At 47.8% G+C, this 223,504-nt stretch overlaps 9 protein-coding genes, 1 long non-coding RNA gene, 1 other non-coding gene and 2 pseudogenes across 42 annotated transcripts; 6 read left to right on the forward strand and 7 right to left on the reverse strand.

The window, feature by feature from the left end:
- The first annotated feature begins 2,972 nt into the window (after positions 1–2,972).
- PAIP2 (poly(A) binding protein interacting protein 2) lies at positions 2,973–32,982 on the forward strand. Of its 4 annotated transcripts, none has more exons than XM_054488886.1 (5): positions 3,837–4,057; positions 6,864–6,981; positions 27,026–27,189; positions 27,809–27,988; positions 31,996–32,982. In XM_054488886.1, exons 3-5 carry the CDS (start codon positions 27,052–27,054, stop codon positions 32,050–32,052), a joined length of 375 nt encoding a protein of 124 aa, XP_054344861.1. In that variant the 5' UTR covers positions 3,837–4,057; positions 6,864–6,981; positions 27,026–27,051; the 3' UTR covers positions 32,053–32,982. The 4 variants fall into 4 exon arrangements, with proteins under 4 accessions (XP_054344863.1, XP_054344861.1, XP_054344862.1 ...); XM_054488885.1 differs by having other exon boundaries at positions 3,856–4,016; XM_054488888.1 differs by lacking the exons at positions 3,837–4,057; positions 6,864–6,981 and adding an exon at positions 2,973–3,415.
- SLC23A1 (solute carrier family 23 member 1) lies at positions 29,460–50,754 on the reverse strand. Of its 4 annotated transcripts, none has more exons than XM_054488880.2 (15): positions 46,494–50,754; positions 45,767–45,880; positions 45,168–45,325; positions 44,083–44,171; positions 43,848–43,915; positions 43,494–43,675; positions 43,242–43,362; positions 42,964–43,120; positions 42,493–42,640; positions 41,865–41,970; positions 41,508–41,637; positions 41,261–41,404; positions 40,688–40,783; positions 35,268–35,534; positions 29,460–30,884 (listed from the first exon to the last, which is right to left on the reverse strand). In XM_054488880.2, the coding sequence occupies exons 1-14, from the start codon at positions 46,527–46,529 to the stop codon at positions 35,287–35,289; spliced, it is 1,797 nt and encodes a 598-aa protein (XP_054344855.1). In that variant the 5' UTR covers positions 46,530–50,754; the 3' UTR covers positions 29,460–30,884; positions 35,268–35,286. The 4 variants fall into 4 exon arrangements, with proteins under 4 accessions (XP_054344855.1, XP_054344854.1, XP_054344856.1 ...); XM_054488879.2 differs by having other exon boundaries at positions 43,836–43,915; XM_054488881.2 differs by lacking the exon at positions 40,688–40,783 and having other exon boundaries at positions 43,836–43,915.
- A 70-nt stretch (positions 50,755–50,824) lies between these two features.
- Positions 50,825–53,178, reverse strand: MZB1 (marginal zone B and B1 cell specific protein). The gene is made up of 4 exons (XM_054488883.2): positions 52,937–53,178; positions 51,717–51,841; positions 51,278–51,388; positions 50,825–51,178 (listed from the first exon to the last, which is right to left on the reverse strand). The coding sequence occupies exons 1-4, from the start codon at positions 53,111–53,113 to the stop codon at positions 51,022–51,024; spliced, it is 570 nt and encodes a 189-aa protein (XP_054344858.1). The 5' UTR covers positions 53,114–53,178; the 3' UTR covers positions 50,825–51,021.
- A 649-nt stretch (positions 53,179–53,827) lies between these two features.
- On the reverse strand, positions 53,828–58,527 carry PROB1 (proline rich basic protein 1). The gene has a single exon (XM_054488889.2). The coding sequence runs from the start codon at positions 58,312–58,314 to the stop codon at positions 55,270–55,272; it is 3,045 nt and encodes a 1,014-aa protein (XP_054344864.1). The 5' UTR covers positions 58,315–58,527; the 3' UTR covers positions 53,828–55,269.
- A 1,107-nt stretch (positions 58,528–59,634) lies between these two features.
- SPATA24 (spermatogenesis associated 24) lies at positions 59,635–68,058 on the reverse strand. 7 transcript variants are annotated; one of them, XM_054488891.2, is made up of 6 exons: positions 67,157–68,058; positions 65,841–65,906; positions 65,157–65,287; positions 64,997–65,067; positions 60,281–60,383; positions 59,635–60,195 (listed from the first exon to the last, which is right to left on the reverse strand). In XM_054488891.2, exons 1-6 carry the CDS (start codon positions 67,271–67,273, stop codon positions 59,754–59,756), a joined length of 930 nt encoding a protein of 309 aa, XP_054344866.1. In that variant the 5' UTR covers positions 67,274–68,058; the 3' UTR covers positions 59,635–59,753. The 7 variants fall into 7 exon arrangements, with proteins under 7 accessions (XP_054344866.1, XP_054344865.1, XP_054344867.1 ...); XM_054488890.2 differs by having other exon boundaries at positions 65,841–66,008; XM_054488892.2 differs by having other exon boundaries at positions 65,841–65,961; positions 67,157–67,282.
- A 3,488-nt stretch (positions 68,059–71,546) lies between these two features.
- On the reverse strand, positions 71,547–111,729 carry DNAJC18 (DnaJ heat shock protein family (Hsp40) member C18). Of its 12 annotated transcripts, none has more exons than XM_054488912.2 (11): positions 107,418–107,507; positions 106,706–106,788; positions 102,440–102,526; positions 100,400–100,586; positions 91,536–91,681; positions 89,162–89,347; positions 87,992–88,101; positions 85,697–85,806; positions 83,051–83,223; positions 77,199–77,279; positions 71,547–71,820 (listed from the first exon to the last, which is right to left on the reverse strand). In XM_054488912.2, coding segments are annotated over exons 3-11 (1,035 nt in total). In that variant the 5' UTR covers positions 102,480–102,526; positions 106,706–106,788; positions 107,418–107,507; the 3' UTR covers positions 71,547–71,818. The 12 variants fall into 12 exon arrangements, with proteins under 12 accessions (XP_054344887.1, XP_054344891.1, XP_054344886.1 ...); XM_054488916.2 differs by having other exon boundaries at positions 107,330–107,503; XM_054488911.2 differs by having other exon boundaries at positions 106,702–106,788; positions 107,418–107,468.
- On the forward strand, positions 110,955–111,065 carry LOC129037777 (U5 spliceosomal RNA). The gene has a single exon (XR_008502989.1). It is a non-coding gene; the product is annotated as a U5 spliceosomal RNA (small nuclear RNA).
- Positions 111,730–111,741: 12 nt separating the features above from the next.
- ECSCR (endothelial cell surface expressed chemotaxis and apoptosis regulator) lies at positions 111,742–125,069 on the reverse strand. Of its 7 annotated transcripts, none has more exons than XM_063665530.1 (11): positions 124,691–125,043; positions 120,117–120,161; positions 119,735–119,785; positions 119,523–119,582; positions 118,481–118,525; positions 117,326–117,458; positions 117,027–117,232; positions 116,818–116,916; positions 116,595–116,631; positions 112,128–112,224; positions 111,742–111,820 (listed from the first exon to the last, which is right to left on the reverse strand). In XM_063665530.1, the coding sequence occupies exons 1-11, from the start codon at positions 125,028–125,030 to the stop codon at positions 111,815–111,817; spliced, it is 1,119 nt and encodes a 372-aa protein (XP_063521600.1). In that variant the 5' UTR covers positions 125,031–125,043; the 3' UTR covers positions 111,742–111,814. The 7 variants fall into 7 exon arrangements, with proteins under 7 accessions (XP_063521600.1, XP_063521601.1, XP_054344899.2 ...); XM_054488924.2 differs by lacking the exon at positions 111,742–111,820 and adding an exon at positions 111,830–111,958 and having other exon boundaries at positions 124,691–125,035; XM_063665531.1 differs by lacking the exon at positions 117,027–117,232 and having other exon boundaries at positions 117,345–117,458; positions 124,691–125,069.
- A 7,934-nt stretch (positions 125,070–133,003) lies between these two features.
- On the forward strand, positions 133,004–135,712 carry SMIM33 (small integral membrane protein 33). The gene is made up of 2 exons (XM_054488925.1): positions 133,004–133,130; positions 134,535–135,712. Exons 1-2 carry the CDS (start codon positions 133,122–133,124, stop codon positions 134,922–134,924), a joined length of 399 nt encoding a protein of 132 aa, XP_054344900.1. The 5' UTR covers positions 133,004–133,121; the 3' UTR covers positions 134,925–135,712.
- A 1,819-nt stretch (positions 135,713–137,531) lies between these two features.
- STING1 (stimulator of interferon response cGAMP interactor 1) lies at positions 137,532–144,888 on the reverse strand. 3 transcript variants are annotated; one of them, XM_054488926.2, is made up of 8 exons: positions 144,532–144,888; positions 144,192–144,284; positions 143,460–143,686; positions 143,146–143,329; positions 142,784–142,892; positions 140,274–140,512; positions 139,333–139,519; positions 137,532–138,452 (listed from the first exon to the last, which is right to left on the reverse strand). In XM_054488926.2, exons 3-8 carry the CDS (start codon positions 143,684–143,686, stop codon positions 138,259–138,261), a joined length of 1,140 nt encoding a protein of 379 aa, XP_054344901.1. In that variant the 5' UTR covers positions 144,192–144,284; positions 144,532–144,888; the 3' UTR covers positions 137,532–138,258. The 3 variants fall into 3 exon arrangements, with proteins under 3 accessions (XP_054344901.1, XP_054344902.1, XP_054344903.1); XM_054488927.2 differs by lacking the exon at positions 143,460–143,686 and having other exon boundaries at positions 144,532–144,764; XM_054488928.2 differs by lacking the exon at positions 139,333–139,519 and having other exon boundaries at positions 138,360–138,452; positions 144,532–144,777.
- Positions 144,889–148,595: 3,707 nt separating this feature from the next.
- On the forward strand, positions 148,596–155,193 carry LOC129036251 (cancer-related nucleoside-triphosphatase-like; annotated as a pseudogene).
- Positions 155,194–155,921: 728 nt separating this feature from the next.
- Positions 155,922–158,301, forward strand: LOC129037061 (nuclear receptor coactivator 4-like; annotated as a pseudogene).
- Positions 158,302–188,176: 29,875 nt separating this feature from the next.
- Positions 188,177–215,636, forward strand: LOC134739636 (uncharacterized). The gene is made up of 3 exons (XR_010126485.1): positions 188,177–188,518; positions 213,703–214,038; positions 215,542–215,636. It is a non-coding gene; the product is annotated as an uncharacterized LOC134739636 (long non-coding RNA).
- The last annotated feature ends 7,868 nt before the right edge of the window (positions 215,637–223,504 follow it).

A 223,504-nucleotide genomic window follows, 5' to 3' on the forward strand; every position in this document is an offset into this window, starting at 1 on the left:
TTGCCAACATGGTGAAACCCTGTCTCTACTAAAAATACAAAAATTAGCTAGGCATGGTGGTGTGCGCCTGTAATCTCAGCTACTTGGGAGGCTGAGGCAGGAGAATCGCTTGAACTGGGACCCGGGAAGCAGAGGTTGCAGTAAGCCAAGATCGTGCCACTGCACTCCACCTGGGCTACAGAGCGAGACTCCGTCTCAAAAAAAAAAAAAAGAAATATGACCACCCGGAAATACTGCTATTAACATTTTGATGACCATTCTATCAGATACTTGGCATTTATACCTACTCGTGCCTGTTTACATATAAAATTTTGAAAGATTTTACAAACATGCTGTTTTGCAACCTGCTCTTTTAAAAAGCATTGATATATTCTATATCAATGAATATACATATTTTAAATAACTATTTTAATGCACCATTATTCATTTAACCAATTTCCTGTTGATAGGCATTTTCATCTTTTGGGTTTTATAACCAGGCTATAAATATTCTTACATGTCTCTCTTTACATCTGTCCATTTGGGTAGATTCCTATATTTGGAATGTTTGGGTAAGAAGGTACATACTTTTTACATTATTGATGAGAAATGAGGGGTCTGTAGGAAGGTGGTAATTTACAGTGGGGGCCTACTCATAGCCATCCTGGGCCTTCTGATTTCTACTTCAACCTCCATCTTAAGATGGTTACTATGTGAACCAGATAGATACATTTTTGCAGTGTTTTAAAACTGGATCTCTGTTGGTCCCATTGCAGTCTCTCTCCTTACCATTAGCAAACTTGTTAGCCTTCATTATTTTGTTTTCCATTTATAGATCATCACCATCACTATCCAAGTATAATATTGCTACATTGAAGTTTATTTTGCATGTGAGCAGAGTGTCCTTATGTCTAGAGAATGCCAAGGAAATACTGGGCCCCTGATGCTTAGCCACTGTGGTGCACTCTCAGTGTGATCTGGAAATTGAGATCTTAACCCCTTTGTGTGGGAAAAACAGCATTGGCCTTTGAGTGTTTCACATGATTTATCAAATATTTTTTATTACTATTATAACCAGTTAAGTGGCTTGTGTCACTAAATAACAAATTCAATTATCTCATGTTTACCTTTTTGTTTGTTTATTTGTTTGTTTTAAGACAGAGTCTCACTCTGTCACCCAGGCTGGAATGCAATGGTATGCTCTGGGCTCACTGCAACCTACTCCTCCTGGGTTCAAGCGATTCTCCTGCCTCAGCCTCGCGGGTAGCTGAGACTACAGGCGTGTGCCACCACATCCGGCTAATTTTTGTATTTTTATTAGAGACAGGGTTTCACCATGTTGGCCAGGCTGGTCTCAAACTCCTGACCTCATGATCTGCCCGCCTCAGCCTCCCAAAGTGTTGGGATTACAGGTGTGAGCCACCGCACCCGGCCTCATGTTTACCTTTTAAGAGAGTCTGGGTTAGGCCAGACCCTGTGGCTCACGGCTGTAATCCCAGCACCTTGAGAAGCTGAAGCGGGCAGATCATTTGAGCCCAGGAGTTCAAGACCAGCCTGGGCAATGTGGCAAAACCTCATTTCTACAAAAAATTCAAAAATTAGCCAGGCATGGTGGTACACACCTGCGGTCTCAGCTACTTCGCAAGCTGAGGTTTGAGGATTGCTTGAGCCAGGGAGGTTGCGGCTGTAGTGAGCCGTGATCATGCCACTGCACTCCAGCCCGGGTGATGGAAGACTGTGTCTTAAAAAGAGAGTCTGAGTCATCTCAGACTATATAAATACCTATTTTGTTCTGTTCAGACTTCCTCCAGCCTCAGATTGATAGCTTATCTTCACAGTTTAGAATATAGATCTGTAAGTGCTGCCAAGGTGGTTGACCCAGGAGCTAGGGCAGAACCATCTGCATTCATTTCTTTGGGGCTTTGCACTGGCCCAGAACAGTATTCAGTGAATGAAATAGCTCTCAAGAGGAACAACCCTGTTTCTAAATTCAAGCTTTCCCATGGAGGGAATTTTTTGTCTTAGTAAATACTACAAGCATATAGTTCTTAAAAGATTCAAATTTTTCAGGAGAAAAAGATAGTTATTTGCACCCATTTCCTAGTCGGTCATTTTCCCTCTCCAAAGGGAAGAAATTAGTTCGTGTCCCTCTTTCAAAGATAGTATCTACACATTTGAACATCCAGATTTGTAAAACACATACTCTCGGCTGGGTGCGGTGGCTCACACCTGTAATCCTAGCACTTTGAGAGGCGGAGGCGGGTGGATCACGAGGTCAGGAGATCAAGACCATCCTGGCCAACACGGTGAAACCCCTATCTCTACTAAAAGTACAAAAATTGGCCGGGTGTGGTGGCGTGCGCCTGTAGTCCCAGCTACTTGGGAGGCTGTGGCAGGAGAATCGCTTGAACCCGGGAGGCGGAGGTTGCAGTGAGCTGAGATGGCGCCACTGCACTCCAGCCTGGGCAAGAGAGCCAGACTCCGCCTCAAAAAAACAAAACAAAACAAAAACATACTCTCTTCTTTACATTGTTTAGTGTCACTAGAAATATATCTTGGGGCTTGTCAACGATGACAGGAAGGAAGCATGGGTAAGAATAACTATGGGGCCAGTGCACCCGGGATCACGGACTACGAAATTCTTGAACCCGGAGGTCACACACTTCTATCCTGTGTGGACAGGGCATTTCCTCCTTTAGCCACAAAGAAGTTGCACATGTATTTGTATTTTGCGTTTGCATCCAGCTTCAAAAAGTGTGTTTTTGAGCCTGCACGTGTCTGAGTGCGGGTGTTTGCATATCATTTAGTACGCCTCTGTGATTTCCTTTAATTATTTTTCTGTGTCAGGATCTTGACGTGACTCAGTGCATGTCGCTGTTTGTGTGACATTGTGTATCATTCTTGGGGTGTGTACGGGTGTGTGTGTGCTATGTCATTATCTAAGTATTACGTTTTGGGGGGGGTGTGTGTGATGTCTGTAAAAGTCCACGCCTGTGTATCTTGTCAGGGTGCTCTTCAGTCCCCAGCTGCCTCACTCATTGCATATCATCATTCTCGGAAGATGGACGGGTACGCCCCCATTCCTGCCTCCCAGAGAGAACGTGCGACAGCGTTCCTGCTACACCCGGTAGCCGGCCGTAGGGGCGCTCTGGAAAGGCTGTTGCGCGTGCACACGTGTGCAGCGTTGGAGACAGCCTTCGGGGTCGCGCGTTCTCGCGCGCGCCCTCTAGTGGCTTCGGAGGGCAGAGCTGACAGAACAAGAGGGCGGGGCTGGCGGCGACGGAAGTGAAGTCACTTCCGGGCTGGGGTGTTTGTTTGGACTGGAGAAGGGAGGCGGCGGGCGAAGCGCACGTCGAGCGGGGGAGCGGCGCTGCCTGTGGAGATCCGCGGAGGCCGACAGGATTCGTTGGCTGCCGTCCCCGCTGCTGTGCATTGGGTGAGGGGTCCCCTCGGGCAGAATGGCGACAGGGGTGCGGAGGTCGAGGGACAGCACGTCGGCGACGACAGAGGGGCCTAAAGGGTTCTCTGGGTGGTTGGCCACCGAGTCCCTTGCGGCCTCCGTTGTTCATTGCCTCTTTCCACCAAGTTTGAAGGATAAGCTTGGGCCGACTTCGTCTCTGTCTTCTCCGAGACATGGCCGTCCCTTTTTTTTTTCATTGTCATTATTAATGATTTGGATCTCGCAGCTCTCTATCCGGGTCCTCAGTGGCGCGAGGGTTGCCGGGATAGCACTTTCTCCTGTTCCCCATTCTCCCGGTCCTTTATCCCTCCGCCGGGTACCTTTTCCCCTGCCCCCCCCCCCCCCACCGCCTCGGCAACAAAGCTCATTGTTTCTACCCACTTTACGCCTGCGCGTCGCCACGCGCAGCCCGTACTTGCTGCGCGTGCGCGCCTCAGCCGAGGCTGGGGTTTGGGGAGCGAGGGGCGGAGGGACTGGCGGGCTCTTGGCGTCCTGGGGGAACGCTGCAACCGTCGACGGGCCTGATCAGAAGATCGTCTTTCTCCCGTTTCTTCGCCATCGCTACCTCTTATTTTTGGTTGTATTGTAGCTCATGCCCCGGAAAAAAGAACCTTTGGGGTACTGGGAACCCTTACCCTAGGAGGGCGTTGAGTTAGATGAACTTTAAAGTCCTCTTACCTTTTAATAATTTTCTGTGCTTACTCTCCTCCTTCCCAACCACCGCCATCAGAAATAAATAAGGCTTGTGGTGAACTTAGGTCTTCAAAACATTTGTTGCAGCAGCCAGCAGTGATATTTGTTAGTGACTCCTAAAAGGGGTCTTACCTGCTTCCTTTTGTTTCTCTTTTCCCTGATTTGGCACCCGTATCAACTCATAAAAACCCCAAACTCTAGAAAGAATTTGGCTTCCAATTTGCCTTGGAAGGTGTAGCAGTTGACAGCCTTTGACGTTTATTTCAACGGAAAGTAGATGCTCTTGTTGGGTGTGCTGGCTAATGTTGGAACGTGGTGGCTTTGTTTATTCACAGATTTCATTAGCGCAGTTAGATCAGGTGTTGGTTTATATTTTCATTAAGTCGCTTTTGAAATTTCTTCTGGCGTAGGTTATGTTTGCAATAAGTAAAAATTCTCTACAATAATTTTTAATGAGACTCCACTATTTGCTTTTGTGATTCTGTTTCCAGTTAGTGAAAGACAGGATATTTGGGGAAAATTAGTCTGTTTATACTACTTGTCAGTTGTGAACTTGAATAAAACTTTTTCACACACACACAAAAAAAATCACAGGATAGGTAACTTGACAAGAACTATAGAGCCCACTTGTGTCTCTTTAGGGGATGGAAGTTAGGGAATGGAGATTTCCTCTAATGATTCAAGGCTGTGCATGTTGCTCCTTAGGAACTCAAATTGAGGTAGTTAATTTCACTCTCTTTTGGTCAGAATGAGTTTATAGCAGGCTTTTCCTTAAATAAGCACTCTGCACCTTATTCAGGTTTATCACTTTATGACTCTAGAGTGTGACGCTCCAGTTTTAGTGAAAAACTTAAAATTAAATGAACACTTAGCACAGCAATTTGGTTGATACTGTGGGAGATTAAAGAATGTGGAAGGCAAGACCTCTGCCCCCTTGTAATCTAATAACCTTTTGTGCTTTTAAAACATTTTCTTGTAATTTATATCCTATTGTCATTATCATGAAACATGTGAAATGGGCAGAGCAAGTTTTTTTTGTTTTGTTTTGTTTTGAGATGGAGTCTCACTCTGTCGCCAGGCTGGAGTGCTGGAGTGCAGTGGCGCAATTGGCTCACTGCAACCTCCGCCTCCCCGGGTTCAAGCGATTCTCCTGCCTCCGCCTCCCTAGTAGCTGGGACTACAGGCGCTTGCCACCACGCCTGGCTAATTTTTTGTATTTTTAGTAGAGACAGGGTTTCACCGTGTTAGCCAGGATGGTCTCGATCTCCTGACTTTGTGATCCGCCCCCTCCTTGGCCTCCCAACAGAGCAAGTTTTATCTTGCCCTCTTGGGAATTAAGGAAATAGAAGCCTGAAAAATTATTTTTATTTAGCAAATATTTATATAACAACAATGCCAGGCATTGTTCTAATTGCCTTTACAAATATTAACTAATTTGATCCACAACATAGCTAGAAGGTAGGCCCTACTGTAAAATGAAGATAACAAATGAGATGTGAAGTAACTTTCCCAATGTCACAGAGTTAGTGATAGTCGGAATTCAAATCCAGATAGTCCAGAGATTCTATGCTCTTAACCATTATGTGGTGCTGTGTGATTTAGTGACAGGTCTAGGGTACTTTAAGGTGGCTATGTAGCATAGCTGGGATTTGAACCTACGTCTTCTGACTGGGGTCTAAGATTAAAGTTGTCCAAGTCATTGCCTTTGTGATCTTGACCACCTGTTGCATAGGTGCATGAATAGTTTGCATTCGATATAGGCTAAGGTTCAGTTCCAAAAAACTCCCTTTTTTCTTAATTTTTTCATTGTTTAGAGTGGTGCTGTCCAATGATGTAGGTACTGTGTGTGGTTATGAGCACTTGAGATGTGGCTAGTGTAAATGAAGAACTAAATTTTAATTAAGTAGATCTGTGTAGCCGATGGCCACCATATTGGATGGGCACACGTTTGGAGGATTTGAATAGCCTCTGCTTCTTATATCAGTTTGTATAAATTTGGTGGCATTTCTAATGTACTTGAGCTTTTATGAGTAAGGATGACCCATTCTTGCTCTCACCTAATTACCCTTGTTACACTACAGTTGAGATTAGGGTAGACTTTGGGATTTTCCTGTGACATTGTTTCACCTCTGTAGATTTAAGATCTCTAATTTTTACCTTGTCCCTTGGTCTAGAGACCTTTAACTGCCTTAAATATTTAATCACCGAGATAGTTAATGCCAATTGTTATGTGCCAGGTTCTCTAACTAGGTACTATTATTAATTCCCATGTAATGGATGAGGAAACCAAGACTCAGGTTAAATAACTTGCCATGGTCACACAGTTAGTTAAGCAGCCTGGTTCCAGAGCCCATGGGTTTTTTGTTGTTGTTGTTGCTGTTTTTGAAACAGAGTCTTGCTCTGTTGCCCAGGCTGGAATGCAGTGGCGCGATCTCGGCTCACTGCACGCTCCACCTCCAGGGTTCACGCCATTCTTCTGCCTCAGCCTCCCGAGTAGCTGCGCCCGCCACCATGCCTGGCTAATTTTGTTTTTGTATTTTTAGTAGAGACGGGGTTTCACTGTGTTAGCCAGGATGATCTCGATCTCCTGACCTTGTGATCCAACGGCCTTGGCCTCCCAAAGTGCTGGGATTACAGGCGTGAGCCACTGCGCCCAGCCCAGAGCCCATGTTTTTTAATCGTTACCTTATTGCGCCAAATAGTAAAACAAAAAATTCGGTCCTTTTCACAGACTTAAGAGTGGAAAACAGACCAACTGAAAAATGTCGGGATCCTCTTTAACTGCCAAAGGAAGTATGCTTAAACGTATATATGCGTAAAATACGATTAAAAAAAAATATGCAAATAAGGTAAGGATCACAGTGGTTCAAAACAGAGTCCAAGGGAATGAGAAAAGATGGTGCCTATGGAGTAGATTAATGAAAGAAACAGAAGAAAACTATACTTGAATTTTGTTTTTGTTTTTTTTTGAGACAGAGTCTCGCTCTGTCGCCCAGGCCTGAGTGCAGTGGCGCGATCTCAACTCACTGCAAGCTCCGCCTCCCGGGTTCACGCCATTCTCTTGCCTCAGCCTCCTGAGTAGCTGGGACTACAGGCGCTTGCCACCATGCCTGGCTAATTTTTTGTATTTTTAGGAGAGACGTGGTTTCACCGTGTTAGTCAGGATGGTCTCAATCTCCTGACCTTGTTTGTGATCTGCCCGCCTCGGCCTCCCAAAATGCTGGGATTACAGGCATGAGCCACCGCGCCAGGCCTATATTTGAATTTTAATGAGAATTCTTAAAAGATGAAACTAGTGGAGAAAGATTGTAAAACCTAAAAGACTTCTGTATTTTAAAATTCCATAGACAATATAAAAGGACACTGCTGGAAACCAATGTGTCTAAGAGGCATTTCAGGAGGGAAAAAACAGCTGAAGACACAATAAAGCCCTAAGTTGATAAACTGAAAGGGTTTGCTGACTTCTAGGCAGTAGTACTGGGAAAAAAATTGCTCTTACCTAACCAAAATCTGGTGAAATATATGAATTTGTTAAAACATCTTAAGCTGTCATCTAGAACAGGATTTTAAAATTTTTATTTATTTTTTTGAGACAGAGATTCGCTCTGTCGCCAGGCTGGAGTGTAGTGGCGCAATCTCAGCTCACTGCAACCTCCGCCTCCCAGGTTCCAGTGATTCTCCTGCCTCAGCCTCCCCAGTAGCTGAGACTACAAGCATGTGCTACCACATCCAGCTAATTTTTGTATTTTTAGAGACGGAGTTTCACCATGTTGGCCAGGATGGTTTCAATCTCTTGACCTCATGATCCACCCCTCTTGGCCTCCCAAAGTGTTGGGATTACAGGCGTGAGCCACCGCACCTGGCCTATTTTTATTTTTTGAGATACAGTCTCACTCTGTTGCTCAGGTTGGAATGCAGTGGCACCATCTCAGCTCACTGCAACCTCTGCTTCCCAGGTTCAAGCAATTCTCCTGCCTCAGCCTCCCGAGTAGCTGGGGCCACAAGCATGCACCACCATGTCCAGCTAATTTTTGTATTTTTAGAGACGGGGTTTCACCCAAGTTGGCCAGGATGGCCTCAATCTCTTGACCTCGTGATCCACCCGCTTTGGCCTCCCAAAGTGCTGGGATTACAGGCGTGAGCCGCTGTGCCCGGCTTATTTTTATTTTTTGAGATGCAGTCTCACTCTGTTGCTCAGGCTGGAATGCACCATCTCAGCTCACTGCAACCTCTGCCTCCTAGGTTCAAGCAGTGCTCCTGCCTCAGGCTCCCGAGTAGCTGGGACTACAGCTGTGCGCCACCATGCCTGGCTTATTTTTTGTATTAGTAGAGATGGGGTTTCACCATGTTGGCCAGGGCCGGTCTCAAACTCCTCACCTCAAGTGATCCACCTCCCTTGGCCTCCCAAAGTGCTAGGATTATAGGCGTGAGCCACTGCACCCAGCCTAGAACAGGATTTTTAAAAGGAAAGAAAATTGATTTTCTACAACATTGAAAGTTGGAATTATTGACAATAGATTATCAACAGGAAGCACAGACATCTCAGAATTCTGTTACAACTAATTTTTTAGGACATTTACATGGAAATACTCATGTTACAACTTTTTTTTTTTTTTTTTCCCCACACAGTTTCGCTCTGTCACCCAGGCTGGAGTGCAGTGGAGTGATCTTGGCTCACTGCTACCTCCACCTCCCGAGTTCAAGCGATTCTCCTGCCTCAACCTCCTGAGTAGCTGACACTACTGGCGCCCACCACCAAGCCCGGCTAATTTTTGTGTTTTTGGTAGAGGCAAGGTTTCACCATATTGGCCAGGCTTTTCTAGAACTCCTGACCTCAAATGATCCACCCACCTTGGCCTCCCAAAGTGGTGGGATTACAGGCCTGAGCCACCATGCCAGGCCATACAACATTTTTATTCAAACATGAAGGCAAAAGATGTTTTGGACACTGGCTTAGAATGATAAATCCTCAGGTAGCATTTTGAACTATTTTACAAAGATAGGAAGTTGGGAAGATGATGAATATAAGAAACAATTATGAGTGGCCGGTGTGGTGGCTCATATCTGTAATCCCAGCACTTTGGGAGGCCGAGGTGGGTGGATCACCTGAGTTCAGGAGTTCGAGACGAGCCTGGCCAACATAGTGAAACCCCATCTCTGCTAAAAATACAGAAATTAGCCAGGCACAGGCATGGTGTTGCACACTTGTAATTCCAGCTACTCAGGAGGCAGAGGTTACAGTGACCCGAGATCGTGCAGCTGCACTTTAGCCTGGGCAACAGAGTGAGACTCCATGTCAAAAAAAAAAGAACTACGAGTGGTGAATTTACTTATTTATTTTTATTTTTTGAGACAGGGTCTTGCAGTGTCACCCAGGCTGGAGTGCAGTGGCGTGATCTTGGCTCACTGCAGCCTCTGCCTCCCAGGCTCAAGCAATTCTCCTGCCTCAGCCTTCTGAGTAGCTGGGACAACAGGGGAGCACCACCAAGCCTGGCTAATTTTTTTTGTTTGTTTGTTTGAGATGGAGTCTCGCTCTGTCGCCCAAGTTGGAGTGCAGTGGCGTGGTCTCAGCTGACTGCAAGCTCTGCCTCCCGGGTTCACGCCAATTTCCTGCCTCAGCCTCCCGAGTAGCTGGGACTACAGGTGCCCACCACCACACTTGGCTAATTTTTTTTTGTATTTTTAGTAGATATGGGGTTTCACCGTGTTAGCCAAGATAGTCTAGATCTCCTGACCCCATGATCTGCCCACCTCAGCCTCCCAAAGTGCTGGGATTACAGGTGTGAGCCACTGTGCCTGGCCACGCCCGGCTAATCTTTGTATCTTTTTTTTTTTTTTTTTTTAAGTTGGAGTTTCACACTTATAGCTTAGGCTGAAGTGCAGGGCACAATCTTGGCTCACTGCAACCTCTGCCTCCCAGGTTCAAGCAATTCTCCTGCCTCAGCCTCCCAAAGTGCTGGGATTACAAGCGTGAGCCACCGTGCCTGGCCTGAGTGATGAATTCAGTAAAATATAAATGGATGATAATGTGAATTGTCAAGTATTCAATTCAAAAATTATTTTAAAACATAGTAAGAGAACACCTAATAGTAGGAATCTACCAGTGCTAACTTCCACAAAACTGAAGATTGGGGAGGGAAGAAGTGTGTAAGTAAAATAATTTTAAAGGGCCTGCCTTGGCTCAGAGTAGGCATTGGGTTGGGTATATTGGAGAAGGAAAGGCATTCTAAATGGGTGTATAGAGTTGTTTTTTGTTGTTGTTGTTGTAGTTTTTTCTCTGAGACGGAGTCTCGCTCTGTCGCCCAGGCTGGAGTACAGTGGTGTGATCTTAGCTCACTGCAACCTCCGCCTCCCGGGTTCAAGCAATTCTCCTGCCTCAGCCTCCTGACTAGCTAGGACTACAAGCTCACACCACCATGCCTGGCTAATTTTTGTATTTTTAGTAGATACTGGGTTTCGCCATGTTGGCCAGGATGGTCTCGATCTCCTGACCTTGTGATCCAAGCGCCTCAGCCTCCCAAAGTGCTGGGATTACAGGCATGAGCCACTGCCTCCCGCCCTTGGAGTACATTTTTAATTGATAGGAAAATAGTTAAAGTTATTAAATGTAGGAAAATAAATGCTATAGGAAAGAAATAGTTAATAGAACACTTGAAAAAAGCATAAGAAAAGTAAACATGAAATTATTATGAAAGACATAAAACGAAACATCAGTTATCAAAAATGTTAATTCCTGGCTGGGCACAGTGTCTCACACCTGTAATTCCAGCACTTTGGGAGGCTGAGACAGGCGGATCACAAAGTCAAGAGATTGAGACCAGGTGAAACCCTGTTTCTACTAAAAATACAAAAGTTAGCTGGACATGGTGGCGTGCACCTGTGATCCCAGCTACTCGGGAGGCTGAGGCAGGAGAATCACTTGAACGCGGGAGGCAGAGGTTGCAGTGATCCGAGATTGCGCCACTACACTCCAGCCTGGCGACAGAGTGAGACTCCATCTCAAAAAAAAAATAATAAAAATAAAAATAAGAAATAAAAGCCAGGTGTGGTGGTGGCCGCCTGTAATCTCAGCTACTCTGGAGGCTGAGGCAGGAGAATTGCTTGAACCCTGGAGGCAGAGATTGCAGTGAGCTGAGATCGTGCCACTGCACTCCAGCCTCGGCAGCAAAGCGAGACTCTGTCTCAAAAAAAAAAAAAGTTAATTCCTTATGAGACAAAAATTCTCAGACTGGGTCACATATTCTATCTACTGTAGTAGAGGACTTCGATAAACCACTTTCAGAATTGAACAGATTAAGTAAAAAAGATGAGTGTAATATATATACATCATTCTTGTACTTTGGAAATAGAAATCACAGGCCAGGCGCGGTGGCTCATGCCTGTAATCCCAGCACTTTGGGAGGCTGAGGTGGGCGGATCATGAGGTCAGGAGTTCGAGACCAGCCTGGCCAACATGACAAAACCCCATGTCTACTAAAAATGCAAAAATTAGTGTGTCATGGGGGCATGCGCCTGTAGTCCCAGCTACTCGGGAGGCTGAGACAGGAAAAGCACTTAAACTCGGGAGGTGGAGGTTGCGGTGAGCCGAGATTGTGCCACTGCACTCCAGCCTGGGTGACAGAGTGAGACTCCGTCTCAAAAAAAAAAAAAAAAAAAATTAAAAAATTGAAATAGTTGAGGTTGAAAGATCATACCTGCAACTTATCAAATGGTTAAGCAAAAAAAAAAAAAAAAATAGAGAAAACAGGTAAAAGACTGATGAATCTAGATGAAAGGTTTGTGTTCCTTGTCCTCTTTCAGTTTTTGATATTGGTATAGAAATACACAATTACAGAATAAAGAATCTCAGAATAGATTCAGACAAATGGGAATTCAATTATGATAAACATGAGGAATAAGCTTTCATTAGTGGGGGATGATGTAATTTATATGGAAAAATATAGATCCTTCACATACTCAAATGTTCAAATGAACTAAAGATTTAAATATAAAAACTTGAAACTATAAAAATATTGAGAGAAAATACAGGAAATATAATCTCAGTGTGGGAAAAGACTTCCCAGAAGCTGTAAAGGAAAACAGATGTCATTTTTAGCTCATCTGATTGCAAAAATAAAATACAATACATATGTAATATCTGGGATTGTTGAAGATGCAGCAAAATGGATGCACCCAAACAGTATAATAGGAATGTGTATTGCCACATTTTTATAAATAATCTGTCATCTCTTACAGTTAAAATGCACATGGCCCTTGACACAGTTACTCCCACTTATAGGAATATATCCTATAGAAGGCACTACTACCTTGTCTCTACTAAAAAAAAAAAAAGAGTGATCATAGCAAGATTGTGTGTAATGGCAAGAAGTGGGAACATAAATGTACATCAGAAGGGGGTGGTTGAATAAGTAGTGTTGTATCCATTAAAAAGTGAAGTATACCAATACCTGTTGACTAGGGAAGATTTTATGTAATATATTTAATATAATTCTGTTAAAATACAGAAATGCTTTATGCATGTTTATATAAACAAAGAATTATGAAAGGGTACATATTAAGCTGTTAACATTGATGAATTACCTCTATGATAGGATCGGAGAGGGAAAAATATATATGCTTTAGACATTTGTATACCTAACTTTTTTTCTTTTTTTTTTGTAAGTAGTGTGTACTTTTTACATTCATCCCTGTCACTCTATTTTTGAGAGATGGGGTCTTGCTGTATCACCCAGGCTGGAGTGCAGTGGTGCAGTCATGGTTCAAGTAATCCTCCTGTCTCAGCTTTCCAAGTAATTGGGTCTACAGGTGAACACCACCATGCCCAGCTAATTAAAAGTGTTTTTTGTATAGAGGGGGTCTTGGTATGTTTCCCACACTGATCTTGAATTCCTGACCCCAAGTGATCCTCCCGCATCGGCCTAAACTTCACTGCTGGCTTTCCTAACAAAATTGATCCTAAATTTGTGCAAAGACCCCGCTGTCCAAAAATTTTCAAATGAATACTGAAAGCATAAAGTGAAAAATTACTGTTTATGACAGGTTGAGCATCCCAGTTTGAAAATTTGATATCTGAACTGTTCCAAAGTCCAGAACTTTTTGAATGCCAACATGACACTCAAAATTTCAGATTTGGGATGCTCAACTACAAGTATAATACAGTATTCCAAAATCTCAAAACAAAACAAAACACTTCTGGTTCTAAGCATTTTGGATAATCACATTTATTTTGTGATTTTCACTAGGGAAATCTGATTTACATGTATTTTAATGACTACTAGATACATTAAACTAGTTTTTCTGAGTTAGTCTTGCTGTGTTATCAAGACGTGTTATCTCCTTTGCATGAGATTAATACTGAACATTTTTTATTTTTATATATTTTCTGACAGTTTTAGGGTTTTAAAGCATAACATGCCTTGAAACAAATACAGGCTGTAAAAAACCTGGGGAAAAATTATTGGCTTTCTCAGTTAATTCCTGCCAATTTGTTTTTTTTTGAGATGGAGTTTCGTCCTTGTTGCCCAGGCTGGAGTGCAGTGGAGCGATCTTGGCTCACCGCAACCTCTGCCTCAGCCTCCCGAGTAGCTGTGATTACAGGCATGTGCCACCACGCCCGGCTAATTTTGTGTTTTTAGTAGAGACAGGGTTTCTCCATGTTGGTCAGGCTGGTCTCGAACTCCCGACCTCAGGTCATCTGCCTGCCTCAGCCTCCCAAAGTGCTGGGATTACAGACATGAGCCACCACGCCCAGCCTACCTGCCAGTTTTATAGTGGGTCAGAATGAGGCATGAGCCAAAGATAAGATAGTAACAGATGAGGCTGGGTGCGTTGGCTCACGCCTGTAATCCAGCACTTTGGGAGGCCAAAGTGGGCAGATCACCTGAGGTTGGGAGTTTGAGACCAGCCTGACCAACGTGGAGAAACCCCCGTGTCTACTAAAAATACAAAGTTAGCCAGGCGTGGTAGAGCATGCCTGTAACCCAGCTGCTCGGGAGGCTGAGGCAGGACAATGGCTTGAACCCAGGGAGATGGAGGTTGTGGTGAGCCGAGATCGTGCCATTGCACTCCAGCCTGGGCAACAAGAATGAAACTGTCTCAAAAAAAAAAAAGTTACAGCTGAGTATAGTCAGCCTCTCAGTTTTGTGTTTTTTTTTTTTTTTTAATTATTATTATTATACTTTAGGTTTTAGGGTACATGTGCACAATGTGCAGGTTAGTTACATATGTATACATGTGCCATGCTGGTGCGCTGCACCCACTAACTCGTCATCTAGCATTAGGTATATCTCCCAATGCTATCCCTCCCCGCTCCCCCCACCCCACAACAGTCCCCAGAGTGTGATGTTCCCCTTCCTGTGTCCATGTGTTCTCATTGTTCAATTCCCACCTATGAGTGAGAATGTGTGGTTTTTGGTTTTTTGTTCTTGCGATAGTTTACTGAGAATGATGATTTCCAGTTTCATCCATGTCCCTACAAAGGACATGAACTCATCATTTTTTATGGCTGCATAGTATTCCATGGTGTGTATATGTGCCACATTTTCTTAATCCAGTCTATCATTGTTGGACATTTGGCTTGGTTCCAAGTCTTTGCTATTGTGAATAGTGCCGCAGTAAACATACGTGTGCATGTGTCTTTATAGCAGCATGATTTATAGTCCTTTGGGTATATACCCAGTAATGGGATGGCTGGGTCAAATGGAATTTCTAGTTCTAGATCCCTGAGGAATCGCCACACTGACTTCCACAAGGGTTGAACTAGTTTACAGTCCCACCAACAGTGTAAAAGTGTTCCTATTTCTCCACATCCTCTCCAGCACCTGTTGTTTCCTGACTTTTTAATGATCGCCATTCTAACTGGTGTGAGATGGTATCTCATTGTGGTTTTGATTTGCATTTCTCTGATGGCCAGTGATGGTGAGCATTTTTTCATGTGTTTTTTGGCTGCATAAATGTCTTCTTTTGAGAAGTGTCTGTTCATGTCCTTCGCCCACTTTTTGATGGGGCTGTTTGTTTTTTTCTTGTAAATTTGTTTGAGTTCATTGTAGATTCTGGATATTAGCCCTTTGTCACATGAGTAGGTTGCGAAAATTTTCTCCCATTTTGTAGGTTGCCTGTTCTACTCTGATGGTAGTTTCCTTTGCTGTGCAGAAGCTCTTTAGTTTAATTAGATCCCATTTGTCAATTTTGGCTTTTGTTGCCATTGCTTTTGGTGTTTTAGACATGAAGTCCTTGCCCATGCCTATGTCCTGAATGGTAATGCCTAGGTTTTCTTCTAGGGTTTTTATGGTTTTAGGTCTAACGTTTAAGTCTTTAAGCCATCTTGAATTGATTTTTGTATAAGGTGTAAGGAAGGGATCCAGTTTCAGCTTTCTACATATGGCTAGCCAGTTTTCCCAGCACCATTTATTAAATAGGGAATCCTTTCCCCATTGCTTGTTTTTGTCAGGTTTGTCAAAGATCAGATAGTTGTAGATATGCGGCATCATTTCTGATGCGGCGTCATTTCTGAGGGCTCTGTTCTGTTCCATTGATCTATATCTCTGTTTTGGTACCAGTACCATGCTGTTTTGGTTACTGTAGCCTTGTAGTATAGTTTGAAGTTAGGTAGTGTGATCCCTCCAGCTTTGTTCTTTTGGCTTAGGATTGACTTGGCAATGCGGACTCTTTTTTGGTTCCATATGAACTTTAAAGTAGTTTTTTCGAGTTCTGTGAGGAAAGTCATTGGTAGCTTGATGGGGATGGCATTGAATCTGTAAATTACCTTGGGCAGTATGGCCATTTTCACGATATTGATTCTTGCTACCCAAGAGCATGGAATGTTCTTGCATTTGTTTGTATCCTCTTTTATTTCCTTGAGCAGTGGTTTGTAGTTCTCCTTGAAGAGGTCCTTCACGTCCCTTGTAAGTTGGATTCCTAGGTATTTTATTCTCTTTGAAGCAATTGTGAATGGGAGTTCACTCATGATTTGGCTCTCTGTCTGTTGTTGGTGTATAAGAATGCTTGTGATTTTTGTACATTGATTTTGTATCCTGAGACTTTGCTGAAGTTGCTTATCAGCTTAAGGAGATTTTGGGCTGAGACAATGGGGTTTTCTAGATATACAATCATGTCGTCTGCAAACAGGGACAATTTGACTTCCTCTTTTCCTAATTGAATATCCTTTATTTCCTTCTCCTGCCTAATTGCCCTGGCCAGAACTTCCAACACTATGTTGAATAGGAGTGGTGAGAGAGGGCATCCCTGTCTTGTGCCATTGTGTTTTTTATTTTGTTTTCCTCTGTGACTTATTTGTACCAGAGTTTGTTTTTTTACTGTATTGTTAAGTCATTATCTGCTTTCGGTCCTTAAAAGTCATTCAAGCAAGTTAGGTCCTTCTTTTGTGTGTCCAGCATTTCCTCTAAGTTTTAATTATTTTTGTTCTGGAGAAAAGCGTTCTCTCAGCCAGGGGAGACTCTCAACATATATAGGTTTGAGCTCATTGACTCTTAGGATGTTAAAGACATTTGTTTCTGGCTATTTCTGAATAGGATGATGATATACCCCAGCTGTTGTACACATTTTTACTGTGTATTATTTTCTTAAGGGTTACCCTGGAGGTTATAATTAACATCTTAGTTTGTAACAATTCAGTTTCAAGTGTATCCAAAAGACTATATAGCTTAGTGTCGCCCACCATTATTACATTTGTAATAATGTAATTACAAAATAATTACGTCTTTTGTAATTTGTTACTACAAAATACATCTTTATACATTGTATGCCCGTTATCATAGACTTATAATTCTTACATTATGCATTGTCTTTTTTTTTTTGTTTAGACAGAGTCTCGCTGTTGTTGGCCCAGGCTGGAGTGCAGTGGCGCTGTCTCGGCTCACTGTACCCTCTGCCTCCTGGTTCTCCTGCCTCAGCCTCCCGAGTAGCTGAGATTACAGGTGCCTGCCACCACACCCACCTAATTTTTTTGTATTTTTAGTAGAGACAGGGTTTCGCCATGTTGGCCAGGCTGGTCTTGAACTCCTGACCTCAGGTGATCCACCCACTTTGGCCTTCCAGAGTGCTGGGATTACAGGCATGAGCCACTGTGCCCAGCCTTATCTTTTAAATAATGCAGAAAGAAAGAGGAGTAATAAGCCAAAATATGTTATTACAGACTTTTGTGACTACCTGTATAAGTTACTTTTACTGGCATTTTAATTTTGTGTGGATTCAATTTAATGTCTATAGAGTTCTTTCATTTCAGCCTGAATGACTCACTTTAGCTTTTCTTATAGGACAGGTCTACTAGTGACAAAGTGTCCATTTTTGCTTATCTGGCAATGACTTAATTTCTCCTTCATTTTTGAAAGGGTAGTTTTGCCAGATAAAGAATTCTTGGTTCGATTTTTTTTTCTTTCAGCATTTTGAATATGTTACCTTCTGACCTCCGTGGTTTCTGGTGAGAAATCAGCTGTTAATCTTATTGAGGATCCCTTGTATGTAATGAGTTGCTTCTCTTGGTGTTTTCAAGATGCTCTCTTTGTTTTTCAACAATTCGATTGTAATGTGTATTGGTATGGGTCATATTGAGTTTATCCTACTTGGGGTTAATTGAGCTTCTTAGATACATAGATTTATGTCTTTTTATCAAATTTAGGGAGTTTTAGGCTGTTATCTCTTCAGACGTTTCTGACCTATTCTTTTCTTCTGGGAATTCCATTGTATATATTTTGGCACAGTTGATGTCTCCTGGGTCTCTCAACGTTCTGTTCATTTTTCTTCATTTCCTCATTCTGCTTCTCAGACTGGATAAATCTCAATTAACCTTAACTTAAATTTGCTGATTCTTTTGTCTCCCTGCTCATATCTGCTGTTGAACCCCTCTAGTAAATTTTTCATTTCAGTTGTACCTTTTTTTTTTTTTTTTTTTGAGATGGAGTCATGCTCTGTTGCCCGGGCTGGAGTGCAGTGGCATGGTCTCAGCTCACTACGGCCTCCACCTCCAGGTTCAAGCGATACTCCTGGCTCAGCCTCCTGAGTAGCTGGGACTACAGGCACGTGCTACCCCATCTGGCTAATTTTTGTACTTTTAGTAGAGACAGGGTTTTCACTATGTTGGCCAGGCTGGTCTTGAACTCCTGCCCTCGTGATCCTCCTGCCCCAGCCTTCCAAAGTCCCAAAGTGCTGGGATTACAGGCCTGAGCCACCGCACCTGGCCCAGTTTACTTTTCAACTCCAAAATTTCTATTTGTCTCTTTTTTTTTTTTTTTTTTTTTTTTGGAGACAGAGTTTTCACTCTTGTTTCCCAGGCTGTAGTGCAGTGGCATGATCTCTGTTCACTGCAACCTCCACTTCTTGGGTTCAAGCAATTCTCCTGCCTCAGCCTCCCAAGTAGCTGGGATTACAGGCATGCACCCCCATGCCTGGCTAAATTTTTTGTATTTTTATTAGAGACAGGATTTCACCATGTTGTCCAGGCTGGTCTTGAACTCCTGACCTCAGGTGATCTGCCTGCCTTGGCCTCTCAAAGTGTTGGGATTACAGGCGTAAGCCACGGCGGCCCACTGTTTGTCTCTATTGATATTTTCTATTTGGTGAGACATCATTCTATGGTTCCTTTTATTTTTTTCTACATGGTTTCCTTTAGCTCTTTTAACATATTTAATATACTTGATTTGAAGTTTTTGGCCAGGCACAGTGGCACTTTGGGAGGCTGATGCGGGCAGATCACCTGAGGTCAGGAGTTCGAGACCAGCCTGGCCAACATGGTGAAACACCATCTCTACTAAAATAATACAAAAATTAGTTGGGTGTGGTGGTGGGCGCCTGTAATCCCAGCTACTCGGGAGGCTGAGGAAGGAGAATTGCTTGAACCTGGGAGGTGGAGGTTGCAGTGAGCCCAGATCAAGCCACTGCACTCCAGCCTGGGCAACACAGGGAGACTCAGTCTCAAAAAATAAAGGCTGGGCGTGGTGGCTCACGCCTGTAATCCTAGCACTTTGGGAGGCACCTGAGGTCAGGAGTTTGAGACCAGGCTGGCCAACATGGTGAAAACCTCATCTCCACTAAAAGCTGCAAAAATTAGCCGGACATGGTGGTGGGTGCCTGTGATCCCAGCTACTTGGGAGGCTGAGGCAGGAGAATCACTTGAACCCAGGAGGTGGAAATTGCAGTGAGCTGAGATCATGCCATTGCACTCCAGCCTGGGTGACAGAGCAAAACTCTGTCTCAAAAACGATACATTAAATAAATAAAGTCGGCTGGGCACGGTGGCTCACGCCTATAATACCAGCACTTTGGGAGACCAAGGCAGGAGGATCACAAGGTCAGGAGTTCGAGACTAGCCTGACCAACATGGTGAAACCCCGTCTCTATTAAAAATACAAAAATTAGCCAGGCATGGTGGCCTGCACCTGTAATCCCAGCTACTCGGGAGGCTGAGGCAGGAGAATCACTTGAACCCAGGAGGTGGAGGTTGCAGTGAGCCAAGATCGTGCCATTGCACTCCAGCCTGGGCAAAAAGAGCAAAACACTCCTCCTCAAAAATAATAAATAAATAAAGTCTTTGTCCAATCTAATATCTGGGCTCCCTTGGGGACAGTTTCTGTTAATTTATTTTTTGCCTGTGTATGGGCCATACTTTTTTATTTCTTTGCATGCCTCATAATTTTTGTTGAAAAATGACATTTCGGGCTGGGCACAGTGACTTACGCCTGTAATCCCAACACTTTGAGAGAGTCCAAGGCGAGTGGATTATTCAGTGTCAGGAGTTCGAGACCAGCCTAGCCAACATGGTGAAACCCCGCCTCTACTAAAAATATACAGAAAATTAGCCAGGTGTGCTGGCATGCGCCTGTAGTCCCAGCTACTCGGGAGGCTGAGGCAGGAGGATCACTTGAACCCGGGAGGTGGAGGTTGCAATGAGATGAGATTGAGCCACTGCACTTCAGCCTGAGTGACAGAGCAAGACTGTCTCCAAAAAAAAAAAAAAAAAAAAGACATTTTGAATGATATAATGTGGCAATTCTGGAAATTAGGTTCTCCCCAGGTTTGTTGCCACTTATTGTAGTTGTCATTTTAGCGCCTTTTCTGAAAGAGTTTAGTAAAATTTGTGTTCTTTTTGTGTGTGTGGCCATTGAAGTCTCTCTTCCATTAGCTTAGTGGTCAGCTAGTGATTTGACAGATCTTTTTTAAATGCCTTTAAGCAAAAAACAACTCCCCCAGTCTTGGTATATGGGTCCTATGGATGTGTTGAGGCACACCTTCAACAGCTCTGCGTTTGCCTTCACTTCCTGCATGGGCAGAGCCTGAAATTCAGCCAGAGGTGAAAACTCAAGAGCCTTTTCAGGTCTTTTCTGAACATCTGCTCAGCACTGACATGCCTATGGCTTTCTAGGACTACCAGAATATGTGGGAGCTTTTCAAAACTCTTACTCTCAAAGCATCTCCTTCACCAGCCTTTCTTCCCAGGCTTTTTACTGTGTTGATTGTTTGCCCTGTTATTGCTACTATATTTACCCTTAACTGTTTTTGACAAATATGTGTGCTACTGCCCCATCCCACTCCCCACAGCAAACTCTTGAGCCAGTCCTTCAGGGAGCCAGGTCAAAACAACCAGAGTTCTTTGTTAATATTTATTATATTGCAGCCAGGGGCTGTGGCTCACGCCTGTAATCCAAACACTCTGGGAGGCTGAGGCGGGCGGATCACGAGGTCAAGAGATCTAGACCATCCTGGCCAACATGGTGAAACCCTGCCTCTACTAAAAATACAAAAATTAGTGGGGCGTGGTGGCACGCGCCTGTAGTCCCAGCTACTTGTGAGGCTGAGGAAGGAGAATCGCTTGAACCTAGGAGGCAGAGATTGCAATGAGCTGAGATTATGCCACTACACTCCAGCCTGGGCAACAGAGCGAGATTCCATCTCAAAAAAATAAAAATAATATTGATATTGCTACCTCCAACTTGTACCAAGAATGCAGGCTATTGTCTTCAAGGCTTACCAAGCTGCAAATGGGAGATGGCACCAGGGTAGTTTAAAATACCACAGAGGTATTTTACCAGAATTGAACTGTTTTTTTTTTTTCTTAAGCATTCCTCTGGAAGTTTATCATTGCATTGGCAGTTCTTTTTAGTAGTTCTGTAGAGATAGGGGTCTCACTATGTTGCCCATGCTGGTTTTGAACAGCTGGGTCTGGAGGCGCACCTCAGACTCCCAAAGTGCTGGGCCCTGGTGCATGTTTTAGAGTCAGGCTACCTTGACTTGAATTTCAGCTCCACTGTTCACTAGTTGTGTAACCTGGAACAAGTTACTTAAGACTTAGTTCTTTGTCATGGAAATGAATTTGACCATAATCCCTACATCCACAGGACTTGTGAGTATTAAATAGATGATGACTGTAAGGCCCTTAAATGCAATACTATTGTTGCATATGTGTTTACTTTTTAAGAAAAATATATACCACATTAGCAGTGCTTACTTTTGGGAAAAGGATTTGGAGTGAGGATTGTGTCTGGTGGTGGGGAGGGAGTCAGCTACCTTTTTTGCTCATTTTTTCTGTCACAGTTGAAAATGTATAGCTAAAAGACTGACTAGCATTGAACACATTGGGTATATATTCAAGAGAACTGAAAACGTGCTCATATGAAAACTTGTACACAAAGTACCGATAACAGCATTATTAATAGCCAAAAAGTGGAAACAACTGCAGATGTTCATTAATCAGAGTAGATAAACAAAATGTGTATCTCTATACAATGGAATATTGTTTGGCAATAAAAAGGAATGAAATGCTGATACATGCTACAACATAGGTGAACCTTGAAAACATTGTAATAAGTGAAAGAAGCCAGACATGAGAAGAGGACCCATATTTTATGATTCCATTTGTATGCAATGTTCAGAATAGGCAAATCTATAGAGACAGAAAGTAGACTAGTGGTTGCCCACAGTTGGGAGGCTTGGGAAATGGAGAGTGACTACAGATGGGTATGGAGTTTCTTTTTGGGGTAGTGAAAATGTTCTGGTGGAATTAGGTAATGGTGGTGTGTTAAAACCACTGAATCAAACACTTTAAAATAGTAGATTATTTTTTTGAGACGAGGTCTTACTCTGTTGTCCAGGCTGGAATGCAGTGGTGTGCGATCATGGCTGTCTGCAGCCTTGACCTCAGGCTAATGTGATCCTCCCACCTCAGTCTCCTGAGTATCTGGGACCACAGGCGTGCACCACCACATGCATCTAAGTTATTTTTTTTGAGACAGAGTCTTACTCTGTCTCCCAGGCTGCAAAGTGCAATGGCGCGATCTTGGCACACTGCAACCTTTACCTCCTGGGTTCAAGTGATTCTCCTGCCTCAGCCTCCTGTGTAGCTGGGATTACAGGTGTGCGCCATCACACCTGGCTAATTTTTTTTTATTTTCAGTAGAGACAGGGTTTCGCCATGTTGATCAGGCTGGTCTCAAACTCCTGACCTCGAGTGATCTGCCTGCCTCAGCCTCCCAAAGTGCTCAGATTACAGGCATGAGCCACAGTGCCCGGTGTGAAAAGTAGGATTTTATGGGCATAAGTTGGGACAGGATACAAATTGGGAAAATAATGAAAAGCTATTTTATATTGGGGTGTCTTTGTACCTAACTTAATGATAAGGTTCAGATGCAGATTAAGCAAAGTTCCATCCAGTTGTGAGGCAGGATCAATCCCAGCTATTCACAGTGTTAGAGGAATATCTAAAATGTAATTATTTAACAGTAAGCAGTTTGGTAGCCTGCCATATAAGAATGAGTAATTTTCAGCCGGACACGGTGGCTCATGCCTGTAATCCCAGCACTTTGGGAGGCTGAGGTGGGCGGATCACTTGAGATCAGGCGTTTGAGGCCAGCCGGGCCAACGTGTTGAAACCCTGTCTCTACTAAAAATACAAAAAAATTAGCCAGGCATGGTGGCACGCTCCTGTAATCCCAGCTACACAGGAGGCTGAGGCAGGAGAATCTCTTGAACCCAGGAGGCGGAGGTTGCAGTGAGCTGAGATTGCACCACTGTACTCTCCGTCTCAAAAAAAAATGGGTAATTTTCTTCTTTTCTTTTCTTTTTTTTTTTGAGATGGAGTCGCGCTCTGTTGCCCAGGCCAGAGTGCAGTGGCGCAGTCTCGGCTCACTGCAAACTCCGCCTCCCAGGTTCAAGCGATTCTTCTGCCTCAGCCTCCCAAGTAGCTGGGACTACAGGTGCGTGCCACCACACCTGGCTAATTTTTGTATTTTTAGTAGAGATGGGATTTCACCATATTCGCCAGGCTGGTCTCAAACTCCCGATCTCGTGATCTGCCCGCCTTGGCCTCCCAAAGTGTTGGGATTACAGGCGGGAGCCACCGCACCCAGCCTAATTATTTTCTTTAGAGGAACTGGTTATTATTTAGTCAAAACTTGCTATCAAAATAGTTTTTTATCCAAGTTTAATGATAAAAATAACATATCCATTGTCTGTTTTCTGTCTTGCCTGCTTTTACAGTGCCTCAATTTCCTAACAAATCATATTATCATATTTTCTTTCTACCAACACCATAGCACATAACTCTGAATCTGTTTCTACCTTTCTTCTTTTGTTTGATTGTATTATTGTTTTTCAAGATAGGGTCTTGCTCTGCCGCCCAGGCTGGAGTGCAGTGGCACTATCTCAGCTCACTGCAACCTCCACCTCCCAGGGTCAGGAGATCCTCCTACTTTGGCCTCCCAAGTAGCTGGGACCGCAGATGTGCACCACTATACCCTGCTTTGCCATGTTGCCCAGGCTGGTATCAAACTCCTGGGCTCAAGCGATCCACCCCTGTTGACCTCCCAAAGTGTTGGAATTACAGGCATGAGCTGCACCCAGCTTGTTTCTGCCTGCCTTTCTTTTTTTTTTTTTTTTTCTTTCTTTCCTTTTTTTTTTCTTTTTTGGAGACAGGGTCTTGCTTTCTTGCCCAGGCTGAAGTGCAGTGGTGTGATCTCACCTCTCTGCAACCTCTGCCTCCCAGGTTCCAGTGATTCTCTTGCCTCAGCCTCCCAAATAGCTGGGATTATAGGCATGCACCACCACATCCAGCTAATTTTTTGTATTTGTAGTAGAGATGGGGTTCTCTATGTTACCCAGGCTGGTCTGGAACTCCTGGGCTCAAGCAATCCACCTGCTTTGGCCTCCCAAAATGCTGGAATTACTGGAGTGAGCCACAGTGCCCGGCCTGCCTTTCTTTTATAGATATACATACTATAACTAGGACAGAAGTTCCCAGAAATTTTTAGTTGAGGACCTCTCAACAATTAAAATTTTCACCACTATGATTCTGTTGTCATTAGTATCTAGTATTTGTCATATTACATGAACAGCTGTGGATTTTTATTACACTTATGTCCTCTTAAGGATAAGTCCATAAAATTTAAAGGGCCAGGCAACACACATAGGGCTAGTCTTTTCCCTGAAACTTATCCCAAAGGGAAAAAAATACATATATTTCCAGTAGGAGATTTTAGATTTAGTGTTTTACTTGATTATGAAATTTGGGGTAAGCAGACCTCAATAAGCCTTTCTTTGGCACAAGTCACAATACTGCTTGAGTTTATGTACAGGTGAATTGTTTTATGTAAATCTATTTTTAGTGATTTCAAACTTAATGAATTGGAATATTTTAGAATGTGAAACCTTGTGCTTCAAATATTTAGCCTGCAATGTATCAATTAGGTTAGATCATGTTATCAGCTATTGAGTAGTATAAGACATCAGGCTTGTATTTGATACTACTTTTACTCAGATGAAAAGATATTGGGCTGAGCGTGATGGCTCATGCATGTAATCCCAGCATTTTGGGAGGCCGAGACGGGTGGATCATTTGAGGTCTTGAGTTCAAGACTAGCCTGGCCAACATGGTGAAACCCAGTCTCTACTAAAAATACAAAAGTTAGCCAGGTGATAATGGCATACGCCTGTAATCCCAGCTACTCTGGAGGCCGAGGCAGGAGAATTGCTTGAGTCTGGGAGGCGGAGGTTGCGGTGAGCTGAGATCACGCCACTGCACTCCAGTCTAGGTGAGACCCTGTCTCAAAAAAAAAAAAAAAAAAGATGCCTGAAACTCACCGTACAGTGAGGAACTCCAGACATAGAAGAACTTGACATGGACCTAGAGAAAAAGCAGACACAGAATATGGGCTATCAAGGAGAGATCCAGAGCTATATACATGAAGAACCTAAGAAGTTATTAAAAATCTGTTAGTTTTCACTTTTAATCCCTGGACTTTTTGAAGTCAGTTTTTAAAAATTGAATTTGCTTTTCATCATTTCATCACTTGATGACTCAGTCTTTCAGACCGTGTTTGGTTTCTGTTGTTGTTGTTGTTGTTGTTTTTTGAGGTGGAGTTTCCCTCTGTTGCCTAGGCTGGAGTGCAGTGGTGCAGTCTTGGCTCACTGCAACCTCTGCCTCCTGGGTTCAAGTGATTCTCCCGCCTCAGCCTCCTGAGTAGCTGGGATTACAGGCATGTACCACCACACCCAGCTAATTTTTTTGTTTTTGGGTTTTTTTGTTTTTGTTTTTGTTTTTAGATGGAGTTTCGCTCTTTTTGCCCAGGCTGGAGTGCAATGACACAATCTCAGCTCACCACAGCCTCCGCCTCCCGGATTCAAGCAATTCTCCTGCCTCAGCCTTCCGAGTAGCTGGGATTACAGGCATGTGCCACCACGCCTGGCTAATTTTGTATTTTTAGTAGAGACGCGGTTTCACCATGTTGGTCAGGCTGGTCTTGAACTCTTGACCTCAGGTGATCCACCCGCCTTGGCCTCCCAAAGTGCTGGGATTACAGGCATGAGCCACCGCGCCTGGCCTCTTTTGTATTTTTAGTAGAGACAGGGTTTCACCACGTTAGGCTGGTCTCAAACTCCTGACCTTAAATGATCCACCTGCCCCCGCCTCCCAAAGTGCCGGGATTATAGGCATGAGCCACTGCGCCCAGCCGACCATGCTTGCTTTACAAAGCAAGTGATATGTAATATAAAATATAAATTGGATGGTTTGGAGAGTCCATGTAAGCAACTGATGGACTTCATTTACTGTTACCAGAAAACATTAGATATGGCCGGGCGTGGTGGCGCACACCTATAATCTCAGCACTTCGGGAGGCCAAGGCAGGCAGATCATCTGAGGTCAGGAGTTCAAGACCAGCCTGGCCAACGTGGCGAAACTCCATCTCTGCTAAAAATACAAAAATTAGCTGGGCATGGTAGCACGTGCCTGTAATCCCAGCTACTTGGAAGGCTGAGGCGGGAGAGTCGCTTAAACCTGGGCAGTTGAGGTTGCAGTGAGCCAAGATCATGCCACTGCATTCCAGCCTGGGTGACAGAGTGAAACTCTATCTCAAAAAAAAAAAAAAAAAAAAAAAGAAAAAAGAAAACATTAGATGTCTTAGGCTGTCCTCCCCTATTTCTTAAAACATTAAAATCATTTGGAAAAAACAAACATGAAGCTTTCCAATTGTTCAACTTACCGTGTATTTTTAATGTATCATCTGCCTCTAGCACCTATTCATGATGCCTGCTGATAATAAACAGATGCTCACTAAGAACTGAAAGAATCAGCTGGGCCCGGTGGCTCATGCATATAATCCCAGCACTTTGAGAGGCTTAGGTGGGAGGATCACTTGAGCCCAGAAATTTGAGACCAGCTTGGGTAACACAGACCTTGTTTCTACAAAAAATAAAAAAAATTCAGCCGGGTGGTGTGGTGGTGCACACCTGTAGTCCCAGTTACTTGGGAGGCTAAGGCAAGAGATCTAGGCTGTGGTGAGCCATGATCACACCATTGTACTCCAGCCTGGATGATGGAGTGAAACCTTGTCTCAGAAAGAAAAAACCCTGAATGAATAAGTAAATTAACTGTGTTCTTGTTCTTTTAAGGTTAAAAACGACAACCAGCATCAGCCATGAAAGATCCAAGTCGCAGCAGTACTAGCCCAAGCATCATCAATGAAGATGTGATTATTAACGGTCATTCTCATGAAGATGACAATCCATTTGCAGAGTACATGTGGATGGAAAATGAAGAAGAATTCAACAGACAAGTTAGTTTTTTGTACAAACATGTTTTCATAGTCCATTCCGGCCCTCAATATGATTGTACTTGTCCCTGAAGTGTGTTTATCTTGTCCTTTATGTATAAAGTATGTAGATCGATGTGCCACCACTCCTGTTTATTTGGCTGCTGATTACTACCAGGCTTAACTGCTTACGGAAATAACCTGGGGAGCTTGTTTCAGGGTCCCACCCTAGAGATTCTGAATCAGGAGGATGAGGGTGGAGCCTGGGAAACTTTTTCAAAGCTCTCAGATGGTTCCAATGAGCAGTCAGATTTGGAAACCACTGCCTTATGCCAGTAAGATTGCTGTGTTACCGTGAAAGTCAAGAGAATTCAGGAGTCAGGAGCAGACAGGCATCTCTTTTTACTTCTTCCCTGCCACCCTCAATGGAAAAAAGAATGTTCTACTAATAAAAGTAAAAACATAGAAACACCCTAAACAGATCTTCGCAGGTCATTATGGTAAGCATTTTTTTTTCCTTAGCATGGAAGCAGAAAAGAAAGTATGACTTTGTGCTTTTAAATGGTTTAGTTCAAGATATTTTAAGCCATTCCTAGTGATATCTACCAAGTGTGCTATAAATTATCCTTTATTATAAATCTAGATAGAAGAGGAGTTATGGGAAGAAGAATTTATTGAACGCTGTTTCCAAGAAATGCTGGAAGAGGAAGAAGAGCATGAATGGTTTATTCCAGCTCGAGATCTCCCACAAACTATGGACCAAATCCAAGACCAGTTTAATGAGCTTGTTATCAGTGATGGCTCTTCTCTGGAAGATCTTGTGGTAAAAAGTTATTTTTCATCTTTTTAAAACCTAGTGCATCTTTTGCATAAGTGGAAAAGCCAGTTCCCATCTGTTTAAGAATTCTACCTCTCTTTCCCCTTCAGAAATTGTGCTGCTTCTGGCTGGGCATGGTGGCTCACGCCTGTAATCCCAGCACTTTGGGAGGCCGAGGCAGGCGGTTGACTTGAGGTCAGGAGTTTGAGACCAGCCTGACCAACATGGAGAAACCCCATCTCTACTAAAAATAAAAAATCAGCTGGGCATGGTAGCACATGCCTCTGATCCCAGCTACTTGGGAGGCTGAGGCAGGAGAATTGCTTGAACCTGGGAGACGGAAGTTGTGGTGAGCCGAGTTGCACCATTGCACTCCAGCCTGGGCAACAAGAGCGAAACTCCATTAAATAAATAAATAAATAAATAAATAGAATAAAAAATACAAAATTTGGCTGGGCACGGTGGCTCATGCCTTTAATCCCAGCACTTTGGGAGGCCGAGGTGGGTGGATCACCTGAGGTCGGGAGTTCAAGACCAGCCTGGCCAACGTGGTGAAACCCCATCTGTACTAAAATTACAAAAATTAGCTGGGTGTGGTGGTGCATGCCGGTAATCCCAGCTACCCAAAAGGCTGAGGCAGGGGAATTGCTTGAACCTGGGAGGCGGAGGTTGCAGTGAGTGGAGATCGCACCATCGCACTCCAGCCTGGGCAACAGAGTAAGACTCTGACTCAAAAAAAAAGAAAAAAAAAATACAAAAATTAGCTGGACATGGTGGCAGGCGCCTGTAGTTCCAGCTACTTGGGAGGCTGAGGCAGGAGAATCGCTTCAACCTGGAAGGCAGAGGTTGCAGTGATCCGAGATTATGCCACTGCACTCCAGCGTGGGTGACAGAGCAAGACTGTCTCAAAAAAAAAAAGGAAAAAGGAATTGTGCTGCTTTTTACAATGGAAGCAGAGTCTCACGATATGGAATCACTTCCGGCAACACTGTAGAGCTAGTCTTAGACAGACTTCTAGCCCCTGCTTTTAGTCCTGATGTTGCCCTAGGGTACTTAAATGTCCTAAAGAATTAATAATTTAAAAACACACACAATATTATCATGTTACTTGCCTATACAAAAGTAGCTTGATGGAGAAGTTTTGCTCTTTAATCTTGTCTTGGCTGGGTGCAGTGGCTCATGCCTGTAATCCCAACACTTTGGGACACCGAGGCACGCGGATCATGAGGTCAAGAGTTCGAGACCAGCCTGACCAACATGGTGAAACCCCGTCTCTACTAAAAATACAAAAATTAGCTGGTCATGGTGGCGCGTGCCTGTAATCCCAGCTACCTGGGAGGCTAAGGCAGGAGAATCGCATGAATCCGGGAGGTGGAGGTTGCAGTGAGCCAAGATGGTGTCATTGCACTCTAGCCTGGGTGACAGAGTGAGACTCTGCCTCAAAAAAAAAAAAAAAAAAAAAAAAAAAATAGGGAGGTGGGGGGAATTGTGATAACTAAACATCAGCACTAGAGTGAGAACTGGCTGGGTCCACTGAACTAATCTGTACACCATAATTACCTATGAAGCATTAAATACAAAAATCAGTTCTTTAGTTACATCCCAACATGCTAAGTTGTCTGGGCATGTTAATTTTTTAAAAGTACTACAGAGGATTTATTATACAGCCAACTTGCCTGAGTCGGTCATTTGGAAACCATTCTTCTAAAGGATGGTGTAGAGAGCACTGAAGTTTACATTGTGGTATAGCCTTTGTTGCAGTAAGTGATGGTAACCCATTTGAGCAGCTGTATGATCTGAATAGTCTGGGGGCGGGGGGGGGGTTATGATTACTTACGGCTACATTAGTCACCGTAAATAATCCCAGTTGCCCTGCAGAGTAATACTCTTGGCTGAGCATAATGTATAACTTTAATCTGGACCCAGTATAATTCCATAGTACAGAAGCTGGTTTGTTCTTCTCAGTCTATTTGATATTACTTTGTTTCATTCTTATTCTTCTGTCGTTCCCAGAAAATTGTTCATTTAAGAACACTGTGCCTGGATGTGGTGGCTCATGCCTGTAATCCCAGCACTTTGGGAGGCCAAAGTGGGAGGATCACTTTGGCCCAGGAGTTTGAGACCAGCCTGGGCAACAAAGGGAGACCCTGTTTCTACAAAAAGTTTAAGTTAGCTGGGTGTGGTGGCACAGGCCTGTGGTCCCAGGTACTCGGGAGGCAGAGGCCAGAGGATCACTTGAGCCCAGGAGGCCGATGCTGCAGTGAGCTGTGATTGTGCCGCTGCCCTCCAGTCTAAGCAACAGAGCGAGTCCATGTCTCAAAAAAAGAGAAAAGGAATGCTGCTTTTTTTTCTTAAACTTCACACTTTTAAAATGTAGATACATTATTTCCCTTGGGGGAAGGGAGAATATATCCTGTCCAAAGAAACTGCTATGTATAAATTACGAAACTAAAATTATTTCTTCAACATGATGTTTAATATTATGCATTAGTCTTGAAGTGATGTAGGGTCAAATTCAATGTAAAAGCCTTCCAGCATACCTACATTTCAGGCCCTGGAACCTGCCCTCATTTCTTTTTATTTTTATCAACTTGCAGTCCAAAATATCACAGAGGAAAATTTCTAGCTGTTCTTCCTAGATGCTGACAAGTCTACTTAGGAGAGTAAAGATTTAGAGACATAGCATAACATTGGTACAAGTCTCTAAGACTCAGACTTTGGCCCATCCGTCCCCCCCCCCCGCCCCCCACCTTTTTTTTTAACTGATACAAAAATTTGAATCCCAGAGAAAGGTGACTTATCTGAGTTTACATAGAAGTTAGTTAGGGGCAGGGCTGGGATTTCAGACTTAGGTCTTCTGGTTCCCCATGTAGTTTTCTTTTCCTGTTATATACCATGCTTCCTGTGGGAATTAGAAGACGGCAATTGTAGAAAAACAACTCTACATTTTTAGTGAGGATTCTAAAGTAAAATTAATCCATCAGCAATTCCCCAGTTACTTTAAACATAATTTCAACACTTGTTTAACATGTTTCCTTGGTATTTAGTGTTTAAAGAAAGCTACATACCATAGTTCGATTAACAGACTTCCTTGTTCCGTGCTATTCCTTTAATTTATGTGAAGTTACTGGATTTCTGGTTACACTTAAGCAAACTGAATTTCAATTCCTACTTTCTCTTTAGAAAATTGATGTAATTTAGGCCGGGTGCTGTGGCTCACACCTGTAGTCCCAGCATTTTGGGAGGCCGAGGCAGGCAGATCACGAGGTCAGGAGATCAACACCGTCCTGGCTAACACGGTGAAACCTCTTCTCTACTAAAAATACAAAAAATTAGGCCGGGCGCGGTGGCTCACGCCTGTAATCCCAGCACTTTGGGAGGCCAAGGCGGGCGGATCACCAGGTCAGGAGATCGAGACCATCCTGGCTAACATGGTGAAACCCTGTCTCTACTAAAAATACAACAAAATATTAGCTGGGTGTGGCGGCAGGCGCCTGTAGTCCCAGCTGCTCAGGAGGCTGAGGCAGGAGAATGGTGTGAACCCGGGAGGCGGAGCGTGCAGTGAGCTGAGATCGCGCCACTGCACTCCAGCCTAGGCGACAGAGTGAGACTCAAGTCTCATAAAAAAAAAAAACTAAATAAATAAATAAAAATATAAAAAATTAGTTGGGTGTGGTGGCACGTGCCTATAGTTCCAGCTACTCGGGAGGCTGAGGCAGGAGAATTGCTTGAACCCAGGTGGCAGAGGTTGCAGTGAGCCTAGATCGTGCCACTGCACTCCAGCCTGGGCGACAGAGCAAGACTCCGTCACAAAAAAATAAAAAAATTGATGTAATTTAATATGATGTATAGCTTACATCTGGTTCTTTTTTGGGGTTAAGTATAGTCTTACAGACTGAGTTCTTTTGTCTTTTTTTTTTTTTTTTGGAAGATGTTTTTGCATGAGGATCTAGGTTGACTTAGTACCTGAAACTGTGTTAATGAACTTGCTTTTTTATGTACTTATTTTCCAGGTCAAGAGCAATCTGAATCCAAATGCAAAGGAGTTTGTTCCTGGGGTGAAGTACTGAAATATTTGAGTAGACGGGGCCCTCTTTTGGTGGATGTAGCACAATTTCCACACTGTGAAGGCAGTATTAGAAGACTTAATTGTAAAAGCTCTCTCGTCACTGTGTTACACTTATGCATTGCCAAAGTTTTTGTTAGTCTTGCATGCTTAATAAAAGTGCTGAGACTGTTATTAAGTAAAAAGCTGTCAAACATTTACTGAAAATAGAATTGGCCCCATGGCTTGATGTGAAGACAGCAAGGAAAGAAGCACCAGTCAAGTTGTGAACAAGCACCAAATTAAAAGACCTAAACCTTACTAAATTGTCTTTTTTTGAGGCTAATCTATCACTTGTTAATGTCTAAACTTTAAAATCAGTACATTTGAGTTCCAGCTGTTAAGCATATTTCTCAGACTTAAATTGGATTATGTCCGCATCAAAAAGAATCTCCGTTTTCTGAAGGTCTGTTCGTTAATTTGAGATAATTTGTTAAAGACAAGTGTGTCATATTACTGAGGCTACAAGTTAGTCAGCAGATGAGTACCAGTCCAGCCTTTTCTGGTATGTTATTGTTAGAAATATTGAGTTCTAATGTTACATCTGAGGAAGTATGTAATTTGAGAATTGTAACTTCTAAGGGATTCACTGCATCATAGCTATGCCTGTATGGAGTCTAACATATGACCAACACCAACCCGTAATCCAGCTGAACAAAGATACTGTAACATTATGATTTGAGTGGTGCTTTTCCTTGCTTTGTTAACCATCACAAGAGTCTGCAGCACAACTTTTCTTTTAACAAAGCTAGAACAGTTTTGGCTTCTTAAACTTCATATTTGGGTAGGTTAAGCTGCCATACGTGTTCAGTGTGAATAGTGTTTAAGTTGAAAATATTGTAAAAAATTATATTTTTTCAAAAATATTTAAAAAAATAAATAATAGTAGAACTGAGCAGATGGTTGTGTTTATTGGTGCTGGAATGTACTGTAGTGGTGTTACTCACTTGAGTATGGGCCCAGTGCCTCAGGACAATCTTGCTGGCAAAATGTGCTAAGCTTTCAGGCTTTGTTAGATTCTAACAGGTATGTTGCCATGCAAGTGCCTTTCCAGAATATAGCAGTAGAATAACCCCATTGCCCATCCTTGCTTCTTAATCACCTCAGACTTCAGTGTCAGGGGAATCCTAGATAGTCATGTAAGAAACTTTACGGCTGACCAATATGATGGTGACCTTGCTCTAATAGAACCTCCATTGTTTTTTGTTCTTCACAAGGGCTTTTCTTGAGCTTGTTAGGTTGAAAAAGATTAAGAGAGCCATATAGTCAGTTCTGACTCACATTCTTCTGGCAGTGGGTGCGGGGGAGGTTCCTTGGTGTGGGCACCTGTACCCCAGTGTGTGGTTGGTTGGTTGGTTGGTTGGTTGGTTTTTGGAGCTGGAGTCTTGCTCTGTTGCCCAGGCTGAAGTACAGTGGCACGATCTCAGCTCACTGCAACCTTCACCCCCCAGGTTCAAGTGATTCTCCTTCCTCAGCCTCGCAAATAGCTAGGATTACAGTTGTGTGCCACCACACCTGGCTAATTTTTGTATTTTTAGTAGAGACCGAGTTTCACCACGTTAGCCGGGCTGGTCTTGAACTCCTGACTTCAGGTTATCCACCTGCCTCGGCCTCCCAAAGTGCTGAGATTACAGGCGTGAGCCACCGCACCCAGCCTTTATTTATTTATTTATTTATTTATTTATTTATTTATTTATTCATTCAAGACAGAGTCTCACTCTGTCACCCAGGCTCGAGTGCAGTCATGCAATCTCAGTTCAATGCAACCTCTGCCTCCTGGGCTCAAGCGATTCTCCTGCCTCAGCCTCAAGTAGCTGGGATTACAGGCGCCTACCACCACGCCTGGCTAATTTTTGTATTTTTTTAGTAGAGATGGGGTTTTGCCATGTTGGCCAGGCTGGACTCGAACTCCTGGCCTCAGGTGATCGCCCTTAAGAGTAAAGATTCTCTAATGTGGCTTTTGTTGGGGAAAAAAATTTAAAAAAAGAAAAGGGGGCTCTAGGCTGGGCGCGGTGGCTCACGCCTGTAATCCCAGCACTTTGGGAGGCCAAGGTAGGTGGATCATTTGAGGTTAGGAGTTTTGAGACCAGCCTGGCCAACATGGTGAAACCCCATCTCTACAAAAATTAGCTGGGCATGGTGGTAGACACCTGTAATCCCAGCTACTCAGGAGGCTGAGACAGGAGAATTGCTTGAACCCGGGAGGTGGAGGTTGCAGTGAGCCGAGATGGCGCCACTGCACTGCAGCCTGGATGACAGAGCAAGACTCTGTCTCAAAAAAAAAGGAAAAGGGAACCCTAGCCAGACTTCCTGGATGTGAATCCTGTGATCATGGGCATATCACTTAACCTTTCTGTACCTTCCTTTTCACATCTCTAAAATAGCAGTAATAACTGTCTCTGAATTATGTGAGTAGTTAATATATATAAGTACTTAAGACATAGAAAGTCCTGTTTTAAGTGTTGTTATTTTTACTATTAAGGAGTCATCTAGGCTACCCCCTCTTTTTGGGAACTTTTCTTGTCTGTCTGAAGGAACGTGCACATTGAACCCACTTCAGTGTTTAGTAGAGAGCCAGACATCTGCATTACAGATAGTGATGGAAGGTTTCCGAGCATCAGCTGCCCATGCGTTCTGAAGCCCTAAGGACAAAGTGTCACCTCATCAGGGCTTGTACAGGCATCGTTTTAGGATAAAGGCATCCTGTTTTAGAGGGTTTTAATTTTATGATGTTATTGAGACAAGGCAGTGTATATGAGAGGATTTTTCCTGTTCTCGTGCTGCATTTCTTAACATTTTCCATGTCGCATATCAAAGTGATACTTGTTTAGCATACTGGAGTACAAGAATGAGGCTGCTGGTGGCTAGAGTTCTTAGCTCAAGGACTCCAGTTGGCCCAGATTCTGCCCAGGTGTCTGGAAGGCTAGAGGATCTGCATTTGAGCATACTTGTAGCCTCTTAGTGGCCCACACTAGTTGGGAAGTTCTGCTGTTACTATGAAATGGTAAAGGAATTCCACCCAAAATCCGTATGTTGACTTTTTACCCAGCTCACCTTCTCTTTGAGGACATTCAAACAGTTTACAAGAAAGAGAACTGAGTAGTTTGGTTTTTCTTTGGTTAAAGCATAAGAATGTTTTGATTATTCAACCCTCCCACAAAAACCATAGACACTTCCTACCTTTCCTGGAAGTCATTTTTCAGACCTTGGTGCACACAGATGCAGTTTCTGTATTTTCTGGAGTGTCTTCTGGAATTGCAATCTGATCTTTTGAACTTAAAGAAAATCCTTTGAAGACTGGGCAGATAGGAATGTATTTCAGAAAGGCAATTCTTTTTACTATGCCCATCCCAATGGGGAAGTCGTAGCTCTTGAGGCTGGAAGACATGTCACTGTTGGCATGAGCCCCAGCTTTCCACTGTATCAGACCACGCTCCTCTGGGCTCCCTGGAAGAGGATAGTGGGGTCATTTACCAAGGCCAGCAACCCTCAGCCACCCCCACTTCCCGTAACCTAGTCCTAAGGCAGACTTCTGGAATCAAGTATCTTCCTTAACTATCATTTGGTCCTAAAACATGGCTGAATCTATGGTTTCTGAGCTCCTAACTTGGCCAGAGCTCTAAGGAACACTAAAGGATACTAGTTAGAATAGTATTTATTGTGTAACTACAGTGTGCCAGGCTCTGTGCTGAGTGCTTTAATTTCATTATCTTGTTTCTTCAAAACATACCCCTGGGAGATGTATAGACACCATTGTACAAATTTTTATTTTATTTTATTTTATTTATTTATTTTTTTGAGACAGTCTCGCTCTGTTGCCCAGGCTGGAGTGCATTGGCACGATCTCGGCTCACTGCAACCTCCTCCTCCTGGGTTTAAGCGATTATCCTGCCTCAGCCTCCTTAGTAGCTGGGATTACAGGCATGCACCACCATGCTCAGCTAATTTTTGTATTTTTAGTAGAGATGGGGTGTCACTGTCTTGGTCAGGCTGGTCTTGAACTCCTGACCTTGTGATCCGCCCGGCTTGGCCTCCCAAAGTGCTGGGATTATAAGCATGAGCCACTGTGCCCGGCCTATACAAAATTTTAAGATGAAGAAAGGGACAAAACGTTAAGTAATTGTGAACCTAAATCTGTGAGTGTGTAGTAATGTGTGTTAGGCCCGTGGGGACCAAATCAGGTCCAGATTGTGTTCTGGGGGTAAGGGAGGCATATTTTGAAACACTGTAATCAGTGTTAATATTTCATATTATGATTCCATATGTGAAAAATAAGCTCATTTTTATAATACAAACTTCAGAAAGTCAAGCTAAATAAAATCTTTGGAGGTAGGGATACACCAAATAATTTGTTTGTTTGTTTGTTTTTGAGACAGAGTCTTGCTCTGTTGCCCAGGATGGAGTGCAGTGGGTTGATCTCGGTTCACTGCAACCTCCGCCTCCCAGATGCAAGCGATTCTCCTGCCTCAGCCTCCCGAGTAGCTGGGATTACAGGTGTGACCCACCACGCCTGGCTAATTACTGTAATTTTAATAGAGATGAGGTTTCACCATGTTGGCCAGGCACTGGTGTCGAACTCCTGACCTCAAGTGATCAGCCCGCCTTGGCCTTGCAAAGTTCTGGGATTATAGGCGTGAACCACTGAGCCCGGCTAGTAATTTTTACAACTAGGAATTCTCCCTCAGGTGGGACAGGGTCACATGAGATCTCAGGTTTTCACAAGAGGGCTGGGATCGACAAAGACTAAAATACTACAAATCAAGCAGAAGGAGTAGGAATTTCCACTTGCTGGCAGCCCAGGCTGAGAACAAACCCATGAGCAGCACAAACCAAGTTATGTTCCAAAATCTCACAGGAGAGGGCACTGAGGGAAGGTGGAGTCCCCAGGGAAGACTACCTGGAAGAGACACTGTTTGATTGGGCTTGGCTCCACAAAGGGCATACACAGTCTGGAAGAGACACTTTGATGGGCTTGGCCGTACAAAGGGCACACACAGTGGGCACAGTAGAGTGGGATGAGCCACAGGTGTGGTGTAGGACTGTGTTCCTGGTGTCCGATTACCTCGCACCACTGCCAAGACACACATGGCAGCCAGCCCAGAGCTCCTTCTAGCAGACCAGTCAGCCTGCCCACTACATCCCAACCTTCAGTGCCTTCTATACTTCTCCAAGCTCCCTCCTTTTTCCTAGGCCTCACCCACTCTCCCTCATCAGTAAACCCTCCCAATAACTCCAGCCCGGCTTCCTTAATTTCATTGCTTGCTTAAATCTAGTTTTACCACCTATCTTGTGCCAGGAGCTCCTCTAAACAAATTGTTACTGACTTACACTTTTTGGCATATCCTCCTCAGTGTCTGATTCAGGGCCAAGCTGGTAAGCTCTAGCAGCATGTGCTGAACTAAACGGACTGCCCTCTAAAGTTGGGCTCTGGATAGGTAAAGACAAAGAGCACCCTGTCTCTACTAAAAATACAAAAAATTAGCCAGGCGTGGTGGCGGGCACCTGTAGTCCCAGCTACTCGGGAGGCTGAGGCAGGAGAATGGTGTGAACCTGGGAGGCGGAACCAAGATTGCGCCACTGCACTCCAGCCTGGGTGACAGAGCGAGACTCCGTCTCAAAAAAAAAAAAAAACAATAAAAAAAAAACATGCAAAATGGCCCGTCCCCAGCAGGAAGTTAAGGGCTGGAAAAGTCTTTTGCTATTCCATGGTTAAGGACAGGGTTTTGAGCCAGCTAGACCTTAGTTTGAATCCAGGTTGTGTGACCTTAGGCAAGTGACTTAACCCCCCTGAGCTTTAGGTTCCTCAGTGGATACTGAAGACTGCTGAGCTTATGTGGCGTGACACATAGGATGATTCCTGGCAGGGACAGTTGTGATGCTCAGGTGGGTTGAAAGGTGGTGTATAAGGGACTCAGGCAGTTCTGCAGCTGTCGTTAAGGATGACTGGATAGCTTAAACTAGCCATCCAAGTCACAAAGAAGCCTCTTCATGTACCGATGCCTACCCAGATGCTCTCCATCTCCTCATATTCCCTAGGCATTGAGGCTGCCACTTGACTGTCTCAGGCCTATAGGATGGTCTGTTCCAGCCCCCAGTCTAGCATCCTCTAAATGGGCAGGGGTACCATGTTCAAATACCCACCCATCCATCGAAGGGACAGCTGCTACCAAGAGCACCCTCCTTTGATTCTGCCTAAAATCCTATGGGGAACCCTGGCCCTCCTCTGTCCTCCCCAACCCCAACCCACCAGCTGTGCAGAGACAGCCTCTGACACCTATGTTATGTGAATATAAACACTTGGATCTTCAGACAGAGGGAGGCAGACAGGACCTGTGGCTGTGATCAGGCTGGTAAGTGACGAAATGGAGGCCCATCGTCTTGCTACTACCATCCCTTATGTCTCTATACTGATGCAGTCATTAACTCCTGTCTCCATGGAGCCTTCCCCAGTCCTGCAGCCCAGGTCCCCTGAAACCCTCCACAGAGGCAGTATGGTGCAGTCGATGGGACACAGGCCATTGACTGCGTCAGATGGGTGTTGTTAAAAATCCCAGATTTAGCTAGATGGTATATAGGATGCACCTGTACTCTCAGCTCTTCAGGAGGCTGAGGCAGAAGGATTGCTTGAGTCCAGGAGTTTGAGGCTGTAGTATGCTATGATCACACCTGTGAATAACCACTGCACTCCAGCCTGGGCAACATAGACCCCCATCTCAATTTAAAAATAGAGGCTAGGTGTGGTGGCTCACGCCTGTAATCCTATCACTTTGGGAGGCCGAGGTGGGCAGATCACTTGAGGTCAGGAGTTTGAGACTACCCTGGCCAACATGGTGAAACCCTGTCTCTACTAAAAATACAAAAATTAGCTGGGCGTGGTGGTGCACACCTGTAATCCCAGCTACTTGGGAGGCTGAGGCAAGAGAATCGGTTGAGCTCAGGAGGTGGAGGTGGCAGTGAGCCAAGATCATGCCATTGTGCTCCAGCCTGGGTGACAAGAGCAAGACTCCATCTCAAAAAAAAAAAAAAAATAGAGGACAGGTATGGTGGCTCACACCTGTAATCCCAGTACTTTGAGAGGCTGAGATGGGAGGATCACTTGAGCCTAGGAGTTCAAGACCAACCTTGGCAATAAAGTGAGACCCCGTCTCTACAAAAAATTAAAAAATTAGCCGGGCATGGTAGCATGCACCTGTGCACCGGTAGTCCCAATTATTTGGGAGGCTGAGGCAGGAGGGTCACATAAGCCTGGGAGTTTGAGGCTGTAGTGAGCTATGATTGTGCCACTACACTCCAGTCTGGGTGATAGTCTGAGACCCTGTCTCAATTAAAATATATATCCCAGATTTGCGATGTTTTAATTTTTTTTTTTTTTTTTTTTTTTTTTTTTTTTGAGATGGAGTCTCGCCCTGTCACCCAGGCTGGAGTGCAATGGCACGATCTCGGCCCACTGCAACCTTCGCCTCCCGGGTTCAAGCAATTCTGCCTCAGCCTCCCGAGAAGCTGGATTACAGGCACACGCCACCACACCCAGCTAATTTTTGCATTTTTAGTAGAGACGGGGTTTCACCATGTTGGCCAGGCTTGTCTCAAACTCCTGACCTCGTGATCCACTCGCCTTAGCCTCCCAAGGTGATGGGATTACAGGCATGAGCCACCACGCCCAGCCGTGATGTTTTAATTTTGTGACTTTATGACTTTGTGGTTTTTGAGGATGAAGTAAGACACTTAGCTCTGCCTTACCTATAGTATATGTTTGCTAAATGTTAACTGTTTGTTATCAGAGCACCTGGTGACATTTATTTTATATATTTACTGGCATCTTTATATGGGCCCCACAAAGTATCCTCCACAATCTTTGCAAAAAGCTCTGGTACCAGAGGGAAATGTTAGTGGCTCTTCTAGTCGCCATTGTGGCAGGCTGCTCACATATTTGGAGTGGATGGATTTTGCCAACAAACTGATGCTGCATTTATCTCTGTCCTACTCTGAAGAAAGCAAAGACATCCCTCAGCCCAGTGGCTATGAAGAAATGGAGAGGAGGCCAGGTGCAGTGGCTCATGCCTGTAATCCAGCACTTTGGGAGGTTGAGGCGGGCGGATCACTTGAGGTCAGGAGTTCAAGACCAGCCTGCCCAACATGGTGAAACCCCATCTCTACCAAAAATACGAAAATTAGCTGGGCATGGTGGCAGCCACCTGTAGTCCCAGCTACTCAGGAGACAGGAGAATCACTTGAACCCCCCGGGAAGTGGAGGTTGCAGTGAGCTGAGATCGCACCACTGCACTCCAGCCTGGGTGACAGGGCGAGACTCCATCTCGAAAAAAAAAAAAAAGGAAAGAAATGGAAAAAGTGGAGAGGAAAGGATTCACAGGGTCCAGCAGTGACTCTTCTGGCCCCTTCCTCTTCAAGACCTCTGAGGCATGTCTGTGCCTCATTCTCTCCCTCCAGCCGGTGAGCACTCCACCAGCCCTTATATTCCTGATGCTCCCTGCAGGGCCTGCATCGCATGGGACCTAGCCACAGCTCCAGCTTAGAGGCCATCTGTTGGAGTCCATGAGTCCAGCCTAGTTCTTCATTCCCCTCCCAGGACCGAACCATACCTGGCACTGTGTTGTCAAGTATGAAAGCAAGGCACCCGCCCACAAACATCTCCGTGGTCAGCAGCACAGTCAGAATCTGATCCACTTCAAGAATGCCTGTGGAATAGGCCAAGGGCCAATGGGTGTCATGGCCCAATCCGGAGAGCAGAGTTGAGGGACTTCCTTTTGTGCAGCCATGGCAAAGGAACAGTACAAAGCCCTGTCTCAAACCTATCTCTGTCTTTCCTATCTCTGGGTTAAAATCCCAATTCTGCCAGTTGCTAGTTGTTCACCTGGGACAAATCACTGAGCCTCATCTTCCTCATCTGTAAAATTGAAATGATAATGGAGAAATGATAAGTGTAGATAAATGGAGCTGTTTTGAAAATTAAATAAGCACATGTAAAGGTCAATATCTGTCCACAGGAAGTGTCTTAGTAAAGGACAGCTGTGACCCAGGCTCTCAGCTGCTGGTTGACACCCAGAGTTGGGTACGATTTGTGGCTGTAGCTGTGCGAAGCCTTTGAGGGAGGGGGCTGTGCTCAAAATTTTGGGCCCACCCCGCCTTTGGAGACAGTAAACAGCTGGAGGCACCTGTATTGATGGCGCCAGGATTGGACTCCAGGTAATTGGGCAGCGTGAGCCCGAAGAACATGGAAAATCCCAGCACGAAGAGGTTGCGAGAGGAGTTCATGTCCACAAATTGCAGGTTGGACAGCCCCACAGCTGTAATCATGCCTAAGGGCGCAGGAGAACGGCTGGAGGCGCCGCACACGCGCAATCCAGGTGGGTCCCACTCGGCGACCCGCACCGCGACCCGTGGCCCGCTCCGGACACTCACCAAAGAGAGTGCAGAACATGCCCCCGAGGATGGGGTCAGGCAGCGAGGCGAAGAGGGCCGTGAACTTGCCGATGGTGCCCAGGACCAGCATGATAGCCGCACCATACTGCACCACGCGCCGGCTGCCCACCTGCCGGGGAGCCAGCGGGGAAGCTAGACCTGGGGACGAGGCTGGGGCGGGGTTAGTTCCAGGGGCGGGGCCTGTTATAAGAGCGAGGCATAAACCTACTGGGGCTTGATGCGGGGGCGAGGCCTCTCAAAGACAGGGTGGGGCTAAACCAAAGTGGGGACCGAGTTGGGGCGGGGCCTGCGGCCCACGGAATTAGGGCAGGACTTGGCTCTGGCTCGTCGCGACACCTTGGTAATTCCCAGGACGCCAATGTTGGGACTGGACGAGGTGGACCCGTTGCCCGTGCCCAATAGCCCCGCGATGATGCAGCAAATGCCTTCGGTGAAGATGCCCCTGGGAGGAAAGGGAGAGTCGGGGCTCGGTCCAGCCTCTGCACCAGTCTGTGTTCCCCCATCATCTTAGCAAGCTGCGGTCCTCTGGGGCTGTGGGGGCTGCAGCTATCAGCTGTAGCACTCCCTACTCCAGGCCAGAGTGCTCAGGCTCCAGAGCTAGTCCTAGTGCCCTGGCACTTACTCCTGTGGGTAATTCTGGCCTTCAGTTTCCTCCTGGGATAAATACCGGTGCCTGTCTCACAAAATGCTTCAAAGATTGCATAAGAATGCACAGCCAGAGCCCGGCACATGGAGGGCTGTCAATGACGGTGGTTCCCTTTGGACTCCGCCATCTTCTCAGCTACTCCCAGCAACGACAGAGGGGTGATAAGAGGGCACCCCCATCGCACAAACGAGGAGAATGAGGTCTGGAGCGTGTTCCCGACTTGCCTAAGCCTACCCCCTGGGCCTCCACCCCATTCCTATGTGTGCTTCCTGGGGGGCCCCTGAGGAGATCAGATACTGAGGAGGGCAGGTAGGCTACCTGTTGATAGCATGTACTGGAGGGGGTGGTGCACCAGCCAGGCGGGCACAGGCGTAGTAATCTCCGATGGACTCAATGATGCCTGCCAGAGTGGCGCTGAACATTCCCAGGACGGCAGCCGCAGTCACTGTGGGCAGGCCCCACTGACCTGTGCCCAGAGCGAGACAGGATGGTGGCTACAGTGAGGAGACTGTGATGGTTAGGAATAGACAGGGCAGTGCTGGAAGGAGCAAGAGCAGATCAGGAGACCTCAGGCTGGGATGGGAGCTATACAGTTGTGGGAGCTTATTTGAGTCACTCAGAGCCAGGAAGTGGGACTGAAGCTTTGTCTAAGTAAAACACCACTCTGCTGGGCGCACTATAAATGTGCAGCTAATGCTAGGTGTGTCATCTGCTGGATTGGGGTCACCAGGAGTCTGTCTCATAGGTGGTCTCAGTTGGGGGCAGAGGGGCCCAAGGGGTGTTGCTCACAGGGGTAGGGGATGCGGATCCAGGGTGCGATAGCCATGATGTCACCACGGGCATCGGTTCGTGCCTGGAAGCCATAGGCTTTTGGGTCTGCGGGCAGCACGTCTGTCAAGGTCAGGACGTAGCAGAGCAGCCACACGGTCATGATGGCCAGCACGATCTGAAGCAGGGGGGTGAGGGGGCACTGAAGGCACTGTAGGTCTCTGTCCAGGCTAACCTGCTCCCACCTCAGCCCAAGCCCTGGCCATAATCCCAGCCCCAGCCGCCTGCCAGGTCCTCACAGGAAACATTTTGAAGATCTGGATGCGGAGGAGAGTGAGGCCCTTGCCCCAGCGGTAGACAGGCAGCAGGAAGGTGAGGTTGCGCAGGTACTGGGAGAAGAGGATGATCAGGAGAATGGAGCTGGGGGCAGAGGCACAATCAGGAAGTGGGTGGGAGGCCAGGCTGGGGCCGGGAGCCGGGAAGAAGGACCACAGACGTGAAGAGGGTAGGGTGCTGGGGCTGGGCAGGGATCAGGCCTGGTGCCTGCTCACCAAGCTGAGATGCCCCAGTGGGAGCCAGCTCGGTCGCCAGCAGCTTGGAAGACAGAAAGGCCAATGAGGGAGACAGTGGGGGTGACTGTGAGAGGCCCAATGTAGTTGAGCAGGGCCCCAGGCAGCCCCAGCAGGCCAATCACCACCTCCACCACGCTGGACACCATGATTGCACCTTGGACCTGGAAGGGCAAACATCAGCCGTAAGTCACCACGTAAAGGTCATGACCTGGCTGCTGCTAGCAGGAACAAAGCTCCTGGACCACCTCCTCAAATCCCCAAACTCAGCGGCCACCCTCACTCCCATACAGCCCCTCCTCAGGACCCGGCCTCTTCGCTTACATGCAAACCCACCTCCCGTATCCGTGGGTGCCAGATATGAGAGGTGTTCAGGGGCAGACTCCAGTTACCGTAGATCTCCTCTGGGGGTAGAGTCAGGGACACACACACGGACCAGGTACAGAGACAGAGAGGGAGAGAAGATGCTGCCATGGCTGCACCCTGGTGTCTGGACCCGGGACAGTTGCTCAGACCTCCAGGTCTCTGGGCCTCCCCTTTTCCCCAGTGCAGACCCCAGAAGTGTACCCACCTTCTGGGGGGCATTTCCATCTCTCCAGAGCCAGTATGGCTTTGGCTGGAACCAGAAATGCAAAGGCACTGGCCTGGAACAGCGGCAGCCTGGAGGAGAGGCACAAAGCAACAGGGGTGGGGAGGGGCGGGTGGGGAGGAGGGATATAGACGCGGGGAGAGATTAGGAAAGGAGAGCACAGAGACAGTGACAGAGACACGAGGGACAAGGGCAGATGGAAATCGTTGAGGCCCCAGGGAAGACCATCTCTAACATTTTGGCTGCCCAAGGAATAAAACAAATGGAGCCCCCAGCTCAAAACCTGCCCCCTTCCCACCACCAGCTCCTGCACCGTGAGGAGGGAGCACCTGCCCGGAAGTGGACAACTCAGTTCCCGCATCTGGGTTTCTCTCACAATCTTCCCCTGTCCCCCGCCGCTCAAACAGCTCAAATGCCACCCAAGCCTAGGGCTGTGCACTCGGGGGCGTGGGGACCCGGAAGGGTGGGCTGTCGAAGAGGCTGGCACCAGCCCTGGGAGCTAGCTCAGGGCTGCCATTTGGGCAGTATTCAGAATGAGGCTTAAGAGGGGAGAGCCGGCTAGGCTTGGTGCCTCACGCCTGTAATCCCAGCACTTTGGGAGGCCAAGGTGGGCAGATACAAATACAAAATTAGCCGGGCATGGTGGCGCATGCCTGTAATCCCAGCTACTTGGGAGGCTAAGGTGGGAGAATTGCTTGAACGCGGGAGAATCGCTTGAACCCGGGAGGTGGTGGTTGTGGTGAGCCGAGATCACGCCACCGCAATCCAGCCTAGGCAAAAAGAGCAAAACTCCGTCTCCAAAAAAAAAAAAAAAGGAGTGGAGAGCCAGCGAGGGTACATTCCCTTAAACTTGCAGATGCCTGGTCTTTGAAGGGTGCCTAGATCAAGGTTCCCAGGGTTGGGGCTGTGCTGCCCAGCTCTAACGCTGGCCTGGGATAGGAGAAGCAGGTGGAGGCAGATAGTGGCTTTTTTGTCTCACCGGTGTCCTCTGGGAGCCCACCTGCTCCTGTTGTGTGGATCACAGTGGAGGGGTGGCAGGGGGCGGGGGGGGGGGCTGGGCGGCTCACCGGATGCCCAGGGTGGTCTGGATGAGAGTGGTGATGCCCACGCACGTGAAGATGGTGCCGATGAGCTGACTAACCATGTGCTGGTCGTGGCCCACACACAGCGCCTCAGCCAGCAGGAAGGGCACGGCGATGGTACCACTGAAGCATGTCAGGTAGTGCTGGGCAGAGGGAGAGAGCAGAGTGCATGAGGCAGGACCCCAGAGCTCCAGGGAGAGGGGACAGCCTGGTGTCCTCATGCCTGCCTCAGCAGGCCTGGACCCGGCTGCCTGCCCAGACTGGCAGTCCCCACAAGGGATTCCCAGAGAGCTACTGCTGACCACTCTGGGGGTCACTAATTTCCGCCCAAGATATTCCTGCAGCTTCCGTGGAGTTGGCTCTGCTCCCTGTCACCAACACCCCACCTGGCAAGCGTCACACTCCCCCAGGGAGTTCATCTTCTTTCAGGACTCAGCCTCTTCCCGACTCCTGCTTGCTGACAGCCACTGTGCTGACCTCAGGTTTTTCTTCCTGTTACCCAAGATACTCCCTGCTGGCCAGGGAGGGGCTGGAGTCCCCGGGGAGTGTGCAGAATGAGGGCGGGGAGGCCCTGGGGGACCCACCTGGAAGCCCAGCAGGATGCACAGGTACCAAGGCGGCACGTCCTCGATCTTGTACAACATGTCAAACTTAGGCTCTGTGGGTAGCGGGGTCGGGGGGTCCCTGGTGGATTCATGCTGGAGGCAGCAGAGATAAGTAGCTTAGGGTGGAGTGATGGGGACAGGCAAAATCCATTCTGCCCCAGAATCAATCAGGCAGCCCAAGTGGCCTGTCAGCAACTGAGAGTGGGGTTCCCGCCCTCCCCAACAGTCCATCCGCCCGGCTGCCACACGGCCTGGCCACAGTTGTCTCCCACTTCGCATTGCTTCCCGCAGGGATGAGTCTACTGTGCCAGCTTCTAAAGCCCTCAGGACCTGCCATTTTAGCCAGGGAAGTGGACCCTTAAGTCAGAAGTCTTGGAGACCACAGGAGAGGGGGCCAAGAGGGCTCAAGACTGTGGACAAGTCCAATCTGGTCCCACCTCTGCCCCCTGGAGATCCTTGGGGTGTCACTGGCGGGGAGGTTAGGCCCCTCCTGAACCCCAACCTGGAGTCAGCCAGTCCCAAAGCTGCAGGCTCCTTCACCCCCACCTCCACCCATCCGCCAGTTGCCACATTCAATTTGGGACAGTCACTCTTACCAAGTTCATCAGAACGTTTATCTCTGGCCTCCAGGAAGAAGGCCTGCACAAGCCCTCCAGCCCCCCACCCCCCCAGCCCCCACCTAGCCCCCACCCCCAGCCCCCAGCACCTGTGTCCGGCCCTCGGGGTCCTCCTGGGCCCTCATCTTTGGGGCACAGGTTTGAGCGGTTCCTGAGGAGAAGAGGGGATGACTTTACGAAGGCCAAGGAGGAGGACTTTACTCCACATATCAGGCATTGTTTGAAGTAAATCTGTAACCAGATGCCCAGCTCTGGATTGCGAAAGGGGGCCCCGGGCAGAGGTAATGTATTAACTCTCACTAGGACAATAAAAGCCACCCAAGCCTCTGCCACATGTGCCCTTCCCTGCCCACATCTGCGCCTGGGCGCCGGACCTGTTCTTGTTTCCCAAGAGAGGGCCAGAGTCGAGGGGGTGAGGACCAGAAGTTTACCAAGCCCCAGGTGAGCGGAGAAAGAGGGAGTGGAAACAGGCACTTATTATGTAACCCCCTGTATGAGGCCCTTCCCCACTGATTAATAACCAGTTCATCATTATCATCATCATCATAGTCATTCTCGTCATTGAGGAATGGCCTTGGCCTTGTGCCAAGAAACATGGATCTGCACTGTCCCAAGTAACCCCTGTGCTGGGCGGTATTAACCCCTTTAACAGCGAAGGAAACAGATTCAGTAGATGTGATTTGACCCAAGCCATGCAGATAGCAGGTTTGCAGAAACCAATCCTAAAATTCAGGTTGGTCTGAGCTGCCTTGCCCCCACCACCCTGCACCCCTCAGGGTCCCTGAGGCAGGCAGCAGATGGGCCTCTGCAGGCGGAGCTGCCTAGCTGTCAGGACACAGATCCCTTTCCCCTCCCAGCCACATAATTTCTGGGACCCAGTGCAAAGTGAGAATGTGAGGCCTTTATTCCAAAAGTATAAAGAATTTAAAGATAGCAAGAGCATTAGACGGAGCGTGGGGCCTTTCTATGCACCAAGCCCTGTGTGAGTGCCCATCACCCAGCCCAGGAAGGCAGTCCTGTGTCCAGCCTTTCCCCCCTCCTGGCAGGCCCAGCCCAGCCTGGCCCTAGGGCCTGAGGATGGCAGAGGGGGACATGCGGAGGGGCCCTAAGAGCTCAGGCTCCTCAGCTGGTGAGGGCTGGGCCTGAGGTCCCCATTCTGTTCCCCTCTGGGCTGCCCCAGCCCCAGCACTCTAGAGCCCACCTACTTCTGGGTCGCTGTGCCCATGGCCAGGCCCTGCCCGAAGGGCCAAGGGGCAGCACCGCTCTCCAGCTGGGCAGCAGCTTTATGCCACAGCACTGAGTCCACCTGCCTGCCGGCGTCCACACTGTTCCTCTGTCCGCCTGTCGTCTCCTCTCCCTCTTGGCTACTGCTCCCAATTTCCAAAGTTGCTGGACCAGTTTGAAGCCTCTGCAACTCCCCAGCACTTTTCTCTCCAACTTCTCCTCCCAGAACTCCCCAGGGTGCTGTGGAGACCAAGCCCGACCCCCTGCAGACACAGCTCCACGGACACTCAATTCAACCCAAACCACACAACACGCATAGAGAACAAGGTAGAGAACAAGGTCCCAGATCCATAGTAGCACGAAGGGGCCCACACACCCAGAGCTGATGCAGCCTCTCTAATCACCCCACAGAAACACAGGTCCACGTCACAGGTGCCCGGCTCCACACCCTGTCCTGACAGCTTAGTGGGTTTCTTGGGCCCTGACTTTCCTCCTGGTGTCTAGGGGTTCTCTTCTGAGTGAAGGCCACGGATGGTGGGGCTTCAGGCAGGTCCTGGAACAGGTGAAGGATGGAGGGGGCTGAGTGCAGCTCCCAGGGAAGCTGGAGTGGCCAGGGCCTGCCCCAGGCACCTCCATTCCCCCAGCAGCCCGCCTCCTCAGTCTCCTAAGTCTGAATCCCCTCTCAGCCCTACTACTACTCAGCCAGGGACTTGGCCCAAACATCTTCTGTTGTCTAAGTTTCGGTTTCTGCATCTGTCAAAGGGGGATTAGATTGTCTTCCTGTACATGGCTCTCGTGCAAAATAAAAATATTTCTAAAAACGAGGGTTAGAATGTTCTGTCTCTCTCCCAGGGCTTGGCCAGATCAAAGACACCCACAAAGGAAACTGAAAGTTCTGGTGCCACCGATCTCCAGTTCCCAGACCTAGGTGGGGTCCAGGGTTCCTTTACTAAGCAAAAGCCCCAGCCAGACGAATTTCCGGAGAAAGCAGGACTGAGAACCAAAATGTTGAATCTGGCTGGTCAGAAACCCAGGGCCCGTCCATACCAGCTGGGGTCAAAGGCAGAGTGTGGAAAATGAACAGCCGTTGGGTGTAGACCCAGTGAGACGTGTGTTCTGGGAGGGGTGCAGATAGCATGGAGTGGCTGGAGTAGGTGTGCCACAAGGTGGCCTGCGTGCACAGTTTTCCTTGGTTCTCTTTTCTCATGAAGGCTCTGAAGACCTGGGATGTCACTGAAACCACCTTTGCAAAATTATGAGTGAAACAGTGAAAGAGATCTAGCTTAATCAGTTCCATCTTGCTTCTAACCTCCAAGTTGTCCTTCTTCATTCCTGAGTGTAGGCTGAACTAACCTTGGGAGAAACTTCGTTTTTAGTTTATAGTCTAAAACAAAGACAATAACAGCCCTTTCTCAAAGCAGACCTCCTTCTTGCCTGAGGACTAGATTGCCTTTGTAGGATGGACTAACATTGGCCACAAGATTAGAAATTTTGGTTTAGGAGTCATGCAGCTGGAGGTTACAAGATTCTGACCCCCTCTAATCTGCTCCTAAGATCAGTGCTTGAGATGCTTTGCAGACCCTGCACTTGATAGATCAGCTGGCACCACCCAGATCCATAAATTGGCTCGTTGGGACTTGTGGCCCCCACCTAGGAACTGACTCAAGGCAAGGAGACAGCTTCGACTCCCTATTATTTCAGTCCTGACCAATCAGCACTCCTGGCTCACTGGCTTCCCCGCCATCCACCAAGTTGTCCTTAAAAACTCTGCTCCCTGAATGCTTAGGGAGACTGATTTGAGTGATAGTAAAACCCTGGTCTCCTGCACAGCCAGCTCTGCGTTAACTACTCTTTATTGCAATTCCCCTGTCTTGAGCAATCGGCTCTGTCTAGGCTTGGGCAAAGTGAACCCTTTGGGCGGTTACATCACCACACCATTAACGGCTCCCTCTTACCTCTGGAAGTTGTAGGGATGCAAATGCAAATTTGGCCTTCTGTAGGAGGGATGTAATATTGTGAAATATATATTTGGTCTTTGACCTCGTTTCCTGGAGTACAATTTCTAAAATCTTAGAATCCCCAAAATGATGTCTTCTTGTGTGCTAATGATTGACTGATGGCTGGCAGCCCCTAGGGTAGCTTCAGGACAGGGGCTGGTTACCAGAGAGACCAAGGCAGGATTTCAGCCTCCCCCCACCCCCCATCCCCAGCCAAGGGAGGGCAGACAGGTTGGAGGGTAAGTTGTTCGCCAATGGCCAATGGCTTAATGAATCATGCCTATGTAATGAATTATCCACAGAAACTCAAAAGGGCAGGGTTCAGAGAGCTTCTGGATAGCTGAACACGTGGAGGTTCCTGGACGGTGATGCATCCATGGAGGGCATGGAAGCTCCGAGCCCATTCCCCATACCTTGCCCTACACATCTCTTCATCTGTATCCTTTGTAACATCCTTTATAATAAACTGGTAAACGTTTCTCTGAGCTCTGCGAACCACTCTAGCAAATTAGTTGAACTCAAAGAGGGGGTTGTGGGAACCTCATCTTGAAGCCAGTAGGCCAGAAGCTCCAGAGGCCTGGAGTTGGAACTGGTGTCTGAATGGGGGACAGAACGGGGGACTGAGCCCTCAGCCTGTGGGATCTGACACTATCTCCAGGTAGATAGTGCCAGAATTGAATTTTGGAGGGCACCCAGCTGGTGTCGGCTGCAGAACTGCTTGCCTGGTGTGTGTGGGAAAGCCCCCATGCATTTGGTCACAGCCATCTTCTGTGTTGTTGTTGAGTGAGAGAATAGAAAAAGCATTTTGAAGGCTGGGCGCGGTGGCTCATGCCTGTAATCTCAGCACTTTGGGAGGCCAAGGCGAGCGAATCACCTGAGGTCAGGAGTTCAAGACCAGCCTGGCCAACATGGTGAAATCCCGTCTCTACTAAAAATACAAAAATTAGCCGGGCATGATGGTGGGTGCCTGTAATCCCAGCTACTCAGGAGGCTGAGGTGGGAGAATCGCCTGAACCTGGGAGGTGGAGGTTGCATCGAGCCAAGAACACTGCACTCCAGCCTGGGTGACAGAGTGAGACTGTCTCAAAAAAAAAAATCGATTTTGAGAGTTTTTTCTTTTTTTTTTTAGAAGGGACATCAGCAGAAACACCAATGTCTGCACTCCCAACCCCCCAAGCACCTTTTGCAGAGAAAAGAAGTGAGGTCACTGGGTTTTATTTGAGTCCAGAGGGGAAGGCCTTGGCTCCCACCCAGGCCCCAGTGCCCTGAGGCTGGAGGAGGGAGGCAGGATGGCAGCACAGAGCAAGGTCTTCCTGCCCTCCTGGCTGCCTGCAGACGGGAGTGGAGACCGTCAGAGCAAGCCCCAGCTTCTTTCAGAGGAGGGTAGAGTCCAGGACTAGAGCTCTTCTCTTGTGGCTGACACCTTCTCTGAGCAGGCCCCCTGGGGTCCCCCACATAGCAATGCCTCCAGAGCCCCTCGGCCTTGTTGGTGGGCTTCATAGATCTGGTCTTCTCCAAACTCCCCCAAGTAGTGCAAACATGTCTTGGAGAGCCTAGGGGAGCCCAGCGGGAGCCTCAGATGCTGCCCAGCACACAGTGGGGCAAACCAAGGCTCCAGGAGCTTCATCCTATCCCCAAGCCCCGGGCATCACCTGGTAGGCCAGGGGCCCCCTGTGACCATCACGCTGATGCTTGGCTCTGGCCCCTCGCTAAGTCCTGGGCCTGTGAGACGTTTCACTTGGTCCACTTCTCGAACTCCGTAGCTGGTGGCAGTGGAGAGGAGAGGAGTACAGTTTTGGCAGGAGCCCAGCCAGGGAGAGACCCATCTCCACACCAAGCTGGACATGCTGGCCGTTTGTGGAATTCAGAGAGGGAAAGCCCCTGGCCTAAGGTCACAAGGTGACCTTGTCCACTGGCCCTCTGCTCTCCCACTTGCTCTCAGCTCCAGAGCCCAGACTTCATCCCAGCCAGCCCCTCCCTTGGACCAGAGTCCTAGAGGAGTGTGTGTGTTGTGTGAGCGGCTGAGTGGGAATCTCCACCCACCAGGCCTGCCCTTGGAGGAGGGAGGTGGGGGCAGGATTGGCGACTCACTCCTGCCAGTTCCGGGAGCAGCTCCGGTCCAGGACATCCGTGTAGACCGACTCGCTCAGCTCCCGCCGCCCCCCAGAGTTTGGGGTATGAAGTTTGGTCTCTGCCTTTGCCAGATTTTGCCACATCTGGAACAAGGAGGGACTGGGAGGCAGGGCCTCAGGACTGCTGCTCAGTTAGGGGGAGGTGGGGAGGATAGGAGCAGAGTCTCTGGGGAAAATAAAGTGGCAAGAGAGCCGTTTGAGCAGGAAGCACCTGTGAGGCTGTTGCATGGCCCCTCCCCCAGCCCCCAAAGCTCCCTGGGATGGGGGTGGGGGATGGGAAAGAAATGCTGAAGTGGTAGGTGAGGCCTGGGCACTGGGGTCCCTCCTCCAGGGCACACCTGCCCAGTGGCACGTGTCATTTTATTTTTATTTATTCTTTTATTTAGAAAGAGTCTCACACCGTTCATTGCCCAGGCTGGAGTGCAGTGGTACGATCTCAACTCACTGCAGCCTCCACCTCCCAGGTTCAAGCGATTCTTCTCCCTCAGCCTCCCAGGTAGCTGGGACTACAGCTGTGTGCCACCACACTCGGTTAAAATTTTGTATTTTCAGTAGTGACGGGGTTTCACCATGTTGGCCAGGCTGGTCTGGAACTCCTGAGCTCAGGCGATCAGCCCCACTCAGCCTCCCGAAGTGCTGGGATTACAGGCATGAGCCACTGCGCCCGGCCGGCACATGCCATTTTAAACCACAAGAACAAGGTGAGAAAAACTGAAGCCCAATATTCAATCGCACAAGTACTCCCAGGCCCCCACCTCACAGAGACACTGGCACGCAGGCATGCTCAGCAGGTGTGTGTGTGAAGCCAGACACACGCATACTCATGTGCAGGCGCTCACACGTGTGCATGTGCACCATGTACACATAGCCAAAGCCGCCCTGTCAGGTTTGGGGAGGGAGTCCAGACTCAAGGATGGGCCTGGAAAGGGAGAAGTCTAAGGACAAGTGAGTGATTCCCTGGGGTCTCAAGATACTGAGGAGGTCTCCCAGATTGTCTGCTGTTAGGCAGGCAGATGGGTAAACTGAGGCATGGAATATAATGAAAGGCTGCATCTGTGGCTTGATGCCCAGTGGTAGGGATTGGGGATCAAAGGCCGGTCGTGGAATGTGAAGTGGGTGGAGGGGTCTGGCTTGAGAAGGGGTGTGAGCAGGGCAGGGTGACAGTGGCGAAGGACTCACCTGGTAAGCCACAGCTCTGCAGGCATCACAGCGCAGGTGAGCGGGCATGTGGGCTGAGTACATCTCCTCATCATCCAGTTGTGGGGCTGTGGCTGTGAGTGGCGCCCTGTCCCCGAGGCCCCCTGGGATGGCCCAGGCTCCCAGCAGCAGCAGCAGCAGTGGCAGTGACAGCCTCATAGCCCCAGGAGCCAGTTCAGCAAGTGTAGTCTGTGGTTGAGGTGCAGATGTGTGTGTGCTTGTGTGGTGTGGGGACCGCCACAGAACACCTGGCCTAGACCAATGGGGAACTGACACCTCACCCCTCCCATCCTCCTCCCACTCCCTCCTCCAGGGCCCTGAAGATGCCACGTGGGCATGTCCTCTAGCTGGACCCTGGCTCCAGCCATCGCAGCTCCATTTCACAGATAGGGAGCAATGAGGCAAGGAGAGGGGCTGGGCCTAGGCAGGAACACATAGGGGCCGATACTGCCCACATCCTGTGATCTGGCCAAGTGGCAGGCACTGTGCTGAGTTCCTTGTGGGAAGAGTTGGTTGGCTGCCGTCATCTTTTTTTGTTTCATTGACCTTTCTGAGAAATGAGACTGTCATGTTTATTCTGCCTCTTCCGACACAAACGCTCAGAGAGAGGTGACAAATCCAAGGCCACATAGCTAGAGGGGCCATGCTGAGAAACCCAAGCCTGATTGACCTCAAGGCTCCCTGGCCACTCAACCACCAGAAGGAATGAGGTGTGGCTGCCAGCCTCCTGGGAGGCAAGTTCAGGGAGACAGGGATGCTACAGTGTTTCCAAGACACACATGGTCTCCTTCCCTAGCCCTGAGGTCCCCTCCACCCAGGCCATAGAGGGCGTTGAGAGGCTGTGGCAGGAAATCAGGCGCCTCACACCAGTTATTTCAGCCATCATGGCTCCATGGTCAGTGATTTATTACACACCAGGATGAGGTAAAGTCACCTGAGGTGGCCCCAGGGCCCTCCATGCCATCAGAGCTGGCATCTCCAGCTAGAAAATGGCCAGTTGTTCTGATTCGTAGCTCTCCTAGTCAGCTTCCAGTCCAGGGCAGAGGGCAGGGACTGCTAGGGACCTGGGCCCCCTGACAGGCCTAGAACAACGAAGGCATCCATCCCCATCCCTGCCACTGCTTCTCATGGAAACTGTCCTTCCCAAACTCATCACATCACACACCAGGCTGGCAAGGGCCAGCCATTTCCAGTTCAGAACTATACACAGACCCCCATGTACACCACCTCCCACCTCATGCAGACCCCCCTCATCTCCCTCAGAGGCTCCTGGAATCTCAGGGCAACTGAAGCGCAGGCTCTGGGCCCTGTCCCTTGCTGTGACTGGTCTGTAGGGCCAGGCCCTCTCTGGGCATTGTTGCCACATCTGTTACTGGGGAGTGGAACCTGCCAAGAGCTTCAGATCCCTGTGGATACTCCACCAGGGGTATCGCTTCTACTGCTGGCCCTAACCCACCTTCTGGCCACACAGAGGGGTCAAGAGGCTCCTGTGGGACAAGAGCCCAACCCTCCCTCTTCTCAGAGCTTCCTGATGACCATTTCACCTACTCCCGATGTAGGGGGTGGGGGACTGAAGCCCCATCCCTGGCCCAAAAATGAGTCAGCTCAGCTCTGAGGGCCAGGCTCCCCATCTTCCCACCTCAAGTTCCAGGCTCACCCCCAAACCAGGCCCTCCCTGTATTCCTTGCTTTGCCTCCACCTGCTGTCCCCCGCCTTAGCTCTCTTTCTCAGAGCCAGCCTGGCCTGGGCTGTGCTGGCCACTTTCCCCCCAGTAACCTCCAGGGCCAAAGCTCAGCTCCTCTTCCTAAGAGCAGACTTGACAGCCAGAGTCCTTCCTGCCACCTCACCAGGGGAACTGGCCAGCCTCACCTCAGCTGGGCCCACCATCAGGGAGGGCAGACAGTTCCCCGCCCTGTCTCCTGCTGCTCCCGTTCCTGCTGCCCCACGGCAGCCACAGCACCTCCTCTGTTCGGCTCCTGGGGACAAGCCCAGGGATGCCTCACTTTCCCTATTTGCTTGCCCGCATATACACATATACACACACCCACACACCACACCACACCACGCCCTGGGAATGCCTGGGAAAGGGATACATAATTTTGTTGGGGGAGGAAGTAGGCAGCCACTTCCTGGGTGACTCCAGCTCCACCAGCGTCGGGGCTCAGATTCACTCTCTGAAGATCACTTCCTGTCCGACGACTGACTGGGATGGGTTAAAGAGAGAGGCGACGGAAAGAGAGGAGGGTAGGGGCTTGGATGCCAGAACCTCCCAGGCCATCCAAGGGCTCCAACTCCATGGCGATAGGCCCGGGGCCTCACAGCGGGAACAATGAACTCTTGCCGGGCTGGGTGGGACCTGAGCTGGAGGGCGGCGCACAGAGGAGCAGGGGAGGTGCGGGGCTGGGGGTCCCGCTCACCGGCAGGTAGTAGGTCCCGTCCAGGGGCCCTGCCTCTGAGACCCAGGGTAGCTGGGGGCTGCCGAGGGCCTGCGGGCCCGGGGACGGTGGCAGAGAGAGACTGGGTATAGGCCCATAGGCGGGCGGGTACAGGCCGAGCCCCAGGGCCAGAGGGGTGTAGACGCGGTGGGGCGGCCCGGGGGAAGAGGACGGCAGCAACACCTCCACGTACTGCCCACTCTCGGGGTCGAAGAGCACCCGCAGCCGAGGCTGCCGCGGCGCCTCCACAAAGTAGTAGCGGCCGCTCTCGGGGTCCACCAAGACCTTCCCCAGGGGCGCGGCCCCGGGCTGCCTGCGCGCTCCCTGGGAGGGGCTTTGCGGGGACCGGTCCGTGGGAGGCGCCGAGGCAGCGCGGGGCTGGGCTGGGGCCGTCCTGCCCGCCGACGCCAGGGGCTCCCGCGGGAGTGGCACCTGGACGGCAGCCGCGGGCTCGGGGGCCGTAGGTGTTGTCTTTGGTTTGGGTGCTATCCCAGGGCTCGGGCTGGCTTGCACCTGAGGGGAGCTGGGGCGGGGCAATCGGACCCCTGCTGGCTCTACGGGGGAGCGCTGGGATGAGCTGCGGGCGCCGCCTAGAGGGCTGGTCCGACCGTCGCCGTCGGGGACCAGGCGCTGGGCCTCTGCATCCCTGTTCTCTCCTCCAGGGCCGCGCGCTCGCACTCGCGAGGTTACCTCGGGCCGGCGACCCAAGGCCAGGGCCCCAGGCAGGCGGATCTCTGTGCGCTTGAAGGGCTTCGCCGTGCTGTTCTCTGCCCTCCGCCGCAGGACCCCGTTGGGCTGTGAGGCGTCCCGGGCGACCGTGTCGAAGGACGGTTCAGGAGGCTCGTAGGGGTGCGGCACGACCGGTAGAAAATCCTTGATGAAAACGGAAGTGTAGTGAGCCGGGGCGGGGGGCCCCAATGCTGGCGGCTCTCGCGTCTTGGATTCGCCGCCCTCCTCCCCGCAGGGGTCGGCAGGAGGCGCAGGCAGCCCAGAGCCTTGTGCTCCTGCCGGGAAGCCTGGCGCGTACGTGGTCTTCACCAACTTGCGCACGTCTCGAGGCCGCGGAATGGCCATGCGCGGGCGTCCCGAGGCCGCCTCTCCAGGACCCAAGACTTCCGAGCACTTATCCGCGTCCAGGGTGCCCACAGGGTGGCTGCCGGGCGGCTCGGGTGCTGCTACCTCTGGGGACGGCTGACTCCCTCCAAAGGCAAGATCTGGAATTTCCCGCGTGGATGGACTCTGCATCTCTATTGGTTCTGGAGTCCCGGGTGCGAACGGTGTAGGCGGTGCCAACTCCTCCTGAGTTAACCCATTCTGAGCTTCCTGAGTAAATGCTATCGATGAGCTCGGCCCCATGGGATCCCATGTCTCTTGGGGAGATGGGCCCCAAGTTCCAATAGGACGATCTGGAGCGTCCCACGGGAAGAAGGCCGGCGGGGACGGGCTGCTACGTGGCTCCACCGCATCCGCGACTGCCGAATGTGGAATCTCCCACCGGGAAGGGGCTTTGAGGGACGGGCTCCTTTCCCCGGCAACACACTGATTCCACTGGGAAAGGATCGGAGGGGAAGGGCTTCTCCTGACAGTTTCCTCGACGGCGGGATTTTGATTTTCCCACTCGGAGGAGGCTTCAGGGAACGATGGGCTACTCACCCTTCGAGTAGTCCGATCCCACGGGGACAGGTTCTGGGGCGACGGGCAGCGAGGACCCCGTACAGCCCCATTTGGAGTCTGCCACGGCGGGGACGGGCTCCTTGGCCTCACAGCCCTACTTGGAACCTCCGAGGGGATCCTACACTCAAAAGGCGGACTCCGTGCCCTCTGAACAGTTCGATCCGGCGCCTCTCGCGGGAACCGAGTCTTCCGCGCCTCCTGGATCTTCTCCTCTGACTGAAGGAAGATGCTGGAACTAACAGGACCCAGCGGCTCCGTCCCGGGCGCAGGCTTGTCGCGCCGAATCGCGCGCTCGCGGAGGCTGGGCCACGGCCTCGGGGCCTTGGCGGGGGCCGAATTATCTCGTACGCGAAGTGGCCGAGACTTAGCCTTCTCCAGGACCACGCGGCTGCTGCGGGCCGTTTCCCGGGTCGCAGGTTCCGACCGCCCCGTGGGCCCGAAGGTGACGCTGCTCGGGGCCGGGGCCTCGGGGCTCAGTTTTCTGGCCAGCGCCGTCTGCACGAAGCCCGCGGCGGCTTGCAGGCGGCCCAGCGACTCGTCCAGGGAGCCGGTGCGCAGGAGCAGCCGGGGGCGCGGCGCGCCGGCCGCCCGCGGGGGACTCTGGGGCCGGGGGCGCAGCTCGATCTGACGCTTGGGCACCGTCCGGGGCCTGGCGGGCGCGGCGCGCTCCTCCAGAGCCACCTCCACACACTCGAACTGCGCTGGGGCGGCAGGACTTGGCCCACGGGGCCGCAGCTCTAGGTAGGTGGCCCAGCGGGAGCCACCATCGGGGACCTGGGACTGGCGTGGGACCGGGGCGGGAGACTCTGGCCCCGGCGGCAAGGGGCTGATGAACGCCGGCTCCGTGAGCTGTTGTTGCGCCTCGCGATCGTCTGCGCCGGAGCAGCCGAACAGGGGTCCGACGCCGAAGATGACTTCCATCTCCCCCGACGGCAGCGTGCGCAGCTGGGGCTGGGGTGGCCGTGGGCCGGAACCTGGGCCTCGCGGGAAACCCGAGCCGGGCCCGTGCCGCTGGCGGCTATTCTGGGCGCTGACGGACAGGCGAGGCTGCGCGCCCGCCCCCCGCCCAGGGGCCACCCAGGGCCAATTCGCTGGGCCTTCCGCGTCCGGCCCAACGTCCGGGGGCTCCGGAGAACCCGGAGCCGTGTAGTAAGAGCCTGACGAACTGGAGGAGTCCTGGCGCCGCGCGAGGGCCGTGGGCAGCTGCCTCGGGATCCCAGGCAGGGCTGGCGGGGCGAGCGCGGTCAGCATGGTGGGGCCGGACGCCGTGCACTATCTCCCTCGCATTCGCCTCCGCTGGTGGCGCCGGCACTGTCCCCGCCCCGCCCAAGGATGCCGTGGGGTCACCGCGCCTTAAAGCGGCCGCGTCCACTCCTGAGTCAGCGGCGCCGGCAGCATAAAAGACCTCGGCCCTGCACCCTTCCCTGTCCAGCCCCCATGCCCAACTAACCCCCTTCTCAGCACAAGCCGGAGTACCTGGGGTGGGCTCCAAGCTTTGGCTGACAGGCAGGTGAGGGAATGGCAGGCCCAACTTTCGAAGCCTTGGAGGCAGGAGTTAGGCCCAACTCCACCTATCACAGGTGAGGAAACTGAAGCCCAGCAGGGATCCGCCTGAAGTCAGGCCCTGCTGTGTGCGGTTCAGGCTGTGAGCGGGTGAACCAGACCTTCAGGCCAGCAGACTCAGGTAGAGCCAGCAATTTCATCTTCCCCTCAGCCCCGGGTGTCTTAACATCACTGCAGGGGACCCCCCATTGCCATTGCTGGCCTCAACTAGAGCTCTTAAGGGTGCACCCACCACCTTCCTTGACCCCAGTTACACTCTTCCTGATCCCCTTCAGTAGAGTCAGGAGCACCGCTAGAGGCTTCCCTGACTCCTCAGGGCCTCAGGAAGGTCCTACCCCTGGCTGGACCCACTGCCCTCGGTGGGACCTATTGGAAGGAGCTGGAGTGGACAGCTCTAGCTTTCACAGTCTGCCTCAGCACCTAGAACAGGCCCTGGATACCGATGTGGGGTCCTATGGGAAGCTTCGAAGTAGCTTGTGGTCCCAGCTCCAAAGGCCCCTGCTGCCACAACAGCCCTGTGCTCCCCCAGGTATTCACAAGGCCCTAATTTCAGCCCCCACAGCCTTAGGACCTGCCCTGGGGACAGGCGCTCGTGGGGAGGCAACCACCACCTGTCATTGTCTTACAACTGTGGGCACCACTTGCCCTTAAACTTCTGGCTTCAAGGTCCTGCTATGACTCAGGCCCCAGCTGGCCCTGGAGCAAGAGCACTGCCCCCTCCTGTGCACTTGGCCTCAAACTGACCCAGGACAGGCTACACTGGGCTAATCTGACCCCTGAAGTGGGTCCTCTGCCTGGGTGTGTCCCCATGATCACCTAGGGGGCACTCAGTGATGGCTTCTGAAAGAATGTTGCTGCTCCATCCCATCCAGCCCTGCCTGTGCAACTTGTGCAAATCGGGGTCCCTTCCCAGATTGTTTTCTCCACCTTAAAACCACACACAGCATTGTCTTTTCTCTTCCTCCCATTGTGAAGCTCCCATTTGTTTGGGGGAGGTGTCAGCAGGTACAAATGCAATTTGCAGGTATAACATTATTGTCATGTGATGGAAACTGACTTCCCAAATTCCTTGTGGTTCTGGAACCCACTGTCTTTGAAGTTTCTGGTCAGGGCTTCCAGCCCTGTAGTCAAGTTGGGAGAGTTAAATTCACCAGGACACTGGGAGTGGGGTGGAATATTACTGGGTAACCAGGGCTGTTTATATAGGAAGGGATTAAATACCCAAAGGAAGTGGTGGTGCCTACCAGACAACAAAGACCCAGCTCGTCCCCTTGGCTACAAGCCCCCACCTTGTGGACCCCTACCACTACCCAAGAGGGAGGGAAGTAGCAGGGGCTAGAGGCTGGGGACTCCCAAAGCAGAGAAGGCAGAGGCTGCGGATTACAGCCAGAGAACAGGAAAGCGGCGGCCGTTTTATTTTTCCCTGGGATGCTGGTGGCTGCGGGCCTGACGCGTCCCTGAGGCTTTCTTATGCTTCTGGTCCAGAACCTGGGCCATGTAGCTCTCCTGCTGCTTCTGGATCCGGAAGTCAGACATGTGATTCCTGCAACGGAGCCGGCTGGTGGTGGGCTGTGGACAGCCGAGGGTAGGTAGGGGCCAGAGGTCTGGCTCTCCAGTGTCATCAACAACCCCCAGCCGGGCCCAGACCCCTCACCTGAAGATCTGTTTCTGCTGGCTGATAACTTGCTGCAACTCTTTAATCTCATTCTCTTTGCCATTAAGTATATCTTCTTGCTTTATAATGTGAGACTCAATCTCTGTGGGGGAGAGAGGCAGGGAGGAGGGGTGGTTCCCATCCCAGGGCTCCTTCCTGAGATAAGGCATTCCCTCACGGGGCTTTTCAGAGCTTGGCTCCCCACCCAGGAGTTCTCCATGAAGAACTGCTAATACCTTAGTATGAATGAGTTTATTATGCAGTCTTGGGGGAGTGCAGTGTTTGAGGATTGTTGTCAATGACTTCACAAGTCTATTCTGGACCAGAGGACCCACATGAGGGCAGGAGAAGGTCCTTGGAGAGAGGTGGGCAGTCCTGCCCAAAGGCTGGAAGATGACTGGCGCCTGCCCTCAACTCCTGCAGGTCTTTACAGATGTTGCCTCCTTGGAGAAACTCTCTCTCATCTAAAAATTACATTTCCCAGTACTTCCTGTTCCCTCTTGCTGCTTTCTTTTTCTTTCTTTCTTTTTTTTGTATTTGAGACAGTCTTGCTCTGTCGCCAGGCTGGAGTGCAGTGGCATGATCTTGGCTCACTGCAACCTCCGCCTCCTGAGTTGAAGCAATTCTCCTGCCTCAGCCTCCCGAGTAGCTGGGATTACAGGCGTGCACCACCACGCCCAGCTAATTTTTGTATTTTTAGTAGAGATGGGGTTTCACCATGTTGGCCAGGCTGGTCTCGAACTTCTGACCTCAGGTGATCTGCCCACCTCAGCCTCCCAAAATGCTGGGATTACAGGCATGAGCCACCATGCCCAACATCCTGCTTTATTTTTCTTAACACTTTTACCTAACATACCATATACTTTACTCATCTGTCTTCTCCGCTGCTGGGATGTAAGGTCCACAAGGACAAGGATCTTTGTTTTATTCACGGCTTTATCCCTAAGGCCTAAAACAGTATCTGGCACATAGTAGGTATACAAAAAGTATATTTGCAGACCGAATGAACGGGATGTCCCTGGGGGTTTAGGACTCAGAAAAAAAACCTAGTTCAGTCATCCCAGTCCAAGCAAACTTCCCGAGGGCTGGCTGGATGCCCAGCCTTGTGCCAGGGCTTCAGGGGTGGTGGGATAAGATGGGAGTTGCCTCGATTTTCAGACCTGTTTCCTCATTTCAAAGATGGGGAAAGAGACAGTCCTATCCCACAGTGGTGTGGGGGGGACCCAGTGAGATAGTGGTGGCAAAGCCTACCCCCGAATTAATCGTACATTTGAGGCAAAGATGACTTTCTGAGGCAGGAGGATGGCTTGAGCCCAGGAGTAAGAGACCAGTCTGGGCAACATAGTGAGACCTCACCTCTACAAAACTAAAAAAATAAACAAACAAAAAAACCAGCTGGGCATGGTGGCAGAACGCGCCTATAGTCCTGGCTACTTGCTGAGGCAAGAGGATCACTTGAGCTCAGGAGTTGGGGGCTGCAATGAGCTATGACTGTGCCCCTGCACTCCAGCCTGGGTGACAGAGCAAGACACTGTCTCTAAATAATAAATAAATAAATGATAATTTTTCTGTGTTGGATCAAAATCCAAGGAGGCTGTAGGGATCTGGGGGTGCTTCATTTACATAACTGCCCCACATGGCACCTTGGAAAATTCTGATTCCCACAGAAAGAAAATCCTACTGTCTTCAAAGGTTGGACAAGGGGCCAGTCACAGTGGCTCACGCCTGTAATCCCAGCACTTTGGGAGGCCAAGGCGGGTAGATCACCCGAGGTCAGGAGTTTGACACCAGCCTGGCCAACATGGTAAAACACCGTCTCTACTAAAAATACAAAAATTAGCCGAGTGTGGTGGCACATGCCTGTAATCCCAGCTACTTTGGAGGCTGAGGCAGAAGAATTGCTTGAACCCAGGAGACGGAGGTTGCAGTGAGCCGAGATCGTGCCACTGCACTTCAGCCTAGGTGACAGAGCGAGACTCCGCTTCAAAAAAAAAGGCCAGGCGCGGTGGCTCACGCCTGTAATCCCAGCACTTTGGGAGGCCAAGGTGGGTGGATCACAAAGTCAGGAGATCGAGACCATCCTGGCTAACATGGTGAAACCCTGTCTCTACTAAAAATACAAAAAATTAGCCAGGCATGGTGGCGGGCACCTATAGTCCCAGCTACCTGGGAGGCTGAGGCAGGAGAATGGTGTGAACCTGAGAGACGGAGCTTGCAGTGAGCCGAGATCTCGACACTGCACTCCAGCCTGGGCGGCAGAGCAAGACTCCATCTCAAAAAAAAAAAAAAAAAAGGTTGGACAAGAATTAACTAGAACACAAACTCTGAAAATACAGAAATGTCTAAGCATTTAAGATTTCAAAAGAGAAGACCTGGTAAAAAGTGAAGGCACAGCATGGAAAAGAGGAGACAGGTGAAGGGAGAGAATGAAGACATGAGTTCACCGGGTCACTGTTGAACCTCCTTCCCAGGCGTCCAGCTAAGTGGGATTAATTACTTGTGAAGTTCGTTTGGGAAAAAGAATTAGAAATTTGTGTGACTCTTCGAAAATAAAAGCCTGTGGCACCCGATGATGAGAGAATGGTTAGAAAATCCCTTTGAGAGTAAAGAACTATGTAAGTGTAAAAACCAAACTGAAACCACATAAAGGGAGTTTGTAAGGGTGGGGTGGGGTGTGAGGCACTGGCCAGGGTGAGGTTCACATCACCAGACTGGCTCAGGAGGGCTTGTGTCCCACAGGAGGGGTTTAGAATATTCTTGGGGAGGCAGCCAGGACCTGTCCCCATGACACACACACCTTCCAACAAGCAGATCCAAAGCCCCGTGAGCTTGACTGATCTCTGTTGGAAGGAAATGACCTAGGGGAAGGAGGTCTCTGGCCCCACCAGGAAAGAACCCCAGGTTCTTTTTTGGGAAGTAAGGGGATGCTCAGGGAGAGGGCAAGACTGAGGGGACCAATGGTCTTGAGCATGGGGGCAGTGACTGCCTGTTGGGCCCTGCCATGGCAGAAGCCAGTGACCAAACTACTATGAGACCTGTCAGCCTGCCTGGCCAGATCAAGATGTCAGCCTGCTGGCATCTTCCCAGTGAGAGCACTCACCAGGGGAGAGAGAAGGCTGAACTGGTGAAAGGCAGGGTACTCAAGGCTCCACGTGGGAGCCCCACCAGGAAGGACCTTGAACCTCTTGCGCTTGGGCTCTGGCCTACTGGAGATCTGCTGCAGTGAACAAAGCAGATGTTGTGCCTGGAATTCATACCTACTTTTTTTTTTTTTTTTTGAGACAGAGTTTCACTCTTGTTGCCCAGGCTGGAGTGCAATGGCACGATCCTGGCTCACTGCAACCTCTGCCTCCTGGGTTCAAGCAGTTCTCCTGTCTCAGCCTCCTGAGTACCTGGTATTACAGGTGCCTGCCTCTACGCCCGGGTAATTTTTGGTATTTTTAGTAGAGATGGGGTTTCACCCTGTTGGCCAGGCTGGTCTCGAACTCCTGACCTCAGGTGATCCGCTTGCCTTGGCCTCCCAAAGTGTTGGGATTACAGGCATGAGCCACCGCGCCCAGCCCATACTTAAACTGGGTAAGGGGAGTTTAGCATTCCGGGAAATGAAAGGGGCTCCTGAGGTGTACGGGCATGTGTAGCTGACTCAGAAGGTGCCCCACAACTTATGGCACCAACTGAGCCAAACAAGTGGCCCCCAGGCATCTGCACAGGGCAGAGTTGAAAACTGGCAGCCCACAGATATTTTACTTGGCCTACACGACAGTTTTAACATTTCAAAATCAACTGCCGACACTAAAAAGTCAGAAAAGCTTCCATTGAAACTTGGTTTTGGCTGGGTGCGGTGGCTCACTCCTGTAATCCCAGCATTTTGGGAGGCTGAGGTGGGCGGATCACCTGAGGGCAGAAGTTCGAGACCAGCCTGACCAACGTGGTGAAACCCCATCTCTACTAAAAATACAAGAATTAGCCGGGCATGGTGGTGCACGCCTGTAATCCTAGCTACTCGGGAGGCTGTGGCAGAAGAATCACTTGAACCCAGGAGACGGAGGTTGCAGTGAGCCGTGTGCCACTGCACTCCAGCCTAGGCAACAGAGCAAGACTCCATCTCAAAAAAATAAAACAAAACAACTTGGTTTCACTGGGCATGGTGGCTCACACCTGTAGTCCCAGCTACTTGAGAGGTTGAGGTGGATGAATCACTCGAGCCCAGGCATTTGAGACCAGCCTGGGCAGCATAGTGACACCCAGTCTTAGAAAAACAAAAATAACTCTTAGTTTCCATTTTAAAGATCTGGCAATCCTAGCCCCCTGTCACCACATGCACCCTTCCCTATTGAGTCCTGACCCTCAGACTAAGGATCAGGTCCCAAATAGGACAGTGCTTGCCCTGTGTTCCTCTTGTATCAGAGTTAGGAGTAACCCATCAAAAGTGGGAAAACAAAAGGTGGACTAAGAAGGTTGTATGTTTCAGGAAAAATGGGAGCAAGCCCATTCCTTTATGGCGGTGAAGAATATAGTACACCGACTGCTTCCCTCATTTCCGTGGCCTGCCTGGTCCCTTAAGGCCTTTTCGAAGGTATGGCCCACCCGGGCCTGCCTGTATCCTCAGCTGGGGACAGGTGTTAGAGTGAAACCCTGCCTTTGACACAGGCACTGGGTGGTTAGGAAAGAGCCCGTTTATATAACCGTGGTGGAGAGCACGGGCCTCCCGCCTACCATTGCACTTGGTGATGAGCTGGTCCTTCTTGCTGGACTCCTGTAGGACTTTGCTCTTGACACTGGAGAGCCTGGGTGGGGAAGATAAGATGGGAGGGTGGGCAGGCTAGCAAGCAGATGCGTCCCCCAAACCCCACATCCCCTACTGAGGCCCACTCACGCTTTTTCAAAGGCCAGCTTCTCTTTCTCCAGCTGCTTGGATAGCACCTCTACCTCTCCAAGGGCAAACTGTAACTTCTCCTCTTCCTTGGCCAGGAGGACCTTGGTTTTGGCATGGGCAGCTTTCTCTTCCTGCAGGGCAGCAGCAGTCACCTCATTACCCTAGGCCGCCTTGGGTCTCCTAGACTCCCTTAACCAGCCCCCCTTCTCTGAGGGACACACAGAAGCCACAGCACAGGGAGATTCTGGCCACCTTGTTACTGGGGCTGGAGGTTCTCAGAGGCCGACCTTTCTTTTTTCTTTTTTTTTAAGACAGAGTCTCACTCTGTTGCACAGGCTGGAGTGCAGTGGCATGATCTCAGCTCAGTGCAACCTTTGCCTCCTGGGTTCAAGCAATTCTCCTGTCTCAGCCTCCCAAGTAGCTGGGACTACAGGCGCCTGCCACCACGCATGCTTGGCTAATATATATATTTGTATTTTTAGTAGAGACAGGGTTTCACCATGTTGGCCAGGCTGGTCTCGAACTCCTGACCTCAAGTGATTTGCCGCCTTGGCCTCCCAAAGAGCTGGGATTATAGTTGTGAGCCACCGCACCAATCGGAGGCTAATACTTAATGAGCCTGCCTAACCACAGGGGTCCTGGGAAACGGGGGAAGATTAGGAGACTGCAGAGGCCATTACTTACCACCAGCTTCTTCTCCACTGCCTGGAACTCTTCTTTACTGACAAAATTTTCGTCCTGGAGAACCATCTGCAACAGAGCCTGGCTGAGGGAGGGCCTGGGGCTGGAGTAGAAGGGGCGTCCTCTAGGGACCAGGACCAAAAGCGGATAACAGGATGATACTCTTGGTACCTAGAATGAGACTGAGGCCTTGGGAAGGGAGAACTCAGTTCCACAGATAAACTGAGACTCAGCTCTAAGTGCTGCCCTCAAGGAGCAGCCAGTCTCATGGAGGAGGCAGTCCACAGCTAGCACTTCTAACATGTTGTGTGCCTTGATGGGGAGACATAAGGGGATCTGGGGCCCAGAGGAGGCCCCAACCCAGCCTGGGGAAGGGTCAGAATCACTTCCGGAGAAGGGGACGTTAGACCTGAGATCTGACTGCTATATAGGGTGGGCCAGAAGAGGGATAGAGAGAAAAGCACTCTCGATGGTGGGGATACACATGCCAAGGTCAGCTGCCAAGAGGAAGACCTGGGTAGCTTCAGGGAATCAAAGGCAATTCAGTGCCTAGAGCTCCATACATTTTGTTGAATGAGAGCATTAGGGTAGCAAATAGGACATGTCTCTCCCCCTTTCCCCCACATTCAACTTCCCAGAAGGGAAGAAATTGTCTAAGAACAACTTAGAATGAGAAATAGATGTGAAGCCAGTTTTATTTCTGAGATGGAGATACATCCCAACCTTCTTATCAAGACAGGAAAACAAAACCAGAAAAACCATGAACTCCAGCTGGCCAGGATTCTATTATGCCTACCCAGGTAATCTGTGACTGCAATGCTTTGCACCCATTAGCTGGGGTTTGATTGAGAAGGCAAAAGCTAAGGCATGTAAAGTTCTTGGAGGCCCCTAAGTTAGCGTTGGCAAGGGCCAAATCTGCGCTTACTGCATTCAACATGGCACTGCCTTTGACTCTCGGGAAGGGAGTCCATAATAGAAGGGATGACAGTTTCTCGGCCTGCACACGAGGGCCATGGGAACTCAGTGACGTCCTCTCCACTGAAAATGGGGAAACTGAGGCTCAGGGACTCTCTACCATCTCTTGCAGCAACCAGGCAAACGGAAGGGAGAATATGGCTTGATTTTAGTTAAAATTTCCTGGTTCAGGAAGGTCCGCCCCTTTTTGGCTCCACCCCTACAGACTGAGCCCGGCCTCCTCCTGATGACGCCATGGGCCATGCGTTCTAACCACGGCCCCCCGCATCGGAACAGGTTCTGGCCCCGCCCCCACCAGTGAGGCATCCGGCCCCGCGTCTCCCCAAACTCCTCTGGCTGCGTACCACGTTCCTCAGCTGGTGGATTAGTTCCTCCTGAGACTCAATCACGTCCCGCAGTTGATCGAAAGCGAGACACACAGATCCTGACCCCGCCTTCGACCACCCGAGGGGCGTCGCCATCTTTCGCCCCCGCCAGCTAGTTGGAAATGGCTGCCTCGGGGGTGATCCCCGCCGTCGCCCACCAATGAGAATGCGACGCCACAGAGCACCCTGGCAACGGGGGGCGGAGACTTCCTCTGTTAGCGGGGCGAGGGAACGCCTCTTAAAGGAGCCGCCTGGAGCGGGGAAACTGCTGACAACCCTTAAGGCATTTAAGTTTATAGGAAATTGCGCTTTTATTACGTCTTCTGTTTCTCACGCAGTCCTGAGAAGCCGGCAGGGCCCGGCTTGTACTTTCCTTGCCTGCGACACCAGCCTTCAGCCTTCACCCAGGGCCTGTTAAACCGCATGACCACGAAGAAAGAGCCAGCATAGGCAACTCCCGCATCTTTAGCTTCTCGTGCCTCTTTCTCCAAATCTTTATCCTAATCTCCAAATTTCCTCCATTGTATGAGATTCCAGCCTCCTGGAACACACTTAGTACTTAGGGGTCCTAAGCCTAAGCACGGCAGATAGACGAAGATAAAAAATGAGAATGGCTACACCTGAGATCAAAGTCTTCATACTTGATACCAGGCTCTGGGCAGCTGCACTAGAGTCATGTGCCACCACCCGAGGAGGAGGACCCTGAAGAGATTAGGAGGACTGAAGAGGGCTTGAAGGAGGAGAGTTTAGTAAAATGAAGTCAGGGAAGGATACGGTGATTACGCACACTCACCAAGTCTCTATTGAAGGCTTTTTTTTTTTTTTCTTGGAAACCCAAATAAGATTAGGTTTGGAGAACATCAGAGCGAATATATATTGTGTTCACTATTTCGTGGCACCGTTATGTTTATATTATTTCATGTGACCCTCATGGAACTCCTATCAGTCCCTTTTTACCTAGGCTCTATGAGAATGAGAATGAATAACTTGCCCAAGGTCACTCTAATAAGTTGTGGAACTGAGTTCTGCTATGGGCAGTTTGGTTCCAGAGTCCATGTTTTTGTTTTTTGTTTGTTTGTTTTTTGAGATGTAGTCTCGCTCTGTTGCCCAGGCTGGAGTGCAGGGACGTGATCTCGGCTCACTGCAACATTCGCCTTCCGGGTTCAAGCGATTCTTCTGCCTCAGCCTCCCAAGTAGCTAGGATTACAAGCGCCCGCCACCACGCCTGGCTAATTTTCATATTTTTAGTAGAGACGGGGGTTTCACCATGTTGGCCAGGCTGGTCTTGAACTCCTGACCTCAGGTGATCCGCCCGCCTCGGCCTCCCAAAGTGCTGGGATTACAGGCATGAACCACCGCGCTGGGCCTGGAGTTCATGTTCTTAACCAGGATGCTGTGCTGCATTTGTGTTGCACGTCATGTGTGGAAGTTATGGAATTTGATACCCCCAAGTAGGAAATGACTATACTAACAAGGAGTTTGGAAAAAAAGTTACCAGTGACTATGAAAGGAGGCAGAAAGCTCAGGGTAAGTCATTCAAGCTGCTCCCCAAAACTCCCGAGGGGCCTGACAAACTTGGCCATCCCTGTGGTTCTCTCTGCGGGAGCCCTTGTTTTGTTTCTTGCATTTATTTTCATGGACTTGGAGACAAGGCCATCTCTGTTGACCTCTCTCTCTCTCTCTTTTTTTTTTTTTTGAGACGGAGTCTTGCTCTGTCGCCCAGGCTGGAGTGCAGTGGAGCAATCTTGGCTCACTGCAACCTCTGCCTCCCAGGTTTGAGCGATTCTCCCAACTCAGCCTCCCCAGTAGCTGGGATTACAGGCACCTGCTATCATACCCAGGTGATTTTTTTTTGTATTTTTGTAGAGATGGGGTTTCACCATGTTGGCTAGGCTGGTCTCGAACTCCTGACCTCAGGTGATCGGCCAACCTCAGCCTCCCACAGTGCTGGGATTATAGGCGTGAGCCACTGTGCCCAGCCGACCTCTGTTAAAGGGCCTAGAACAATACAGTTCAATAGAATTTCTAGTGATGAAAATGTTCTACAGCTGCACTATTCAATAGCCACTAGCCACATGTGGCTCTTCAGCAGTTGAAACGTAGCTCATGTGACTGAGAAATTGCTTTAAATTTTTTTTTTATTATTTTCTCAAGATCACCTTAATCATGGCTCTTTAAAATTTTTAGTTTAAATGGCCATGTGTGGCTACTGGCTACTGTACTGGAAAGTGTGTGCCTAGAGGGCACTGTGTAGGTTGTGTGCCTCAGCACAGACCCTCTCAGAACTTGGTGTACCAAATGTGAATGTTCACCTGAATCACCCTGCACAAAGCTGCACATTCCTCTGGGGCAGTGATTCCTGAGCCTTCCCCAAGAACTGCATTCCCTCCCTAGGGTCTTTCATGAGGCACTGCTTGATGTCCCTTGGTATCCAACATCCACCTTCACCAGCTGGAACAGGCTGCTCTCTGCGTATTTGGGGCAAAACCCTGGAGAGCAGTAGGCTCCAGCAGCTACCTGGGGGTGGAAGCTTATGAACAAGAGAGAACCCTGGATCCAGGTCTGCACCTGCTTCCTGGCATGGACATGAGGGGTGGTCACCCTGGTTGGGCACTACCACAGACTCCTCTATATGTTGAAAGGCACTTTGGGCTCCTGGTCAACCGGGACTCAGTGAGACTCAGGATGACATGACATCACAAACAGCTCTGTGATCCTGCCAGGGAAGGGCTGCCTTTCTGCACAGGCTTGTCATTTTGGCTGATGTTCTGGTTATCTATTAGTGCATAATAAACCACCCCCCATTTTTTTTTAAGTCATTGAAAAACATCATTTTGTTCATGAATCTGGAATTTGGCAAGGCTCAATGGTGAAAGCTTATCTCTGCTCCATGCAGTGTGAGCTGGGATGGTTCAACGGGGAGTTAGAAGTTCCAGTTCCAACATGGCTCACTCACGTGACTGGCAAGTTGGTGCTGTCAGCTGGGAGCTCTGCTAGGGCTGAGGACCAGAGGTCTTGGTTCCTCTCCATAGGCTGCCTGGACTTTCTGATAGCATGAAGATTGGGTTAAAGAGAAAGCATTCAAAGTGACAGAAAATGGAAGATGCCAGTTTCTTAAGGCCTGGGCCTGATACCTGGCACAGTGTCATTTTTGCTGTATTCTATTGGTCAAGGAGTCAGAGTCCAGATTCCAGAGGAGGGCACACAGATTCCGCCCCCACCCCACCACCTTTCAATGGGAGTAGTGTCAAAGAATTTGGGCTGCACTTTTAGAGCAAATCCTTATGACAGATGGCACACCACTCCCTTCAAGGTTCATTTCAGGTAAAACCAGTCAGGAACTTAGTCTAGTGGGAAGAGTCAGACAATAATCAAACAACCAGATAAATCTAAAGAGAAACTTAGCCAGGTGGGGCTAAGATTCTGTGCAAGGGAAAGCTTCTGTGAGGAAGTGATGTTTGAGCTGAAGCCTATTAAGGTAACTAGGAAGCACTTAGCAAAGAGGGTAGGGGCAGGTGAGTAGGTAGGGATACCAGAAAAAGGAAACAGTATACACAAAGTCCCTGGGGCAAAAGGGGTTGGTAGAGTGTAGTAACTAAAGGGTAGCATGGCATAAAAGAAAAAGATTATAGGGCAAGAGGGGGCTTGGGCAGTGGGTAGAGACCAAGAACTTGGGAGAGCCTTGCTAAGCAAGGTAGGCCATGCTAAGGATTTTGGTGATTTTTATTTTAGGGACAAAAGAAAGCTACTGAAATATTTTAAGCAAGAGGATGACGTGATCCAATTTATGCTTGGAAAAGATCTCTTTGGTTGCAGTGAGGTATACAGATTGGAGTGGGGCTGTATAAGTGCACAGAGACCACTTTAACTGAGAAGGCTACTGCAGTGAAAGTGGATGGTAATTTGAGAGTCAGATAGTGTCAGAGATGAGAGTAGGTTTAGGATATTCTGGAGGTAAAATTGATGGAACTTAACAGAGAGAGGGGATATGGGGACAAGGAAAAGGTGTTTTGGCTGTCTATTGCTAAAAACCACCATAAAATGTAATGGCTTCTAACAGCAACTTCTTTTTTTTTTTTTTTTTTTTTTTTAAAGACAGAGTCTTACACTGTTGCCCAGGCTGGAGCGCAGTGGTGCGATCCCAGCTCACTGCAACCTCTGCCTCCCGGCCTCAAGCAATCCTCCCACCTTAACCTTCCTAGTAGCTGGAACTGTAGGTGTGCAGCTAATTTTTGTATTTTTCGGTAGAGACAGGGTTTCATCACGTTGCCCAGGCTGGTCTTGAACTCCTGGGCTCAAGCCATCTGCCTGGCTCAGCATCCTAAAGTGTTGGAATTACAGGTATGAGCCACTGCACCTGCAAAAAAATGGCTGCAATCATTTTATTATTTGCTCACAATTCTGCAGTCTGGCAGGACTTGGTGGGGCAGCACATTTCTGCTCTGCCCATCATCTGGGGTAACACAAATGGCTCAACTTGAATTATGTGTTTGGGTCCTCAGTTCTTGCTGTCAGCTTGGTTGCTGGGTTCTCTTCTGCATGGCTTCTCCTTTGGTTAGTGTAGTGGTCTCAGGTAGTTGAATTTACATGGTAGCTGGCTTCCCTCCAAGTACAAAAGTGGAAGCTGCCAGTTTTGCCACATTCTGTTGGTTAAAGATAAAAGGCCAGCCCCGATTAGAAAAGGGACTACACAAAGGCATAAATATTAGGGGATGCCAAATTAAGTCTACCACACAAAGTTTCCTGGAGTTTTGACTTTTTAATTTTTTTTTTTTTTTTTGAGATGGAGTCTTACTCTGTTGCCCAGACTAGAGTGCAATGGTGCAATCTCGGCTCACTGCAACCTCTACCTTCCAGGTTCAAGCGATTCTTCTGCCTCAGCCTCCTGAGTAGCTGGGATTACACACACCTGCCATCATGCCTCGCTAATTCTTGTATTTTTAGTAGGGATGGGGGTTCCTCCATGTTGGTCAGGCTGGTCTCGAACTCCCGACCTCAGGTGATTCACCCACCTCAGCCTCCCAAAGTGCTGGGATTACAGGTGTGAGTCACTGTGCCCAGCCAACTTTTTAATTTTATTGTTAGAGACGGGGTCTTGCTATATCACTCAGGCTGGTCTCAAGCTCCTGGCCTCAAGTGATCCTCCCACCTCAGCCTCCAGAGGTAGCTGGGATACAGGTGTGCACAACCGTGCCTGGCTTGGGTTGATGACTTTGGCACTTGGATGGGTGGAAGTGCTAGTGATGGAAATGGGAGCACTGGAAGTCTCCCTTCCATTCTCCTTCACTAAATAAAAATCCACTCATCTCTGTAGGGAAGGGTGATTATATTTCACATATTTCTTCCTCAGAGTTGCTTTCACTGACCCCTCAGACTGGGTTAAATCCCTTTGTTATACAGTCTGTGGTCCCCTTGGTCTCCCTTTAGCTATTCATTGCACTGGGGAGTGCTGTGGAAAGCCTGGCCTCCCCCTTAGATGTGAGCTCCAGGAGTCTTGGTGCTGGGCCTCACCTGTTCCCTGACCCCCATTCCAAAAACCCAGCCCCCCTGGCTCAGAGTAAGTTCTCAATCATTGCTGAACTGAATCTCATATCACTTTCTTTTTCAAATGAAAGCTATCATGACCAGTTAGGATCATGTAAATATCATTTACTATATTTTTAAACCAAAACTTTCCTAAATATGGGCCACTAGGACCAAAGCCAGCAAGGAACTGGGATAACACCTGAGTTTCTGATGCTAAGTGTAGTTTTGATCTGTATATTTGGCTGTGAGGTACTGCAACTGCTGTTATCTGATAGAAAATGTGGAACGGATGCCAACAACGCTATCTACTATTCTAAATGCAAATAATCCCACTGACGGGTGAGGGAAGACTGGAGCAGGCGTCAAAAGCTTCTTTAGTCGGAAGTGGCTGCAAGGGAGTCAGGTGATGTGCAGTGGCCAAGGATGCCATGGGCAAAGGTAAAAGAACCAAGGAAAAGTAGCCATTCTTTTAATATAAAATTGTTTAATGTTTTTCTTTGTTGCAATACACTCAATCCAGATGTAGCGGATGAGGTGGCCAGATTTTTTCTAGATTCTTAGTCCACCAGGAGCTGATTCCATTTGTGTCATGCCTACTCTGGTCACAGAACATTCACATCTTTAATTCCAAATACTGAGCGTGATGAAAATGATGTAATCAGTATCTAACACGAGTATATACTTTCTTGGTGGCCACTGCATGACATATCAACAGTGCAGCCCTCAAAAAAAAGATGTTTTGTAACTTGGCCCTTTCCAAAAATAAATATATTAGGACACTAAGCTTACACCTTAAATGAGGGCAGAATAAATATGAATGAAGTGCAAGCTCCTGTGAGGAGCAGTACATGCAGAGGATGCACTTGCTTGTGTGGTGTGGCCTGGTGTAACAGAAAGCCACTGGAACCGCACAGTGCCTCCTCACAAAGCCCGTCCTGGGTATGATGAGGAAAAAGAATGACACATAGCTTGGCCAGGCTGCTGGAACCCATGTTCCAGTGGCATCTGGAGTTCACTGTATTTTCTTTTTTCTTTTTTTTTTTTTTTTTTTTGAGACAGAGTCTCGCTCTGTCACCCAGGCTGGAGTGCAGTGACGTGATCTCGGCTTTCTGCAACCTCTGCCTCCCAGGCTCAAGCGATTCTTCTGCCTCAGCCTCCCGAGGAGCTGGGATTACAGACACCTGCTACCACGCCTGCCTAATTTTTGTATTTTTAGTAGAGATGGGGTTTCACCATGTTGGCCAGGCTGGTCTCGAACTCCTGACCTCAAATGATCTGCCTGCTTCAGCCTTTCAAAGTGCTGGGATTACAGGCATGAGCCACTGTGCCCGGCCAGTTCACTGTATTTTCTAACAATTTCCAACAGAAAGCACAACAGTGACATTTCCTTACTGGTCACTGCTCCCGTGCTGTGAGGCCTGGAGCTGATCAAGGAAGCTTACACATTTCCCGGCTTGCACAGATGAACTCTAGGGTTGCTAATCTGGGGACGTGGATTCCTTCAAGCTCTTTGTGATGAGAAGGATTTTCATCCTCCTTTCCTCACTGCCGATCATGCGGTAGAGAGAGCACCTTCATTTGAATGAGAGCTTCAGTTTCTGCTTGAGCCTCAAGCCCTATTTCTGAGCCCTGCTCCTATCACACACGTCTCCAATCTGCAGTAATGCTCAAAGAAACAGTCTAGAGCTGGGTGCCAAGCTCCGACAGCAAGAATAAGCCCTACCTAGTTATGTATGATCAGGAGATCTTCCAAAGGATGTAGGCGAGAGGAAAAAGCTTATTTTACCACCATGCAGACAACCCATCTAAAATATAACCCAGGAAATTATAGCTTAACAATATTCTGGATAGTATCAAATAGATAAATCCTTCAACCAAAAGCAAATACAGTTCCCTTGAGGAAAAACAGATGTGAATGTTGTGGTCTATTGGCAATAAATAAAACAGTACCATTGGTGCTATAAAAACAGACAATCAGCATGACATTTAATGGAGTTAGTTATTATTGCTTCTATTTAGTATCATCACAGATTACTCATCGCTGCCATGAAGTCTGTAAAATGTGTGACTACCTGATTCCTGGGCATCTAGGACAGGGTCTTTTAACCTGTCAAGTCAGTTTCATTATGGCCAATTTTCTAGCAGAGGTTGGGGATGGGGAGAGGAGAGCTTTGATTTTTTTGTGTGTAGAAGAACTTTCCATAAGCCTGTTTGGCTCATGGACATATTTTACAATGTAACCTCCCTCAGTCACTCAGAGGGGATCAAGAAGGGCCCCCTAAAACCAGGAGGACAGATCTAGTTGGGCAGCAAAATCTGGCTATTTCTAGAAATGCTCCCTCTCCCTACAACTGAGCAGTTGTCCCCTACAAGCCACTAAAGCCCCCAATCTTTACCTGTGAACCCATCTCCTGACTCTGTGGAATGCCTGCAGAGGCATGGTAGGGAACAACCATTCAGATGTTGATGAGCCATGCTAGGCACGTCTGTATAAATCATGGCCATGCATTGGGATGAAGAAACTTTACTTTGGAATCTGTTTAATGTAGACTCTCTCTTTTTTTTTTTTTTTTTTTGAGACGGAGTCTCACTCTGTTGCCCAGGATGGAGTGCAGTGGCGTGATCTCAGCTCACTGTAACCTCCGCCTCACAAGTTGCAGCAATTCTCGTGCCTTAGCCTCCTGAGTAGCTGGGACTACAGGCATGTGCCACCACGCCTGGCTAATTTTTGTATTATTAGTAGAGATGGGGTTTCACTGCGTTGGCCAGGCTGGTCTTGAACTCCTGACCTCAGGTGATCCACCTGCCACAGCCTCCCAAAGTGCTGGGATTACAGGCTTGAGCAACTGCACCCGGCCGACTCTACCAGAAACTTTTCTTCCAATATGAAGGAAGCATGGAGTGTAGGCTACAGTCACTTAATGATCCTTCCAAGTTCAGAGTCATGATAATTCAGGCAGCTCAGCTCCACAGGAAGGCCCAGAACCACACAGCCCAGGCAGTGACTGAATTCTTTCTAGTCACCAGTGGGAGGGCTGCCTGCCTGTGAGGGACCTCTTATTTTGTGTACAGAATTTATGTTAGACAGTGTCCTGCTTCCTAAAGAGCAGCAGGGATGTTGTCCTGAATGGATGCAGGATTGCCACAGAAAGGATGAGGGGTCATGGGGTTGGGGAGGACAGAAGCATCCTTGGGAAAGGTTCTGCTTTGCCAGTCTGGCTAGAATCACCTGAGACATGAGGATGCTCTCCCACTTTCTACTTGACACTCAGCCTACCGTCTTGCTCTGCCACTACTAGCTGTATGACCTGGGTCATCCTCTCTGGGCCAATGTTCTCATTCATAGAACCAGGGATAACACATCTACTTCAGAGTTGTGAGGAGGCTTAAGTAAGAAAATATGTGTGAGAGCCCCTGCTTTTATAGTAGGCACTCAATAAATGTTGAATGAATGAAAAAGCATCTCATATCACAAACTATAGGATACTGGGTTAAACAAAGTGGCTGCTGGGGCCAGTGCTAGACTCCCATATCCAAGGAGAGAGGATCTGTCTCCTCTATCTCTAGGCTTGAGCAAACAGCCTGGAGAGCTGGCAATGCCTCCTCCTGGGTCTGACCATCTGCCTCTGTGGGATGTAGGAACTCAGCCCAAGTGCGATGACACCAGTGATGATACTGAGGGGAAATGACCGAAGGGACATTCTCTGCGTTCTATGATGGAGTAGGGAGGCTTCGTGGAGGAGATGAGGCTCGGTCTTGCATTATACCTTCACCCTGGCCCCTGCCTCCAGATGCTGCTCAGTAGTTTTAATTTCTGGACTCTCTAAAAGAGAGAGGGTTAAGGAAATAAAGGAATCTCAAATCAGGCAGTTTGCTAATGCTACTAACTGAGCAGAGAATGGAATAATAGAAAACTATTGACTACAATAGTTTAAATTTCTCCATATTCCCCTAGAAAATGGAAAGCTGGGCAGGAACATGTTCCAAAGGCTAAATCTTGGTGGAGATGACGACTCTAATGAAGGGAGAGGTATAATTCTTGGTAGACAGTGTAAATAACTAATATTAAGCTTTGGCTAAGCCTAGGAATGCCTGGTTCTTAAGACTTCACTGAAGAAGGGAAGAAGGAAGAAAACATGGATCTGCTCTGGGATGCCCCGAACTCCATTCATATAGGCAGGGTAGGCATGGAGCAGGGAGACAGAATCCAATGCCTTGCCATTAATTTAACTTAGATGAACTACTCCTGGCCCCTGGAGCCACTCCCCAGGAAGGATCCTGTGAAGACACATCTGGCTCTCGTGCCCATGCTCCTGCCACTCTGCCTAACCAATGAAGATAGCAAATAGTAAAGTGTTTATCATTACCTAATTTTGTATTATAAAATGGAATCAGGAACATAAATAGGAACAAGTAGCAAAACCCCAGCCCTGCGTAGGACCATTATCCTCTCAGCCACCTCTGCGTAGGCCAATGAGTTTGGAAAGTTTCTCACAGTTTTCAAGTTTCAGCGACTCTGCTTTCTGTTTCAATCGTTCATCTCTGTATAATCCTGCCAAATTTGTCAGCTCTGACTCTGAAAGATAAAAGAGGTAACCAATTCATTAAGAGCTGAACTCCTTTGTTTCATTTCAATGTTTCTGGAGTCAAAGCTCCTTTTACTTCATTTCAAGCTTTTTCTTACAATTAAATATAAGAAACATTTACTCATTTATTCATAAAACACGTCTTAGGCACTAGACCAGGTGCGGAGGATTAAAGGGCACCTGTGACCCGGCAGTCCAACAGTATCTGTGCTCTCTTATAAAACCACTGGACTTAGTTCTTACCAAGAAAACATTTGGCACCAGACTTAGGAAACCTGCGCGTGTGCAGTGAGACCGCCCTATAGCCTCCTACAAACGGGATTCCAACAGCAGCTGGGAGAGAATGGAGTCCAGTGGCCTATTCCTGGCATCTGAAACAGACAGCTGCTTTATTCTTCTCCTGCATTGCTGCATCATAACTCACATGTGCGAAGGCACACAGAGCCTACTGCTGCTGGGTGTGCGTCTACAGAAGGCCAGGGCACTACTGGCGCTCTTCATTCCCTCACCACACGTAGGGTCCCCAACTCAAAGGCCAAAGGCAGCTGGGCCTTTCTAAAAGTTGAATCATCTGGATCCAGTGACCTTTGTCTCCTTGACTAAATTAATTTCATTTTCTCTTTATGGTGGAGAAGGTCATTCTATTTTTAACCAGAATATAATCTCTGCTGTGTTTCCTGACTCAGCGGTGGTTTGGCTGCCTCTATTTTTTATTCTTTTGTGAGGTTTCAGACATATTCAGGGAGGAATGCCTGAAAAGCACCTTTAGAGACGTATTGCATATTAACAGGATGGCATGCTTGGATGTGGTGTGTGGCTTCTGAAAACCTCCGACAGCAGGCAGCTACTCAATGTTTAAAGGACCAGACTTGTAAAAATGCTATTTTAATTGTTTTGAAATATGCCTATCTATTCTTAATCATCTTGCTGACAGATTTTGTTTTTCTTGGTGGAACGAAAGACACCTGTCTGATTGATCAGCAAACTGCCTGGAAACGGAATTATTATTTAGCCAGGGGGAACAATGGGCATTGCTTTCTGAATACGTTTCTATCAACACAAAACACTGTCTGGCATTTCTGCTCACAATGATGCTATTTACCCCCAAGTAAGGCCCAAAGTGCAGATTAAGTGCAGGACTCCAGAGTGAGGGGTGGATATGCATAAAAACCCTCCCTCTACAATGGAGGCCGCACAGCCTGGGCTCTAGCCCAGCAGTTGCTTGGCAAGCAGTGGGTCTCCCAGGCTCCAGAACAATGTGCTCTCCCTGCTCAGTGAGGGTGCCTGCAGCGCCTGCTAGCCTTGGCGCAGTCACCCTTGCAGGTGATGGGGCGTCATGGAGGATCATGGGCCATATTCAAATGAAAGCTCTCTGCTCCTGCATCCGGCCCAGGGCTCGGCACTAACTCCAATCTCAGGCTACTTTGGCATGTGGGTAACCTCGCCCAAGAGGCCTCTGTGAAGTCAGTCTATGCCTTTAGTCCTCTGGAGTCACAGTTACACCAGTATTGAAACAGATTCTGTGGTTTTGCTTTTCTTTGAAATGATTTCCTTAGGTTTTCCATTTGCTCAGCTTTTCTAAATGCCTCATTCCCTGAAATCTTGTTCCAGGAAATATTAAGGGCTAGTGACTCTTTATATTTTCTACATTGAAGGCCACTTCAACAAGCTGATGAAAGATAACTGCTTTTCTCAAAATATCACATTGCTTTTCACAAAGTTCACTGAAACCAGCTCAGAGACCCCTGCTCCGGAGCAATGACCTTGTACAAGGTCAGTGTTTCAAGGAACCATGTCCCACATCCCCACTACCAAGCTTAGAGCAACTTCTCTCCAAACTGCCAGTGAATCCTTTCATCCTTCAATGAACAAAGGGTCAACTTGAAGAATATGCTACTTTTGACAAATTCTGTTAATATTCAATAAATTCTAAGTAATTTAAAAAAATTTTGGGGAGTGGCAGTTTCCAGAGAATACCTTTTCTTCTTAGCAGAAAGTTCCCCTTCCTCTGAATGCCACTGTAACAGATGGACAGAGCATTGAGCCTTAAAGATAAACTGACTCAGGCAAATTGCCAAGAGAAGCAAGACCCAGAACCTCTCCTAAGGTTCTCTGCAAAAGAGCCCAGATTGGTCTCAACAGCTGAAAGACCGCAACAGATCCCAACTGCCCTCATGATCCAGCCGCATGAGATGGTGCTACATCCAGTCTACAGTGCAAAGCCAGGTAAAGCCAGGACTCCACCAGAAATTAGGCACTTTCTATGTGCCAGACACTGTGCTAAGAGTTACACCCATACCATCTTCCATAACCCACACAACCTCTCTAGGAGGAAGTGGATTCTATCCCCATTTCAAAGCCTAAGCTTCTACCCACTAGGTTATCCTGCTCAAGGGTGTGGAAAGAAGTGCTCCTCTGTCAGCCCGGGCCAGGAGCTCAGCTCAGCTCAGCTAGGCCAAGAGGCAGTTTCTGCCTGCTACTTTCATCCAGCCCAGCCTAGTGGTGTGGCCACTTGTCCTGGCATCAGGTTTACTATCTAGATGCAGCTGTGAAGAAGTAAACAGGACAATTAGTGTTTATAGTAAGGGATTACTCATAAAAGTTAACCCAGATTGGCTGGGTGTGATGGCTCACGCCTGTAATCCCAGCACTTTGGGAGGCCGAGGTGGGAGGATTACCTGAGGTCAGGAGTTCGAGACCAGCCTGACCAACATGCTTGAAACCCCGTCTCTACTAAAAACTACAAAAATTAGCCAGGCACGGTGGCATGCACCTATAGTCCCAACTACTCAGGAGGCTGAGGCAGGAGAATCGCTTGAACCCGGGAGGTGGAGGTTGCAGTGAGCCGAGATTGCATAACTGCACTCCAGCCTGGGCGAGAGAGCGAGACTCTGTAAAAAAAAAAAAAAATCACCCAGATTAAGCATTCTAAGGAAGAGCAGAGAAAATAAATGAACCAAACAAAGATTTAAAAAGTCAATGGCTAACCTTGCTAAAAACAGTTTGCATTTGGTATTTTGCCAAGAGTGAACTTTGTTCTCAAGTGGGTTTATTTTTACAACCTCCAAGTGCTAAATTTAACCTTGTTGGCTGCACTTGCTGCTGGATTCAGAGGGCAGATGCTGCTTGTTCTCAAATGGCACTTCGGTTGTGTGGAGGCTCTGCATAGCTGCTGTACTTAAATGCCAGAAATAGATTTTTAAGGGGTTTGTGCTGATAACTGCCATTTGGAACTTGTGGGTACACGCATCATGCTTACTCACTGGATTTTTTTTTTTTTTTTTTTTTTTTTTTTAGGTGGAGTCTCGCTCTGTCACCCAGGCTGAAGTGCAGTGGCATGATCTCAGCAGACTGCAACCTCCGCCTCCCGGGTTCAAGAGATTCTCCTGCCTCAGCCTCCCAAGTAGCTGGAATTACAGGTGTGCACCACCACACCCAGCTAATTTTTGTATTTTTAGTAGAGATGGGGTTTCACCATGTTGGCCAGGCTGGTCTCGAACTCCAGACCTCAGGTGATCCACCCTCCTTGGCCTCCCAAAGTGCTGGGATTACAGGCATGAGCCACCACACCTGGCCACTCACTGGATTTTTATTTATACCTGGAGAGTGCCAAAGCTCTGAACTAGGCCTCACGGGGATGGGGACAAAAGCTTAGAAACTACCTCTGGTGCAATCGTTACCATGAGCTCTTTGCTTAATTCCAGCATCTTACTACCACAGAGGAAGACGTGAGGCAGGGGGGTGTTTGAAGAATGTGAAATGCAGATTTTCATCCAGTTCTTGCAGAAAGCAACAAAGTCAAAGCCCTCCCAGGACCCAGACAATGGGGATTTTCAGGACATGCACTGGCTTTCACCTGATTTGGATCCATGTATATACTGCCTTTTTATTGAGACAGGATCTCGCTCTGTGGCCCAGGCTGGAGTGCAGTGGAGTGATCACAGCTCACTGCAGCCTCGATCTCCCAGGCTCGACCTCCTGAGTAGCTGAAACCACAGGCATGTGCTGCCACACCCGGCTTATTTTTATACTTTTTGTAGAGATGGGGTTCCCAGGCTGGTCTCAAACTCCTGGACTCAAGTGATCCTCCTGCCTCGGCCTCCCAAAGTGCTAGGACGATAGGCATGAGCTACCATGCCTGGCCTATATACTGCCTTTTAGTATGAGGCCTTTATCCTGCTCTAAAATTCTTTCCTGATTTTTGATTCTTGTAAAATCTAGTTTAGCAATGGGGTAGAGTATTTCCTGAACCCTCAAGTGTTTTTCAATAAATTGGAATTTCCTCTTCCTGTTTAATTTCCTCTTATATCCCAGAATCATTGCTCACCAACTTCCTAATGCACCTTGACAGAACAGTGGGACTTTGCCCTACAGAAATAGGGGGCAGAGACCAGGTCCCTAAGGGTGAGCTAGGACACTAACCCTGCTGTTGTTATTCACAATCCTCAGCATTTTCATTGTTTTCTACTCCTGAGAATCCTCTCTTCAAAAGACATTTGTTGAGCACCTGTTGTGAAGCAAGGACTGTGCCAGGACCCTGGGACACAAAATTAGTAAGACCAAGTTCTTATTCCCAGAGAGCCCATAGTCTCGCAGGGGAGACTGACATATATCCCTGGAACTCTAACACTGTGTGATTGGTACTATGTTAGCAGGCTGAACAAAGTGCTTTAAGAACACAGAGGAAGGAGAGCTTAATTTGAGGGCGGGGTTGGGAGGGTGTGATGGTCAGTGAGGGCTTAGCAGCACTGTGACCGGAAGAGCTAATTTTATCAGACTCCATTAGGTATTTAATGATACTCAGTAATAAGGCTTTAGAAATGAGTCAGAATTTGCTTTTTAAACATGAGCCAAAACTTCAGTTAAAAGGGTAGCTCCTGAAAAATAAAAAAGAAAATAAAAATAATCAAAACCAAGTTTTAGAAGACACAGTCACTAATGTGGTGTGTGTGTGTAGAATTCAAGTGGGACCAAAGGTGAAGCTGTTGGCTGAGACGGGGCTACCCCTGCTGCAGACACTCCTAGTAACACTTGCTGGAGCTGTAAGCCAGTGGCAGACGCTGTCATCCCCACTGTCTCCAGAGAGGGAAATAGGGGGGAAGGCCTGCCACACCCAAAGGGGGAGACCCAGGGGGTCACTTTTGTGGTCACAGTGTGGCCACAACCAGCTGGAGGTGAGGGTAGGGGACACCTCATTCCATACCAGAAACCTCTAAACCTTTGTTCTGTTTCAAAAAGTTAGGCTGGCTCGATCAGATTTCCCTCTAGGGAGTGTGGAATTGGGAAACTGTGGACCAAATCAGCGAGCACCAAGAACTTACGGAGGTGTGTGCTGCAGAAAGGGGCACTGACTGGTGAGGCTGGGGAATTTGAGAGAGTGATAAGCAGGGTGGCAACCACTGTAAACCATGGCAAACAAGGTTATGAAAAAGGGAAGCTGGAAGAAAGAAAGGAAGGCAGCTGGTGGGGAGAGGAGAGGGGGAAGACGGGCAGAGAGAGGTAGAGACTCAAAGAGAGACAGACATACAGACAGGTGACTAGTGCCACCTAAATTCCTAAGATTTCCAAGTCCTGGCCACATGTATCCTGTCAATAAATTTCCCCTACTTTTTTGTAGTATCCTGAATGGCCTTTGTCCTCTGACTCTGTTCACATAAACATGCGTAGCCTCAAACAAGAAGAGAGGAGGGATCAGGAGGCTGGGGGTGCCTCCTGCTGGGAACCACAGCCACCAGCTAATGCCCCTTTTACAGCATCTTACTTTGTTGTTTCTCCTTCCAACAACTACTCTGGATATAATCAATGTAATCCTTCTCTATTGTTTTCTCCAGGTCATGCAGAGAAGCTCCTCTGTAGGCCTTGTCAAAGTTTTTATCCACAAAGTAAGGCACCTGCAGGTTCTGAGTTTCTCTAGAAATGGTGTAGCCCAAGGTCCTGAAACAAGGAGAGAGAGGCTCATGTGAGCTCATAATATTTGGCAATATTACTCTTAGCACTGCCCTCACAGATATCATCATCATCATCTGCTCATAGAGCAGAGGCAGATATCATTTTCTAATATACCCAACACTTCCTATTTCCCTAGCAAAGTTGTAAGTATAACATCATCAAAACTGTATTATGTAAGCAAGTTCATACTATGAATTCAGCTTCAGCATAGTTTATTCTCTTAAAGGACTCACCTCTCTTATACTGCTCTCTGTGCTAAAAGTAGAATGCTGAATGCTTAAAACAAACAATTTGTATGTTGTGTAGGATCTAGTATAGTACCTGACAGAGTAGGCTATTATAAATGCTGGTTGAATGAACTGATTATGTTATATAGCAAATTATTTACAAAAAAAACAGATAGCTCACACCAACCTAGAAGCAATATTTTGGACATGACAAAAAGTACTTCGCACATAGCTGCTAACTGAGAACTTCAAGGAACTCAGACAAAAGATTTCAGTGATGCTTTAGAGCTAACTCTCTGTGGGTCCAAGACATCCAAAGGTATCTGGTGCTCAGCAACATTAATAAGAGTACTGAGCTGAGTAATTCTAACCGTAAGGAAACATAGAAGGGACCTCAAACTCAAGTTAAAACAATGTGACAGAAATGGTTTTCTTCAAACTGGACAAATTCTACATTAAAGGGGCTATATTTTATTTGGCCTTTTTCTGGCCCTCTCCTTTGATCCTCTCTAATTAGAGTAAGAGCTGAAGCCATGACTGCTCTCCCCTCACTCTAAGGTTTTGGGGGAGCTTACAGAGCAGGTCCGTACTTACCCCGCTGGCCTCACAAGAAAGAAAGCTAAAGTGCCATATGGAAAAACAAGAGAAGCTGGGAAACAGAGGGAATCAGGCCAGTGTGGCCTGATGGCAAAAACCTCTCTATGAAGGCTAGGTGCAGTGGCTCATGACGGTAATCCCAGCACTTTGGGAGGCCAAGAAAGGTGGAGGTCAGGTGTTTGAGACCAGCTCAGCCAACATGGTAAAACCCAGTCTCTACTAAAAAATACAAAAATTAGCCAGGTGTGGTGGCACATGCTTATAATCCCAGCTACTCAGGTTGCTGAGGCATGAGAATCGCTTGAACCTGGGAGAAGGAGATTACAGTGAGCCAAGATTGCACCACTGCACTTGAGCCTGGGAGCCTGGGTGACAGAGCAAGACTGCTTCGAAAACAAAAACACCAAAAAAAAACCTCTCTTTCAGCCTCTCTGTAAAAGGAAAATACTAGCCGGGCGCGATGGCTCATGCCTGTAATCCCAGCACTTTGGGAGGCCAAGGTGGGTGGATCACCTGAGGTTAGGAGTTTGAGACCAGCCTGGCCAACATAGTGAAACTCTGTCTCTACTAAAATATAAAAATTAGCCGGGTGTGGTGGTGCGTGCCGCCTGTAATTCCAGCTACTCAGGAGGCTGAGGCACACGAATTGCTTGAACCAGGGATGTGGAGGTTGAAGTGAGCCCAGATTGCACCACTGCACTCCAGCCCAGGCGACAGAGTGAGACTTTGTCTCAAAAAACAAAAACAAACAAAAAAGGAAATACTGACCTGGATTGACCTGGAATGATGGTCTTGTCTACAGTGATCACTGACAAAGACTCTTCCTGTTATATATTGTCTAATAAATTCTACTTTTAAAAGGTTTTTTTCCCACTAAATTATAATAATGAATAATAATTTATTATTCATTATTAACAAAAAAGATAATCTAGTGATTCTCAAACTTCAGTGTGGACCAGAATCATCTGGAGGGTTTGTTAAAACTCAGACTTCTGGTCCTACCCCCAGAGCCTCTAATTCAATGGATATGGAGGGGCCCTAGAATCTGCCTTTCTAACATGTTGCCTGTTGATGCTGATGATGGCTGGTCTGGGGACCAAACTTTGGGAACCGAATCAACTGAAAGAATTAATCGAAGAAATTTTTTAAAATTCTATCAGAGTTTATAATCTACATGCAAAAAGCATTACAAGGAATTTCTCTATTTTCAACAAAAACAAAAAAATTGAAAATAATCACTTGATCCCCATTATTAATACTATGCTCTGAGACCCACAAGGTCCAGCAATCCTATCAACAGCTTAACAGAGTCTTTCTAACTCTACCATGGTGTGATAATGAGTTCATCTAAACCTTAAATTCTACTGATCCTTCAAAAACCAGTTACTGCTGTTCTGCAGCTTGACCAGATGATGTCACTATATAACAAGAGAATCTATTTCCCGAGGCACACAGGAGACTGCCTCAGTATTTTTGAGTCTCAGCACCATGACTACCCAGCTGTTCCTTTAAACATCAAATCGGTGTTTTCTACAGCAAAAGGTGAAATGAAATGTTAGTAATGTATCAGCAAAACCTTCAAGTCTTTCACCCCCAGACTGTCACTGAGAAAGATTTAGAAATATCAGACTTACGATTTATAGAACAGACTATATGGGGGATTAGTAGCCAGCAGCTGAGTAATGACAGATATAATCACAATCACAAGAACTGGAAGTAGCTGAATAAATGCAGAATACGTAGTCTGAAAAAGAAAAAAAAAAAAAAAACTTGCTGTAAGTGTTCTTTTTTTTTTTTTTCTGTCACCCAGGCTGGAGTGCAGTGGTGCGATCTCGGCTCACTGCAAGCTCCGCCTCCCGGGTTCACACCATTCTCCTGCCTCAGCCTCCCGAGTAGCTGGGACTACAGGCACCCGTCACCATGCCTGGCTAAGTTTTCGTATTTTTAGTAGAGACAGGGTTTCACCGCAGCCAGGATGGTCCCGATCTCCTGACTTCATGATCTGCCCTCCTCGGCCTCCCAAAGTGCTGGGATTACAGGCGTGAGCCACTGTGCCTGGCCTGTAAGTGTTCTTTATCAATATAAAGCTTATTGAAAATAAGATAGTTGCCCCAAAGAAAATAACAAATTATCAATGCACTGCATAGGAGGATCCACAAAGCCCCAGGCTTTTCTGGGAAGGCTGTACTTTCAGCTGAGAAGTACAGGTTGGGCAGTCCTAATCAGAAAATTCAAAATCAAAAATGCTCCAAAATCTAGAACTTTTTGAGTACCAGGATGACACTTAAAGGAAATGCTCATTGGAGCATTTTGGATTTCCATTTTTTTTTTTTTTTTTCGAGACATGGTCTTGCTCTGTCACCCAGGCTAGAGTACAGTGACACAAACATGGCTCACTGCAGCCTTGACCTCCTGGGTTCTGATGATTCTCTCGCCTCAGCCTCCTGAGAAGCTGGGACCACAGGTGCACACCACCGTGTCCAGCTAATTTTTAAATTTTTATAGAGACAAGGTCTTGCCATGTTGCCCAGGCTAGTCTCAAACTCCTAGGCTCAAGCAATTCTCCTGCCTCAGTCCCCCAAAGCGTTAGGATTACAGGTGTGAGCCACAGCACCCAGCCTCAGATTTTCAGATTAGGAATTGTCAAATGTATAATGGTATAATGCAAATTTCCAAAATCCAAAAAAAAAAAAATCTGAAATCTGAAATACTACTGGTCCAATTTACTTCACATAAGGGATATTCAATCTATACCAAATAACCTTTACTCTCTCTGCTGAGCAGGCTGAAGGAGGTCCAACAACAACCTGGATTGACACCCAGTAATCCCCCTGCAGCCCCATTAATAAGACCTATGAAGCAAACATCTCTAGGTAAACCTGCCCAGACTGTGCCTCTTACAGGAGTGGGGCTCTAGGAGCCAGGTTAGCATTATGCTTGGCCACAGCTGATTGGACTCAGGGGACATCTAACTCTGGCAGAGATAATCACGTTTTCTCTCCTAGGAATTTGGGGTTGAGACTCATCACCCTTCACTTCTGGTCATCACTTTAAGGAAGAACACATACTCTCAGGCACTGTAGACTAGCTATTTGCAAGGGGAAGTAGAACAAGCAAAGCTGCTTGGTGAAAACAAAACAGAGGCAAAGAGTGGCAGGAAAACTGGAGACAATCTGGGCCCAAAGAGTCCTGCAGAGCACAGCTGCTTGGGAGCCTGACAGTATCCCAGTTCCTTGTTCCTGTCTGTCATGAGGCCCAGCTGTGCTTCTTGTCCTTGAGCTTCATGAAACTCTTTTGATCCCTTACCTTAAACCCCCTTTAGTTCTAAATATTTTGAAGAGGATTCCTATTTTCTGCAGCCAAGAAAATTTTGAAGCCGGAGCGGTGGCTCACGCCTGTAATCCCAGCACTTTGGGAGGCCAAGGCAGGAGGATCACTTGAGCCCAGGAGTTTTTGACCAGCCTGGGAAACATGGTGAGAACTAATCTCTACAAAAAATGAGCTGGGCATGGTGGCACGCACCTATAGTCCCAGCTACATGAGAGGCTGAGGTGGGAGGATTGGTTGAGCCCTGGAGTTCGAGGCTGTAGTGAGCTGTGTTTGTACTGTTGTACTCCAGCCTGAGTGACAGTGAGACCCTCTCTCAAAAAAAAAAAAAAAAAAAAAAAAAAAAAGCCTTGATGAAGTCAGCCCCACAGGATTGCTGAGATCCTGGGAGAGCCACCCAAGAATGCGCAGAGGGAGGGGATACCATTCTGCCTATTTAGGCCAATTTTCCAGCTCTTCTCACCATTGCTTTTGCTTTCCTAAAGCACATCTTTCCTAAAGCAACATATCTCAAGTTCAACTTCTAAAACTTGACCATGTACCATCAAGGTTGGCCAAGTACAACTGTTTATGGGTAGCAGCGCTCCTCCCTCCCTAGGTACCTGAGGTTTCTCTTCTTCCTCCTCCTTCTGAGTCTGTGTCCTCTCATGTCGGTGCCGTCGACGGTAATAGTGAGTGTCATCTGTCACATTTGAAAACATATGAATATTTCCTGGAAAAGAAAGAGAAATACTTGGTATGGGATATGGCAAACACTCCTTCCCTGTCTTTTTCTTTTTTTTTGGAGATGGAGTTTCACTCTGTTACCCAGGCTAGAGTGCAATGGTGTGATCTCGGCTCACTGCAACCTCTGCTTCCTGGGTTCAAGCAATTCTCCTGCCTCAGCCTCCTCAGTAGCTGGGATTACAGGCACCCGCCACCACACCTGGCTAACTTTTGTATTTTTAATAGAGATGGGGTTTCACCATGTTGGCCAGTCTGGTCTCGAACTCTTGAACTCAAGTGATCCACCTACCTTGGCCTCCCAAAGTGCTGGGATTACAGGCGTGAGCCACTGCGCCTGACCCTTCCTTGCCTTTTTCAAGGTCCTTGTTCCCAGCTAGGTTTGATAAGGATAGAGTATTGGCCTATTTTACCCAGTAGAAAAATAAGACAATAAGCAAGCCAAGTGAACCAGCTGGAGCTAAAGCATGCTGAGCTCTCCTGACTTCATTTAAATAGTCCTTTGCAACTAGTGAGAGAGAACCCCGAAAGGCTAGAAGAGAGAGAGCATTTGGGCCATGAATCCTATTTGGCATGTTCACGTCTGCTTCCGTGCCCAATACCATATTGTGTCACTGGTATCTTTTAATAGCAACTCATAAAATTCAATTTACTTCCTGGGTATTGAATTATACCAACTTCCAACTTGCTGGGGGGTACTTTCCTATCTTCTATCTTTGCAAGTGCTATTTTATAATAATAATAATAGGCATTTTGTTACTTATTTATAAGGCACTTAAAAATATCTAATCCTCACAGTGACCCTGTGAAGTAGGTATTATTAACAGCCCCATTTTTCAGGAGAGGAAACAGGGTCAGAGAGACTAAATGATTTGGTCAAAATTATGCACAGCTGGAGGCTGGAGACTTGCCTCAAACTCCTGCTCAACTGATTCCAGATCCTTGCTGTCATCATACCATTGTACCTCTATTCAGATTTTCAAACAGGAGCTTGCTGAGAGCCATAAATAAAGAAATATGTTTAAGAATGATAATTTGGGGAGACTAACCTGTAGGAAAATGTCCTCCAAAGAAGACGTTGAACAGCTCTTCTGGAGTGATGTCAGCTTCAAAATCCCTGTAATAATTATAAGGTCTGGCTCGAGGGGCAGTGAAAGTCACCTGTTCATCTCCGTATTCATCATAGCGAAGTCTCTTATCAGGATTACTCAGGACTGCAAATGCATTTCCTATTGCTGCAACCAACAAGAAGCAGCACATGAGGACACAGTCTTTGCTATGGCTGAGAGTGATCGCAGCAGCAGTGACAAAGAGCCTAGAGGTGACTCGTGCTGGACAACTTCGCAGGGGCCCAAGAAGAAGTGCTTGGGCCTAGAAAGTTCTCCACAGTGCTTGCCCTTCAGGTTTTCCCTGATCGCCAGAAACAACAGCATTGGAATCACAGGAATTAAGAACTACTGCTGAAGTGAGATAACTCCCAATCAACAGTCCTGGAGTCATCCCAGCTGTCCTAGAAGTTAGGAAGCCCCCCTCAGTTTGGGTTCTCAGTCACCACAAGTCCCAGGCATGTTGGAGAAATGTTCTCCAACTGGTCAGCACTCTTATTCATAAAAAATGTGTTCTGGCCAGGCACAGTGGCTCATGCCTGTAATCCTAGCACTTTGGGAGATTGCAGTGAGCTGAGATCATGCCACTGCACTCCAGGCTGGGCAACAGAGTGAGACTTCATCACACACACACACACACACACACACACACACACACACACACAAAGAGTGCTCTTTATTTAAAAAAATTTTTTTTTGAGATGGAGTCTTGCTACATTGCCCAGACTAGTCTCAGATTCCTGGCCTCAAGTGATCCTCCCACTTTGGCCTCCAAAAGTTTGGGATTAGAGATGTGAGCCCTGCATCTGGCCAAAAAAGTGTTCTTATTTCACTTGAGTGCAATAGTTTATGTTGGAAACAGTTCACACATCGGTAGTGATACTCTAACTTGTAGTCCAAAAAATTTCCTGAATTCTCTCTGAAACAATCTTCCTGCTTGACTAAAAACAAAGTCTTCATCATAGTCTTATTTCAGTTTACTTTAGACAATTATTTTCTGAAATTAAGAAATGTATTTCCAATGTCTCAAGGAGGGTTCAAAGGCTGAATAGTTACATATGTTTACCAACATGTCTCCTTTCTATGTACAAACGTGCAAAGCTTGCCCAATTTCATGTAAACATACAATCAGTAGCACCAATCAATAGAAACCTCAAAAAAAAATCTTTTAAGGCATCCCCCACTCCCTACCTGTAATTCAGTCAACACTGTCAGAAACACAGAAAGAGTATTTCTTCATGATTCTTTTACCTGGGGAATTGTTAAATGTTTGCCTTGCCACTTTGTTACTCACAACTCTCTATATACATATGTACATATGTACTGTAATAAGTCTACATTTATTTTGCTGAACCATTTGAAAGTAGGCCACAGATATTATGTCACCTTGCCCCTAAATACCTCAACATATATCTCCCAAGAAGAAAGACGTTCTCCTATGTGATCACAACACCATTATCACAGCTAAGAAAATTAACATCAGTCCATTATCATCCAGTGCATCCATGCAAGATCAAGTATAGCATTTAGTTTCTTTTAATCTAAAACTGTCCCCACCTTTTTTGTTTCTCATTATGTAAAATTTTTTGGAAGAACAGATCAGTATTCTTGTAGAATGTTTCATATTGATTGTTTCCTCATTATTAGATTCAGGTCAAACATTTTGGCAAGAATACCCCATAGATGACAACTACCTAGCACTCAATGGTTTTAGCATTCACTGATGATCTTTGCCTGAAACAATGACTTGGAGTGCAGTGGTGCAATCACAGCTCACTGCAGCCTTGACCTCTGGCTCAAGCAATCCTCCCACCTCAGCCTCCCAAAGTGCTAGGATTACAGTGTGAGCCACTGCGCTCAGCCTGAAGAATATATTCCTTAAAATATCATGGAGGATGGGCACAGTGGCTCACGCCTGTAATTTTAGCACTTTGGAAGGCCTAGGCGGGCAGATTACTTGAGCTCAGGAGTTTGAGATCAGCCAGAGCAACATGGCAAAACCCCGTCTCCACAAAAGATACAAAAATTAGCCGGGCATGGTGGTGCTCACCTGTAGTCCCAGCTACTCAGGAGGCTGAGGTGGGAGGATCACTTGAGCCCGGGAGGTGGAGGTTGCAGTGAGCTGAGATGTCGCCACTGCACTCCAGCCTGGGTAAAATCAAGTGGGAGCTATGCTGATAATCACTATTTAAGAGGTGTGGCAGGGGGAAAAAAACCCTCCCTATAGCCTTATAAAACAACTATGGGGAAGGCTAAAAGCAACTTATTATGACCAACCATGACAAGGGCACCATTGAGCATTGGTTCAGGATCAGACCTTTGAAAGCATCTGTTGCTCCAGGAGCACAGTTCTTGTCAGGGTGAAATTTCAGGGCGAGTTTTCTGTAAGCTTTCTTAAGCTCTTCGTCACTGGCATCTCGAGAAACTCCCAGAATTTCATAGTAATTTCTGCATTTCTTGATCCTAAAAAAAATCACAAGCATGTATGTCTACAAAGGCCCCTTTTGTACAACTAAGTGCAAGATAATACATCGATCCTCCCTCCCATCTGTGGGACCCAAAACAAACCTATAAGAAAATTAGTGCACACGTTAATGAAACATTCAAATTCATTCTCCCACCCAGAACTTAATGCCTTTCAAAGTACTTTTACATCTACTATTTATTCTTCCTATATCCCTGCAAGTGAGTAGAACAAGTATGCTAATCCTTACACCAAGGTTCAGGCTAAGATCCTGAGAGATGAACTACAGGACAGCAAAGCCAGAAGAAACAGTTAATCACCCTGTTTGTTTATAATTTTTTCTCTCTTTTTCCTATGGCTATCTTTTTAAACTGTGTTTTTTGTTTTGTTTTGTTTTTGAGACAGAGTCTTGCTCTTGTTGCCTAGGCTGGAGTGCAATGGTGCGATCTCAGCTCACTGCAACCTCTGCCTCCCAGGTTCAAGCAATTCTCCTGCCTCAGCCTCCCGAGTAGCTGAGATTACAGGGATGCGCTACCAGGCCTGGCTAATGTTGGTATTTTTAGTAGAGATGGGGTTTCACCTTATTGGTTAGGCTGGTCTCAAACTCCTGACCTTGTGATCTGCCCACCTTGGCCTCCCAAAGTGCTGGGATTACAGGTGTGAGCCATCGTGCCTGGCTAAACTGTGTTTTTAAAAAGTTAACATACACATGATAGAAGAAAAAGAGCCAACAGAACTAAAGTTTATACAGTAAAAATTCTCTTGCTTCATCATTCCCTGTCCCCCAGTATCCCACCACAGGGACAACCACCATTAGAAGTTTTCTGTGGCTCCTATGTACAGAGAGTACAGGTGTAGTCCTCTCCATTTTTTTTCTTGCTTAAATGGAAACATAATTACTTTTCTACATCTTGCTTAAAAAAAAAAATATTTTGGGCTGGGCATGGTGGCTCACACTTGTAATCCCAGTGCTTTGGGAGGCTGAGGCAGGAGGACTGCTTGAGGCCAAGAGCTTGAGGCCAGCCTGAGCAGGATGGTAAGACCCTATCTCTGTGAAAAATTTTAAAAAGTTAGCCAGGCATGGTGCCTTGCATCTGCAATTCCAGCTATTCAGGAGGCCAAGGCAGGTAGATCACTTAAGCCCAGGAGTTTGAGGCTGCAGTGAGCTATGATTGTTCCACTACACTCTAGCCTGGGCAACAGAGCATGATCCTGTCTCTAAAAAACAAACAAAAACCAATTTATCTTGGAGATCAATCCTTAACATATAGAGATGAGAAGTATAGAATAATAGTTTAGACTAGACAGTAGTTTAGATTAGAGTGGCAGTTCTGAATTTTTGATCTCAGCAATGTTTTACACTCTTAAAAATTACTGATATGCATGGTACAGGAAGAGAAAAAAAATTACTGAAGACCTCAAAAGAGCTTTCATTTATGTGACTTCTATCAATCCACATCTACTATACCAGAAATGAAAACAAAAAATTTTTAAACAGTGCTAATGTAATTACATGTCATGTAGCCTCTCAAAAACTCCACTGTATAATCATGAGAAAATTAGTGAAAAAGACAAGTAACATGTTTGTATCATTATGACTAAAGTTTTAAACTTGCAGACCTATCCCCTAAAAGGGTCTTGGGATTCCCCAACCACTCTTTGAGAACTGCTGGATTAGAGATGAGCTCTGGAGTTAAAATGCCTTGGTTTAGCTTTGATTTTGCTGTGTACTTAACCTCTATAGCTTGGTGTTATCTTCTGAAATGGGCTAATAATTATATTTCACAGAGTTGATATTGTGATTAAATAAAGTCTTCATCAAAGTGCTTGAGAGAATTTAATACTAAATAAATATTACCTAGTATTATATATCTACCTCTTTTTTTTTTTTTTTTTTGAGACAGAGCCCAGGCTGGAGTGCAGTGGCACAATCTCGGCTCACTGCAACCTCTGCCTTCTGGGTTCAAGTGATTCTCCTGCCTCAGCCTCCCGAGTAGCTGTGACTACAGGCTTGCATCACTACACCCAGCTAGTTTTTTGTATTTTTAGTAGAGACAGGATTTGACTATATTGGCCAGGCTGGTCTCGAACTCTTGACCTCAAGTGATCCACCTGCGTTGGCCTCCTAAAGTGCTGGGATTACAGGCATGAGCCACCATGCCTGGCCTACCTCATTCTTTTTAAAATCTAAATATTACTGCATTGTATCAATGTATAATATATACATCACCTACTAATTTGTATTGAGAAGGTCTTCAGTCTTTTGCTACTATATAATTCAGTAAGGCAGGCAGAGATTTGGAGCTTTGTTGGGAAATTCATCGTAAGTCAGTAACACAGGTTGGACTCTTAATACAGGGTCTGGGCTGTCAGCAGGTCCCTTCCACATGAGCTGCCCATGGGGAGTCTTTGAATCCCCAGCCCAGTTTCCAATCTCTGCTTCCGTGGCAGACACTCAGGACTCCCTCTCCTAAATTTACTATTTGTCTAATAACGCTTTATTGAGAAATAATCCACGTACCATAAAGTTCACCCTTTTAAAATGTACAATTCATTAGTTTTTAAATACATTTATAGAGGTGTGCATCTATCACCACTATCTCATTTCTGGACATTTTTATCACCCCAAAAAGAAACTCTATACTCATTAGTAGTCACTCCCACTTCTCCCCCAGCCCCTGGGACCCACTAATCTACTTTCCCCTCTATAGATTTGCTTATTCTGAATATTTTACATAAAAGGAGTTATATAACATGTAGCTTTTTGTGTCTGGCTTCTTTCACTTACTGTAATTTTTTCAAGGTTCATCCATGTTGTAGCATGAATCTGTTCATCCGTTTTTGTTACAAAATAGTATTTCATTGTATGGATATACCCCATGTTGCTTGTCCATTATCAGTTAATGGACATTGGGTTGTTTCCCCTTTGGGGTCGTTATGAATATTGCTATGGACATTCATGTACAAGTTTTTTTGTGGAAGTATATTTATATTTCTCTTGGAATATACTAGGAGTAGATTGCTAGGTCAATAATCTTAACTTTCTTCTGAACCTTAAGAGGAATTGCCATATTGTTTTCCAAACTGTCTGCATTCCTACCAGCAATGTACAAAGGTTCCAATTTATCTGCTTCTTTATAAACACTTATTATCCACCTTTTTGACTATAGCCATTCCAGTGGGTATATCTCATTGTGGTTTTGATTTGCATTTCCCTAATGACTAATGATGTTGAACAAGTTTACATATGCTTACTAACCATATATATATCTTCTTTGTACATATATGGAGGAATATATAGGAGGAATGCCTATTCAGACCCTTTGCCCATTTTTCCAGTTGGGTTATTTGTCTTCTTATTGTTGAGTTTTAAGAGAACTTTGTATGTTCCAGATAAAGTCCCTTATCAGATATACAGTTTTTAAATGTTTTCTCCCATTCTGTGGGTTGACTTTTCACATTCTTTTTTTTTTGAGATAGAGTTTCACTCTTGTCACCTAGGCTGGAGTGCAATGGCATGTTTTCGACTCACTGCAACCTCCTCCTCCCAGGTTCAAGCAATTCTCCTGCCTCAGACTCCCAAGTAGCTGGGATTATAGGCACCTGCCACCACACCCAGCTAATTTTTGTGTTTTTAGTAGAGACGGGGTTTCACCATGTTGGCCAGGATGGTCTTGAACTCCCGACCTTGTGATCCACCTGCCTCGGCCTCCCAAAGTGCTGGGATTACAGGCGTGAGCCACTGCACCCGGCCATAGAACTTTATTATTTTTTTTAGAGACAGGGTAGGGTCCCTGTCACCCAGGCTGGAGTGCAGTGGCACGATCATATCTCACTGCAGTCTCCAACTCCTGGGCTCAAGTGATTCTCCTGCCTCAGCCTCCCAAGTAGCTGAGACTACAGGCATGCACCATAACCCCGAGTTAATCCAAAATAACTTTTTAAAGGCAGTCCCTTAATGGCAAAGTACTTCCTGACTTCACGAAGAAAATATCAATGGAGCCAATCCAGAAAAAGGGCTCTCATTGCCCAGGCCTTCTTGCTGTACAACCAAAAGGCTGGCAGCTGGTCTTCATCTTTTCCATTCAAGGCTCAGGGGTTAGCAGCTTTATATATAATGGCAGCCCCCATCATAAACTGAACTGCATTTGCACAAAATAGCAGAGTTAGCCTATCCCTTCCTGCCTTATATCCTGGTGCTCACTTCTCGTCCTTACTAATACAATGTCCTTTGTGACATTTCTTTTCCAGAATAGGGCACTTTTGTCTGCACTAAAAAGTTGATGAGGTAGGGCTGGCCGCAGGGTTCACACTGTAATCCCAGCACTTTGAGAGACTGAGGTGAGTGGAAGCCTTGAGCTCAGGCATGCAATAAGTAATAATCACATCATGGACTGTATGCCTTTCTTATAGCAGTCCTGCACCCATATAAAAGCTTCATTTTCAATATGAGATGAAAAGGTATTTTGCAAAAAGTGCAATGTTTTCATACCTGCTGGCATTAAGTGCAGGTAGATCACAAGGCCAGGAGTTCAAGACCAGTCTGGCTAACATGGTGAAACCCCGTCTCTACTAAAAATACAAAAATTAGCTGGGCGTGATAGTGGGCGCCTGTAATCCCAGCTACTTGGGAGGCTGAGGCAGGACAATCGCTTGAACCTGGGAGGTGGAGGTTGCAGTGAGCCAAGATTGTGCCACTGCACTCCAGCTTGGGCGACAAGAGCAAAACTCCACCTCAAAAAAACAAAAAACAAACAAACAAAAAAAACTGGAGAACTGCAAGAGATCACTTTTTACTGCTATACATAATTTACTCAAGAGACAAACTGCTCACAAAGAGATGATTAGCATCATGTGGCATTTTAAGCAGATACTCCCAATACTTGAGGCTCAGCAAAATAACAACAGGAGCTGACTACAAAATTATTACAGTAGTACAGTACTACTGTTAATTTTATGCAGTTGTGATTAATACTGCACCTGTATGTTTACATTTTTCTCAAATGCAAATGGCACCATGTAAAGTCTCTTAAGTGTTTGTGAGCATATGTTTTGATAGATTTTCACTTTTTATAATAGATTTGTGTATATTTTATGATAGTAAATGATAAAATAGACTAGAATCTAGATATATTTTATGCATTCATATAATTTTCTTAATTTTTTTGATATGTCCATGCTCCATGGTTTGTGAGATGATGATGATTATTATTATTATTTGAGACAGAGTTTCGCTGTTGTTGCCCAGGCTGGACTGCAATGGCACAATCACAGCTCACTGCAACCTCTGCCTTCTAGGTTCAAACAATTCTCATGCCTCAGCCTCCCAAGTAGCTGGGATTACAGGCATGTGCCACCATGCCTGACTAATTTTGTATTTTTAGTAGAGACGGGGTTTTGCCATGTTGCCCAGGCTGGTCTCGAACTTCTGAGCCCAAGTATTCTTCCTGTCTTGGCCTCCTAAAGTGCTGGGATTACAGGTGTGAGCCACTTTTTCAAATTGTTGCAAATCTAAAAAATTTTTCCAATGTATTTATCTTTTAAAATTTACATATAAAAATCCATGGTTCAAACTGATGCCACTCAAACCTGTGTTGTTCAAAGGCCAACTGTATCTCTTTTTTTAAACTATTTATTTATTTATGTATTTATATATAGAGACAGGGTCTTGCTTTGTCACCCAGGCTGGATTGCAGTAGGGTGATCATAGCTTACCTCAGCCTCAAACTCCTGGGCTCAAGGGATCCACCTGCCTCAGCCTTCTGAGTAGCTGGGATTTCGGATGCATGCCACCACACCTGGCTAAATTTTTATTTTTAGTAGAGACAGGGCCTCGCTATGTCGCTCAGGCTCGTCTTGAACTCCTAGCTTCAAGAGATCCTCCTATCTCAGCCTCCCAAGGTTTTGGGATTACAGGCATGATCCACCACACCCAGCCTCAACTATATTTTCTTAATTTCATTTTTTGATTGTTCATTGCTAGTATATAGAAAAATGATAACTTTTGTATATTGATCTTATATCCTGTAACTTTGTCCAACTTGTTTATTAGTTCTAAAAGTATTTGTGTGTGTGTGTGTGTGTGTGTTTGTGTGTGTGTATTCATTAGGATTTTCCATTTACAAGATCATGTCATCTGTGGATGTAGTTTTACTCTTCTTTCCAATTTGGATGGCTTTTATTTCTTTTTCTTGCTTAAATGCCCTGGCTTGACTCTCTAGTACAATGTTGAACAGAGTGGCAAGAGTGAACAGACATACTTGTCTTGTTCCTGATCTTGGTGGGAAAACACCTAGTTGTTCACCTTTATGTATGATGTTAACTGTGGATTTCTGTAGATGGACTTTATCAGGTTGAGGAAGTTCCCTTCTATTCCTAGTTAAGTGTTTTTATTATGAAAGAGTGTTGGGGCTGGGCGCAGTGGCTCACATCTGTAATCCCAGCACTTTGGGAGGCTGAGGTGGGCAGATCACAAGGTCACGAGACCATCCTGGCCAACATGGTGAAACCCTGTCTCTACTAAAAATACAAAAATTAGCTGGGCATGGTGGTGCGCGTCTGTAGTCCCAGCTACTCAGGAGGCTGAGGCCAGAGAATTGCTGAACCTGGGAGGCAGGGGTTGCAGTGAGCCGAGATCGTGGCATTGCACTCCAGCCTGGGTGACAGAGCAAGAATCCATCTCAAAAAAAAAAGAGTGTTGGATTTTGTTAAATGCTTTTTCTGTACCTATTGAAATGATCATGTGATTTTTGTCCTTTATTCTATTAACATGGTATGTTACATGGATTGACTTGTGTGTGTTAAACAATCCTGCAATACTGGGATAAATCCCACTTGGTTAAAATGTACAATACTTTTTACATTGCTGTATTTGTTTTACTAGTATTTTATTGAAGATTTTAAAATCTATATCCATAAGGGATATTGGTTGACAGTTTAGACTTCTCATGATATTTTTGTCTGGTTTTGTTTACAGAGTAATACTGGTCTCAAAGAATGAAGCCAACTGGGCCTGGACTTTTCTTCATTGGAAGTTTTTTTTTTTTTTTCAGACAGGGTCTCCCTCTGTCACCCAGACTAGAGTGCAGTGGTGCTCACAGTAGCCTCGCCCTTCCAGGCTCCATCAATCCTCCTACCTCAGCCTCCTGAGCAGCTGGAACTGCAGGTGTGCACCACCATGCTCAGCTAATTTTTGTGGGGTCTTTTTGTTTGTTTTTTATTGTACTGATGAAGTTTCGCCATGTTGGCCAGGCTGGTCTTGAACTCCTGGGCTCAAGTGATCCTCTCACCTCAGCCTCCCAAAGTAATGGGATTACAGGCATGAGTCACCATGTCCAGCTAGAATTTTTTTGATTGTTAATTAAATCACCTTATTTGTTGTAGGTCTACTTGGCTTCTCCTTTTTTTTTTCTTTTTTTTGGAAATAAGGTCTCTGTCACCCAAGCTGCAATACAGTGGCACTATCATAGCTTACTATAACCTCAGATTCCTAGGCTCAAGTGATCCTCCTGCTTCAGTCTCCAAAGTAGCTGGGACCACAGGCATGTGCCACCATGCCCAAGTATTTTTTTTTCTTTTTTTAGAGATAATGTATTGCTATGTTGCCCAGGCTGGTCTCAAACTCCTGGTCTCAAGCAATCCTCCTGCCTCAGCACCTCCAAAGCACTGGGATTACAGGTGTGACCCACCATGCCTGGCCTCCATTTTTCTTGAGTCAGTTTCAGTAATTTGTGTCTTTCTAGGCATTTGTTGATTTTATCTAGGTTATCTAATTTGTTGGCATACAATTGTTCATAGTATTTAGATTGGCAGGGATATCCCTCTTTCTTTTTTTTTTTTGTTTTTTTTTTTTGAGAGACAGGGTCTTGCTCTGCTGTCCAGGCAGGAGTGCAGTGGTGCAATTACGACTCACTGTAGCTTTGACCTACTGGGTTCAAGCAATCCTCCTGCCTCAGCCTCCCAAGTAGCTGGGACTACAGGCTCGTGCCACCACACCAAGCTAATTTTTGTGTATATATATTTTTTGGAAGAGAGGGGGTTTCACTGTATTGTCCAGGCTGTCTAGTTCCTTAAGGTAGATTAGGTTACTGATTTGGAGGCTTTTTTTTAAAAAAATAAGCATTTAGAGCTATAAATTTCCCTCTAAGCACTGTTTTAGCTGCATCCTATACGTTTTAGTATGTCGTGTTTTCATTTTCACTCATCTCAAAGCATTTTCTAGCTTTCCTAGTGATTTATTCTGTGACTTGCTTGCTTATTAGGAGCTTGTATTTAATTTCCACATATTTGTGAATTTCTCAAATTTCCCTTTGTTTTTGATTTCAGAGAACATACACTGTATGATTTCAATCTTTTTAAATTTACTGAGGCTTGTTTTATGACCTAAGATATGGTCTATCCTGGAGAATATTCTATGTATCCTTAAGAAGAAAATCATTCTGTTGTTGTTGAAAGAATGTCCTGTAGATGTGTGTTGTGTCTAGTCAGTTTCTGCTGCCTCTCTTAAAGTAGAAGCAGGGCAGTCAGTTCATGTTATACCCTAATATTCCACTTCTACTCAGTCTTCCCTCTGAGGTCAAGAAGCTAGTATGCTTCAATTATCATCATCATCATCATCATCATCATCATCATCATCGGTCAATACTTACATAGCACATCCAGGCACTCTTCTAAGCTCTTTCCATAAAATCACTCATTTAATCTCACCACATGCTCACCTTTGTACCCCAAGCAGCTGTTCCTCACTATACGTGGAGTTCCCCTCACTCTGCCGGGTCTGAGTCCACTCATTCTCAGACTTCTTTTCCTTTTGTGCCTTCATGCAGTTACAGCAGCCACAGGGGTCATGACTCTCAGGAGGTGTGTCTTCTGGGTATTTGTTTCTTCTAACTGCATCAATGTAAGCTGCAAAACAACAGCGCCTCCATTAGGTCTCCATCTGACGCTGAAAATCAACTTTGCAACCTGCCTTAGCTCTCTGGGAGGCTGCTCGTAAGCATGAGAAGGTAAGCATGATGGCCAGGGCTAGGGATGTCATGCTGACTTTTAAGCATTCATACAAAGCTGAATAAACATGTTTCTCTGTGGTCCATGGCCAGAAGAGACACTGCTCGTAAAATAGTATTTTTTGTTGCCGTGCCTCCCACCCCTAAAATTTAAAGTAGAGAGGAGTTCAATTCTTTTATACTAACAATTATAGAACTAATATATACCAAGGAACTTGGCTAGAAGATCAAGGGGGCGGATGGGTAAGACCTACTCCTGACCACAAAGAGGTTAGTTTAATGCAAGCTTGTCCAACCCGCGGCCCACAGGTGGCATGTGGCCCAGCACGGCTTTGAGCTCAACACAAATTCGTAAACTTTCTTAGAACATTATGAGGGCCGGGCGCAGTGGCTCACGCCTGTAATCCCAGCACTTTGGGGAGGCCAAGGCGGGCAGATCACGAGGTCAGGAGATCGAGACCATCCTGGCTAACACCGTGAAACCCCATCTCTACTAAAAATACAACAAATTAGCCGGGCGTGGTGGCGGGCGCCTGTAGTCCCAGCTACTCGGGAGGCTGAGGCAGGAGAATGGCGTGAACCAGGGAGGCGGAGCTTGCAGTGAGCCGAGATCGCGCTACTGCACTCCAGCCTGGGCGATAGAGCGAGATTCCGTCTCAAAAAAAAAAAAAGAAAAGAAAATTATGAGATTTTTTTTTTTTGCATTTTTTTTTAAGCTCATTAGCTGTCATCAGTTAGTTATTTAGTCGTCAGTTAGTGTATTTTATGTGTGGCCCAAGACAATTCTTCCAACGTGGCCCAGGGAAGCCAAAAGATTGGATACCCCTAGTTTAAAGGGAGAAGATTCAATAACAACACCTGCAGAATGTAAAGAGGGTCATAAGCAATACAGTCAAAAGGGGCAGAGCACTCATGTCTTCTCTGGAGGACCTGGGAAAGGCTTTAACAACATCTTTCTTCCGCTTAACATCCCTCAGCTACCTCCACCAACTGCTCCTGGACACTCTTCCTCTAAGTCGGCCTGGCTAACTCCGACGCATCCTTCTTGTCACCATTTGTAACACTTTCTGCAAGAAACCTTCCTTGACAGCCAGTCTGCGTTAGGTGACTTGTCAGTGTGCTCTCCAAATCCCTGACCTTGCTGTGTAGCCCAGGCGTTTTGTATTATTCGCCCGTTTTGTAATTGGCTGTTCAGTCGTCAAACTCTCTCAGTGGGCTGCGAGTTTTGTGAGCTAAGGGACCCATGTCGGTCAAATCCCCACTGCAGAATCAGCATTATGCGGGGCACACAATAGGTATTGGATCAATATTTTTTGCCTGACTGTAGTGTGGAAAAGGCTGGTCCTGATGCCGGCTGGAGCGACATGATCAAACAGGGACTGAAGGTCAGGTGGCCCAGTTAGGTGAAAGATAAGGGCCAGGTTAGCAAGCTGCGGAGAGACCGCAGCACCCCACGGGCCCTCCAGTCACCCTGGCACGGGCGGGGCCTGACAGCTGCGGTCTCTGGGCGGGGCACGGGCGGGGGCGGGGCTGGGGGGCCGAGGCAACAAGTCGTCACCGGTGACTCTGGGCTCGCGGTCGGTCCCCAGCTTCCCTACCCCAACCGCAACCCTACTCAGGCTCAGCATCTTTTCAAAGGCCTCTATCCATCACCTCAGACCCAGGATCTCAGCCCTTGTGCGTCTTCAGGATCCTCATCCCTGATCTCTCCCGAACGCCGCCCTATCCCTCCTTCAGGCGGGGACCTAGTACCTTCCGTCCAGCGCTCCCCGCTGCCCAGAGTCGCCGCCATATCGGTTCCCAATCAGCAGGTCCGCCAAGCCTCCCCTGCGCCCGAGGCTGAAAGAGAAGGGGGCGCGGAGCGCGGGGTACGCTGGTCATTGTAGTCCAGTCCATATGAGCTGCCGGGGCACTGGACTACAACTCCCGGCAGGCTCTGCGCCAGAGGCCGCGGGAGATGCAGAGAAGTGCTCGACCTTCGTCAGGAGACCTGTGGAAGAGTGCTGCTGCTAGCTGCCTCATTTATATGAGCTTTCCTCATTTATAGAGCTGGGATAGTGGCTTCGGCCCTGCCTAACCCTAGGGACATCCAAGGAGGGGCGACTGAAGTCCTTCCTGGAAAGGGCTTCGCAAACTATAGGCTAGAGGGTGACAGTATGACTATTATGCTCCTCAGGGTTGTCTTTTTGAAGCATACGCTAATGCCTGTTCTGTGCAGTCAGTGGTAGGCCCTGGAGATTCAGAGATGGGTTTTGGGGATGCCGAACCCAGCCTTTGGAAGCTTGAGTCAGGAAAATAGAAAAGTGATGTAGATTTATGGGGTTGGAGGGCAATCTCAGTATGCCCCATATTGCCCCAGCTCCTCAGGCACTGGACATCAGAGGGTATCGGGGTGGAGCAAGAAGATATGGAAAGGTATTGGGGCCGGCATTAAGAGCCTCCATCTTTGCTGTTCCTGTCCTTCCTCCAACCCATCCTACTCCAACACCCCTCTGACACTTTTCTCCTCTCTTCCAGTCTAGTTGTCTCTTTAGCCCATTCGTTTCTTTTCTGAAGGACCAGACATTGAGATTAGTAAAAAGGAAATGAGGAAATAAATATTCTTGCTGTTCCTCATCCAGGTATGGATGGAACCTAGCAAAGAATAAAAGCAACACTTTCTTCATAGGTGGATGGCTACAGTTCATCCCCAAATAAAAAATTACCCAGAATTCACTGAGGTCTTACCCAAGAAGACCAAATCAATCATGATATCAACTAGCACCTACTTAGGCAGTTGGGGAGAGATATATATTCCTGGACATAAACTTGGAAGGGTAAAAGCACCAAAGGGCATGCAGTTCCAGCCCTTGCCTACATTCATGGCCCTGGCATCACTGACATCATGCCCACTTAAGAACTCAGAGAACAGCTGGGCACGGTGGCTTATGCCTGTAATCCCAACACTTTGACAGGCCGAGGCAGGCGGATCGCAAGGTCAGGAGATGGAGACCATTCTGACCAACTTGGTGAAACCCCGTCTCTACCCAAAATACAAAAATTAGCTGGGCATGGTGGCGTGTGCCTGTAGTCTCAGCTGCTCGGGAGGCTGAGGCAGGAGAATCGCTTGAACCTGGGAGGCGGAGGTTGTAGTGAGCCAAGATCGTGTCACTGCTCTCCAGCCTGGGCGACAGAGGGAGACTCAGTCTCAGAAAAAAAACAAAAAACAAAACTCAGAGAACAAGGCCTTTCAAGTGGAAAAAGCACTGGCCTAGAAGTTGTATAGATGTTATATTAATAGCTGGGGTTTTGCCACAAATCATTGCGTGATCCTGAACATCTCCTTTTTCCTTCTTCTTTGGCCTCAGTCTCCTCACCTATAAAATGAAAAGGTTGGATTCAATTAGTAGTTTTGTTTGTTTGTTTTTTGAGACGGAGTCTCACTCTGTCGCCAGGCTGGAGTGTAGTGGCGTAATCTTGGCTCACTGCAACTTCTGACTCCCTGGTTCAAGCGATTCTCCTGCCTCACCCTCCGAGTAGCTGGGACTACAGGCACACGCCACCATGCCCAGCTAATTTTTGTATTTTTGGTAGAGAAGGGGTTTCACCATGTTGGCCAAGATGGCCTCGATCTCCTGACCTCGTGATCCGCCCGCCTCGGCCTCCCAAAGTGGTGGGATTACGCGTGAGCCACCTCGCACAGCCTCAATTAGTAGTTTTTAAATTGAGGAATCCTTAAGGCTTAATGTGCAGATGTCTCTGGAATCTTCTTTTGAGGAGTGGGAGTGGGGAGGAAGGCATAGCAGGGAAGGCACTAGCACCTCACCCTTCTTCAATCAAAGAAGCTCTGCTTTTTTCTGTTTTGTATTTTGTGGTCTACTAAAGGAATGAAAACCCACGTGTTTGAAAACTACCAAACTAGTTGACCACTAAAGGCTTGTGTCATTTATAATATCAGTTTCTCCTGGAACACTTAAAGTCAGTGTTCTTCCCTCACCCCCACCCCCATAAGCACTGAGAAAGTAACAGTTGTCCAGAAATTTGGTCATTTTCACTTAATTTAGGAGGAGGAATTTAGCATAGTGGTTAAAAAATCTGCATAGGATTGCCGTAGGATATAATAAGATAATGCTTGTAAAGCTTTTAGCACCTCATCTGGCATGTAGTGTGTGTTTAATAAATGCTGGCCACTGTTATAGACTGGCTCAGAGGAAGAGAAACCATTTTTTATGGTTTGACATTGTAAATTAGGAGCAAAGGGGTGTATATGGGGTATATCATAAGGTCCTGGATATAACTAACTGGACCCCATTCCTGTCTATCTGGCAATCATTACTTGCAAATAAGACAAGAAGCAAAACACTGCCAAAAAGGGCTGGGAAGCTGCTTGTCCATGCACCCTAACCCCTGAATCCAGCCACTACAACTGGTGATTTTCTCCCTTTCAGAAAGAGAAGAAGATGGCAAAAGTGAACTAGTATGAGAAGGTTTTGGGTCATCCTAAATCCAGTGAATTATGGATGTCCTTAAACTTGAGAGGCAAAGGAGGCCCCAGAACCATGAGATGAGTCAAAAGCTCAGCTCTGGGACACTGGACCTATGACAAGCTAACTAATCCACGGAGCAGTGTATTCACAGAAGGCTGGATCCTGATGGTCCCACTTGTGCTCTGCAGCTGAGGGACCTGATAAGGGACATCCATCAGGTGGTTGAATATAAAAAGGAAGTTCTTCTGGTTTGGGGAGGCTAGACCACCTGCTCTAGAAGATGGACAGCTGAGGGTGGGATGGACCTTGGAGTCCAGGGGCACAGCGAAAAGGTCTGGAGGTACTACCTGGAGATGTTAGAATACCATGAAGTCAGAGGTGTTTGGCTGAGGGTGGGCTGTTAGAGCACTGTAAGGATTAACTGGATTGAGAGGAGCAACTATGAATTATGAGACTATCTAGGAGCAGAGCCTAGGCTCAAGAGTACTGGAAAAGATTTGGGAAGCTGGGGCTTCTTCGCAAATCTTAGCTGCTGTCTGGTAGCTAAGCATCCTCTCTCCTCATGCTCTGAAACCTTATATCCCCTTCTTTTCCAGACTTCTTTTCATTTACTTCTAGAACAGTAACAAAAATGGTTTAGCATTATGACCTTCTCAAATACTGCCAAGTATCCACATGTATTCTTCAGTTTGTTTACACCTCAACTAACACTTCTGGATGAATTTTTTTTTTATGATCGCATCACTTGGACTAACGCAGAACTCTAAAGCTCAACATTGAGAATACTTCTGTGCCAGTTTTTGCTTAAACTCATCAACTAGTCAGCAAAAATAATCCTCACTGTGAAGTTCAATTTCTGTGTTTTGTAAAAGAGGAAGCCGTGGGCCCAAAGAGTACAGGATGGAGATGCCAGTCGAAAAGGACCCGCAGGAAAAGTGAGAGGGTAACTGTGAAGGAAATAAGGGAAGAGAAATTGGGGTCTCCAAGGCAGTTCTCAAAGAGAAGGAGGTAGATATGGAAAGAAGTTTGACGAAGAGAGAAAGGAGGACATCCACAAACCCAGGAAAAGACTGGTGGACAGAATCACACAGTGTTTTCCAGCACATTCAAATTTAATAGAGTAGTACTAGCTGGGCTTGGGGAAATTGTGTGCCAGAACTAGGTCAAGGGGGCCTGCAATGATCCTTCATCTGCTAAACCATTTTACCTTAGGGCCAGCTTCAGATTTCTCTCAGTTTTCTCCACTTACTTTATTTTTTTGAGACAGGGTCTTATTCTGTTATGCGGGCTGGAGTGCAGTGGCGCTATCACAACTCACTGCAGCCTTGATCTCTTGGGCTCAAGGGATCCTCCCACCTCAGCCTCCTGAGTAGCTGGGACCACAGGCACATGCCACTATGCCCACTATGCCCGGCTTTTTTTTTTTTTTTTTTTTTTAAAGATATGGGATCTCACTATGTTACCCAGGCTGGTCTGGAACTCCTGGGTTCAAGCTATCCTGCCCCCGGGGACTTCCCAAGTGTTGGGATTATAGGCGCCTCCACTTACTTACATGTTGAACTGTAATGGATTCTTGCTGGTGATACTGAGGTTTGTCCTGTGCCCTATATGATTGAGATGCTGCCCCATCCAGCCCTAGAAGAAAGAAGCTGAGTAAATGATCCTCCTGTCCCACTGGGCCTGTGTGTCTGAGCTGGTTTATTGGTTGCCCTCCCATAGGATGAGGGAAGAAATGAGAGAAGGACATTCTGCAGCAAGCCCCCAATCCCTGCCACCTGTTCCTGTTTAAGGACCACGTAGTCCTGTGTGAGAAAAGGGAGGAAGTCATCTTGTAAACGATCGTCATCCTGTTGTCTAGACATGAAGGAAGAGATAGGGTTTCAAGGAAGCTGCAAGGGCTGCAGAAGTCTGCACTCAGATTTCCTGTCAGAGGTGGGGTCTTGGATTTGCATAAATAGTAGGCTCCTCCAGGAGAAACCTCTCTACTAGAGTTTGCTCCAGAGCAGAATTCAGCATTTTATTCATCCTCAACCGCTTCCCAAAGGATAGAGTTACTTAGCAACAGGAAAATCCACATGGCTCATGTGGTACTGCGGTGTCAGTGTCAGGGTAAAAGCCCTTCAATCTCAAAGATTATTAATACCAGTTCTCTCCCTCTTCCTCCACATATAAATACCTTATGACTAACAGCTTATATATGCAGGTCATTGTTCAGAGTCAGAGGAAAATGTGTGGTTTTATAATGAAGACGTCAGCTGAGTTACCTAGAGTGAAGCCCCATGTCCTTGACCTGATTAGTCCAGTATGATGAGCAGCTGTACTAAGTGCCCATGGCAGGCAGAATAACAACAGCACAAACAATCCTAGAATTGTTATGTCACCCGAGGGGTTCCATCCCAATGGTGGATGTTGGACCAGAAGTGGCTACTAAGTCATATGCTGTTGGCTGTGAGATTTAAGTCAAATATATATGAATTATTTAAAAAATACTAGCCAAGGCCGGGCGCGGTGGCTCACGCCTGTAATCTCACCACTTTGGAAGGCTGAGGTGGCCGGATCACCTGAGGTCAGGAGTTCGAGACCAGCCTGCCCAACATGGTGAAATCCCATCTCTACTAAAAATACAAAATTAGCCAGGCGTGGTGGCGGGCACCTGTAATCCCAGCTACTCAGGAGGCTGAGGCAGGAGAATCGCTTGAACCCAGGAGGCAGAGGTTGCAGTGAGTGGAGATTGCTCCATTGCACTCCAGCCTAGCCAACAAAAATGAAACTCCATCTCAAAAAAATAAAAAAACAAAAAACAAACAACTAGCCAGGGGTGATGGCTCACACCTATAATCCCAGCACTTTGGGAGGCTGAGGTGGGAGGATGTCTTGAGCCCAGTAGTTTGTAACCAGCCTGAGCAACGTAGCAGGACCTCATTTCTACAAAAAATTTAAATAAATTAGCCGGTTGTGGTGGCACACGTCTATAGTCCCAGCTACTTGGGAGGCTGAGGCAAGAGGATCATTTGAGCCCAGGAGTTTGATGTTGCAGTGAGCTATGATTATGCCATGCCACTGCACTCCAGCCTGGGAGGCAGAGACAGACCCTGTCTTCCCTCCCCCCCCAAAATACTGCAGTATTGCTTTCGTAGGTTAGGTACCCCACAAAATAGACTCCGAGACGCTGAGATTTGCATACTAAAGGTTTCTTGGTGAGCACTCTTGGAACAACAGCTATGAGGAGTAAGGGAAGTAGGAATGGGGGCAAAAGAATTGAGGCAAGGGGTCCAGGTCTTCATCCCCACTCCTAGCCCCCATCAGCCAATCATCAACCAGCTGTGAGTCCTCAGCAGCCAACAATCCCACAGCTGGGGAACAAGTGCCTTGATCCTGAAGTGGGACCTGGGTGCTGGTGCCCTACTCCAAGCTGTCTGCTACAATTGCTCACTTCCCAAGTATCTCCACGTTTATTATCCCATTTTACCTAGCCACTAGCCTGTGAGGTAGCCAGGGCCAGGTAGGGCGCATTTTTCCCTGTTAATACACAGGAGAAATGGAACTCCTGAGAATGTGAAAGCCTTGTCCAGAGCTGCCTGCGACTTGTCTCTGGCTCCCACCCAGAGTGATCTCTACTTAGTACATTGTATTCATTTTTTCCTACTTCCAGAGTCTATAGAACTGTGGAATATAAGAATGAGAAAAGATAGTGAAGGCCAAGTTGTCCAGCCAGCTCACTTTAAAACCCGCCAGGCATGGTGGCTCATGCCTGTAATCCTAGCACTTTGGGAAGTCAAGGCAGGAGGATCACTTGAGCTCAGGAGTTTGAGACCGGCCTGGCCAACATGGCAAGAGCCTGTCTCTACAAAAAATTTAAAAAAATTAGCTAGGTGCAGTGGCTCATGCCAAGAGTCCCAGCTACTTAGGAGGCTGAGGTAGGATTGGTTGAGCTCAGGAACTCAAGGCTGCAGTGAGCCATGATTGTACCACTGCACTCCAGCAGTGGTACCAAAAAAAAAAAAAAAAAAAGTAAAGATGTAAGAGAACAGGCTTGGAGGAGGGGGACAATTGCACCCAAAGTCAACCTGCAAGTCTGTGGCAGAGCCCAATCTTATGATCAGATTTCCTTCACCCAAGAGCCAGTTTAGATTACCTAGGAAGTGCTGGGCACAGTGTGTCATGCAGGAGCTACAGACATGGGCAGGTTACAGGCCCTGTCCTAGGGGATTTTAGGATACAGTAAGTTCTCTTCTCCTTTTCTTTTTTCCTTCCTTCCTTCCCTTCCTCCCTTCCTCCCTCCTTCCTTTTTCTTTCTTTCCCTCTTTCTTTCTCTCTCCCTTTCTTTCTTTTTCTTTCTTTCTTTCTTTTTTTCCTTTCTTTCTTTCTCTTTCTCTTTTTCTCTTTCTTTCTTTCCTTCCTTCCTTCCTTTCCTTCCTTCCTTCCTTCTTTCCTTCCTTCCTTCCTTCCTTCTTCCTTTCTTTCTTTTCTCTTCCTTTGTTTTCTTTCTTTCACGTCTTACCCTGTCACCCAGGCTGCAGGAGAGTGGTGCAATCAACCATGGCTCACTGCAGCCTCTACCTCCCAGAAGCAAGTGATCCTCAGCCTCTTGAGTAGCTGGGACCACAGGTATGTGCCACCACACCCTGCTAATTTTTGTATTTTTTTGTACAGACAAGGGCTTGCCATGTTGCCCAGCCTGATTGATATGGTTTGGCTCTGTGTCTCCACCCAAATCTCATCTTGAATTGTAATCCCCGTAACCCCCAAATGTCGAGGGAGGGATCAGGTGGGTGGTGACTGGATAATGGGAGTGGTTTCCTCCATGCTGTTCTCATGGTAGTGAGTGAGTTCTCACGAGATCTGATAGTTTTATAAGGCAGTTTTTCCTGATCTTGCTCACTCTCTCTCCTGTTGCCTTGTGAAGAAGGTGCCCGCTTCCCCTTCCATCATGATTGTAAGTTTCCTGAGGCCTCCCCAGCCATGCGGAACTGTGAGTCGACTAAACCTCTTTCCTTATAATTACCCAGTATTTCTTTATAGCAGTGTGAAAATGGTCTAATACACTTGTCTTGAACTCCTGCCTCAAGCGATCCTCCCACCTTGGCCTCCCAGAGTGCTGGGATTACAGGCATGTGCCACTACGCCCTGCTCACTAGGTTTCTACAGTCTCATTTTAATAGTTTTAATGAGACAGAGGGGATGAAACTTTTTGTTCTAGCCTGTCTCTCTCATCGCCTTGGGAAGTCCAAATCAGGAAAAAATAGCATATTGTTTTTTCAGAATGAGTAAGCTGTGTTCTCCCTATGTTCCAAATTGCTAATTAGCTGGTACTTATAAAATTAAATACTCCTGAAAGACACACATGGATGACTCCTCCCTTGATTTTCCCCAAGATTCATTTCCAGACTAGTGTCATGGTAAACATGACTAAGACTAAGAAAGCAGAGACCTCCTTTCTTTTCCTCCTTCTCTTTAAATGACTTTCCAGTATTTCTACAATATTTTATTCTATATTTGGACACAAGATAACTGTTGTAGGGGTAAAGTGGGTGAGGTTTGTGTTGATGAAGTCACAGACCTATCTTCACCGCAAACCTTCCCAGTGTTCAACCCATAGCTAAGACCAAAGTGATGCATGTCTACCCAGGGGCAGGCAGAGGACATTTGCCCTCATCTCATTCACCTCTCCCCACTGGCGTTTCCTAGTCAAAACTTCTTTCTTGGTGACGACTGGTCACTGTTTACAGCCCCTTGTTTCTCTCCTCTATTGGAGTGGTTAGTCAGTCGCCTCAACCCTACTAATAAAAATAAACCAGGTGATACTCTGGATTCTCTTCAGATCATATAAATCTTTCACCTTTTACTAAAGATTCCTGTGGAGAGTTTTTGAGTTTTTAGCTAATTTTTTGAGGCTTTGCTTTAGCAAGGCTAGTATAAAGAAGAAGAAGAAGAAGGGGGAAAAAAAAAACAATGGCTGGGTGTGGTGGATCACACCTGTAATCCCAGCAGTTTGGGAGGCCGAGGCGGGTGGATCACTTGAGGTCAGGAGTTTGACACCAGCATGACCAACATGGTAAAACCCCGTCGCTACTAAAAAAATACAAAAATTAGCCAGGCATGATGGCACGCGCCTGTAGCTCCAGCTACTTGGGAGGCTGAACCAGGAGAACCACTTGAACCCTCGGGAGGCAGAGGTTGTGGTGAGCCAAGATCACGCCACTGCACTCCAGCCTGGGAGACAGAGTGAGACTCCATCTCAAGAAAAAAAAACAAAAGCTACAACAACAAAACCCAGGTGAACCTGATAAAACCTGACACAAAGTCCCTTCTATCGACCATCCAAGTTTCTCAGAGAGCTGCCCATAGGGGCAGAAACCTGCATGTATGTCTGGTCTAGGAAAGAAGGCCCAAAAGCTGCTAGAACATTCTATTAAGAAATGTGCATGGGAGCATAGACCTTAAAAGTAATTAGACTGCAGGCTAGACAATAATTTTAATGCAAAGTAGAAAGTATCAATCCACCTCGTCACTTTCCTTGCTCTCGCTCTGTCACCTCCTCTTTCCTGTGGCTCTGAGGAGGTGGGAGAAGCAGGCAGTATTTCCACAGCAGCTGTCCATATAGGAAAGAGTCTCCCCTATTGGTAGCTTGCTCCCAGATCTGGGGCAATGCTAGTGTCCTTTAGATCTAGGAGCAGACATGAAACAATAAAATAATTTACATGTGGTTCATTGCCTCTACTAATTCCATCTCTTCCTCCTTGTAGTCACAGGGCAGCTGCATCATCCTTGGACTCACAGGGACCCAAAGTTGCTTTTAAAGAACCTGCAAAATAAATGCATAATGGGGAAGGGTGAACTTTTTAGGATTGGCGGGGTACAGAAGAGGGGAGAAGAGCCAGGGTCTTTGAAAGTATCTCCTTTCTGGCCTGAAAGTAGGAGGAGGAGGGGAAAGGTGAATTTGGGGAAGGAAGGCAGGAAACAGAAAAATGTACCTTCTCTGCTGAGAGACTTTGTTTGCCATTATTCATATTGATGTTCTTCATGGAGATAAGGGTGATGCTGTCTTTCTCTCCATTGGCTGTGGAGCAGCTGGGGGAGGAAGGGGGTCTGGGTTAAAGAGAGGAGGAGGGCAGGGCAATGGGGAGTCAAGGAACTGTGAGGTTGTTGAGTCTTAGACATTTTTCTCAAAAAATCTATATTTTGGTGGTGGATCATAATGAAATGAGAATGTGCTTTGAAGACCAAAAGACTGCATTTATTTATTTATTTAGAGATGGAGTCTCGCTCTGTCGCCCAGGCTGGAGTGCAATGGCGCGATCTCAGCTCACTGCAACCTCCACCTCGCGGGTTCAAGCGATTCTCCTGCCTCAGCCTCCTGAGTAGCTGGGATTACAAGCACGTGCCACCATGCCTGGCTAATTTTTGTATTTTTTAGTAGAGACAGGATTTTACCATGTTGGCCAGGCTGGTCTTGAACTCCTGACCTCAAATGATCCAGCCATCTTGGCCTCCCAAAGTGCTGGGATTACAGGTGCGAGCCACTGCACCTGGCCAAGACTTGCATTTAAATTTTGGTTTTACTACCTACTACTTATTTGATCTTTACCAAGTTACAACCTCTATTAAAGCCTCAATTTTCTTTTTTTAGTTTTTATTGAGACAGGGTCTTGCTCTGTCACCCAGACTGGAGTGCTGTGGCACGATCACAGCTCACTGCAGCCTTGACCTCCTGAGTTCACACAATCTACCTGCCTCAGTCTCCCAAAGTACTGAGATTACAGGTGTGAGCCATTGCATCCGCCAAAGCCTCAATTTTTTTTTTTTTTTTTTTTCCCTTGCGACGGAGTCTTGCTCTGTCACCCAGGCTGGAGTGCAGTGGCACCATCTCAGTTCACTGCAACCTCCGCCTCTGGGTTCAAGCAATTCTCCTGCCTCAGCTTCCTGAGTAGCTGGGATTATAGGCGCCTGCCACCGCGCCCAGCTAATTTTTGTATTTTTAGTAGAGACTGGGTTTCACCATTTTGACCAGGCTGGTCTTGAACGCCTGACCTCGTGATCCGCCCACCTTGGCCTCCCAAAGTGCTGAGATTACAGGCATGAGCCACCGCGCCCAGCCTAAAGCCTCAATTTTTAAAATGTATGATGAAGTAATGTCTTGGCTTACACCTATAATCCCAGCATTTTGGGAGGCTGAGGCAGAAGGATCACTTGAGACCAGGAGTTTGAGACTAGCCTGGCCAACATAGTGACATCTCATATCTATTAAAAAATTAAAAATTAGCTGTGCATGGTGGCACATGCCTGTAGTCCCAGCTACTTGACAGGCTGAGGTGGGAAGATCATTTGAGCCCTGTTGGCATCATTGCACTCCAGCCTGGGCAACAGAGCAAGCCTGTCCCTTAAAAAAAAAAGTCTGGGCGTGGTGGCTCATGCCTGTAATCCCAGCACTTTGGGAGGCTGAGGTGGGTGGGTCACAAGGTCAGGAGTTCAAGACCAGCCTGGCCAACATGGTGAAACCCTGTCTCTACTAAAAATACAAAAATTAGTCGGGTGTGGTGGCTCATGCCTGTAGTCCCAGCTACTCAGGAGGCTGAGGCAGGAGAATCACTTGAACCTGGGAGGTGGAGGTTGCAGTGAGCTGAGATCATACCACTGCACTCCAGCCCAGGCAACAGAGCAAGACTCCATGTCAAAAAAAAAAAAAAAAAAAAAGTAATATATACCTTGAATAATTGTATAAAGATTTGAGATAATATTATAAAATATATACCATTGTGTTTGGCACATAATAGGTATTCAATAAGTGGTTCCTAAGCTTAGAGAGAATGTCTTTTTATATTAGAATCTGAATTCCTACACTTTTCATGATGGGGTTATAGAGGCTTAGCCCTGGGGTTGAAGAGTTTCAGTCCATCTCCTGTCATTTGATTGTTCCCTTTCAGGTCTGTCCCTGTCCTGCCCACCCCAGCCCTGGACTCAGAGAAGCCTGTCAGGATTGTATGTGTGTGGTATGTGTGTGTGGTGTGAGGGGTGTATATGTGTGGTATGGGGTATATGGTGTGAGGTGTTGTGTGTGTGTGTGTGTGTGTGGTGTAATGCATGTGTGGTGTGTGTGTATGTGGTGTGGGGTGTGTGTGGTATGGGGTGTGTGTGTGGTATGGCGTGTGTGGGGTGTGTGTATATGGTATGGGAGTGTTATGTGTCAAGTATGTGATGTGTGGGGGAGTGTGTATGTGTGGTGTGTGTGGTGTAAGGTGTATATGTTGTGTGTATGTATAATATGGGGTACATGTGTGTTTTTTATGTGGTGTGTGGGTTTGTGGTGTGTGTGTGGTTTGGGTGGGTGTGTGGTGTGTGTGTAGTGTGAGGTATGTGTGTAGTATGAGGTACAGGATGTCTGCGTGTGATGTGTGTGTGGTTTGGGTGGGTGGGTGTGTGGTGTGAGTGTGTATAGTATGAGGTGTGTGGTGTGTGTGTAGTATAGGGTATGGGGTGTGTGTGTGTGGTGTGGTGTGTGTGTGGTGTGTGTGTGTATGGTATGGGGGGACGTGTGTTGTGTGTGGGTGTGTGGTGTATGTATGTTGTTTGGGTGGGTATGTTGGGTATGGGATGTGGGGTGTGTGATGTGGGTATGCGTGGTGTGTTTGTGGTGTGTGTGTGGTTTGGGTGGGTGTGTGGGGTATGTGTGTGGGGAGGGTGGGTATGTATAGTATGGGTATGAGGGTGGGTATGGTGTGGGTGGGTGTGTAGGGTATAGGGTGTGGGTGGGTGTGTAGGGTATAGGGTGTGGGGTGTGTGTGTAGTATAGGATGTGTGTATGTGGTGTGTGTGTGTAGTATAGGGTGTGGGGTGTGTGTGTTTGTGCTGTGGATGTGTGGGGTATGGGGCATGTTGTGTGTTTATGATGTGTGTGGGATGTGTGTATAGTAAAGGGTGTATGTGTGGTGCATGGGGTGTATGTGGTGTGTGGGTGTGTGTGCAGTGTGAGGTATGGGATATGTTGTGTGTTTGTGGTGTATGTGGGGGTGTGTGTATAGTATGGGGTGTGTGTGGTATGTGGATGTGCGTGGGGTGTGTGTGTAGTGTATGGGTATGTGTGAGTAGTGTGGGGTGTGGGATGTGTTGTGTGTGGTGTGTAGGGGTGTGTGTATGATGTGTGGGGTGTGTGGGTATATGTGTACAGTGTGGGGTGTGGGGTGTGTGGTAGGTTTGTGGTGTGTGTGTGTGTGTATAGTATGGGGTGTGTGTGTGGTGTGTGATATGTGTGTGGGGTGTGGTGTGTGTGATGTGAGGCCTGTGGTGTATTTGAGGTGTGTGTGGAGGGGTGTATAGTATGGGGTGTGTGTGGTTTGTGGGGTGTGTGTGGTAGGTGGGTATGTGTGTGTAGTGTAGGGTGTGGAGTGTGTGGTGTGTTTGTGATGTGTGTGGGGAGGTATGTATAGTATGGAGTGTGTGTGGTGTGTGATGTGTGGGGTGTGTGTGGTGTGTGGGTGTGTGGGAGGTGTGGGGCATGTGTATAGTATGGGTTGTGTGTATAGTGTGTGATGTGTGGGGTGTGTGTGGTGTGTGTATAGTGTGGGGTGTGGGGAGTGTGGTGTGTTTGTGATGTGTGTGTGGGGTGTGTATAGTATGGGGTGTGTGTGGTGTGTGATGTGTGGGGGATGTGTGGTGTGTGGGTATGTGTGTGTAGTGTGGGAGGTGCAGTGTGTGGCGTGTTTGAGGTGTGTGAGGGTGGTGTGTACAGTATGAGGTGTGTGTGGTGTGTGGTATGTGGGGTGTGTATGAGATGTGTGGGTGTGTGTGTAGTGTGGGATGTGGGGCATGTGGTATGTTTGAGGTGTGTTGGGGTGTGTTTATAGTATGGGATATGTGTGGTGTGTGGGGTGTGTTTGTGATGTGTGTGTGTAGGTGTGTGTATAGTATGGAGCATGTGTGTGGTGGTGGGGTGTGTAGTGTGTGTGTGTAGTGGGGTGTGTGGTGTGTTTGAGGTATGTGTGGGGTGTGTGTGTGGTGTGTGATGTGTGGGGTGTGTGTGGTGTGTCTGATGAGTGGGGTGTGTGTGTGTGTGGTGTGTGGGTATGTGTCTGTAGTGGGGTGTGGGGTGTGTGGTGTGTTTGAGGTGTGTGGGAGTTTGTGTGGGGGGGGTTGCGTGGTGTGTGAGATGTGTGTCTAGCGGGGTGTGTGGTATGTGGTGTGTTTGAGGTGTGTGGGAAGTGTGTATAACATGGGGGGTGTGTGTGACGTGTGATGTATGTAATGTGTGTGGTGTGTGGTGTGTGGGTGTGTGAAGCGAGTTGTAGGGTGTATGGTGGGTTTGAGGTGTGTGTGTGTGTGTGTGATGTGTGAGGGTGTGTGGTGTGTGGGTGTGTGGGTGTGTGGGTGTGGAAGGCAGGAAGTGTTGGTTCCCTCTGGGAGTTGGGGTCTGGGTGTTAGATAGAAGATTTTTCTGACGGTCTTACCTTTCAGACAGCCCTGAACTCCCAGGTTTCTGAGGATCTGTAAAAAGCCAAAGGCATAGGTTGGGGCTCACATGCTGTAACTCAGAAGTCCAGCCTTCCTCTCAAAGCCCACTTGGGGACCCTCTGGCTCGTGGAGTGGCAGATGCAGGCTGGTGTGAGCTGGGGCTCTAGCCCTGGGTCTGCCAGCAGAGGGGAAAAGGGTCCCCGAGGGCAGGGCACACACCTTCAGACTCCTTGCTCTTCCGACACTTGAACCTCAGGCTGACCACACCGACTAGGACGATCACCACAACCACCAGGATGACAATGAAGCTGATAACACCTGAACAGAGAAAAGAATGGGGTGAAGGGGGCCAGCTGGGGGGACAAAGGGGCCACCAAGAGTTGTTTATCCCTTCCCAGATAAGTACTTATCCCTTCCCAGATAAGTACTGTGTAGACAGGCTCCAGGAGCAAAGTGAGTTCCACTTCTCTGCTGAACAGGTGAGCTCTCAGCCTGCTGCCCCCTAGCCAGAGTGGGCTCTCCAGCCCAACTCCATCCCTGCATGAAAACATGGAACCCAGCACAGCCAAGAAGAGCTGACTGGAGGGGCAGGGGCCCCCCTCCCACAGGGGTCTTCCTCATCAGCCAGAACCTCCTGGAACAAATGGGTGAGATTTGAACTTGCGTTTCCAGACCTAGAGTCCAATCCAAGTCAATTCCAGGGGTGGGGTTCCCTCCTGTGTCCCACCTTCTCCTCCCGCTCTCACCAAATGCAGCCACAGTGAGCACAGTCTCTGACGTGGGGCTGGGCAGGATGGTCACATCTTCCCTCATGCTCAGGCTCATGGTGGTTGAATTGGGGGGAACAGTTTGAAATGTGTCTAAAATGGAGTGGAGTCAGGGGCATCAGCGAAGGGGACTGACACAGGGAAGCTAGAGCTAGCTTCCCTCCCGCTTCCCCCTAGGGAAGGACCGGAATTTATGCTGCAGAGCTAGGAGGTCAGACTGGGCAAAATAGAGCCGTCTGTGTTGCACCAGGGTTGAGCTGGGAGGAATGTTTCTGCTCAGGCAAGGCTCCAACAAGCCAGGCTGCCTGTTAAGGGGCACAGATTTCCGGCCCTCTTAAAAACTGCTATGTTGGCTTGGTGCGGTGGCTCATGCCTGTAATCCCAGTACTTTGGGAGGCCAAGATGGGTGGATCACTTGAAGTCAGGAGTTTGAGACCAGCCTGGCCAACGTGGGGAAACCCCATCTCTCCTAAAAAAAAAAAAAAAAAAAAAAGACCGGGCACGGCGGCTAACGCCTGTAATCCCAGCACTTTGGGAGGCCGAGGTGGGCAGATCACGAGGTCAGGAGTTCAAGACCAGCCTGACCAATATGGTGAAATCCCATCTCTACTAAAAATACAAAAATTAGCCAGGCATGGTGGCGCGTGCCTGTAGTCCCAGCTACTTAGGTGGCTGAGGCAGGAGAATCCCTTGAACCTGGGAGGCAGGGGTTGCCGTGAGCCAAGATTGTGCCACTGCACTCCAGCATAGGCAACAGAGCGAGACTCCGTCGCAAAACAAAAAACAAAAACTAGCTGGGCCTTGTGGCGCGTGCCTGTAATCCCAGCTACTCAGGAGGAGGAGGTTGCAGAGAGCTGGGATCGCACCACTGCACTCCAGCCTAGACGACAGAATAAGACTCCTTCTCAACAACAAAAAAGGTGCTATGTCACCTGTGTCTTCCCTCTTCAACCCATTGTACTTCAGGCCCAATTGCTGTTCCACTTATCTCTCCTCACTCCCCCTTCCCAAATAAGTCTGGGAGAATAAAAAATCTGAGAGCCAAGGGATAAGATGAGAGAAAGGGTCACAGACATCTGCCAACTTCTCTTCAGGGTGAGTGCAGCAGGACATACCTCTGCTTGTGCCTCCGTCTCTTCCACTGCTGGGGACACCTGCGCCTGCACCATGAAACAGCATGACCAAGATGGGGGCATCCCCCAGCAGCTCTTCTCCCTCGCTGCTAAGCAAAGACCAGTCTTCCCTGCCTGAGAGGACTCTAGCCCTTTCTCAGCCTTTTCTGCCTTCCTTTTCCTTCATTTTGGGGTATCCTTCCCCTCCCTCTCCTCTCTGGGTATGCCTTTCTCAGTCTCAAGTCTAAGCTCCTTTTACCTTCATTGTGACCAGGCCCAAGTTCCCGTCTCCACGCCCCACCAAGCCTCTTTCTTTCCTGAACCAGGGTGCCACTGATGTGGGTCCTGACCCCTGTGGCCTCCTGAAGAGGGCAGAAGGAACCCATCCAGATGGAACCCGGTGTTTTTCACCGCTGCCCCCCGCCCTGGGCACTCAACAAGTCCTGATGTGTACATCTGTGGCTTGGCCCAAGTTAGGCCCAACCAGGTCAGGGAGAGCCCGTCCACGGTGCCTGCCCTCGGCGTCACGGGTTTACTGGCTGCCATGGGGGCCTGCGCGGCCTTCTTTGGAGCTGCTGTGAATGAGGAAGCACACATGGGCCTGCTCAGGGCCTTGGCCGGTGTGTGCACCGGGTGGGCTCTTCAGTCCAAAATCTTCCTCTTCTTTCCTGCTTTCAGTTCTGGAAGGGGCCATTCTCTTGTTCACCTCTGGGCAGTTCCCTCTGCCTGGAATAAGCCCCACTACTCTCCACCCCACAGCCTCCACATGCTCAGCTGACCCCTTCTCAGCTCGGCTTCAGAAGCTGCTTCTGGGAGTCATCCCTGGCCCCCAAGTGCGAAGTGACTGACATGTGCCCGGGCTCCCACACTTCTGCTTGTGCCCACCGCAGCCCTTCTCACCCTGCACGTCATCATCAATGTGAGGGTCTGTTTCCTTGTCTGTTCCCCCTCGCCCCAGTCTATATTCTCTTTTAGAGCAGAAACTGTGTCGGGGTCCTCACTGGGCCCTCCCTGGACGGCATTTGTAGTCTGAATGACACAGTACCTGGGGTACCTGTGTTGGACAGATGGCTTGGGCTGTTAGCCTCTGAGGAAGGGATGTATCCTGCAAGGACAGAGGCAGATAGGGAGTGGGAGGTGGGGTAGGTTTAGTGACACCACACTCCCTCGCCCATCCAAGAACCCCTGGGCTCCAAGCAGGACTGAATGAATGGGTGTGGGGCAGGAGCAGGGACCTCAGCAACCGCACTCACTCACCTGGGTTGGAAGAAACTGGCTCTGTGGTCAGACTTAGACTGCCAAGTCCTCCTGAAACAGAACGTCTGAGGCTGAGGGGTGCACGGCCTCCTACTGTTCCATCTCCCTCTCTTCTTCCCTAGATCTGTGTGTCTTTCTCCCTACCCCATCCCCAACCCCTCCTTCCCAACCATTCACCTCTTTTTTCTTTCAGGGCACATTAGATTCAGCTAGGCTGAAAAAAAATCCTTAGGTGAGCTCAGCCTTGGTGAGTCCTGAGAGCTCCCACTCCAGCCGCAGCCCCAGCCCCCTGAGGTTAAGGCTAAATTGGCACAGAGCTCCTTTCACCCTTCCTAAGCTCCTAGGCCTACACGCTGGAATAGACCCATGTGTTTGGTCTTACCCTGAGAGCTAGAGGTCTGGGTCGTTGCGGGCTGGGAGTTGTGGCCTGCAAGAGAGAGCAAAACACATAGTTTGGTAAGTCCCCTGCCCAGCACAGAGCCTAGAGAGGAACCCTTAGAATATCTTCTGGGCCAGCTTGGGCAACATAGCAAAACCCTGTCTCTAAAAAAGAGTTTTGTTTTGTTTTGTTTTGTTTTGTTTTTTTAATTCTCCAGGCACAGTAGTGCACACCTGGAGTCCTAGCTACTCAGGAGGCTGAGGTGAGAGGACTGCTTGAGCCAAGAAGGTTGAGGCTGGCTGCAGTGAGCTATGATTGCACCACTACACTCCAGCCTGGGCAACAGACGGAGACCCTATCTCAACAAAAAAAAAAAAAAAAAAAAGAAAGAAAAAGAAAAAAGAAAAGAAAACACTGGCCAGGTGTGGTGGTTCACACCTATAATCCCAGCACTTAGGGAGGCTGAGGTGGGTAGATCACTTGAGGTCAGGAGTTCAAGACTAGCCCGGCCAACATGGTGAAACCCTTTCTACCAAAATACAAAATTTACTACTAAATTTACTACTAAATTTTGTATTTACTACTAAATATACAAAAATACAAAAATACAAAAATACTACTAAAAATACAAAATTACTACTAAAATACAAAATTTACTACTAAATACAAAAATTACTAAAAATACAAAAATTAGCAGGCCTGATGGCGCACGCCTGTAATCCCAGCTGCTTGGGAGGCTGAGGCATGAGAATTGCTTGAACCCGGGAGGTGGAGGTTGCAGTGAGCTGAGATCATGCCATTGCACTCCAGCCAGGGCAACAAAGTGAGACTCTGTCTCAAAAAAAAAAAAGAGAAAAGAAAACAGAAAAAACCGTTTTGGCTTTCTAAGCCTACCATGCTGGAATGCAGACACACTAGGCAGAGGGCTACAGGATGTGGTCTGTGGCTCACAGTGCTGGCTTCCCCTGAGACTGACTCAGTAGCAACAACACCACCACCTCAAGGCTCAGAGTCCCAAAGTCCTTCCCTGTCTCTTCAATCTGATGTGGGCATTTTACCAACCTGATGCAGAGTCAGGAGAAGGTTATTTTAAACTAGTGACATTTCTAAGGACAGAAGATCAATGACCTGCCACACCTAGACAAGGAAGGGCCCAGGACTCCATGTCTCTAGGCTAATGTTTACCTTAAGCTACTGTCACCCTGGTCCTGCCCCCAGGGAAGGGGCTGAGAGATGGGAAGGTGAGTGAGATGGGGATGGGGATTAGGGCTTGTATCTTGGCTACAGGTAGGGGCCTGTGCAGAAAGTAAGTTCTGAGGTACATATAGGAGGCACGGAAGCTCTAGCATGAGCAACCCATTCACTCTCGCAGGCAGAGGATACATAGGAAATGGTTGTTATTGACCAAACCCAGAGAGGGGTCAGTCACCAAGAGTCCCCAGTCAGAAGCCCTCATTGGCTTTTTTGTATGTACACGTGTGTCTGCGGGGCTCTATGCAAATGTGTGTGCATGCTCGTGTGCCCTTGTGTGTGTCCCGCTGTGTATGTGGAACCTGAAAGGTCAGGTTGTATTTGCTCATTTTCCACAATGAAATCATTCTTGAAACCTGTGAACAATGTGAAAGGAAAACAACGTGGGGAAGTGGAACCGCCCAGCTGGGTTCCCGTCCCTCTGCTTGAGTGGGGACTACAGCCCCTGGCCTGGCTCTGCTGCTCCCTTGGCCTCTCAGCATCAGGGGAGCATTCAGCCCAGGCCTGGGTGGACAGAGGCGGCCGGGTGCCAGGGGCCCACCCCAGCCTGTGGCAGCCTGCTGCTCTGCTTATTTTCCTTAAGCCGCTGCCTTCCTCCATGGGGCTATCATCTGGACAGTGTAGAATTAATTGCTTCCAAGTGTAAAATTACCAAACCCTGGGCCATGTTTTTCGAGATCACCATTTCTGAGAGCCCCATTCCCTTGTTGGGGAGAGGGGGATGGTCAAGAGGGGAGTTAAAATTTATAGGAAGCCCAGGCTAGAGAAAACCCTTTCTAGCTGGGGAGGACCCTGGGAGAATCCTTTTAACCCAAGGCATGTCCTGAAAACGTGTATCAGTTACTAATCCAGCATATCTAATGTATTTTTTTTTTTTTTTGAGACAGAGTTTCGCTCTTGGTCACCCAGGCTGGAGTGCAGTGGCGCGATCTCAGCTCACTGCAGCCTCCGCCTCCCGGGCTCAAGCGATTCTCCTGTCTCAGCCTCCTGAGTAGCTGGGATTACAGGCACCTGCCACCATGCCCGGCTAATTTTTGTGTTTTTAGTAGAGATGGGGTTTCACCATGTTGGCCAGGCTGGTCTCAAACTCCTGACCTCAGGTGATCCATCCGCCTCAGCATCCCAAATGCTGGGATTACAGGCGTGAGCCACCGCGCCCGGCCTAATGTACTATGTAAATGCTGTAAGGTTATAACTTAGTTTTTGGTGGGAAGGCACAGGAAAATGCCCTCCTGCGTTTATCTAGAAAGAAAATTATTCAGTGGCTTGGGAGGAGTTCCAAAGTCACAAGCTTCAAGACCCTGCTCTTTCTTTGCCTCTTGCCCCTCCCACTACCCAAACTTTTTGTCACCAACAAAGATTCGTCTGTGAGTAGGGGAGGGACTTAGGGAGCATCTGTGTCTATAGCCGAGGGTGTCTCTGACCACTGGGCCTGCAGATTCCCAAAGAGCTCTAGCCACAGGAATTTTTGATTTCCCAGGTCTCCCCTCTCTAATCCTGTCTGCTTTATCCCCTTCTAGTCTATCTCCACACACACCCCTCCCCATTTTTTCCTCAAAAGCATAGTTTAGTAGTCAAAATAGTGGATTTTAATCGAGCCTGGCAAGCCTGAGTTCAAATCCTGGCTTTGTCGCTGTCTGACCTAGGCCTCAGTTTTCTTTACTTTGAAGTGCAAGTGACCAGCCTGGGCAACGTGGTAAAACCTTGTCTCTACAAAAAAATGCAAAAATTAGCTGGGTGTGGTGGTGCGTGCCTGTAGCCCCCAGCTACACAGGAGGCTAAGGCAGGAGGATTGCTTGAGCCCGGGAGGTCAAGGCTGCAGTGAGCCATGATCATGCCACTGCAACTCTGGCCTGGGCAATGGAGCGACCCTGTCTCAACAATAACTAAGTAAAATGCAAGTGGTATTAGTACCTCGCAAGTTGCTGTGAGGGAAGGAAAATGCATATGAAGCACTTAACACAGTGCCTGATATGCTCAATGAAGGCCAGACACTTTTGCTTTTGCCCCGTTTTCTCAAATCCTCCAAGTCTCAAGCCTGCACTGCCTCTGGGTATCCATAGTCAAGTCCCTTTATGGGCCTGAATGTGCTCAGGATTCCTCAGCCCACCAAGATGAAGGAGCCAGGAAGTGCTCTGCACACTTCAGGATGAAGGGTTAGGAAACTCAGGGCGGGTGATAGCAACGGTACAGCTGACACAGGGCATTTGAGAGCACTGGCACTTGCCTGGGAGAAAACAGTGGGTAGGGAGGCTGGGAAAAGTCTAGGCCTGTGAAAATGCCACCTCATGAGCTTCACCTGCAGTTTCCACAACAGCCTCGTCCCCCAGCCCCAGACCTGTGACTCTGTCATGGAGGGGGTAGGAGGGGATGGGGACAATCAGGGTCTTGTCCTCCAGCCCGTGGGCTTTTAGAGAAATGCCTGACCTCTCCGGGAGGCAGTGTTCTGGTACTCAGGCCCTCTTACCCACCACCGACAGGAGGCCACCACCCCTCCCCATCCAAGCCCTCTTGCACACTCTTTCTGCTGCTTTGAGCACAGAGGACTTGTAGAGGGTGAGGCAGGGGCAGAGCAGGGATGGTCAAAGGGAAGTTGCTGCCCTGTGAGTCAGAATGCCCTGGACTCATCATGATTCCCAGCAACTGCTCCCTGATGAGAGGACCCCATGAGCGGCTTCACAACTCATTGGCTTGCAGAGCCTGTGAGAGAGGTGCCATTTCCAAGTAGCCTCCTCTGGAGGTCATCTCCTCTAGCCCCCTGAATGTGAGAATGTTATGCATATCCTCCTTGGTGAATAGTTCTTTGTGTCTAACCTGAGTCCCTCTTGCTGTGATTTAACTTTAAAATCAACATTAGGAATTCCTAGGTTGCTACTCCTCATGTGAAAGGAGAGAACAGATCCCCTGTGAAGCCCAAGGTGCAGAGGATTTGTGTTAGAACAGTTGATAGAGTGGCCGTCGTCAGCCCTGCCCCAAGATCAGAGGGTGAGGGTCATGAGTAGCCTGAGCACATCCTAGAAGGAGCTCTGGGCCTGGGTCTTGCACTAACACAGCTCCTTCCCACGATTCAGGAGGCCAGCCTCTATGGGGAGCCCAGCTCCCCCAGGACAATTTCCCACAAGAGGGTTTAACCGTAGCTCCATTTTACCCCTGCCTGGTAATCAGGACCCCCCAATCCAACTGATCCCCTTCCTGGAAAGGATCTGGAATTTCCCCTGGGCACAGCTCCTGGATAGAAAGCTTGTGTCTCCTGAGAAAGAGACCGATGCCTAGAATGGCCAGCTGCGGAGAGGAATTGCTGTGGGAAAGCGGCAGGCACCTCTTACCTTGGAACAGGAGGAAGCCCAGGATCACCCAGCACAGCTGCATGGCTCCTGCGGTGCCCACGTCAGCTGGGTATGTGGCGGGCAGGCAGCAGCTCAGTGGAGGCTCTGTCCATAGTGGAGAAGAGAGAGGGAGTGCTGGGGCGGGATGGGGGTGGGGACTGGCTCTCCAGGAGCTTCCTGTCAAAAGAATAGAAGGAAACACATTGGGACCAGCTCCAGGGGCCCTGCTCAGCCATGTCCAGATGAGGATGTGAGGCTGCAGCAGTGACTGTGCCCACCCAGCATGGCCTCTAGTGCCTATGTACAATGACCAACCATGGCAACCTGGCCCCATCCCCATTCTCTTCCCTTCTGAGGGGTCCATCAGGTTCCACCACAGACTGCCTGGGGGTTTTCCTGGAATCTAACACCAATCCTGCCCAGTACTGTTTCAGACCAGGTTCTCCCTTCCCAAGATTCAGCCTGGAAGCCCAGCCCACCAGCCGCCCATGCTCCCTGGACTCTGAATTCTCCACATTCCTCTCCCTCCTCAGGGATCCCAATGCAGATAGGACTCCCCATATCTTTCAGAGAGGCCCTATACGCATGATTATTATTCCTTTTTTACTTTTTTTTTTTTTTTTAAGAGATGGGGTCTTGGCCGGGTGCAGTGGCTCATGCCTGTAATCCCAGCACTTTGGGAGGCCGAGGTGGGCAGATCACGAGGTCAGGAGATCGAGACCATCCTGGCTAACATGGTGAAACCCCGTCTCTACTAAAAATACAAAAAATTAGCCAGGGTTGGTGGCGGGCGCCTGTAGTCTCAGCTACTGGGGAGGCTGAGGTGGGAGAATGGAGTGAACCCAGGAGGTGAAGCTTTCAGTGAGCTGAGATCGTACCACTGCACTCCAGCCTGGGCAACAAAGCGAGACTCCATCTTAAAAAAAAAGAGAGAGAGAGAGAGATGGGGTCTTGCTATATTGCTCAGTCTGGACTCAAACTCCTGGGTTCAAGTGATCCTCCTGCCTCGGCCTCACAAGTAGCTGGGACTTCAGGCATGTGTTACCAAGCCTGGTATCATTATTCTTAATAGAAAAGCAAGAGTCCCTATTTGAAGCACTGCTCCCTCTGCACCCTCACTGGGGTGAGGTGTCCCCTGTCCTCAGCATCCAGCAGCACTCATCCTTATCCCAGGATTCTCTCTCTTGCAGACTGCAAGCCAGCATTGTGACTTTTTTCAATATTCCTAGGACCTGGCACAATGCCTGCCACATAGCAGGTCCTCAGCACATATTTACTGAACTAAACTCAAAAGATTTAAGGTCAGGGCTGCGCAATGGCTCATGCCTACAATCCAGCACTTTGAGAGGTTGAGGCAGGAGGATTTCTTGAGGCCAGGAGTTTGAGACCAGACTAAGCAACACAGCAAGACCCTGTCCCTACAAAAAAAAAAAAAAATTTAATTAGCCAGTCATGGTGGTGCATGCCTGTAGTCCTAGCTACACAGGAGGCTAAGGCGAGAGGACCTCTTGAGCCCAAGAGTTCAAGGCTACAGTGAGCTATGATCAGAGTGAGACTCCATCACTGAAATTAAAAAAAAAAAAAGATTCGAAAGCAGAGGAATGTCAGAAACAATCCTACCTCCTTAATATTAATTACATTATTGTTATTAATTTCCTTCCAGTCTATTTGCCTTCCAGTCTTTGACAATATGCATATACATATGCATATACATATACAATCATTTAAATGAATGGTATCCTTTTTTCTTTCCTTTTTTTTTTTTTTTTGAGGCAGAGTCTCTCACTGTTGCCCATACTGGAATGCAGTGCAAGATCTCTGCTCACTGCAGCCTCCACCTCCCGGGTTCAAGCCATTCTCATGCCTCAATCTCCAGTGTAGCTGGGACTGCAGGCTCACGCCGCCACGCCTGCCTAATTTTTGTATTTTTAGTAGAGACAGGGTTTCACCATGTTGGCCAGGCTGGTCTCGAACTCCTGACCTTGTGATCCACCCACCTCAGCCTCCCAAAGTGCTGGGATTACAGGCGTGAGCCACCATGCCTAGCCCTTTTTTCTTTATTTTCTTAATATTTTATTTTGAAGCAGTCACAAGAAAAGTTGGAAGTACATTACACAGAACTTTTTTCCCTGGACTGTTGTTCAGAGTAAATTGTCAACAGGATGCCCCATCACCCCGAATAGTTTAGTGTGTATTTCCTACAAGGGACAGTCTCCTACATAATCACAATACAGCTATCAAAATTAGGAAATTAACATAAATATATTAATACCGTCTAATCTTCAGATCCTATTCAAATTTTGACAGTTGTTTCAATAATGTCCTTTATAGCAAAAGGATCCTGCCCAGAATTACTCATTGAAAGTCTCTTCAGTCTCCTTCAATCCGGAATAGCTCAGCCTTTCCTTGATTTTCATGACCTAAACACTTTTGAAGGTTACAGTACAGTTATTTTATAGAAGTTCTCCCAATTTCGGTTTCTCTGATGTTTCCTCGTAAGATTTAGGTTATCTAGGCTGGGCGCAGTGTCTCACACCTGTAATCCCAGCATTTTGGGAGGCCGAGGTGGGCGGATCACGAGGTCAGGAGATCAAGACCATCTTGGCTAACACGATGAAATCCCATCTCTACTAAAAATACAAAAAATTAGCCGGGCGTGGTGGCGGGTGCCTGTAGTCCCAGCTACTTGGGAGGCTGAGGCAGGAGAATGGCATGAACCCAGGAGACGGAGCTTGCAGTGAGCCAAGATCATGCCACTGCACTCCAGCCTGGGCGACAGAGCAAGACCCTGTCTCAAAAAATTAATCAATTAATTAATTAATTAAAAAATATTTAGGTTATCTATCTTGGCAGTGACGTCGAAGAAGCAACGTTGAGTCTCTCTCTTTGCATCCTATCAAATAATGCATTATTTTTTCCTTTTTTTTTGAGAGACAGGTTCTCAGGGCTGGGTGTGATGGCTCACGCCTGTAATCCAGTGCTTTGGGAGGCCAAGGAGGGAGGACTGCTTGAGCTCAGGAGTTTGAGACCAGCCTGGGCAACATGGCAAAACCTTGTCTCTGCTAAAAATAAAAAAATTAGCTAGGTTTGGTGGTACATGCCTATAGTCCCAGCACTCAGGAGGCAGGAATGGGGAGGATGGCTTGAACCTGGGAGGCAGAGGTTGCAGTGAGCCAAGATTGTGTCACTGCACTCCAGCCTGGAAGACAGAGCCAGACTCTGACTCAAAAGAGAAAAAAAAAGAGAGAAGGATCTGGCTCTGTCACCCAGACTGGAGTGCAATGGCACAATCTCACCTCACTGAAGCCTTGAACTCCTGGATTCAAGTGACCCTCCTGCCTCAGCCTCCTGAATTGCTGGGGTTACAGGCATGAGCCACAATGCCTGCCTCATTTTTTTTTTTTTCTGTGATGGAGTCTCGTTCTGTCACCCAGGCTGGAGTGCTGTGACGTGATCTCAGCTCACTGCAACCTCCACCTCTCAGGCTCAAGAAATTCTCCTGCCTCTCAGCTCACTACAGCCTCCACCTCCTGGGTTCAAGTGATTCTCCTGACTCAGCCTCCTGAGTAGCTGGGATTACAGGCACCCACCATCATGCCCAGCTAATTTTTGTATTTTTGTAGAGACGGGGTTTCACCATGTTGGCCAGGCTGGTCTTGAACTCCTGGCCTCAGGTGATCTGCCCGTCTCGGCCTCCCAAAGTGCTGGGATTACAGGCGTGAGCCACCACACCCAGCCTGCAAAGACTCTTTTTCCAAATAATGTAACATTCACATGTTCGGGGGATTAAGACATGGACATATCTTTTTGGGGGCCACAAGTTAGCCCACCACAGACAGTTTTCTCCACTCTAAAGTTATACTTTTATCCTTTATAATTAATAGAGATGTTATGAGGAGATATTTTCTGTATCTGTATATAAACTCATGTATTTCTATTTTATTCACTAGGTTGGAATACAATCATTTATTGTTCTGATGCTCAAATTGTCTCCATTTTGGCCACTGTTAGCCCCTATAAGCTGGCTTCTGTGTCCTTTTGACATGTCTCCAGTTTTTGAGCACTTCCTTACTTTCTGGCATAATAAGATGTTCCAGGCTTTTTTTTTTTTTTTTGAGGCAGAGTTTCAGTCTTGTTGCCCAGGGGGAGTGCAATGGCACAATTTCGGCTCACTGCATTCTCCTCCTCCCGGGTTCAATTATTCTCCCGCCTCAGCCTCTTGCGTAGCTTGGATTACAGACACACACCACCAAGCTTGGCTAATTTTTGTATTTTTAGTAGTGACGGGGTTTCGCCATGTTGTCCAGGCTGGTCTCAAACTCCTGGCCTCAAGTGATCCACCCACCTCGGTCTCCCAAAGTGCTGAGATTACAGGAGTGAGCCACCGCATCTGGCTTCCAGGCACATCCTGTGCTTCACCTGCCCCAGCACTGGAATCAGCTGTTTCTTTAAGGGGCCTTCATTCCTTTTGGTGCAAATGGTATTTAGAAACTGAGGGCCGGGCACAGTGGCTCATGCCTGCAATCCCAACAATTTGGGAGACCTAGGCATGAGGATCGCTTTAGCTCAGGAGTTTGAGACCAGCCTGGGCAACATAGTGAGATATCATCTGTGCAAAAAAAATTTTTTAATTACCGGGGTGTGGTGGTGTGTGCCTGTAGTCCCAGCTTCTCAGGAGGCTGAGGTGGGAGGATCACTTGAGCCTGGGTGGTTGAGGCTGCAGTGAGCCGAGATCATGCCACTGCACTCCAGCCTGGGCCACAGAGTGAGACTCTGTCTCAAAAAAACAAATTTTTTCAAAGGAAAGAAACCGAGGTCTGAGTTGTCAGTGTGCTCGTTGGTGCTAGGGAGTAGCATCTCTAAGGCCCTTCTCTGACTCCCATGATCCTTAAATACTTACTTATTGGATGACTCCCCTTTCAGTAACCAAGCTCCCATTTCTGCTCCCATTCCTTCCCCACCATGTGGATGCCTTCTTCACCCTCTCACCCGTCCTCATTTGAAGTGCACAATTCAGTGGCTTTTTTTTTTGAGACAGTCTCCCTCTGTTGCCCAGGCTGGAGTGCAGCTGCAAAATCTCTGCTCACTGCAACCTCCGCCTCCTGGGTTCAAGCTATTCTCCTGCCTCAGCTTCCTGGGTAGCTGGGATTACAGACACGCCACCAAGCCTGGCTAATTTTTGTGTTTTTAGTAGAGACAGGGTTTCACCATGTTGGCCAGGCTGGTCTCGAACTCCTGACCTCAGATGATCCACCCACCTCGGCCTCCCAAAGTGCTGGGATTACAGGCCTAAGTCACCACACCAGCCTCAGTGGTTTGTTTGTTTGTTTGTTTGTTTGTTTTGAGGCAGAGTCTCACTCTGTTGCCCAGGCTGGAGTGCAGTGGCATGATCTCAGCTCACTGCAAGCTCCGCCTCCCGGGTTCACGCCATTCTCCTGCCTCAGCCTCCAGAGTAGCTGGGACCCCAGGCGCCCGCCATCACGCCCGGCTAGTTTTTTGTATTTTTAGTAGAGATGGGGATTCACCGTGTTTACCAGCATGGTCTCGATCTCCTGACCTCGTGATCTGCCCACCTCGGCCTCCCGAAGTGCTGGGATTACAGGCGTGAGCCACCGTGCCCGGCTGCCTCAGAGTTGTTCACCCACCCCAAATAAAATCAATTTTATAACATTTCCATTACCCTAAAAAGAAACCCCACACTCCTTATAGACCTATAGCTTTTTACAAGGCTAGAAGTGGGGTGTGGTAGAAGAAAGCAGCCTTTGCTCCTTACTCACCCAACTCTAGCCCAGAGTTTCTGATGACCTCAAAAGTCAGCCGCCTCTCAGACCTGCCCTGAGTCTATCATGGCAACCCCACTCTGGCCTGCTCAGGGTGTTCCCACAGGCCCCTGTCCTTCAGCTCCCTCTGCAGACTCCTCAGCCTGCCTGCCTTTGGTAGCGACAGAGTGAAAGAAGGGTTGCTCTTTGCCTTCCTCTGGCCAGCAAAGCCACTTCCACCCTCCCCCGGAGAGACGGAAAGGAGGTGGAGGTTGCAATGAGCTGAGATTTCACCACTGCGCCCCAGCCTGGGTGACAGAACAAGACTCAGTCTCAAAAAAAAAAAAAGAGACATGGTTCCTGGAAAAATGAGCCCCCACACACCTGTTACATAAGACAAAGTGTGACAAATGTTAGGAGCGGGTAAGAAACACTATGCTGTATGGCTTAAGGAAAAGAAAGCAAGTTACTCAAGTACAGGGCTGAAAAATTCGTCCCTAGAGGAGGCCACACTTGACCTAAGCTATAACAGATGTTTAAGGTTTAGACGGCAGGAATGGGCGGGCAGCTCATAGCAGTGGTAGAGAAGTGACACAGAAGGCTGGGGCTGTAGTCTGGTCCCAGAAGTTCCACCGTATTATCCTCTCAGAAGCCCTTTAGGAGATAGATCCAGGATTAATGAGGGAGGGAAAGGGAAGAAGTAGTCATCAGAAGGATCAAAAATTGGGCTTTTGGACACAGGGACAGGAGCCCCAGTGGAGGTACCTACCAGAGCAATGGCACATGTGTGTTGAGGAGGCAGGAGGTGAATAGCAGTGGCCAAAGTTCGGGACCCGTGGCAGAGTCCAGATTCCCTCTGGCTGGAGTCTAAATGGACCAAGGTGGGAAGCAGAGGATGAGCAGAGCCTTTGATCCCGTTGGGAGGGGGTCAGCCAGGGGCTTCAAGGTCAGCCAGCAATAGGTCCCACTCACTTTGCAGATCAGGTCAGCAGCCCAGGGATCTGGGCTCAAGTGAACTTGGAGGTCTGAGTGGGGGCCCTGGATGTCAGGATGTGGGCAGCTCGGCTGAGAGACAAGGAACCAGGATGCTACATTCTGCTTCATCCTGGATCAAGACTCCAGTGAAGGGGAGTTCCCAGGGTGTCTCTGGCTCTCCGGACTGGAAGGGAGGATGGTGAGTGCACAGCAATGGACAGAATGAGGGATGGCTGGTCCCACAGAGTTAGCCGGGGCTAAAAAAATCTGTCTCTAGAGAGAGGAGAGATTGGTGGGCAGTTTTTGCGACTTGGACACATTAAAATACATACATACTCTCAAATGAAGTTGCATTCAGGCAAATACAAAGAAATATAGAATTCATATTTATAAAAACCAAAAGATAAAAGGGAAAACAATGCCTTGTGTGAGAATAATAAACATCAAATTCTATTATTATTATCTTTTTGAGATGGGGTCTCCCCCTGTTGCACAGGCTGGAGTGTAGTGACACGAACATGGCTCATGGTCTTTGACCTCCTGTGCTCAGTGATCCTCCCACCTCAGCCTCCCAAGTAGCTGGGACTATGGGTATACACCATCACATCCAGCTAATTTTTAAATTTTTGGTTGAGATAAGGTCTCACTGTGTTGCCAAGACTGGTCTTGAACTCCTAGCCTCAAATGATCCTCCTGCCTTGGCCTCCCAAAGTGCTGGGATTACAGGCGTGGGCCACCACACCCGGCCAATAAACATCAAATTCTATGAGATGTTTATCCCTGTGGTGAGAAGGACGGGAGAGGTCAGGAAGTGAGGGCTTCTGTTTTCATCGTAATATTAATATTTTAAAAATAAATGTGACAAACTATTGAGAGAAGACAGAGCTGGTGGTTGAGCCTTGGAGATTTAGAAACTTATTATGTATTTATTAAAGAGAGAATGTATCTGCAGTTTCGATTGTGTTTGAAATATTGTATTTAGAGGCCGAGCATGGTGGCTCACTCCTGTAATCCCAGCACTTTGGGAGGCCGAGGCGGGTGGATCACGAGGTCAGGGGTCCGAAACCATCCTGACCAACACGGTGAAACCCCGTCTCTACTAAAAATACAAAAATTAGCTGGTCATGGTGGTGGGTGCCTGTAATCCCAGCTACTCAGGAGGCTGAGGTGGAGAATTGCTTGAACCCGGGAGGCAGAGGTTGCAGTGAGCCCAGATCACGCCACTGCACTCCAGCCTGGGCAACACAGCGACACTCCATCTCAAAAAAAAAAAAAAGAAATATTGCATTTAGAAAGAAAAGATCAAAGGACAATAACTCCAGGAAATCGGTTGAGGCGAGGAGCCAGCATGACTTGGTGGGGGGCAGGTTGGGTTGGGGCTCTGGCCAGGCTCCTGAGATCTGGTGGAAGAGGGGTGGGCAGGCACACCCACGCTCCTGAAGCTGGCAGGGGGCATGAAGGGAGGTGCAAAGGAGGAAGATTAAGGTACTATCAGAGTTAAGGGCAGAGCCCAGGGTAGCCCAGATGTTCCCGGAAGGAAGTGCAAGCACAGGAGAGCGGTGAGAGTGTGTGCACAGGGTGTGTGCCCATGGGCCCCGCAGACGTGGCAGCTCCGGGTAGGGGCTGAGTTAGGGTGGCCAGCCCTCCTTTACCCAGCTGGCTGCCAGTCCCAAGGGAGCCCTGTGCCGGCCCGGACAATGCACCAGGTAGACTCTGCTCACCCCTTCCTGCCAGGCTGGGCTGACTCCCTGCAGGGTCCCCCTGTCTGTCACCAGCCTCAGCTTCCCCTTTTCCTCTGCACATCTAGAGCTGCTTCCCCATCCCCTGCACTGGGAACTTTGTGGCCTGGGACCCAGAGATACTTGCAAGGTAGGGAGGGGGGTGTGCCTTTCCACAGGCAAAGGGATGTGTGTGGGAGATGGGATAGTATGGACAGGGGGACTGAGGGGCTAAAGGACATGGATTTGTCCTGGGAAGCCTTTCCTGGCCTACCCATGGGGAGGGCCATGCTGAGAGTGCGGGGTTAGAGAGAGGGGCTCCACCTGCTAAGGTTTGCTCCAGGGTGGCCCATCTGGGAAGGGGAAGCTAGGGAGGAAAAGTTTCTTGGGCCTGTGAGGACCTCAGCTCTAGGGTTTACAGTTTTGCCGTTTGCTACCTTCACTACAGTGCCACCACTCCCATCTAATACCAAGCAGGGTGGAGTCAGACAGGAGTACGGATCATGACCCCCAGCTTTTGGTAGAAGAACACTGGGACTTTGACAGAGGAAGACTGGCACAGGGTCTCCTCAATCCATCCTGGGCAGAGCCAGGAGTCCACACTGGGCACCCCCTCTCCTCCAGGACCCCAGAACCTGATGCTGAGACCTCGGCAGGGTGGCGGGGGTACAGTTATGGAATGAGGCATCCCCCTGCCTTCTAAATTCATGTCTCCTCTACCTCTACCTCTACCTCTGCCGCCGCCAGGGCACCACCTGTCTGTCTTCTGTGTGAGTGGGGAGTAAGGGGAGCCTAAAATGCTGGACAAGGACCCCCTTTCCCCAGGACTTTAAGAAACAGGTGCTCTCTGCCCACTGCCTAGGATGTGGAGACAGCAGCCCATAGCGTGCCAAGACTCCCGACCCAGGGCACAGGATCTATTTAGGAATTTTGCTGGAGACCTGGGAAAAGGGGACAGTGGGAGGAAACTTGGGGGGCCAAACTGTATACGCTGGACTGTGATGAAGCCAGCACTCTCTTTGTCCCTGTCTGAATTTCTTTGTCTCCCTGCATCTGTTTCTTTTTTCTCTGTCTCTGTCTGTATCTTTATTTCTGTCTGTTTTTATGTGCCTTTTTCTTTCCCCTTTCCTCTTTCTTTCTCCCTTTCTGTATCCTCCTCTGCCTTTTCTGCCTTTTTCTTTGATCGTCTCTGCTGCCATGTGGTTTACCTCTGTATTCTCTGCCTCTCTCCAGGTCTTTACTCTGACTTTTTGTCTTTCTGTCTTTGTCTCTGGTCCCTCCCGCCCTCAACCCCCGCCTCAGTTTCCTTTGGGTGTTTGTCTCTTTCTATTTTGGTCTTTTTCTGTGTGTATACATCCATGTCACCCTCTCTCTCTGCCACTCTCCTCCCAGGCTGGCCACTACTCCTGGCCTTCTCCAGCTGTGAACAGTTCATCAGAGCAGGAGCCCCAGAGGCAGCTTCCGGAGGTGCTAAGTGGCACCTGGGAACAACCTCGAGGTGATGGGCTGCCTGTGGTCACCGTCATCGTCGCTGTCTTTGTTCTGCTGGCAGTCTGCATCATAGTGGCAGTCCATTTTGGGCCAAGGCTGCACCAGGGCCATGCCACTCTGCCTACAGAGCCACCGACCCCAAAGCCAGATGGTGGCATCTACCTCATCCACTGGTGGGTGCTGGGCCCCCAAGACAGTCCTGAAGAAGCACCACAGGGCCCTCTTGTCCCTGGCTCCTGCCCTGCACCAGATGGACCCAGGCCCAGCATCGATGAAGTCACTTATCTGTAGGAGGGAGACTTTGGAAAGTTAGCCTGACCTAGCTCAGAACAAGAAACCGGGCAGAGAACTAGGGCAAAAGCAAATTGGAGCCTGGGCATCAGAGCGTTGGAAGGGCACACTGGAGTCAGCTGGAGCTGCTCTCTCAGAACATTTATAGAGAAAGCCCTGTGGTGGGCAAGAGTAATCAAAGCTTGAGGGCCCTGCCCAGAAACATGCTGCGGGGGGCCTTCCCAGGGCCCAAGGCCACCTCACAGAGTCCCTCCCTCCTCTTCAGGGACCACCAGGCCCCTGAATCTCCTTTTCTGAGTCTCTGCCCCTTCATTGCACCCTTAATCTCCTTCCTTTGTAATGTGAATTCAACTCCACCACCTACCCCAAGCAGGAATGTCAGAGGCCCTGTGGAGCGGCCCTCATCCTACAAAGGCCAGCCAGGGAGATCCCAGGTGGAGATGCTGGGATCTGCCTTCCCTGAGACTCACTGGGCTTAGGGAAGTGACAAATGTCTGTTCTCCTTGGAGCAGTCAGTCAGGGGCAGTCCTTCGGCTGTTAGGACCCAGACCTTGTTGACAAGCTCCAAAGTCCTTGTAAGCCCAAGCACAATTTATAGTTCAAAGATTGGCTTTCAAAGGCCCCCACTGACTCTGTCTTGCCTCCCCAGAAGGGATAGGGGGAATTTGGGAGCCTCTCATTGCCTCCCACTTTCTGTGTGCCTGGGCCTGTTAGAACAAGCCTAGAATGTACCACAGGACATTTCCCAGGTCTTTCCGGCTGATGAGAAAACAGGAAAGGAAAAGGAGCTCCATGGAACTTGTTTTGGGAAGGAAGGAGTGGGGTGGGGACCACTCCCAGCTGTGGGAGGGCCTGGGTCTAGTCAGCAGGGGGGTCAGGATGATGCATCCTGAAGCCAGGAAGACAAAACTGGGCCTCGTGGTGGCTCAGTGCCTGCTGGTGGCACTGCCTTCCCTAGCAGCTCTGCATCTTACTCATCTGCACTCAAGAACACGCAGACAGACATTTATGGCAGGACCTCTGGTGCTCTACCCTGGGGCACTCCTGGGGACAAGAAGTCCCCTGGGGGCATTGGCAAGACCCCAGCACAGTCAGGGAGGCTGGGAAATAACAGAAGATAAAAAGGAACAGAGGTGGGGATTGCAGTGTGTGCAGAGGGCAGGCTTGCCTCCTTTGGGATTGGGGAGAGGCAGCTAAAGTGTTAATAGCTGCCCCTTGTTGTGGGTCAGCTATGTGCTGGACACCAGGCTTCTCTTTGGACCTACAGATATGATACCATTCACTCCTCACAACAACCTCCAGGGGAGGGGCCACTGCTATCTCCGTTTTACACTTGGGGAAACTGAGGGTTATCAAGATACCTAGGTAGACACAGGTCCTAAGTGGTGGAGTCAGGATTTGAAGCTGGGGCCATCAGACTCCACAGCCTAAGCCCCATGATAGGTACTGGATGGATTGGAAAGGCCTTTGATTCTGGGCTGGTTTCTAGTATACAAGCCACTGGTGTGATGATGGAGGATCTTCAGGCCTTGAGGACAGGGTGGGATACTTAGGGAGAGTGGAGACTGTTCCCCCTTGACTCCCTTGGCCCTGCCGTCCTTAGGGGCAGCCAGTTCCTTCTGACCCATGTGTGTCTGTGTGGAGCATTTCTCCACAGTGATGCTGTACTCAGAAATGTATATTCAGCCTTTGTGACCAAAAACAAAAAAAAAACAAAAAACAGGCCAGGCACGGTGGCTCATGTCTGTGATCCTAGCACTTTGGGGTGCCAAGGTGGGAGGATCACCCAAGGTCAGGAGTTCAAGACTAGCCTGGTGAAACCCCGTCTCTACTAAAAATACAAAATTAGCCGGGCATGGTGGTGCATGCCTGTAATCCCAGCTACTCAAGAGGCTGAGGCAGGAGAATCGCCTGAACCTGAGAGGCGGAGGTTGCAGTGAGCCGAGATCGTGCCGTTTTACACCAGACTGAGTGACAACAGCGAAACTCCAACTCAAAAAAAAAAAAAAAAAAAAAAAAAAAAGGTGGGAGGGAGGGAACAAGCCCAGCCTGGTGAGACAAATGGAACTAACAGAGATGGGCTGCCTTCCCTCCCCGATGGGGACAGCTGCGCCACCACAGCGTTGAATCAGGGGCTCAGTTGTAACCGCGATGGTGGAAGGTATGGCACGGCAGCTGGCTGTGCTGTCCAAGGCCCTCCAGGGACTGTCCCATCTCATCACACAAACTCTTTCCCCCTTGTCCCTTTGCAGGCTCTCTCATCTGGCACCTATAATGACACCTGCTTCTTTGAGTGGCCCCTTGCCCAGGACACAGCTGTGTTCCCTCATGGCATCATCTGTGTGCTGGCTCAGGCCAGCCTATGGTCCCTGCTCCCCAAGCCTCTCACTGAAGAGAAAGGCACTGAAAGGACAGGTGCCCTCAGCCCAACTGGTAGGCTCTGTCCAGATGGTAAATGACACCCAGCACCCTGCTGCCCTGTACCAGGATGAGGAGGGGTGCAGGGAGGCATACATGTGCAGGCAGGTTTGGACATTAGGGACAGTAATTCCCATCTGTTATATCGGTCAGAGTCCAGCAGGAAAAAGATGACACACTCACATTGGGTAATCTGAGATGTGCTTTAAAAAAGGACCGTTGAGAAAGGGGTGGAGTATAAGGAAACCGCAAGTGAGAGGGAGTACTCTAGTGGGGTGGGGGTGCCGATACACAGCTAGGCTTAAGGGGCCAGGGAAGGAAGTGGTGCCAGAATCCTAGAGATAGTCATGATTACGCAAGAGTCGCCCGGCAGGAGAGTCCACAGCAACCTTGATGCTGCAGGGTGGGAGCCGGGGGATTCACTACCCCAAACTCAGCCTCCTCCTCCCCTCCATTCTTCTGCTGGGGCTCCCCAGTAATGGAACATGACCAGGAGCCAGAGGGCGAGGGAGCCTGTTGATACCATCGAGAGAGTTCAGCGTCCCCGGGCAGAGGAAGGGGAGAAGGGTGGGGAGTGGGTCTGGAAGGCCCCATGAAAGACACCTGGCACACCCACTAAGTACCTAGCATCCAAAGTTTGTGAAAAACTTCCACACACTCAGTCCTCACAACAACCGTGAGGGAGGTAAGGCAGTGATTATGATCCCATTTCACAGGTTGAAGACACTGAGGCTCAGAGAGGGGAAACGACTGGCCCAAGGGGACAGGACTCATCTTAAGATGTCAAGTCCTGGACCCTTCCCTGCAAGGCCCCCTGTGGAAGGAAATAGCTCTGCTGGACATTCAGCCACTGAAGAAAGCCCCCAGTCCAGAGGCTTGGAGACCACTGGAGGCTCTGGCCTGGTGACCCTGGGTCTCAGGAGAAATCCGTGTGGAGAGGGAGGGGCTTTTCCATTCCGCTGATGAGGAGCTCAGGCTCTTGGGACATCATGGAGGTACTGGGCACCGCTGAGGTCTTCAAGCTGCCCACAGTAACCTCTTCCTTTTCCTCCTGCCGCAGGTGCCGGAGAACCTCCTGGGACAGCGAGAAGCTGCTGTCATCTGCAGGTTCTGGAACAGGGAGATAGGGGAGAGAGGAGTGAGGATCTTACACATTCCCACTCGAACACACCTAGAGGACTTGCTGGGAAGATCCCCTAACCCTCCCTACCCCCTCTTCCTACCCACCCCCCAGCCACTGGGACTAGAGTTTCATGGAATCCTGGAGGTAGAAGTGGTTCAGGCCTGGCACAGTGGCTCATGCCTGTAATCCCAGCACTTTGGGAGGCCGAGGCAGGTGGATCACGAGGTCAGGAATTCGAGACCAGCCTGGCCAATACGGTGAAACCCCGTCTCTACTAAAAATACAAAAATTAGCCGGGCATGGTGGCAGGCGCCTGTAGTCCCAGCTACTTGGGAGGCTGAGGCAAGAGAATCGCTTGGACCCGGGAGGTGGAGGTTGCAGTGACCCGAGATTGAGCCGCTTCACTCCAGCCTGGGCAACAGAGTGAGACTCCGTCTCAAAAAAAAAAAAAAAAAAAAGGCGATTTCAGCGAGAATGAAATTCCACCCCCTTACTTTTAAAGCTGATGCTCAGAGAGGAGCAGAAACCTGCCCGAGGTCACACAGTAAGGGAGTAGTAGAGCCAAGGCTGCAGCCCCAGTCTCCTGTGCCCAGTACATACTGGCCTGGGACTCTTCTGTTTCCTCTGGAATCCTAGATGAAGTGAGGGGCCCCTAGAACCCACCTCTTCAGGCTCCCCTGAGGGATTACAGTCAAAGACCTAAAAAAGCAATCTGGTGTGCTGGGAAGAGGGGGCTTCTCCCAGGGAAGGAAGAACAGGCCCAGGACGTGGTGCTCCATAGCCCCTTCTGACTCTTTGGGAGATCCTGGGACCCCTGACTCCTCCTGCCCTCCAGCCTATCAACCCCTCACCCTATCAACCCCTCACCCTGGTAGGCAATGAGGCGGCAGTTGTTCCGACACTCAGGGGCATCTGCCAGGATGTCCTCAAGTGTCCGGCAGAAGAGTTTGGCCTGCTCAAGCCTATCCTCCCGGCTAAAGCCAGCTTGACCGTATTGTGACATGGCAAACAAAGTCTGCAAGGGGGTGGCGTACTCCAGGACACAGGTGCCTGCCTAGAGGAGGTAAGAGGAAGACCAGACTAAGCCAGGGGCCAGGCGGATGGAGAATGGAGGGTCCAGTCCAGGCTGTGGCCCCCAATGCCACGGGCTGAGGCCCCATTCCCTCAGCCTGTAATGATAGAGTCCTGGGAGGTGGCCACCCTAATGGGGTCTATGCTGTCTGGCCTGCCTTTGCTTCTGATGCCCAACTCTGAAATCAGGGACAGGGCTGGGCTAAATTTACCCTTCACAGATCCTTCTCCTAAGATCCTAGGGCAAGACCCGAGGCTGTCAACTGCTCCAGCTGGGAATCAGGTCTGGGGCTGGGCTCTGGGTTTAACTCTGGTCTGGGTTCCCCTGCACCCACATGAGTCCTTCCGATGTTCTCACAGCCTTCGTCTGGGGCAGCTTTATGGTCAAGAGCATGGTACAGTCAAGTTTAAATCGTCCACTTTCCTATGGTGTCTCTGAGCCTCAGTGTCCTCCTCTGTAAAGTGGGAATGCTAACAGTCCCTACCCCATAGGGTGGTGGTGAGAATTCAATGAGGTGATCAGATGACACACCCAGAATAGCATCCAGCTTGTAGTAAGTGCTCAATAAATGTTACTCATCATTATCATTCAGAGCTGAATCCTGCCCAGACCTGGGACCAGCTAGGGACACTACAGCTCAGAGAAGGGCAGTGAATTTTCATCAGTGCTTGGCTAGGGCCCAGGGTTCTGGGGTCCTGACCCCTCCCCAGGGACCCCCACTCCCCTGCACACTTACCCGCTGCCCATTCTCCAGAAGTTCATAGATGCTGTTGCTGTAAACCCGATCCTTGATGCCAGCACGGTCAGCGGTCTGCTGGGGCAGTTTATCCAGGAAGCGAATGTTGGGATCAGCCATACTCAGGTTATCAGGCACCCCACAGTCCAATGGGAGGAGAATATACAGCCGCTGGCTCACTGCACCCCATAGCAGGTTGTTGTAATGCTGATTGTAAGTTCGAATCCGGGCCTGGATCCCTGAGGCAGGGAAGCCCAAGAAGTCATTCCTGCTAACCCTATCTCCCACCTGATTCAGGAGTGAGACCCAGGTCATTGGCCCCCGCAGTGTGTGGGTGCCAGAGAATGGAGAGTCCAGTGCACTGTCATTGTACAGGAGGCCAGGAGGGGCAGCGCCTCCAAAAGCCCTCCCCACCCCTCCTCTTACTGCACCACCCTTTACCCTCCCTCACGTCTTTCCTCAGATGTCTATGTCAGCCCCACCCCTTTCCACCATGGCTTTCAGGGCTGAGAGGCAGGCAGAGCCCTGGGAGGTGACATTTCCAGCATTTTCATGTGCACAGAGGGAGACCTCTAGCCCCAGATCAGTCTCCTAGCAGAAGCCCTAGGAGATAGCAATGAGATATGGAAGAGCTGCCACTTTAGCCTGCAAGTCAGAAGAATAAAACACACAGGCTTAGGCCAGGCACAGTGGCTCACGCCTGTAATCCAGCACTTTGGGAGGCTGAGGCAGGTGGATCATTTGAGGTCAGGAGTTTGAGACTAGCCTGGGCAACATGGTGAAACCATGTCTCTACTAAAAATACAAAAATTAGCCAGGCATGGTGGCACGTGCCTGTAATCCTAGCTATTCAAGAGGCTCAGGCAGGAGAATCACTTGAACCTGGGAGGCAGAGGTTGCAGTGAGCTGAGATCTTGTTGCCACTGTACTCCAGCCTGGGCAACAGAAAGACACTTCATCTCAAAACAACAACAACAACAAAAAAAAACACAGGGTCCACAGTGCAGTGGTCTAGGGTCCAGGCTCTGGACAAACCTGGGTTCAAATCCTTTCTCCTCCTCTCTCTAAGCTATGTGATGTCAGATAAATCACTTGATGTCTCAGAACTGCACTTAAAAAAAAAAGGCCAGGCACAGTGGCTCATGCCTATAATTCTAGCACTTTGGGAGGCCATGGCGGGTGGATCACCTGAGGTCAGGAGTTTGAGACTAGCCTACCCAACATGGTGAAACCTCATCTGTACTGAAAATACAAAAATTAGCTGGGTGTGGTGGCAGGCACCTAAAATCCCAGCTACCTGGGAGGCTGAGGCAGGAGAATCACTGGAACCTGGGAAGCAGAAGTTGCAGTGAGCCCAGATTGTGCCACTTTACTCCAGCCCAGGTGAAAGAGTGAAACTCCATCTTAAAAAAAAAAAAAAAATCTAAGGCTGGTGCAGTGGCTCACGTCTGTAATCCCAGCACTTTGGGAGGCCAAGGTGGGTGGATTACTTGAGGTCAAGAATTCAAGACCAGCCTGGGCAACATGGTGAAACCCTGTCTCTACTAAAAATACAAAAAAAAAAAAAAAAAAAAAAAAAAAATAGCCAGGCATGGTGGCAGGCACCTGTAATTCCAGCTACTTGGGAGGCTGAAGCAGGAGAATCACTTGAACCCAGGAGGCAGAGGTTGCAGTGAGCCGAGATTGTGCCACTGCACTCCAGTCTGGGCAACAGAGTGAGACTTTGTCTCAAAAAAAAAAAAAAATTCTAAAATAGGTATAGGCATGGTGGCTCCTGCTTGTTATCTCGGCACTTTGGGAGGCCAAGGCAGGGGGATTGCTTGAGCCCAGGAGTTGAGACCAGGCTGGGTAACATAGCAAAACCCTCTTATTTTTAAAAATATATAAATAAAATAAAACAGGAATGAAGATTATTCCTTCCTCACAGGGTGTGAATTAGAAAATGCACATGAGAGCACACAGCATGCAGCAAATATTTACTGAAAGAATTTACAGCTGGGCTCATGCCTGTAATCCCAGCACTTTGGGAGGCTGAGGCAGGCAGATCACTTGAGGTCAGGAGTTCGAGACCAGCCTGGCCAATACGGTGAAACCCTATCTCTACTAAAAATACAAAAATTAGCCTGGCATGGTGGTGGGTGCCTATAATCCCGGCTACTCAGGAGCCTGAGCCAGGATAATCACTTGAACTTGGGAGGAGGAGGTTGCAGTGAGCTGAGATGGTACCACTGTACTCTAGCCTGGGCAACAGAAGGAGATTCCTTCTCAAAAAAAAAAAAAGAATTCACAAGTGACCTTGGGCAAGTCACTTAATGGCTCTAAGCCCCATATTCCTTTCTGCAAACTAGGCATCATAGTAACATCCTTCATGCCTTGGGATTAAAGGATTTGGTAGATATGAAAATGCTTTGAAAAGTATAGTGAGTTCTGTGTGTTTAGAAACACAAGAGGCTGTGTGTCTTAGTGTCTGTTTTGTAGATCAAGAAATGGGGGCAGAGAGGATGGCCCACCTGGCAGGATCAGCCGCAGATATCCGATGTAATATGACCATGCCAGCCCATGGGCCACGTTGAAATTCCCTTTTTCACAGACTGCAGAGATCTCAGCTGGGGCCAGTCCCTGTGGATGGCAGGATGGGGCTGGGGGGCCTCCATCAAGGACACCCAGAGAAACTTCCTCCTCCTCCAAGGCTTCCCAACATGCTCCTGACTTGATCCCTCCTTTGCCAAATCCACTGTTCCAGGACATTATAGGTTCTACTCCCTGGACTCCAACCTTTAAACCAGTCCCACTCCCAGTACTCAGCTCGGGGCAGGTCACACCAGCCACAGCCTCCACTTGGCCAGAGCTTCTACCTCCCCCTGTGTCATACCTTGAGGCCCAGGAGGATGTTCAGTGCCTGCGAGAGGCCCAGGAGGGCAAGCATCCAAGTGAAGGGCACGCTGACCGCATTTGGGAGGGAGTAGTAGAAATAGCTGGATAGCAGCAACAGGGCCCCACGGCGGAGGGGGCAGCCCAGGCAGGCCCGCACAGTCCTCCAGTAGCTGCCCTGGTACCTGTGAGTGACAGCCAGACCCCAGCCCCAAGCCCAGCTCAGCCAGACAGGTTCAAGGAGGGGCAAGGCTAGGCATCAAGGGAGTGACACATGTTGGATACCCCATCACCATGGGTACTGCAGTGAGTCACCTGGAGTGGATGTGGCGCAGCTCCTCGGCCAGGCTGCAGACCCCGTTTAACAGCAGTCCCAGCTGCAGGGAGGCTAGGTGGAGCACCAGGCACTGGAGAGTGTGCTCTGGCGGCTCTCCTAGCCCCCAAAGGGTCACCAGGCAGGCACTCAGCAGAACCAAGGCTGCTTTCTGGGCCCCGTGACCCCTGGGACACGGGATGGATGGATGCAGGCTGGAGTGGGGCATCTGTGGGCACCAAGAAATCCATGACCATTCTCCCCTTGCCCTCCTGCCCTTCTGGGACTGAGGCTCTGGCTGGGCACTTCCTCCCAGTTCCCCTTTCCCTGGTGCCCAGCCACTCCCAGAGGCTGCTCTTTAGAGACACCTCTAGGAGACAGGCTGGGAGTAAGTCACCCCAAAGCTCCTGTCTCGGCGAGGTTTGCTGAAAACAGAGCAGGGCCTGCACACGCACACCCCACCAAGACTCAGGGAGACCACAGGTGTGGCGAAGAAAGAAGGCAGCAACTATCCCAGACCCAGACTTGAAGCTGTCCTGTGCAGCCCTACCCAACCAAGAACCCTTGGGGACCTGGGTTCCCCTGTCCCGGAACCCACCCCAGGGAGGACCTTAGTCAACAAAGTGGAAAACAGAGCTCAGGGAGTGGGGACAGGGCAGCCAGCAGGCACTCCCTCGCCTCTGAGTGCCAGGGGCCCTAGGTTTGGCGTTCTGCCAGGCTGATCTTGAGCCTACCTTCTGCCTCCCGGACACTGGCTGCTCTGGATGATGAGGAGGAGAGAAGGCCCAGCGCTACCAGCAGCCAAGGGCAGCTTCTCTGAGTGCAGCCTGAAAATGAGATGTTAACAATGATTGGTTTCTCCGCAACACTCTAGCCCTGGCATTTCTCCAAACCGCAGCTTTACTGGTGCTGGGAAGGAGGGTATTTCCTGTTCCTCAGGAAGGGAGGTAGGAACCTCCCCTCAAAGCCCTGATGAGCTGAGCCTGAGTCCTGGGGTCAGGGGTGAGGTTTGAGAAAGCCTCCATTCCATTGCCCTTTGCTACCCCCAAACCAAGCGTGTTTAGAAACACTCACCACAGTCACAGCTCTGAACAGCAGGTTCCCCTCAAGCCACCATGATCAAACACACTGTACCCAACACCTGAGCAGGACTCCACACACTCAGCCAAAGGCAGCACACACATCACACGATGATTCCCCGTCTCATATTTTTCTTCTGGTTTCCAGGATGCAGATTGTTTTTCTGAAAAGTGTGGCCTAGGAGGGAGGAGTGAAAAATGAACAGTTATTTCCGGTAACAAGAGCTGTTTTTATAAAGCACTTGGTGGGAGAGGTGGGGCACAGAGGAATGGGGGTTTGGCTCTTTGCAGGAAACGGCCACGCCTGTGACTTCTCCAAGAGAGCCTGCTGGTTTCTGCCCAGTAGGCGGTTGTGGGGATGATATTAGGTAGGTGCAAAAGTAATTGCGGGCCTGGCACAGTGACTCACGCCTGTAATCCCAGCGCTTTGGGAGGCCGAGATGGGTGGATCACTTGAGGTCAGGAGTTCGAGACCAGCCTGAGCAACATGGCGAAACCCCATCTCTACTGAAAACAAAAATTAGCCAGGCGTGGTGGTGGGCGCTTGTAATCTTAGCTACTTGGGAGGCTGAGGCAGGAGAATCGCTGGAACCTGAGAGGCGGAAGTTGCAGTGAGCAGAGATTAGGCCACTGCACTCCAGCCTGGGCAACAAGAGCGAGACTCTCTCTCAAAAGAAAAGAGAAGAAAAATGATCTGACCTACATTGTTTGAGTGTAGGTTATAAAATCCCCATGCATCAACCTAAATAATAATAATAATAATAATAATAAAGTGTTTACCTTGTTCCAGACATTATGCCAAGTGTTGCATATATCACTTCAATTGTATATCATTTCACCAGCCACCCTGTCAGGTAGGTATAATTCTAGCCCCATTTTATAGATGGATAATCTGAGGCTCAGGGAGGTGAAATAACTGGCTTAAGTAATTGAGAGTGGGGACTTGAAGCCTGGTGGGTTGCTCCAAAGCCCAGCTTGCTCTGTGCCTTGATTTCATGCCAGTAATCCCAGCACTTTGGGAGGCCAAGGCAGGAGGATCACTTGTGCCCAGAAGTTTGAGACCAGCCTAAGCAACATAGGGAGATCCCATCTCTACAAAAAATTAAAAAAAAATTAGCCAGGCATGGTGGCACACGCCTATAGTCCCAGCTACTTGGGAGGCTGAGGTGGGAGCATCACTTGACCCCTGGAGGTAGAGGTTGCAGTGAGCTGTGATGGCGCCACTGCACTCCAGCCTGAGTGACAGAGTGACACCCTATCTCAAAAAAAAAAAAAAAAAATAGGCCAGGCGCAATGGCTCATGCTTGTAATCCCAGCACTTTGGGAAGCCAAGGCAAATGGATCACTTGAGGTCAGGAGTTCGAGACCAGCCTGGCCAACATAGTGAAAACCCATCTCTACTAAAAATACAAAAAATTCGCTGGGCGTGGTGGCGGGTGCCTATAATCCCAGCTACTCAGGAGGCTGAGGCAGGAGAATCACTTGAACCCAGGAGGCGGAGCTTGCGGTGAGCCGAGATCATGCCATTGCACTCCAGCCTGGGCAACAAGAGCGAAACTCCATCTAAAAAAAAAAAAAAAAAAAGGCCAGGTGCAGTGGCTCACTCCTATAATCCCAGCAATTTGGGAGGCCAAGGCAGGCAGATCACCTGAGGTCAGGAGTTCAAGACCATCCTGACCAACATGGAGAAACCCCATCTCTACCAAAAATACAAAAAATTAGCTGGGCGTGATGGCGCATGCCTGTAATCCCAGCTTCTTGGGAGGCTGAGGCAGGAGAATCGCTTGAACCCAGGAGGCGGAGGTTGCAGTGAGCCGAGATCATGCCATTGCACTCTAGCCTGGGCGACAAGAGCAAAACTCCATCTCAAAAAAAAAAAAAAAAAAGAGAAGAAAGAAAAAGAGAGAGAAAGGAAGGAAGGGAAGGGAAGGGAAGGGAAGGGAAGGGAAGGTCTGACCTACATTGTTTGAGTGTAGATTATAAAATCCCCGTTCCAGAGAGGGCCCTGCCCCACACTCAGAAAGAAGGAACACATGCTCAGAGAGGCCAAGAAGAATCTAGACAGACGGGCGTGGCTGGGTTTCCCCACTCATTCTATTAGCATTAGAGCATACCCTTTCTGTCCAATTATATTTCAACAAGGATGTCTGTACTTTGATGAACCTAAATGTAAAAATAGACAATTTGCCCTCTGTCTTTGGGTCTTCATTCTGAAGGCCTCTGTGACACATAAAACTCTGATCAAATAAATTTGTATATTTTTCCTCCTGTTAATCTGCCTCTTGTCAGTGATTTTCAGCAAGCCTTCAGAGGGTGGAGGGGGAATTTTTCCTTGGCCTTGACCCAAGCTTTGAGTTTTAGGGTGGGAAGTGTCTCTGGCTGCAGTAAGCTGCTTGAAAGACGGGGCAGGCCTGGAGAGTGAGGCTAGGATGGCACCCACAGAGCAATTCCTGTCCAGGTCAGAGGGTCCTTGCCCTGGACCCTTCCCCACATCATGACCAGACATGGGAAGACACACATTGATAGATGCCCTGGCCTCAGAGGAGCAATGAGGCTTCCTGGAAACTCTGGTTGTTCAAAATCATGTCCTAAGAATGCAGGGAATTCCCTACACTTTCTCTTCTCTACAATAGGCTCATATAAAGACCTAGGAGAAGGCCAGGCGAGTGGCTCACCCCTGTAATCCCAGCACTTTGGGAGGCTGAGGCGGGCAGATCACGAGGTCAGGAGATTGAGGCCATCTTTGGGAGGCTGAGGCAGGAGAATCGCTTGAACCTGAGAGGCAGAGGTTGCAGTGAGCCAGGATCGTGCCTGGATGACAGAGCAGACTCCGTCTCAGAAAGAAAAAAAAAAGACCCAGGAGAATGTATGACAAAGTGCTAACAAAGGTTACTCTGTGCAGTTGGAATATGGGTGATTTTTATTCTATTGTCCTTTTTTGCTCATTATGTTTTCTAAGATTTCTTTTCCCTACATTGAACCTGTATCATTTGTTTAATGTTTATTTATTTATTTGTTTATTTTTTTATTTTTGAGACTGAGTCTTGCTGGAGTGCAGTGGCGCGAACTCGGCCCACTGGGGCCCACTGGAACCTCCGACTCTCTGGTTCAAGCAATTCTCCTGCCTCAGCCTCCAGAGTAGCTGGGATTACAGGCACGCGCCACCACGCCCAGCTAATTTTTGTATTTTCAGTAGAGACGGGGTTTCACCATGTTGGCCACGATGGTCTTGATCTCCTGACCTCGTGATCCTCCCGCTTTGGCCTCCCAAAGTGCTGGGATTACAGGCGTGAGCCACCATGCCTGGCCTGTTTAATGTTTAAAATATGCTGTAAAGAAAATCCTGCTGGGCACGGTGGCTCACGCCTGTAATCCCAGTGCTTTGGGAGCTCAAGGCGGTAGGATCGCTTGAGCCCAAGGAGTTAAAGGCTGCAGTGAGCTATGATTACACCACTGCATTTCACCCTGGGGCGACAGAGCAAGACCTAGTCTCAAATGAGAGAAGGGACAGAGAGAGAGAGAGAGAGAGAGAGAGAGAGAATCCCAACATTGTCTCAGTCTTAAGACCTCCTTCCACTCCCGTCTGTCCCCTCTCCCTCCCCTCTGCCCTACCTGCTACTCTGGGCTCATTTCCCTGAGTCTGAACCTGCTCTAATGCAGGCCTTGCAGGCGCAGAAGGCATTGAGGCCAGGTCATTCAGATAAAGTAAGCTGTGGCTTGGCCAAAAGGAGTGGGAATGGTGGGGGCCAGGGAAGCCGGGAAGCCAGCCTAGCCTGGTCTGACTGGAGAGAAAGGTCCTGCAGGGTGCGGGAGGGAGTGCAGGCTGCGAAGGGAGCAGAGGCCCCACAGCCTGGGCCTTCCAGTGCCAGGCCAGGATTTCCGCACACCCTTAATCCATGCAGTCTATCCCTGTGTGTACCGTGCTCTGCATGGGATAGGACTGCTGGTGCACGTGCCAGGTCAGTACTTGTCATGGCACCTACAGTTGGACAGGGGAAATGGGCAGAACAAAACTGTATGAGTAAGTAGTTAACTACAGATGTGGCAGGGCTACGAGAAATGCACTCAGCCTGCTGCCGTGAGCGGAAATTGGAATACCCAGGGTCAGGTTTCCCTGAAGGTGGCGATTTACCCTGAGTTTGGAAGGAGGAAGGGAGTGATGGGGGGTGGGTGGGTGTGCAACATTCTGAAAGGAGCCGCATACACAAAGGCCCTGGAGTGGGAAGGAGCCGGGCAGTGGAGGAACAGAGCAATGGCTGGTGCAGCTGGGGCACGTAAGCATGTTGAGGGGTCTATGTTAGTTTCCAAGAACGGCCATAACAAAGTATCACAAATTTCGTGGCTAAAAACAACAGATGTTTATTCTCTCATAGTTCCAGAGGCTAGAAGTCCAAAATCAAGGTGTTGGTAGGGCCACATTTCCTCTGAAATCTCTAGAGTAGCGGTCCCTAACGTTTTTGGCACCAGGGACTGGTTTCTTGGAAGACGATTTTTCCATGGATGGAAGAGGGATGATTTCCGGGTGAAACTGTTCCACCTCACATCCGAGCATTAGTTGGATTTTCCTAAGGAGCATGCAACCTAGATCCCTCGCATGTGCAATTCACAATAGAGTTCGCGCTCCTATGAGCATCTAATGCCGCCACTGATCTGACAGGAGGCAGAGCTCGGGCTGTAATGCTCGCTCACCCACTGCAGCCTGGTTCCTAACAGGCCACAAACCAGTACTGGTCCGAGGCCCGGGGACTGGGGACTCCTGCTCTAGAGGAGGATCTCTCCTTGCCACTTCTACCTTCTGGTAGTCCCAGGTGTGTCTGGACCCAACCTCTGCCTCCTTCGTCACATGGCATTCTCCGTTCTGTGTGTCTCTGTCTTCACATAGCCTTTCTTGTTATGAAGACACCAGGTGAAGTACAGTGGCTCATGCCTGTAATCCTAGTGCTTTGGGAGGCTGAGGCAGGAGGATTGCTTGAGGCTAGAGTTCAAGGCCAGCCTGGGCAACATAGGGAGACCCCATCTCTAGGAAAAAAAAAAAGAAAGAAAGAAAAGAAAAGAAAAAAAAAGGCCAGGCATGGTGGCTCATGCCTGTAATCCCAGCACTTTGGGAGGCCAAGGCAAATGGATCACCTGAGGTCAGGAGTTCGAGACCAGCCTGGCCAACATGGTGAAACCCCGTCTCTACTAAAAATACAAAAAATTAGGTGGGTGTGGTGGCAGGTCCCTGTAATCCCAGCTTCTCGGGAGGCTGAGGTAGGAGAATCGCTTGAACCCAGGAGGCGGAGGTTGCAGTGAGCTGAGATCGTGCCACTGCACTTCAGCTTGAGCAACAACAGCAAAACTCCATCTCAAAAAAAAAAAAAAAAAAAAAAAAAATTAGCTGGGCATGGTGGCTCACGCCTGTAATCCCAGCTTCTCAGGAGGCTGAGGCAGAATTGCTTGAGCCCAGGAGGTGGACATTGCAGTGAGCCGAGATTGCACCACTGCACTCCATCCTGGGGGACAGAGTAAGACTCTGTCTCAAAAAAAAAAAAGCACCAGTCATTGGATTAGGACCTACCCTAATGACCTCACCTTAACTCAATTGCATCTGCGAAGGCCCTATTTCCAAGTAAGGTCACATTCACAACTACCATAGATTAGGATTTCAGCATTATCTTTTCTGAGACACAACTTGATTCATAACAGGGTCAGTGGTATAAGAATGGAACTGGAGGGTGGGTGAGACCCTTGTGGCCTGTGGCCAGGGCCTCAGTACCTAGGAAGTGTCACAACAGCTGCATGCATGGGATTGTCCTCAGCAGTAAGACACATCAGCTGTATTGACAAGCAGGGACATCACAGCTCTTCCAGATTGACCATCTGGTCCTCCAAAGAGGAAGCTGAGGGCCATGGAGGGAAGTTAGGCCCAAGTTCCAGGCTGCCTGGCTTACTGGCTGCAGCTGTCAGGCCGGTGGTGCTGAGTTCCCACACTCTGCTCCACAGCCTGCTCCTTCCTCTGGTAGTTGCTTCTTCCCTCCAGACACCCCGGAAGTGCTGGTCTGAGCTGGCTCTCATTTCTATTTCCAGCTGAGTTACAGCTTTCACGAGTCTTCCCTGAAACTCATTATCAGTGCTGCCAGTGAGAAATAAGCCCCCATGCTTTCATTCAGGGGACCCTGGGCCTTGGACAGAGTGTGAATGGGGTAGGGAGGCCTCTGGCCTCTACGGAGCCACTGTTTTGCCCACACAACCTCAGTGCCCCTTAATCCTGCCAGAACAGGAACATTGGGGGGTTTTTAATATCTGTTGATCACAGTAGACCTGGTTTCCAATCTGGCCTCTGCTTCTCCTGGCTGTGTGACCTTGGCCCAGATATTCAATCTCTTTAAACCCAAATTTCCTCATACCTAAAATGGGGATAGCAATATCTTTTATCTGACAGAATTGTTCTGAGAATGGAAAGAAAAAATGCATAAATGCATGTGCAGACCTGATTTGTAAATGCTCAGTAATTGCTAAGTCTTTTTTTTTTTTTTTTTTTTTTTTTTTGAGATGGAGTCTTTGTTGCCCAGGCTAGAGTGTAGTGGTGCAATCTCGGCTCACTACAACCTCTGCCTCCTGGTTCAAGCAATTCTCCTGCCTCAGCCTCCTGAGTAGCTAGGACCACAGACACATGCCACCACACCTGGCTAAGTTTTGTATTTTTAGTAGAGATGGGGTTTCACCATGTTAGCCAGGCTGCTCTCGAACTCCTGACCTCAAGTGATCCACCCATCTCGGCCTCCCAAAGTGCTGGGATTACAGGTATGAGGCACCTTGCCCAGTCATTTTTTGTTTTTGTTTTTGTTTTTGTTTGCTTGTTTGTTTGTTTTTGAGACAGGGTCTGTCTCCCAGGCTGGAGTGCAATGACAATCACAGCTCATTGCAGCCTTAACCTCCCAGACTCAGGCAATCCTCCCACCTCAGCCTCCCAAGTAGCAAGGATTATAGACTTTTACCACCATGCCTAGCTAATTTTTTTTTTTTTTTTTTTTTTTTTTTTGTAGCGATGGGGTTTCACCATGTTGTCCAGGCTGGCTTAGAACTCCTAGGCTCAAGCAATCCACATACCTCAGCCTCCCAAAGTGCTGGGATTACAGGTGTGAGCCACTTCACCTTGCCAGTAATTGCTAACTCTTATCACCACCACCAGCACCATCACCATCATTATCACCACTGACAATCACACTCTTGGAGTTGCCAGTCCCTCTCACCTTGGTTTCTACCTTGGGCTCAAATCACCTCTCCTGCAGACACAGAGATTTGATGTCTAATCCAGGGGTGGCTTCTGGGTCTGACTCCAGCTGCCCCTCTGTTATAATTCTATTGTCCCATCATGGAATTAACTATTGTGTCATGGTCTTCCCTAAACAGGATGCTATCCTAGTAGACATGATGAGGAAAGAGGGGCTAGATGATGGTGTGATTGGGGGCAGGGAAGCACAGCTGGCTGGCTGAGCTGCTGTATCTTCAGGAAGTGAACAATGGACCCACATTTTGTTGGAAGGAGGTATCTAGCCGGGTGCAGAGATCTACCATTTATTTATTTATTTATTTATTTATGAGATGGAATTTTGCTCTTGTTGCCCAGGCTGGAGTGTGATTGTGCGATCTCTGCTCACTGCAACCTCCGCCTCCCAGGTTCAAGCAATTCTCCTGCCTCAGCTTCCCTAGTAGCTGGGATTACAGGCATGCACCACCATGCCTGGCTAATTTTGTATTTTTAGTAGAGATGGGGTTTCTCCATGTCAGTCAGGCTGGTCTTGAACTCCCGACCTCAGGTGTTCCATCCCCCGCAGCCTCCCAAAGTGCTGGGATTACAGGAGTGAGCCACTGCTCCCAGTCTTATTTATTTATTTATTCATTTTGATAATAGCTTTATTGAGATATGTCATATATTATACTGCTCACCGACTTAAAGCATGCTATTCAATGGTTTTAAGTATATTCACATAGTTGTGCAACCACCACCACAGTTAATTTTAGAACATTTTTTTCACTCCCAAAAGAAACCTGTACCTTTAGCCATTGATATAGTTTGGCTCTGTCCCCACCAAAAATCTCATCTTGAATTGTAATCCCCATAGTCCCTACATGTCAAGGGTGGGACCAGGTGGAGGTAATTGGATGATGAGGTGGTTTCCCCCATGCTGTTCTCATGATAGCGAGTGAGCCTCACGAGATCTGATGGCTTTATAAGCGTCTGGCATTCCCCTGCTTACACTCATTCCATCCTGCTGCCCTGTGAAAAAGGTGCCTGCTTCTCCTTTTCCTTCTGCTGTGATTGTAAGTTTCCTGAGGCTGCCCCAGCCATGCAGAACTGTGAGTCAATTAAACCTCTTTCCTTTATAAATTATCTAGTCTTGGGTATTTCTTCATAGTAGTGTGAGAATGGACTAATATAGCCATCAACCCCCAACCACCAACATCCCTACCTCATCCCCAGACAACCACTAATCTGCTTTCTGTATCTATAGATTTGCCTATACTGGACACAACATAAATCGAATCATGCAACATGTGATTGTGTCTGGCTTCTCAGCATCATGGTTTTTTTGTGTGTGTTTTTTATGTGTGTGTTTTTGAGACGGAGTCTCGCTCCATCACACAGGTTGGAGTGCAGTGGTGCGATCTCAGCTCACTGCAACCTCCGCCTCCTGGGTTCAAGCAATTCTCCTCCCTCAGCCTCCTGAGTAGCTGGGATTACAGGCACGAGTCACCATGCCCAGCTAATTTTTTGTATTTTTAGTAGAGACAGTGTTTCGCAATGTTGGCCAGGCTGGTCTCGAACTCCTGACCTCAGGTGATCTGCCCTCCTTGATCTCCCAAAGTGCTGGGATTACAGACCTGAGCCACTGCGCCCTGCCCTTAGCATCATGTTTTACAGGTTTGCCCATGTTATAGCATGTATCAGTACTTCATTTCTTTTTATCCTTCTTGTTGCCAAAAATATTCCATTGTGTATAATATTCCATTGATATACCACTTTTATTGACCATTAATTAGTTAAGGACAATTGAGTTATTTCCACTTTTTGACTATTATAAATAATGCTGCAATGATCATTCATGCCCAAGTGTTTGTGTGGACACACATTTTCATTTCTCTTGGGTATGTACCTGGGTGAGGGGATGCTTGGTCATATGGCAACTCTATATATAAACTTTTGAAGAACTGCCAGACTGCTTTCCAAGTGGTTGCACCATTTTACTTTCCCACTAGTTATGTGTGAGGGTTCCAGTTTCTCTACATCCTAGTCATTATTTGCTATTCTCTGCCTTTTAAATTCTAGCCATCCAGTGTATGTGAAGTGATAGCTTATTTTTTTATTTTAAAAAAATTTTGGGCCAGGCGCGGTGGTTCTCGCCTGTAATCCCAGCACTTTGGGAGGCTGACGCGGGTGGATCACAAGGTCAGGAGATCGAGACCAGCCAAGCCAACATAGTGAAACACCATCTCTACTAAAAATACAAAAATTAGCTGGGCATGGTGGTGGGTGCCTGTAATCCCAGCTACTTGAGAGGCTGAGGCAGGAGAATCGCTTCAACCCAGGAGGCAGAGGTTGCAGTGAGCTGAGATCATGCCACTGCACTCCAACTTGGCGACAGAGCGAGACTCCATCTCAAAAAAAAAAAAAAAAAAAATTGGGGGCCGGGTGCAGTGGCTCACGCCTGTAATCCCAGCACTTTGGGAGGCCAAGGTGGGCGGATCACGTGAGGTCAGGAGTTCAAGACCAGCCTGGCCAACATGGCGAAACCCCGTCTCTACTAAAAATACAAAAATTAGCCAGGTGTGGTGATGCATGCCTGTAATCCCAGCTACTCGGGAGGCTGAGGCAGGAGAATCGCTTGAACCTGGGAGGTGGAAGTTGCAGTGAGCCGAGGTCATGCCACTGCACTCCAGCCTGGGCAACAGAGTGAGACTCCATCTCAAAAAAAAAAAAAAAAAAAAAAAAATTGCTGGGGGCCTATGGTACAGGGTGAGCAGGGCCTGAATCGTGACCCTGACCCGGACCTGACCTGAATCGCAACCCCAACCCGACTGCAACCCTGACCACGACCCCAGTGGATTTTATAGAGACGAAGTCAGACAGGGAGGGAGAAGAATAGGATTTGATGTCATCATGTTGCCCGGCATCCAGGGGCCTTTATTTAGAGTTGGGTTAGAGCCTCCACCTGGAAAATGTGGATGCCAAGTTGGGCATTATGTGGTTAACCTGACTTATTTTGAGCAGTTGGCGCTCCCTGTCTTGAGGAATGCAGATTCCAGCAGTGGCCCAGGGCAGAGAGTGTGCGTCACTGATGAGAGTGGGAAAATGAAACTCTTTAGTTAGCCTTTCATCCAAGCTGTTTGTCAGATGCTATCTACCCCAGGGACTATAATCACTGGCACAATCCCAGTCCCTAAAGGAAAGTCACTGGCCCTTGTAGAAGAAATCAGAAAGAGAAATGATGTGAAAGTGTTTAATGTCTCCAAGGAAGACAGAAACCACCTTCTGCCAGATATTGTGATGTGTGTGCAGAGCAGCAGGAAGCAAAGACATGTGTGTTCCTGCTTTTCTACCCGTGAAAGGGTGCCCAGTTCAAGAGGAGCCCGATGGAGCCCTGCCTGTCATGGCTGTATGCCTTTGGGGTTATGATAGCTTGTGGGCTTTTCTACTGAAAATGTCAAATGTTTTCCATAAAAATGTTTAAAAGAACAAATTAGCCTTAATGCTGGATTGTCTGTACAAGATTAATAATCCATTGTGGCTTATGTATGCTTTAAGATTTCTGTTTATTTCCTCTTGCAGTCGTGCACATGATTTGGGTAAATTATGAGATGAGAAATGGTTTTCAGAGTATTAGATGGAATTTGCCCCCACTGAAGTTTATAAGTGTGTTCACAGGGAGGGGGGAATAATAGCTCGTTGCCTAATCAATTTTGCAGGTCATGAAAATGAAATTCCTCTCCAGGTGCAGCTTCAGTCCCATGCAACTTAAAATAATAACAGTTATTTGATTTTTTAAAAAAATAATTCCAAAAGAAAACCATTTTAGGTAATCTCTCCCAACTCTTACTGTTTGTTTGCTTATTGCTTAATAAATATAAAAATAAATCTAAAGGTTATAGACAAAAGAAAAAAATTTTTTTAGTCCGGGAGCAGTGGCTCATGCCTGTAATCCCAGCACTTTGGGAGGCCGAGGCCAGCAGATCACTTGAGGCCAGGAGTTCGAGACTAGCCTGGCCAATGTGGCAAAACCCCATCCCTATTAAAAACACAAAAAAATTGCTTTGGGCCCTACGTTTGTGTGGTCCATGTCTCAGACCACCCAAGGTCCCCTCGGATCGCTCGGAGAGGCACTCGGACCTGGAGCAGTGAGCAGAATGAATACCTTCTAAGACCAGAGTGGCAGCTCCAGTAATAGAGAACCCCTTTTGAGGCCAGGCACGGTGGCTCACGCCTGTAATCCCAACACTTTGGGAGGCCGAGGTGGGTGGATCACGAGGTCAGGAGATCGAGACCCTCCTGGCTAACACAGTGAAACCCCGTCTCTACTAAAAATACAAAAAATTAGCTGGGTGTGGTTGCAGGCGCCTGTAGTCTCAGCTACTCGGGAAGCTGAGGCAGGAGAATGGCCTGAACACGGGAGGCAGAGCTTGCAGTGAGCCAAGATCGCGCCACTGCACTCCAGCCTGGGTGACAGAGCGAGACTCTGTCTCAAAAAAAAAAAAAAAAAAAAAAAAAGAACCCCTTTTGAGGTGTAGTGATGCATGGAGGGACTTGGAGCTTGCTATTGGTGGAGTTCTCCGGGCTGAACAGCAAATTAAAGATAACTTGCGAGAGGTCAAAGCTCAGATTCACAGTTGCATAAGCTGTCACCTGGAATGTCTTAGAAGTTGTGAGGTGTGGCTATATGAACAGGTGGACCTCATCTATCAGCTTAAAGAGGAGACACTTCAACAGCAGGCTCAGTAGCTCTAGTGGTTATTGGGCCAGTTCAATTGTCTTACTCATCAACTGGAGTGTACCCAAAACAAAGATCTAGCCAATGAAGTCTCTGCGTGCTTGAAGAGACTGGGCAGTTTGATCCTTAAGCCTAAAGATTCAACTGTCCTGCTCTTTGAAGCTGACACAAGTGCTCTGCGCCAGACCATCACCACATTTGGGTCTCTCAAAATCATTCAAACTCCTGAGCACTTCATGGCTCATGCTAGTTCACCAAATATTGGGCCCTTCCTGGACAAGAGAAGCTATAACCCAATGCTGGAGTAGAAGTCAGCATCCAGTATTGTAGCTGTCCCTCTCAGCGAATGGCTGCTTGGAAGCCAGCCTGCCAGTGGTCATCAGGCTCCTTACATACCCAGCACCAACCCCCAGGACTGGCTCACCCAAAAGCAGACCTTGGAGAATAGCCAGACTTCTTCCAGAGCCTGCAATTTCTTCAGTAATGTCTGGGGAAACCTAAAGGGCTTAGAAAACTGGCTCCTCAAGAGTCAGCAACAGGAAATTCCTGAAAAACCAAGTTATCAAAACTGTAACAGCCATTCCACTACTAGTCATTTCTCCACTGAAATGGAAAAGGCTGAAGATCTACAGCTTCCTGATCAAGATGAGATGGACCTATCAGATTGGCTGGTGACTCCCCAGGAATCCCATAAGCTGAGGAAGTCTGAGAATGGCAGTCGTGAAACCAGTGAGAAGTTTAAGCTCTTGTTCCAATCCTATAATGTGAATGATTGGCTTGTCAAGACTGACTCCTGTACCAACTGTCAGGGAAACCAAGCCCCAAAGTGTGGGGATTGAAAACCTGGGCAATCTGAAGTGCCTGAATGACCACTTGGAGGCCAAGAAACCATGGTCCACCCCCAGCATGGTTACAGAGGATTGGCTTGTCCAGAACCATCAGGACCCATGTAAGGCAGAGGAGGTGTACAGAGCCAATGAGCCCTGTACGAGCTTTGCAGAGTGTGTGTGTGATGAGAACTGTGAGAAGGAGGCTCTGTATAAGTGGCTTCTGAAGAAAGAAGGGAAGGATAAAAATGGGATGCCTGTGGAACCCAAACCTGAGCCTGAGAAGCATAAAGATTCCCTGAATATGTGGCTCTGTCCTTCTAGAAAAGAATTAATAGAACAAACTAAAGCACCAAAGGCAATGATTCCTTCTAGAATTGCGGATTCCTTCCAAGTCATAAAGAACAGCCCCTTGTTGGAGTGGCTTATCAGGCCCCCATACAAAGAAGGAAGTCCCAAGGAAGTGCCTAGCACTGAAGACAGAACTGGCAAACAAAAGCTTAAAAGGCCCATATGAGCACTTCCTGGTGTCTCTTTAACACAGCTGACTGGGTCCTGCCAGGAAAGAAGATGGGCAACCTGAGCCAGTTATCCTCTGGAGAAGACAAGTGGCTGCTTTGGAAGAAGACCTAGGAAATATTATTTAATTAACCTCTACAGGAGAAACATAACTTCCCCTGAGATGATTACCACCTCCCTGAAGTTTGTGTTCTCTTTGCCTGTAGGCAGCTTAAAGTTGATAAAGAGAAGTGGTTATATCAAACTCCTCTACAGATGTGAAGGAATGGACAAGAGTTGAGCAGCCTTTCTGCCGATTATCACACATCGTGAGCTGAGTGACGGCGGCTTGCCAAATCATTGTGTTTCTGGGTCTGACCAGTTAGCTTAGTTCTTCTCCTGCCTAATTTTGAACTAGTAAAGCAAAATGAGTCATCAGATTATGAGTTGCTGTTTAAAAGAAAAATGCTGTTTATTGATGCTGAGGTGATTCAGTTCCTTCCTCCTTACAGAAGTATTAATTCAGCCACACACTAGAAATGCAGCATCTTTGTGGATATGTCTTTTTCACAAGCCTCCAAGACTCCTTAGATTGGGTTGTTACTAAAAGTACATTAAAACACTCTAGTTTTAAAAATGAAATATTTCTGTAATCGAAGTGTATTGATGTACTCTAAAGCTAGTAACTTCCCTAACGTTTAATTGCCCTATAGATGCTTCTCTTGCTGTGGGTTTTCTTCTGTTAGTGGTCTGAAATAATGATTTTCCTGTTCTATTAATATATAGTGTATTTTGCACAAAAAATTAATCTGCCCAATGGTGATTACCAAAATATATATTAATAATCTTGGCAGTTTTTGACATTAATTACCAAACATTTTAGCCTACATGTTAGTTCTACATTATTACTTTTCACTTGAAAGGAACTCAGCTACTGCAAATTTTGTCTTTCTTTCTTTCCATAAATGTTATTAAAATATCCAGTGAGCTCTTTTAAAAGGGCTCGGTATTATTTCAATACTATTTTTGAGGTAGTTCTAACCTTTTAAAATATTCTACAGACCGGCCAGGTGTGGTGACTCACCCCTGTAATTCCAGCACTTTGGGAGGCCGAGGCAGGTGGATCACGAGGTCAAAAGTTCAAGACCAGCCTGGCCAAGATGGTGAAACCCCATCTCTACGAAAAATACAAAAATTAGCTTGGCACAGTGGCAGGTGCCTGTAATCCCAGCCACTCCAGAGGCTGAGGCAGGAGAATCGCTTGAACCCTGGGGGCGGAGGTTGCAGTGAGCCAAGATTGCGCCACTGCACTCCAGCCTGGGTGACAGAGTGAGACTCTGTCTCAAAAAAAGAAAAAAAACTTCAGACCCACGGAGTTTAAAAGAACTCCAATACTGACTAAGCAAATAGTCAAAAGACCTATTGGAAATAGTACTTGAATGATTCACTATCATAGGGATTATTGGTGCATCCTGTGTAAATGGAAGCTGAGCTTGACACCTGGTGCTTTTAACTAGGGATAAAGTCATCCTCTCACTGCAAGCACAGCATACCTGTATCTCCAAAAGTGATGTTCTAGTGAACAGGCCATTTTTAACACCTGTGCATTGGGGCTGTTCATTGAAGCTTTATGAAAACTACTGATGTTTTCTCAATCTCCTTAAAGTTATGTCCATGCTTTAAAATGTCTCTGTAGGAGAGAAGTGGAGTTTGTTTTTAAATTCTCTAAGATATCTTTACTGCTTTCCAGACTTTGAAACTATTAAGCTTCTTAACTGCCTGTTATTGGAAATACTTCTAGGGAAACTTGATGGTCCCACAATGTCATTGCCATACAGTTTCACTAGAGTTCTTTGAACCACAGCTGAAAAGAGCTTTGTATTATTTTTTAATTCCCTCCCCAGATATCATTTAGAAGTATCATAATAAAGGTGGTGAGCAAAAACAACGTAAGGAGCCTTTCCAGTTATCTTAAGTTGCAGCTAACGCTCTACTTTCTTTTCTGAGGCCAAACATACTGTACTTTAAATTGTCAAGATATAATTTACATTAATCACTATGTCTATGAGTATGTAAAACACCTTTTGCATTGATGAATTTTGTATATGCCACCATTAAAAGCATAACAGCCATTAAAAAAAGATACAAAAAATTAGCCAGGTGTGGTGGTGCATGTCTGTAGTCCCAGCTACTCAGGAGGCTGAGGCAGGAGAATCAATTGAATCCAGGAGCAGAGGTGGCAGTAAGCCGAAATCATGCCATTGTACTCCAGCAGGGCAGTGACAGAGTTAGACTCCGTCTCAAAAAAAAATAAAAATAAAAAAGAAAAGAAAAAATTTCTTTTAGAGAGGGGGGTCTCACCATGTTGCCCAGGCTGGAGTGAAGTGGGTATTCACAGATATAATCATAGTGCACTATAGCCTCAAACTCCTGGATTCAACGATCCTTCCACCTCAGCCTCCCAAGTAGCTGGAATCATAGGTGCTTACTACTACACCCTGCTCATTTTTTAATTGGGTTGTCTTTTTATTATTGTAATAATTTATTGTTTTATTATAAGAGTTCTTTATTCTAAGTACAAGTTACTTATCAGATATATTGTTTTTAAATTTTTTCTTCTTCTTCTTCTTCTTTTTTTTTTTTTTGAGACAGAGTCTTGCTCTGTCACCCAGGCTGGAGTGCAGTGCATGATCTTGGCTCACTGCAGCATCATCTGCCTCCTGAGATTTTCTGAGTGATTCTCCTGCCTCAGCCTCCCGAGTAGCTAGGACTACAGGCATGAACCACCATGCCTGGTTAATTTTTGTATTTTTAGTAGAGATGGGGTTTCACCCTGTTGGCCAGGTTGGTCTCAAACACCTGGCCTCAAGTGATCTGCCTGCCTCAGCCTCTCAAAGTGCTGGGATTACAGGTGTGAGCCACTGCTCCCGGCAATCTTTATTTATTTTATTTTGAGACAGAGTCTTGCTGTCACCCCAGCTGGGGTTGCAGTGGCGTGATCATGGCTTACTGCAGCCTCAAACTCCTGAGCTCAAGTGATCCTCCCATCTCAGCCTGCCGAGTAGTTTGGGCCACAGGCACGCACCACCATGCCTAGCTAATTTTTTATTTTTTGTAGAGACGAGGTCTCACTACATTGGGTTATCTTTTTGCTGTCTTCATGGTGTCCTGTGAAGCACAAAAGTTTTTAATTTTGGTGAAATCCAATTCATCTACCTTTTGTTTTGTTTTGTTTTGTTTTTTGAGTTACAGTTGATCTCTTGTTGCCCAGGCTGGAGTGCAGTGGTGGGATCCTGGCTCATCGCAAACTCCACCGCCCGGGTTCAAGTGATTCTCTTGCCTCAGCCTCCCAAGTAGCTGAGATTACAGGCAAGCACCACCACGCCTGGCTAATTTTGTATTTTTAGTAGAGATGGGGTTTCTCCATGTTAATCAGACTGGTCTCGAACTCCCGACCTCAGGTGATCCGCCTGCCTCTGCCTCCCAAAATGCTGGGATTACAGGAGTGAGCCACTGCCCCCAGCCTACTTTTTCTGTTGTTATTTGTCCTTTTGGTACTATATCTAAGAAAATCTTGCCTGAGCAAGTCACAAAGATTTATGCCCATGTCTTTTTCTGAGAGTGTAAATAGTTCTAGCTCTTATATTTAGGTATTTGATCCATTTTGAGTTCTTTTTTATGTGGTGTGAGATAGGAATTCACATTTATTCTTTTCCATGTACATATTCAGTTGTCCCAGCACCATTTGTTGGAAAGACTATTCTTTTTCACATTAAATTGTTTTGGCACCCTTGCTGAAAATAAAAATCAACCGTGACAGGGCCAGGCACGTTGCCTTATGCCTGTAATTCCAGCACTTTGGGAGGCTGAGGTGGCGGATCACTTGAGGTCAGGAGTTCGAGACCAACCTGACCAACATGGTGAAACCCCATCTCTACCAAAAGCACAAAAATTAGCCTGATGTGGTGGCACACGTCTGTATTCCCAGCTACTCAGGAGGCTGAGACAGGAGAATCACTTGAACCTGGGAGGCGGAGGTTGCAGTGAGGCAAAATCACATCACTGCACTCCAGCCTGGGCAACAGAGTGAGACTCCAGCTCAAAAAAAAAAAAAAAAAAAAAATCAACTGACTGTAAATATGAGAGTTTATTTCTGGATTCTCAATTCTTTTCCACTAATCTATATGGTTTTTTTTTTTTTTTTTGACAGAATCTCTGTTGCCCAGGCTGGAGTGCAGGGGCACTGTGTCAGCTCACTGCAACCTCTATCTCCTGGGTTCAAGCAATTCTCCTGCCTCAGCCTCCCGAATAGCTGGGATTACAGATGTGCGCCACCACGCCAGGCTAATTTTTGTGCTTTTGGTAGAGACGGGGTTTCACTATGTTGCTCAGGCTGGTCTCGAACTCCTGACCTCATGTGATCTGCCTACCTCGGCCTCCCAAAGTGCTGGGATTACAGAAGTGGGCCACTATGCCCGGCCTTTTTTTTTTTTTTTTTTGAGACAGGATCACTCTATCACCTCGAATTCGAATTCCTGGGCTCAGGTGCTTCTTCCACCTCAGCATCCCGAGTAGCTGGGACCACAGATGTGTACCACTACACCCGGCTAAATTTTGTATTTTGTAGAGAAGGGGTTTTACCATGTTGCCCAGGCTGATCTGGAACTCCTGGCCTCAAGTGATCTGCCCACCTTGGCCTCCCAAAGTACTGGAATTACAGGCGTGAGCCACTGTGCCTGGCCAAGATGCGCTTTTAACTGCATATGCTTTTGTACTTTTGTACGTTTAAATTTTTAGTTTTAGTTTTATTTATTTATTTATTTATTTATTTATTTTGAGACAGAGCCTGTCGCTCAGGCTGGAGTGCAGTGGCAGGATCTCAGCTCACTGCAACCTCTGCCTCCTGGGTTCAAGTGCTTATCCTGCCTCAGCCTCCCAAGTAGCTGGAATTACAGATGTGTCTAGGCCGGGCATGGTGTCTCACACCTGTAATCCCAGCACTTTGGGAGGCTGAGGCAGATGGATCACCTGAGGTCAGGAGTTCAAGACCACCCTGAACAATACAGTGAAACCCCGTAACTACTAACAATACAAAAATTACACCTGGGCATGGTAGGTCATGCCTGTAATCCCAGAACTTTGGGAGGCAGAGGCAGGCGGATCACCTGAGGTTGGGAGTTTGAGATAAGCCTGACCAACATAGAGAAACCCCATCTCTACTAAAAATACAAAAATTAGCCAGGGGTGGTGATGTGTACCTGTAATCCCATCTACTCTGGAGGCTGAGGCAGGAGAATCGCTTGAACCCAGAAGGCAGAGGTTGTGGTGAGCCACATTGCACTCCAGCCTGGGCAACAAGAACAAAACTCCCATCTCAAAAAAAAAAAAAAAAAAAAATTACCTGTAGTCCTCCTAGCTACTCGGGAGGCTGAGACAGGAGAGTCACTTGAACCTGGGATCATCCCACTACATTCCAGCCTGCGTAACAGAGCGAGACTCTGTCTCAAAAAAAAAAAAAAAAAAAAAAAATGTCTACAGGCCTGGTGAGGTGGCTCATCTCTGTAATGCCAGCACTTTGGAAAGCTGAGGCAGGATTATTTGAGCCCACGAGTTCGAGACCAGCCTGGGTAACATGATGAGATTTGTCTCTACAAAAAAAAAAAAAAAAAAAAAAAAAAATCCACAAGTTATCTGCTACTTCTCCCTTCAAAAGGGGAAGCCTAATTCCACTCCCAAATATAGAACCAAGTATGTCCTAAACAGCACTGTGGCTTCTTCTTTGATCTCTTTCTTGGATCACTTGCTCTGGTGAAAGTCGTCTGCCCTGCCATAAAGACACTCAAGCAGCCCCATGAAGAGGTCCAAGTGGTGGAGCTACAAGGCCTCCTATCAACAATTGGCAATATCTTGCCAGGTCCGTGAACCGGCCACCTTGGCAGTGAACCCCCAGCCCTAGTCAAGCCTCCAGATGATTGCATCCCTGGATGACATCCTGATTGCACTCTCATAAGAAACCCTGAGCCAGAAATACCCAGGTAAGCCACTCCCAAGTTCCTGAATCTCAGAAACTATAAGATAATAAACATTATATTTTAAATTTTTTATTAAAATGAACGCATATTGCTTGTATAATCAAAACAGAGAAAAAAGGAAATAAGAGAAAAATGGAAATAAAGCTCAGTCTTAGGTTCATTAACACAGCTGTGTGATCCCAAGATGGGGGTATCTTGGTCTCTCAGCAGTTTGAGTGAAGAATCCTTGAGGGCTTTGTAGGGCCACAGGTGTACTTCGAGTCATGATCAAAAAGCTGATGCTGGGCTGGGTGCAGTGGCTCACGCCTGTAATCCCAGCACTTTGGGAGGCTGAGGCAGGTGGATGACCTGAGGTCAAGACTTCAAGAGCAGCCTGACCAACATGGAGAAACCCTGTCTCTACTAAAAATACAAAATTAGCCGGGCATGGTGGCACATACCTGTAGTCCTAGCTACTCGGGAGGCTGAGGCAGGAGAATTGCCTGAACCTGGGAGGCAGAGATTACAGTGAGCTGAGATCGTGCCATTGCACTCTAGCCTTGGCAACAAGAGCAAACGTCTGTCTGAAAAAAAAAAAAGCTGATGCTGACTGGATGTGGTGGCTCACATCTGTAATCCCAGCACTTTGGGAGGCTGAGGCAGGTGAGTCACTTGAGGTCAGGAGTTCAAGACCAGCCTGACCAACATGGTGAAGCCCCATCTCTACTAAAAATACAAAAATTAGCCGGGCATGGTGGCGCACACCTGTAATCCCAGCTACTTGGGAGGCTGAGACAGTAGAATCGCTTGAACCTGGGAGGCAGAGGTTTCAGTGAGCTGAAATTGTGCCATCACACTCCAGCCTGGGCAATAGAGAGAGACTCAAAAAATAGAAACCAAAGGCTGATGTTTCCTTGGGCCATGTTAGTGGAAATGCAGTGCCTGCAAGAGAGGTGACCCATATCAGGCTAGATTTGGGCCTTGAACACTGTCATTGAAATGGCATTCAGGGGCCCAAAGGGGCGTCTTCCTTCATCTTGGGCCGGTTCCCTCATAGTGAGAGGTGAAGCCGGCTGGGCTTCTGGGTCGGGTGGGGACTTGGAGAACTTTTCTGTCTAGCTAGGGGATTGTAAACACACCAATCAGCACTCTGTGTCTAGCTAAAAGTTTGTAAACGCACCAATCAGCACTCTGTAAAAATGCACCAATCAGTGCTCTGTCTAGCTAAAGGTTTGTAAATGCACCGATCGGCATTCTGTAAAAACGGACCAATCAGCACTCTGTAAAAACGGACCAATCAGCACTCTGTAAAATGGACCAATCAGCAGGACATGGGCGAGGTCAAAAAAGGGAATAAAAGCTGGCCACCCGAGCCAGCAGTGGTAACCTGCTCAGGTCCCCATCCACACCATGGAAGCTTTGTTCTTTTGCTCTTAGCAATAAATCTTGCTGCTGCTCACTCTTTGGGTCCGCACTACCTTTCTGAGCTGTAACACTCACTGCAAAGGTCTGCAGCTTCACTCCTGAAGCCAGCGAGACCACAAACCCACCAGGAGGAACAAACGACTCTGGACATGCCAGCTTTAAGAGCTGCAACACTCACTGGGAAGGTCTGCAGCTTCACTCCTGAAGTCAGTGAGACCACGAACCCATTGGGAGGAATGAACAACTCCGGACGCACTACCTTTAAGAGCTGTAACACTCACTGAGAGGGTCTGTGGCTTCACTCCTGAAGTCAGCAAGACCACGAACCCACCAGAAGGAAGAAACTCTGGACACATCTGAACATCTGAAGGAACAAACTCTGGACACACCATCTTTAAGAACTGTAACACTCACCGTGAGGGTCCACGGCTTCATTCTTGAAGTCAGTGAGACCAAGAACCCACCGGAAGGAACCAATTCCAGACACATTTTGTCTACCCAGATGGGACTATCGCCTATCGCCAAGTGGTGAGTACCATCTGACCCCTTTTGCTTGCTATTCTGTTCTATTTTTCCTTAGAATTCGGGGGCTAAATACCAGGCACCTGTTGGCCAGTTAAAAGTGACTAGCATGGCTGCCGGACTAAAGACAAGAGTGTCAGGCTTTCTGGGAAAGGGCTGTCTAACAACCCCCAACTCTTCAGAGTTGGGAGCGTTGGTTTGCCTGGAACCAGCTTCCACTTTTCCTGTACTTCTGGGCTGAGCCAAGGGTCAACAGAGAGGAAAGCCATTCAGCTCCCGCATCCCGACAACAAGTTGGTTGACCTTGCAGCCATGAGTGGAACTCTGAAAGTCAGTCGCCCAAGCGAGACTCGCCCGTCTATCCTATCTATCCTGACCCTTGCCTCCTGGGTCCTAATGCCTGTCAGACAAACTTCCTCTCACCTCTCTTCTCTGAGCTAGTCCCGCTTCTAAAAACCACTCCCTGTCTCTGGTGCTTTTCTAGTTTCTCCCATAAGAATGATTTCTAGTATAAACTTCAGGACTCACGAGATTCCCTTCTTTAGGTACCCAGTCTCACCAATCAGAAAGACATAATTTTTGCCCAAAGCCCCATTGTAGGGGGGACTATTTGGAATTTTAGGATCCCTCCTCAGACAAACAAGACTAACAAAATCTATTTCTGAAGCTAGGATATGGGGAGCCTTAGAAATTTTATCCTTCCTATTCATATAAGTGAGGACAAAAGGCATCACACTTCCAATTCTGGAGATCCCTTCCCTCCCTCAGGGTATGGCTCTCCACTTCATTTTTGGGGCATAGCATCTTTATAGAACAGGGGTAAAGTCCCAATACTAACAGGAGAATGCTTAGGATTCTGACAGTTTATCGAGAATGCATCAGTAAGGGCCACTAAATCTGATTTTTCTCGGTCCTCTTTGTGGTCTAGGAGGACAGGCAAGGGTGCAGGTTTTTGAGAATGCATTGGTAAGGGCCACTAAATCCAACCTTCCTCAGTCCTCTTTGTGGTCTAGGAGGAAAACTAGTGTTTCTGCTACTGCGTCAGTGAGCGCAACTACTCTGACCAACAGGGTCCAGGGACCATTGCAGGTTCTTGGGCAAGAGGTGTTTCTGCTGCTGCGTCGGTGAGTGCAACTATTCCAATCAGCAGGGTCCAGGGACTGTTGCAGATTCTTGGGCAGGGGGAGAAACAAACAAACCAAAACCGTGGGTGGTTTTGTCTTTCAGATGGGAAACACTCAGGCACCAACAGGCTCACCCTTGAAATGCATCCTAAGTCATTAGGACCAATTTGACCCAGAAACCCTGAAAAAGAGGCAGCTCATATTTTTCTGCACTATGGCCTGGCCCCAGTATTCTCTCTGATGGGGAAAAATGGCCACCTGAGGGAAGTATAAATTACAATACTATCCTGCAGCTTGACCTTTTCTGTAAGAGAGAAGGCAAATGGATTGAAATACCTTATGTCCAAGCTTTCTTTTCACTGAAGGAGCATACACAACTATGCAAAGCTTGCAATTTACATCCCACAGGAGGACCTTTCAGCATACCCCCATATCCTAGCCTCCCTATAGCTCCCTTCCTATTAATGATAAGCCTCCTCTAATCTCCCCTGCCCAGAAGGAAATAAGCAAAGAAATCTCCAAAGGACCACAAAACCCCCTGGGCTATCGGTTATGTCCCCTTCAAGCTGTAGGGTGAGGGGAATTTGGCCCAACCTGGGTACATGTCCACTTCTCCCTCTCTGATTTAAAGCAGATTAAGGCAGACCTGGGGAAGTTTTCAGATGATCCTGATAAGTACATAGATGTCCTATAGGGTCTAGGGCAAACATTTAATCTCACTTGGAGAGATGTCATGCTATTGTTAGAGGAAACCCTGGCCTTTAATGAAAAGAATGCAGCTTTAGCTGAGTTTGGAGATACCTGGTATCTTAGACAAGTAAATGATAGAATGACAGCTGAAGAAATGGACAAATTCCCTACCAGTCAGCAAGCCGTCCCCAGTATGATCCCCACTAGGACCTTGACTCAGATCATGGGGACTGGAGTTGTAAACATCTGTTGACCTGTGTTCTAGAAGGACTAAGGAGAATTAGGAAAAAGCCCATGAATTATTCAATGATGTCCACCATAACTCAAGGAAAGGAAGAAAATCTCTCTGCCTTCCTTGAGCGGCTATGCGAGGCCTTAAGAAAATATACTGCCCTGTCACCTGACTCACTAGAGGGTCAATTGATATCTAAAAGATAAGTTATCAGCCACAGATATCAGGAGAAAGCTCCAAAAGTGAGCCCTGGGCCCCGAACAAAATCTGGAGGCATTATTAAACTTGGTAACCTCAGCATTCTATAATAGGGACCAAGAGGAACAGGCCCAAAAGGAAAAGCGAGATCAGAGAAAGGCCGCAGCCTTAGTCATGGCCCTCAGACAAATAAACCTTGGTGGTTCAGAAAGGACAGAAAATGGAGCAGGCCAATCACCTGGTAGGGCTTGTTATCAGTATGGTTTACAAGGACACTTTAAAAAAGATTGTCTAACGAGAAACAAGCCACCCCCTCATCCATGTCCGCTGGCAATCACTGGAAGGCACAAGGCCCCAGAGTGCAATGGTTCTCTGGGCCAGAAGCCCCCAACTAGATGATCCAACAACAAGACTGAGGGTGCACAGGGCAAGCGCCAGCTCATGTCATTACCCTCACTGAGCCCTGGGTATGTTTAATCATTGAGGGCCAGGAAGTTGACTTCCTCTTGGACACTGGCATGGCCTTCTCAGTGTTAATCTCCTGTCCTGGATGACTGTCCTCAAGGTCCGTTACCATCCAAGGAATCCTGGGACAGCCTGTAACCAGGTATTTCTCCCACCTCCTCAGTTGCAACTGGGAGACTTTGCTCTTTTCACATCCTTTTCTTGTTATGCCTGAAAGTCCCACACACACCCTTATTAGGGAGGGATATATTAGCCAAAACTAGAGCTATTATGTACATGAATATGGGGAACAAGTTACCCATTCGTTGTCCCCTACTTGAGGAGGGAATCAACCCTGAAATCTGGGCATCGGAAGGACAATTTGGAAGGGCAAAAAATGCCTGCCCAGTCCAAATCAGGCTAAAAGACCCCACCACTTTTCCTTATCAAAGGCAATATCCCTTAAGTCCTGAAGCTCATAAAGGATTACAGGATATTGTTAAACATTTAAAAGCTCAAGGCTTAGTAAGAAAATGCAGCAGTCCCTGCAACAACCCAATTCTAAGAGTACAAAAACTGAACAGTCAGTGGAGACTAGCGCAAGATCTTAGACTCATCAGTGAGGTAGTAATTCCTCTATATCCAGTTGTACCCAACCCCTATACCCTGTTCTCTCAAATACCAGAGGAAGCAGAATGGTTCACAATGCCACTCAAGGATGCCTTCTTCTATATTCCCCTGCACTCTGACTCCCCGTTTCTCTTTGCCTTTGAGGATCCCACAGACCACACATCCCAACTTACATAGACTGCCTTGCCCCAAGGGTTTAGGGATAGCCCTCACCTGTTTGGTCAGGCACTGGCCCAAGATCTAGGCCACTTCTCAAGTCCAGGCACTCTGGTCCTTCATTATGTGGATGATTTACTTTTGGCTACCAGTTCAGAAGCCTCATGCCAGCAGGCTACTCTAGATCTCTTGAACTTTCTAGCTAATCAAGGGTATAAGGCATCTAGGTTGAAGGCCCAGCTTTGCCTATAGCAGGATAAATATCTAGGCCTAATCTTAGCCAGAGGGACCAGGGCCCTTAGCAAGGAATGAATACAGCCTATACTGGTTTATCCTCACCCTAAGACATTAAAACAGTTGCGGGGTTTCCTTGGAATCACTGACTTTTGCCGACTATGGATCCCCAGATACAGCGAGATAGCCAGGCCCCTCTATACTCTAATCAAGGAGACCCAGAGGGTAAATACTCATTTAGAAGAATGGGAACCAGGGGCAGAAACAGCCTTCAAAACCTTAAAGCAGGCCCTAGGACAAGCTCCAGCTTTAAGCCTTCCCACGGGACAAAACTTCTCTTTAGACATCACAGAGAGAGCAGGGATAGCTCTTGGAGTCCTTACTCAGACTTGTGGGACAACCCACAACCAGTGGCATACTTAAATAAGGAAATTGATGTAGTAGCAAAAGGCTGGCCTCACTGTTTAAGGGTAGTTGTGGTGGTGGCTGTCTTAGTGTCAGAGGCTATCAAAATAATACAAGGAAAGGATCTCACAGTCTGGACTACTCATGATGTAAATGGCATACTAGGTGCCAAAGGAAGTTTATGGTTATCAGACAATCGCCTACTTAGATACCAGGTGCTACTCCTTGAGGGACTGGTGCTTCAAATACATACGTGCATGGCCCTCAACCCTGCCACTTTTCTCCCAGAGGATGGGGAACCAGTCAAGCATGACTGACAACAAATTACAGTCCAGACTTATGCCGCCCGAGCTGATCTCTTAGAAGTCCCCTTAGCTAATCCTGACCTTAACCTATATACCAATGGAAGTTCATTTGTGGAGAATGGGATACGAAGGGCAGGTTATGCCATAGTTAGTGATATAACCATACTTGAAAGTAAGACTCTTCCCCCAGGGACCACTGCCCAGTTAGCAGAACTAGTGGCACTTACCTGAGCCTTAGAACTGGGAAAGGGAAAAAGAATAAATGTGTATACAGATAGCAAGTATGCTTATCTAATACTACATGCCCATGCTGCAATATGGAAAGAAAGGGAGTTCCTAACCTCTGGGGGAACCCCCATTAAATACCACAAGGAAATTATGGAGTTATTGCATGCAGTGCAAAAACCCAAGGAGGTGGCAGTCTTACACTGCCAAAGCCATCATAAAGGTGAAGGAGAAAAGGCAGAAGGAAACTGTCAGGCAGATGCTGAGGCCAAAATTGCTGCCAGGTGGAACCTCCCATTAGAAATACCTACGGAAGGATCCTTGGTATGGAACAACCCCCCCCCCCCCAAGGAGATTAAGCCCCAGTATTCCCCGAATGAAACAGAATGGGGACTTTCACAGAGGCATAGTTTTCTCCCCTCAGGGTGGTTAACAACAGAAGAAGGAAAGGTACTTATACCCAAAGCTAGCCAGTGGAAAATACTTAAAACCCTCCACCAAACTTTTCATATGGGTATTGAAAACACTCATCAAATGGCCAAATCCCTATTTATAGGGCCAAATCTCCTCTGGACCATCCGACAGGTAGTCAAAGCCTGTGAGGTGTGCCAAAGGAATAATCCCTTTGTCCATCATAAGGCCCCTTTGGGGGAACAAAGAATAGGTCACTATCTTGGAGAGGACTGGCAGTTAGACTTCACCCATATGCCTAAGTCAAAGGGATTTCAATACTTGTTGGTCTGTGTTGATACCTTTACAAATTGGATAGAAGCTTTCCCCTGCAAGACAGAGAAGGTTCGAGAAGTGATTAAAGTCCTAATCCATGAAATAATTCCTAGACTTGGGTTTCCCCAAAGCTTACAAAGCGACAATGGTCTGGCTTTTAAAGCCACGATAACTCAGGGAATTCCAGGGCGCTAGGGATACAATATCACCTTCACTGCACCTGGAGGCCACAATTCTCAGGGAAGGTCCAGAAGACAAATGAAACATTCAAGAGGCACTTAAGGAAACTAACACAAGGAACTCATCTCCCATGGCCTACTCTTTTGCCCATGGCCTTGTTGAGAATCCGAAATTCTCCTCACAAAATGGGGCTCAGTCCATATGAAATGCTGTAGGGATGACCTTTTCTCACAAATGACCTCCTGCTTGGTCAGGAAACGGCCAACTTGGTCAAAGATATAACTTCTTTGGTAAAATATCAACAAAACCTTAAAAACCTACCCGAAGGATATCACAGAGAAAAGGGAACAGAGTTGTTTCAACCTGGAGATCTAGTGTTGGTCAAATCTCTCCTCTCTACCTCCCCATCTATGGACTCTTTGTGGGAAGGACCATACTCAATAATCCTCTCTATCCCCACTGCAGTTAAGGTGGCAGGAGTGGAATCTTGGATTCACCACACCCGAGTTAAATTTTGGACATCCCCTGAGGAACCTGTGGGACCATCAGCTCAGGAGTCCCACGATCAGCCAGACCAGCCTTGATACCTGTGAACCATTGGAGGACTTGCATCTCCTATTTTGGAAGGAATCATCCCAGACTAAAAAGGCTCCTACCACTGATCCTGAAGAAAAACCCCTTCCTCCTTAAAAAAGATAAGTGAAAACCTACATAATCTTTAACACCTCTCCTTGCCCCTTTAATGGAATCCTTTTACTATTTCATCATATTATTAAGCAGCATACTAACCATACTCTTTGTGATAGGACTATATACTGTAGCTCCTGCTGGGATGAAAATAAAATAGAACTCAGGGAGCCACTCACTTTGCTCCCAACATCCCTTTCCAGCCACTCACCGGAGCTACCTTGGCAAGTACTCTAGAAGTATGAAAAAATGAAAACAACAAACTCACACACCTTTTTAACATACACAACCAGTTTTGCCTACCCAGCCGAGGTATATTCTTCTTATGTGGAACACTGACCTATACCTGCCTCCCCACTAACTGGACAGGCACCTGCACCTTAGTCTTTCTAAGTCCCAACATTAACATTGCCCCAGGAAATCACACCCTATCAGTACCCCTCAAAGCTCAAGTCCATCAGTGCAGAGCCATACAACTAATACCCCTACTTATAGGATTAGGAATGGCTACGCTACAGGAACTGGAATAGCCAGTTTATCTACTTCATTATCCTACTATCACACACTCTCAAAGGATTTCTCAGACAGTTTGCAAGAAATAACGAAAACTATCCTTACTCTACAATCCCAAATAGACTCTTTGGCAGCAGTGACTCTCCAAAACTGCCAAGGCCTAGACCTCCTCACTGCTGAGAAAGGAGGACTCTGCACCTTCTTAGGGGAAGTGTTGTTTTTACACTAACCAGTCAGGGATAGTATGAGATGCCACCCGGCATTTACAGGAGAATGCTTCTGAAATCAGATAATGCCTTTCAAACTCTTATACCAACCTCTGGAGTTGGGCAACATGGCTTCTCCCCTTTCTAGGTCCCATGGCAGCCATCTTGCTATTACTCACCTTCGGGCCCTGTATTTTTAACCTTGTCAAATTTGTTTCCTCTAGGATCGAAGCCATCAAGCTACAGATGGTCTTACAAATGGAACCCCAAATGAGCTCAACTAACAACTTCTACTGAGGACCCCTGGAACTACTCGCTGGCCCTTTCACTGGCCTAAAGAGTTCCCCTCTGGAGGACACTACAACTGCAAGGCCCCTTCTTTGCCCCATCCAGCAGGAAGTAGCTAGAGGGATCATTGCCCAATTCCCAACAGCAGTTGGGGTGTCCTGTTTAGAGCGGGGATTGAGAGGTGAAGCCGACTGGGCTTCTGGGTTGGGTGGGGACTTGGAGAACTTTTCTGTCTAGCTAAAGGATTGTAAACACACCAATCAGCACTCTGTGTCTAGTTAAAGGTTTTTTTTTTTTTTTTTTTTGAGATGGAGTCTTGCTCTGTCACCCAGGCTGGAGTGCAGTGGCACAATCTCGGCTCACTGCAAACTCCACCTCCCAGGTTCATGCCATTCTCCTGCCTCAGCCTCCCGAGTAGCTGGGACTACAGGCACCCCCCACCATGCCCACCTAATTTTTTGTATTTTTAGTAGACGGGGTTTCACTGTTTTAGCCAGGATGGTCTCGATCGCCTGACCTCGTGATCCGCCCGCCTTGGCCTCCCAAAGTGTGGGGATTACAGGCGTGAACCACTGCGCCTGGCCAAGGTTTGTAAATGCACCAATCAGCACTCTGTAAAAATGCACCAATTAGTGCTCTGTCTAGCTAAAGGTTTGTAAACTCACCAATCAGCACTCTGTAAAAACGGACCAATCAGCACTCTGTAAAATGGAGCAGTCAGCACTCTGTAAAATGGACCAATTAGCAGGACGTGGGCTGGGCCAAATAAGGGAATAAAAGCTGGCCACCCGAGCCAGCAGTGGCAACCTGCTTGGGTCCCCAGTGTGGAAGCTTTGTTCTTTCGCTCTTAGCAATAAATCTTGCTGCTGCTCACTCTTTGGGCCTGCACTACCTTTCTGAGCTGTAACACTCACTGCGAAGGTCTGCGGCTTCACTCCTGAAGCCAGCGAGACAACAAACCCACCGGGAGGAACAAACAACTCCGGATGCGCCACCTTTAAGAGCTGTAACTCTCACTGGGAAGGTCTGTGGCTTCACTCCTGAAGTCAGTGAGACCACAAACCCATCAGGAGGAATGAAAAACTCCAGACGCACCACCTTTAAGAGCTGTAACATTCACTGCAAGGGACCACAGCTTCACTCCTGAAGTCAGCAAGACCACAAACCCACGAGAAGGAAGAAACTCCAGACACATCTGAACATCTGAAGGAACAAACTCCAGACACACCATCTTTAAGAACTGTAACACTCACCGCGAGGGTCCGCAGCTTCATTCTTGAAGTCAGTGAGACTAAGAACCCACTGGAAGGAACCAATTCCGGACACAATAGTTTCTTCCTCCCTTGTGTGCTCCTGCAAGACTGGGCCTTGTCTGCCTCCAGACGCTCCGTACTCTCTCTCTCACTGCTTAGGTGGCTCTTCCCATCACTCTTCCATCCTCCAAACACCCCATCCCTTTATTATGCTGCATTTTCCAGTGAGCAGACTAAGCTCAGAGCATCAGCAAAACCCTCCATTTTTCTTTGAAACTTTGAACTTCATGGAAGTTGCTCACCTTCTGCCTAACCACAGGGAAATGGCCCCAGGAAGTCTTCCCACTCCCCGTGTGGGTGAGGGCCTTGCCTCCTGTCCCAGGTCCACCCACATCTTTCCTATGTGGCCATGTCCATGTGTTATTATTACTGTTGGTTTGGTTGTTGGCTTCCTGGACAGACTATAAACCACAGGAGGACAGGCTTCAACCTTATTTATTCTCTGCTATGGCCCCAAGGCCTGGCACACAGCAAATGCTCTGTATAGAGTCATGAATGAGTGAACAAACAAATAAATGAACAAACAAATAAATGAACAAACTCATGATACCGGGACAATCCCTTAAAGTGCCTGCAGGGCCAGGTTTGGCAGAAGAGCCTTCCTCTTTATGAACACAGATGGCAGAAGTAGGACAAGTCAAAGTGAATGTCAAATTTTGGTTCTAAATCAGGAAGAACCTTCTAATAACATAGATTGCATTGTGAAGTAGTGAGCTGTGGCCACCAAAGGGGTTTACAAGAAGGCTAGTGGGCTCTCTGTGAGGAACAGGCTGCAGAAAGAATTCCAGACTGGACAGAGGTTGTGAATTCCCGAGGTCCCACGCCAGCTGGGCTGTTGAGGAAGCCATGAATGTATCTTTATGGCGAGGGAGGATTGAGGAGATATATTTTTTTCCACTTGAGGAACTTGCTTTTTTTATTTGTTTTTGCTTTTCTCAGTTTTTTGAGACAGAGTCTCACTCTGTCGCCCAGACTGGAGTGCAGTGGCCCGATCTCAGCTCACTGCAACCTCCACCTACCAGGTTCAAGTGATTATTGTGCCTCAGGCTCCCGAGTAGCTGGAACTACAGGCACGTGCCACCATACCCGGCTAATTTTTCTATTTTTAGTAGAGATGGGGTTTCACCATGTTGGCCAAGCTGGTCTCGAACTCCTGGCCTCAAGTGATCTGCCTGCCTTGGCCTCCCAGAGTGCTGGGATTACAGGTGTGAACCACCGTGCCCAACTGGAACTTAGGCTGGCTGAGCAGAGCCGGCCAGGTTCACTCATCCATACTTCCCCATCCCAGCCCATCACTTCTCAGGCCTGCAAGAGGCCATGTGACTGGCACTGGTGACACCTGGTGGCCAGTTGGACGAGGACAGAGACAGCTGTCTATCTGGTTCATGGCTGTATCCCAGGCCTGGCAAACAGAAGGCTCTCCCCTTTGAGGGATGAATGAATGAATACAGACTAGAAAGAGGAAAAGGAGGAATAGATACTCTCTCTTTAGCCTGGAGACCCACCAGGGCAACGAACCAAGACTGCATGAGGAGGCCAGAAATTCATCTGCTCAGGGTTGTGCAGACAGGAGGGCCTCTGCTGTCTCTTACCTCCCTCGTCTGTGCCTGTCCTGTGTTCTAGGGCACCTGTGAGGCAGGGGAGGGGCTATTTTGGGAAAAGGCTGATGTTAATTAAAGCTGCTTCTGCATCTGAGCTTAATCGTGCTCTGAAGCTATGAATAAAGAGACCCGTGGGCTGGGTTGGAAGTGCCTGAGCAACACTCCTTTCAGAGAGAGAACACTGAGGCCAAGAGAGGGCAGGAGCCTGCCTAAGGTTCCAGAGCCAGGACTCCCAGCTCCAATTCATTAAGCCATAGCACTGGTCACCTAAGATAGAAACACAGAAGAAAACAGTTGGTGTGCCGCCTGGAGGAGCAAGCACAAGCACCCCAGCCTGGCAGGCAGGGAGCGTTAACATCACTGCTTACTCCGCCCGGCACGCACCTTTCCTTCCAGCCAAAAAGCCGAGGATCTGTCGGCTGCACCAAGTGTGCATCCCTCCCAACTCACCCAGGCTCCCTCCTCTCAATCATTCTGCTTTACACCCATCCCTTCAAGTGTATGGGCTGGCTTAACCTCTCTGGGCCTCAGTTTCCTAATCTGCAGAGGGATTGTTTGAAGGGTGAAAGAGACTATGTGTCAAGTGCATAGAACAGTATTTGACACATGGTAAGCATCCAGTAAGAACTACAGCTGCAGTCAGGCGCTGTGGTTCAAACCTGTAATCCCAGCACTTTGGGAGGATAAGGCAGATGAATCACCTGAGGTCAGGAGTTCAAGACCAGCCTGGCCAACGTGGTGAACCCCCATCTGTACCAAAATACGAAAAGATCAGCTGGGCATGATGGCACATGCCTGTAATCCCAGCTACTCAGGAAGCTGAGGCAGGAGAATAGCTTGAACCCAGGAGGCAGAGGTTGCAGTGAGCTGAGATCACACCACTGTACTCCAGCCTGGGCAACAGAGTGAGACTCCATCTCAAAAAAAAAAAAAAAAAAAAATGCCAGGCATGGTGGCTCACACCTGTAATCCCAGCACTTTGGGAGGCCGAGGCAGGCAGATCACTTGAGGTCAGGAGTTCAAGACCAGCCTGGCCAACATGGTGAAACCCTGTCTCTACTAAAAATACAAAAAATTGCTCGGGTGTGGTGGCACATGACTGTAATCCCAGCTACTCGAAAGGCTGAGTCAGGAGAATTCCTTGAACCCGGGAGGCAGAGGTCGCAGCGAGTGGAGTTCGTGCCATTGCACTCCAGTCTGGGCAACAGAGCAAGACTGTCTCAAAAAAAAAAAAAAGAAAAAAAAAAGAAAGAAAGAACCGGCCAGGCGCGGTGGCTCACGCCTGTAATCCCATCCCAGCACTTTACGAGGCCGAGGTGGGCGGATCACCTGAGGTCGGGAGTTCAAGACCAGCCTGACCAACATGGATAAACCCCATCTCTACTAAAAATACAAAATTAGCCGGGCATGGTGACACATGCCTGTGGTCCCAGCTACTCAGGAAGCTGAGGCAGGAGAATCACTTGAACCTGGGCAACAAGAGCGAAACTCTCCCTCAAAAAAATTAAAAAAAAAAAAAAGAACCACAGCTGCGATGACCATGGTTATTCTAATTAAGGCTCAATTTAAATCCTTCCCACAACTCCCAACTAAATGGTGAGAAACGTACTTGAGGTCAGGGTCAGAGTTCCTTGACTCTGTATCCAGAGAAGGGACCAGAACACAGGGTATAGGGTGGTCTGTGTTGGCTCCAGGCAGCATCAGCTGGCTGGTTTCCTATGGGCTGGGCAGGGACTGGCCCTGCCGTCTGAACCTGGCTTTCTTGAGGCTGTAATGGCTTATTTATCTAGACTGGGCTTGGGATTTCTCTGATGGGTCAAAAATCAGAGAGACAATGTACTGCTGGAGTACAAAGATGCCATCTGAAGCTGGGCGCAGTGGCTCATGCCTGTAATTCCAGCACTTTGGGAGGCTGAGGCAGGTGAATCACCTGAGGTCAGGAGTTCGAGACCAGCCTCGCCAACATGACAAAACCTTGCCTCTACTAAAAATAAAAAAATTACCGGGCATGGTGGCGTACACCTGTAATCCCAGCTACTTGGGTTACAGCTACTTGGCTGAGGCAGGAGAATCACTTGAACCTGGGAGGCGGAGGTTGCAGTGAGCTGAGATCGCACCATTGCACTCCAGCCTGGGCAACAAGAGTGAAACTCCGTCTCAAAAAAAAAAAAAAAAAAAAAAGATGCCACTGCCAGCTGCCCTGGATGGTACAGGTAGGACTCAACGCCCCAGTAGAGGGGTAGAGATGGGTCAAGAGGTCCACAGAGACCACAGAGAAGAAAGCTGATATATGCACACAGGTTCTCCTTGGCATCCTTGGGAGGAGATACATCCTTAAACTAGACCCCTGTGGGTGACAGCTGGAGGGAGACTGGAAGGGCCCGATACTCCCCAATCACTTCCTCTCCTCCATCCCCAGGGCTGGCTTATTCTAGTTCCTCTTCTCTCTCACCAGATGCCAGGTCCTAGAATTGTCTCAAGCTTGGAATATGTCCAGATATTCATTAATTCAATACTTAACACATATTTATTGATCCCCTTCTCTGTGCCAGGCACATTGCTCTGTGAACAAGACAGACACAACCCTTGCCATAAGGAGTTTACATTCTGACTGGGAGACAAGGAAGCAGACAGGCAAAACTCCACTTAAGCACTGTTTTAGGAGTAAGCCTGGGGCTTCAGGAGAGCAGGAGAGGGATGACCTGTAATCTCAATGTGAAGGAAGCAGAGGAGGTGTAGTGTCTAAGTAAGGGGAAACTGCACCTCCTGTGCTGTGTACAGGCTAGGAGGGAAGAGAATCCTGTTTTTGGCTTCTTGGATTTTTTTGTTTGTTTTTTGTGTTTTGTTTTGATTTTGAGACAGAGTCTCACTCACTCTGTCACCCAGGCTGGAGTGCAGTGGTGCAATCTCGGCTCACTGCAACCTCCACCTCCCGGATTCAACTGATTCTCCTGCCTCAGCCTCCAAAGTAGCTGGGATTACAGGCGCCTGCCACCATGCCGAGCTAATTTTTTGTATTTTTAGTAGAGACCGGTTACACCATGTTGGCCAGGCTGGTCTCGAACTCCTAACCTCAAGAGATCCGCCCACCTCCGCCTCCCAAAGTGCTGGGATTACAGTAACCCTGTAATTTTTGAGGAGCTGCAAGAAGCGGGTCTCAACTAAGGAAACCTTGTGAAAATGTGTGCCACTCCAAGGGATTCTGATTTGATGGGTCTGGCACAGGGACCCAGAATCTGTGTATTAAACAAGCTCCACCCAGTGATGTTGATGCAGATGACTGTGGATCCACCCAGAGGGAGGCTTTGTGAAAGATGGGCTGGAGGGTGCAGGGTCCAGGCCTCAAAGGCTGGTGGGTCTGATCTTTATACGAAAGGAAGGCTGCTGAAGATCATCAGTCCTAGGAACGACATTATCTTTACAAATATCCTTCCTCAATCGCTTGAACCCGGGAGGCAGATGTTGCAGTGAGCCAAGACAGTGCCACTGCACTCCAGCCTGGGCGACACAGCGAGACTCCGTCTCAAAAAAAAAAAAATTAATTAAATAAATAAATAAATAAATAATTTCCTTCCTCCAGCTGCAGGGCAAAAAATGGGTTGAAGAGCCGGACTGGTGGTGGCTGGTGTGGCCTTCCAGCCTGGAGTAGATGTTGGCATGAATGAAGAAACAGGCAGTTGGGACAGAGAGAAGCGAGTGGGATGTGGAGGTGACCCGGTGAAATACTGGCCCGGAAATGTGAGGCATGAGGCGGGGAGCAGGAGGGTGTCGAAGGGCCAAAACGTGGTAAGAGAAGCCGGAGGAGTGTGAGGACGGGAGGAAGGGATCCAATGTGGGATCTAAGGGGTCTGAGACCACCGTGGCCGCGGAAGGCAGGAGAAGGTACCGCAGAGCTCTCGGTGACGTGTCAGGAGGCCCTACACTCGCGCGGGCACTGGCTCGCGGTTTGGACAGAGACCCTACAGGCCAGGCCGCAGCTGCGCCCAGACCACCCGCAGCGGGTGAAGACTGCCGCGGCGGCGCCGTTCCCGGCATGCCTCCGGCCGGTGACCTCATCCGGCCGGGGGCCAAGGCCCGGCCTCCGCTAGAGGGCGCTGCTCTCAGCAGCCGCGCCGCCCGGCTGGACTCGCGCCAGAGTAGGACAAGGGAGGCAGGCGGCGGCTGCTCCGTGAGGCTCCCACGCTTCTCGGGCGGCAGGTCCTGCCTCGGACCTGGGACCACTGGCTGGCGCCTGTGGCTCACATCTCCACGCCTTTGCCCGCTTCTTCCAGGCGCCCGAGTCAGAAACCTGTGCTTCACCCTCGAGAGTGCTGCCATCCTCCCCCTCAACCAGACGGGCATGGCATCTGGTTGTCCGTCCTGTCTCCTCATCGTCTCAGAGCCCTTCCCTGACCCCTACCCTTTCTCAGACCAACAGGATGATGACAGGAAGAGGATCCAGGACCAACTCCTAGCAGTGACCTTGAGAAAACAATCTCATACCCCAGTTTCCCTTACAACGCAATGGAAATAATGCTAACAACCCTGGAAGAGTGTTGGAAGGACTAAACGAAATCATCTTTTTCAGTACTAAGCAGAGGCTCAATGAGCATCAGCGTTTTTTTGTTTGTTTGTTTCCTTGAAACTGGTTGGAGCCCAGGCTGGAGTGCAGTGGCATGATCTTGGCCCACTTGAGCCTCAACTGCCTGGGCTCAAGCCATTCTCCCTCCTCAGCCTCTGGAGTAGCTGGCACCGCAGTTGCATGCCACCACGACTGGCTACTTTTGTTCATTTTTTTTTATAGAGTTGGGGTCTCTCTAAGTGGTCTTGAACTACTGGACTCAAGCGATCCTCCCACCTCGGCTTCCCAAAGCACTGGAATTACAGGCATGAGCCACTATGCCCGGCCAACATCAGCTATGTTAACACTTCTTTCTGTGTTGCTGGAATGTACTCACTGGCCCCAAACTCCTCAGTGGCTTCTGACTGCCCTCAGGATCAGTCCACACGTTTGGCTTGGCATGCGCAGCCCTTTCAATCTCGTTTCTTGTCATCTCCCACGTCCTTTGTGTGCTTTATCACAGGCTTTGGCCTGAACACTCCTTTGCCACCTTTTCTACCTGCCTAAACACTCCTCACATTTTGAGACCCAGCATAAAAGCATTCCTATCACACATACCACCCGCACCACCTCCCCTATAATGATCCCAAAGTTTTAAGATGCCCAGAATATCTTTGCTGCTGCTGCTTTTTTTTTTTTTTTTTTTTTTTGAGATGGAGTCTCGCTTTGTCGTCCAGCCTTGAGTGCAAAGGCGCGATCTCAGCTCACTGCAACCTCCACCTCCCCATCCCGGGTTCAAGCGATTCTCCTGCCTCAGCCTCCCAAGTAGCTGGGACTACAGGTGTGGACCACCATGCCCAGCTAATTTTTGTATTTTTAGTGGAGATGGGGTTTCATCATGTTGGCCAGGATGGTCTCGATCTCCTGACCTCGTGATCTGCCCACCTCGGCCTCCCAAAGTGCTGGGATTACAGATGTGAGCCACCGTGCCTGGCTGCTTCTTTTACCAGTAACAAAATGGAAACACTAAGGGACACTATGTCATGATTATAGATATTCTTGAGCACTCTATGCTGACTTTTAAGGACAATAATAGTCCTACTTCTGGGTAGGGCGTGTTGGTGGTAGATGGCTGGGGAGGTGAGTGAGCTGGGATATTGGACGGGAAGAGGATGAGGAAGGAGAAAAGGAAGGGAGCTCCCAGAAAGGTGTGGTGGCTCATACCTGTAATCCCAGCACTTTGAGCTGAGGTAGGAGAATCACTTGAGCCCAAGAGTTTGAGGCCAGTCTGGGCAACATAGTGAGACGCTGTCTCTACAAAAATAGTAGTGGTGTGCGCCTATAGTTTCAGCTACTTGGGAGGCTGAGGTGGGAGAATCCCTTGAGCCCAGGAGGTCGAGGCTGCACTGAGATATGATCACACCACTGCACTCCAGCCTGGGTGACAGAGTGAGACTCACTGTTTATTTTTAAGTAAAAATAAAAAGAGTCCAGGCGCAGTGGCTCACACCTGTAATCCCAGCACTTTGGGAGGCCGAGGTGGGTGAATCACGAGGTCAGGAGAACGAGACCATTCTGGCTCACACGGTGAAACCCCGTCTCTACTAAAAATGCAAAAAAATTAGCCGGGCATGGTGGCGGGCACCTGTAGTCCCAGCTACTCAGGAGGCTGAGGCAGGAGAATGGCATGAACCCAGGAGGTAGAGCTTGCAGTGAACTGAGATTGCGCCACCACACTCCAGCCTGGGCGACAGAGTGAGACTCCGTCTCAAAAAAAATAGAAATAAAAATAAAAAATAAAGAATAAAAATAAAAAAGAGAACTCCCCCCACCTCCCTAAGGTGTCCAAGCCCCGAGGAAGCCACCTCCCAGGAACCAGGTCAGGCATCCAGATAGAACTGATTTATAAGTTCTTGACCAGGTGTGGTGGCTCACACCTGCAATCCCAGCACTTTGGGAGGCCGAGGAGGGCAGTTCACTTGAGGTCAGGAGTTCAGGACCAGCCTGCCCAACATGGCAAAACCCCATCTCTACTAAAAATACAAAAATTAGCCAGGCGTGGTGGCTCACACCTGTAATCCCAGCTACTCAGGAGGATGAGGCACAAGAATTGCCTGAACCTGGGAGGCAGAGGTTGTAGTGATCACCAGAGGTCGGAAGTTCGAGACCAGCCTGACCAACAAGGAGAAACCCCATCTGTACCAAAAATACAAAATTAGCTTTGGGAGGCTGAGGCAGGCGGATCACAAGGTCGGGAGATCGACACCATCCTGGCTAACACGGTGAAACCCTGTCTCTACTAAAAATACAAAAAATTAGCCGGGCGTGGTGGCAGGCACCTGTAGTCCCAGCTACTCTGGAGGCTGAGGCAGGAGAATGGCGTGAACCCAGGAGGCGGAGCTTGCAGTGAACCAAGATTGCGTCACTGCACTCCAGCCTGGGCGACAGAGCCAGACTCTGTCTCAAAAAAAAAAAAAAAAAAATTAGCCGGGCGAGGTGGCGCATGCCTTTAATCCTAGCTACCCTGGAGGCTGAGGCAGGAGAATCGCTTGAACCCGGGAAGCAGAGGTTGCAGTGAGCCGAGATCGCGCCATTGTGTTCCAGCCTGGGCAACAAGAGCAAAACTCCATCCCCCCCCCCAAAAAAAAAGAACTGGTTTATAGGTTCTTGGGGGCAGGCACTGCACACACTCATTTGGGCAGTATTTTCAGCTGTGGGAATGGGTGCCCCTTAATCACCTGCCCACTGGCATCAGGCACCCTGAAAATCAAAGGCAGGTATACGTGAGGAGGCCAGTCAGATATGAGCAATGCAGGCTAATGGAGGGTCTGAGCTGGCAGCCTCTGTGAGGACTAAATGTAGATCCCAGCAGAACCCTATCAGTAACCTAATATGCACATGCCTATCCCCAAAGACCTTCAGTCTCCCAGTCAGGTCATCCAAAGCCTCCGCTCAACTAGGCCAACCTCAGAAAGGGGAGGGACACAGAATAGAAAACCCCTTCCCAACCATCTCAATCCTAATGTTTAGCAACATGTGTGCCAGACCTTGGGCTAACCAATGACAGATATACGGGGCAGATACAGTACTGCAGTAATGCCATCCTTTCTCTCTCTCTCTCTCTTTTAATTATTATTTTTGAGATGGAGTCTCTGTCTGTCACCCAGGCTAGAGTGCAGTGACGTGATCTCGGCTCACCACAACCCCCACCTTCCGGGTTCAAGCAATTCTCCAGACTCAGCCTCCCGAGTAGCTGGGATTACAGGCACCCGCCACCATGCCAGGCTAATTTTTGTGTTTTTAGTAGAGACGGGGTTGGTCTCGAACTCCTGACCTCAGGTGATCCACCTGCCTCAGCCTCCCAAAGTGCTGGGATTACAGGTGTGAGCCACCGCACCCGGCTCGTCATCCTTTCTCTTTTAGGACTCACAGTCTAATGGGGGGAGACAAGTAAACCATGGGGAAAAGGCATGAGACGTGCTGTAACAGGGTTAAGTGAACTAGGAGTAGGCAATGTAGTGCAGTGGTTGGAAGCCTAGACTGGCATCAGATGATGCTACAAGAGTGCTTAGTGCCATGCATGACCTGTAGGGAGTGATCAATAAATATTTACCTGATGCTATTTACCCAGGATGCTATTGAAGAAGCAAAGCTCATTTTATAAGCCTTCTGCAATCTCCCCAACAAATGTGAACTATCCCTATTAAATGTCTGCAGTTATCTTCCATAGACCCCTTGAACCCAGATGAGCACCCTGCCCTCTCACAGATAGCCTGGGTCCATCACCTGAACAGAAGACAATGGAGAGGGGAGCACAGGGGAAATGGCTGGGATGACAATAGGAGAAAGGAAGACTGGGGGAGGAGCTGGCACCTCCAAAGGAGGTAGCTCAGGTCCCTGGGGTGCCAGGGAATACCAAGGGGGCCCATCTGGTGGAAAGGGGTCCCTGGAGGACTTGTCCTGTAGGTACATTTGCATAAGAATAAGAAAGCATCTGGCTGGGCACAGTGGCTCACACCTGTAATCCCAGCATTTTGCGAGGCCGAGGCGGGCGGATCATTTGAGGTCAGGAGTTCGAGACCAGGCTGGCCAACATGGTGAAACCCCATCTCTACTAAAAGTACGAAAGTTAGACTGGGCACAGTGGCTCACGCCTGTAATCCCAGCACTTTGGAAGGCCAAGGCGAGTGGATCACCTGAGGTCAGGAGCTTGAGATTAGCCTGGTCAATATGGCAAAACCCCATATCTACTAAAACAGTACAAAAAATTAGCTGGGCATGGTGGCACACACCTGTAGTCCTAGCTACTCAGAAGGCTGAGGCAGGAGAATCGCTTGAACCTGGGAGGCAGAGGTTGCAGTGAGCTGAGATCGTGCCATTACACTACAGCCTGGGCAACAAGAGTGAAACGCTATTTAAAAAAAAAAAAAAAAAAAAAAGTCCAGGCGTGGTGGCTTACGCTTGTAATCCCAGCACTTAGGGAGGCTGAGGGAGGTGGATCACCTGAGGTCAGGAGTTGGAGACCAGCCTGGCCAACATAGTGAAACCCCATCTGTACCAAAAATACAAAAAATTGTAATCTCAGCTATTTGGGAGGCTGAGGAGGGAGAATCGCCTGAAACCAGGAGGCGGAGGTTGCAGCGAGCCGAGATTGCGCCACTGCACTCCAGCCTGGGCAACAAGAGTGAGACTCCGTCTCAAAAAAAAAAAAAAAAAAAAAGAGCAGGGAAGCTGAACACACTGACATATTGGTTCTTTGAAGACGAACTAATTGTACTTAACAATTTTTCACCTCTTGAATTTTAAAGGAGGTTAACAGGCTAAAACCTTTGAAGAGGAATTTATTGTATCCTATATCACCAAAGCCTGAGGGAGAAGGTGTCATGTTTAGTCCTAATTTATGGTTAAGGAAACTGAAGCACAAAGAAGATAAGTGACTTGGACGAGACCATGCAGCTAGCAAGTGGTGGAGCCAGAGCTTTTTGTTCCACCCTCAGCCCCGCTGGTTGGGTTGCCTGGGTCAACCAGACCTGGCCACCCTGGGGAGAAATTGACAAAAGAGGGTTGAACCTTCAGTCTAGGCCATTTCCCAACCTTCTCGAAGAGCCACATTCTGGCCAGGGCAGCAGCTGACCCTGGGATGAAGAAGGCGTGGACAGAGCCCCTTCTCAGCACTAGTAACCTTTGATCTCTAGGTGGGTTGGCTAACAGAGGCACCTGAAAGGATGGCAGGGTGGCTGGACTGGGAGGGACTGGGGATCTAATCCCTTTGTGGCCTCAGGGGTGTCTTCAATAATTGGAGGGACAATGACTGACGGTGGGGGGTATTGAAAATCCCAGTTGTGTGGGGGGAGGGTGGAGATGAGGTGAGAGAGGGGCCTGGAGAAAACTCTTGATACAGAAGGACAGAGGGGCCAAAGTGCCAACAGGAGGAAGCGAACGGGCAGATGGGGAGCACTGGTTTTGGAGCCCCAGCACGGGCATTTTGTTGTGTTATCATTTTGAGCAATTGAGAAGCTTCAGCTTTCTTTTCCTTGTCTGTAACAGTATCTTCCTCCCAGAATAGTTGTGAGGAGTTTGGTACCTAATAAACACTCACTAAATGCAAGCTATTATTATTACAAAGTACTTAAGATGTGGCCCTGAGTGTGGTGAGCGCTGAGTCCCAGGAGGCCATTGTTATGCATTGCTTGACTGCCTGTGGAGGCCCAGCCTAGACCCCCAGCTCAGGCTGGAGTGATCAAATGAGGCCTGAAGATCCTGAATGTGAAAGCCCCTTAGGAGGCTCCAGGGATCCTGGGAGCCTAGCCAGGAAGGCCTTTCTGATGATTATTAGGCCCTAGACAGGGGCCCACTTCCAAGCTTGGCCAAATCATTCCTTCTCTAGAAAGGCTCAATGGCCCCCTGGGGCTTTGGCAGGAGACGTGTGAAAATCCCCAGTGGAATAGAGAAAGCCACACACCAAAGCTGGGCCAGGTGAGCCTTTTGTCCACCCCACCCCCAACCCCATCCCACCCCTGCCACCTGTTGCCCCTCTCCCCAACCCCCACCATCAGCAGATAGTATCTGGGTCTCCAGCGATAGGTTCGGGGCAAAGAAAGAGTGGAAGGTGCTCCCAAGAGAACCCTCCTTGTGCTGCCCTCCCCTCCCCACAGAGTTTGACAGACCATTCCTGGAACCAGGAAGAAAAGAGAAAAAGCTACAGGAGGGCCTTAAAAATGACCTCCCCTCGCTACAGAACTCAAGTGAATGACCTGAAATGGCAGTAGGAGGGATTGAAATTAGACTGCCAGAGGGAATTTACTGACTGACAGCAATGTTAAGTGAGCTAGTTGCAGAGAAGTTATAAAACCTTTTGTTAAAGAAGAATAATAGCTACCTAGTTAGGTGCCTAGTGCTCTTCATACATTTGCTCATCAGTGCCTACAACAATCCCATTGGGTAAGTGCCATTATTATTTCCATTTTACAGATAAAAGCACTGGGCTCAGAGATGGGGAAGCCACTTGCCCAATATTACTCAGCAAAATAAGTGGCAGTGCTGGGGCCTCCACCCAGTAGGCAACCCTGCCTCTTAAACACGCATCTTCAGAGAGGGGGTGGATGGGTCCGATTTAGAACCTCCCACAATACCTGTCAATGATTCTTGTTTTTAATTAGCAGAATCTCTGGCCATCCCTATAAAGCTGTGACCTAGGAATACAGGCAAATGAGGATCCTGGTTGTCACTGCTACCATTGGCTGAGGGCTTCCAATGAGTTACCAAAAGGGCCCAAAGACCACTCAGAGCAAAAGCTCCTAGTGTCCTCCCTCCAGGATCAGAAACCCTCTTCAAAAAGGAAGCCAAAATGCATGAGACTATCACTCACAGGGGGTAGGAGAAAAGGAGGCAGGAACTGCACAAGCTTTGAAATTCATTCTTGACCTTCTAATTCTCATGCTTAGGATTACCAGGAGTCTACATCCCTTTTTACAAATGAAGAAACCAAAGTTCAGAAAGATACAAGCATGCAAGTCTCTGAACAAGAAATACAAGTGGCCAATAAACCTATGAAAATTATGCCTGGGGCCAGGTGTGGTTGGCTTACGCCTGTAATCCCAGCAGTTTGGCAGGCCGAGGTGGGCAGATCGTCTGAGGTCAGGAATTCAAGACCAGCCTGGCCAACATGGTGAAACCCCATCTGTACTAAAAATACAAAAAAATTATCCAGATGTGGTGGCGTGCACCAGTAGTCCCAGATCCCCGGGAGGCTGAGGCAGGAGAATTGCTTGAACGCAGAGGTGGAGGTTGCAGTGAGCTTGAGGGAAGAGAGAGACCCTCTCATATTGTTTTATATTGTTTTATACTGAGTACCTGTTTTAAGAAAAAACAACAAGGAAGTAAAACCAAAGACAGGCAGCCCGGCACCAGGCCCGAAACCAGGCCTGGGCCTGCCTGGCCCAAACCCAGTAGTTAAAAATCAACTCATAACTTAGAAACTGATGTTATTCATAGATTCCAGACATTGTATAGAAGAACCCTGTGAAATTCCCTGCCCTGTTCTGTTTCTGTCTGACCACCGGTGCATGCAGCCCCTGTCACGTACCGCCTGCCTGCTCAAATCAATCACGACCCTTTCATGTGAAATCTTTAGTGTTGTGAACCCTTAAAAGGGACAGAACTTGTGCACTCGGGGAGTTCAGATTTTAAGGCAGTAGCTTGCCGATGCTCCCAGCTGAATAAAGCCCTTCCTTTTACAACTCGTTGTCTGAGAGGTTTTATCTATGGCTCGTCCTGCTACATTTCTTAGTTCCCTGACTGGGAAGTGAGGTGACTGACGGACGGCCGAGGCAGCCCCTTAGGCAGCTTAAGCCTGCCCTGTGGAGTGTCCCGGCGGGGGACTCCGGCCAGCCTGAATGACGCGATCCAAAGAGCGCTCCCAGGTAGGAAATTGTCCTGGCGGAATGCCTCGCCAGAGCAGCGCGTAGCAGGCCCCGGTGGAGGATTAAGACAGTGGCTGAACACCGGGAAGGAACTGGCCAGACTTCTGAAACTTGGTAAGACTAGTCTTTGGAACTTGCCCCACTCCATCTGAGTAGAAGTGTGGCCTGATCACCCACGGTGTGCCTGCATTGGCGCTTTTGTTCTGGTTTTGACTTGACTTGAATTGCTGGATACTTTAGTTTTGGTTTTGACTTGGCTTAAATCTTTTGGTACTCAGATTTTGAATTTTGTGATTTTGGTTTGGTATAAATGGTAAAAGTGTGTGTGTGCCCTCTTTACCTGTTCTTTGTCTTGTGGTGAGTATGTGTGGTGTGAGCATGGTATTTTGTCTTGGAAAAAAAAAACATGGGTCAGGCGCAAAGTAAGCCCACCCCACTGGGAACTATGTTAAAAAACAATTTCAAGAAAGAATTTAAGGGAGATTATGGTGTTACTATGACACCAGAAAAACAGAACTTTGTGTAAAATAGACTGGCTAGCATTAGAGGTGGGTTGGCTATCAGAAGAAAGCCTGGACAGGTCCCTTGTTTCAAAGGTATGGCACAAGGTAACCTGTAAGCCAAAGCACCCAGACCAGTTTCCGTACATAGACAGTTACAGCTGGTTTTAGACCCCCTTCCCCCGCACAGTAGTTAAGAGAACAGCAGCATAAGCAGCTGGCAGAGGCAAGGAAAGACCAGCAGAGAGAAAAAAAAGGCCATCTATACCAATTCTAAGTTAATTTACACTAAACAAAGTCTTATTAATAGTAAAGGATAATTGAAATCCCAAACTTACAAGGTTTTCAACAAAAGTGAAGTTTGCTAAAAGTTAACAGTGTAACATGTATTATGGTAACTTCTAATCTTGTGGCCTTAGACAGTCTAGTCCAAAGACATAAAGAAAGTTCGCTTTAAAAAAAGAATGGTTATCTTCAAAAAAAAGGGAGAGGCAGAATTTATATAAAAAAAAACTATATGGTAAATTCTTGTCCTGAAATAAATTAACTGGTTGTTTAAAGAAAAAAAGTTTGTAATAAGTCAAAAAGTTAAAACATGTTAAAAAATTGTCTGCAAAAGTCATAAAAGAAAAAATGTTATAAAAAAATTTTTTTGCAAAAAATGTTGTATAATTTAAAAGTAATAAGGCCTCCTGTGTAGTATTGAAGAAACAGTTTATGTGCAAGGTGTATAAAAAAAGTAAAACATACCTTTGGTAAAAAGATTATAAGAAGGCATAAGAATGTGGATTTTTACCTACATTAAAAGGCTAAAAAATTATTGTTTTGAAAGTTTAAGCAAGTTTTAAAACATTAATTGTAAAGAAAATTCTGTGTTTAAACATATTAGCTAAAGTTAAAAAGGTATCATCCAGTTTTTCTGTGAACTGGACATTAAAGTAAAAATGCAACAGGTTTTTTTCTGAAAGCATCAACCTGCTCTTTAACAAAAATTATAAAAGTTTAAAAAGAGTCTATAAAATCTTACCTTATGGTCAAACATGAAAAATTAGATAAATATGTCTAAAGGTTTTATTAAAATTAAGTTTAACATTAATAACACACTAATATAAAGGTAAAATTTAGCTTATCTGATATAAAAATCATACAAGAAACATTATTAAATATAAAATGGTGTTTAGCTTTCTTTGGTCTAAAAACTAATAAAAACAGGTGCTAAAGAAAACATTCATTTTACTAGAAGATCATAGAAGTTAAACACTTAAAACAAACTTTGGCAATTAAGACAGCATACCAAGATGCAAATGCCTGGCTGAAATGGATCAAATATTCCATCTGCACGTTAAACAAAAGCAATTGTTATGCTTGTGCACATGGCAGGGCAGAGGCCCTGATTGACCGCCTTCCACTAAGGTGGTCCTGTAGTCGACCAGGCGTGGGCTGCATGGTAGCTCTTTTCCAGGATTCTACAGCCTGGAGTAATAAGTCATGCCAAGCTCTCTCTGCTATATACCGAAGTCTCTGCAGGTCAGCCCCCGAGGGCCATCCAGCTTCTGTCTCCCAACACTAAGTTCACTTCGTGTCTCTCACGGCAGAGAGGAAACTTAGCATTCCTTGGAGACCTGAAGGGATGCAGTGAGCTTAAGAATTTTCAAGAGCTTATCAATCAGTCAGCCCTTGTTCATCCCCAAGTGGATGTGTGGTGGTATTGTAGTGGATCTTTACTGGGCACTCTGCCAAATAACTAGTGTGGCACTTGTGCTTTAGTCTATTTGGCTCTCCCTTTCACCCTGGCATTTCATCAACCAGAAAAAAAAAAAAAAAGAAAAACTCATGTTGGCCCCAGCCCTGAGGCTACCTGACCTGACAAAACTCTTTACACTCTATGTGTCAGAAAGAGAAAAAATGGCAGTTGGAGTTTTAACCCAGACTGTAGGGCCCTGACCAAGGCCAGTGGCCTATCTCTCAAAACAACTAGACGGGGTTTCCAAAGACTGGCCCCCATGTCCAAGGGCCCGGGCAGCAAGGGCCCTGTTAGCACAAGAAGCAAATAAGCTAACTCTTAGACAAAACCTAAACATAAAGTCCCCCCATGCTATGGTGATTTTAATAAATAACAAAGGAAACCATTAGCTAATGAATGCTAGACTAGCTAGATACCAAAGCTTGCTCTGTGAAAATCCCCACATAACCATTGAAGTTTGCAACACCCTAAACCCTGCCACCTTGTTCCCGGTATCAGAGAGCCCAGTTAAACATAACTGTGTAGAAGTACTGGACTCAGTTTATTCTAGTATGTCCAACCACCGAGACCACCCTTAAACATCAGTAGACTAGGAGCTGTACGTGGATAGGAGAAGCTTCGCCAACTCCTGCAAAGTGACTCCGAAGAAGACAACAAGCCCTGCTCCAGTCACACCCAGAAGCTGACTGGTCCACACATGGCCGAAGCATGAGGAAACTCATTGCAGGACTCATTTTCCTTAAAATTTGGACTTGTACAGTAAGGACTTCAACTGACCTTCCTTAGACTGAGAACTATTCCCAGTATATACATCAGGTCACTGAGGTAGGACAAAAGATTGCTACAGTCCTATTATTTTATAGTTATTATGAATGCCTAAGAACTCCAAAAGGAACCTGTTTGTATAATAACACTCAGTATAAAGTATGTAATCCAGGAAGTGACCAGCCCAATGTGTGCACCCCTCTGAACCTCCCATGATCACAGTCTTTGAAGTAAGACTAAGGACTGGTCCTTTTCTAGGTGACACAAGTAAAGTAATAGCTAGAACAGAAGAAAAAGGGGTCCCCAAAAATGTAACCTTAAAATTTGACGCCTGTGCCACTATTAATAGTAAACAGCATGGGATAAGATGCGGTTCTCTAGATTGGAAAAAAAGTTACACAGCAGAAAATAAGTACATCTGTCAAAAATCATATTTATGTGAGATGTGTCAATACTGGTCTTGTGTCATTTGGGCTACTTAAAAAGAAAATAAAAAAAGATCCTGTTTGGCTCCAAAAAGGAAAAGTCAGCCCCTCCTGCACAAGTGGGAGCTACAACCTTTTAAAATTGATAATCATAAACCCCTCAGACCCAAAGTAAAATAAAAAAAAAAAATGTAACATTAGGCATTGATGGAAAAGGACTAGATCCTAGCGTAAGCATTCTAATAAAAGGAGAGGTTCAAAACCGCTCTCCAGAACCAGTATTTCAGACTTTCTATGATGAACTAAATGTGCCAGTACCTGAGATTCCAGGAAAAACTAAAAATTTGTTTTTGCAATTAGCCGAACATGTAGCCCAGTCTCTACAAGTCACCTCATGTTATGTTTGTGGAGGAACTGTAACAGGAGATCAATGGCCATGGGAAGCCCGAGAATTAGTTCCTACAGACCCAGTTCCTGATGAATTCCCAGCCCAAAAGAACCACCCTGACAATTTTTGGGTTCTAAAAGTCTCAATTATTGGACAGTATTACATAGCTAGAGAAGGAAAAGGATTCACTCATCCTGTAAGGCGGCTTAGTTGTCTTAGGCAAAAGCTGTATAATGGTACCACAAAAACAGTTACATGGTAGAGTTCCAATCACACAGAAAGGAATCCATTCAGCAAATTTCCAAAGTTGCAGACTGTTTGGGCCCACCCAGAATTCCACCGGGACTGGACAGCCCCCACCAGGTTATACTGGATATGTGGACACAGAGCTTATGCTAAGTTGCCTGATCAGGACAGGTAGCTGTGTAATTGGCACCATTAAGCCATCTTTCTTCTTACTGCCCATAAAAACAGGTGAACTTCTAGGCTTCCCAGTCTATGCTTCCTGCAAAAAACGAAGCATAGCCATAAGTGATTAGAAAAATAATGAATGAACCCCTGAAAGAATCATACAATACTATAGACCCACCACTTAGGTACAAGAAGGCTCATGAGGATATTGAATCCCTATCTACATGCTTAACTGAATCATATAGTTGCAAGCTGTTTTAGAAATTATTACTAATAAAATTGGTCAAGCCTTAACTGTTCTTGCCCAGCAAGAGACTCTGATGAGAAATGCCATCTATCAAAATAGACTAGCTCTTGACTACTTGCTAGCAGCTGAAGGAGGAGTTTGTAGAAAATTTAACCTTACTAATTATTGTCTACACATAGATGATCAGGGGCAAGTAGTTCAGAATATAGTTAAAGATATAACAAAACTGGCACATGTACCTGTGCAAGTGTGGCACGGACTCAATCCGGGAGCCATGTTTGAAAATTGGTTCCCAGCAATAGGAAAATTTAAAACTCTTATAATAAAAATAATAATAGTAATAGGAACCTGCTTACTGCTCCCTTCTCTGATACCTGTATTTCTCCAAATGATAAAAAACTTTGTCACTACCTTAGTTCACCCAAATGCTTCAGCACAAGCATACTATATAAGTCTCTATCAATCTATTGCACAAAAAGACATAAGTAGCAAAAATAAAAGTGAGAACTCCCACTAATAAAAAGTGAGAGTCTCAAAGGGGGAAATGAGGGAAGAGAGAGACTCTCTCATATTGTTTTATATTGTTTTATACTCAGTACCTGTTTTAAGAAAAAACAACAAGGAAGTAAAACCAAAGACAGGCAGCCCGGCACCAGGCCCGAAACCAGGCCTGGGCCTGCCTGGCCCAAACCCAGTAGTTAAAAATCAACTCATAACTTAGAAACTGATGTTATTCATAGATTCCAGACATTGTATAGAAGAACACTGTGAAATTCCCTGCCCTGTTCTGTTTCTCTCTGACCACCGGTGCATGCAGCCCCTGTCACGTACCACCTGCCTGCTCAAATCAATCACGACCCTTTCATGTGAAATCTTTAGTGTTGTGAGCCCTTAAAAGGGACAGAACTTGCGCACTCGGGGAGCTCGGATTTTAAGGCAGTAGCTTGCCGATGCTCCCAGCTGAATAAAGCCCTTCTACAACTCGGTGTCTGAGAGGTTTTGTCTGTGGCTCGTCCTGCTACAAGCTGAGATTGCATCGCACACCCCTGCACTCCAGCTTGGGTGACAGAGTGAGACCCTATACAAAAAAAAACAAAGAAAAAGAAAAAAAAAAAAGAAAATAATGCCTGGCCGGGCACTGTGGCACATGCCTATAATCCCAGCACTTTGGGAGGCCAAAGTGGGAGGATCACTTGAGCTCAGGAGTTTTAGAACAGCCTGGGCAAAAGTGTGGGACCTTGTCTCTACAAAAAATACAAAACAAAAACAAAAAACTAGCTGGGTATAGTGGAATGCACCTGTAATCCCAGCTACTCGGGAGGCTAGGGTGGGAGGTTTGCTTGAGCCCAGGGGGTCGAAGCTGCAATGAGCCATGATCATGCCGCTGCACTCCAGCCTAGGCAACATAGCAAGTTCCTGGTTTTTTTTTTTTTTAATTGTGCATGACCTCATTTATGATGAGGGATGTTTTGGGGGTGTGGGGAAACACTGTTGGTGGGGAATGTAAATGAATACAACTTCCTTAGCAAACAATCTGTTAATATCTATCGAAAATGTAAGTTTGCATATCCTTTGACATAGCAATATTACATCTAGGAATTTATTCTACTTTTTTTTTTTTTTTTTTTGAGACAGAGTCTTGCTCTGTTGCCCAGGCTGAAGTATAGTGGCATGATCTCGGCTCACTGCAATCGACCTCCACCTCCTGGGTTCAAGCAATTCTACTGCCTCAGCCTCCCAAGTAGCTGAGATTACAGGCGCCCGCAACAACTCCCGGCTAGTTTTTGTATTTTTTTTTGTTGAGATGGAGTCTCATTCTGTTGCCCAGGCTGGAGGGCAGTGGCACGATCTTGGCTCACTGCAAGCTCCGCCTCCTGGGTTCACGCCATTCTCCCGCCTCAGCCTCCCGAGTAGCTGGGACTACAGGTGCCCAACATCACACCCGGCTAATTTTTTGTATTTTTAGTGGAGACAGAGTTTCACCATATTAGCCAGGATGGTCTCAATCTCCTGACCTCGTGATCCGCCCTCCTTGGCCTCCCAAAATGCTGGGATTACAGGTGTGAGCCACCGCGCCTGGCCTAGTTTTTGTATTTTTAGTAGAGACAAGGTTTCACCACGTTGGCCACACTGGTCTCGAACTCCTGACCTCAACGGATCAGCCTGTCTCAGCCTCCCAAAATGCTGGGATTACAGGCGTGAACCACCACGCCTCGCCCTATTCTACTATTTTTAATGTGCTAAAAAATGAACCTCAGCCAGCCGCGGTGGCTCACGCCAGTAATCCTAGCACTTTGGAAGGCCAAGGCAGGTGGATCACCTGAGATCAGGAGTTTGAGACCAGCCTGGCCAACATGGCGAAACCCCATCTCTACTAAAAAATACAAAAATTAGCTGGGCGTGGTGGCACTTGACTGTTATCCCAGCTACTAGGGAGGCTGAGGCTGGAGAATCACTTGAACCCGGGAGGTGGAGTTGCAGTAAGCTGAGATCACGCCACTGGACTCCAGCCTGGGTGACAGAGCAAGACTCCATCTCAAAAAAAAAAAAAAAAAAAAAAAAAGAACCTCAACTCCTCAACTTAAATATCCTTCAATAGGGGATATACATACATATACACACTTTTTTTGGTGTGTGTGAGATGGAGTCTCACTCTGTCCCCCAGACTGAGTGCAGTGGTGCAATCTCAGCTCACTACAACCTCTGTGTTGAAAAAAAAAAATCATTGAATTGTACACCTAAAATGAATGAAATTGATGGCATGTAAGTTATACCTCAAAAAAGAGGATGAAAGGAAAAGAAAAGGGGCCGGGCGCGGTGGCTCACGCCTGTAATCCCCAACACTTTGGGAGGCCAAGGCGAGTGTATCACTTGAGGTCAGGAGTTCAAGACCAGCCTGGCCAACATGGCGAGATCCTGTCTACTAAAAATACAAAAATTAGCTGGGTGTGGTGGCTGGCGTCGGTAATCCCAGCTACTCAGGAGGCTGAGGCAGGAGAATCGTTTGAACCAGGGAGGAGGAGGTTGCGGTGAGCCAAGATCGTGCCATTGCACTCTAGCCTGGGCAACAAGAGCTAAATTCCGTCTCAAAAAAAAAGAAAAGAAAAGAAAAGAAAAGGATTGATAAGGACCAGTGTATTACTGGGAGCATCAGAAAACAGGTAATTCCAAGCATTTAACTAGAGAACAATCTCACCATAAATTAAAAAACATCTTTTTTTTTTTTTTGAGACAGAGTCTCACTCTGTTACCCAGGCTGGAGTGCAGTGGCAGGATATTGGCTCACTGCAACCTCCGCCTCCCGGGTTCAAGTGATTCTCCTGCCTCCGCTTCCCGAGTAGCTGGGATTACAGGCGCCCGCCACCATGCCTGGCTAATTTTTGTATATTTAGTAGAGACACAGTTTCACCATTTTGGCCAGGCTGGTCTTGAACTCTTGACCTTGTGATCCACCCGCCTCAGCCTCTCAAAGTGCTGAGATTACAGGCGTGAGCCACCGTGCCCCGCAAAAAAACTATTTTTTTTTTTAACCTGCACATTCTTTGACCTGGCATCTTCACTTCTGGAAATTTATTACAGGCCAGGCACAGTGTCTCACGCCTGTAATTCCAGCATTTTGGGAGGCCCAGGCGGGCAGATCACCTGAGGTTAGGAGTTCGAGACCAGCCTGACCAACATGGAGAAAACCGATCTCTACTAAAAATACAAAATTAGCCGGGGGCAGTGGCTCACGCCTGTAATCCCAGCACTTTGGGAGGCCGAGGCAGGCTGATCACGAGGTCAGGAGATCGAGACCATCCTGGCTAACACAGTGAAACCTCATCTCTACTAAAAATACAAAACATTAGCCGGGCGTCGTGGTGGGCGCCTGTAGTCCCAGCTACTCAGGAGGCTGAGGCAGGAGAATGGCGTGAACTCCGGAGTCGGAGCTTGCAGTGAGCCGAGATCACGCCACTGCACTCCAACCTGGGTGACAGAGTGAGACACTGTCTCAGAAAAAAAAAAAAATTAGCCAGGCGTGGTGGCACATGTCTGTAATCCCAGCTACTCGGGAGGCTGAGGCAGGAGAATCGCTTGAACCCGGGAGGCTGAGGTTGTGGTGAGCAGAGATCATGCAATTGCACTCCAGCCTGGGCAACAAGAGTGAAACTCTGTCTCAAAAAAAAGCATTAAAAAAAACAAATTTATTCTAAGGAAACAGTTAATTGGGCACAAACATTTGTACAATAATATTTCCTATAGTATTGTTTAGAATATTGAATATTTGAAAATAATTCAAGGCTGGGTGTGGTGGCTCACATCTGTAATCCCAGCACTTTGGGAGGCCAAGGCTAGAGGATTGCTTGAGCTCAGGAGTTCGAGACCAGCCTGGGCAAAACCTTGTCTCTGCTAAAAATAGAAAAATTAGCCAGGTTTGGTGGTACATGCCTGTAGTCCCAGCTACTCAGGAGGCTGAGGTGGGGAGAATCACTTGAACCTGGGAGGCAGAGGTTTCAGTGAGCCAAGATCTCATGCCACTGCACTCCAGCCTGGGTGACAAAGTGAGACTTTATCTCAAATAAATACATAAATAAAGTCAGGGTGTGGTGGCTCACGCCTGTAATCCCAGCACTTTGGGAGGCAGAGGCGGGTGGTCACGAGGTCAGGAGTTCAAGACCAGCCTGGCCAAGATGGTGAAATCCCGTCTCTACTAAAAATACAAAAAAAAATGAGCCTTGCCTGGTGGCGGGCACCTGTAGTCCCAGCTGCATGGGAGGCTGAGGAAGGAGAATTGCTTGAACCTGGGAGGCGGAGGTTGCCGTGAGCTAAGATCACGCCACTGCACTCCAGCCTGGGAGCGAGACTCCATCTCAAAAAAAAAACAAAAAACAAAAAACCAAAAATCAGCTGGATGCAGTGGCAGGCACCTGTAATCCCAGCTACTTTGGAGGCTGAGGCAAGAGAATTGCTTGAACCCAGGAGGCAGAGGTTGCAGTGAGCCGAGATCACACCACTGCACTCCAGCCTGGGCAACAGAGTGACACTATCTCAAAAAAAAAAAAAAAAATTCAAAAGTTCTCTAATAGAGAATTAGTTAAATAAATATGGAAGGCTATGCCCCATCAAAGAGCATGAGGCAGGTTTCCATGTATTGACATAAAAGATACTTATGATATGCATTTTTATTATTATGGAACATCTGCAACATATACAAAGGTAGAGGAAATGTATTACAGTGAGCTCTCATGTACTCCTTAACCAGCTTCAACAATTACTAACTGTGAGAAGTCTTGTTTCATTTATACTTCCACTTGTTTACATTTTTTTCTTTTCTTTTTTTTTGAGATGGAGTCTCTCTCTGTTGCCCAGACTGGAGTGCAGTGGCGTGATCTCGGCTCACTGCAACCTCCGCCTCCCAGGTTCCAGTGATCCTCCTGCCTCAGCCTCCCAAGTATCTGGAATTACAGGCACCCACCACCACACCTGGCGAAGTTTTGTATTTTTATTTATGTATTTATTTATTATTTTATTTACTTATTTATTTATTTACTTTGAGACTGAGTTTCACTGTTGTTGCCCAGGCCACAGTGCAATGGCGTGATCTCAGCTTACAACAACCTCCACCTCCCAGGTTCCAGCAGTTCTCCTGCCTCAGCCTCCCGAGTAGCTGGGATTACAGGCATGCGCCACCATGCCCAGCTAATTTTGTATTTTTAGTATAGACAGGGTTTCTCCACATTGGTCAGGCTGGTCTTGAACTCCCGACCTCAAGTGATCCACCCACCTTGGCCTCCCAAAGTGTATTTATTTATTTTTTAGAGACAGAGTCTCACTCTGTAGCCCAGGCTGGAGTGCAGTGGTGTGATCTTGGCTCACTGCAACCTCTGCCTCCTAGGTTCAAACAATTCTCCTGCCTCAGCCTCCTGAGTAGCTGGGAATACAGGCACACGCGACCACACCCGGCTAATTTTTTGTATTTTAGTAGAGACGGGGTTTCACCCTGTTGTCCAGGGTGGTCTGGAACTCCTGAGCTCAGGCAATTCACCCCCCTCAGCTTCCCAAAGTACTAGGATTACAGGTGTGAGCCACCTTGCCCGGCAATTTTTTTATTTTTAGTAGAGACTGTGTTTCACCCTGTTGGCCAGGCTGGTCTCCAACTCCTGAACTCATGTGATCCACCCACCTCAGCTTCCCAAAGTGCTGGGATTACAGGCGTGAGCCACCGCACCCGGCCCACTTGCTTACCTTTTATATTATTTTGAAGTAAATCCCAGATATCATGTCATTTCATCTGTAAACATAACCATACACAGTATTATTATCATGCTTTAAAAAGTAGTAAACCCAGGCTGAAAGAGGTGGGTCACGCCTGTAATCCCAGCACTTTGGGAGGCCAAGGCCGGCAGAACACGAGGTCAGGAGATAGAGACCATCCTGGCTAAACACGGTGAAACCCCGTCTCTACTAAAAATACAAAAACAAAATTAGCCGGGCGTGGTGTCGGATGCCTGTAGTCCCAGCTACTCGGGAGGCTGAGGCAGGAGAATGGCATGAACCCGGGAGGCGGTGCTTGCAGTGAGCTGAGATCACGCCACTGCACTCCAGCCTGGGAGACAGAGCAAGACTCTGTCTCAAAAAAAAAAAAAAAAAAAGTAATATACCTTTGATATGCTCAAATATCTAGTCATTGTTCAAATTTCCAATTGTCTTATAAACTTCATTTTTAATAGTTTTTTGAATCTGAATGTAAATAGGGTTCATACATTGTGATTGTTATGCTTCTTAAATATCATTTTTAACAGCTTTATTGAGATAAAATTCACATACCATGCAATCCGCTCATTTAAAAAGTACGATTCAATGGATTTTAGTATATTCACAGAGTTGTTTGTCCATCGCCACAATCACTTTTATTAATTTTGCTTTGTTTTCTTTTGAGACAGTCTCGCTCTGTCACCCCGGCTGGAGTGCAGTGGTTCTCACCATGTCTCACCATGTTGGCTAGGCTGGTCTCAAACTCCTGACCTCAGGTGATCCACCCACCTTGGCCTCCCAAAGTGCTGGGATTACAGGCACGAGCCACCATGCTTGGCCTAGAAGAAATCTATTAAGAGAAATTTTCTGGCCAGGAGCAGTGGCTCACACTTGTAATCCCAGCACTTTGGGAGGCCGAGGCTGGCAGATCACGAGGTCAGGAGATCGAGACCATCCTGGCTAACACGGTGAGACCCCGTCTCTACTAAAAATACAAAAAATTAGTCGGGCGTGTTGGTGGGCACCTGTAGTCCCAGCTACTGCGGAGGCTAAGGCAGGAGAATGGTGTGAACCCGGGAGGCGGAGCTTTCAGTAAGCCGAGATCGTGCCACTGCCCTCCATCCTGGGTGACAGAGCGAGACTCCGTCTCAAAAAAAAAAAAAAAAAAAAGAGAAACTTTCCCTATTTTGTTAACCTATGGCATGATACGGTTTTTTTGTTTGTTTATTTGTTTGTTTTGTGGAGATAGAGTCTCACTCTTTCACCTTGTGCTGGAGTGCAGTGGCAGGATCTTGGCTCACTGCAACCCCGCCTCCTGGGTTCAAGCAAGCATATGTGGCTAATTTTTGTATTTTTAGTGGAGATGGGGTTTTGCCATGTTGGCTAGGCTGGTCTCAAACCCCTGACCTCAAATCATCAGCCTGCCTCAGCCTTCCAAAGTGCTGGGATTGCAGGGGTCAGCCACCATGCCTGGCATGGCATGATATAGTTTTGACAAATAAAAGTACTTTATAGAACACTCAAGTTCATAGCAGCATTACTCACAATAGCCAAAAGGTAGAAGTAACCCAAGTGTCTATCAGCAGATGAATGGATAAACACAGTAAATATCCATATAATTCAGACTTAAAAAGGAAAGAAATTCTACACATGCTACAACATAGATGAATCTAGAAGACATCATGCTAAGTAAAATAAGCCAGTATTCCAAAAGACAAATACTGAGGGATTCTACCAATGTGGGTGGAATCCCTTAGTAAAAAATATATATATATATAAAACAGAGTCTGTTCACAGTGGCTCACGCCTGTAATCCCAGCACTTTGGGAGGCCGAGGCGGGCAGATCACCTGAGGTCAGGAGTCCAAGACCAGCCTGACAAACATGGAAAAACCCCGTCTCTACTAAAGATACAAAAGAATTAGCCGGGCGTGGTGGCGCATGCCTGTAATCCCAGCTACTCCAGAGGCTGACGCAGGAGAATCACTTGAACCCAGGAGGCGGAGGTTGCAGTGAGCGATCACGCCATTGCACTCTAGCCAGGGCAGCAAGAGCAAAAATCCGTCTCAAAAAAAAAAAAAAAAAAAAACATTTTCATTATATGTATATTACTACAATAAAAAAATGTTTAAGTACATTGCAGAATGAAATACTAGTTGGCAATAAAAGGGACGAATGTTGACGCGCACAATTTAGATGGATCTCAAGGGAATTACGTGACTGAGAAAAGTCAATCTCCTTTTTTTTTTTTTTTGAGACGGAGTCTCGCTCTGTCGCCCAGGCTGGAGTGCAGTGGCGCGATCTCGGCTCACTGCAACCTCCACCTCTTGGGTTCAAGTAATTCTCCTGCCTCAGCCTCCTGAGTAGCTGGGATTACAGGCGCCCACGACCACGACCAGCTAATTTTTGTATTTTTAGTAGAGACGGGGTTTCAACATGTTGGTCAGGCTGGTCTCGAACCCCTGACCTCATGATCCACCTGCCTCGGCCTCCCAAAGTGCTAGGATTACAGGCGTGAGCCACCGCGCCTGGCCAGAAGAGTCAATCTCAAAAGGTTGCATACTATATGATTCCATTTATATAACATTCTCAAAATGACAAAATTATAGACAGAAAATACATTAGTAATTGCCAGGGCTTAGGGAGATAGGGGTGTATGTGTGTGATTACAAAGAGATAACATGAGGGAGATCTTTGTGGTGATGGAATAGTTCTGTATCTTGATTATGGTGATGGTTACAGGAATCTGTACATATGATAAAATGGTATAAAACTATATACACACATTGCACCAACATCAATTTCCTAATTTATTTTTTTTGTAGACGGGGTCTCCGTCTGTCACCCAGGCTGGAGTGCAGTGGCCCAATCTCGGCTGACTGTAACCTCTGCCTCCCAGGTTCAAACGATTCTCCTGCTTCAGCCTCCCAAGTAGCTGGGACTACAAGTGCCTGCCACCATGCCCAGCTAATTTTTGTATTTTTAGTAGATATGGGGTTGGATTTTGCCATGTTGTCCAGGCTGGTCTCAAACTCCTGATCTCAAGTGATCCACCTGCCTCAGCTTCCCAAAGTGCTGGGATTACAGGTGTGAGCCACTGTGCCCGGACAATATCCTGGTTTTGACATTGTAGTATAATTTTTTTTTTTTTTGAGACGGAGTTTCTCTCTTGTTGCCCAGGCTGGAGTGCAATGGCCAATCTCGGCTCACTGCAACCTCCACCTCCCGGATTCAAGCGATTCTCCTGCCTCAGCCTCCCGAGTAGCTGGGATTACAGGCATGCGCCACCACGCCTGGCTAATTTTGTATTTTTAGTAGAGATGGTGTTTTGCCATGTTGGCCAGGCTGGTCGCAAACTCCCAACCTCAGGTGATCCGCCTGCTTCGACCTCCCAAAGTGCTGGGATTAAAGCCGTGAGCCACCATGCCAGGCTGTACTATAATTATATAAGATGTAACCATTGGGGGAAAATGGATTAAAGGAACACTGGAACTCTCTGTACTATTTTTGCTACTTCCAGTGAATCTATAAGTATTTTTAAAAATAACATTTAAATAGTACATCCACATAAACTTCTATGTGACATATGCCCATCTTTGTTAAAAAAAAGTTAGCTGGGTGTTGTGGTGGGCGCCTGTAGTCTCAGCTACTCGGTAGGCAAGACAATGGCGTGAACCTGGGAGGTGGAGCTTGCAGTGAGCTGAGGTCGTGCCACTGCACTCCAGCCTAGGCGACAGAGCAAGATTCCATCTCAAAAAAAAAAAAGAAGAATAGTTATCTAATTATCTGTTATTATCTCAGTATACCTTAGAGGAAACCAATGTGCAGGTTTGATTGTTAGCCTGTATTCTTAACCACTATGACATACAGTGTCTATATTTGTGTATACAATATTTACATTAAAAAGTTTGGGTCAGGCACAGTGGCTCATGCCTGTAATCCCAGCACTTTGGGAGGCCAAGGTGGGCGGATCACCTGAGGTCAGGAGGTCAAGAGCAGCCTGCCCAACATGGCAAAACCCTATCTCTACTAAAAATACAAAAAAAATTAGCTGGGCGTGGTGGCAGGCGCCTGTAGTCCCAGCTACTCGGGAGGCTGAGGCAGGAAAATTGCTTGAACCTGGAGGTGGAGGTTGCAGTGAGCCGAGATCGTAACACTGCACTCCAGCCTGGGCGACAGGAGCAAAACTCAGTCTCGAAAAAAAAAAAGTCTGGACACGGCTGGACACGGTAGCTCATCCCTGTAATCCCAACACTTTGGGAGGCTAAGGTGGGTGGATTGTTTGAGGTCATGAGTTCAAGAGCAGCCTGGCCAACATGGTGAAACCCTGTCTCTATTAAAAATACAAAAATTAGCTGGGCGTGGTAGCATGTGCCTGTAATTCTAGCTACTTCGGAGGCTGAGGCAGGAGAATCGCTTGAACCTGAGAGGTGGAGGTTGCAGTGAACTGAGATCTGGCCATTGTACTCCAGCCTGGGCTACAAAGTGAGACTCTGTCTCGAAGAAAAAAAAAGCGGGGGGACCGGGCACCGTGGCTCACGCTTGTAATCCCAGCACTTTGGGAGGCCGAGGTGGGCGGATCACAAGGTCAGGAGTTCGAGACCAGCCTGGGCAACACACTGAAACCTTGTCTCTACTAAGAATACAAAAATTAGCCAGGCGTGGTGGTGGGTGCCTGTAATCCCAGCTACTCGGGAGACTGAGGCAGGAGAATTGCTTGAATCCGGGAGGCAGAGGTTGCAGTGAGCCAAGATAGGGCCACTGCACTCCAGCCTGGGCCACAGAGCTAGACTCCATTTCAAAAAAAAAAAAAAAGGTGCACATAGGGCTCAATGCTGGCACCTGTAGTCAGAACTACTCAGTAGCTGAGGTGGGAGGGTCATTTGACTCCAGGAGTTGGAGTTCGGCCTGAGCAACATGCCTAGAACAACCCTACAAAAAATAATAATAATAAAAATAAAAAGTCGCCAGGCTCAGTGGCTCACACCTGTAATCCCAGCATTTTGGGAGGCTGAGGATGGCGGATCACTGGAGTTCAGGAGGTGGAAACCGGCCTGGCCAACATGGTGAAACTCTGTCTCTACTAAAAATACAAAAATTAGCTGGGTATGGTGGCACACACCTGTAATCCCAGCACTTTGGGAGGCTGAGGTGGGCAGATCACCTGAGGTCAGGAGTTCAAGACCAGCCTGGCCAACATGGCAAAAACCCATCTCTACTAAATATACAAAAAGTAGCCGGGCATAGTGGCGTGCGCCTGTAATCCCAGCTACTCAGGAGGCTGAGGCAGGAGAATTGCTTGAACCTGGGAGGCAGAGGTTGCAGTGAGCTGAGATGATGTCACTGCACTCCACCCTGGGCGACAGAGTGAGACTCCGTCTCAACAACAACAACAAAAAGCATGAATTGACGAGTACCATTTGTTAATGATAGTTATTCCTGGGAAGGTAGAGTGGTAGAGAAACAGGCTTACAGGCATGAGCCACCACACTCAGCCTGGAAGAATTCTATTAAGAGAAACTTTCCCTAACCTACTATTTTGTTAACCTACGGCATGATACAGGTGTGTGTTTGTTTGTTTGTTTGTTTTGTGGAGATAGAGTCTCACTCTTTCACCTTGGGCTGGAGTGCAGTGGCAGGATCTTGGCTCACTGCAACCCCGCCTCCTGGGTTCAAGCAAGCATATGTGGCTAATTTTTGTATTTTTAGTGGAGATGGGGTTTTGCCATGTTGGCTAGGCTGGTCTCAAACCCCTGACCTCAAATCATCAGCCTGCCTCAGCCTCCCAAAGTGCTGGGATTGCAGAGGTCAGCCACCATGCCTGGCATGGCGTGACATAGTTTTGACAAATAAAAGTTCTTTATAGAACACTCAAGTTCATAGCAGCATTACTCACAATAGCCAAAAGGTAGAAGTAACCCAAGCGTCCATCAGCAGATGAAGGGATAAACACAATAAATATCCATATAATTCAGACTTAAAAAGGAAAGAAATTCTGCACATGCTACAACATAGATGAACCTAGAAGACAACATGCTAAGTAAAATAAGCCAGCTATATGGGTTTGTTTCTGTATTGTTTTAATAGTTTACATAAACATATGTAACTTTTTGTTTGTTTGTTGAGACGGAGTTGCTCTGTCGTCCAAGATGGAGTGCAGTGGCCTGATCTCAGCTCACTGCAACCTCTGCTTGCCGGGTTCAAGTGATTCTCCTGCCTCAGCCTCCTGAGAAGCTGGGACTACAGGAGCGCACCACCATGCCTGGCTAATTTTTGTATTTTTAGTAGAGACAAGGTTTCACCGTGTTGGTCAGGCTGGTCTCGAACTCCCGACCTCGCGATCCATCTGCCTTAGCCTCCCAAAGTGCTAGGATTACAGGCGTGAGCCATCGTGCCTGACATATGTTACTTTTTAAATTAAACAAAAATATTAAAGAAATTTTCATGGGGATGGGGGAAGAAGGTAAACTTTGTGTGACACCCCTCCTTTATGAACTAATGGAGAACATATGCCCTACATTAGTTACATTATTCTGGAAGATGAACGCTTGGCACAGTGCGCTGCCAAACTGTTAGGGTGTCCTCCTTTCCCCGCTCCACTTTATATCCATCTCTTTGGCCATTCTGCCTTCCGTGGGCCGAGCTTCCCTCTATATCCACGTAGATCCTGGATTGCACATCAGTAGGCGGGCTGCAGAGGAAGGGCGCTGTTCCGGTTGGTCCCAGCCTTACCCCGCCGGAGGGCGCCAGCTGCCCCGGCGACGACACGGGGGACCGGACGGAGCCTCGGGCGGCCAGGGAGGGGCCTGGCTGCAGAGGCAGCTTTCTCACTAGCGACTCCGGCCTCTCAAAACCAGCCTTTAGGCATTTAAAAAGTGATACGGTTCACGCTGAGCTTCGCCACCAGATCCCAATTCTTTCCTGAGAGCAGTGCTGAAGTGACAATAGGCCCATAGCATTAAAGGTCGTCTGCTTCTTTCTTCAAAGAAGACCGACTTCAACCAAAAGTTCAATTTCCTTAATGTAAATTACAGAGAAATCAGCAATCACATTATCTGGAGTAGGCACAATTTGCACGAAGCCTTTGGTAGGTGTTCACTTCATTTTCTTTTCCCACAGAGAGCCATTGAAGGCAGCAGGAATGTCAATGGAGTGATTTAGGGAACCCCACAGAAGACAAACGATTTTTTTTTCTATTTGTTGTTGATAACAAAAGCAAAATATGCTTATTTAAACTGTAAATAATGTGACAGAGTATAAAGCAAAAAGTGAAAGAATCTTCCTTCACTTTATCATGCAATTCCACAGGGATAACTAAGTAACCACTGTTAAAAATGTGTTACTCATCTGTCTAGATCTTTTTTTCTTTCTTTTTTTAATAGAGATGAGGTCTTGAGACGTTACCCAGGCTGTTCTGGATCTCATGCAGTCCTCCCACCTCAGCCTCACAAAGTGCTGGGATTAGAGGTGTGAGCTGCAATTTTTTTTTTTTTTTTGACAGAGTTTTGCTCTTGTCGCACAGGCTGGAGTGCAATGGCGCGATCTCGGATCACCGCAAACTCCACCTCCCAGGTTCAAGCGATTCTCCTGCCTCAGCCTCCCGAAGTAGCTGGGATTACAGGCGTCCACCACAATGCCCGGCTAATTTTTTTCTACTTTTAGTTGAGATGGGGTTTCACCATGTTGGCCAGGCTGGCCTTGAACTCTTGATCTCAGGTGATCTACCCACCTCGGCCTCCCAAGCGCTGGGATTACAGGCGTGAGCCACTGCGCCCTGTCGAGCTACTGCATTCTAACCACACACACACACACACCCCCCAAAATTTTATGAAGATTAAAAAAAACCTTTTATTGAGGTATAACTTACAATAAATAGTGCACATTTGAGTGTGCAGCTCCTTTAATTTTTTTACATATGAATACATCATTGAGACTTTCTTTAACCCACTTTATACAGTAGTTTGCTTTTTTTTTTCTTTTTTTAGACAGTCTTGCTCTTTTGCCAGGCTGGAGTGCAGTGGCGCAATCTCGGCTCACTGCAACCTCTGCCTCCCAGGTTCAAGCGATTCTCCTGCCTCTGCCTCCCAAGTAGCTGGGAATACAGGTGTGAACTACCACGCCCAGCTAATTTTTTTTGTACTTTTAGTGGAGATGGGGTTTCACCATGTTGGCCAGGATGGTCTCAATCTCTTGACCTCGTGATCCACCCGCCTCGGCCTTCCAAAGTGCTGGGATTTCAGGCGTGAGCCACTGCCCCTGGCCTGCTTTCTTAACAATGCTGTGGTAGTTCTTCCATAGGGACATATAGATCTAACTCAATCTAACTCACGCTTTTTATGGTGGAATAGTATTCCATAGTATTAATTACGGTAATCTAATTAACCTTTCCCAATTGATGGATAGATTTTCTTCAATTTTATTATTTTTAGATATGATAGGGGTCTCTATGTTGCACAGGCTGGACTTGAATTCCTGGACTCAAGGTATCCTCCTGCCTCAGCCTCTAGAGTAGCTGAGACTATAGGCATATGCCACTGCTCTTAGCTTTGTCTTCTATTTTTTTTTTACTATTGCGTGTTACCAGATTTTAAATTTTCTTTTTTCTTTTTTTTTGTGATGGAGTCTCACTGTGTCGCCCAGGCTGGAGCACAATGGCGCGAGCTAGGCTCACTGCAACTTCCGCCTCCCGGGTTCAAGTAGTTCTTTGCCTCAGCCTCCTGAGTAGCTGGGATTATAGGCACCACCCACCACGCCCAGCTAATTTTTGTATTTTTAGTAGAGACAGGGTTTCACCATCTTGGCCAGGCTGGTCTTGAACTCCTGACATTGTGATCCACTCGCCTCGGCCTCCCAAAGGTCTGGGATTACTGGCGTGAAACACCGAGCCCAGCCTAAATTTTTTTTTTTTGGAAACAGTCTTGCTCTGTCGCCCAGGCTGCAGTACAGTGGTGTGATCTCTGCTCACTGTAACCTCCATCTCCCAGGTTCAAGTGATTATTCTGCCTCAGCCCCCTGTGTAGCTGGGATTACAGGTATGTACCACCATGCCCAGCTAATTTTTGTATTTTTTTTTTTTTAAACAGGAGAATCTTTTATTGAGTGCACTCAGGCCCAGCAGACTCGTACAAAGGCTGGGCCTGGAACAAAGACAGCACTTGACTTTTATACACACTTCACAAAAGGGGGTGGGCTAGCTTGAAGCAAGCTTACAGTGGCGTGAAAGCGGGGAAACAGAAGCAGGACAAAGACAGTTAATCAAACTGTAACAGGTTCATAACTCAGGATTGCACATAACCATTGCTATGCAACCCAGATGTCCATTATCTAGGTTTGCCTAGGCACGGGCTTATCCCATAACCTTCGCTATGGTGCCCAGGCAGCTGTAGTTCAGGCCTACTCAGGCTTCTCATGACCTTCATTGTACTTCTTAGATAAAACAGTATACTTGAAGTCACTAGTTACAGAGAACAGGAATCTATAAACTCATTCCATAAAACAAAGGAAAATCTGTTTTTTCTTTTTTTTTTTTTTTTTTTTTTTTTAATTTTTGTATTTTTTTAAGTAGAGATGGGGTTTCACCATGTTGGCCAGGCTGGTCTCAAATTCCTGACCTCAAGTGATCCACCCCCCTCAGCCTCCCAAAGTGCTGGGATTACAGGCGTGAGCCACCGTGCCTGGCCTTAAATTCTATTTCTTTCTTTTTTTTTTTCTTTTGAGACAGTTTTGCTCTTGTCACCCAGGCTGGAGTGCAATGGCGTGATCTTAGCTCACTGCAACCTCCTTCTCCTGGCTTCAAGCGATTCTCCTGCCTCAACCTCCCAAGTAGCTGGCATTACAGCTGCCCACCACCACGCCTGTCTAATTTTTCTATTTGTTAGTAGAGACGAGGTTTCACCATGTTGTCCAGGCTGGTCTTGAACTCCTGACCTCATGATCCGCCCTCCTCGGCTTCCCAAAGTGCTGGGATTATAGGCATGAGCCACTGAGCCGGGCCTAAATTTTCTTTCTTTTTTTTTTTTTTTGAACAGAGTCTTGCTTGCCCTCCTCGGCTTCCCAAAGTGCTGGGATTACAGGCATGAGCCACTGAGCCGGGCCTAAATTTTCTTTTTTTTTTTTTTTTAAACAGAGTCTTGCTCTGTCGCCCAGGCTAGAGTACAGTGTTGTGATCTCCATCTCGGCTCACTGTAACCTCCACCTCCCAGGTTGAAGTGATTCTTCTGCCTCAGCCCCCGTGTAGCTGGGATTGCAGGCATGCACCACCGCAGCCAACTAATTTTTATATTTTTAGTAGAGACAGGGCTTCACCATCTTGGCCAGGTTGGTCTTGAACTCCTGACCTTGTGATCTACCTGCCTCGGCCTCCCAAATGCTGGGATTACAGGCGTGAGCCACTGAGCCTGGCCGCCTGGCTAATTTTTGCATTTTTAGTAGAGACAGGTTTTCACCACATTGGCCAGGCTGGTCTTGAACTCCTGACCTCATGAACCACTTGCCTCAGCCTCCCAAATTGCTGGGATTACTGGCGTAAGCCACTGTGCCTGGCCTAAATTTTCTTTTGTTTGAAACAGAGTCTTGCTCTGTCACCCAGCCCGGAGTACAGTGGTGACATCTCAGCTCACTGTAACCTCCACCTCCCAGGTTCATGTGATTATTCTCCCTCAGCCCCATGTGTAGCTGGGATTACAGGCATGCACCACTACGCCCAGCTAATTTTTGTATTTTTTTAAGTAGAGATGGAGTTTCACCATGTTTGCCAGGCTGGTCTCGAAATCTTGACCTCAAGTGATCCACCCGCCTTAGTCTCCCGAAGTGCTGGGATTACAGGCGTGAGCCACCGTGCCTGGCCTTAAATTTTCTTTCTTTCTTTTTCTTTTTTTTTGACAGAGTTTTGCTCTTGTGACCCAGGCTGGAGTGCAATGGCGTGATCTTGGCTCACTGCAACCTCCTTCTCCCGGCTTCAAGAGATTCTCCTGCCGGCCGGGCAAGGTGGCTCACGCCTGTAATCCCAGCACTTTGGGAGGCCAAGGCGGGCGGATCACGAGGTCAGGAGATCAAGACCATCCTGGCTAACATGGTGAAACCCCGTCTCTACTAAAAATACAAAAAATTAGCCGGGCTTGGTGGCAGGCGCCTGTAGTCCCAGCTACTCAGGAGGCTGAGGCAGGAGAATGGCGTGAACCCGGGAGGCGGAGCTTGCAGTGAGCTGAGATCGCACCACTGCACTCCAGCCTGGGTGACAGAGCAAGACTCCGTCTCAAAAAAAAAAGTGGCTCACATAGCAAAGGATGTAGCCAAGTCATGTATCTATCATGAGTCAGGGGGTAATTTGTAAAGACAAGAACAGAAAATACCGTGTATTTTTAGTAGAGACGCGGTTTCACCATATTGGCCAGGATGGTCTCAATCCCTTGACCTCGTGATCCACCCAGCTCAACCTCCCAAAGTGCTGGGATTACATGAGTGGGCCACCATGCCTGTCCTTTTTTTTTTTGTTTTTGAGATGGAGTCTTGCTCTGTCACCCAGGCTGGAGTGCAGTGACATGATCTCAGCTCACTGCAACCACCACCTCCTGGGTTCAAGCAGTTCTCTACCTCAGCCTCCCAAGTAGCTAGAAGCTGGAATTACAGGTGCCTGCCACCACACCCGGCTAATTTTTTTCTGTTTTTTTTTTTTTTTTTTTGAGACGGAGTCTCGCTCTGTTGCCCAGGCTGGAGTGCAATGGTGTGATCTCGGCTCACTGCAACCTCTGCCTCTCAGGTTCAAGCAATTCTCCTGCCTCAGCTTCCCGAGTACCTGGGATTACAGGCGCCTCCCACCACGCCCGGCTAATTTTTGTATTTTTAGTAAAGACAGTGTCTCACCATGCTGGCCAGGCTGGTCCCGAACTCCCGACCTCAGGTGATCTGCCAGCCTCAGCCTCCCAAAGTGTTGGGATTACGGGCGTGAGCCACCGAGCCTGGCCAAAGTTTCATTATAAATTTAATGGCTGGGTGTGGTGGCTCACGCCTGTAATCCTAGCACTTTAGGAGGCTGAAGCAGGAGGATGGTTTGAACCCAGGAGATCAAGGTTGCAGTGAGCTACAATTGCACCACTGCATTCCAGCCTGGGTGACAAAGGAAGACTCTGTCTCAAAAAAAATAAATAAACGTTCCCTTCAAATAATACCTCCAAAAATGACAGATTTTGTAGGCAACTCGTATATGCACGGCCTCTCATTCAAGTGTTTCTCATTTTCCCACCTCCTCTACAAGATATAGAGGAAGGTTGGGGGACTGTCTGTGGATTGAACCACCAGACTGTTTGTTTTCCAGACAGAAAGCCCCCAAGATTGCTACATGGAGTGTAGGCTGACCCTGCAGGAAACGATCCATCCTCTGCTGATGCACTGTCATCCCAGGCACAAGATCACAGGAAAAGGAGTGGTTGAGGCCTCTGGGAACCCAAAACCCCAGCTTCACAAGGACTGAGCTTGTAGATTTCCCTCATGGGCAAAAGGTTGGCTAGGAGCAGTCTTTTATAATCCCTCTTTTCTCACAAAAATCATCATCATCATCATTATCAATATTTATCGAGCATTTCCTTCACACCACAAACTTTAAACACACCACTTGTTATTTAACCTCACAATCTATGAATATGCTAACATTATCTCCATTTTACTAATGAGAAAAACCAGGTTTCAAGAAGTCAAGTAACTTGTCCAAACTTCCAGTATGGCCTAATAAATAGCAGAGTAGGGCTTGAACCCACTGACTTCAAAGCCCTGGTTCTTTTTTTTTTCTTTTTTTTAGATGGAGTCTCACTCTGTTGCCCAGGCTGGAGTGCAGTGGTGTGATCTCGGCTCACTGCAACCTCCGTCTCCCAGGTTCAAGCGATACTCCTGCCTCAGCCTCCCGAGTAGCTGGGATTACAGGCGCGCGCCACCATGCCCAGCTAATTTTTTGTATTTTTAGTAGAGACGGGGTTTTGCCATGTTGGTCAGGCTGGTTTTGAACTCCTGACATCATGATCCGCCCACCTCTGCCTCCCAAATTGCTAGGTTACAGGAGTGAGCCACCGTGCCCCGCCTTAAAAGCCCTGGTTCTAAACCACTGAGAGGTGACAGCGTGCTGGCAGCCCTTGCTCGCTCTGGGCACCTCCTCGGCCTTGGCGTCCACTCTGGCGCGCTTGAGGAGCCCTTCAGCCCGCCGCTGCACTGCGGAAGCCCCTCTCTGGGCTGGCCGAGGCCGGAGCCAGCTCCGTCTGCTTGCGGGGAGGTGTGGAGGGAGAGGCCCGGGCGGGAACTGGGGCTGCATGCGCCGCACTCGCGGGCCAGCGTGAGTTCCGGGTGCGTGGGGGCTTGGTGCCCTGCCCTCCGAGCGGCCGGCTGGCGCTGCGGGCCCCAGGAAGTGAGGGGCTTAGCACCTGGGCCAGCCGCTGCGGAGGGTGCGCTGGGTCCCCCAGCACTGCCGGCCCACCTGGTCTGCGTTCAAATTCTCGCGGGGCCTCAGCGCCTGCCCACAGGGCAGGACTAGGGACCTGCAGCCCGCCATGCCCAGCCCGCCATGCCCGAACACCCTTCCCCCACACCGTGTGCTCAAGGGGCTGGAGCCTCCCCGATGGGGTGCCGCCCCCTGCTTCACCGGGCCCTGCTTCGCCGTGCCCCATCCCATCCACTGCCCAAGGGGTGAGGAGTGCGGCTGCGCAGAGTGGGACTAGCTCCGCCCCAGCCTGGCACAGGATCCACTAGGGGAAGCCAGCTGGGCTTCTGAGTTGGGTGGGGACTTGGAGAACTTTTATGTGTAGCTGGAGGATTGTACATGCGCCAATCAGCACTCTGTCTAGCTCAGGGTTCATGGATGCACCAATCAGCACTCTATCTAGCTAATCTGGTGGGGGACTTGGAGAACCTTTATGTCTAGCTAAAGGATTGTAAATACACCAATCAGCACTCTGTGTCTAGCTCAAGGTTTGTAAACACACTAATCAGCACCCTGTATCTAACTCAAGGTTTGTAAATGCACCAATCAGTGCTCTGTGTCTAGCTAATCTAGTGGGGACTTGGAGAACCTTTATGTCTAGCTGAAGAATTGTAAATACACCAATCAGCATTCTGTGTCTAGCTCAAGGTTTGTAAACACACCAGTCAGCAGTCTGTGTCTAGCTCAAGGTTTGTAAATGCACCAATCAGCACCCTGTGTCTAGCTCAAGGTTGGTAAATGCACCAATCAGTGCTCTGTGTCTAGTTAATCTAGTGGGGACTTGGAGAACTTTTACCTCAGGCTAGAGGATTGTAAATAGAGCAGTCAACACTCTGTGTCTAGCTCAGGGATTGTAAATGCATCAATCAGCACCCTGTCAAAACAGACCAATCAGCTGTCTGTAAAATGGACCAATCAGCTCTCTGTAAAATGGGCCAATCAGCAGGATGTAGGTGGGGTCAGAAAAGGGAATAAAAGCAGGCTGCCTGCACTAGTAGTGGCAACCTGTTCAGGTTCTGTTCCATCCTGTGGGAGTTTTGTTTTTTCGCTCTTTGAGATAACTTACTGCTGCTCACTCTTTGGGTCCACACTGAGTTTATGAGCTGTAACTCTTTTCATGAAGGTCTGCTGTTTCAATCCTGAGGCCAGCGAGACCATGAACCCATGGGAGGAATGAACAACTCCAGATGCGCCGCCTTAAGAGCTGTAACACTCACTGTGAAAGTCTGCAGCTTCACTCCTGAAGCCAGTGAGACCACAAATTCACTGGAAGGAAGAAACTTCTAACACGTCTGAACATCAAAAGGAACAAACTCCAGACACACCATCTTTAAGAACTGTAGCACACATCGCGAGGGTCTGCGGCTTCATTCTTCAAATCAGTGAGACCAAGAACCCACCAATTCCGGATACACCACTGTATCATTGTACTACACTGCTCTCAGCGCCACTGACCTCGGTATGGGAAAAAGCACAAATGTGCATACCATCTTCTTCTCCTTTTAGAATATTTCACTGGCGGGGGAGGGGGGAGGTCACACCTGTAATCCCAGCACTTTGGGAGATCAAGGAGGGTGGATCGCCTGAGGTCAGGAGTTCGAGACCAGCCTGGCCAACATAGTGAAACCCCATCTCTACTGAAATTACAAAAAGTTAGCTGGATGTTGTGGTGGGTACCTGTAATCCCAGCTACCCGGGAGCCTAAGGCAGGTCTTGAATTGCTTGAACCCATGAGGCAGAGTTGCAGTGAGCTAAGATCGTGCCATTGCACTCCAGCCTGGGCAACAAGAATGAAACTCCATCTCAAAAAAAGAATATTTCGCCAGGGGAACTCCACACTTGCACAGTATCTTCTCCAAGGACAGAAGAGGGAAAATACTTCTTCCTACTGGATTTTGAAACCCTTTGCACTGAGTGTAGACTGTAGTTCTGTGACATACCATGGAGTGTGTGTGTGTGTGTGTTTTAAGGGAGCTACTGTCTTACCCAAAACCTGTGAATATAAAGTGTTTTTTCTTGAATTGCTCATTATTCAGCCAGTCATTCATGAATTCATTCAACAAGTGTCTCTGAGATGGTAGACACTGGGGATTAAAAGAGGAACAACAGAGACAAGATCTCTACCCTCCAGAAACTGACAGTCTATTGAATGAGACAGTTGTCTAACAATTACAATCAAGTGTGATCAATCTCTGGTGACAGGACTCTAACCTAGAGGCATGTGCCTAATCTGGGGTGACTGGTTAGAGAAAACTTCGAAAAAGTTGTGACTTTTAGGCTAAAACCAGACTGCTAATAAAGTGTTACTGGAAGTAAGTGGCAAAGCTAGTGTCATTTTTTTACTTAGCAATTTCAGTGAAGTGGGGCATGGATATGTTGCCAGATCCCAACAATAGAATAAATACTGGTAAGCAGAACACATCCCAAATCTAATTACATTAATGAGAGAGAACAACAGTACAAAAGGAATGTAAAATGAAGTATAATTCCTTGGATGAACCACTGTTCCCACTTTTGGCCATGAAAAAATGAGTTACTACAAACTGACAAAGCTTACCTTTCCAAATAAATAGATTAGAAATAGATTAGCCTCTAATAGATAAGCTCTAATAGCTAACTTCTTTTTTTTTTTTTTTTTTGAGACGGAGTCTCACTCTGTTGCCCAGGCTGGAGTGTAGTGGCGTGATCTTGGCTCACTGCAGCTTCCCCCTCCTGGGTTCAAGCAATTCTCCTGCCTCAGCCTCCCACGCAGCTGGGATTACAGGTGTGCACCACCACGCCCGGCTAACTTTTTTTTTGTATTTTTAGTAGAGACGGGGTTTTGCCATGTTGGCCAGGCTGGTCTCGAACTCCTGACCTCAGGTGATCCACCTGCCTTGGCCTCCCAAAGTGCTGGGATTACAAGCGTGAACCACCGCGCCCAGCCTCTAATAGCTAACTTCTTTCTTTTTTTTTTTTTGAGATGGAGTTTTGCTCTTGTTGCCCAGGCTGGAGTGCAATGGCGAGATGTCGGCTCACAGCAATCTCCGCCTCCCGGGATCAAGCGATTCTCCTGCCTCAGCCTCCTGAGTAGCTGTGATTACAGGCATGTGCCACCACGCTTGGCTAATTTTTTTTTTTTTTTTTTTTTTTTTGAGACAGCGTTTCTCTCTTGTTGCCCAGGCTGGAATGCAATGGCACGATCTTGGCTCACCGCAACCTCCACCTCCCAAGTTCAAGCGATTCTCCTTCCTCAGCCTCCCAAGTAGCTGGGAATACAGGCATGTGCTACCATGCCCAGCTAATTTTGTATTTTTAGTACAGACGGGTTTTCTCCGTGTTAGTCATGCTGGTCTCGAACTCCCGACCTCAGGTGATCCGCCTGCCTCGGCCTCCCAAAGTGCTGGGACTACAGGCATGAGCCACTGCACCCGGCCTCTAATTCTGTATTTTTAGTAGAGACCGGGTTTCTCCATGTTGGGTCAGGCTGGTCCAGAACTCCTGACCTCAGGTGATCCGCCCGCCTTGGCCTTCCAAAGTGCTGGGATTACAGGCATGAGCCACCGCTCCTGGCCTCTACTAGCTAACATCTAATAGTGGTATCATCTTACAGAGTCTAGAATGTTTTGAGACAATCTTACATTTAAAAACTATACCTTAGGAAATACCAGAAAAAGGGATCATACTGATGCAGCTACAAAATCAATAACAGGTTATTCAATACTGCTTCATCAGCCATTCTCATAAAACACAATGAGCTCCCCTATAGGGTTGCTGAGATCCAGAAATAGGGAGTTCTCAAACTGCTTGGGCTGTACTCTCTATTCAGTAGTACTTTTTACCACAGCAGTCATCTGTCTATTTATATTAATGAGACTGTCGTCCTTATCATTTAATCTCCAGCTATATCACAGCTGTCAGCTGTGGGAACACCTTTGCCAAGGGAAAGCCTCTAAATAATAAAATGTTTGCAGCACTAGGTTAACAACCAAGAGGGGAGATCAAACTCCAGGAACATGCAGTGTGCTTGCAATTTCAGTAAGGTAACAGAAGGTAAACCAGGGCCTGTATGATCCACATGGGGTGAGTGGGAAGAAAAATGACCCCAAGGCAAAATCAATTATATAAGGTCTGAAAATTCTTTACACTCTTTAAAAATTTATAATATTGTTTCTATACATATATCCAATGTACATACAATAAATCTTTAATGTTTGGTTCCATGAGTTATTTATTTATTTATTTAAATTTTTTGAGATGGAATCTTACTCTGTCACCCAGGCTGGGCTGCAGTGGCGCGATCTTGGCTCACTGCAACCTCTGCCTCCCGGGTTTAAGCGATTCTTGTGCCTCAGCCTCCTAAGTAGCTGGGACTACAGGTGTCCGCCACCATGCCTGGCTAATTTTTGTATTTTTAGTAGAGATGGGGTTTCGCCATGTTGGCCAGGCTGGTCTTGAACATCTGACCTCAGGTGATCTGCCTGCCTCAGCCTCCCAGAGTGCTGGGATTACAGGCATGAGCCACCACGCCCGGCCAAGTTTCCATGAGTTTTGACAATTGTATAAACTTGTATAACCTCCAACCAAAACAATAGATAGAACATTTCCATTACCCTAAAGAATTTCCTTGATTGCATTTTTTTTTAAAGGCTCATGCAGACAGAATAATACTGAGAATGGGGTCTCATTATGTTGCCTAGGCTGGCTTCAAACTCCTGGGCTCAGATGATCCTCCCGCCTCAGCCTCCTGAGTGGCTGGGACTACAGGCACGTGCCACTGTGCCAGGGCTCTGATTGATTCTTTCCCTGACAAATCATCTCGCCAAAGTCACCGCCTAACTTCACACAACAAAAATTAGTTTTGTCTGTTTTTGAACTTTATTTAATGGAATCATACAGCCCATACTCTGTTTTTCTTTTGCTTATCATTTTGAGATCCACCCACGTTGTTGAGTATATCAATAGTTTGACCTGTTGTTGTTGGTATTGAGCAGTGTTCCATTGTTTGAATGTGTCATAATGTGTTATTCCATCCTCCTGTGGATGGATACTTGGGCTGTCTCCAGTTTTGGACTATATACAAAAAAGGCTGCTATAAATATTTGTGTACAAGTCTTTTTGGGGACATATATTTTCATTTTTCTTGCATACCAAAGAGTAGAACGGCTGCGTCATATGGTAGATGCATGTTTAACTTAATAAGAAATCACCAAACAGTTCTCCTAACTGATTATACCATTTTACACCCCCACTTGCAATGTATGAGAGTTCCAATTGCTGTATATCCTTGTCACCATTTACTTCTGTCAATGTTTTTTATTTTAGCCATTCTAGTGGGTATGAAATGATATCTCATCGTGATTTTTTTTTTTTTTAAGGCTAGTCAGGTGAAGCAGTGGGCATGGAGAAGGGACAAAGAAATCTGTAACTGGTTGTGATCAATTAGTTGTAAACATCACATCATTCATATTAGCCTCTCATTGTGACTTTAACTTGCATTTCCTTTTCTTTTTTTTATTTTTTGTTTTTTTTTTTTGAGACAGGGTCTCACTCTGTCACCCAGGCTGGAGTACAATGGCACAATCTCGGCTAACTGCAACTTCTGCCTCCCAGGTTCAAGCGATTCTCCTGCCTCAGCCCTTGAAGTAGCTGGGACTACAGGCATGTGCCACCACACCTGGCTAATTTTTGTATTTTTTGTAGAGGCTGGGTTTCACTGCCCAGGCTGGTCTTGAACTCCTGAGGTCAAGTGATCCACCCACCTTGGCCTCCCAAAGTGTTGGGATTAAAGTTGTGAGTCACTGCACCTGGCCTAACTTGTATTTCCTTGATGATTAATAAATTCCAAATAATTTTAAAATTATTTGAAAATATTTGAAATTATTTGAAAATAATTTGAAAATTAATTGGAATTTAACACTTGATCAAAGAATAAATTCCAAAGAAAATTAGAAAAACATTGAACTGAATAAAAACAAAAACCCAACGTATCAAACTTGTGGCATTTGGCAAAGCAGTGTGCTTTTACTGGAAAGTGCTTTTATCAGGAAAAAAGAAAAGTATAAAATTGGTCATCTAAACTCCTACTTGAAGAATCTAGAAAAACGGCCAGACGTGGTGGCTCATGCCTGTAATCCCAGCACTTTGGGAGGCTGAAGTGGGCAGGGATCATGAGGTCAAGAGATAGAGATCATCCTGGCCAACATGGTGAAACCCCGTGTCTACTAAAATACAAATATTAGCTGGGGATGGTGGCACATGCCTGTAGTCCCAGCTACTTGGGAGGCTGAGGTAGGAGAATCACTTGAACCTGGGAGGCGGAGGTTGCAGTGAGCTGAGATCACGCCACTGCACTCCAGCCTGGTGACAAAGGAAGACTCCGTCTCAACAACAACAACAAAAAAAGGCCAGGCGTGGTGGCTCACGCCTGTAATCCCAGCACTTCAGGAGGCCGAGGTGGGTGGATCACCTGAGGTCAGGATTTTGAGACCAGCCTGACTAACATGGAGAAACCCCGTCTCTACTAAAAATACAAAATCAGCTGGGCGTGGTGGCACACGCCTGTAATCCCAGCTACTCGGGAGGCTGAGGAAGGAAAATCACTTGAGCTCAGGAGGTAGAGATTGTGGTGAGCTGAGATTATGCCATTGCACTCCAGCCAGGGCAACAAGGGCAAAACTCCATCTCAAAAAAAAAAAAAGAAATACAAAATTAGCTGGGCATGGTGGTGCATGCCTGTAATCCCAGCTACTTGGGAGGCTGAGGCAGAATCACCTGAACCTGGGAGGTGGGGGTTGCAGTGAGCTGAGATCTCTGCCACTGCACTCCAGCCTGGGCAACAGAGCAAGGCTCTGTCTCAAAAATAAGTAAATAAATAAACTTAAAAAAAAAAAGGAAGCTAGAAAAATAACAAATTAAAGTAAGTAGAAATAAAGTGATAGAAATAACAGCAGAAATCAATAAAATAGAAAATGGATTGAACAACAAATAAGGACAAAATTTTGTTCTTTAGGAGAATTGATAAATCCCTTGCTATATTTATCAAGGAAAAAATAGAGAAGGCACACATTACCAACATCAGAAATACAAAGGGACATCACTATGGATGCTACAGATAGTATTAGGTTGCTGCAAAAGTAATGGCGGTTTTGCCCATTAACCTAATAAAAGGAAAAATAAAAGGATATTATGAGTAACTTTATTCTAATAAATTGGACAACATAAATGAACAAATTCCTTGAAAAACACAAATTATCACAATTGACACAAGAAGAAAAAGAAAATCTAAATAGTTCCATACCTTTTTTTTTTTTTCTGCAACGGAGTCTTGCTCTGTCACCCAGGCTGGAGTGCAGTGGCGCAATCTCATCTCACTGCAACCTCTGCCTCCTGGGTTCAAGCAATTCTCCTGCCTCAGCCTCCTGAGTAGCTGGGATTACAGGCGCTCACCACCATGCCCAGCTAATTTTTGTATTTTTAGTAGAGATGGGGTTTCATCATGTTGGCCAGGCTGGTCTTGAACTCCTGACCTTTTGATCTGCCCACCTCGGCCTCCCAAAGTGCTGGGATTACAGGTATGAGTCACTGTGCCCAGCCAACTTTTATTTCTTTTTTGAGACTGAGTTTTGCTCTTGTTGCCCAGGCTGGAGTGCAATGGTGCAATCTCCACTCACTGCAACCTCCGCCTCCCGGGTTCAAGTGATTCTCCTGCCTCAGCCTCCCAAGTAGCTGGGATTAAAGGCATGCACCACCACGCCTGGCTAATTTTGTATTTTTTTTAGTAGAGACAGGTTTCACCATGTTGGCCAGGCCAGTCTTGAACTCCTGACCTCAGGTGATTTACCAGTCTCGGCTTCCCCAAGTGCTGAACCTTGATATGAAAATTTGGTGAAGATATTACAAAAAAAGAAAATTATAAATCAATATCCCAGCTGGATGCAGTGGCTTACAACTGAAATCCCAGCAGTTTGGGAGGCCAAGGTGGGCAGATCATCTGAGGTCTGGAGTTTGAGACCAGCCTGGCTTACATGGTGAAACCCTGTCTCTACTAAAAAATACAAAAATTAGCCAGGCGTTGTGGTGCACGCTTATATCCCAGCTACTTGGGAGGCTGAGGCAGGAGAATCGCTTGAACCCGGAGACGGAGACTGCAGTGAGCTGAGATCGCACCACTGCACTCCAGGCTGGGCAACAGAGTTAGAGTCTGTCTCAATAAATAAATAAATAAACAAACAAACCAATATCCCTCATGAACACAGATGCAAAAATCTGCATATCTGTTGATGCTGCAGTTTCATTTCTAGGAGTTTATCCTAAAGCACTCTTAGAGCTGTATAAAGATTAAGAGTCTCTTTATCAAGAAGAGTCATATGGATTTTTTTTAAAAAGATCCTGTTTCTACAAAAAATAAATAAAAATTAGCCAGGCATGGTGGCTCCAGCTTATAGTTCCAGCTAATCAGCGGGCTGAAGTGGGAAGATCACTTGAGCCAGGAGTTGGAGGCTGATGTGTACCACTGCACTCCAGCCTGAGCGAGAGACAGTGACCCCATCTCAAGAAGAAAAAATAAAAAAGATGAACTATAGGATAGCTAGGATATTTACCACAGCATTATTTTAATAGTAAAAATGGGAAACAAATATTCCCCAAAATGTGACCAGTTAAATAAATATGGTACATTTATATGCTAGAATACACAGCCATTAAAATAAGGTAGAAATATTTGAAACATGAAAATTCACGATATATTGTTTCTTTTCTTTTTTTTTTGAGACAGAGTCTTGCTCTGTTGCCCAGACTGGAGTGCAGTGGCGCGATCTCAGCTCACTGCAAGCTCTGCCTCCCGGGTTCACGCCATTCTCCTGCCTCAGCCTCCTGAGTAGCTGGGACTACAGGCGCCTGCCACCAAGCCCAGCTAATTTTTTGTATTTTTAGTAGAGACGGGGTTTCACCGTGTTAGCCAGGATGGTCTTGATCTCCTGACCTCGTGATCCGCCCGCCTCGGCCTCCCAAAGTGCTGGGATTACAGGCGTGAGCCACCGCGCCCGGCCAATATATTGTTTATTTTCAAGGTAGATTACCAAACAGTATTATGCAATGACCCCACATTTTTCAAAGAAAAATATGTATTGATATTTATATGTAGGGGAAAAAAAGACTAGAAGGACATTAACCAAATGTCAAAAGTGGTTAATTATTGGATGATGAGAGTGTGGGTGACTTTTATTTCCTTCCTTTACTTATACGTATGTCTTGCAACCAATATATATTGCTTTTTTTTTAAGAGAGGATCTTGCTCTGTCACCACAGCTGAGGCGCAGTGGAGCCATCACGGCTCACTGCAGTTTTGACCACCCAGGCTCAAGCTATCCTCCCCACCTCAGCCTCCCAAGTAGCTGGGACCACAGGTGCGTGCTACCATACCTGGCTAATTTTTACAATCTTCTGTAGAGATGAAGTCCCACTACGTTGCCCAGGCTGGTCTGGAACTCCTGAGTTCAAGTGATCTTCCCGTTTCAGCCTCCCAAATTACTGAGATTACAGGCGTGTCCAGGAGCTTTTCTAATACAAAAGTTATTATTGAGAATAAATTTAAAAAAAAAATCTGTCGGCCGGGCGCGGTGGCTCACGCCTGTAATCCCAGCACTTTGGGAGGCCGAGGCGGGCGGATCACAAGGTCAGGAGATCCAGACCATCCTGGCTAACAAGGTGAAACCCCGTTTCTACTAAAAATACAAAAAATTACCCGGGCGTGCTTGCAGGTACCTGTAGTCCCAGCTACTTGGGAGGCTGAGGCGGGAGAATGGCCTGAACCCGGGAGGCGGAGCTTGCAGTGAGCCGAGATCGCGTCACCGCACTCCAGCCTGGGCGACAGAGTAAGACTCCATCTCAAAAAAATAAAAAACTGTCCAGTGGAGATTTTTGTACCCCTCCCATCACATTTCTTAGGAAGAAAATATCTAGGGCTGTGAGATGTTCCACTTTACCCTCAACCTCAACTATACCCACCCTGAACCACTGGATACAATTTTCTCTCACTGGGTGCACGGTGGTTCTGTCCTAATGGTCCAACCTTCTCAGTAGGTGAGGCACTATGAGCTTTGCCACTCACCTACTGTGTGGCTTTTGGCAAGACCCTTCCCTTAGTTGGGCTCCAGTTTTTTCTTCTCTATAAATTCAGGAGCTAGAATCAATGATCTGCAAGGTCCTTTCTGGATGTAGCGAAAAGGAGACATTTACAATCAGAAAACGCCAGGGCTAGATTTCAGAATATGGGCATTACCTCCCAGCAAAATATTCTTTACTATTCTCCTGTGGAAGGCCTCCAGCCCTGGCTTGGCTCCGTATCTTACACCAATCATGGTGTAGTGCTGGGCACAGGGTAGGTGCTCAGTGATTTAGCTTTTTATCTCTATCTCCTAAAAAACAATTCCAAATATTCTAGGTTTGATTTTCAGTGGACCCTCCTGATGGGTATCTGGAGCACGAGGTTGGTTTTTTTTTTTTGGAGATGGAGTTTTGCTCGTCGCCCAGGCTGGAGTGCAATGGCGCGCTCTCGGCTCACTGCAACCTCTGCCTCCTGGGTTCCAGCGATTCTCCTGCCTCAGCCTCCCCAGCAGCTGGGTTTACAGGAACCCGCCACCACTCTCGGCTAATTTTTTTTTTTTGAGACGCATTCTTGCTGTTGCCTAAGCTGGAGTGAACTGGCGTGATCTCGGCTCACGGCAACCTCCGCCTCCCGGATTCAAGCGATTCTCGTGCCTCAGCCTCCCGAGTAGCTGGGACTACAGGTGTCTGCCACCATGCCCGGGTAATTTTTGTATATTTAGTACAGAAGGGGTTTCACTGTGTTGGCCAGGCTGGTCTCGAATTCCTGACCTCGTGATCTGCCTGCCTTGGCCTCCCAAAGTGCTGGGATTACAGGCGTGAGTGACCGTGCCCGGCCT

Source organism: Pongo pygmaeus, chromosome 4, assembly GCF_028885625.2.
Source record: "Pongo pygmaeus isolate AG05252 chromosome 4, NHGRI_mPonPyg2-v2.0_pri, whole genome shotgun sequence".
Taxonomy (NCBI): Eukaryota; Metazoa; Chordata; class Mammalia; order Primates; family Hominidae; genus Pongo; species Pongo pygmaeus.

Coding starts and splice junctions, on each gene's coding strand:
- PAIP2 (XM_054488888.1), top strand. CDS start 27,052: ATGAAAGATCCAAGTCGCAGCAGTACTAGCCCAAGCATCATCAATGAA. Junction 27,190..27,808: donor AAGAAGAATTCAACAGACAA/GTTAGTTTTTTG, acceptor TTATAAATCTAG/ATAGAAGAGGAGTTATGGGA. Junction 27,989..31,995: donor CTTCTCTGGAAGATCTTGTG/GTAAAAAGTTAT, acceptor CTTATTTTCCAG/GTCAAGAGCAATCTGAATCC.
- SLC23A1 (XM_054488879.2), bottom strand. CDS start 46,529: ATGAGGGCCCAGGAGGACCCCGAGGGCCGGACACAG. Junction 43,121..43,241: donor AGATCTTCAAAATGTTTCCT/GTGAGGACCTGG, acceptor CCCCTGCTTCAG/ATCGTGCTGGCCATCATGAC. Junction 35,535..40,687: donor ACTTGACAACACAGTGCCAG/GTATGGTTCGGT, acceptor ATCCTCTTCCAG/GGAGCCCAGAGGAGCGTGGT.
- MZB1 (XM_054488883.2), bottom strand. CDS start 53,113: ATGAGGCTGTCACTGCCACTGCTGCTGCTGCTGCTGGGAGCCTGGGCC. Junction 51,389..51,716: donor TGCTCCCGGAACTGGCAGGA/GTGAGTCGCCAA, acceptor CACTGCCACCAG/CTACGGAGTTCGAGAAGTGG. Junction 51,179..51,277: donor GGGGGCCCCTGGCCTACCAG/GTGATGCCCGGG, acceptor GGGCTCCCCTAG/GCTCTCCAAGACATGTTTGC.
- PROB1 (XM_054488889.2), bottom strand. CDS start 58,314: ATGCTGACCGCGCTCGCCCCGCCAGCCCTGCCTGGGATCCCGAGGCAG.
- SPATA24 (XM_054488890.2), bottom strand. CDS start 67,273: ATGGCGACGCCCCTCGGGTGGTCGAAGGCGGGGTCAGGATCTGTGTGT. Junction 65,288..65,840: donor CAGTGGAGAAGAAGCTGGTG/GTAAGTAATGGC, acceptor GCTGCCCTGCAG/GAAGAGAAAGCTGCCCATGC. Junction 60,384..64,996: donor GCTCATCACCAAGTGCAATG/GTAGGCGGGAGG, acceptor TCTCCCCCACAG/AGATTGAGTCTCACATTATA.
- DNAJC18 (XM_054488910.2), bottom strand. CDS start 102,479: ATGGCGGCGACTCTGGGCAGCGGGGAGCGCTGGACGGAAG. Junction 83,224..85,696: donor TATAGTCTGTTCTATAAATC/GTAAGTCTGATA, acceptor TCCTTGTTTCAG/GACCTTGGGCTACACCATTT. Junction 77,280..83,050: donor TTGGAAGGAGAAACAACAAA/GTAAGATGCTGT, acceptor TTTATCTTTCAG/AGTCAGAGCTGACAAATTTG.
- ECSCR (XM_054488924.2), bottom strand. CDS start 125,030: ATGGGGATGGGGCCAGGTTGCCATGGTTGGTCATTGTACATAGGCACT. Junction 118,526..119,522: donor GTCCAACACAGGTACCCCAG/GTACTGTGTCAT, acceptor TTCATGGTGCAG/GCGCAGGTGTCCCCAGCAGT. Junction 116,632..116,817: donor GAAGAGCAAGGAGTCTGAAG/GTGTGTGCCCTG, acceptor GGCTTTTTACAG/ATCCTCAGAAACCTGGGAGT.
- STING1 (XM_054488926.2), bottom strand. CDS start 143,686: ATGCCCCACTCCAGCCTGCATCCATCCATCCCGTGTCCCAGGGGTCAC. Junction 139,520..140,273: donor TTCTGGAGAATGGGCAGCGG/GTAAGTGTGCAG, acceptor TACCTCCTCTAG/GCAGGCACCTGTGTCCTGGA. Junction 138,453..139,332: donor CCGCCTCATTGCCTACCAGG/GTGAGGGGTTGA, acceptor TCCCTGTTCCAG/AACCTGCAGATGACAGCAGC.